A 233,129-nucleotide genomic window follows, 5' to 3' on the forward strand; every position below is an offset into this window, starting at 1 on the left:
TTTCAAAGATGTATGGCGTAATCATTGAGCAGCAGTTAATTTGGATTTAAAGTGATAGCTCATTCTGAAAAGAGCTCAGCAGTCAAAAATCTCATTATCTAATGATTTTCACAAAATGTGATGAACATGTTTTGTATAGCCAATAGACCTATTCTAAGTTGTTAAAGGAAGTATAATAGGTCACCTTTAAATTCACAAGTTGACTTAATTTTTCTTAGTATTTGATAGATCTTTACGCAGATATTCTATACTTCCTTCCTGAAAGTTTTTCACAACAGTTTGCTGTAGTTTTTGTCCCATTTCTCCAGTCAGCAGAAGATTCGGGTTTCAACTCCACCGTTCGTTTTGTTTTCCTTTTCAGTAATTTGTCAGAATAATTGGGGTAAAAAATAGTTAGCGTTAACTTCCTGGCTGATGTCTTTACATGCTGCTTCAATATTTCCAGATTTTCCTTAAGATGCCATTTGTTTTCATAAAATAGATGGCATCCATTTTCCTCTAAAAGTAACAATAATCATTATTATGACCCATGTTAGTCTCACCTAACCAGAAGCCATGTCTCCCAAAATGCAACTCTTTGTTCCTGTTTCCATATTTATCGTACAAGATTTCCCAAATAGTTTAAAGCGTTAATCTTTTGGTTTGTAAACTTCTGAATTTGAAGAAATCAATACAACAACTCTCTTCATTTTATATTTAGGAAATATAAATATTTTAACAATCCAAACTGCCAGACAGTGAAGAAAACAAGGTAGTGTGTCTTTATACACAGTATTTAGATCTTTTCAAATGCTCCATATCAGATGGAGTTTGGTCTGCGTAAGTAGGAACCAAAAGACATTTAATGAATCTTCTGTTTGTTTGTGTAAACCACTGGGAGTTTGTTTCTACAGATGCTCTCAGATTTTGTCATTAAATATGAGGGATGAACATGTTTGAGCTCAGTGACTAAACGGCTGTATTTTATAGACTAGAGACACAACTACGACTTTTTGTAAAAAAATAAATAAATAAATAAATGCGTGAGCTGTAATCCATTCTTCTGTACAGAGCCTGTAAATGAATCAAGAACATATCTTTAATGTATTTAGAGAAGCTCTGAAGGAAAGTTACCGCTGTTGTTGCCATTTTTTGTGTATAAACTTCATGCCATACAGAGAAACACTGCAGAATCATTTGTGGTGTTATAACACGATGTCCAAACAAAGGATTGTCTCTTTTATTCTACTACTCCTGTTTTTACAAAATAAAATGTTTTTGTACCACTTCTGGTTCAGTTGTTTTTCCCTTTGCAGACTAAAACCTGCTACAGCATGGACGATATTCCTGTTGCAGCTTCATACTTATGAAATAGTTTTACATTCCCCAAGTGTAAAACTTTTATTAACCTAACTGCAGATAAGACAACAAAACCCTAACCTGAACCGTAAACACTTAACAATCCTCACTTCAACCATCAGTTCACCTCAACTTGTAAATCAGTGATTCTTGAGAAGAGGGACAAAACAGGTCCTATGGACAAAGCACAAAATTTCAATAAAATATACACAAAATATAAATTTTTTCGAATATCTGACAACTAACCATGTGAGCACAACAATGTATGTTTTCCTGGTGTTTTCCAGGTCCATTAAAAATTGAATTTTCAAAACAAATTTGCACCTGGGAGCCTGCACCTTAGCATCTTTACACTTCCAAAACATTATTTGTCATATTTGTATACTTGAGGAATAATTTAAAAAAAACATTTTGGGAAAATTTAAACCCATGTTGTCCCACTTCTCAAGAATCACTGAAATATATTTCCCCATGTGTCCATAACAACTAGAGCTTTCAAAATCTAGCAAGTTATTTTCAGAAACTACCATCTATTAAAAGATAGTCCTTCAGATTAATTTCACTCCCTGCTCGGCAGGGGTTAAATTACCGTAATAACCTGAGATTGGCTGGAAAGCTCAACATCTCTTTCAGAAACCTTTGGAATCTTCAGATAGGGCGAAGTTGGGCGGTTCTGCAAATTTGTCTGGAAAGTTTAGGACTTATAGGGTTAATTTGCACCACACATCCATCCCTGAACCCTCCCCTAGCAGGCACCATCACCTGCCTCACAAACCCAAACCATCCTGACCTCTTCCCAAACAATTCCTTCAGCCCTCCTGCCTCTGCATCCCCTCTTTGGCTCGCCATCACTTATATAAACCTTTTAAACTTTTATAAACTTTTTACAGCCAAACCCTAGAAACAAAGCCAACTAGTGACCATCAGGGGGCTGATGGATTTGATTTGAATCTGGACCAAACTCAACATTTGCTACATTTTCAGCTGGTGCGGTTCGCTTGCGCATTACACTGTGTCAAACTGATTGAAAATCCTGTTCACCTCCTCACCTGTGGTGGCGCTACAGGAAGCATGAAAACCTCTGAAGAAGACCAGCGTGACTTCCTTCTTCACAAAATGTAAACAAAAACAGAGTGGTGCCAGATTTTAGCGTTTGTATTGTTTCTACGCTACAAACGCTCTCTGTAGTAGTGATGGTGAGATGAAGCCTCATGAGGCATTGAACCACTTGAGCCAACGAGAAAGGGTTCATTTCTTGAAGCTTCATGTGCACACGAAACCACCTACTGGCCAGGTGTATAATCACAGCCAGCTGTATCTTAACACGTGTGATGCATTGAATTTTTGTCTATTATGGCTCTTGGGAATGACTTCACAAAAGATGTAGGACGAAATCATTTGTCTACATAAATTATGTATACACATATGTGTATAATAAAATATTGTTTGAATGTATCCTCTGTGTGTAATTATTCCCAAAATAGTCATGTGTCATGTGATATGGCATGTTGTGTAATAATGTTTTTCTGTGACTCTAGAAAAATGGCCTGGGCTTAATCAGGCAGAGGACAGTGAAAGTGCTTGTGGAACTAGGGAGGGGGTAGTGAATAGGCTATTGCTTGTGTAACTTGGATGATTTCGTGCATTTTTATTAAGAAACAACAATTTCTCCACAGTTTTTGGTTTCAAACGATTTCTCTTTTTTGACACTACATGGATGAGGTGTTATTATTGTACCCCAACTCCTTGGAGCACAATAAACACCTCACCTTTACAGAAAATAAGAAACAGTGAAAAATACAGTTCCTCATAAGCAAACCTAATGCATCTGCAAATGTTCAGTTCACCTTACCTTGTGAGGGCTTATCAAATCAAAATGTTCCCACATAGGGGAAATCCTCCTCTTTCTCGCCGGCTCCATCCTACTCCTATCCTGTCCTCGCGCTCCTAAATCTCATATCTGTCTATCTCTGTCCTAAACTCTCCAAACACCAAACTAAATAACCACTATCCAAACTCTGCTATCCAAACTATCAAAACTCTTTCCACTCTCTCAACTGACCGCAACTCGCCTACAACAACCCACATTTTGAATGGAGCCTGTGGGGTTTCTAAAGCTGTCAAACCCCGCGCCAAACTCTGAGCCACTTCCCGAAGCAGTCACGTGGTACAGCCGGGAAGCGAGGCTTCGGACGTCATCGTTTTCGGCTCCTCCCCTAAATGAAGCAAGCCTCGATACGCGCTTACGGAAACGCCCCCTCCATTACTCGACACACGCCTCGAAGCCTCGGCACATCACGTAACATCACTACTCTGTAGTGCTAAACCCGCACATTTATTGTAGCTCTATTTACCCAGAATGCTCTGCACTGTAGTTCGCTTTCCACTTTAAAACAAACTTCAGTTTATTCATCTATTTAACCCACCAAATAAAGAAAAGCCTTTTGTTGTAACAGCTCATTTTATTTAAAAAAAGATGTTTTTGAATAGATGCAGACAGTTTAAATACAATCTAAAATTAATCTTACACATATTTTTTGTAATACTGGGAACAAACTACTTTTTAAAACAATTTGCATCTAGTAGCATTTCAATGTTGAAGTAGCAATTAGCACTGTAGCTACAATGAGAAAAGCATAGTGTGGAGTTTGTATACAAATACACGAACAATAAAACACACACGTTTACATACTCTTGGTTTCCATCAGCTCCTCATAAATAATGCAAATCCACCACTGGTGAGGCGACTTTTCATTGGTCCGTTCAGCTCTGCTTCTCATAAATACAACAAAAATCAGGTTTCTGTCTGGAGTGTTTTCAGTTTGAGTCCTCCAGGCTGCTGCTTTTCTGCTCTGAGCTGCAGTTGCAGAGTCGATGCATGATGCTTTGCAGGCTGGGCTGCACGATGCCGAGCAGCGGTCTGAGGGAAGGGTCCCCGTTCCAGCAAGCCTCCATCAGCTGCCAGCACTCTTCGTCGAAAGTGGGAACCCGCTCCGGTCTGGAGCCTGAAACGACGGACGTACAGGGAATCAATCACCTATAGTCAGAAACTAAACGACAAACTGACTGATCCAGAACGATCCTGAATGATCCTCTGACCATAAGAACAATCCAGCTGTTGTCCTGCTGAATCTCCAGCAGGTGGCAGTACAGGCTGTATTGTGAATTGTCCAGATTCAGACAGTAGGGCTGCAACTAATAATTATTTTAGCTACAGATTATCAAGGCGATTAATTGGACAAAAAAATTGGCACATTCTGCATATTTTTTTATTTCAGTCTTTTTTATAAAACACTTAACACATTAAAAGATGGAAATAATTAACTTCCTTTTTTCAATAAGAAAGTAAACATTTCATTGCCTAAAATGCAATAACAGCATTCCTTTATCATTTGTAGTAAGGGATGCATCTGCAGCTAAAAAAATATGTCTATCATCAACAGTGCATGGCTGATCTATTGGTTGTTTTGTTTTTTTTATTAACTAATTAATAATCGGACAACAAAAAAATCTTTAAAAATATTTTTTACCAAGTTTGAACCAGGTGAGTTTTAGAAAGAACATATTTACAGACAAAGATTTCTTTTTAAATCTTAAATGAAAAATGTATATAATTTTTGCTTCATTACAGCTGTGAGTGTGTTGCCTTTATCTGAGCCTTTGTACCAGTTCATAATTAATCCATTACTAAATGAATTGATGATTATTTCAATAATCAGGTCATCATGATTACCCTGAAAAGTCATTTTAGCCCTAAAAGAGTTCGTCTTACTTGTTGCTTGTCAACAAAAACAGACACAAACCAGAATAAAAATCTCTTTCCTTCATGAGCGACACCTTTACCTTTCTTGACGTTGTTCCACAGATGGTCCTTACTGGAGCATTTCTCAAAGGCTTCCGGGAGTTTCACTGAACCAGTGCAGAGATACCAGAACAAGATCCCGAAGGCGTACACGTCCACCGAGTTATCGTACTTTCCTGTTAGGAGAAAACATCTGGAATTAGGCTCGGCATTCGTCATTTGACACTCAAACCTTTTCATGTTTCATTCACAAATCTAAATGTATTTAATGTGACAGACCAGCACAAAACAGTTTCACAATTATAAATTAGTAAAAATGAGGAAAATCTGAGAAGTTGTGGGTGACTGTGGCTGGGAGCAATGCTCAGCAGTCTTAAAGTTGAGGGTCCTCCAGTAGCATGCCGACGTGCCCCTGAGCAAGGCACATAACCCCAACCCGCCTAAAGATCTCCATGTCGCTGTAGGAGTCCGAGTTTGTGAAAATGACTTCAGTGTGAAACAATTTATGAGAAGAAAAATTATATTTAACTTCAGTCAATTTACCATCTACCCTGACACCCCTAAATAAATTCCTACCCTAATGAAATGCATATCTGTGATAAACAAGCAGTTCAGAAACTTTTATTAACCTTTATTGAGGCTTGGAAATCTGCAGCGACAGACGCAGCTTTTTGCGACATCAACAGTTTTACACGCTTCTCTGAAGGACATTTAGCAGCTATAAAACTGCCTTAAAATGTCTTAATTCAAGTCTTGCTACAACATTTAGGTCTGGACTTTGACTAGAGACAAGAAAACCTGTCAGAGGCTTGAAAAAACCTGAGACAGGGACGGAGGATCACCTCTCTGAAGGGGAACGATCTCAAATATGCAGCCAGAGGGTGCACCATTTTCCCTCCACAACTATTAACTACTTTATGTTTGTCCAACACAAAAAATACAGACATTTAGGTTTGTGGTTGAAATGTGACAAACACACCTTTACATCCCAGAAAAAGAAAAAAAACATTTCACTATTTACACTTTTATCTTCTTGTGGCTCTTTTTGGAGCTTCGCTCCGAGGTTTTGGAGTTAAAGGGACATGAATACCTGTGAAGAGCTCTGGAGCCATGTGGATGGGAGTCCCAACGATGCTGCCAGACATCATGGCCTCTGGTTTGCAAAAACCCAGATCAGTGATCTTTGCACGATTCTGTTTGTCCAACTTAAAGAAAAACAGAGAATAAGATGGTTTAGTTAAACAATTGAAAATAATTAGAGCTGCAACTAATTTGAGTAATCAATTATTCTAGCGATGATTAATCAGATTTAAAAATTGCACTTATTCTGGATATTTATCAGTTAAAAACTCAAACCTCTTAATGTAATATTAACTGCACATTAAAAGATGCAAATTAAATATTCACCTTATTTTTTACATAAAGTCAACACTTTATTGCCTAAAATATCTAAAATGCAGAACAATAGTGCACGTCTCATCATTTGCTTTTTACTTTGATACTTTAACCCTTTCTGCTCGACTTTCTGCTCAGTACAATGAAGCAAAAATAGATTTAAACCAGGTTGAGCTAAAACTGTGACACTTGAGGAGTTCTGGGTAAAACATTTTTAAATACAAAGTAGGTCTTTATTATATCTTACATCTTAGTCTGTATACTCCAGTTAACAATTAATTACTAAATTAGTTGATTATTTAAATGAGCAATCACGATTAATTGGTTTTATTGTTTCAGCCCTAAAAATAATTATAAAATGCTTACTAAAGCAAGTGACATGACTTATAAGAGCTAATAAAAGTGATGTGAACTGCATATTATTAAGAATATAATTACCAAACAATTCGATATTGTTTGAATTGTTTGTCTCTATGTAAGACAAATGCTACTTTATGGACTTTTTAATAGATCAGCAAATTTTGATTATGATTAATATAAATTTTACTGCAGAAACAAAAATAAAATTATTGGGAACATATCCTGAAATCAAAAATTTAACATATTTTCTCAGACTATTTTGTAACTAATGAAATTAACAACTGGTTGTCATGACAACAAGATGGCCGTTTCAAGCTATCCACCTGTTTATGAGCCAATATGTGACACACAGCCCACAAAAGACATAATTAGTTCACTGTTTAGTTGACTTGAACTCACCAGAACATTTTTTAGTTTAATGTCTCTGTGCACGAGGCCCTGGCTGTGCAGGAACCGGATCCCCTCCACCACATCCAGGGCGATCTGCAGCCTCTCTCTGAGCGACAAACCAGCCTGGTAAATCCAAAAAAAAAAAGAAAAGAAAAAGAAACTCAGAGTTTCTGCTTTGTTGTTCTCAGTCAAGAGCTTACTGCATTATCAAGCGACCTTTAATCCGGTGTAGAGATCTCTGTGCAGTCGCTCCATGATAAGCAGCACGGCGATGCTGGAGCCGTCTCCGTAGGTGTGATCGATCACTGAGCCGTGCAGGTCGACCAGCCGCTCGTGCTTGGGCAGAGTCCTGCAGCAGCACACACGGCGACACGGAGAAGTGAAGAAAACAAAAAGATTCCTGTCATGTAAGCAATGAAAACCTAATCATGTTTTATCTGAAGGTGAACATTTAATTTGTTCAAAGATCTGACACCTGATGTTACTGCTTGTGATGCACTGCAACTTCAAACACGTCGACATGTCTGAACCAACGTCAGAAACAGTTTTCCCACTAAAGAGTGTGGTTCAGCCTCCAGAACAAAACTAACACCAGCACCAACAAAACTGGTCATTTGACATTTCTCACATCATCCTGCATGCAGCTGAAAGCAGACATTAAACGTTTTCATGACCTAGAAAAGGTAGCAAAAGTTTACTCTGGTTTTACTGTGTTAAAATAAAAATGCAACTTAACCACAAAATTGTGCAAATTGAAATTACAGAAATAAATTTGCTTAATGGAAACACGGCAATTTTGAAAAAACTTGAATAGAAAGTTTTGGCTCTAGGATGAGGTGGTTTTTTCAGCCGCATCAAAACATTTTTTTGCATCACTTCAGTCACATAATCGACAGTCGGATGTTGCCACTGGCACAAACCAGGAAGTAGACAACAGGAAGTGGTAAGAGGAAGATGTCTTTTGTTTCTGTTTTTCAGACATTGTGACTTGAATAAAGCGCCGACGTCTGATGGCTGATGAGCGCTAGCATCACGGCTGAATTATGAATATATTTCATGTAACTGTCAAGCTACTAACATGATTTTAATTTAATTTATTCAATGGAAACAGCAGAATTGTGAAATTGTGGTTTTTCAACATTAGCCGAATTTAGACCAGCGGTGCTCAAGATGCGGTCCGGAGGCCATTTGTGGCCTTTTGCAGGATTTTGTGCGGCTGATGCAAATTAACACTTTTTCATCTTTAGAGCATTTTTTTATAGAAACTTTTAAATAAAAATCTCAAACATTGACCCACTTTTCATAAACACAAAGCATTCAGTCCAAAAAAGGAAATAATCAACCCCCAAAAAAGTGAGAAACATGTCCTACAAAACGTTGCAAAACGTTTTCTATGTTTTGTATCTACAATGATTTAAATTGTTACTTTAACTTATTTTTGAGCAGATAACTTTTTTTAAAAAGCACAAAAAGTTTGATTTAAAATACTTTTCATGGCCTCCAAGTGCTTTCAACATAGTGATTTTGTCTCTACCACTGATTTATACAAAGATTTGCGCATATGTGTAATGAAAACGCAGCTTCTGTGGCTCTGATGCTTATTTATTGTAGCTCACCTGGTGTAGTGAAACTCTAAAGCCAAGTCGTTCCAGTGTTTGTCGTCAGGAGGAATCACAGACTTCAGGGCACATGGGTAATGTCCTCCCCAGTTGTCACACAGGTACACCACTCCATACTGGCCTCGGCCCAGTTCCCGGCCAAGCTTAGGCTTGCCTGTGAGAAAACATAAGTCACGAACTCTGGTACTGATAATAGACGTGTGTATATTTGTAAAGCGGCAGGATAACTTGAGCAATCAACACCCAGCAGTGGTATGTTTGCAATATAAAGAGAAGAATAGCAGCCAATTATTAATCTGTGCCACTAGTTGCTGCACAGGCCGTTATCAGTAGGACAGGAACTGTAGATAGTGAGACTGTGTTACATTCCTGGTGGAAACAAATATCCAGACTTACTCAGGAAGTAAAACAGGGTGAAGCCAAAGTTAAACAGCTGCTTCTTTAAATAAAAAGTGGGAAAAAACTCATTTCTTTTCCATTTTCTAAATGGATTTGTACACTGTAAATTCCCACAGTAAGATTCAACGTTTCCTCAACACTTCAGGGTTTTAGTTTTTGATCCATCAGATTATAGAATCAAACATGAACTGGATGAGATGTTTATCATGAAGAATTTTCTTCAAAACACAAAACATGATCTGGTTCCTGCACCAGCTTAAGGAAGCAGCATTATGTGTTCTCCAGGAACGTAGAGCCATTTAATATCACAATAAAGTAACTATTTTACCTTAAATTGTTGTTATATACACATTTTTGGAAAAAGATTTCACTTCCACTGCACTGAACCCCATTGGAAACCTCCTAGTTTTTCCACCAAATATTGATTTCTGAACTCTTCCTGAGTTAAAACATAAATATTGTTGTTTCTAAATGAATATGAACTTGTTTTCTTTCCGTCATTTGACGCCTGAAAGCGCTGCATATTTTTGGTTATTTTTACCATTTTTGCTTGGAATTTCAGAGTCATGTTGTCAGTAGTTCATAAAATAAAAGAGCAATGTCCATTTTACTCAAACATATCTATAAAAAGTAAAATCAGAGAAACTGGTCCTTTTAAGTGGTATCTTTATTTTTTCCAGAGTTCTCTCTGTATATATATAATATCAAAAATATATGACTTTGCAAATTAACACCTTGAAATTGGGCCTCTGTCTCTTTAAAAACTGCTGCTTTTTCTGACTCTGCCTTCAGGAAGTCATCACAACATGGCTCCTCTATTAACCCTTTAACAACGTACTGACCAGCGTTTAACTAAAAAGCGGCTCCTATAACAGGAGTGCAGCTCCATCAGGTGTTTGCTAATTGCTGCTGGCTAGTCTGTAGGAGATGTGGGGAAGGGAGACGCTCAGAAGATTGGAAACTCCAGCTCTGAAGAGGAGACGCGCCTTCAGTCCCTCCAGGCATTTTGCACAGCTGATTGGTTGCCATGGAGATTGAAGGTTTTCTCAAACATGCATGAAAGAATCAAGGCAACACTCCAGGCATGTTTTTGATGAGGGAACATTACAACATAATGTAAAGTTGATTTTGCAAAACACTGTACTGCACTTGACACCACGACTTTGCATGTTAACACACTGCTCCTCTGCGGTTCTCACTTTGTTTACATTCTGTGGTTTAACACTGCAGTCCAGCCATTAACGCTGAGCTTCATCTGAAGAGAGTTTTACAGGATTCGGCGTGAACATTGAGAGCGGTTGGTTCGCCCGTGACTCACCGTGCAGCAGCACGTCCCTCAGGGAGCGGCTCTCTAACGACAGCCGGGCCAGTCGCGGGGCGTGGTCCTTCCTCACACGCAGCCACAGGTCCTCAGTGCGCTCCAGACGGCCCGTGTGACCTTCCTCCAGCTGCAAACACACAAACAGAGAAAACATAAACACCTCCTGTTCAACATCTCTACTGGTTAATAAAAAATCTCTTCTGTAAAACCTTCAATTTGTTGTAACATTTTTCTTATAACATCAATATTTCTGGTAATTTCTGAAAAAACAAAACAGAATAAATCTCTCTATCCCCTATTATTATATTATATATTATTTTTATTTATTGTTATGAATAAAAACACTGTATAATTCAGATACAAGATAACATGTTACAATATGCATAACTAAGTAATATATTTAAGGTTAATATTTGCTTTTAATACAACAGTAAAGGTAGGATGCAAAAACCTTAAAACTTTTCAGGAATTGGATGAAGCCACAAAGTTTCACATAATTTAAAGATAAATAAGAGCTGCAGCTTCTGTGCATGTGACAAAAACAAAAATACATTTTGTCTGTCACTTAATTTTTTCTGCCTTTCTCTAAACGGGGTTATTGTTAGATATACAAAGTTTTAACAACTTTCTATTTAGGCTGTTCTCAGGGACTAAAGGTCACTGCCTCTGACCTCTGAGGTTGTAATTATTCAGACTGCTGAGGTCCTGAAGTTCACCCAGTTACTTCCTAATAAATATATTTATAAACAGAGTGTGACAGTAAATAAATGTCCTTGGGCTGTGCGTAAACATTTTGGTCTGCAGCTGAAAGATTTTTCTCACAGCAGAGCTTTCAGTGTGTTTGGATATCGAACACATTCAAAGTAAATAAAATTGATTTAAAACCTCCCCTGTTGTCTTTTTCAACTTTCTGAATTTATAAAAAGACAAAACGGTGCCGGACATTAAAGACAGATAAGGTACTATAAAAGCAAATGGACGCAGCAAAATAAATTAATAAAATTCTGTGGTCCGAAGGAACTAAAGGTAAAAGACAATATTAAGTTTTGTAGATGTAAATATAAGTAAAGGGTTGGTAATAAGGAAAAAAACTGCAAGTTTCAATTTTGGAGATGCTTTTTGCAGTGGCCATAAAAACAAAAAATGACTTTAGAAAACCTTTCCGTCTGTAAATCCATAATTACAAATAAAGAAAGAAAGAAAGAAAAATCGAGCTACTCTGGATAAGACTGGTTCTGATCAAGGATTATTTTAAATGTCAATGTTAACCAACTAAAGTAAAATCTCATATTTTGTAATACTAAAGTTGGATTTCTGAGTTTAATAATCATGTTACTCACTTGCTATAATCCTTAAAAAAAACAAACAAAAAAAACAATCACAAATGACCAAAAGTAACTTTAAAAAACTGTCTTATATATAATTCATATTCAATAATTCATGTTTTTGAGTTGACCTGAATTCAAAGTCTAAATAGATAGAAACAGTTAAAAACAGATGACAGTTTTTGTGTGGGTTAAAATCACTCTGGAAGCCCAAGAAGTGCATTGGTGGGAAAAAAAAATAATAATTCAAATATTAAATATTCAAAAACAGAAAACTTGAATAATTAATAACTATATTAGCACTAAACAAGCAAATTATTCTGAATAGTAACGATTATATGCAACCAAAACCAACCAAATAATAAATGAAAACAATAAAATATGGATAAAGAAGACTAACAGACGTAAAACAATCTAAAAAAAAAAAGCTACACAGATAAAAATATGTAGCTTCACTTTGAGTACAGCTTTACTACTACATAGTAAAAATAGAAATCTTGTTTAGAAATTGTTTATGTGGGAAGATGAAATATTATAGCTAAAGCAGAACAAAAACAAAAAGCTGAACTAGACTTTAACATCAGAGGCTTTCTAGAACTACTTATTCAACACCTGCAGCATTTGCTCTATTTTACTTTCATTTGCAGCTACAATCCTTCTTTAATGCAAAGCCACGCTGAGAGAAGACAGCAGGAGTTTATATCTGCAGGTCATGGAAGCTCAGCTTGTTCTCCAAGCGGCGCTGTGACAAACTGCTGACGTAATTTTCATTGTTGAATGTAATTAATGTAATTATACCCTCTGAAACATTTCCAAAGCCTCAATCCGCATCGCTGCGTGTATAAGATGGTTATGTTGATTGTGATTAGTTTCACTGCACCTCAGATAAAGAATTAGCGAGTATGAAGATGTAGGCAGCAACGTGAGCCTTGTGATTATTATTAAAATAAGATGATTTGGTGAGGAGGAGGATGAGAGAAAGAATGCAGGTCCATTTCTGAGCTTCAAAGACAATAACAATAAAAAACAAATGGACTCGGTCACTCTACCAGGCTGATGCAGAGAGTTCACAGGCTACTAACTGGCTGCAGATCAATGCTACAGTAAATTATCTGAGTAATGTAAGTTTATTAGCTGAGCAATGCGTTTATGAAAACAAGTAGGAAAAACATGAATAAGAGAAAAAACCCAGCACTCAGGTGGAGAACAGCTGTTCTAGTGTCATTATGATCTGTTCAATTATTCATATGAATCAATTATCTTTGAATCAAGTCTTTGTAAACAAAATTGTCAAAAAAGAGCTAGTTGAGACCAAAGAACCTGACTGGAGACTTTTATCATCCGGTTTTTGGTAGCAAAAAAGAAAAACGATAAATCATGCAAATGGAAATTATTGAGATTATTTCAATTTATCATGCAATTAATTGGTTTATTGCGACAGGCCTGATGTCAACCACACCGTTTATTGCAGAATTGGTGAAATAATAATGGTTAATGTGTTTTATTGCCTTTCTCAGTTAAATTGAATTGTTGGATGAAAACAAAAGTGTTCAGGGAATATGATGAGCATATTTTTCCAATTTATTTGAACTTTCAATGTGCTTTAAAAATGACCTCAGTCAGATGAATTTAGCGTTCCCTGAAGATGGTAAGAGTTATGGGAGAGGAGACGGCTCTAACCTGGCGTAAAGACGCTGCGAAGGCCTCGTGGGAACTGTTCAGCCGGGTTCTGAACTGGGAGCAGATGCTCCGGGCCAGTTTGGCAGCGCTCAGACTTTCTATCGCATCCTGGGCAACTTTCCGCTTCCACTCTGGTGTGATGGCAGGAGGGTTCACCAACGTTATCCGGTGGATTATCTAACAAAGACAATGATGTGAAACATAAAAATATATATATATAAACAATAAGTTCAGAGTTTACCAAGGTTTTTTTAAGAGGTCTCTTGAGTCCTCACCTGTTTGATTTGCTCCCAGACCAGTTTAGTCACAGAGGATCCTGAATGAAAGGTGACCTCCACATGATAGGCAGCATTAAGTAACTAAAGAGCCAGAAAGGAGGAACCGGATTAAAAGTCACACCTAAAAGCTAAGTGTCATTTAATAATCCAGACTGTTGTTTTGATGAAGCACAAATCTGGAATAAACTTCCAGAAAACTGTAAAACTGCTGAAACGTTTTGTTTGGGTTTTTTTTAAATCAAGGCTAAAATCTGACATATTTGAGTTGCTTTTGACTAGTAGTAAGTAGAACATTGACTATTATATTTTATGTAAATTTACTTGATGATTCTGATGGCATTTGAGAAAATGTGATGTTTATTGCTGTTTCATAATTGATTACTTTGTTATGTTTTTATGGTGTTAAGCACTTTGAACTGTCTTGTTGATTAAATGTGCTACGAATAAACTTGACAGACTAATACTTATCACTATGAAAAGTATTAAATGTTCACATTGTTACATTACAACCACCAAACCAACCAAGTCATGCATATTTGTAAAGAGGAAGGAAAATAGACGGCCTTAATTTCTTTTCCCACAAATTTCCACCTTTCTAAAATAATGGTCGAAGTCATTTTTGGCCAAAAGATGATTTAGGAAAAAATAAATAAATAAAAATCACTTTTGGCAAAAATGAATTTAAGCCATTATTTTAGGAAGGTAACAAAATAAAAACTTTGAAAAGTGCAGTTAACACTTTGTAGTTGTAGTTTCTCTGTTATTGTCCGTCTTTGCTCATCTAGAGAGTGAAATGATCTCTGGGACTCTTCAGACAGAGCTGTTAATGCGTACTGTCACTTTAAATCCAAATAAACTGCTGCTGGCTACAGCCCCAACTCAACCTTTACACTCCACATTGAAAAGCAGAAGTGGAGCCTCCTCATTTTTCAGATTCCAGAAAACATTAACTTATTGCAACAAAACGTCTGAGAGTTTTTTTTTCAACACTCTGGCTGTATTCAGAAGCAGATGAAACCCGAGTGGAAGTATAAAAATGTGCAAAACATGAATTTTGTGTAATAATCATCTTAAGTCTTTTGCAGCTTCTAACAGGTCGACTTGCAGGACTAAATATAAACTGTGCAGTAGAAGATCATGAAGTTATGTAAAATAATTTTCACTTCTCAGCAGCGCTATAAATCATGCTCCACTGTTCATTATAAGCTCCTCCCCACCTGTTTTAGATGCTCAGAGGTAACATTGTGCGCAGAGGAATCAAAATTGGACTTCTCCAGACTTTCGAGGCATCGCTCCAGAGTTCCCACAAAGCTCTCCCTCAGATAGTCCACAGAGCTGATCAGCTTATTCGCCACCGCCTGATTCAAACGCAGCACTATCAGCTCCTGGATCAAGTGGATGCAGGACGTTATTTCCTTTGACGTAACAGGCTCTCCATTGGTCGTTACAATGATGTCTGTAGATAAAAGAAAAGTCTGTAAGATAATGTGTCACGTGTGTGCGCTATTAGCACAAACAAATATGGATGTCATGAGCTGCTATTTTTTTTGTGATCCTGAACACAGGTGTTCAAGAATGCTCCAAAATTTACAGAGTGCAAAGCTGATGGACACATTTTTAGGAATAGGCTGTTGCTAAAATGTCTTTTTCTTTTGTTTCCTATGTTTTGTTTATTTTTCATTGCAATACCAGTGAGCAAGATCACAAAATCCAGCAATTTTTTACTAAAAAACAAACATGGCCACACAAATTTAATGAATATTTTGATGATGTGCTGAAGGGTTAGTGTTGGAAAGAGTCTGAGATTCTTAAAGAGACAGAGGCCTCTTTAAGGAGCCTCTGTCTAATTTCTTTTAAGCTGTTTTTGATATGTACAGCATTTTTATAGCTCCAGGTAATACAGTTACTTGATTGTGCTATTAAATGGAATTATGTGTGTGAAAAGTGCAAAAAAATTAGGAATACAGCAATGGAAGATTTCTGCACATGGTTGCTTTTGCTCATGTTTTTCACATATCACAAAAAGAATTTGTGATATGTGTAACAAGATTACTGAAAATTTTAAAAGTATTTGTTTATCTGAGAGATTAAGACTAAGCTCTTCATTAAGGAGTTCAAAACTAAAACATTAAATATCTATCAAATCTGTTCTAAATTGCATCCAGTGGTCATATGTACACTATATTTCATGTTGCACTGCAATATTAAACGCTGGTGCAAACTAAGAAACTTTAGAGGTTACAAACAATTATATACAAGTATGTTTTTTAAGAATCTTATTTAATTTAGGAAATAATAATCCAAATAATCAGACACAATTTATGTTGCTTTGTGGCCATAACCCAGTTTTCTTTGTTGTTAACCTTTCACATTGGCAGTCAGTCATAACTAGTGATGTGTTAACTAAGACAAGAAATAACACTGATCAGGCATAATCATGGAAATAAAGCAAAAATGAGAAAATTTTAGAAAGAAAATGTTAATCTCACACCCAACAACTGATTTGCTGTAAGTCTTTGTTTCCCATTTACAGAGTTTAAAGGTAGGTCTATAAATTATTGCTGCTGAAGTGAGTAAATGGATTTTAATATGGTGTAAAATCTCAACAGGGTTTCACTTCATAAAAAGTGCAGAACAGAAATCCTGTCTTGAACATTCCCAGAGGGATTGCTGGCATCGGTCGACAGAACGGTCCTTTTCCAGCTACTTAACAGTTCAGCCAAACTTTTAGGACAAATTGCAAAACCCAGCCAGTTCTGCCCCTTTGGATCAAAACAGAGTCTCAGCTCAATAAAATGGCCTCAAGCCTTTTAGGCTCATAACTGGAAACTTCTGTCCAATGGAGAAAACGGAGAAGCATCTTTTGTTTTTCTCTCAAACAAATTATAAATCAGTTTCACAAAATAAAGGAAAGGATCGATAAACCATAAACGGTCTGAATTAGTCTTTAAAGATGGTAAAGATATAAAAGAAAAAGACTAAAATAGGAGACATTTGTTCTGTTTTTATGTGATTATTGAACAGTAAAAGGAAAAGAATTAACACAAAGCATATTTCTAACTTTAAACAACTGAACTTGTAAATATGAAAATACTGATATTTGACAGAAAAGCCTTTCCAGCCTCTTCATAGATTGAAATAAAGCTCTGAAAGTGCAATTAATAAAAATGATCTGTCAGCTCAAAACAAACAAGCTTTTTCTCATTCCAGCTGCTTTTCATCCACGTTTTATGATCTGCCCAGATTCTCAACAGGAAAAAGCCGCTAAAACCAGACAGATGCCAGCGAACGACTAATCGTGAGTCATAAAATTTAATCCTAATATTTAATTGGCCAATTAGTGGGTCAGTCCTCCACAAACTCAGATTACTCAAACTATGTCCAGACTTATGTATATTACTTCAGAGCTGAAACAATAAATCTGATTAATTGTGATTAATTGACTATTGAAATAATTGCCAACTAATTTAGCAATTAGCTGATGATTCTCTAGTTAAACAATTAATTGTTTACAAGAGAATACAGACTCCAAAAAAGGCCATTTGCTGAAAGAACACCTTGAGAGCAGATACTAAGCAAAAACTACAAAAAATTATATACATTTTGCCTTTAAATATAGTCTACATACTGTATATAGTCTACTTCTCAAGTCACATTTTTAGCTTCATCTGATTAAAAAAAATAATCCAATCAAATCAATTAGCTAATGGAAAAAATAAAGATATCAGCGCTACACTGTATTGATGTTAAGTCGTGTAGAAAGGGTTGAGATTTTCACATTTTGATGTTGGAAGTATTTTTTTGTAGGTGTAGATTCATCCTTTGCTACAAATGATTAAGCAGTCACTCAAGGAATGCTATGTTGTTGCATTTTAGAAAATAAAATGTTTATTTTGCAATTTAAAAGCACAATTATTTTTGTTTATTTGGATTTTCTTATTCATTTCAAATATTGTATAAAATAAGCTCAAATGATTAAATGAAATATATGCAGAATGAGATATTTTTTTGTACAATTACTAGATTAATCTTCAAAATAATAGATTAGTAAAATAACTGTTGTGAGTCATAAAATGTAATGCCAATGTTTAATTTACTGACTATTTAGTAAGTCAACCCTGCAGAAGGTCATTCATATATTACTCAGGCTGCATCCAGAATGCATCATGTTATTTATGCTTCCCAAACTCCAGAAAGCTGAAAGAAGCCCTTTCAGCAGTCCGAGGTTCATTAGTGTCTAGTGTGCCGCCTCACTAACCTGTAAACTCCAGATTGGCTGCATCCTCCAGCAACTGCTCCTTCATGCTGCTGAGGGTCTCCACGATCATCTCCTTCATCTCCTCCTGCTTTCGGTTTGCGATGGCCATCAGGGAGCTGAAGAGTTCACCCTCTTTCTCACGAGTGTACTCCAGCCTGCGGGGAGTTATCTGCAGGTCCCTCTGCATGTCGAAGGCCTGCAGGGTAGCGATACAAAGACGACAAAGGTCTGTTAGTGTTTGTGCTATGAGACTGCAAGGGGTCAAAATACTCTGGCAGCAAATAGGTCACGGATTGACGACAGCAAACCAGCGCTAGGATGCGTCATCTTCTGACCTGGTTGATGAAAAGGTCAAGACATCGACAGTGAAGCCCATTAAGCAGGTTGGCTGCTTCTACTTGTTGGTTCTGGAGAACTTGGCGAGCGAACGGCACCAGCAGCCGATGCAGCCTTTCGAAAGATTCTACCAGCATGCTCTGGGGCTTAGCCCCTGGGGTGGAAGTCTGCGTAGGGGCTCCACAGGAACAGTGTCCGGTCTGAGTGTTCAGGAAGCCGAGCGAGAGCAGCTGCTTGTGGAGGATGCTTTTCTCCCTCTCCTTCTCCGCCCGGCAGCCGGACTCTGGGGAGGCCGTTAGCGTGGAATCAGGGATGCGGAGAAAACAAATGGGAAACGAGAGCAGCTCTTTGACCTTCCGCAGGTCGGCCACCTGCTCCGAGCTGAGAGAGTCCTGGTTGATGGCGTAGAGGATGACAGTTACGACGTTGCGAGTGCAGTCTTCCAGGGCCTCTTCTATGGTCTGGACGCTCGGACAGGGGACCACCATGACCTTTGTTTCCTAAAGAGAAACAGGAATATTTAAGATTCAAGCTACTTTGCTTCTTTTCACCTCAAAATTCACAGGTTTCACCGTTTATTTTTGAGATTTTTGTGGTACACCAACAGTTGCTATTTTGTAAATAGGATTTATAGCTGCAGACATGTGGAGCATGTCTCTAACTTTACACACTGAGATACAACATTTATGCACACTCTACTTTCCATTCTGCAAAAGAGGAGCCTGGCCATTGTCTTATTATGCAATTCCACTCAAGTAACTGTTAACTTGAGTACAGAGACTAAAAGAAAAAACAAGCAGAAAGAAGCAGTAATTAAGTCAAAACTTTATATATATATATATGTATATCTTAAATTTAATATAAAAAAAATTAGTCTGCAAATAAGTTCTGCCCAGAACTCTTCAAGTAGCATAGTTTTAGCTTCATCTTGTTCAAATTCAGTAAAAAAAAAAATTAAAAGATATCCTCTTAAACATCTTTGCAATGCAATTATTAATTGGTTAATTAAAAAAAAAATTTGTCAACAGATTAGACCTTCACTGGATTTATGTTAGGTCAAACAGAAAGGACTGACATTTTTACATATTTATAAGTATTTTTTAGCCAAATACGCATCTTTTGATACAAAAGATCAAGCATTCGCTAAAGGAATGCTGTGTTACTGCATGTAAGGCAATAAAATGTTTATTTTTTCATTTGGAAAGGAACTTGTTTAACTGTATATTATAATGCATTTTTATATTGTATAAATAAAAAAAGACTTGAAATGTGCAATTTTTAAAAATCCATCAGACTGATAGATTAATAATTAACTAAAACAATTGTTAGCTGTTGCCCTACTTCCACTCCATATTGAGGAGGTTAAAAGATAATTTTGTTCCTACATCAGTTTACAATCAAATTAATTTTGCATTTTCAGAATAAACAAAGCGCAGCTGTTTCTCACTTTGTGCAGAAACAGCTGCTACAAGCCGCCTGGCGCACAATGATGAGTAAATAAACATTTGGCAGAGTGTCTTTGTTTTTCAAATTGGTCTGATTTATCTGGTTAACTTGTCGCCTCATCAGATATATTGAACTGCAAGCGTTGTATTCGAGGATCTGATTACAATCAGCCGCACGGCCAAGACAACACAAGACTTTACGTCTCTATTTACAAGGCAAACATGTATCTACCCATCATGCACTTTGAACTTCAGAAAGCCAATTAAAACCATTTATAGTTTGATCACTGATCATAAAAATGTTCCTCATGCATCGTGTTCTCAGGTAGCAGGCTGTAATTCATCCCTGACAAATATAATCTAATACACAAGAAAATTATGATATATAACACAACTACTACTAAAATTAATGTCACACTGATGCTAAAGTTAAATTGAATAATCATTCAATCGTTGTCTATTAGGTAGCAATTGTGAAGGTTACAAAATTTTATTTTACTTTAAAAAGTAAATTAAAGTTCAAAATGCTGTTCAGTGTTTCCCTCTAAAACACAAAAATCTAACATTTCTGTAGCCAGAGTCTAGCAGGGATGCAGTTCTGTGAATGCAATGTATCTATAGTACATCACTGAGTCACAAGAAGAACTGAAAATATTGGTTTTATTACTGTGGTAAACAGTCCTCAACGTCCCAAAAGACAGACAATAAAACTTAGCTTTAAATCTGAGTATTGTTTTACATATGTACTAAAAAATTGGTCTCTTTCTACACTTGTCCAAATATTCTAAAACTATTTCAAGTCATGAAAACTTCCTGGTCAACAAGAACAAATTTAACTGATTCTTAGTGCTGCAAAGTCGTGGAAACTTTTAGTGTTGGAAACTTTCCATTTGAAATACCGTATAACTGGAATTTAAGGGAATAAAAAAGTCCACACTTAATTCTTGAGTAAAACAATTAAATTTCATGCAAGTACACTTGATATCCATGCAATTTTTCAATCACATGCAAGCATGTAGCGCATTAATTACTGCATACTGCAGGGCGACATGCGCCACACCCCCCACATGCACATGCATTTCTCCATCACATGCACTGATTATTTCTAGAACCTGGAGAATTGAGGCCACATTTTTCAGTCCACACCACAAGAGTAACAATGCATAAAATGAGAATTACATTATCTAACTTGCATTAAAAAAGTACATTTTGGTAATATTTGATAAATATAATATATAAGATATACATCAATTAAACAGGCATACAATCGAATGACTGTTTTACTATAACAAAATAAAACGTTAATATTTGTACATTTATATGTGAGAAATTTCCAGTCAGTTACTATGAATGTAACGTATAGTTGCCAGTATATATATATATATATATATATAAATCCCCAAAGTAAATTCCCATGAAACGTTTCCAAAGATTAACCACATATTTTCCAGTTTGATGCTTTTCTATTCAATCAGCCTCCATTGCAGGTCAACTCTATGCCTTGTGAGAAAATTGATACAACAGCCATTGTACTGATCAGCAAAGGTCACCAGGCCAGGAATCGAACCCGCAACAGCCGCACCGAGGACCAAGGCCTCCGTATGTGAGCCGTGCTCAACCCCTGCGCCATCTCACCACACAAACATTTTTAATCAGTCCTCTTAGTACAACCTCCTCAGATCATCCAAAAAAACTATGTTTCTTAGACAATCTTCAGTTTCCTGGAAAAGAGCACCATATTTTATTAAAAATCTCATGTTATTTTCATGATTAACTCTAAAAGTTCCCAGGGCTTTTGTAAAGGAAAGGCTTATTCATTTTTTATTTCACACCATGTCCACCTGAGCTGGTTTTTACAAAAAGTACTCATTTTGACATAAATAAAAGCACAATCCACTCCCGCCCCATTGAGGATGACTTTGTTCACATCATACAAGCTGGTCCACTGAAACCATGGGCCGTGTGAGGCTTTGAGCTTACACTGTTGTGACTGTGAACTAAAAGGAGTTTGGCTAATAATTTATAGACATCGCCTGAGGGGATTTCCTTGACAAACATGAGATCGTATTCAGGGCTTCCCCCAGAAAACCTGCTAATCCCAGTGGAAGGGGCACTAGGACATCATTTAGCAGTAAAAAGTTGTTCAAAAATAAGACTAGCTAATTTCACATTAAACATACAACCATAGAGCTCTAAAAAAAAGCCAAACATAAAGATACATAAATAAAATACTTACTAAAAGTTTTCTTTGTTTAGTAATGACTGGTAAAGTATTTTGATTAGCTAGATGTGGTTGGTTATTTGTCCAAGCAAACGCAGTATTTGCAGGGAATATTGGATGGAAAAGACCTGTCTGTGATCGGTGGTGGAATGGTTTATTTACATTAACTCAATCAATTTTGAACTGCAGAGGCAAGTGAGTGTGAGGTATAAACACATACACCGCACATTCTTTAGTCAGAATATGTTCTAACATCAGTCTCATTATGTGCTCAACAGGAACTTCATGTTAAATTATATTTGCAGTTCACCTGGAGCGTTGAGGCTTTTATTTTTTAACTTGAAGCCTACTTTGATGCAGTACTCTCCGAACAGTAAGGCGGCTGGGAAAACCCTGCATATTATGTCTGATCATTGAAATAACATTGACTACGATAAATCATACTTAGGTCACTAATGTGTTTTTTCCATCCTTGCTATTTCTACACCACTTCTCCTGAGCTTTCTCATGTTTGTTGCTAAATGTTTTATCAGCTGTTCGCATCACACACAGTAAAAGTCACTCCTAGTGGCCAAATATACCAGTGTTTGTGAAAAACCAACAAACATTGGACATTATTTTAATATTGATTGATGAAAAATTAAACATTTCAGACCAGTATAAGCCAAAAAATTAGAACATCTGCTCGTATCACATGTTTCTTTCTATTCTTAACACATAGCAGCACATAATTATTTACGGTGGCCTTAGGAATGTTTCTGATGGAGGAGAAAAAAAAGAATAACACAAATAAAGAGATTTTCTTAAGCCTTGATAAATAACATGAGCAAAAATAGACTTGCAGATGGTCTGAAAGAGAAAGCATGAAAAAGAGGAGAGAAATAGGGATGACCAACCACATAACAAAGGAGACAGTCAGTCCCGTCTCCAAGAAACAAGAGGCGAGTCAGCCTGGCCAGTCTCTTTGGAACAAAGATAGCCTGCAAACTTTTGTTTATGGGAAGTTGAAGTCAGTACAGTGTTTGAATTGCCTTCATGTAACCCCGTTTCTAATAGCAACTCATCAAAATAATGTCTGAATGCTGATTTTAAGATAGAGTCCTGCTTTAATCTTCAAAGCCTGACAGTAACTAAGTGCTCTATGGACAACATTGCATATCTTTCCTCAACAGTGCTAACTGGGACTCAATTGTAAAACCACAACAGTCACAGTGAGTGTTGGCAGCATCCAAGTGACTCTATAAACCTGAGCAAATCTGAACAGAATAATGCTAAAAATGACTTCTATAATCTACCTGTAGTGCTGGGGTTATAGGTGACCTATAATGTTTCCTTGAACAGGTTATGATACATCTATGTGGTTTATAAAACATGTTCATAACATTTTTTAAAGATCATTCCTAGTTAATAAGATTTTAGTCTGGTCAGTTCTGCCTGTTTTGAGCTCCTTTCAGAATGAGATGTTTTAGGGCGTCTTGTCACTTTAAATCCTGCTGCTTGCCACTTCCCCAACTCAACTTTTACACTTCTACACGAAAATGGCTGCAAACAGATAGAAATTATACAACCATACATGTTTAGAAAATAGAAGTGCACAACCAATAAGAATGTCACAAGTGGTTTCTGGATGCCCAGCAGTCACTGTACGCAACTACAACCTTCCCATCACAAGACAATTACAGAGCCACAGTCCCCCAATATTGGAGAAACAATATTATGCTGACAGCCATTAATCCATGAGCCTTTTGGAGCAAAACAATGATCTGAAGTAAGAGCACGGATTTATCAACCAGCCAATTTAGCGTTGCTGATTTCCCCAACTTTGGGAGATCAGTGATCGGCTGATACTTAGATTTGAAGTTGATCTTATCTACCTCATCAAAGGTCTACAAATCAGCCACCCTCATCTTTTGTTCTACTGTGAGAAAGGTTTGACTGATTGATCGGCCCACCAGGTTATGTCTGGACATTTGCAGTTAACAATAGTCACCCCACCGTTACCAACTCAGAAACAATCGACCATGAAAACTGCGACCGGTGCATCCCTAATCTGAAATAGAGAAAAAAAAGAGAAGAGTACCTGCTAATGTCACAACCAGTAGATAACCTAATATGATCTATTAAATCTTTTGTTGCTACATTTGTTAAACTACATTTAACAACTGTAGTTTGTTAAGACTATATTTAATTTAGGCCAAGCTGGGAGCCGAGAATAAACTCCAGCATGAAGGACAGCTAATTAACAAGCTGGTTCTTGTCTGCAGGGCCTTTAAAGCACAGTGCTGTGATTATAGCAGAACCGTGTGAATACCACAGCCGGCAGAGAGATTCTGCGGCTTCATTTATCTCGTGTTTAATCACAGCTCTGCCTTACCAATTCAGAGGGAACATGAACCTCTGCAGCACGCTGCTTTAGCATGTGACAAACCCATGTTTGTTAATAAGAACAACCATATAGAGCAAGATCAAACTCATCCTTATGTCGTTTGAACCGTCACCGCCTAAGTGTGACACACGTTGATCTAAAGAAAAAAAGAAATAAAAAACAAAGCAAATCCATCCATGGAAATTTGAATGTTGGTGTAAAATTGTTGGTTTTGTTTTGCCAACAGATGTTTTCCTTTCATGCAGTTCTCTGTGACCTAAATGAAAATTTGTAGCCAAATGAAAACTAGGTCAAGGTCAAGACCTGGGTCATAACCTCTGGATATATCACAGTGTGCATCAAGCTTCGGTAAAAAAAAAAAGATTTCTACTTCAGTTGTTCTGAATTAGATGTTGCTTTAGCTAAGGTTTAAAAAAAACAACCTCAAACTATTTCTTGTCAGTGCCCCAGAGTTCGAATTTTTCCAACGGCATCACAGCAAAGAGCTTGAGATCTTTTTTTTTTACATTACCCAGTCATGTGAATCACACCAGACCAGTGGCATTACGTAAGGGGGCTGGGACGGACGGGTGGGTCGTCCCGCTGCACAGCTAACCCCAGCTTCTTGGGTTATGTGATGCTTGGTGAAGGATCTTGGTCTAAGCGATTAGATGCTTCATGTGTCCCACATGACAGGAGTGACTGCAATCCTTCCATTATGTCCAATGTGTTCACCCCCAAGGGATATTGTGATTTTCAGGTCACAGCGAATGAAATTGTTGCATGACTGCAACATGTCTGACTTTCCTCCCTATTCTCACACAATTATGGGTCTATTTCAACAAATGCTTGAAGCAAACAGTGAGAGCAGCTGCTAAGAAGTGCATTCCTGAACAGCAGCATAAATCAGGTAGAGTGAGGGGGAAGAAAAGCGAATGGCCCAGGAAATAATCTGCTCAGCTCTGTAATCTGTCTGTGAGCTGAGCCATGTGAGAAAAAACTAGCTTAACTAGATGAGAAAAAGCAAAGAAGAGAATCTATGCATCAGTTTTTATATTTGGAGGAAGAACAACCTCCCTACAAAATAAAACACAGAAGAGACGTAAATTATTTAACGTGAATAGATTAAGATGGTAAATTCTCCATGATTTGTTTTACAAGATGATAAAATAAAGACAAAGGAAACGTACATGGTCAGATTAGCATCATGTGAGCATCAATATTTAAGCATGGCAAATTAATTTATGTCTGAACTTTGACTAGGCCAGTATATATACTTTGATCTAAAGTATGAATATACTTTAGATCAAAGTATAAATATATTTTGATCTAAACTAATCCTTTGCATTTCTGGTTGTATGCTTAGGAACATTGTCCTGCTGGAAGGTGGACCTCTGTCCTCATGTCCTTCAGTTTCTAACAGGTTTTCTTCCACGACTGTCCTGTTTGTACCTCCATCCATCGTCCCCATCAACTCTGACCAGCTTCCCTGTCCCAGACTGGGAAAAACATCTCCATAACAACAATATTTACCCATTTCAGTGTCCAGGGTTGGTTTCTAGCTGCATATAAAAATAGTCCCCACCATTTTGCATATCTGACATGACAACTTTGATATGATATTTTCTGATTCATTCAGAGGTCTATGAGCGATGCAGCAAATAGATAATTACGACTCCTAACAAACTCTCAAACTACGGAGCTGTAAGATGATAAGCACTTTGACCTTACTTTTTATAAGGTTAAAAGAGAAAAGAAAGTCTCTACCATCAAAACTAGCTACAATTAGTAGGATTTTGTGTCTGTGCAGTGTGTAAAGTTCAATAAATTAATGTAAAAAGCTACAGAAACCTGGAGTGGCTGCAGCCTACCTGAAGCAGAGGGTGATGCAGGGTGATTTCCAGCTCTGCTAGTCTGTGGGCTGGGTCCTCACACTCCTCGTGGATTTCCAGGTCCTCCCTGGGAACCGTATCCCAGCGACCACGGTTTGCAGCCAACTGGTGGACCAGCTCATATTGGCCGGGCAGCGCCAAGCTGAGCCGCGTCTGTCTGCCGTGAGTAAAACACAGCTTCCTCCGCTTGCAGACAATGCCGTGGACGCCGCTGCAGGCCTCTCTGGCATCTGCACCCAGAGGCAGCAGCCGTTCCCCCAGCAGGCAGTTGAGCAGCTGGTAGCGGGCGGCGCAGTCCTGGCCGAGCACCAGGATGTACGGTGCAGCTCCCACCGTGTTGCGTAGGAACTCTTCCTCATGACTTGGGAAAGAGATGCAGCTAAGCTGGCCTGCAAAAGGATTTCACCAAATCAAACACATGAACTGCAACTTCAATGATGCATGGTTTCCAGAAACAAATATTTATGACTGAGCTTTTTTTTTCAGCAGCAATGTAAGATTAGATGAACTACTTCAGGATGCAGGGTTTCCTCTACATGTAACCGATAGTTTCGCAACGCCACGTCAAAATAAGAGCTGCCACATTTTCAGAATAACATTTTCTTTACACTTTAAAACAATGTAAAGCACTGTGCACTTACCACAACAATAACCAGAGTTTAAATTAATTTAAATATCAAATAGGCTGCACCGATGGCAGTTTTCTGACTGCTTACCCTATTACCGACCTTTAAAAAGCCTGACCTGTCGATTCTGGTGTTGACAGATACTGACTTTTTCTGGTCAGAAATGTTGCTAAATGTAGGAAGAAAGTTGCTGAGTTAGCAACAATGGGGTGACTATTGTTAACTGTAAACGTGCAGACATGACCTGGTGGGCCAGTCTGTCATTCAAATCTCTCTCACGACAGAGTAAAAGAGGACAGCGGTTGATTTTCAGATCTTTGCAGAGGCAGATAAAATCGATGGATAAGATCAGCTTCTCATGCCTGTATCGACCTATCGCAGATCTCCAAGATTAATCAGTGCACCTCTATCACAAAACATTAAAATTTACTTTATTTTGTAAGTCTGCAAAGCTGGCTACTGTGTACTGTGCTGCTTTCAGTAGTGAAGTAAAACTAGAGACGACGATCCGAAGGAGAGGGAGAGAAAAGGTGAAACAAAAGGTATCAAAAGAAGGTTTAGTTATATGAATTTTTAACACAAGCCTGTTAAAACGACCCATATTTTAACATATGTTGCATTTGAATGACAGTAAAATTGTTAATTAATATAGTTTTGCCTTAAAGTGTAACATTCAGAAACATTTTGAAGGCTGCCAGTAATTAATCAGCAGCATCGTGTCACAGCCCACCACCACGGTTTAAAATAAATCCCAGATGATCTGCCACAGTGTCTTTCTCAGAGTATGCTGTAGATTGCTGCTTACCACAAAAGACATCTAAATATTTTGTGTCTGATAACAGCCTCTGGCTATTAGTTCTGATCTAACCCAAAGATGAGGAGCACATGCACAGAGGAACCAATTCAGCCTCTTTCCTGTACTTTCAGGGATAATCCTGCAGGACGCTGAGTCACAGTCTCCAAGAGTTATATAACAAAAACAGGACAACAAATACCAGATTTATGTGCCGACTGCACCGAATGTTTAGCTGAACCCACATTTGCTTTAAACCAAATAAAGAAAAAAACTAAGGACAAAAATAAATCACTGTTCACATGAATCTTTTAAAAAAACATGAAGAGCCTTAATCCAAAAACAAAATTTTTCCCAGACAGATAAATATTTATATTTATATGACCCACTCATATGATAAAGTGAGGTTTAAAAACTAAATTATTTTTGTTCTTTTTCCGTCATCATAACCCTGTTAGACCAGGTCCAGATGAAAATCAAGAACATTTACTGCTTTTTTCCTATTATTTAACCAAATACAATTCTACTTAGTCAAAACCTCAATTTCTTCTGCAGCCAGAACCAATTAAGTGTTGACGGGAACAGCTGTAAATTAGCTCAACAGAACCAACCCTGTAGTATGTGCATTTATTTTGCAGATATTTACTTAAATGACAAATTAAGTGAGTACTGTCTCGATGTTGGACTGTAGAAGTTTACAAAATACAAAAAATGTTGAATTAGAGATGCACTTAACTGATACAGAGCTGTAATTTCTGTAAGGTCTGATTCTTCATTTTATATTCCAAGTGTCACAAATAAAAGAGGAGAAAAAAGTTCAGACAGTTCTTTAATAGAGCTGGAAGTTTTGAATCCCGTGGATTACAAGATTATCCCCATTCCTCAACTGTTTCATGACTTTTTTTTTACAACTCATAAAAGTGATTCAAACTGCCGATGTGCTTAGAAACAAAAAGTGCGGGAGTTACTATTTTGTGGTATTTATTAATACAAGATTTGGAGGCTAGGAGATCTAACTATTTGACTTGCAGATGACCAACTGGAGCAGATTAAGGGGTAATTGGCAGACTGATAATAAAGTTTAATAAATAAGATTTTAAACTGAACAATTGCAAGTAAGAAATGTGTTTTTTTGGGCTGGTGACCCATTCAGGTTTACCCGATGGCTGCTGGAGATAGATACCATGATGGTTGGAAGGTTTATCTGCATTTTTAAACATCTTCAGAAACAGCCAGAGAAATTGCTGCTCGTAAATTTAACTACGAGCATTGATTGATTCCTACCCGCAGGATGACACACTTTGTGTCTGATTCTGAACAAATAATAGTTGTGGTTTATTACATAGTAATAACCACAGCAGTGTGTCATAGAAAATGAATACATATTGTCTGCTTAATTTCCTTTAATCGGCTCTTGCATGCAAAGAAGTGTCTAGCAAAAGTGTAAGAAACAGATGCACCCAAAGGCCACACGATGTGGGTGAACTAAAAGCGTTCAAGCATCGCAGGTCAGCTGGCCTAAAGCAAGGTCCCCACATTTACAGAATAGACTATTTAGACAGAGTGATGTCATAAAAGCATCTAAAATTATCCCAACATGACTCTACAAAAAACAAGACAGAAAAAATAAGTATGTTTACTTAAAATATAGTGGTAAATTTAAAGGTCTTGTATTCTACATTTTTGCTTCAAGATGAAAAATGCTACACAAAGTTATTATAATACTAAATCAACATGTGATACATTTTTGCTTCATTAGAAAAACTGTTTCTCTTTTATTTAAATTAAATGTAACCATAAATACTACAAGGCAGTAAAACCATTATATTTTATCTCACGTTATAATAATCTAATACCAGCTTAGTAATAATTATAATATGAAATTGGATATAATCCAGTAGAGTCTAGAAGTGATAGCACAACCAAGCAGCAACATGACCACAGAGTTCAGCTTTAAGAAATCCAAACTGTGCTGAAAAAAGTCTAAAAGACGATCAAGTCTTGATTGGACCAGTCCACATAGAGTGCTTTCTTTAAATCTTGACCTGATCTCAGCTAGATTAATTGAAACATGAAAGTTGCTCTTCATACATCAACATAAAAAAAAAGAACAGAAACTAATTTCAGTGCTTAATCTAGTCAGCAGATAAAAACATGGATTTAGCTCTTTCCATTGAGGGCAGCTCTGTGGTCTTAATATTTTGATCAAGGTTAATCTTCAGCTTAACATTGTTCATTCAAAGCTGGGAAACAGTTTTGACCTCCTTTTAACGTCATTACTGATCGTTTCACCTTTCCCAAAGATGTGCTACACCACGACCACACGTCCCATCTCTTGCTGCTTTCAGTTCTTGGTCTGGTTGAGCTTTGCAGGTTTCTCAGCTCCCAAACAGATTTTCTTTCATCTGAGGTTCACAGTTTGATTAAGAGGTTTAAACTTGGACCCATGTGGTCGTTCCAGCAGGGCAGTGATCCCAAAAACATAACAAAACTTGTTTTGGAATCAAAACTCCAGGTGGTCAAATAAACTGGCTGGAACCATGTTAGAAACTTGAGCAGCCTTTTTAAAGTAATTAACAGGGTTGTGAATTAAATGCAGACTAAAATATAACTATAAAAACACTGAGAAAATATAAACAGAAACGTATATATGCACCAGTAATATATATTAAAAAAACGATATTGTGCCAGACCAATTTTACCTTGAATGACTGAAAAATTATGTTTTAGTCCAAGTAAAATCAAAACAAGCAACTCCCACCATTTTTCAGTCAATAAACACATGAACAAACAAAACGTATCATGATTGTTAGCTCTATGAAAAAATTAAGGTTAAGGCTTGCACACAAAAGCTGTAATGTAAGAAATTATAAAACATTTTTTTTCTCTTTAATGGGTCTTTAGAATAAAGAAAAATTAAATCACCAGGTAAGACTTCAAAGAAAGACAGAAATGGGCAAAATCTTCAATTCAGCAAAAAATGTCAACATAATCAGTGCATTTAGTCTGCTCATGCATTCAAGAGGAAGTCTGTTTTATCACATTAATCAATGCTTTTTTTCCCCCACAGCAAGCAGATCTGAGCCCTCTGCACCAACAACTGGTTGGTTCCCAGTCTTTACAGGTTGCAAAGCAAACATCCTTCTTTGATTAAATGTCAATCATCGTCTTTCATTCAGATGGTGTGGCTGCGTGTGTTCAAGCTTACCTGCCTCCAGGAATGCTGAATCTGAGCTTATGGTTGCTGCACATGCATTGCTGTAGTTTTGCCTTATTTCTCTGAAGAACACATTGGTCTCCTTCAAGTTTTTCTTCAGCTGTATGGAGTGCTTGTTGTAGCTGCTAAATGTTCTCTGCAGTTCCCGGCCTAAAGGAGTATTTTTTTGCTGCTGTACATTTCCCTCCATGGTCGACAGGTTGAGCTGTTGTTGTCTTTTTGGCGTGATTTGCTTTTTTTTTGTTTGTTTGTTTTGTTTGTATGTTTTTTAAGCAGGGCCCAAATTTCGAGGGTTTTTATATTATTTTTTAAGCAGCAACAGAAGTAAACACGTCCTTTTATGTCAACAATTAGTTAGTTGTCATGCTTGTCCTCCTCATGTGGCTAAGATTATTATTAACTAATTCAACTAAATGAATAGTCGTCGGTAAAATAAAAAAAAAAAACCTTGAACAGGAGTGTATCAACAGTAAACAGTAGCTTTAGTCTCTCAGAGAATAAGAAGTGAGCATTTGTCGTTTTACTGACGAGAGCTGCTAGCTAGCTTGACGTCGCGTGCAAAACAAATTGAGTGGAACATTCACCAAGCTAGCTTCTGTTTCATATTGTTATAAAATATATTTATATATATATATATACTCCAGGTAAAAACGTCGGATAGTATCTAGATATTGTTTTGCTCTCTTACATGATACGTGACATCTGCCCCACTTATATGCTAAGTTATATCTGTCTGCAACCTAGCTCCTCCAGATACGTTAGCGCCGCTAGCCAGAGGGCATCGCCTGCCCGTTCACAGCCTGGCCTGGCAACACAAACATCCTCTTTAACTTCACATAAACCACCCGGAGCTCGGCGGTGCGGCCCCCAGTTTAAAAGACGGGGCCCAAACTCCTCTGAAGATGAACAGCCAAAGCGGGACCGCAGCGCCAGTCTTCTTCCCGATCGGGCTCTGTGTCCGTGGGAAGGGGGACCGCTTCCTACAGTGGCCGTAGAGCAGGAATACCAGCAGACATCTTCCAGCCTGGAGAGCGACAATAACGCAACTAAACGAGGCTGGCAGCGTCAGTTGGCGGAGACGGTGAGCGGCAAAGGCTGCAGTGTCGCAGGGCGAGGTGTGTCCAAACAGAACCGCATAGCTGAGCAGGACCCAGGCAATCAAATCACAGCTAAACAGAAAGTCGAGCAGAGCGAAGTTAGGGAATAAAAGGGGCGGGGCCAAATGTGACAGGGCGCATTGCCACATGGGAAATGTAGGAAAACTGCAACTACACCTCGCTGCAGCAAGCAGAAAGGGGCGGGGACGGACCCGCTGTCAGTCTCATACCTTATTTGGAAATGGGACCATTACACTCCCGTTTCCCAAATGAAGGGGGCGCTATTTCCTATAAACATTATTTCCACAACTAAACGACACCAAAGGCTCTTGAAACTTTATGAGTGGTGAACACCTTTCTGAACACCGTTGACATTTAGTACATTATTTTTGCATTTCTACTGACTGGCCAATATAAATCTCTGTCTTGTCTGAGCATAAAACTTTTCCTCATCTGGTGTGATCTTGGTTTCTGCTGAAAGTTTCCATAAAGGTGTCAATTTTGGAGCAGGAGCTTCTTTCTTGGTTGCTACCCAGTTGGTTTCCACTGGGGAAGCTGGTTTTACAAGTTTCCAGTTCAAGGTAGACCAGAATCTCATTGATTACAAAGTTGTTCTTTTGCTTAAATGTTGAGGTATGAGCCCAAAAAAAGCAACTATTTTAATAAACTTTGCTAAGTTTCCCCAAAAAGAGTAGCTAATATTTAGCCAGGATTGAGAATCATGGCCTTCCTTTCTATATTGAATCAGAGTTAATTTCTTCAGGTCAACAAAAGCTGCAAAAAATGTTACTGTAAACTATCAAATTTATTCACTCTAAATCAGATTTTTTTTATATATGAAAGAGTCACATTTACAGTCAAACTGATCATTAATATTTTGTAACTCTACCTTACTATCCTTCGTTTTTTGGAAGTGCTGATGATGTGTTATTTTTTCTAGGTCATGTGTTTGTTTTTCTCTAAATTTTGGTCACAACTGCAAGACTGGGCACCAGAATCCGTTCATATCCATTGTTCATCTTGTGCACAATGTTCCTTTGCATGCACGAGTGGATAAATGTCTGGCACATCGCTCTGTCAACAAGATGCGAAACAAACGGACTGTCCACGGGGGGTTAATCAATACACAATGTGTGGATGAGCGGCTACTTTTCAAAAATTAAATCTGACGACTGCTGATCATAACATCCTCCACTAGCTGTTCCCAAGAGTACATATATCTCACACATATACATATATAAGCGCAATAAAGTGTACACATTATTCCTGTGCTCAATCTATTTGATTTCATTGAAGTGCTCCAAACCGCTTAACCTACTTTCTGAAAACAGGTGACGCGATGCTGACCTCTTGTGGCCCGCAGCTGCAATGACATGACATCGTCAAAACTTGTTCCTTATTTTCTTTAATTATCTAAAGCCTCTGAGCAAAAGTCGATACAAATATAATTTGCGCAATCCATAGTGCAGCTAAGAAAGGAATGGAAACAGTATGCGTATAAACACTGTATTTAGCCACACTATGTGTGGCACTGTAAATAACTTTATTAAACAATATATTTTAAAAAAAAACAGATTTATGGATAAACCTCACAGTGCACCTATAGACTTTGTATTGTTCAGATAGTTACAAAAATAAGAGACAGATCTGTCTATGACCAACACTGCTCCGAACAAACTCAACGTTTTACATTTTTGCTCGTCTTTTTCTATATTTCGTTTATAGTTTGCTGTTATTATGCATAAATATACATTCACATATTGAACTTTTTTTTTAATTACTCTACTCTACTCAGTTGCAATTTTCTTCCAATCTAAGGATACTATTTGTAATGACTGCAGTGTTTTTTTTTCCTTATGTGTAAATTTTTAATGTAGTCTGTAATTTCCGTTTTTGTATTTTTATCTTTTTGTGAACCTGATGTTTTGACTTGCATTGCACTTTTATGTAGCTGAATTTCCCCGCTGAGGGACAACAAACATAATTTCTATTCTATTCTATTCTCCAGAAAGAAACAACGCTTATCCTTCGAACCTAATGTTGAAGATATTATTACATTAATTTAGGATATTTCGAGGTAAATGTGCTAAACAAATTTATATCCTAGAAAACATGATACATTTTAACAGCATAATGAGATAAAGCTCTGTAAATATGTTTTATTTTTCCTAATTTAAACGCCATATTCATGCTCTGACGCTCTACTGACTTCTCAATTTATTAATGGCGTTTGTTCTATCGACCTGTGCGTCCCGACTGGGAGAACAACCACTTGAATGCAACCAAAGTAGGCGAAAGAAAATCAAGAAATGCCAATTAAAGTATAATATGAGGAAATAGAAACACAAGAAATGGAACTGATAAAAGAGAAAGAAAATCTGAGGGCACTCTACTTTCACAGCCGGTACATTTGATCCGTCACCTGAAACGCCTCCTCCCCCGCTTGACGTAGTGCTGTGCGGGCGGTGCTCCCTCTCTCCCCCGCTTACATGTGTACCTGCATTTCTCTGGGCTTCATGTTTTTCTTTCCTCGGCGTTTGGTCAGCGCTCTCCACGGGAAGAACTGACCTCTTAGTTTTAATTTCAAACCAGAGAGAACCACGTCGGCTCCGGAGTTCCTGGGATGCGTTTTATAACAGCAACACCTGATTCTGAAAGTAGGTAACAAAGACCCCCCACCACAACGCTGTGTGTCATCATGGATGGCCCACACGCTGCCCATTTCCCACCCGATGACAACTCTCATTTCGGGAAAACTCAGTCCCAGCTGCCCGCGAGGAGGCAAGCCGTGAAAAGACACCATCACAAACACAACCTGAAGCACAGGTACGAGTTCCTGGAGTCTCTGGGCAAAGGGACCTACGGAAAGGTGAAGAAAGCCAAGGAAAGATCTGGCAGACTGGTGAGAAACAGCAGATTATCTTTGTTAATAATGTATGGCCACACACCAGGTTTGCAGACTGTCTGATCACCACCTGTTGTTTACAGGTAAAGGGTTGTTCTTATGAGTCTGCCAGCAGGTAGTGTGCATTTTAAATTGAAGTAAGAGGGGAAACTAGACAAGAGATCATGTTTCACTTTAGGGAAATTGGGATGTTTCTCCATGAAATGCAGAATGCGTGTTTTTTTTATTTATTAAAAAAATAAACAGAATTGCAAAACATGCATCGAATCCAAACCAGTTGTTTAAATAACCAATCAGGAGCCGAGTTTTGGCAGCTGTGTAAATACATTGCACAAACTGAGACCTTTCACAACAACAGCTAGTCAAAGGCCGATAGTAACGACTTACAGCTATGTGCAACATATGGAGAAAATTTACACAACAGCCGAAACACCGCGTTCATTTAAATCAAGGCTAAAACCCAACGTTGATTCATAATAATTTGACCAGTTTTACTGCATTGTCCTTTTCATTTTTGCTTGAATAGTGTAATGTAGTAAAGCTACTCTTGAAAACAATTTCTGAATACTCTACTACACTGAATGTAGGATAAAGATATTTTAATCAAAAATGCACCAAACACAGACACTAACCTACAGTTTATGATAAAGTAAGACTTATTGTTTGTGCGCTTCATTGTTTCAGTTCTATTTGGAGGTCAAGTGGCTGTACAGAAACATCATATATTGCAAGTGGAAGTACTTAACCCTGTTCTTACAGATATTTCATAACTTTTATACAAAAAAATAGGAAAAGTATTTCTTACCCTTAAATTTATTTTGTAATAATATTTATATATAGTATTTGTCTTTAAAACACCAGAATTGTCACATAATTTTATATTTTTGTCTGTCTCATGACATCATTTTGAAAATTTTAATCAGCTGTCCTGATCACTTACTCAGTACTTGAGTAGTCATTCTTATCAAATACTTTTTACTGGTAACTTTTTACTTCTAGTCGAGTACAAATATGTTGAAGTAATGCAACTCTTCTCACCTTTGCAACTCGTTTAACATCATCACTTTGATTTGACACGCACACATGAGTCATAGCACAAAGGCATTGTGTCGGGCTGACAAAAGCAGGTTTTCCCCTGAAGGAGTCTTTGACAGGAAAGTTTAGAAACTTTCTTTCAAACTTCCTGATTCAGGAAGAGGGGGATGTCCAGGTGAATACCGATTCCCTTTGACATAAAAGGAAATGAGAGGCATTTAAAAGAAAAGGGACAGAGAAAAAAAAGCTAAAGATGGGAAATGTAAATTATATTCCCTCTTAATATGGTCACCATTTCTACTTTTAGAGAAAAAAATATTAATGTTTCAATTTAACATTTCATGTTTTGAAACAAGAAGTTAAATAAACATTTGGTTTCTGTTTCCCATTAGTAAAAACTTTATGGCTAACCTGAGAAAAACAAATGGTGTTGGTGTTTAAGTGTAAAATAATTTTAATTAAATGCCAGAGAAAGTGGAATAGGCACCACGGTTTAGGAACAAAGTACTGGCCTTCCCCCTCATTCTGCTGCACACTGCCGTTTAGCTGAATGAAAGATGGCTTCTACACTTTTACTTTGTCTACAAGAAAAATAAATTTGACTTGCTGTTTTAGAGGGATAAAGATAAACTAATAATAACATTGTGGATAATGATCACATTTACTTTAAAGGCACATCTAGCTTCTGTTTATATTATGTTTTTAATAACATAACTCTAATTATCAATGACTCATTGTTTTTACAATTTATGCTTTTCTGTATTAGTCATTTTCACTACTAACTAATTTAGATAATGTTATATATTTTTATTTTTATTTATTTATATATTTTTGGTGGTGTTTTTACTCAAGTCTGATTGTTTTGTTTTTTTACAACCATTGGTTCAACAAATGCATGATTCAATGCCTGTTTTTGTTTTTATAAAATTCAAGAAGCTGCAGCAAACAGGACGTCACAAGCGAAAGCAGAAATATTTCAATGGTTTAGTTTCAATTATCTGCTTTCATTTAGGTCACTGCTAAAAATAACAGACTGGGTTCAACATTCATGCCTATCTTATCAGATCTTTTCGCCTTTTAAATGCGTGTAGCATGAGCAAAAGCCGTTTCATCTCAAGGAAGTCGGGATCAGGAAATTCCCAGAGATTCTTGAAGCAGACTTGCAGTGATTCAAGTTCAGTCTTGTCTACACACCCTTTCTTCTTTCTCACTGTCTGACCTGACTTATCGACAAACAGTTCTTGAAAAATGAGTCTGTGTCTGAGATTCATTCCTGTTGACAAGCTTCCTGACACAATGTGCCTCAGGTCTTTTTAATAATAAATCAATCTAAAGAGAAGTGTCCAAAGTAAAGACAAGCCAAGTAGCGATAGTTAATTTGTGACATACCCAAAAGAAACTACAACAGCGTTGTGGTGTTTTACAAATATCTTTACCTACGTCGACATTTCATGATGAGGATTTGTTTAAAGCAGGTGAAATGATTTTATCTGGTATAGATTTAAGGTCAGAGATGATAAAAGATTGAGAGGATTTTTTAGTAACTCCATCATAGAGCACAGAAGCACTGGTTTTTATTATGACTAGAAGAGGTTAAGAAAGTGTCCAAGTAAAAATGAAACACCCAAGCTGAAGTTTTAAAGTAACTCACTGGTTTGTTAAATAGCGAAAGTGTTTCTGTGCTGTAAAAATGTCATCACATTTCTCTTTCACCTTAGATAAGATGTGAATAAAAATGCTTTTTAGCTATTCCTGGTTACAACCTACGTGTGCAAAATTTTAGGAAGGTGATCTCAAGGCCTGTATTTTCAACTGCAGATGAATTAAGAATCAAAAATCTTCAATTTTAGTGTTTTGGTTTTTTTTGCCAACAATATAAATACTTTGTTAGTCCAATAGGAAGTGAAGGTAATATATCAATTAGTTTACTTAATCTTTTCTGCTTCAATCAATTAGAACATGCTAAGATTTAATTAGCATCACAAATAAACTGAAAAGCTCTGACATTTAAGATTATTGTCCTACAAACCCATTCATCTCGTTTCCTAATTAGCTTCAGGTTAGCGTAGTATTTTCAGTATTTACAGCATTTTCTTAGTAATGCTAATGTTATAGCAATATATTTGGGAAAATATAGTGTGTGATAATAATTTTGTCAAATATGTTGTGTGATGTTAAATTTGAGAGTATAAATATGTACAATTTGTTGTTATGTATCCTAATATTAGCATGCCACAGAGTTAGTTTTGTATTATGGCTTAGAAACAATAAACCAGAAACTTATTAGATGTGAAATATTCTATCTGCTCCCCTTTTACAAGTTTATTAACAGTTCTTTCATACCTTATTTTTCAATCCAGCAGGTTTATCTCTACAAACCAACCTTTTTTTAATTTGGTCACAGCCAGTGGGTTGTTTTTGCCGTTACTGTGTTTGTAGGTTAGATTTGTGTGTATTTGTACAGAAAGGCGGTGTGAAATTTTAACATTTTCACCACTAGTTGTGTATTGTGTGAAGCAAACAAAGACAGCACACAGTCTGAAAACCTCCACAGGGGTGTGAGGTTGTCACGAGTAGGATTTTACACCCTCTGAAAGCTATGCTAACAATCGCAGGAAACGGCCAGTTCCCAGAATCAGGAAAAGGAGTCGGTGTCGTGGTGTGAATGTTGTGCTGACCCTAGAGAAAAACTACGCCAGACAGTCTGACTCACGACAAGGGACTGCTGCGTGTCGAAAGTGATTTAGCAAGTCGCTGCTTTACTCATTCTCCTGAGTCTGCAGCCTTGAGGGTTTAGAGATAAGCAGAGAAAAAGGAGGACACCCCACCGGCTGGGCCATCTGCCGCCTCATGACACCCTGAGCTTTGGGCAGACTTATGACGCACACAGAGGAATCCCAGGCATCTGGGCTGCAAATAGACAACCATGACATACAAACATGAATACAGCCTTTTCAAAGAAAAACAGACGCCATAGTTCTCATTCGGACGTTCTTCTAAGGGCTCCAGAGAAAAAAATGGTGGACAATATTTATTTTTCTTCTTTCATTCCTAAATATTTAGTCTTGTGTTCATTTGGCCTTTTTAGAAAAAGCTCTGCAGACGTTTTTGGTCCACTGGCCTCAGCTGGTGGTCAAGAATTTCATTGTTTTGTAATGACAGACAAAAAGCATTGCTATTTTGTACGTTTCTTTTTCTTACCTAAAAACAAACCATTTCATATACTGTATAGAGTTCCTTAAAGGATGGCATACGAATGTTTTGTCATAGTCAAGTATTTTCATAAAATTATGCAAACAAATGTTACCTAAAATCTAAATGAAATTGTGTTTTAATTCAATAACAACAATGTTTTATATCTGGAAAAATCTGGCATAAGACGACTAAAACTAACCAAATGATGGCGCAAAATGATCAGGACCAGGGCTGAAAACTGATTTTAATGTTTAGTCTTAGAAAAGTTACTTTTTTGCTTTTAATTCAAAGATTTTTTTTTGAAAGACAGCTTTCCTTTTTATATGACATTGTAGATGATGCTGGTGAAATTCAAGTGAGCATCTTGCCCAAGGCTATTTTCATAGAAAAAAAATTTACATGAACTCGCTTTGGAGTCACTTGTGACTACAATGGTTGCTGTTTTGTTTTTTTAATGGATTGTTATTAGTCATGGTGGGTATGACATTTCCATTGTGTGACAACCTTGAATAAACAAAGGCTTCACTGTATCTCTGAAATAATGCAGTAGTTTACTCCACTGTGGATGTTTGTTTATTTCCTAACCAATAAATTGGTCTTTTAGTATTAGATAACCGCCGTAGCTTTCTTTCTGCTAGCTAGTGGTTAGCATTAGGTAGGGGAAGGGAAATGTTTAATAAATCTTGCTTTCCTCAGTCTCTCATTAAAAGGAAAGAGTATAATGGCAAACATAAAATCTTCTATGCTCTGTAATAGAAAAGATGTCATAAAACACGTTAATTCAAGCATTTTGTCCCATTTCTTTTCTTTTAGGTGGCTGTAAAATCGATCAGAAAGGAGAAGATCAAAGATGAGCAAGACCTGGTTCATATTCGGCGAGAAATTGAGATCATGTCCTCACTGTGTCACCCCCACATCATAACCATTTACGAAGGTACAAATTTAATACTCCTACTTTCCTGAGAGTTTAGATTTACCAGGTAGTGTTCAACATTTTCAAACCGCCAGCTGTAAGAAAAGCTGATAAAAGACATCTTGTTATGAGAGACGGGGATTGAGAGTTTAGTCACGAAGGTCTTTGTGTTGAAGATTCAATGTGGTTATATAAGTGCTTAGTACCGCAGCAGCTCTCTCAGATAATGTGTTGACTCTTTTGTCCTCTGTCACCAATCAACTCTGAGACTGTCATAATCAGTGCTTCTTCATCCTTGTTATAGAAACCTGTAACACGGCATCTTAGTGTTGTAAATGTTTAAGCAAAGGTTGTTCTTCTGCTTTCTTAGTTTTTGAGAACAAGGACAAAATTGTGATAGTGATGGAGTATGCGAGCCAGGGGGATCTGTACGACTACATCTGCGACAAGAAAAACCTCTCTGAATACGAAGCTAGGCACTTCTTCAGGCAAATCGTATCTGCTGTGCACTACTGTCATCAGGTAAGAATGTTTTACCCATAAAATCATAATTCAAACACCATAGAAATGGGTTATACATTTTCCACCTAAAATGTTACATAAGAGGCATTATTTACTGTCATCAGGCAGCTCTGAACACGGAGGCTGTGAGAACAATGAGACAGAAATGAGCAGAGATAGTGTTAGGGCTAGAGGCCAGCTCTTCCAGAACACACACACACACATACACACACATGGTCTAACAGTTTAATGAGAGTGTGAATGAACAGAACCCCCTCCCTGACAAACACACAAGAGTTAGTTGTTTCTAGGGTCCAGTCCAGGACAAAGACATTTAGGGCTTATTATATGTCAGGGTGAACAGTCTGCACTTTGGACTACCTTCATAAATGTTTGCTGGGATGAAACTTACTGCTAATTGCTTGTTGTAAACGACGTCAGCCATCTGTCTTATTTTACTTTTATGGGGCACTCATCTCTTGTTAAATATTTATTCTTCCATGCTTGCATAACGTGAAAGGTCATCGACGCATGTTTTATTACCCAAAATGTTAGCACAGAGTATTAGTTTTTCCCTAGATGCATCTTGGATATAAACAAATGTAACAAAACTCTAGAATGCATTATCATACTGATTGTGAAATGCAGCTTGGTGATGTTTTTTTTTTTTTTGCTCCAAAGGAAACTAATTTGAATGAAAGGTATTCCCCCCTGCAGAGCGAAGGACAAAGACACATAGCTGACATACTTGAAGAAAATGTTCAGTTTGAAAATGAAAAAAATTACTCTTTTATATGTAGTGTGGACATTTTAATGTTAACTGGTGTACAATAACGAGAGTGAAATTGAATTTTATGCTGAAATTAGGTCACATTTTTTAACAACTTTTTATTTCCTTCTAGAATGGAATAGTACACAGGGACCTGAAACTGGAGAATATTTTACTAGATGGCAACGGCAACGTGAAGGTATGCATGCTACGTTTACACCCTGTTTTATTCACATGCAACAACTCGTGAAAGTTGGGAATATTTTACCAGCATTTTTCTTTCTCAGATTATGTTGTACCATAAAATGCATTGGAATTCCTTACATAATTACTTTTTTCTTACTTACAGTGGCTATTAAGATTGCATATTTGCCAGATTACCAAGTGCAATTTGACTGAAAATCAAACAAATCAGTGAGGGGGAAATGTTGAAAATAAAAAATGAGGAGTAGCTGGCTGCAGAAATGTATAAACCCTTTGTTTTATAGACCATGTGATTTAAATTCAGCTCTTGAATGTACTCCTCCCAACAATTAGTGTGAATCTGGCTGCTCAGGATGGCTGAAGGTGCTGCAGTCTTCTGTACTATTTCTTTGTTTTAGAAGTAGGGTTGCAATAGAAAGAACCATTTTTTTATTATATATATATTTTTTTCTTTTTTTAAATTTATTTTTCAAATGAATTGTACAGAATGTATATTACATTAAATGAGGAAAATTATTAACAATGCTTTTACTTTACAAAACCCGTCACTTTACTAAATGTTGCATGTATTCTTTAGACTCGCTGTACGAACCATTATTTAAAGATAGAATAATTGTCTTCAATAAATAATGTCTGTAGTAATGGAAAGATGAAATGGTAATCCACTAGACCAGGAGATATGAAGGTAATCTTTTGACTTCTTACCTTTTCAGATTGCAGATTTTGGGTTGTCCAACCTCTACCACAGCGATGAATATCTTCAGACGTTTTGTGGCAGCCCTTTATACGCGTCCCCAGAGATCGTCAATGGACGGCCGTACCGTGGGCCCGAGGTCGACACCTGGTCCCTTGGTGTGCTGTTGTACACATTGGTTCATGGCACCATGCCATTTGATGGGCTTAACCACAAAATCCTGGTCCAGCAGATTAGCACAGGGAACTACCGGAAACCAAGCAAACCATCTGGTACATCTGATGCTCTTCATTTGGATGTGTAATCTTATTTCTAAGCCAAACTTGAGCACTAGATCTATAATGTTTTCCTTCTTTTGCTCTCACAGATGCTTGTGGACTCATTCGTTGGATGCTCATGGTGAATCCCGAGCGCAGAGCTACAATTGAGGAGGTTGCGGGACATTGGTGGCTGAACTGGGGCTACCAGCAGGCGCTGCTCTGCGAGAGGAAAAACGGTTTGACAGAACAAACCAATTCACTGGTGTCTACATCAAATCCCACTGGGCTTACCACTGTTGCTAGTTGGCTGCGGCGTACATCCAGGCCTTTACTGGAGAATGGCTCCAAGATGCGCTGCCTGCTCCGCTCGCAGGTTGGCGGAGGTGATGTAGTCCGGCAGCGCTCTCTACGAAGGTCTCAAAAGGAGAATAACGTCTCGCAGGCGGTTAATGAAACAATCACAGACTCCCGGCCCTATAAGGGTATTCTAAAGAGGCGCAATAGTGCAAAACAGAAAGCAATACATGAAAGCCCAAATGTGGGTGTGGTGAATTCCCAGATGACTTCTGCTGCAGCGCTGCCACGTAAAGGCATTCTCAAGAAACCCGTAGAGAAAGAGTCGGGTTATTATTATTCTTCTCCTGAACACAGTGATTCTGGCTGGGTGCCACAAACCAAAGAGTGTCCTTCAGCTCCAACAAGTAGAAAAGGTATCCTCAAGCGAAATGGAAAGTTCTCTTCCGGTGGGCTTCAAGAGTTTGGCTCTCTGGATCAGCTGGCAGCTTCTTTACCAATAGGAGTCACCAGGTCCAGACCAAGCGAAGCCATCAGTGAAGACAGCATTCTGTCCTCGGAGTCCTTTGATCAGCTGGACCTGCCGGACCACGTGAGAGCCCCGACACAATCGGACAAACCGGCGAAAACCAGCATGAGAGGCAGCGTCTCTGCAGACAATCTATTGGACATAGCTGAGGACAGGATTCTGGCTGACGGAGTGCTGAGACCGTGGGACTGTTACAGGTCCAGAGTGGCCGACAGTGCCTTCTCAATCAGTGACTGCGATAATGTGACAGAAACTTACAAACAGGCCATGGTTAAACGGGGATCTGCAGCAAGCTAAGGATCCGGCTTTAGGAAAGAACAAACTACTGAGGACATGATGGCCAAGATGGGGCTTCTGGAAAACTTGAAGAATTACACCAAACCAAAAAGGGAGGAAAAGCGTTTAAAGATCTGAAAATGTTTTAGGTGATTCATAATCTAGAAAATGAGACTGATTTTAATTCTATTTAAACTAAACAGAGCTATGGATCAGTTAAACGTCAAAGATTTTTGGGAGATGAGAGCTAAAGCTCAAAATTTCAGAGCTCTAATGTTCAGAGTGTCTCTATGTTTGTCTCACATTTTAACCAAAACAGTAGTTTGGAAAAGATATTTCAAGTACAGCAGCCGATTGGACAACTTTCTTTTTAATCGTCTCTTTGTAACCAGTGTTTCATGATGGCCTACTTTTCACATTTATGACCATTTATTGCTTTTGATTTACAAAGTCTTTTATTTCCCTTGGTGTGCGTTAACACAGTTTTGACCCATTTAAATTTCAGTTTTGTGATCAGTATGTAGAGAAATCAGGTTGAATGTTAGGATTTCGTATCTGCTGTAATGGCTTTTATTGTGTGCAAACTGATATTTTGTAAACCAAAGAGTAAATTTACTCAGATGTTGGTGTGTTTTGTAAAACAGGAAGTGCCAAGATTATGTTTGCCTGTAAGTGAAATGTAATCTCAGTGTTTTGTTTCTTTTCATGGTCTCCCTGAAATTACTTGTTTGGATAATAACTTGAAAAAAAAAATTACAGGGTTCAACAGGTGTGACCAGTCAAACCTGCTTTTGCCTCCTAGCTTGCGCTAATGCATATGAACAGGTGCCTTCTGACTATTTGCATGCATGTGGGAGGTTCTAAGAGAGGGCGAGGCGCACCAAGTCTTTGTTTCTGGCACAGGAATAGAAACACGTGCTTGTTTGTCTCTGCATATCTACGTAAGGATTGGGCACAGAGTGTGAGCTGTTGGAATATTTTGACTTGTATCAGGGTAAAACTCGGAATGAATAACCATATATGCAGATGATATTATTATTTTTATTTAAGCCTAAAAATTCTCCCATATCAGTTTGGCTCTGGATAATATCGTCTACTGTTTTTGTTTTGTTTTTAAGCAAGAAAAATGTTATTGTTTGGTTAAAAAAGTATACAATACACACAGGTTGCCTAATTCCTACTGGTATTAAGATAGGTGTGGTAGAGAAATTTTATGACCTTTAACTTTAATGTCAAAGCTGCACATGTATGCTGCTGTTAAAAAAATCTTTTGGCTTTAAATTAATGTGGTAGTTTTATTGTAGATCATCAGGAACAGATCGCCTGCGTATGTTCACAAGAAATCATGTTTCAACTGGAAGTTATAAGGCAAACAAGCAACTTTACAAAGGCACTTTCATTGAATAGAGTACGGTGTATGTGGGCATTTTGACTTTTTCCTCTCCTCAGAGAAGGTGAAAGTTCGGAGGCTCTGCTCATGCATGTTATGATGTCTGTGCTGGCCAAAGTTTCCAGCTTGTCATTGGTTTGTTTGATCTACATTCCTGGGATGAAGAAATCAATAAAAAAACCCCCAAAGAACTCATTTGTTCATTTGCTGACTAATGTTGTTTGTGATCCACATGAATGTTTAGTTTCTTTTTTAAATTGGACTCATTTAAGGTGAGAGTTGTTGGAAACGTGCAACAACATCAGTTTCAACTTATCAGAGCAGCTGATGAGGTACAAAGAAACTCAAACAGACTGTTGTAGAAAGTAATCAAACATTGCTGTCAAGGTTGAAGTGCAGCTTAGTATCACAGATTAATTGCAAGCGCAATCAGAATTTTTAGAACAGATATTTTTTTTAAATACAATATAAATTCAACAACAGGTTTGTTTTTTTTCATTCATTATATTGAGAAAATAACATTTAGAAATTGGGGCGTGGATAGAACTCCGCTGTTTCCCAAATTTAGTCTTCTGGCTTCTGTTTAAATCATCTGAATAGTTCATGGCAGGGAGGAATGTTTGAGCTTAATTTCCTGAGATGGTATAAGCGGTGTCAGGATAACATCCTGGATGTCTGCAGGAGTGTAGCTGATCTCTGAACTGTGTGCTTCTCTCCTGCCAACTCCCTCCTAGAAACAGGAGGGCAGACTGAGCTCCAACACGCTTCTTAACAGCTCGCAGCAGCAGATGAGAGTACTCTGTTTGGGGTCAAGAATCACAAACGGGGCTTGATTTAAGGTGATGGGATACCTTAACATATGGAGATACTCTGTTTAAGCATTTTTGGCAATACAAGTAGATTAAGATCAATAAAAAAATCATCAAGAAGTTAATTTATTCCATAAGTTTGAATGAAAGAGATACCTGAATCAATTACACATAACAAGCAACACTGCTGAGAAAAAATAGATTTGTACCCTTGCAGATGTCTTTGTTTTTTTCTCTTTACTACACTTAAATGTTTCAGAACAGTAATTACATTTTTTAAGGTGAACAGGTATCCAAACCAACCTGGAACTGTCTGGTTTAGGTTTCTTAAACCTAATGATGAACAACTCCAGCAGCATTTACAGCCACATGAAATGCCATGAAGTGTTGGATAAGTGGCAATGAGTTTTTCACATCTTTTCTTAGAGAATAGTTGTAATTAAGTTACGTTGTAGGGTTTTATAGCATGAATTACCTGCTTAAGGTCTTACCAAAGTACCTCAAATTCAGGTTTTGACTAAGCCACTCAAACGCCTTCATAAGGAGAAGTGGATATGTTGTGTGTTCTTCAAATTGCCAAGTTTGTTTATGCTTAGGATCACAAAATGATGGCTGGACCAGTTGATTCTATAGTTCAGGTAACATTTGTGATGTCTAGTTGAGCTTGGCTTTCCAAACAATGTGGCTAATCACAATGGTTTAACAGGGGAAGAAATTAAATTTTCACATAAGATGGTTTAAGCTTTTTTTCTTAGCAAACAAAAAATATAATTTGAACACTCCTTTTCAGATTTACTCAGATTGTCTTTGTCTGATGTTTAATTTTGTTTGATTGGCTGAAACATTTAAGTGTGGCAAAAAAAAAAAAAGTGAAAACAGAAATGTTTTTGCATTTTTTCTTGAGGCTGATAAGGAAGTTTGGGGAGAAAAAAGCTCCAAAACATACTGTTGACCGGGCAAAGTCAAAGCGATTGCAGCAAATACTGGTTAAATATTATACTTACCAGATCAGCAGCCAACAGGCTGGCCAAAAACTTGATAACTGACTCTAAGTTGTGGCTGTCCACCATCTTTACTTTCTGTATGGCGGTGCTCACACAGGCACATGTAAGAGTAGAGGGCAGGAAGGATAAAAACCTGCAATCTGGAGACACAAAAAGGGGGTGAGTTACTAGAGATTTCATCATTGTAAGGATTTCTGAGATACTCAAGGCTACAGGGTAACACTGAGACACACCCTGAAAGACAAATAGAGAGAAGAAGTCCTTTCCCAAAACCTGTCTACCTAATATCCTAATTGCTGCAGGCAGGAGAAATCGTGTGACAAATCCATTCTGTGTTTGCATTCTTTTTGAATGCCGCAAAAAGTTGCGTTCTGGGAATTATTTTTACTGAAAATGCTGTAACGTTATAGTGTGTCTGAAAGAGAACCAAGTGAAGGCATCCTTGTGACCTGCTGCCTCTGGCACCATCACAGAGAATCGTGGGAACTGAGCCAGCTGAATAGTCGGACTCAGGTCTTTCACAGTAGGACAATGCAGGATTACACAAACTCAGCTCCCTGCCTCCAAAACAAAATGCTGACACATCGCGACCACAGTAATGGCTGCTGCCACTGCGACTGTTCACTGCTTGCAAAGATGTTTGATTTCACAAGAGCAAAAATTCTTGATTACATAAAAGTTATCAGCTATGCAGTCACTCAAAACATAAAACAGACTCCTTTTATGACCAAATGAAATGTGTAACCAAGCTAATCAAGCAGCTTCTGTTCCTCTTTGCTGGAGCCAACCACCTCATGTGTAGGTAACAACGTTATGCAACTCACCCATTGTTGCCACAGCGATGTAGGAGTGAACATGTCGGCGGATGTGCTGGAGGTGAGGGGCCTGGACGAAAGGGAGAGCATGAAGAATGGGCTCCAGGAAGTCAGAGGGGACCACAGAGGCCAGACACCAGCCTAACCTGGACACCACCGCCACCTCCCACTGCTGCAACATACACATTCCTCTAAATCAACCTACCATCATAATCCCACTGCTAAGGACATTCACATACATGAGCCCACAGGTCATTGGCCCCCATTACCCCACGCTGACACTAAAGAAGTCATGTATGCATGAATACCTTTAAATGATCAACAAAGGCTACAGAAAAAGCACATTTCTTGCATAGTTTAAAATGGATTCACAATTATTCTGACATTTCAGAATTATAACATTGTTGATGTCTTGTATTGTTGTGAGCTTAATTTTTAACGTAATGTTAGTACAACTAATGATTCATGTTGAGAAGCTTTGAAGGGCTTTGGGAATGTTCTTTATTATATACAAAGTAGTTTATAAACTACTTGTTAAGTTTTCCAGGTCAGATTTTCAGACTTTTCCAGACTCCCCAGTTCTTTTTAAGCCATTTTAGAAGTGTAGATGCAAAGTTTCCTTTTAGCATATTTTTCTACCATTATCAGGCTGAAAGTACGTTGCCTGAATCTGAATAAATTGGTGCCACTTTAAATCAAATAACATGTTGATTATAATAAGCTTCAGTTAATATGTATCTTATACATTTTTGTACATCCCACCCAGATAATAATAATAGATACATTATTTGTCATTATTTAATTTAATATTTTTTTAATTCAAAAAGACAAATTTTGTTTATCATGGTTTATTTGTAAAACCAGCGAAAAGCGTAAAACATCCAAGAGGATAAATGTTTTTTATAGGAACTGCACTTGCCAAATCTGGCCTTCATGGAAACAGATTACAGGAGGACTGTTAGACTATTAGATCAGTTTCAGAGCCAAGTAAAAAGATAAATCTGAACCAAGTTGGGTCAAATGATAGATTACATTTTTAATTTCTTCAAAATGTGACTATTCAGTAACTGATTCTAGCTAAATCAAGTTCAATTCCAAGTGAATACTTTTGCTAAAAAGAATATATATATTTTAGAAGGATGGATTTAAACGGCTTTTATGCAACTTTTTTACAGTATTTTTACTTATTTTTGACACTTCACCTTTTGGGATTCCTGGAAAATACATATTTTCCCCAGAATTTGAACCAAAGTAAAAAGAAGGAAGAAAATAGAAAGCTAAAAAATTTACCAAAATATCTGAGACTGAGACAGAGTTGTCTGTGTAGACAGAAAGCTTGTCAGCTGTCAGGGGGACAGTTTCTCTCATTTTGGAGGCTATGAACATGCAAGCCGCCCCTAAAAGCTGCAGCTTGGACCTCTCGATAGGAAAACGGCTCAGGTAAGAGTCCATGTAATGCACCGCCTGCGGAAACACCTCCTCTTCACACAGCTGCTCCTCACACACCTGCCAAACAGTGGTTTTTTATGATTATTATACAAAGAATTTCTTTATGTATTTCATGAAAATTAAGACAAAATTGACATGCCTTTAACATCCACACGGTGACAATCCTCCTCATGTGCGGCAGGATGTCCTTCTGAACTTTCCCGAAGAAGCAGGAGGACACCCGGCAGGCCTCCTCCAGGGCCCGCAGGTTGTCCAGGACCCTGAGGTCGCCGACAACAGGGAGGTCTTTACCCGCTCGGAGAACCACACCCTGCGCCGATTCATGGACAGTTTTTGTTCCCGAGTCATATATGAAGCTTTCCATCTTTCCCTAAACGCTTCTGAATGACAACCGTAGCATCCAGCTGCCCGTAGAGACGTTAGCTAAATTCAAAAACTCCTAGCGTTAGCTGCTTTACTAAGTGTGCTGTTACCATGGCGACAAGAGTTAAAGGTCTCCGGCATACAGATTTCTTCCGTTTCATACGGAAGAAAAAGTTATTTTTAATATTGTAAAATAGTCAAAATTCTGAGATTAAATTAATAACTCTGACCTTTATTTTCACATTTTTGTTTTTCAATGGCCCTACTACTCTTCCATATTTATTTATTTTTGCCCCGCTCGCTGTTCAGATCAGTAAATCATCAACTTGAGTACATTTAAAAAAAATAAATAAATAAAAAATCATTTCTCAAAAGATACTTTATTTCTTACAGGAAAATGGTAAACATTCTGAGCTTTAGCCCAGACACACTTGGGTTATGTAGCAAGACAATGATCCAAAGAACACCAGGAAATCCCCGTATGAATGGCTAAAAATGGCAGGTATTTCAAACACCTGAAGGCAGCTGTGGAAGCACAACCGATTATTAGATCTAGAGACAAAATTTGCATGTACTTTTTCCACACAGGCCAGTTTAGTTTTGATACCTCTCTGTTTTTGAGATTTATTTACTTAGGTTGCTCTCGTCACATATTAAAATTTGAAATGTTCACTGTGTAGAAAAAGGAAAACACGACAATCTCTACACAGGGACCTGAGAAATCCCACATAGAAGGATACTGGGAACAAATTATTCGAAAGTATGGGGATATGGAAAGAAAACCTAAAGACTGAAATGTTTCCTGACCTTAGTCAACACAGAACAAAATGGTGTTATAAAAACTATTGTTTTAAAGTTTTAGCAATAAAAATAGTCAACTGAAATAACCATTAACTATTAGGATGGTTAATAATTTTTTAATAAAGGAGATGTGTTTAACAGCAGCCATTATCAGGGGCTCTGTTTGACATAGTACAAAGGTTTTCATGCAAAAGAAGTTGTGCTATTTCTTTATTGTGACAAACTTGACGATTACAAGCAAAAGATTAGATGTTCTAAAAGTCTGAGAACCAATTTCTGCTGCAGTGATTGAAATAAATAGAATTTTTAATTATTCAATCATTCCAAGACTTTAATAATGGATAAAGTCTTAACCAGTTTGAGCTTGTGTGGCTTGTTAATAAATAAAAATCAATGACCATATGCATATCATTCATTAGATTTTTAATCCGTGTTGCTAATTTATCCAACTCTGAATTCCCACAGCTTCTTTATTCTCAAGCTCAGATTTGTATTACAAAAAAACACCTTACATCACCACTAATAAGCATGTTTTATCTGCAATAACAAGATGGAGCATGACCAGACTCTACCAAGGTCTTGTTATTTTAACATTTCTAACATGAAGGCAGCCCTAGTCTTTTTATGCTGTGGGAACATAAAAAAGCAGACTACATCAGTCCATATTCTCTACAGCAGTGAGTCCAACTTCAACATCTCTTGACTCTGAGTTCTGCAGCTCTCTGCGAATCTCTGCTGAAATCAGAGGGTGTGTTTGGATCCGGAGAAGCTCCAGCAGTGCTTCCTTCTGCTCAGCGGCCAGGTCAGCCTTGTAGCGCTGGGCCAGGGTCAGGAGGCTCTGGTGCCACAGCACAGGAAGAACACGTTTTTCACTGCGAAAAGACAGGAAGTGGGCCACCAAGGCATCTAGGACACGGAAAGGCAGGGCGTACTTCTTGTCTAGCAGGAGACGCAGGAAAATGCTGTTGGCACCGTTGTACTCCATCTCTGCCAATTTAAGCATTGCCGCGCTGAAAGACGAGAACGATTACACCAGTTACGCAACACTGACCATGCATTGACTTACAATGATCTCACGCCAAAATGGCTTTCAGAGACAGTGGGTCTGATATGCGACACAATGAGACGGTGAGTAGTGGTGTGTGGATGTGAGGAAGACGCCTTACCTGGAGTGCAGCACCGGGATTGAGCATTTAGTTAGTATGCTTCCAATAATGATGGCTTCCCTCAGCGTACACGTCCCAGACTCGCATAACGGAATAAGTATACCTGCGTTCCAATAAAGGCACAAAATATTACATCAGTACTCCAGCAAAGAATAGAAAACAACTAAAAGCAGTAGAATGCAAAGGAGGTGGATCAAAAATAACACGAGATTAGGGCTGCAACTAACAATTGTTTCAGTCATCTATTATTGACAATTAATCGCACAAAGAAGTTGCCACATTCCATATTTTACAGACACATGAGCATTTTTATGTACAATACTAGAAATGCATCAACAAATGCTAATATTAAGACTCAATTCCAACTTCACATAAGAAAATAAATGTTTTATTGCCTAAAATTTGATAACATAGCATCCCTTTGGTAAGGTAAGGCAATTTTATTCATATAGCATATTTTCAGCAACAAGGCAATTCAAAGTGCTTTACATAAATTAGAGGAAATGCAAACAAAATAACAAAAGAAAAGCAAAATAAAAACAAAATGTACTCCACAATTTATAAACTAATAAGAATTTCTCTGGATGAACTAATAGAAAAGAAAAGTAAAAGTATAAAACTACACATTGGTTCCCCATGTTTAATAAGAATAGATGAATTTAAACTGGATGAAGAGAAAACCATGCTACTTGAGAACAACTGTTTTTTATTTTATTTGCAAGACAGACAGACAGACAGACATACATACATACAGACATACATATCTTCTTCAATTCTGGCTTAATTATTGATCTAAATATGTTTTTTTTTTCAGCAATTAGCCTTTATTTGAGTCTGAGATTTTATTTATACTTCAGTTAAAAATTAATCGATTACTAAATTAGTTGACGATTATTTCAGTAATTGATTCGTCATGGTCAATCAGCCCTACACAAAATGTAAAGGTGCAGAAACAGAGTGGAGCAGACCATTAAAAAAACCTGTATGCCTCACGAACTTTGCCTCATTTGTCACATTACAACCACAAATCTCAGTGCATTTTAATCGTGCATAATTACAAAGTGGAAGAAGAAATATTTAATTTTTACAACTGAACATCTTAAAAGGGTGGTGTGAATTTGTGTTTAGACCCGTTTACCAATGCCAGACGTCATATAACGAGTAAACAGAGTCCTTCTGCGTTTGATTTATAATCGTTGTAAATCCAGCTGCTCTGTGAAGAACAGCATCATGGAGACAAAGTAAAACAAAATAAAGGTCAGAGAGAAGGTTTCAATCGGGGTTGGATTCCAAAACAACAACAACAATGACACAGATGTACTGACAGGCTGGGTAAGGAGAGCATTAATCAAAGAAACAGACAAGAGTAGCTACAGAAAACAGAAGCTCAGGTGGGGAAACCTGGAGACATAACAACTAGCTGTGTGTTTCACAAGAATAACCTTTGGGGACTTGTAATTTGTTAACATATAAGGTTATAAATATGGGTTAATTATTGTATTAACTAGTAGTTGTTCTAAAACAGAAAAAGCAAATAAAAGGTGGCACTTGTGAAGCTGGCTGTAGTTAAAGCTTTTAATACCAAAGCATGGACAAACATAAAAAAACTTATGTGGGTAAATATTAAATTTTCTGCTCATTTTACTTTCACAATGAGAGACTAAATGGATAATTAGTTTATTTTTGCATTTTCTCAATCATAAGGCATCATGAAATTATTAATACATTTTATTAATTTGAGGCCAACACTGCCACCTGGTGGTAATGACTCGCATAGTATTTGTTTTATTTATAGTTCATTTTCCCTCCCTCTATTATTTAGGACATGGATTGTTTTTGCGTAATCGTTCCTTTCAAACTGGAGCAACTTACTGACACAAGAATCAACAGGATTAAAAGAAGATGAACTGTTCAACAGAGACATGAAGACTCTTCTGACCCAGTTTAGTTGGACTGCGAAGCTCATTATGCAGCAACAAGCAGTGGTGTCGTTTACTCAATAGGCAGCTGCTAATCCTCTCCCAGTGTCCCCCAGAATAAAATGTATAAATCTAGCACTAAATTTAGAAATGTGTCAGATCCCAGGGAGGATGATATTTCTGCTCTGTGACAAGCTGTCAAATCCTTTCATTCATTTAATTCACCCACTTTGTTTCTGCAAAAGGCCATAAAAAACTGGATCTTGGCCCGACATGAAATGAGGACCCACATAGCGATTACTGTTTACCAAGCAAATAAAAGCACAGATGGACACTGAATATAAACCGTCCAGGAGCTTCAGCTTCAGGATGCATTTCACCGGCTGTTTCAGGAGAAGTTCAGATGGTTGCCCTGTTAATAAACACAGTAGCAGCTCCTTCTTCATTGTAATCAGTGCTGTCTATGTCACTATTACCCTGAAGGACTGCTAAGGGCCACACAAGTCCAAACCTGTGCTCCTGAATCATATTTGCTTTGTGGTAGGGAGCAATATCTGGCTGAAAAATCCCACAGCCGGCAGGGATTAAATGAAACAGTGTTACTTATGTAGAGGCTATGCGTTCAAGTAACATCCATTGTGGGTGGGTGGGCTCCAGGTTTCTCAAGAGAACATTGCTCAAGCATCAAACTGCCTCTACTTACTTATCTTCTTCCCCATAGCGCCTCCAGGTGTCACGATTTACCCAAACACACACCCTGCCATCAGAGTGATGGCATTAAAAGATGCAAATAAATAATTCAGTCTTTTTTTTCAGTAAGAAAATAAAAATATTTTTGCCTGAAATGCAATAACAACATGCCTTCAGTGCACACTTGATCATTTGTAGCAAAGGACACATCTGCAGCTAAAAAAATACCATCACCATGTGAAAAGCTCAGTCCTTTCTACTTGACTTAAGACCAACACAAGGTAGGGCTGATCTGTTGATTATGTTTTTACTGAAAAATAAATAATTGGATACCAAAAGGTGTTTAGTATGAGATTTTTTGTTTTTACAGCATTTGAACCAGATGAAGCTAAAACGATGTCACTTTAGGAGTTCTGAGTGGAACATATTTACAGACAAATTATTTTTTATGTCTTAAATGTAATATGTATAAATTTTTGTACAGTTTTGTTTTGATTACTACTCTGAGTGTGTTGTTCTTTCAGCAACACAATCCAAAAGTGACTGGTGGGTTCATTTGTGGTAATGAACCCACCAGGTTTCAAAAAAGCTGTACAAAACAAATTAAAGTTACGTTAAAATTATGGACATAATTAGTTGTAAGTGGGCTGAAGAACTGAAAAGAAAACCCTCTGTCCTCAGTCTGTTATGTTGCTCATCTGGTTACTGATTGTTTGTGACGGGTCGGTAAGAAAGAAGCAAAGAAGCTTTAGCTGTTCCCACCCGGACCAGCGGTCTCCAACATGTGGCTCCTGGGCCACATGTGGCCCTTTGGCCTCTTCACTGTGGCCCTTATGAAACAGACTGAAACAGCTTCAGCTTGTGTGTCCCTGTGTTGGATTGGCATCCTGTCCAGTGTATACTCCGCCTCTCGCCCAATGACCGTTGGAGATAAGCAGGTACTGTGGATGGATGAAGCTCCACTTTATTCTACCTGCTAATTCATAAACTGATTTTTAAGAAACAACTTGTTTTTATGGTCACTCTCTGAGCCAACCTGCATGCAAATGCATGCATCAATGCTGCAGCAACGAGCAGGACACCACCACGCTTCTCCTAAGCCTTTCTGCAGCTCCAAAAGGTGGAGGTGTGAAGAGGTGTGCAGTCACATGCTGTTCTGATTTACTTTAGGCCAGCCAGACATGCAACTTTCGTTATGTTGTAAGAACTTCCATTTAGTCATTAGCAAAGTTAAGATAGAGTCCTACCTTTAAACCATGCTCCTGGTTTGAACAGGGCCTTTTTCAGGGCGCTGTAGAGGTGAAAGTTGAGTCGCTTGTACTCTGCGATGTCGTCCCGGACTCTCGGCAGCAGCACCAGGTTGTAAAATCTCTGAGCCATTCGCTCTTTGAGATTGGAGGAAAATATTCTGAAACAACAAAGTGTTATTTTAACAGGACATGTTAAATCATCGGCCTCAGTTACCTCCATACTATTGAACTTTAACTGAAACTCAAAGAAGACAGATAAACCACCTGGTTGCTTGGTACATGGCAGCCGCAGTCCAGGACTCCGGATCGGTCAAATACAGAACTTGTTCCCAGTTTGAGAGCGCTGGTATTATTTTAAAAGCCTTTGGCAGCTTTCCGCTGCGGTACCTTGACAAAACCTGACAGAGAAAAAAAAACTTTGAATTCAGTTTCAATTGTTTCTACATTTTACTCACATTCCTAAATAAAACAAACCTGCTATAGCCAAATCCAACAGAAAAGAATTTGAATTTACACGGGTTTATAGCAGAACTAAACCATTTCAGGGAAACATATGATAAAGTTAATTAATGTTGCCATGACAATGTAACTAGTGATGAGTAAATACTTAACCAAACAGTGTTGATGTTGTTCTACTCAGAGCACTTGTTAACCTAATTAATTAACTAAATATTCCGTATCAACCACCTGTGCTGTTAGGCAAACTGTGTATCATTCTTGTACTGCGGTCAGGGACTGAACAAAATCAGTCCAGGGGACACAAATGGTCCCCTGGCTGCACTTTGGTCACCCCGGTTCTCACCCAATGGGTTTAGAAGAATGCAGGTGAACTCACCTTACTCACACCTTTGTACACCTCTATGATTCTGGGGTCCAGCTCGGGCATCGGGTGACCTGACACCTCAGACATCACTGTTCCAACCTCAGTCTGCTTCTCTGTGATCTTTTCCATGATGATGTCCGCCAAGGTCCTCCTGCAACCATCGTAAAAACAAAACCAGCTTAGGTCCGGAAGACAGGCATAACTTCACAGATAATCTTCGTTAATCCCCACAGTTAGATTCAAAATGAATTCAGGTTGCTTCTTACCTCACTGGAGGGTTCTTATTCATGAACATCTCAATGGCCTTTTCATCGTCGGCGTCCACAACAACTTCAGAGTCACCTTCCGCATCGGCATCACCAGCACCTGCGTGTCCCAGTGCAGGCCACTCTTCATCCGAGTCTGCATCCTGAGAGTCAGGGCCTTCAATGGGATTACATGGAAATAACAAAACATTTAGGTCAACACTGGTCAACATTTAGGTCAGATCACACTTCCTGCTTTTAAATATTCCACAGACTCATATTTCTAAATTCTTCCAGCAGTTATAACGGCAGTCTGGACATTAGAGTACCAAGTATTTACCTAGTTAAGTTTTATTATCAGGACGTCATAAAACAACATGACATGAAAGATGAGCCTTGATTTGGAGGGCTCCATTTCAAAATCTATAACTTTAAATTCACCAAGTGTCAACTTGATATTCTGACATAAAACACTACTTTGGAACATCTTTGTTTATTTGTAAAAAAATAAAATAAAAATCTCGGACAAAAAGAGATAGCATTGTTTGATATTTTATGTACCTTTCAATAGTTTTTATTCACCTTTAACTTTGATCTGATTAAAGTGGGGTGAACAGATTTTGTTTCCTTACCACTTTACAGTTCCAAACAACTTTGTGTTTATCTGTCACATAAATGTACTGAACCTCATGTTTGTAATCTGATCAAGTGTGACAAAAATTAAATGTGTATGCATAAATTTGCAAGGCAGTGTACAAATACAGCAGATCAGCCTCTACAGTGAATTTAGGACATAGATAAATCAACTGAGCTGACAAAAACATGTTAAACACGCAGAATGAAGAGTACTTGTGCTTGTTTTCTTAGAGGATGAGTTAAAAATATCACTGACCACAAAATAGGGGCTTAATATTTCACCAAGTACACAGTTTGCAGTTCAAAGTGTAAACTAAATTTGTCCATAAAAATATTAAATGTCGAGTACAGACTTTTTTTTTTTTTTTTTTTACAAAAACTAAACAAATTGCAACTATGATAAACTCTTCATTCAATCAAACCTTGTTATTATTATATTTACGTTGTTTAAGTTTTTTTAAAAGAGCAAGCCAGCTGTTAAAATAAAGCTTAAACCTCTCTAAACTTACCGAGAACAGTGACTGGTGTCTTTTTCTTCTCCGGGGCCAGTCCATATTCAGTCTGCAGCTCTTCCTGTTGAATCCGGGCCTGCTGCAAGATTTTCCTCGACAATCGATCATCTACGTACTGATCGTCGTTTTCTGAGCGGACGTCTCGCCCCTTCACCCGGCCTCGGGCTCGGATCGTGTCCGCCTGGAGGATCTGGTCGGCCAGCGCCACCGCCGCCGCCGCCGTCGCTCCGCCGCCGCTCTTCTCTCCTCCTCCTTTGGATCTCTTTACTTTGGGCATCACTGCAGCGTAGCTCAGGCTGACACAATAATATAAGCGTTATATGTTAGCATTGGTAGCTGAAAGTACAAACACACCTTGGCAAACAGTGTAAACAGTCTATAGTTCAACACGTGTGGAAGTCGACCTCAAAGGAAGTGACGTAACTCACGACGTACAACATCCAGTTTAGCAAAAACAATTTAAAGAACGTATCGAATAATTGCTATAATGCAAGAATGCCCACTTAGTTTATCTGATGTAATTAACATATATATTATTACTTTAATTATTTTTAAAACAGATGTTATTTTAGCTACATAATAATTATTGACTCGTTAATGACCCGGAAGTACTCGAAGCAAAACGACAAGGCAGGAGGAGAGAACGAAAAATATCAATGGGAGTAACTTGGTGAGTTCATAGTTAATGATAATGCCTATAGTTATACTTTACAAACTTTAATCTGTGATTTCGCACATTTATTATCATTTATTATATTTGTTTTGTTGTTCGCTTTGGTGAATCAACACTAGATTCACCAACACTAGTTGGGATGCCTGGTAACATAACTAGTATACTTCCCCGTATACATTCTCTGACTGTGGTGCTGTATTTGCTGCAGTGTGTGTCCGGTTCCTGTGGCGGAGGGAAAGAGTGTGCAGCAGACAGTGGACATCCTGCATAAGAAACTGGAGCAGCTGGGTGCTGTGAAGCAGGGCAGCTTCTGTGTGGACTGTGAGACTTACCAGTCTACAGGAAATCCAGGCGGTAAGGTTCAGCAATCTACCTTACCTTTGTGACGGAAAAGTTTATGCTTTGTGTCGTCTTCCATTTGATAAACCCATTTGTTCCAAAGCTTTAACTTCCTGGTATCTTGAGATGTTGCTCCAATATTCCTCCATTATGTTCGTTCCTCATGATTCAGTGTATGTTAAGTGCACCAGTCCCTCCTGCCGCAAACACCCAAATTAGATGATGTTGCCACTTTTACACTTCACAGTTGAGATGGTATTCTCAGGCTTGAGAGCGCTAACCCCTTTTTCCTCCAAATGTGACAATGGCCATTTAGCGAAAACTCACATTTTAATGATGTCAGACCACAAATTAAAGCCTTTGTCTCTGGGTGTACTGAACTGTAATTTGTGGTACGAGATTTGATTCATTGTGTATAATGACACTCCAGGCTTCCCCTTGATATTCATATGAAGTCATTCGTCTTTATGGAGACTGGTATAAGAACAATGAAAGAAACAGTTTGACACTTCTCAATGGTGTCGCATTAAATTACAATTGAGAAAAGAATATGAAAATGCATACAAAATACAATTCAAATTACAGCAGCAAATATATGTTTAAAGTGCAGTCTGAAGCCTATTGTTGATGTTTACTGCTTGTGAGTGAACTTTATATTTGCATATAATTGTCTGAACAGAAGAACATGAAACTTTCAAGCATTTGGAAATTGTTCCCAAAAATAATTTTCCATGATGTCACCTTTGAGTCAGGTGGAAAACATCAGTAGGAAAATACCTAACATGCTGGACAGTGGGCATTCAAGAGCAGGATTGGAAAACACTGGCATAAATATATGAGTTTCTAATGTGTATGTAAATTTTGCATAATGCGATGCTTTTTACGATCTTTTAGCCTTCTTCATGTTGTTAGTCAGGTTAAGTTCAAATAAATGGCAGTTGTTTTTTCATTTAAGTTGAATTTAGTTTGAATAGCTTTTTTTCAGATTACAATACTCAGTAGCGCTTTGACTTGCTCTAAAAGGTAAAAAGCTACAATTCTCACCAAAGTGACTTTGTTGCTTAACTTTGCAAAACCTTTTGCATTTCTATAAAGTTATTGTTGCCTTCCTGTTGCAGGTCAGCCCTCCAAACTCTTATATGTGATGCACAACTCTGAAGTTCCCCTGAGCTGCATGGCTCTGTTTGAGGGAGGACCCTGCCTGACAGCAGACGCAAATTTTGACGTCCTTATGGTGAAGCTGAAAAGTCATTTCCAGAACGCCAAGGGACACAAAGTGGAGTGCCGTGGCTCGAGATATCGCTACTGTGACTTCTTGATCAAAGTCGGCACTGTCACAATGAGCTCCAGCGCCAGGGGGATATCTGTGGAGGTGTGGCCACAGTTTGATATTGGAAGTAAGAGAAGATCTGCACCTACTCAGTCTGTCAGTTCAACTGTGGGTTTGTTTCTCACAGGTAGAATATTGTCCCTGTGTGGTCCCAGGGGACTGCTGGAACCTCATGAGGGAGTTCATGCAATCCTTTCTTGGCAACAATGTTCCAGAACTTCCAACCGTGTTTGCTGCCAAACCTGAGGGTCTCTTCGCTCCAGCGGACTGTGTTGACACCATGACTCAGTACTTGGAGCTGTTCAACAAACTTCGTAAATTACAGATCCCTGCAAGCAATGTGCGTTGAGTCTGCAACATAGTTTTTTTTTTTATTACTGTGTTCACATGTTTGTTCTTGTCCCATGGATCAGTCTGACAGCTTAAGAGTTGTTGCAAGCCTGCTGTTCATTTAGCTTTAGCTTCAACTTTGCATTAATCTCCCTAACTTGTTGAAAGCTGTTTGTAATAAAATAAAATAAAAAAACACTTAATATTAAAAAGTATCCAGAGTCTATGTTTTTACGTTTATGCTCATTTTTCAACATCCTGATGAAAGGTGAATGTATTAAATACTAATATACAGGCACGGTTCTTCATAATATGATAGAACAAGTCTTACATGTATTATATTTTTATACAAGCGCTATTAATAATTTGGGCATTTTTTAAAAATTACTATAACGAAGCAGAGACAATATTACTATAATGAAACTTCAAAAACCTTAATGGTTGGTGACATTTTGAGCGATCTTATAGAAAGACTGAAACTGATTATCTTTTTTCAAATAATCAACCATTTCATAGATAATTCAGGTACAAATATAATAAATTAGGGGTAATTATAGGTTAGAAAATGGATGAATAGATGGTAAATTACTTTAAGGATAGATCTATGACAGTATTATTTTTTTTACAAATGTAGTTTTGATTAAAACATTTTTTTTCTACTATTTAATTTCAACATAAACAATGATATAGAATTCAAAATAACAGATATCCCTTGTTGTCAGTTAGTAGGGAAATGTAGGTTTACCAGCAGCAAGTTGAAGGTAAATGGAAGAATGCATATTCACACAAAGGTAAAAAACATGAGAACAAGAGACTTTACAGTGAGGGCAAATTTACAACACAAGAAAAATAATTATTGTGTGCACTAATTAAAACTGCACATTAGCAGAAATGTATAACTGAGTATGAGAATTTAAGGAATTGTTCAACATGTGCATGTAATGGTGGCGTCTGTGGTTTTGTACAGTTAAGTAAATAAGCTGGTTCAAATAATTTGAAACTGGAACAAAAATAGGATGGACTTTCTTAAATTTCCCCAGAGGGACAGAATATACGTATTAGTGTTCAAATCTGTTTGCTGTGATTGTGTACACCATCCTCGCACAAGTATTTATATCACAGTTATCTGTTCATACTTTTTTTATGTTAGTCTAAAAGTTAAATTTATTTTATTGGTGTTTCATTTCATAGATCAAAATAAACCCATACACAACTGTGTAAATGAAGGAGAAGAATGGTTTGGATTTTTTTTTTAAAGAAAACATTTAAAAAGTGTGGTATCCAAGTCTTTGGGTTTATTTCTTTATTACTGTTGCACATCTAGAGACAGAAATTCTCACAGTTTTTCTTTGCAAACCAGCTCTTCTTCAGTCAGCATTAATGGGGAGCGTCTGAACAACAAGTTCAAATCACTTATTAATGCTCTTATTTCCCTTCTGGTCAGTTTGGATGCACAATACCCTGTCTTTCTAAATTTGTAAATATGTCATACTCTTTGGCCATCGCTTTGAAATGTTCAAACTTTGTATTTTATAACCTACAATCTGCATAGTTAACCTGTAAGGCAGCTGTATGTATACTAAGATTAAATTATAACGTGACAAAAACTGGGAAAAAAGAGAGCATGAATGCTTCTGTAACAGGCACTCTGTGGGATAACAAACTACTGATCGTCTAATGTAGTTACTGTTCTTGTGAGAACAGGAAACTTTCCTTGCTGCAGGCAGCAGCTTTGTACTGGTGTCACTTTTTGTGTCAACTTCAACTACTATCATTCGCAGTGGGAGAAATCACCTCCAGCGCAGATTAAAATCTACACTACCCTCCTCTCTCTGCATTTTATTAGATTAATGACACCTGGGCCACACGGTTTATTATGAGGGGAACCGGGGTCGGGTAGCCGTTCTTTTCGCCCGAGCTTCGGGTTATTGTTCCATGTGGCCTCGGTGGGTGGACGGAAGGACGGCCCATCCTGCCGCCTGTTGTTCAGCTGCTGGGCCAATAAGCTCCCGGATGCCGCTCAGTCCCGGTCCAATGAGAGCAGCTGGGTCCGGGCTCGTTTCGAGAGTTGGGTTGTTCAATCTGTGAGGAGGACAACAATCCGCCGCAGCTCTCTGAGTGAACCGGATGGATGGATGCTGACGATGGTAACCTTACTTTTCTCTTCTTTTTTTTTTTCCTAAATAAAAGGGGATGCAAATGTAGTAAAAACAAAACGAGTGCAACCGAGGCCCGGCGTCCACGTCTCTACAGGCGGCTCTGCGCGGAGAATGTCACCGGGGAGTTTTTAAACGGTTCGCTCGGGGAGCTTAGCCGTTAGTCAACGTTAGCGAACAACAACAACAACCGTTAGGTTAACTTCAATTGTCCTCGCTTAGAAAAAACAAACAAAAAAACGCGTTAGCAGCCGAGCTAATGCTACTTCTTATTTAGCAGCTGGAATGGTCACCACTTTAAATACTGCAAGTATAACAAAGTGGGCTCCAGGTAAAAACACAGCAAAGGGGGTTTATAGCAGGAGCTAAGCCCTGTGCAGAGCCGCTGTAGCTAGCGGCGTTAGCTAACTTACTGCTGGCTGGGCTCACAGCAACAAAGTTGTTGGAGGTTCCTGGAGAGTGGCTCTCCGACTGTTCTTTGTTCTGGCTCAACATGGAGATGGTGAGCTAGAGGCTAGCATGGCTTGAGGAGAAAGCTCCCCTCCCCTTGAACCGGACAGCAGATAAAAACGCACACGGACGCAGCGGAGACGTAGTAATGTTAAATATCAGGGTTAATGCGATTGTAACGTGAACATGCATGCGGCAGCAGCACAACATAACACGGCTCGTGTGCAACCAAGAGGGGACCAGTTGCCCTGACCCAGAGATCATGGTTTCTCTTCAGGAAAAAATTTTCAGCGTTAAGCAGTGAATGAGTTGCACAAAGAGGAGAAACTGGTTTAGAACAGAACACCACAAAGGATTAACCATTGCTATTTTAACACACGTACCCTTTTTGTATATTTTAAGGAAGTGGTAGAAATAATTCTAATCCTTATTTAAAGTACTTGTTAAAATGCACCATGAAACTTTGTCAAAAGAATTTACAGTTTAACACATGCTGAAAGTTTGTTGATTAGAAAGACCAGATCAATAAAATGTGGGACAAGTTAAAAAGTCTCCCCTCCTTTAATGTTTTTAGTAAGTATTTCAGATTGCCAAACAAATTTACCAAACATAAGTAAGAACAAAAATAATCTATTAAGTTACTAAACCAATGTGGTTCTTTGTGAACAATTTCCGTCTTTGTTAATTTAAAAATTAGATGTAATTAATTGTATCTGTTAGTTTTAATTTCTACAGTCAGGCCACTCGAGGTTGATTTTTGCCAGAGCTGTGCAACCAAGACATTAAATGAAACATGAAGTTGGCACACACACACAAAAGAAAAATCTCAAACAAGCAATACACCTTGCCCTATCAAAAAATAAATTAATAAAACAAACGAATAAATCAAGAGCAGATGAGAATCAAAGGCACTGACATTTATCAGTCTGCAAATACGTAGTTACCAAGCCATTACTAAGTCTTTGGGAGTCAAAGCCCAGTGAGAACAAATGGAGAGAACATTTAGAAATGTTCCCAGAAGAGGATGGGCTACCAAAATGACCCTCCAATATGGCTGAGTTTAAATGGTTCTGCAAAGACAAGTGGGTCAATATTTTTCAACAGTGACGTAAAATACTGTGTGGTCATTATTGCCAAAGGTGGTATAACTATGTCTTACATTTAGGGGGCAATTACTTTTTCACACAGGGCCAGATTAAATTGGAAAACCTTTTCCTTAAATGAAATGGTATTTTGTAATTACTAGGGTTGCTATTGTCTCATAAAAATGTTTAAACAGGATCATTAAGCATGCAAATAAAAACAGAATAAGTCTGTGAAGAGTTAATTACTTTTCCAGTGGACTGTATCCTAAAAGGTAGTCAAATTTTTGATATCTAACTCAAAATATTAACACAGCAAATATGCACACTATGAAACAAAACTTTTGCCATCAAAATATGTCGTATTACTACTACTCCACTGTTAAAAATTACACTATTTATTCTTGAGTTCCTCTTCATATAAAGACAGTTAATATCTTCAATTAAAACAAAAATCACAATTGTAAAAACAAATTTTTAAAGCTTTTATATGGGAGCCAAAGCTTGTTCTCTGTTCATAGTGAAACAAAACTAACAAACAGAGCTTGGAAACAATAAGGAATTGCAAGAAATTATTTAAAATAATCATGTATTGTATGTCTTGCTATATGGCGATTTCATTCACAATCTTGTTAATAGTGAAATAAAATGAATACAAGGTGACCCTCCTTGTTAAAATACATTTTTTTATGATGCTTTTAGTGACTGTATTTTGTTCAGGAATTGGAAAAAGCCTTGATTAAAATTCTTCATGCAAATTCATTTGAAACGCTGCAAATGCCTTATTTGTGTAGCATTATTTAGCGGTTCCGATGGCCTCATTAATTGGTCCATTATGCGACCTGTCATGGCTGTTTTCCAGTCTCCTCCTGTTGGTGCTGGTGCTGACGGTGGATGTGAGCGATCGGCCTGAGGCTTGTTGCTGATTTCAGATGATGTGATGCAACAGATCTGATCAAGAGAACTTCTTGTACAGTTAGTAAACCAGTTTCATTTCCTTTCTCTATAAATGTATGCTCAGTAGTTTTGCTTATTAGAAGAGACAGTGGTCTACGGTGCAATGCAAGGGCTCAACTCCTTTGAACCTTTCCACCGGTCACATTTTACAGCTGCAGACCTGATTGTGTTTTACTGCGATTTTATGTCATAGATGAGCACAGTGTAGCATATCCAGGAATACAAGAATTACACATGGTTTTCAGGAAATGTTCAGTCTCAGCTGTTCTGTTGGGGCCTCAGAGGTCAATGTGAGCACTGAACTGGGACAGGAATAAAGTAGGGGAGACGCTTTTTGCGGGGTTTGGTTATAAAACAAGATCCCAGTTTACCGTTTCCCTTACCCCCGTTCCCAACAGGAACACGGCATGTACCTAGTAATCGTATGTGTTTACAGTTAAATGCTATTGATTTTATTAGCCTAAATAAATAAAATTAGATCACGCTTGTCTACTTTCAGCTCTCTTTTTTTGAAACGCCGAAGTTAACAAAACCTGGTCAAAAACACATGCTCTGTACTCCTCACAGACGCTGAGTCGCAAGATGAAAATGTCGCAAAAACCTGCAAAACAGGCAAGCATATCTGCGTTTTGTAAACACAATTTATATCATTTTAATGGCAGCACTTGCACTCCTGTGAGTAGCAGCAAGAGTAGCTCTCCCACTCCTGATACACACGGCGAAGGTCCTAGTACAAAAAAAATTGTCCAAAAGCTTCATGTCTTTCCCCCGACATGCAGCAGAAATCAAGTCATTGAATAAAAAGGTTGTGATCCTGCTTGACTGTTAGAGGGGAAATACTCCCCCTAACAGCTTGGTAAGTAAATGAAAACATGATCATTAGAGAAAGATACAGTAGGTAAAGATTTAAAGATGGAAAGATACAGATAAAAAATATAGATACAGAAATAAAGAAATGTAGACATAAATGGGCCAAACATTTGAGTTCTCGTATTCGGAGGCTTTGGAAACGTTCTTCCAGAAGCCAAGAAAGATTAATTGCAGCAAAAACATTTTGCAGATGATTATAACTAACTATAAGTGTTCCAGTGTTTATAAAAGTACTTCTTTAATAACTGTTAAATATATTTTGCTGGAATTAGTGGTTGTTACATTGATTGCAGCAATCTATTGTTCTGTAGAGTGACTGCTGTTATTAAAAGAAAGCAATGAAAATAATACTTATTCAAGTGTTTGTCTTTGTGCAACACCCCTGTGCACTCTACAACTCTGCTGTTTATGAAAGAGTGGCTGGAAGAGATTTATTGTTGAAAGAAAGCCATAAGTAGTCATGTTTGCAGTTTGCAACAAGCCATGTAGGGGAAAGAGCAAACGCGTAGTTCACCTTCTGACTGCAAAAATACAGTCAGAATCAAAACTGATTCATATGTTAGACTGGCGTGGTCAAAATTACGGCATAAATCAGAATGAGAATCAGTAGCATGATACAATGGTTGCTGTTCGCAGATTCTGCTAATCTGTCAGAGTTTGGGTTATTTTCTAAAAATAAAAATGGATAAAAATCTGAGGAAATGCAGAGCAGGTATAGACCTACCCCAAAAGATAACTGTAAGATTGTTCAACAATAAAGTGTTGTGAAAAACAAATTTTGCTGCACAAGTTGTTGTAGACGTTATTGCAATAAATGATGATGTTGTTCTAAAACCAATTTCAGGTATTATGTCACTAATAGTGACATAATAATGCCAGTTCACCCTCTCATAGTTCAATCAACTTGAATTCCTAAAAACCATTTAACACTGGAAGATATTTTAAATATCCAAAATAAATAAACAAAAGTACAGAAACGATAAATAAAATGTAGTCTTTGTAATCAAAGTTGCTCTTCAAAAAAAGGATCTTGTTGAGGCTGAAGCTTTTGGTCATCCAGTTTTTGAAAGAAAGAGACAGAAAAAACTAGATCATGGAAATTATCAATCTATCATGCAATTAATTGATTTACTGCTTATTTTCTACAGACTTAGTATGAGCACTGGAAATCATATTTTTATATTAACAAATCTGCACCTTTTCTGTCTTCTTGTGTAAATCTTCCATCAGAATGAGTTGCTGCTTCGCTGCAGGACGTGTGTCCTATAACTGAGGCCACATGTGCATCCGGACAGATGGATCGCTGTAAGCACGTGGTTCGCCTTCGTCTGGGCCAAGACCATTCCATCCTCAATCCACAGAAATGGCACTGTGTGGAATGCAGCACCACGGATTCGGTGTGGGCCTGCCTCAAGTGCTCCCACGTTGCCTGTGGACGCTTCATAGAGGAGCACTTCCTCAAACACTTTCAGGAGTCCCAACACCCATTGGCCATGGAGGTGCGTGAGCTGGATGTCTTCTGCTTCGCCTGTGGAGACTATGTACTGAATGATAATGCAGAGGGAGACCTCAAGCTCCTCAGAGGCGCTCTCTCTACTGTCCGGAGCCCAGGTAGGCGGTCGCTGCGCTCCTCCGCTGGGGGGGACTGCGCCCCCTGGGTGTTGGAAGGTGGGCCGCAACCTGCCATGCAGCTGGCCCTGCGCCATAGGAGAAAAGTGCTCCTAGGAAAGATGCTTCAGACGTGGATTAGAAAACACCAAGAGGTTCAGAACCAGCGCAAGGAGAAACTTGAGGAGGCCAGGAGACAAAAGAAGGAGGTGAAAAGGAAACTCCTGGAAGACCTCGGCAACATTCCTCCTAGAAAGAGTGCCAGGCTTCTGACTCAGGGGCCACGTTCAACCATGACACTCATTCCTCGCAAATTTCGCGACCCCCCAGAACGCCTACCTCCACCTCCCAAGAAGCCTTCACTCCTCGCCCTGCCCCGCCGGGCGCCACAGATCAGCAGAGCCGCTAAGTTGAGGAGGTACTACTCCACGCACGCCGTAACGCGGAGGAGGCACGCTCCAGGTGTCACTGGTCTACGCAACTTGGGAAACACGTGCTACATGAACTCAATATTGCAAGTGCTGAGCCACCTGCAGAAATTCAGGGAGTGTTTTCTCACTTTGGACCTGTGTGAGACTGAGGAGCTGCTGGCCAAGACCAACCACTCCCAGGGCATGAAAGGGGTGACCGGAGCTGTCGTCAACAGCGGCACCACTCCGCCACTGTCGGAGAACCCTCTGGGACGCATGGGGAAGGCGGGGTGTTGGAATTTGCCCGTGGGCAAAAAGGAGAGCGTCGCCCCGTCCCCACAGGCTGCAGAACTGGTCCAGTCCAAAGAGCCTCGCTGCTCGACTCGCCAGCAAATGTCTCTGTGTCACGAGCTGCATACACTATTCAGGGTCATGTGGTCGGGCCGGTGGACTCTTGTGTCTCCCTTCGCCATGCTGCACTCCGTGTGGAACCTCATCCCGGCGTTCCGTGGATACGACCAGCAAGACGCCCAGGAGTTCCTATGTGAGCTGCTGGACAAGGTGCAGCAGGAACTGGACACGGAGGGGTCCAAGCGGCGGATAGTCATCCCCATCACAAAGAGGAAGCTGTCCAAGCAAGTGCTGAAGGTTCTGAACACCATCTTTCACGGGCAGCTGCTCAGCCAGGTGAGACCGACAGCATGGCAGCAAATACAGCTGTTCAGCACTGATTAGAGATGCTCCAGTCAGACTGTTTCAGACTAATACTAAATAAAATCTCAGATTTATGTCATACATGATCCAATTTCAATCGATTTTTGATCTCTCCTTGCTTGCTTTTCTAAAAAAGGAATGGCAAATGACAGAAAATATTTCCAAAAAGTGAATTTTATTTCCATCATCCTCTCTGTGAGATGTATGGTGGAGTGTTAGGGCCAGGCTATGAGAATCTGTGTTATGAAAATCTAGTCATAACATTGGCAGAGTAAAGACAATTTTATCGGAAAAAAACAGCAAAGCTAAAAATGTGAGGAAAAAGTCGTTTTAATGAGAAAAAGCTTCCAAAGGGTTATCAAGATCTGATCTCAGCAGTTCAGTCCGTGTCATTTTTTCTTCTAAATAGACGCAGTTTATAGACACAGTAGTTTCAAAATTGTACTACTGATAATAATTTGATGCAGGTGTGTTAAAAGATTACATATTTCCTTATCTGTAAGACTTATACTAAAGTATAACTTCATAAAATGCTCAGTGCTCCTAATTTTAATTATTGTGTAAGAGTTCTCAGAAAATGACTTAATTTTCCTGATATTACAACTTTATTCTTGTAATTAAAGTCATAATTACCATCAAATTGACTTAAATTCAAATTCCAAATAAATGGAAGCTGTAAAACACTCTTGTGGAACAACATGGTAAGCATAAGGCATGCTGACATCACTCTGAACTATGGAAACTCACTGGTAAAAAATAAATAAATCCAGATTTTCTAAAAATCAATACAGAATTTAGTGTTGTCTCAGCAGTAAGTAAATAATTTTGTCACTTTATAGATACCAGGACTATTTAACCAAGTTTGGTGAATAAGAAATGTGGCTGCACCAACGTTTATTTAGTATAAAATTAGATGGTAAAAACCACAAGGGGTGTGGTTATTAAAATACCAATTCTATGTGCTGTGTGGAATATTTTCCATTGTAGTGAGATTTCATTTTACATTTTGAGATTTAATTTTGCCTTAATTTAAAATCTCAGTCCATATCAATCACCTGTGCTGGAGGCCAAATTTTCATCATTGTTATTATGCACAAAATCATTCCAGGGGCCACAAAATGGCCCCCAGCTGCTCTGTGGACAGCCCTGATTTAATGAACGGGGGGGCAGGGAGAGCAGATTTTTCTCTATTTGACTTCCAGGTCACTGATCAGTTGAAAACTGGCCAATTCTGATCTATGGATTATTTATTGCTGCAGCTCCATTGTAACTGGGAAAACAACATATTTCCTTCTTGTTACAACTCCTCTTTTTGTTATTTTTGCTTGTTTCTGTATATAAAAGACTTTGTTTCCTCTGAAACGATGAAAACTTTTCCTGAAGTCTGCAAATGATGGTCAGGTTTCTTCTTCACCCTAAAAGCCATGGTTGTTTTTTCTGTGACGGTAATTCATTTCACTCAAAGCAAGTTACACTCTTTGATTAAAATTTACATTTTTCTTTAATTGGTTGTACAGCCTCGCATCAGCTACCAATTATTCAGTATTCAGCTCCATCACTGTGTTGTTTGGGCTTTACTTGCTTTTAGAGAAACTTTAAAGATCATATTTGTAAAGTAAGATTTTAATCATTTTAACGGACATTTCAACAGTTTTTGTTGAAAGTTTGACTCTGTTGGACCCTTGACAAACTCCAGACAAATTAACGTGTGCAAAATACAGTTTCTATTTAAATGGGATCTTTAGCACTTGACAATTTTTTTAATTAATTTATTGTTTTGGCACATATGGGACCCATATTTCATATAAAGTCCAGTTCTGATCTTTTAACTCTCCAAAAAGATGAGCTGTACCTCTTCTGTATGTGACTAAATCACATTGTTTTCAAGGCGTCTGCAGTCTGAGCCGTCATGCCACGTTTTATCTGACTTTTTCTTCATGGACGGGAGAAACATGTCATAATTCTGCACCAGAAGAAGCCAGACATGGTAAATCAGGATGTAAATTGTGGCTGAAGCAAGCAGTGATTATTATGAAAATAATACAGAAGCTGCAGTCATGCGCCACAAAATGCCACTGCTATTAGTTAATGCTTTCTTTTTATTCGCTTGCTTTGGTTTGGTATGATCATGGCGATACTGTCGGCTCCTACTGCTCCAAAATTTAGAACTGAGCCGTAGATGGCGGCATTAATTGTTACTTCTGTGAGCAATGCGTTGTCGTGTGACATCAGTGCATGCGGGTCGCTTTGGGTCGTAAATTGTTCACACAGAGGTCTGACTGTGGTCGCATTTTATTAGTAGTATAAACGGCCGCTTAGTCACAACGACCACTGAATAGCGATGTTGTTTATGGCAACTTCCTCTGTTTGGTTATGGGGTGTTCAGATTAGGACAATCGATTAATCTATCAGTTGTTCTGATGATTAATTGGATAAAAAATTGGCACGTTCTTCAAATTTTTCATTTCGTCACTAAAGCCTTTTTCATACAATATTACAAGTTCATTAAAAGATGGAAATAAGTAAGTCAATTCCTTTTACAAATAAGAAAATAAAAATGTTATTGCCTGAGATTCAGAAACAGCATTCCTTTAATGTATGTTTTTTTTATATATATATATATATATATCTGAAATGCAAAATGGTTATTATATACAGTTTTGGTTTAATTACTGCTCAGAATGTGGTGTTCTTTCAGCAAAAGGCCTTTTTTGAGTCTGTTTACTCCAGTTAACGATTAATTGATGTACTAAATTAGTTTGCAATTATTTCAATAATTGATTAATCACTTCAGACCAGATTTTTGAGTTTCAGACCAGCCAGTTTGTCTGTGCATCTCTAATTTGGACACCACAGTAAAATGATCAGTCAGACTTTATTTAAAACAGTCCTCTTCAACAAAGTGCTTTATACGAACAGAATTTAACAACCGAAATTGCATGAATAAATATGAAAATTCAGAAAATAATAATAAAGAACTTTAAACACCACGATTGATTTTATTGTCCTAATCTCTTCCTTCCTCCTCTTCTGTTTTTAGGTGACGTGTCTGTCCTGTAAGCACAAGTCCAACACAGTGGAGCCGTTCTGGGATTTATCGCTGGAGTTTCCAGAGCGATATCACAGCAGGAACAAAGGCTCGGGCGCCACTGCGTACCAGCGCAGCTGCTCCCTCATAGAGATGCTGTCCAAGTTTACAGAGATGGAGGCTCTTGAAGGCAACATCTACGCCTGCAACCACTGCAACAGTTAGTACAAACCGTTCACGTCAGCTGCATTGACCAAAACATATATTTGGTCATGTTTAAATGATGATTATCTACCAAAGTTATCCAGTAAGCATTAAGCCTCAGGGCCAGATGAAACATTGCTCCCACTTTTCAAGTTTGAAAGAGTCCAGAGGTACACAGCCAAAAGGGAAAGTTAAAGAAAAACTGTTTTCTGGTTTCTAGAATTATAAAGGTTTTTTGTTGAGAGTTCTGTGTCAAAGTTAAAGAAAACTTTAAATTGTCTCCCTATATGAAGTATTTGACCTGAACAGATTAAATGGATACTTGTTGAACCCAAAGTGTTGCTCAAGTTCTGGTTCAGATTTTCTACTTCACCACTTTTTACCCCTGATTTAGAGCCACATGTTGCTATTTTTGAACCCATCTACTTAAGCATTTGGTATCTCTTACTTCTCTTGATAAATCTATTTGATGGAAAATATTTTGGATTAATTGTAGAATTCAATAATCCATTATTGTTATGGTTCTGCTCCCTGTTGCAAACAGTTAACTCTCCTGGAGCATGACGGATTATAAATGGTAATCAAATGTTAAGAATGGATTATACAGCTTTGGAAAAAATTAAGAGGCCACTTAAAATGATTCGTTTCTCTGAATTCACTCTTTAAAGGGTAAATGTTTAAGTAAAATGAACATTGTTATTTTATTCTATGAACTACCGACAACATGCCTCTGAAATTCTAAGCAAAAATTTAGTATTTATTGCAGAAAATGAGAAATGGTCAAAATAATGAAAAATATGCAGAGCTTTCAGACCTCAAATAATGCAAAGAAAACAAGTTCATATTCATTTAGAAACAACATAACTAATGTTTTAACTCAAGAAGAGTTCAGAAATCACTATTTGGTGGGATAACCAGAAGGTTTTCAATGGGGTTCAGTGCTGTGGACTCTTCAGTTTTTCCAGAGCTGTTTACTAACCTCGCCAGTATCCTTAAAGTAGACTCCGTAAGTTATAGAAAATCAGTGGTTGACAAACGTCTCCAGTTTCTTCTTTACTAAACGTCTCCAGTGTGGATACAAACTCATTCATGTCGGTACAAAATGTCCACCGACAAACGGCTCCGTTTCATAACTGAAAAAATCTAGTATGAAAAGTTGATTTGATGTAAACTAAACTTGCTGCTGCCTGGCAGGGAGTGTGTGTGGCATTAAGGAGGGGAGACGGCACTCACTGAAAACAAAGTGCGGCAGTTGATTAATGACACTTGAAGATAATTGGTACAGGACAGGACCGCTGTTCAGTGTGATTGCTTTTTTCTTCACGAGAAGACAGATTTTACATTTTGGTTAGAGTTTTATTGGTTGACTAAGGTGGTGGAGGATACCTGCTCATGTCTGAAACTTACAACTTTTAATCCACTAATAACAACTATTTTATTAATAAAATGCTTTCAAGCAAAGTGCAGAACATCTGGGTACAAAACAGACTTAGGATTTAGAATCAAGATCAAAATTGTTTGAAAAAAAAGTCTTCGTTTTGCAGGTTTATGCAACAAAATTAATCTGATTATTATATAAAGACATCACTTTTTAGATGTGCTTTGTAATATATTTGAAAAAAAATATATATATATATTTTTTTCTTAGTTTGTGTTCAGTCAGTCAAAAGACATACATTGTGGTTTGTGGTTGGACTGTGAGTAAATGCGAGAAGGTTCAATGGGTGTGAACACAGATCACTGTAGCTCAGTTATGTGCACTCTAACCATTTCTGTTTATTTAATTTGAATAATGCAAATGTCTGTTGCCTTGAAGTTTGAGAAAATTTAATTTAAAAGATCTGAACAAAGTAAAATAACTTCTAAATGCAGATTGATGATCTCCTAAGTAAGAACACAAACCATAGAGGAACTAATCTTTTGTTGAAGTGATGTAAAAAATAAATAAAACTTGCACTGTGTTGTAATTGCTGGACACAGTAAAGTAGTTGTTACCTCTTAAAAGAATGAGGTTGCAGATTTAATAATGTGCATAACGTTTTATTCTCTCTCCTGGTTTCAGAAAGAAGAAGAAAATCATCCCACAAACCCTTAGTTCTGTCAGAAGCACGCAAGCAGCTTCTGATCTACCGCTTACCTCAGGTTTTACGTCTGCACCTCAAACGTTTCAGGTAAGTTTCTCTGCCGTCTTTTCTTCCTGTCTGATAAACCTCTTTTAAAAAGCTACCCACGTTGCTCTGTGGTTGTTTCTGTGTCTGAGGCAAAGATGCGTGTTATTGTTTTTAATGCCAACTCTTCCCTGTGACAGATGGTCGGGCCGGAACCACCGGGAGAAAATCGGCGTCCATGTGGCCTTTGACCAGGTTCTGAACATCAAACCATACTGCTGCACAGACTCAGGTCACTCTGTCCACAGAGGCGGCTACACCTACGATCTGTCTGCTGTGGTCATGCATCATGGTAAAGGCTTCGGCTCAGGGCACTACACCGCATACTGCTACAACACAGAAGGAGGTGGGAAAACGCTCGTTTTCATGTCCCGCTCCTGTCCCGTCAGGATTGGTGTTTACCTTTTTTGTCCTGTGTTCTTCAGGTTTCTGGGTCCACTGTAATGACTCTGAGATGAAGGTTTGCAGCGTGGAGGAAGTGTGCAACACTCAGGCCTATATTCTCTTCTATACCCAGAGGTCTGCCTAGGTACCTCTCTCGCTGTGACTTGTACTGAGGGCTGCATTTGAGGCGACGGTGTCTGAAGCTTTCCCTGATGTCACTTTGAAAGGGTTTGCCAAACGAGACGGTAATGAGGGCAAAGGGGAAGCCGACCGTACGGATGCATGTCAGTAACTTAGAATATCATCGTAAAGTCCATTTCTGTCAGCATTCAATTCAAAGGGGAGAAACTCTTGTCATATTTAGATTCATTACAGAGTGATATTCAGTTTATTTTCATGATTTTTAATTAAAACTGCTTTGAAACCTAAAGTTAGTTTCTCCAAAAAATATATATATTACACAAGATCAATTAAGTCGTTTATTTATATGGTATATTTAAGCAGGAAGGCAGTTCATGAATGCATTAAACAATAAAAAAAACAACATAAAAAACAAACTTTACATTACATTGGCAAACAAAAAATAATAAAAAGTTATAATCCAGAGCAGAAATGTACCACTTATTATGAAACAAAGGCAACACTAAGCAGGTCGTTTTCTAATCTTGATTTAAAGGAACTCGGTGTTTCGTCTGTTTTGCAGTTTTCTGGATGTTTATAGAGGCTGAATGTTTGGTTCTGGTTCTGTTGATGCAGAGCAGATGAGAGCCAGAAGGCCGATACAACAACAACAGATCTGTAAGGTATTTTGGTGCTAAGACAGTTCAGTGGTTTGTAAACTAACAGTATTTTAAAGTCTATTCTCTGAGCTCCAGGATTTTAGGTGTGAGGTGATTTTCTCCATCTTTCTGGTTTTAGTCAGAACGCGAGCAGCAGCGTTCTGGATCAGCTGCAAACCTGTAAACACACTATTGTAATAATCAATGCAACTCAGGTTGCATTGAGTGTCTTTTTATCTTGTTGGGACATTAGTCTTTTAATCCTGGAAACGTTCTTCAGGTGATAGAAGGCCGATTGTAATAATGGGAAATTTCTATGACTGTTTGCTGCAGGTGGGCATTTATCGTATTTATCATAATAAATTTCTTACTGTCACGATAATTTCCAATCGATGTTTGGAGAAAAAAAAACTATCCATATTGTTAGAATTGTTAGTTTTACTACTCTTCCACTGTTTGTTCAATGAAAGTATCAATAACTATCAAAAGAATTAAAATATAATTAAATGCAGTTACTGTGCGCAGTTTGGGAACTCTAATCAGACTCTAATCAGTCATGCAGTTGCAGTTTATACAATAACCTAAAAAAGAAGTAATAAATAGTTTTCATTGTTACTTTTATTGTTATTACGATAGTATCACAAAGTATCATGATAAAACTTTAACTCTGTATTGCCCGCCCCTATGGTCTACTGGATAATCATCCATAAAATCACATTTGCATTATTTTTTATTCGTCTTACGTAATATTTTAAAGTTCTGAGAAACTATATTTTGGGTTTTCATTAACTGCAAGACGGAGTCGTCATATTAACAGGAATAAATGCGTGGAATATATCACTCCATGTAATGTATCTGCATACGGTGGGAGTTTTGCATTGAATTACTGACTAAATTCAACCTTTTCACGTTCTAATTTGTTGAGATGCGTCTGTGGTTGGAGATGAGACCGATGGAGGTGGTGGGTAACTTTTGCCATGTCTAATAGTAGGCAAACTTTATTAATGTTTAGAAGGCAGGATAATGTCTGTTAGTCGGAGAAACCTTTTCATAAATGAGGCTGCAGGTTTTTCGGCCTGCAGGACAAACTTTTTACTTCATGGCCTGAAGACTGTGGGAGCAGGTCTTGTCCTGCTGAACACCAACATGTGTGTCCATGTTTTTACACCACAATCAGGCTGGAAACGTCCAGTCGCTCCACTGAGACAGCATTTTACATCCACGGGCAACACGGACTCTGGAGTTTGAAACACTTCTTTTGTTTTCATATTTTAGTGTCACACGTTTGATCTCTGAGCACTAAATATGTGATCAGTCCAAACTCCGTGCTGCCTCCTGTTCAACTTTTTTAATTATTGTGTAATATCAAATATCAAGCTTTTAATACTCACCGTGTGTCATTTGTATATTTTTTTTAATTTTTCCTCTCCTCTAATGTATGCTGTGACTGGATACTGTGTCTTAGGCTCAAGACTCTCAGAGAACATGAATAATTTTTTTTTTTGTCTTTCTGTTTTAACTCCATGAAAAGAGGTGAATAAACTGAGTTTCCAACAAATTATGATGAATGAAGGGAAGCTGCAATTCTCTGGAGGGGCTGCTGGTCCTACTGTACGTTTGGCTCGTTTATTCCTTTAAGAAGCAGCTCCTCCTGCGGTTTAACGGTTTGACCGCTGCACCTCTGTCTAACCTGCTGGCAGACGAGAAGCGAATAAAAAAAAAAAAAACGGCAGAGGAAGGTGAATCTGAAGAATGTGTTTTTGGGGAGGTATACCCATTTTAAAGTCGTGCACCTGAAAGCAATATATTGTACATCGTTCATCTTAACAGGAAGTTGAAATAAAATCAGGAATTCCTCTGCTTATTATCCAAGGTTTTGTTATTTGTGTTTGTTTTGTTTTTTTTCTACTCTGCTGTTTCTATCGAGATCTTTAGAATTTGCTAGGTAATCAAGAAAACTGTTGTGTTTGATACGAGTCAAATGCAAAACACATTTGTGAACTCTGTGAAAGTTGGAACAATCTAAATGACGATGAATGTCTTACTTGATAGCGGTCAGTTGTGGCCATGCCACTGGCTCTGATCTCCTTGAGTTCTGTCTTGTACTGTAAGAATACCTGTCATAAATGTATTGTTCGTAAGGGTTTTGCCTGACAGTAATTATTAAAAAGACAACAAACGCATCTGAATGTGTTTTTTTCCCTTTTTGTTTTTTGTTCTTAGCAGATTTGATGGTTTAAATCCGGGTGATGTTTTTGCTTCCGACGTATCTGAATCACTCAATTAGGTCATCAGCAGGACTCCTGACTGCTTGCTGAGGAGATAATTCAGCCATCCGATGCAGGAGCACAGGACTAAAGACGCATCGAAAGGTTGAGACGCCTGATCTACACACCAGTGAAGTTCTGATCTGTAAACAAATTCAATCAAGCGCTGAAAAGCCTGATCTTTTCCTCATCAAAACTACAATCCGAGTTTATAAATACATCAACAAAATGACCTTTTGATGCACTTTGGGTTTGTTCAAAATCAGAAAGACCAGATGATTTTTATTTTGTCCTCATGCAAAAGTTGAAGGTGGGTGAACTTGTTTCTTTTTTTCACTTTTACTGTATTAGTTAATCCTGTGAAAAACATTGGTTGCTCGAGCACCAGGAACAGAAAAGACACGATTTATAAAAACAGGACATGATTTTGGGATTTTAAGATTGTCAGTCTGTGATTGGCTTCCTGTCAAAGAAGGACAATCAGAATTATTGTGAAAACTAAAGATTTTGGTCTGTGTTTCATGCATTTCCAGACTTATAAATTTTGCATGAAAGATGCACATCATGGGTTTGGTTCAGAGATCCTTTGCATCTGGACTGGGTGAGTGGCTATTTCAGCTTAATAGTAGATTTGTAAAAAAAAAAAAGAAAAGAAAAAAGCCATTATTTCAGCTTAAACATCTCTTTGTACAGTAAAAATGTATCAAGCATATTCTCATATATGAAATCATTTATTTCTTACACAGTTTAATAAAACAGCAACATTTGTTTTTGCAAACTGGATATAAACGTTGACATGCCAGGTAATTTGACACTGTGGGTAGCTGTAGGTCTACACTGTTAGTATTTGTGTACAGAATCATTTATTTCATTCAGTGTTGTAAATTTGAGCAGGTTCAGCTGTAACCCTCCCCCCACCGAAAACAAGCCTAATAGCACTGCAGAAACACCAGAACAGGATGTGAAAGAAAAACACAAGAATGATCGAGTGGAGAAACGACATATCTGCACTTTTGTTTCCGACAACAGAAATGGCAGAAAACACATTTATTCGTCATTGATGAGATGCTAACTCATGCCAGCTGGATGCATCTGAGTGCACATACGAGAACATGCATGAGAGCACGTAACATTCATGGAAAAAAACATCTTGGTTTCAAACATATGCTGCAGCTTCAACATGAAGATTTACAGTCAGAGCAAGTTGATCCTTTGTGTCTCTTAAATAGAAAATCAGATTTCTTGCAGGAAACTCTTTTTTTGGTGATAGCAATGGGATTAATGGTCTGTTATCCACACCTGAAGATTTGGGTGGAGTGAAGTGATGTATTCAACTGGAGAGCGGTAAAGTTCTACTTCAAATGTACCAAGTCCATTAAGTTTCTCTCCGGCTCTTTCTGATGAAGTTTCTTTGTGTCTCCTTGCTCTCGTCCTTCCTTTAAATCCAGGTTTAGCTGGGCAACAACCACAACTCCACAAAATCCCACTGCTTCCACAGGATGAACAGCAGCAAGGCCAGCAGGACGGTGGCGGCCACACGCGCTCGGGTCTTCATCAGCGGGGTGATGAAGTTGGCCAAAGTGGAGACGAAGACCAGGAGCACGGCCATGAGAGCCAGGATGACGTTGATGAGCTTCCCCAGCAGAGCCCGGGCATTGGCGTTCTCCACTCCCTCCAGCTGAACCACCTGCTGCTGCTGCTGCTGCAGCTCCAGCTTGGTGATGCGGGTCAAGCACGACTCCACGGCTTCCTGCACACAGGCCCAGAAAACCAGGAGGAACGACCAGGTGAACCAGTCTCACTGTGAATGGTCATTTTTATTTCAAACATTAACTACTAATTTTCCTTTTCTTCATTTTTGATGGTGGGATTTTTACAAATGTTCACACAAAATGGAAAACCTACGTTTACAAGAGATCAGATTTTTTATTTTTTTTAATTTTTTTTTTGCATAAAAGATTTAAATTAGTGCCTATTGTGAATGTGCAGAAGAATCCATTAACCCTCTCTTTGTTTCCTGTCCCTTCTCATGTAAACTCAGGAGCGACATTAAGAATTGGTTGTCACTGAAAGCTGAGGACATCCTGGAGGTTACCATCACTCATACACTATACTACATCCATGACCTTGATAGGTCAGAATTATTGTGATTCTGACCTATCACAATCAGATTTACCTCTGATGTGGTCAATATTCCTTTCTTGCTTGCTAAAATTATTTTATACTGCTATAATTGGAGAGGTTCTACCACTTGTTTTGATTTTTAAAAGATCAGTTGTAGACTTTATTACTCCTCACTGAAATATTTGCCAATATATCTACTTTTGTTTTAAAACTGGCTCCATTTCCATTATTTGTCTTACTGCTATGTGCTTGTCTTTTGCAGTCTTAACCCCTTAATGCAGTGGTGTCCAAGGTCGGTCCTGGAGGGCCGGAATCCTGCACGTTTTAGTTCTCTCCCTGGTGGTACCAACAACCTTTAGGTCTTCTAACGAGCCATCATTTGAGGCAGGTGCGTTAAACCAGGGAGAGAACTAAAACATGCAGGCTGCCGGCCCTCCAGGACCGACTTTGGACACCCCTGCCTTAATGGTTTCTTTTTCCCCTACCCTGTACCTCAACGATTCATTGTTTAATCATTTCTTTAAAAAGAGAGACCGCTGGTCAGCTGTAGTTGTCATGCCAGGCCACCAAATGGCGCTGTGATTGTAGATCGTCATTTTGAGCGTTAGCTTAGCTTTTATATTAGCTTCCACCTCATAGTGAACAGTAACCATTCTCCGTCTCCCATGAACGGAGTGCTCATGTAACAGATGTATTCATTATCGGAAATGTGCTAAAGTGAACATGTTAAGTAGCACAATGACATCCACTATTGTTTTTATCTTCCAGCGCAATTAAATCTTGAAGCCGTTCTTTCTGGGCATGCGCGCTTTCACATCTGTGAAGTACTTCACATCTCAGAAAAGTTTCACGAAGTGTTGGTTTGAGAGACTCCAATAAGAATCGCAACAAAAATGTTACGGTTTCTATGTAAATGGAACCATAATATGGAGTGAAAATAGTCTCAAAATATCTGGTGTGCGGGAGCTAATGTTTATGTGAGCTGTGCTACTTTAGCTTTCTGCTAGCATGTAAACGCACCATTTACACACAAATCTGGGAGCTCCCGAAGCGTGAAATGAGTCTCAAAAATACTCATGCACTCGTAACCGGATCTGTGCGTAAATGCAGTTTTGTGTGTGTGTGCCAGGTGACTTGTGCGTACTTTTTCAACATTTGTAGGCGTAGGAGAAAGTTTATTTTATTTTTAAGGTTTACAAATCCAGTATTACACACGCACAGATATTTTGAGACTATTTTCACTCCATACAATAATGCCCTTACTATTAAAGGTGATTTATTCATCAATTTCTAGTCAAATCCATTTAAAGTTGCTGGATCATCAAAACGTGCAGCACAGATGAATCGCCAAAAAAACCCCGATTCAGATTCAGAAGTGAAGCAGATGCAGAACTTCCTCCTCGCCCAACAAACCATTAAGATAAAACGTTCTGAATGAATTTGCTGACGTTAAAAGTATGCACGATTAATCATTCAGATGTCGTAATAACGCAGCTTGTAAATAAAACAAAACATGCACTTAAATAAATAAATCATAAGGTGCAAAGTGGATTCATTAGTGAAGTTGGCAAATAAGCACAGAAGTAAGTCAGTAAATAAATATACTTACTAATGTTAGCATATAAATTATTAAGTGAGGATGGTAGTAAAAACTAAATAAGTAAATAGGCTAAGTAACCAAATAGGTGGGTAAATATGTTAGTAATTAAATATGTATACAAGTGAGTTACCTGGTAAAAAAGGAAGCAATTAAAGTATGTGTGTAAGTAAATACTTTTGTAGGTTGAAAAAAGTAAATAAGTAAGTTACTGAGTAAGTAATAAGTGAGTAGGCAAGTAAATGAATGTATAGTTAAGTTAATCGGCGAATATAAAAGTGAACAAATATAGTAATAAATGATTAAATCAGTCAGTAAGTAGATAACTAAATATGTAAGCCAAAGAGTTTGTATAAATGTATGTAAGTCAGTGAAACAATACATTTGTGAGTAAATAATTATATTGTAAGTAAATACTGTACGGCTTATGTAAGCTATACAATGTGTATGTCCCTAAAGAGAAGCAAGGACATTCACAAGTAAATAAGTAAATAAGTATGAAAAATAAGTAAATATTTAAGTAGGTAAGGAAAAAACATGAATGAGTTTATGAGTAAAAAATGCCTCTGGTAGTAAGTCAATGCTGAAGTCAATCAGTACATCAATAATTCTGTACGCAGGTAAGTAAATAATTAACTATGTAAGTAGAAAAGGTAAATAGTAGAAAAGTAAATAAGTAAATGAGCAGATTAGAAAGTCAATAATCAAGTTGATAAGTAACCAAGAGAGTAAGAGTGTAGATAAATCTCCAGTACTTGGGTCAGTGTTTACCTGAATGTCTCTGGCTCTCTCATAGGACTGGTAGGCGACCTTTTCCTCCATGCTGGCGAGTTCCTGTTTGAGGTTGGTCATCTCATTCTGGTGCAGCTCTGTTAGATCATTCAGCTGCTCCTCAAGTCTCTCATACCTGAACATACAACCCAAACCAACCCAGCAGAACCAAACAGAACAGAACAAAATGCTCGATTAGGACATCTACCCACGGCCGGATGTAAGGTGTGTGTTGCATTGCTGGTATCCAATTTTTATTTTATTTTTTTTCTCAGAATGGCCTTTGACATTTCCAATGAGCACTGATGTTTATTTCTATTTTGATCTCCTAATCCCTGCAGTAATAACTCACTGGACAACAGAAGACATATTAATCCTGAGCTGAAAATAGACCCTTAGTAAGTGTCCTGCTCGCTCTGCACTGCTCTCACACAGAAACATTCATGTTTAAGTCTCAGAACACGACAGAGTGGTTGGTTTTTAGAAGATGCCCGTCTTCTGCAGAAAGAATGAGGAGGCTGCTCAGAAAAAAATGTGATGTTGGTTTCGATATTTGAGATTTGGTTTCTGATCGGATAATCTGTTTTCTGATAGCTTTGTGACGTTCTGTAATTACATTCTATACATCTAAAAATGGATTTCGACTAGACACAATTACATTTGACCATCCTGAATGATAATTTAAATCATCTGCATTCATATTTAGACTAGTAAGAATAATAATAATCCAAGATATCTTCAATTACATTTTGACAAGTCAAAATACATCTCAAATGACGCCACTGGATTCATCATTTGAAGTGCCACACTTTCTTAATTATAATTCAAGACATATTAAATGTAAGTATAGCCTTTCAAATTGCATTTTTAGATATCTCAATGAAATATTGGGCTGCTTACAAACTTTTCAAATGGCTGTGAAAAAGCTAAAAGTGCAACTTTCAACCCATTCCCAAGCTGAAAATGGTGCAGTTTCAAAAATCTTTTTTTTTTTTTCATTATTTTATTGAAATTTAAAATGCTACAAAAATCTGTGATGTTTTGACTAGTCAAAATGTTAATTTAAGATATGTGAAAAGCAGTCTAATTAAAGATATGTCTAATTGATTTGGAGATATCTTAAAATGAATTTTGAAAGTCAAAATTGCAGTTCCAGATATCTGCAATTTGATTTGCACTAGCCAAATCTATATTTCTGCGGCGTCTCGGCCCTCACTCACACGGCCGTGGTCTCAAAGCCGAAAGAGTTCGCCAGCCTGATCAGAAACAGGCTGGCGAAAAAAATACATTTAAGATATTATGGTGTCATTCAAGAAATCTTAAATTGGAATTATGACTAGTCAGAACAAAAAGTGCAATTTTTTAAATTTAATTGTTGATATATGAAATATGTGTTTCAGATAGTCAGATATCCTGATAAGAAACTTCAACACAGATTCATGGTAAATCTGATGTCATTTATATTAATCAGAATAAAATTAGGGATATCTCAAATGGGTATTTTGTCTAGTTAAAGCATAATTAGAGATGTCTTCATTTGCTAATATGTCAGATATTTGGAATTGAAATGTGGTGAAGCTGATTTTATGTTAAAATGGCCGTCCTGCAGAACGGCAGTAGGAACATGGAGGGGGCTGAGTTTGTTTCTACCTGTATCTCTCTTCCTGCAGACACTGCGTCATGTAGGAGTAGTCGCTCTGCAGCTGGCCCTTCATGTCCTCGATGGCGTCCTCCATGTGCGTCTGGCTGGCCTTGATCTCCTGCAGCCCCTCCAGAAGGGAGTCCCATGAGCTGTGCATGTGATGGTGGTGGTGATGGTGTCCGTCCAGTCGGGGGCTCCCCATCGTCGGGCCCAGCATCCCCCCTCCGACCACTCCTCCCGCTCCGGCCCCACCAGAGTTACTGCCCGCTCCGGAGCCCGATGTCGCACTGGAGCACTCGTCGTCGCTGCCGTACTTGGGGCTGGACACCAAAGTGGCGCTGCCGCTGAGAGCTCGGGGCGTTGGGGCGTCCTCAGAGTGTCCCCCCACTCCGTCCTCCAGCGTGTCCTTCAGGTGAGCAATATTATCCGCACTGCCAAACTTGTTTCTGATCAGGCTGGCAAACTCTCTCGGCTTTGAGACCACGGCCGTGTGAGTGAGGGCCGAGACGCCACCTTTGACCCCCTCGACTACTCCGCCTCCAAACCCGCTTATCCCAGCGCGAACGTTGGCCCCCACGTCCTTTAACCCCTGCTGCATGTCCCGCAGGACATCCTTGGGCTGCCGGGCCGGTCCGTTCTGCAGAGAGGGAAGAGAAGAGAAATCTTTTCTCTGATATCTTGACTCATTACAACACTCAGGTTGAATGTGAGGTTTTACAGAGGGACAGCAGAGCAGCCCTCCCATGCAACTCCACCTCTCAGCTCCTTCAGACTAGCCAGCAGCAATTAGCAAACACCAGCTGAAACTGTGCATCTACTGATTCTCATTATACGAGCTACTTCCCAAAATACTGCTGGTAAAATCTGTTAAGAAACATTGTGATGACGTCCTGAAGGCTGAGATTCGTAAAGAGTAGGAGCTTCTTAAAGTGACAGTGGGCTAATTTCAAGGCATTAAATTACAAAGTCAAAATTCATTCAAGTCATTTTTCATATATACAGCAATTTTATAACAATTTAAGGTAGCATAATTACTTTATTGTTCTACAATATTTAACTATGTGCTTGGAAAATACACAATACTGCCCCTTGAAATCTTTCTGAATAATTTAAAAGGTGTTTTCTTTTATTTTTATTATCTATTTATATTACTTGACTCACACACAAGTCGTTGTAGGATGTCCTGATTTTTTCACAGAATGCATATTTGGACAGATGTGTCCTCATAAAGATTGTCTGAGTTAATGCCAGTCAGGAACTAAAGCGAACAGCGCCACCGTCGGACCAGACCCATGTACCTGCTCGATCTCCTTTAGCTTCTTGTGATAGTGCTCTAGCTTCTTGTGCAGATGTGCAATGGTCTGTGCCGACTTCTGGTTCTTCTTCTCGAACACCTGTTTGATCCTGGATGCCTGCTGTTTGTCTGCGTTGTGGGCCAACTTCAGGTATTCGGCCACGTTGTCGTCGCGCGCCTCCTGCTCCACGCGGATCTGCTCTGTGACCTTCAGGATCTTCTGCTGGAGATGCTCCAGAGCGACGCGCGTCCGCTGGGGCTCGCCGGCGCTCGCAGCCTCCGCGCCCCCCGCCGCCCCAGCCACTGCAGCCGCCGTAGCCGCCGATCCGTCCGTGCTGATGTTGCTGTCAGAGCCACCATGGCTGGAGGTGGGGGGTAGACCTAAGGTTGCCACCTCACTCTTGTCCAGCTGTGGGGACAGAAGCAGAAACTGTAGATACGGCTTTCAGTTCATTTGTACACTAAAATCTACTGATTTTACATCAAAGCCATTTCTCCAGCTGATCACAATGACACCGCAAACACCTCATCCCTCTCTATTTATTGACTTCTACATGAAAATCATTAAATTTCTGCTCCTCCAGCCAGAATATGTTGGACTTGAAGAAGCAACGTCTCGTATTCTGCGAAGCAAGACACGTTTATTACCGTAGGTGAGATTTCAGATAACTTGACGTCTTATTAGGGCTATTGATTGTCATCACTGGATTTATGGTCACTTTGTTGCACAAGTTCCATAAATCAGCAGAAACTGGCTCCTTTAAAGAGCTGCCAAGCCTTCTGAAAATTAAAATAAATGAAACCCATAAACATAAAGTGGGCTCATTTGAAATTTAATTAAGAAATGACAATTAACCAGAATAATGGAGGGCTGAAAAACCCAAAACATCTGTTGAAGTAGCAAATTCAAAGCCAAAGAAGTCAGTTAATAAGAAATATCTGTGCAGAAATATGCTGAAATATGATCAAATGGTCATGGAAATGAAGTTTACAAATGAACATCCAAACATATCTGTGATATTCTGGAAACAGATTATGGATTTGTAGGTTAAATAAAAAAAAAAAAAAAATGAAACTACATCATCCTACAGATTTTGCTTTATGTAAGTGGAAAAAGTCTTAAAGAAAAAATATTTTACTGCAGCTGCAAAATCCCAGAATGAAAAGTTTAGAAAGTCACATGTTCAGTTTAATTTATAAAGAGGAATAAGTAAATTTTTGGTGTCACAGTCATCGGTTGCTCACGGTAAAGTAAATCAAAAAGTTCAACAAATGTAACTTTTTGATTTACGTACTGTTTTAGGTACGTCCGACTTGTAGGAACTTTTAATTAAAAATATTTGTCTTGCTGTTTCATGGGGGTATGATTATGCCGTGACACAAGAATCGATTAGTCTTACCAGCTCTTCAAAACTGGAAAGACAAGAACTCATGGGGATGCAAGTCAGGTTGCTGTGTGGATCAGGATTAAGATTTCATGTCGTCCTCTCCTCCAGCGAATCAAGTGGCTTCAATTTGATCCAAGTCTATTTTTATTTTATGTTTAAGACTCACAAAACTGTCAAAGGCTGTGCAAACACTTTGAAAAAAAAAAAAGCGGATAAATCTTAATGTCAGACAAAAACAAACAGCAGCTTTCAAACGACGACTTCATTCATTCAGGGTACAAAAAGCTATTGAAAGTATAATTGTCTCCCTGGAAAACCATGAATTAGCCACGACTCAAACCATCATCATGTTCAGGGTCACGTCCCACACTTCAGTGGGATTACTGCCACATCTGAAGAGTTAAGAAAATACTGCAACAGAACCTGCTTGACGCCATGAAGTCTAGTGAACGGCAGATGGAGAAAACATGGAGTAGTGGTGAAGCTCCCCAATAGTGACCAAAATCACTCTTGTGTTAAGTGAATTACAGAAAGAGACTGGTATGCTGAGCAAAAGAAACACTGCCTCCCATTTTCCCAAACATCTTCTGATCATCATTGACATTTTCTTATATATATTTTGTGGGCTGATAAGACAAAAAATGTCTTTTAAAGAAGATGTGTGTCTGTTTATAACAGCATTTCAGAAAAACAGCATCATACCAGCAGTTTAACTAAGAGGTATTTCCTAGTATGCTTGAAATAAGACAAAACAAGTTTTCAGCAAGATATAAGGGATTCTTTTACGTAAATAAAGCCTTTGTATTAATGAAAAAGTTGTAGTTCGGCTGGCAGATTATTTCACTGATAAGACATTTTGTCCATGTTAAAAGTGAAATAATCTGCCAATGGAACTACTATTTTATCATCAGTATTAGGTTATTATTGACTTAAAACAAACTACTATTTCTTTCCCAAAAGCTACTTTTAAGCTAGTTTTGTCTTACTGCAATTATAGCAAAAATATTTTTATTAGAAATTAGAACAAAAATATTTGGTAAGATGTTGTGTTTTTGCAGTGTGATGATCTGGACTGTTGTGTTTCTTCAGGACCTGGATGACCTGATCCTGACTGAACAATCCTGAACCAGAATACCTGGTCACGAGTTTCTGGTCTGAAGCTCAAGATCAGGAAACAATCACGTCTGAACAGTACAAATTGCACAAAATGTAGGTTTTGTTCAGGCCTAGTCAAAGTCTGTACTACTGAGATTCTTTAGATGGTTTGAAAACCCCCAAATGAGGATGAATTAAAACAATTTTGCAAACCAGAGTAGATAAAAAAAACTGTGGCAAAACCTGTCATTAGGTGTGACAAAAAAGTTAATTGAAAAGAAGTTAATTTCTCACAGTAGAAATCGCTTAAGAAATGAAAAGCTGTGCCGCAGAAAATCCTGTCTGGACAAAATATCAGCTGCTTTCAAGATAAATGGACACTGTAGCGTCCAGAACATCAATAGTGAGTGAATGAATTACAACACTAATGGGCAGAACTGCACTTTAAAGATTTTCAAGCACGTGTGTGGAGGCATTGATTTTTAAATGAAGTATCAGATCTTAAATCACTCGGGACCTGATCAGGACTTATGAAAAATGTCCACATGTTAACAGCTGCTCACCTCTGACTGTAGAGTCAGTGGAATAATCAAATAGTCTGATACTGTAACAAACCCTGCAGGACGAGGAGCAGTGATTATCTTTGAAAAGACGCACTGTGAGCAGGATGCAAAAGAAGGTAAATCTGAAAACTGGAGCAAAGACTTGATTCATAGAAGGAAAGCTTTTGTATCAATAATTATGGTATCTTGGACTAAAGGTTTGCATGAAGCAACATTTTTTTTCCTAACTCCACCTGAAAACCCATTAAAACTAAATGTAAGAGTAAAAATCTGAATGTTTTACCATCATCAACAGACCTCAGACGAGCCGTGTTATGCAAGATGACCTGAGAATCCCTGAGAGCTGAAAGCTTTTTGCACGAAACCCGAATCGAGATCCTCTAAATTAAACCAGACAGATTCTAACCTGCCAATAAAATATGGAACAATTCCCTCCAGCTTGCGTCAGAAGGAGCCCAGATATTGAGACGTAGATTTCTTTAGGTCGCTTTGCATGGCTGAGAAGCAGAATAAAGTTTATTTTTATTTATTTTGTTTGCATTAAAAAACATAAAAGTTTAATTTATCTACCAGAGAAAAGGAAAACATAAAAATACTTATAGTTTTTCTTATGCTCAATTAAAAGCTTTTAAATAAAGAAATGCCTCTTTGTATAATAATCGTAACTACATGAACTAACACCAGGACGAAAGCAACATTTTAAGCTGAGATGACTGATCTCATTAAGAAAGACTCATTTTTAGGCCAGAGTAAAATCCCTGAGCTCCTGAAATCAGTTTATTTTCTGCACCTGCTGTGCAGCTATAATTGATTTGGTGGAGGGATCAGGAAGTACACAGAGTGGCTATTATGCATTAATTAGATGAAACTTAACTGAACTGCTTTCCTCTCAGCACACACTCTGAACCTGAAGCAAAGGTGTGACTATTATTTTTTCTTTAATGTGCAACAATGTGCATTTAAACACATGCAGCTGCATGCCAGATAATACTGTGCAGATTGAAGGTGCTCCCCTCCTTACATATTTATTCTGTTCTTTCATTTTTGTCTCATATGAATGTTTTAGATCATTGAATAAAGGGTAATGTCAGGAAAGGTCATTTGAGTTTTTAAAGTGAAAAAAAAAAAGATATCCAAACCAAGCAGGTCCTATGCGAATGAAATAGTTATTCACTTTAATTAATTATGAATTTACTTCAATTAGCCAATGTTTTGGTTCAGTTTCACTAGCCACACCCAGTTCTGCAGAATCAAGAAACCAATTAAAAAGAGCCTGTCTGACAACAGAGGTCTTAAAAGGCAACAAATCATTCATAAGCTAAAGAAATGCAAGAGCAGGTTGGTTGTCAACGTTTCATTTTTGTTTACCGAGAGCTTCAGTAAACTCAAGAATAACAGTGGCTGTTTCACTCCTAAAGACACTGACTGAACAAATTAAAGTGCTGATTTATCAGGTACATTTACAAGTTAATACATTTATGTTTGTGTTAAAAAGAAATAAATACTCAGAGTCAATTCAGCGCTGTTTTCCTGTATCAGATCGATATCGACCGATGCTAAACCTCAGATATCTTTGTCAGTATCAGAAGTGAAAAACAACATAGCTTCCCTAGTTAACAGTGCAGGTTTATGTCACAAAGCAGCATTTTGTAGTCGCTTTTTTGTCTGATATTAAAATGTTTGTGGAAACAGCAGACATTTGTAAGGAAGGTAAATACTGTTTCAGAGCCCTGGATAAGTTCTGGATCATGCAGACATAAACCCAAAAGCATTTCTTATTTAACGTGTGAGGAAATAATCCAAATAAATAATCAACTAATCATCGATCCACGAGGGGATTCCTGGCTATAGTGGCGATCTGCAGCTCAGTTATTGTGTCACAACACTGATCAGATGCTGCAAACATCTCAGTGCGTTGTTTTGATATTTCTAATGCCTTTGGTTTATCTATCTTAGCTTCCTGTGCTCTGTGGCTAGAGCGCAGCCAGGCGGGCGGTGTTTTCTTTTCCTTGAATCTAGGTTGCAATCTCACAGCAGCACCAGGGAGGAGAATAACAGATGACTGGACTCCCGGGTGATTAATCATGTCCTGATCTTCACTGAGAGAGTGACATGCTTCTGCAGCAGCCAAGCTAGTGTAGTAGGAGGTAAAGGGGCTGCCGTCCAGCCGTGCGTATGGGTGTAAACAGACAACCGACTGGAATAAAGCATCTAAAATGCATCGAGAGTGATGGATGGATGGATGGATGGATGGATGGATGGATGGATGGATGGATGGATGGATGGATGGATGCATGCTGCTGGTGATGATGAGGGTTGGGATGGCAGCGGTCTGCAGCATGGAAGAAGACATGAGGGACGGGGCAGCCTCTGGAGACACGGCGTGGACACGCGGGGGACGGTGACACACAAGCAGCACAGCAATAAATTAAATCAGAAACATTACCATACTGCTTTAATCCAAAGTTTGCAGTGGCATTGCAAGGCTGTCCTCCAGGCCCATCCTCTTCCTCCCTCCTTCCTCACCCCCCCACCCCCAACTCAAATATAGTATCTTCACCCCCTCTCCCCGGCCGCTTTCAGGCGGACTACCACCTCTCTGGATCCTACAGCTCCATTGTTGCAGCCATCGATATCTGCTGCCTCCCTCTCTCTCTCCCTCGCTCTGGTCTATTTTCCTCCCTTTCTCTCCCTCAGAGGTTTTCCTCCACCTCCCTCTGCCTCGCTTCCCTCTGTACCTCCGCTTCGATCCACATGCAAATGCTGTAGCCGTGCTGCCCTGTAATGGATGTGGGAGCTCGGGGACAGATGGATGGAGATGAATCTGGGCGGGGAGGGGGGATGGGAGAGCTCAGCGCAGGCGTGCAGGTGCTCCTGTGCGGCGGAGGCCAGAGAGGGGAAGGGAGGGAGCTCACTACAGCGCCTTTAAACCCTCGGTAGAAACACACATACACACACACACACACACACACACAGGCGGATGTGCTGCCAAAGTACACAGCGGTGACTCCCTTGTCTCCGCTAAAGACTGGAGGATTTGGTGTCACAACGACAGCAGGCTGTGGGAATGACGCGCAGCTTCGTAATGTTTCACCCGCCCGACTTCTTGAAGTTTCTGTGCAGGTCGGCGTGTCAGCACGGAGGGAAATCAAGCTGTCGTCACTAACTGGAGAGCATTTCACAGGATCTGAAGCAAAGTACAACAAAAGCGAAGTCTCCTGAATAACGACAGCAAATGTTTTCACACCCTTTATCAGTTTGTTGTGTTAGAGCAGGGAGGTCCAAGCTTTTTGTCGTCAAGTCAAAATAACTCGTTTTGCAACATTTGTTACATTTTCAGCTAGTGCGTTTCGCTCTCACGCTGCACTATCAAACAAGCAAATAAACAACAAACAACAAAAAGATAATAATTGAAAAACCTGTACACCCTTTTCGTCTGTGGTGGCGCTGCACCAAGAGCCACTGAAGGAAACGACACCGAAGACAACTTCCTTCTTCACAAAATGTAAACTAAAATGGAGTGGCGTCAGATTTTAGCGGTTGCAGGATTTCTCTTTTGTCTTTGGTAAAAGACGAGTCTTTTCTCCCGCTACTGCAGGAGACTCCTCGTTTTCTTTGCTTTGGTTGTATTTACCCAGAATGCCCTGCGCTGTAGTTCACTTCCTGCTTTTGGAGCGGTCTCCGGTCCTCTTGGCGTTCACACAGCATTCGAACCGCATCAGAGTTCATTTAAACTCATTTTTAGGCAGACCAGAGTTTGCCATTATGGTCAACATCACAGTTCAATTTCTTTTCAGGCGAACTAAGAAGAAATACAAAGAAATGTTGCAATTTTTTAGGTATTGATAGGGAAAAAATTAACAAAATTTAACCAATTCTGAGCAATAAAGTCAAGATTTCTTTCTTTGATAACTGTATTTATCTAAGTTTGACCAATTAATCAAAAGCAGAGTGTTTGCAAAGTGAGGTTTTGCTTAAATGTTGTACTTGCAAGAGAATGCAAAAGATGTGGTTTGTTAAAAACAAACACCTGTTGTTTTTAATATTTTTTATTGTAAGAAAATTTTAATTTGTCTGTGATCATTTTGACCTAATTAGAAATAGAAAAATATCATCTACATCAACCACCTGTACTGGGGGAGCAAATTGGTGTCATTATTAAACTGAAGCCAGAGGCCAAAAACTAAATATAAATATACTAAATATCGATCAGGTGAATCTGTGAGAGGGAGACCAGGTTTATTGGCCGAGTTTAAAATCAATCACTGATTATTGGTTATTTGCTGTGATGTATTTGTGAACAAACCCAATTCAAACACAAAGATTACACCATATTGTAGCCATGGTAACACAACAATCAAACTATCAAGATGATTCTTTAAACTTTTACAAAGTAAACTTCCTAATTAAATCCTAAATGTACTATTTATTTTTCTCAGCTGAATGCATAAAATAAAATGTAATAACATTGTTATTCTCTATAAATGATGCTACAGGTTTAGATCTACGGTCTGTGTTACAATTAAACCATTTCTAGAGATCCCTTAATGTCTGGAAGTCCCTTAATGTCTGGAAGTCCCTTAATGTCTGGAAGCCCCTGAATGTCTGGAGGCCCCTGAATGGCCCCTACCAGCAGCTACTGAGTTTTCTTTGCCTTGGTATCCCAGTCTTATAATTCTAGATCTAGAAGTTTAACATCAAACAATTACATAGAGTTAACCCCTTGGAGCTTTTTGATCTATACATCAGTCTGCATCCAAGTTGTTCTAGAGGTTAAATAGATATTATTAGGACTTCATTAGTAAAATGGGAGCAAATTTTCTTATTTCATAACTTTATAACCTTTGACCTTCTCTCCTCTGGTCTGTTTAACAGCTACAGTCTCAGATCAGCTCAGCCCTCCAGGACTGTCAGCAGCAGAAACAGAAACTTTATACCTGTTGGGGAAAATATAGACTAGATTTGCTTTGCATTTCCCTGCATGATGGCAATGATGTAGTAGGATCCAATTAGATTCTTGATTAATATGGGTTGTTGCTATGTTGTTGTACTGTGTTTTTGTTCAACGTGCCCCTTTTTTAAATTTGAGCCCCTGCCCCTCTAAAGGTCTCTGCACGGCCCTGCTATTTGTATTTTTTTTATTGACATTTTGTGCATGTCCTCCAAAATGAGCGCAGTGTGGATCAGATGCAATACGGAGGTCACCAGCAGAGGGCGCATCGAGGCCATTTTTATTAGATAAGTTGCATCTTCAAGAGCCTTCAGGGTTTTTCATTTATCTTAAAGGATTAGTTCAGATTTTTTTTGAAGTTGGGTTCGGTTCAGCGCTTATGAGCTTTCAATATCTTACCTGCAGCAGATATTTATCTTTGCATTTTCTCTTTTGGCGAAACAGAAATTTGTTGGTCAGTAAATGGTAAACTGAAGACGAGCCGAGAAAACTAAATTCTATCAATTATTAAACATGTCAAAAGTGATTTTCTAAAACTGTTTGAACTTCTTTCTGTATGTCTGTTGACATGGAAGCCAGTAGTTACAGTGAAGACAATTGATCAGTTTCCATTTACTATCAACTGAATGTGGCTTAAGAAATCAAATGTAAATAATTTTTTTAAAGCCCTGCATGTGCACTCATGCTTATAAACTAAAACCACAGAGTTTGAAAATCCTCGCTGCTTGGGGACTTCTTCTGAAAATGATTGTCAGCTCTATTGGCAGCAGAATCTGCATAATTTGTTTCTTTAAATATTTCAGGTAACACTATTGCTTCCTTTTACAATCAGTAGCAATTAATTTGTGCATCAGATCCCCTTTTTCTCCTAGAGACAAGATTCTCACTGCTCTGAGTTCTTTAAAAGGATAGAAAATGTCAAATCAATTCCATAGTAAGGTGTTATTAGATATGTTTAAATTACTCCAGCTTTCTACATCAATAACTGTTCAAAATAATATTAAAAGTCCTGCAGAGCTCTGTCTAGTGGTGCTCAAAGTTGAGACTGTACTGTGGGTCCTGACCTTGGTCTGATTGATAAGTAAATAAATAAATGATCAAAACAGGTATAATAAAAATGTATTTATGAGTTTGATTCTTGAGTTTTGCGTTCAGAAAAATCCAATAAACTTGTTCTGAACAGATTCTGTGAGTTTTTAAATCTAATCTCAACAAAAGCACAACTAGATTAAAATTATACTCAGATCCTGAATAATGTTTAAGTTAAAAAATGTTTTTTCTTAATATTTTCTTACTGATGTGATTTTATTTTATTTTTATTATACATTTTTAATGTAAATTACACTACTTTTAGCTATATATTGAAGTCTGTTATATATGATATTTCATAAATATGTTAATTCTTTTAAATTCCTTCTGTCAACCTGCTGGGATCTACACATGAGAATTAGCCTCTTTGGCTAAATCTTGCATATTTATATGACATATTCATGTGAATTACTACTGATTGTCCCCTTTATAAAATAAAATTATTTCAGAATCCAACAGATTCAATACTACTATTTATTATAAATCAAGGTAAAATAGTAAAACTGTGGGTGTAAACCTAAGAAACCTCCATAATTCAATAACTTGTGGAACCAGCTTTAACTTAAATTTGTCTTTTTTTTTTCCTCAAAACGTTTTGAGTCTCTGATGTTTCAGCTCACTGCTTTTCACAGCTTTCCTACAGATCAATATGTCTGGGCTGATTGCCTCACATTTAACATCACAATACTCACGGCTCACAGCTGACTCATGACAGCAAGGGTCAGAGGTCGTGTGACTGCAGATCATCAGCCCTCCCTGACACTTGTGTTTGGTTTTCCAAATGTTGCTGTGAAGGCCTTCAATCCTGGTTCACTGAGATGCAACTACTTTGCTGCACGTTGCTCCGTCTCAACTTGAGCTGAATTTGGAAACCTAAATGTTTTCTTGCTGTAAAACTTCTTTCTTGCTGCAGCAGGATGGACTTCAAGTAGTCTGGAAATGAAAATTGTTTTCATATGATGTTTGTTCATCACTTTGGTCAGTTTTCAAAGTGCTTATAAATGAAGACGGCTTGGCTCATAGCTCTTGGGGAGCTGCAGTTGCTGATGTCTTTGTTTGATATCTGCAAGCGATTAGAAACTCCTAATGTGGTCAAATCTGCTCATGGTCATTTAATAGGGTGGATTAGAAAGTTTTTTTATTTATTGAATGAAATAAATGTGAAATCTGTTGTGTGTTTTTTACACTTTGAGGAACTTGATTAGGAACTTGTTTAAACCCAGATACTTTATAAAATGTGCTAATGCTTAAATTCCAGTTGGTAAAAAAGGGTGTACTTTCATTTTACTATGACTGGAGATTTAACCCTCAAATGTATATAGCACATTCTGCTTTACATGTCACAACCTAGTAGTTATAAATGATGGAAATGTGCTTTTCTTCTGGCAAAGACTGCTCATAGTGTTCTGAACTGTAAAAAGGCCCTTCAGCTATTCTGTACCTTTCAGCCGGTGAAATATGAAGGTCACAAGGTTATTTTGTGGGGTGAATGCTCTGAGGTTTGCCTTGAGCAACAATCTGACTGATGAGCCGCTTACTGCATCAGTCAGAGAGGATAGATGTGACATGCAGAAACAGATCAATCACCACATTGTTTTTTCCAGAGGGAGGCTGCTGTCTTTTTTGCTAAATCTAGGTGATGACATTGTTGTTCGACAGGCAGCACGGGTCACATCGAACATTTTGACATTTTGTTCCATGTAAAAGGAAACTGAAGTCCTCAATGCTTTAGCTATCGTGGTCCTCCCAACTTTAAATTAAAAATTCCTACAAGAAACTCAATACCGCATGACACTATAGTACCTTTGTGAATAAATATATACCTGAGAGCTCCTGCTAAGCTGTAATCCCACACAGCTGAGGATGGCAAATGTAGCTAAGTCCAAACCAATGCCATCCACTCACTGGGTTTTGATTTTACGTTTCTTTTTATTTGGACGTTTTGTCATGTTACAAACTTAAACTTCAGTTAATTTCACTGTATTTTTGGTGTATGATTGCAAAGTGGAGGAAGTTGATACATAAAAATCTGAAACCTTTTGACTGTTCTTGGTTAAAAACAAAATAGAGTAAGTTCAGTCAGATGGGATGGAGAGTTTCTGTGGACAAGAGTTTGTAAATCCTGCCACAATTTTTTGTTACTAATGTGGGAAGGGCTGAAATTGGATTAATTGTGATTAATCAGTTATTGATTAATCATCAATAATTTAGTAATGGATTAATCGTTAACTGGAATACAGTGGCTCTTAAAGGCCATCTGGTGAAATAACACAGCAGCAGAGCAAAACTGGACAAAAATATATAGCATTTAAATATATTATATTTAAATATTAGCATTTAAAATGAAAAACCTTTATTATCCTTTGCTTCAAATGATCAGGCAAAAAAAAAAAACTAACAGAATGCTGTTATTGCATTTAGGCAATAAAATATTTTCTTATTTAAAACTGGACATGGATGTTTGCTGATTTGTACTTTTAAATATTGAATAAAATAAGCTTAAGTGGTTAAATGAAACCTCTGCAGAATCCGCCAGTTAATCGTCAGAATAATTGATCACTAAAATAATTGTTAGCAGCAGCAATAAAAGTTAATTTATTTAGGAATATTAAAGTAAAGCAGATGAACTATAATTGCATGCCACACTTCTCAGATTTTTAGTTTAAATTTAATTTTATTTTTTAAAGAAAAAATGAAAACTATGTGTCGTTTTCTTTCTATTTGCACTCTTTGGTCCAGTAGACAAAGTTCTATGAAACACCATGAAGTCTCTGATGATAATGGGTCAAACTGAACCAAAGGACTTTTGGAAGGTGTTGTAAATTAACAAAAAATAAATAAATTATAAATCTGAGTAAAAGGAAGGACAAAGCCACTCAAATACATTTGAAACATTTATTGAGGTTAGGAAATGTCATAATTAGACAATCTAAATAGACACTTGGAACATCATCTTTCAATAAATAAAGGAATAGACATTTTTGCAGCTTTTCTTTAACAGAAACAATATATTTGTAAGGTTTGTGCACAAGCGTCTACTAACAGAAGTGCATTCATTGTGTCTGGCAGTTTTCTGCCTCGGATTTGCAGCGGTGGACATTTCAAAGCTGTCAGTATGTAAAGGATTAGAATTACAGGCCCTCGTCTGCGACCCGTTCAGATTATCCATAGCAGCAGGGTTTGCCAGAACAGAGATAAATGTCAGGACGAGAAAAAAACCCCCCAAAGGAACACGCTTTGTTTGATAAAATGTACTTTAGCTTGGCAAATAACACATTTGTGTTCAGGAACACTTTCTTCTGATTGTCGTTTATGGAGCTTAAAAATACAGAGAGGCACAGTAAAGGCTCTGGATGTGCAATACGGCAATGTTTTTAATTTAATGCTACTATGCTAAATAAAACTTTATATCTCAATCTGAGTTAGATTACAACATATATCCTATAAACAAGAGCTAGAAGTTAATAACTCTGTTATATTGTCTGGGTTGATTTTTTAAAAATGACAACTTTTATATACAGTAGATTGGATGGAAAAAAAACAGGGTGGCACTTCTGTCATTTAGCGTATAAGCAAAGCTTCTGCATGTTCAAGATATCAGAGCTCCTCAAGTATTTTCATACAAAGTACAAGAAGTAGAAAAAACAGTAAAAAAAAACAACAGTGCATTTGAACAAAGGAGACAAAGTGCTTCCTCCTGGTCTTCAGCTTCTTCCTGCGAACCTAATAGCCTCAGCGACATCTCAAATCGCTCCATCCAGGTTTTCATGTTTCCTTAGAGAGGTAGAGTCACCGTGAAGCTGAGGTTTTTGAAAGAGCCGTGGGATGGACGACCACAGCAAATGTCAGTCAGCACTTTGGCGAGCCCTTGATCCAAATGAATATAAATCCACTGATTCCAGGGATTACTGTTAATCTTTTCTGCTCAAATGCCCCCATCTTACCACCGGCGGGGGAAAAAACAAGCCAGCTCCCTCCTTTACAGTACCCTAATTACCGTATACTGTAGCGTTGACGAGCAGCTGAGGTCCCCTCTGGGTTTTTTTGTCTATATGATTCATGGTTGTAGTCTGTGTGGTCATAAGTCAGTGGAACATATGATTCCTGAGTCAGGTGCTGCCTGTGTGGTTTCTCGGGAGCTTTGGCAGCGTTTCAGTGAAAATCACTCCCCGGATTTCCTCGGCTTCCACACAACTCGTCTCTTGGCCTGATAGAAATCTGTTGGGACAAAAAGGACTATATTTATCTCTCACTAAACTAGAGCTGGGAAATCAATCAGTAACAATCAATAGATAGTAATACATCTGATAAAAAAAAATGGAATATTCACTGAACTGCGACCAGAACCAAACAGCATTCTGGGAGATGTAGGCAGAGGTAAAACTAGCCACTCAACCTCTCAAGGACAGCTAAGTAAGCTCGGTTGCATCAACTAGTTCACTCGCTCTTTGGTTACCTAGCAACCACCTGGTGATTAACTTGTGGTAACTAAGCAACAACCTGCTGAGTAAAGGGCAGCAGCAGTTTATTCTTCATAGCTGCTTAAAAATAAAAAAAATAACAGTATGGAGTGACAACTGGATAAAACAGAAAACGTCACAACACCAGTTTGGCAGCAATTTCGATATTTAAAAGGAAAAAAAACTAACCAATAATTATCTTTATCGACTGATGTGAAACGCTTATATCGTGATAAGGTTTTCAGCCATGTCACCCAGGCCTACACTAACAACTATCTGCACTGATAGATGAGAACCAACCTGTAATATTCGTCTGTTTCCTCTTCAGCGCAGCTTTGTCTCCCTTCTCTGGCGTTTTCTTCAGGTCCTGCAGTTTCCACTTCCCTGGCGTCTGAGGGATGTTCTCCTTCTCCACCCTTGCTGGTTTGGTCGGAACAGCCCCTCCTGCCAGCCCCAGGCCCTCCGCCGGCACGCAGGACCGGTAGAGCAGTGGCACCCTGGTTTCTGGGATGCCCTCCCACTTGAAGTCGCTGCTCTCCAGAGGCTTGTACGACTTGAAGTCAAAGCCCCATCGTTTGGACGCTTCGTCCAGGTCCTTGCGCAGCGCTGCCTGGTACTCCGCCTGCAGCTGGTCTCGGTCCACAGGGCCGAACAGGTTCCTGCGGACCCGCCTGTTCCCCCCTAAGGAGCTCAGCGTCGGCTTGTGAGGAGCCATGATTCTGCACTGAACATAAAACACAACAGGTCTCTGGTTAATTTTAAAAGCCACTGTCTCAAAGAAGGTTCCAACTACTTGGATAATTTCTTGAAAAACCTCTTGAAAGATGAACTCATCTTCCATCAGCTATTTTAATGTAAAGTTGAATCCTTACACGAACAACCAATAAAAAAAAATCAAGTCATAGAGTCCACAAACATGAAACGAGAGCCCAGACTCACCATCTTCCTGCCGTGTTTAACACCTCCTGTGTGAAGAAGCAGCCTGACTGCAGCGCTGCTTTTAAACAGGCTGGCAGCCGTCAGTGACTCACCAGCCCTCCTCTCTCCAGCTCGGTACATGCCTGGACATAATCTGGTGGACATGTAGGAACAAATCCACTGTGGTGTTTCAGGCGGCCACAAGGTGGCAGTGTGACGCCTTCCTGGGGACTCTGACGTTTCCTTATGTGGGGGTCAAACCTGTGCAAGGATCTGTTTTCGAGATCTGCACAAAGACTTACTAGAGCAACGCTGATATAAATGTCTCCACACTAATCAAGTAAAGAGCAAACAAGTTCCTACCAGTTCATACTATTTTTGCTTTCCAATAAATTCAAAAGAAATCTTCCAATTATGACAAAAACTGAAACAAAAGTGACTCCGAACATTTAAACAAAGGTTCCTCTGTTTTGGGAGGAGTACTTCTTCTATATTTGGTGAGGTACACTGCTGAAGGAGAATGAATGAACGCCACTATCTCCACCCTATCCCGGCACTGGACGTCATACTGGGAGGAGGCGCTCCAACCCAAAGTGGAATGATTCAAGCAGTGGCGGGAAGCAGGAGAGGAACCCGGCCCATTTTCTATCTTCCTCCACGTGAGTCTGCAGCTCGTGTCCAGCAGTCAAATCTGGGTTGTCACTTTCTGCAGGGCAGGAGGACCCACTCAACTCTGGCACGTGTGTAAAAATAACCCAACAAGTCCAGGTGACCCCTGAAGCTGGTAGATGGAAAGACTGACTGAGAAAACTAGATTTATATCAGCTAATCACAATAGAGAAGATGCATCTTGAATGAATGGGACAAGGGATTCAAACCTTATATGGTTTTTTAAAAATGATAAATTAGGCTACTTTTAGATACTGAAATCTCATACAGAGCTCCGTTTTGTGTTTTCTACACTCTGATAAAAAGTTAAAGTTATTTTTACTTACATGTTGATTCAAATGAAGTCCAGTTCTTCTTCAGTGGTATCAAGTGAGTCTGTCTGTCTGTCTGTCTGTCCACCTCTTTGTTGTCTTCGACTCGGTTCCACAGCAGTGATGATGAAGTTGGTTTTGATCTCCAATCCACACCCGCCACAAATCACACGTAAAACGCTACCGTCTCCTGCGAGGTTCTCCCAGTTTTCCCACAGCCATGCACACGGACTAAACTTTTATAAACTGCCATGGAGTGGAAAGACCCTCCTCCAGAAGGGGCGGGGTCGGCTGTGCCCGCACACGTGGCCACGGTCCAGCAAAAACACGAGTTACACGTGAATGTTTGGCTCTGAAAGTGGTAGGAAATTCCTGCTCGCGACGTCTGGATCCCGCACTGGCTCCTTTCCAGCTCCTCCACCCCGCGACTGAGCACAGTATCCTGGATACACACACACACACACACACACACACACACACACACACACACACACACACACACACACACACACACACACACACACACACACACATGCACGTTTGTGCAGCTATCTTTGCGGGGACTTTCCATTGACTTCCATTCTTTTCTACAGCCTAAACCTTACCCTTACCCTTACAATAAAATAAAACAATTAAACAATTAACCTGCAGCTTTCCAACTAATCTGCTTACAATAATGCATTGGTCAGGGCTCGTGGTCATTTTGTCACTTTGGAGGCTTGTCACAAACAAGAATGAAAATCTGGAACCTGATAACTTACACACTTGTCTCCAATTGTAAACAAAGTGTTTCTCCTCCCAGTTTTAGTGTTGAGTCCTGGTCGGCTTATTCCAGCAGTGAGTCACGCTCCAAACTCCCCGTGCTTTCCAGCGCAAGTCGCGTCACTATTCAGCCCAGTTCCCAGCACATCGCCAATAAAAATCAATGCTGTGGATGCAGTTTTTAGAGGCCTGAATTCTCTCAGACAACAGAGGAGCCTTTGTTCATCAGGGACAAGAAATACTTGGAAGCTCTTCACATAAACTATGCAAAATGCACAGTAGAGCTGCTATATTCAGTGGAGCTATGAGCTGGATTTACTGACTCAAAACATTCTTCTAAATTTGGACTGCTGAGTGAACACTTTCTTATCTTTCAGCTGAATTCAGCTACAAAGTGTGGGGAGAATGCAATCTCCAGATAAATTGTTCCTACATTACATCCAACATGTTGTTTATGCTTTTATTCTGCATCCATTGTGAAAAATGCTTGGCAGATATAACATGTCTGCAGAAACTTGGTGTGAATATTTAGTTTATGATTTACCCAAAGCGTTAGGCAATAAAACCTTTCACTGTAATTACTATGTAGTCCCAGTGAGATGATCTTGGTAGCTTACAGCTAAAATGAGGATAGAGGTTTGTATTCTAATTACAAAAATATAAATTAAATTAAGTTTGTGATCAGGAATTTCACCCAGATTCGCTTTGCTGTCATGTTATAACATGCATAACAATTAATGAATTTAGGATTTTATGTAGTCGATAAAGTTGTTTTTGTTTTTTTGTTTTGGTTTCATTCCCAATTTTGTCCATTTTCCAGTCCATTCACTGGTAATTTCTGTCAATCTGACTATATTTCAGCATATCTTGTGCAAATACAAGGTTGGATTCAGTTTCACTTGCTTGTAACTGTTTATCAAACAAAACTGCGGATTACATTTCTCCAAGAAAACAAATCCTGGAGGGTTGCAATATTTGTTTTCCCTCCCTTTAAAAAGTGGCAGCTCAGCATCTGCCATTGTGACTCTTTTAGACAAATTATCCAAAATCAGATGAATCAGTCTCTTAATGACTTCACAGCAAATTTTGTTGATGACACCACATTTTAAAGGAATGAATCAATCAGCTTGAGTTTTTTTTAAAATTTTTTCTTTAAAGATCTTGTTTTGTTGTTTCAGTGTGAGTTTAACTGGAAGCAGGAGGAGGATTCAGGATATCGTGATGTCAGAGTTATTTTTGCCTTGAGAAGCAGCACTCCCCCACAACCTGCAGCTATCCTCCCAAATTCCACTCAAACTATTGCAGCCTCTCTCAAATATTTTGACTGGCCCAAGTGTTTGGGGGAAGGCAGTTTCTCTGTTTAGGTTAATGCTCTGCTAACTGACCCTAAATCTCCAATGATATACTGTAGACAATGTAACAGTGCAAATAAATATCTTGGAAAAATAAGCCATGTAGTTTATTTACAGCTTTCACTTTCCAAACAACCACGATATTAAATGTTTTTGCATTAATAAATATGGGAAAATTACCAATTTTTTGTCAAACAACCAAGTTGGACACTTTACTGTTGGTTCACTAGGTAACGCGCATTACTGAACTGGAAAACAAATAAAAAATGGGATAGATGGTTGGCTCCCAAAACCAATTCTGCCACAGGGCCCAACTCAGCTGGAAATAAACTCGCCTTGTCTTACTATAACTATGATTTTTAGGTGTAGTTATTATTTATAGTTATATAGACCAGTGGTTCTCAAACTTTTTTCAGTGATGTACCCCCTTAAAAATATATTTTTAGTCAAGTACCCCCTGACACGGGCAAAACATTTTTGGAATAAAAAAGAGGTACAGTGCTGTAAAATCACTGTCTGATTTATTAAAGCCAAACAACTTATATCAGTGAACCTGACAAATACATCCATATTGCAAACATTGCATGGTAAAACAAAAAAGAAAAACAGAAGACGGTGACCACCAGGAAGGTATAAAACCAGTCAAACCGTTTTATTTTAAAGGATATTGAAACTAAATACTGAATATAAAATTCAGTGCATGAACACACATTTATATTTTATCGAACTTTTTACAAAATAATTTTTCCCAAGACTTATAATGAGGACCCTACTGATTTTTTAAAGATATTTTGAAAAGCTTCACGTACCCCCTGCAGTACCTCCACGTACCCCCAGGGGTACACGTACCCCCATTTGAGAACCACTGATATAGACTATATTAAAATACAGTAGACTGAATCTAACAATTCATACAATTTATAAATACAAACTATTCAAAGTAGATTAATAATGCTGTCTTTAAAGATCATAAATTTACTGCTTAAATATTAAAAGCCTATCCAAATTACTTCCACGTCGATTAATACTTGACTGTTAATTTTTTATATGTTTAACAATTAGGGTGACAGTGACGGAGTCTAGAATATTCTCAAGGTGACCAACCCACTGGGAACTCCTATCGGGCAACAAATCCACAGCAGGCGAGTTACATAACAGTGGGTGGAAATATTGCGAGTTTCTCAGTGGATTCCCGTGGACCTTTTCACTACCTGCGTGACCCGTCTCCGTGGATACCGAGTGAGTAATCGCGCCGTTTATGCCACGTGGGCTGGTGGAAAAGCGCGCGCAGATTTGAGAATGCCTTGTTCGTCTCTGTCTGCTGGCGCACGTGAGATTAATGTGGGGTTTATTGGCTGTCAGCAACACAAAACGTCTGTTTTTTTTTTTTTTTCCAGAGCTTATCGGTTCATTCAGGGGAAAAGGTTAACCTTTCTTTCAATTTGATGACATAACCACTTCATACCAGAAACCTTGAACTCGACAGGAGGGAAATGTATAGGAAGAGACGGTATTCCAGGCTTCTTTCCACTATCACCCTCTGCCTCACAATAAGAGATAAAAAGGAAAGCTTCAATGCGTCTTTTTGTTTAACAGTTTTCTACAAAGGCTAAAATTACAACTTGGACATATTTTGTTATTGTGGCTGTAAAATTGCCCCGAAATGACCTAAGTCTGACAGCTTTGGTCCCGTTTTTCACGAGTAGCTGAACTTGACTTTTCAACATTTAGTTAAAACCTCATTGACTAGAAGGGTACAGACGCAGTTTATTAAGTTACAATATCAAGTCACAGCTTAATTCAAAAAGTAAAAACTCACTATATCACTCATTATCAGGGTGATATATTTAAAGTGTTACTTTCCATGATTACTTGTCATTATGGTTTGCAAACTCAAGGTCCGTGGACCAAATGCAGCCCGACATAACTATTTATGTGGCCCTCTATACTGTAGAGCAGAAGCGTCCAAAATGCGGCCCGGGGGCCATTTGTAGCCTTTGGAGTGATTTTGTGTGGCCCCCCAAATGCAATTCAAGAATGATACAAATTTGGCCTGTCCATCACAGGACAAATTTGAAGAAATTTGCAGTAGAAAATGTATAAAAGTGTATAACCAATCTTTTATAATAAGTAGAGACGTTTACTGAAAACCCAACTTTGCTTTGCCTAAATCAGCTTCTAACTGAATAAATTTGTTCAATCAAGCCCAAAATAATGTGAAAACCAGATGAAAAAAAACCCAGAAAAATCATTGAGAAAATCATGTAAAATCATTTGAAAGTTTTGGATGCCTTGTCTACAAAAAAAATAGCATCTTTCATTGCTTGATTTTATTTAAATATTTGTATTATTATTATTTATTAATTTTTTGCTGCATTTTTTGGCCTTCAAGTACTTCCGACTTGATGATTTTGACCCATGTGACAAAAAGTTTGGACACCCCTGCCGTAAAGGGCCACATAAATTTAAATGTAAGAGTTTAACAGTTATGTGCTTAAATAATATTTTATCAGTCAAATCAAACACATCTTAATTTTTATAGGACCAAATTATTTCAGTGTGTAAAGATGTTAAAGATTGTCACATTTTAAGAAGTAATAATAGAACAAAGAAACATTTTAACAGTTTGTTAATGGTTTTATTAGTACATCCTGCCACAAGCAGCTCTTTGAAGGCATTCAAGATGGTGATCCTGAAGGCAACACTTTATTTGAAGGGTTATACATACGACTGACATGACACCGTCATAAACATGACATAACACCTGTCATGATCATGAAGGAGTCTTCATGAATGTTTGCGACTGTTGTCATGAAGTGTCATTCGGCAAATAATGACAATATTAATGCAAAGTTGACAATTTTAATGAACTTTTGATACAAGTTTTAATGTATTATTTAGTGTCATTATTTACAAAATAATACAAAGTTGACACTTTTAGAGCAACTTTGCACTAAAAGCGTCATTATTTACCGAATGACACTTCATGACAACAGTCATAAACATTCATAAAGACTCCTTAGTGATCATAACAGGTGTTATGTCATGTTTATGACGGTGCAATATCAGTCTTATACACACTCTGTCAAATAAAGTGTTACCAAAAACTGTATTAACAAAGCTGGGTGTTCACAGAATGTTGTATCCTATCATATTTATGGAGAATTCAGTGGAAGAAAAACATATGGTCACAGTTTCAAAAGCAATCATTTTCTTTTTTTAAAACACCAAAATTTGCTAAATTATTCTTTATTTTATATGTTTTCCCCTGCTGACATAATTTTCATGAATCAAATTAGATTTGGTATAAGACTAGTCCTTGCACTGTACTTTATTAGTCTTACTTTACTACATTTTGTCATGAGGTTAGTCATCATGACCCACATCAAGGACTCCGTGGACGTCACTGTGGGCCCACATCAGTACACCTACAGGACGAACCGCTCCACTGATGACGCCATCTCATTGGTGGTCAACACACCCTCACCCACATGGAGAGCAGAAATGCTTACATCCGTCTGCTTTCTGTGGATTTCTCCTCTGCCTTCAACACCGTCATCCTACTGACACGGGTGCAGAAACTGTCCTCTATTAGTCCTGGACTCCCTGACCAACACACAGACCTCAAACAAACATCATAACCCTCGACCTGCTCACCCCAGGGCGCATCACAAACATTCTGTGTTTTCAGTAACCATAAAATTGCGCAAATTTAAATTACGAAAATAAATTCGCTTAATGGAAACAGACCAATTTTGAAAAAAAATAATGTTTTAAAAAGTTATTGCGCTAGGATGAGGTGGTTTTTAAATAGTATCAAGTATTTCGCAAAAGTGTAATGGATAAACTTTTTCCGCATTGTACACGTCACGTGATCCACAGCCGGATGTTACTACTGACGAAAACCACAAAGACAACAGGCAGTAGTAGGAGGATGATAGTTTGTTTTTGTTTTTTTGCGGACAATATGGAACTGGCTCTTCTGTAAAATCAAGTTCCCAAAAGGCTGCATACTTAGTCACTCCCAGAGGCTTGTCGCTCTCCTATGGTCGCTAAATTATGAATAGGCTATACCTCATATAGCTGTACACATTTGTTGCTGCCATAATATTTGATGCCTTATCCCATCAAAAAGCGTATTCATTTGTGATTTTAATTTAATTTCTTATTTAATGGAAACACTGCAATTGTGAAATTGTGTTTTTAAGACATTAGCAGAACATAGATGAATATTTGCAAACATTTGTAATGGAAAGTTTTTATTAGAATCAAGAATATAAAGATTTGTGCACATTTATGTTTGTTTTCTGCTATTGTTGTCTCCCAGAAAAGCAAAAGAAAATAAATGGATGGATGGCATTCATTTATAACATCACCTCATATTATATCTTTTGAATTTGTTAGATTCAAATTCTCCTTCCAACCTTGACGGCATGTAAAGCAAAACCTCCAGAAGCTCATGGTGGTAGAATAATTAAATAAAGGCTTTTCCTGCTGGTACAAACATTGATAAGGAGATATAACAGATAAAACATCTCCAGAGATGACGCATGTGGTTCATATCATGCTCCGATGGCGCTCTCTTGCGGTAGGAATGAGAATGGACTCGTTCATCTTAAGAGTTTAAAACCTCTTCAGAAAAGTGACATAATTCAAAACACGACTCAATGTGCTATAGAGAAAAACACATTTGTGAGCAGAAATGATTTACAATATGAACAGATTTGGTGGTTAATAAACTATTAACCCTTGATTTTAGTCATGCCTTAAATATGTTTAACATTAATCAATATCTCTGTTATTCTAGCTTTGCATTGGCTGTCCAGACTATTTAAAAAGACCAAACATGCTTCAGGATGTTTGTCCCACTAAAACAGAGGTAGATAGAGTTGAGAAATGTTGCCCCAGTCATATGGATGTATATTTTTGTTTATTAAGAGTATGTATTTGTCAGCATCTGTATCAAAAAAGTAAATAAATCCAAATTGACAAGTCATTTTTAACCAACAGGTATTTTAATTGAAGGACCAGTACACATAACAAAAGATCAACTATGTAAAACCTAATATGCAAACCTTGACTTGAGTTCACTACAGTTTCAAATAAATGCAATAATTCTGCTTCTTCAACAAGGATAACCAACCATTAACAGATGCAGGGAAGTAGCAAATCAAAAACACAATCAAAAGGGGGAAATTATTCACTTTTCCCCCCCAAATCTTTTCTTGCTTTTGCACAGTGAAAATGACAAACTACTGACACAACATCAAACTACACAGTACATTCTTGGACATGAACCAAATGCTTAGATTAAATCTGGAATGCAGGTAGGGTCGACAACTGTGTCAAATTCATCAAAACGTGGCGCGTTGGTGACAGCGATGAGGCGTTACACCTGTACGCACCCACTCCGTGTGTTTGAAGACAAGTCAAAACAAAAGAAAAGGAGGGACACTAAAAGGCGTGTTAAAATAATAAAAAAAAACCGACAAAACAAAAAAACGTATCGCACGTCGATGCTGGAGTCCATCATATGAAATGGCAGAGCCTGTAAAAACGTTCATCTGCAGCTCCCTTTAAACCTGTCACGACTCTCCTCTATCTTCTTTCAGTAGACCTGGAGCGGCTGTGGGGTGAAGATGGGAAATATTAATGGATATGGAGTCACAACATGTACAAAAATAAACCAAAAAAATCCCAAACTTGTCATTCAAGCAGCTAACAAATGTACAGTACTTTGCAAAAATATATTTAGACCCTTTAGCCCTTTCCGCTGTGTTTACAGCTGCAGGCGTTGTGGGTGTCTCTCTATTAGTTTTGTGTATCTGCAGACTGAAATGTCAGCCCATTCTTTGCAAACCAACACAACCTCATTGGTATTAGAGGCTGCTTTTCTCTCAGGGTTGCCCTGCATTTAGCTCCATCCATGTTCTCTTTAACTCTAACCAGTTTTCCAGTCCCCGATAAAGAAAAGCCTCCACACACTGTAATGCTGGCAGCACCATATGTCACTGTGTGAATCATGAGGTCAGAGTTGTGTGATATTAATTTTCCCAACAGCGATTGTCCTGCAGCATAAAATGCTCAGTTTTGGTTTCATGGGATCAGAGCAGGTCCTTCCATGTTTTTTGTGTGTTAAAGAATGAGAGACACTTTCTTTTACTTTCACAATTATGCACAATTTTGTGTTGTTTCATCACAAAACAACACACTGAGTTTATGGTTGTAACCTGATAAAATTTTTATCGTTATAGTACCACAACATATTGCGGTATATTCCACCCCTACTGGTCTATAAGGCAAAGTATTAATACCTTCTAGAACGAGAGAAGGACCTGGAAGGCTTATGGTTCCTGTCCCGGGAGAGGGACCTCTCTCTCCTCCTGTCTCTTGACAAAGACCTAGAAAACAAAATAAGAAAAAGATTAAATTGCAAGTTTCATGTTTCTGGTGACCCTGGTAGCTCACTGGGTGTCATTTCATTTAAAAATGGAAATAAATGTAAAAGGTACAATTTATTGTTTGTGGTTAAGTTGGCAGTGTGGAATAATGGGCGTTCCTGGGCTTCCATGCAAATACAACCTGACAAAATTCAGCCCACAAAGAATGCTTTAAAAAAACATTCAACTTTCAGTCCAGAGTACTTAAAATATCCTATTAGGATTCACAAATGAGTTTAAAAAAGGAAAATATAGAAGCTGACAAACCTGCTTCGGCTGCGGCTGAAGCTTCGCCTGCGAGGGGATCTGCGCAAGAGAAATACAAGTGTTTAAAAAAGAAGACAAATTGACCGATTAGCCTGCAGAACTGTAAATTATTATGGTCCTACTATCCTGGGTTACCTCAGCACAGCCCTTTGTCTATTTCAGTTACTTAAAGGGAAACGATTTACAGTCACTGGCAACAAACCAAGGACATAAAGTTGGCAGACACTTAAGAATCCCCTCTCAACTATATTACAGTACAATTCGGTTAAATGTGAATTTTAGTCCAGTTCGTAAGGTGTGCTTTTAAAAAAGTTGATAAAATTGGACAATTATTCTCTCTGTGACAGGGCCCATGTGGGGGAAACTAAAACATTAAGGGGCTGCCATCTGTATGAAACTGGTCCACTGCACTTAAAGTGGCACCATGACAAATTGAGGCCATTTCTGTCAGAAACAACCTGCTAAAATCCCAATGACCCAAGAGATTTGAAAGTCATTGGAGAATCTGAAGTGTGTTTTAATTGTGTGACTCTAAAAACATATATGCATATCAAAGCTCTGAAAACATGAAACAAGTTCCAGAGATTTGATATTGTACCACACCCATTTGAAAAACCCCCCAAAAGAAACAACTACAAAAGCTGTGGACAACAAAATAAAGCTATGAATGAGGAAAAATAAAGAATAACCTCTTCAACCAGCTGTGTCTTCACTGTTAAAACTGTAATCTGCAGTGTACTGAATGAAGCAGGAAAACTTACTAGTATTTTTGGATTTCAACAAGCTAGAAATGACGAAAGGGAGGCAGACTGTCGGCCGGGTGGGTAGAATTGGCTGAATGAGACTGGCCAGATGCTGCAAGGTGATAAGTTGGCAGGCAGATGGGGGCTGCTTGTGGCTTTAATCCTGCTTTAATTGGTAAGCTGCAGGCTGCTGCTGGTGGAGTGTAGACTTTTGGAAACATAATACGCTGATTGGTCGGGAATGTGAGGTAGGCCGCTGCCGTTTGGTTAAAGGCTGAAGGAGGAGGAGGTTGAGAACGGCATGCTGAGGAACCAATGGGCTGGTGCAACCTGACGACTGGCCATGCCCGGGTCATGTGACAGCACCAGCCAAGCTGATCGGGGCACGATGGTCAGCAGTCACATGATGCTGAAAGAGGACTAGTTGACTGACTCAGAGGGTGGTGAGAAGAGGCATGGTGGTGGCTCTGCAACGGGTTTCATTCTTATTAATATAGATGAAAAGTAAAAAACATCCTCAAACAAGAAGGAAAAACACATTTGCCACTTTCACCCCCCCCAAATCTGTAAAACAGGTTAAACTATTCTTTTTAAATAAGAGCCTAAACCGGTTCCAAATACCTATTTTGCCACTGTAAAGAAGCTAGTAGTAGGAGTGTACACAACAAAAGGAGCATTGATGCTTAAAGCAAAACTCAATGCCGTGCGTGCCATTCTAATGAGGAATTTTGTAGTAGACAGGAGAGTTGGAAGGTCCTATTACTATTAATCTGTTTTTGATATAATTTTTGATCAAATTTTAAACAACAAGCTTTAGAAAGTGCAACAGTCACCAATGTAAGCTCAGCAGAAAAAAAGCTCTACAGAAGCCTAGAATGGAAAACCACTCTATCAGGAAAAATACTGTCAATAGGAGAAATGAAAGAGTAACTCACAGAGAAAAATGTAAACACATAATATTGAAAACAATATCAATATGTAGGTCACCTTCGCCTAGCCGGTGGGCTGCGCCGCCGGTAATCGTCTCGATCTCGAATGCGCCTGCCCCACGAGGGAGGTGCACCGCGGGTGCGACTGCGCTTCTCACCGTTGGACAGTTCCACTCGCACCCGGCAACCACAAAGTGTCCTACAAACCAATTAGCCGTGAGCAATGGCAAGTAGTCCAACCTGTTTCCATGATATTGTAATTATAGCTTAAGATATGCACACCGTGACCCACCTTCCATCTAACTCGCGCACGGCATCAGTCGCATCTCTGGGATCTTCAAACTCAACAAAGGCAAAACCCGGGGGATTCCTGGCCACCCAGACACTACGCAGGGGGCCGTAGTAGCCAAAGGCCCTCTCTAGCTCAGTCTTGTTTCCATTGTTTCCCAGATTTCCGACATAAACCTTACAGTCGAGGGGACAGTCCCGATGCATGGCTGGATCTAAAATGAAGAAAAACAGATTATAAAAGCAGCAGTAAGAAAAATCAGCTGTGCTGAACTGTCTAATCACAAAAATAAAAATAAAAAACCTATGGCAGATCACATAATTTTAATAAATCTGAATTATATTGGTTTAACTTCAGATGAAAACATTAAAAAATCTGAACAGGATTCTTCAACGCTAAACTAAAAATGCTTTAATGTTTATTTTTGCGATGTGTGAAAGTTTGCTTCAATGTTTTTAGGTGCAGAAACTCGTTAAAACCAAACTTAAACTGTGTGATATTTAAAAACCTCAACCAAAGCTACAAGTTTCAACAAACTACGCTCCAGATTCCACAAAAGCAGCAAAACAGTGTCTAAAGTATTACACTGAAAGCCAATATCAACAACACGTTTTGTTTCTTTATATTCTGTTTTAATACATTTACGAACACGCTTAAAATTAAAGTATTTCATCGACAAAAGAGGCCCAACACCATTAATTTGCATGCTCTACTCTCGAGAGCATGACCCAGTTTCCTACCTCAATTACAGTTCATGCTAACCAATAACGTAGTTAGATCCTACAAGAACTAGCCTTAGATTAAATTTCATTAAATTACTTCTTAATTAAAACCCAGATCAATATATTGCATTTTTCAAAACTCGATGTAGATTACACGACGAATGTGTTCAAAAGAATCGCTAAAATGGCTGTCGCTTTTCCGAGGCCTACTCGTAGTAGCGGCGCTAACAGCCACAGAAACCGAACAATAAAAACACACAAAGCTGAGGCGGCACGACAACGCTAACCAAAATAACATTTTAGATGCGACTCCGCATGATTTACAAGAACATGTTCTGCATAAACTGTACCGTGTCTAATGCAGCTTGCAGATTAAAGCTTCAGAGTCTCTACCGCAGACGTGCTCTTCTCGGAAGTCGACGGAAAATGGCGTGACGGAAAGGACGTTTGTGTGTAACTTAGGCGCCACGAAGCTGTTTCCGGTAGGGCGGGACTTCCGTGTCATACTTTTCAATCAAAATTCTTTCTTACAAGTTAGCTAATGCGATAATACTTATGTATTTGCGTACGAGTATTAAAAATACAATCCTGAGTATACAATTAAGGTTTGTTTTCGAAATTTCAGATATTTCGGAAGTGCAATACCACGTTTGGCCACAAAGTTAGGACGACTGTAGATGTGGCGCTGTTTCAACATTTTTGTTAGAAATCTAGTCAGCAATCTGCAGCTCTGAGGCTCATCTGGCTCTTTGGACCTTGGACCTTGGAAAATTACCCTTAAAAACTTTGGTTAAATATTAAAAAGAACCAACTAATGTTTTTAAATACTGATATAAAACAAATACAGGTTTTAGCAGTTTGTCCGTTTTTGTGGAGTACTTGCATTGAATATCCACAACATAAAGACAGTCTATTTTATATCAGTTATTCTTGTCATTAAATTGAAAACTATGTGACTAAAACATATTCAGCTCAATTGCAAAAGTTTTAAGTTTTTCTTTTTAAAAATTAAAAATATAATAAAAATTATGGTTCTTTAAAAATAACACATTTATATGTGTTACTTTTTAATATATGGGAATGTGTTAAAACACATTCAATAAATTAGAATATTATTGAAAAGCCAACTTATTCCAGTGAAACACATTATATAGATTAATTGCACACAGATGGATGTTTAAACATCTTTATTTCTGTTAGTTGTTATTATTTCCCACTTAATGAAAACATAACATTTAAAATTAGAATATTACATCAGGCAAATATAAAAACTATTTTTAAAACAAAAATGTCTTGAAAAGTGTTTTTTTTTTAAACATAAGTGGTTATGGTACCTATTTTCAAAAGGTACTTTTAATCTGACAAAAAAGGACTCATCTGGGTGTATATTCTAAAAGGTCCGGTAACCTTTCAGGGTCTGAACAAGTTTTATTCAACTGGTTTGAGGACAAAAATTTCAGTTGCAAAGGTTGCAGACCATAGGATTAGACTCTAGCTCAAAATCGGTCCACGATAAGAAGGTGTTGAAACAATTACAAGTATTATGGTAAAAACTGCAGTGGAATTGTTTTTAGGTTTGCTTTTAATTGTTTAGTTATGACTCCCACAGACCTTCTGAAAAGACATCAGGATGTCATTAACTTCAAAGTAATGGCAATTGACTGATAATGTGGTGGTTTTCATCTGTTTTCCTATATTGCTTTTTTAATGAACAATCCATGGTAAAATTACTTGCCAAAACACTCATTTTCAAAGTTACTTTTTAAGGCTCAAATGTTGTTCTTTATAATTATTCTTTTAGATTTAAATAGTCTCCAAGGACCACTTAAATGCTCAATGACTACATGAATACATTGTGTTATTATTATTATTACAATTAATGAACACAAATATGTAAATTGGGAATATTTTTGCTTTATTTTATTCCAAATGTATTTCACTCTGATTATTGTATTTGCAATAAAAACAAGGTAGTGTAACATTTTCAATAAAAGCAAAACAAACAAACAAAAACAAATCCTTTATTTTTAAATGGCAAATTGACTCACTATTAGTAACCCTGACAATGCGGCCCAGAACTGTCTGTGGAGACAGTACAATACAAATATTGCAGACATCTTCTTCACCATTATTGCATCTAAATTATTTACGCTATATGCTCAGACGAAGCCTGTTTTCTTTCTACCACACCAGGCTTCAGACTTATAACTCACATGTTGCTAGATTTCACCTTTCGTAGAAAAAAAGACAGAGATACTTCTGTACAGAATTTCTATCTATCTATCTATCTATCTATCTATCTATCTATCTATCTATCTATCTATCTATCTATCTATCTATCTATCTATCTATCTATCTATCTATGATCTAGGGGTCTCAAACTCCAGTCCTGGAGGGCCGCAGTCCTGCAACTTTTAGATGTGCCTCTGTTGCTCCACACCTGAATAGAATAATTAGGTCATTAGCAAGGCTGGGAGAACTGATCTACACAACGAGGAGGTAATTAAGCCATTTCATTCCAGTGGTTTGTACCTGTGGCACATCTAAAAACTGTAGGTCTGCGGCCCTCGAGGACTGGAGTTTGAGACCCTGATCTAGTGTAACAGCATGGTATGCAAATGACTACAAACGGATACTTCAAATGAATTTTTTTGAGTACGGAATTTTGTGACAGTTCATCAGTCAGAAGACGAGAACAACGTAGATTGCATGTAGAGAGTGGCATGTTACGCTCTATGTTTATTCTAAATTAATTTAATGTTACGGGCAGCATGAAAATATTTCTGGTAGAAAATTTGTTCAACTAAAAACAAAACACAACACGTAAATAAAACGCAGACATTGTATAAATCTGTTTTCCCAGCTACCGTGAAGGCGTCCTCACGCACGACACGCCCCGGCAGTCTGTTAGTAACCGCCCACAAAGTTTCTCAGCCAGGTGACGGTTGAGTCAGAAGGGAAACAGCACGGACGCTGCCTACACAACCAAACTGGATACATAAAGATACTTTTCATCTCCAAGCCAAAGTCAGTCACAGATTATTTGCTATTAATATAGATTACTGAGGGTTTTTTTTTCTAACGTCGTAAACCATAAAAGCCTCCCTTCCGCCCTCTTTTGAACAGTGAGCAGCTAGTAGTAGCAGCAAAAACCTGGGACATTTAACTTTAGCTCACCTCGTTACTTCAGCGGTCGTTGTATTTCTGTCCAGGTAAGGTTTCACTGCTGCCAACATGTCCGAGACAGCCGGGGATGCGAAACCTGAGGTGAAGCAGGCGAGCAAAGAAGTGAAGGAGAGCGAAAATGTCGCGGAAAAATATTCAGCCATGACCGTGAGCAAGAACAGCGAAATTAACATGGGAGAGCTGTCGTCGGTGTTCAGCGCCGTGCCCACCCACAAACCAGTTAAAAAGGTAAGGCTTCTTAAGCTACATTAACGTTCAGCTTAACGGCATCCGTGGAGGACGTTTAGATGGCAACTCTGTGCTCACGCTGTCTGCTGTTACGTAAATGTTTGTGGCTGCAACTAGTCTGATTCTCGTCACGTTTTATGCAGACGGACTTTCTAATAGTTGAAGGGTTAACAACTGTTAGTAACGTGCTGCAGAGCTATATTTATTCTGCTCTTCTTCACGTTGTGTGTTGTAAAAGTATTCATGCTTTTTCAACTTCTTCTTATTTTGTATCTTTAAACCGCAAACTTCATGTTTTTGATTAAATTTGGCATATACAGAGCTGCTCATCGTTGTGATGTGGCTTGTGAAAGACCAGCTTTGAACATCAAAATTCTTAAGTTTTAGATGAATCTTCCACAAATTTAAAGTGTTTCGTGAAGCATGATTGACTCATGCAACCCATATTCTAAGCCATTCAAAATGTAGCTCTGTCTGTATGTCTAGGAATGCAATCCTGAGGAAATATAAACCTCCACTACAGTCTCCAACACTATCTGCTGAAGAAAAGCATTCCCACACCACTCTACTGCCACCACAATGTTTTACCATGGGCACCATATGTTCAGGGTGTTAGTTTTTCAGATCACTGAGCCCATTGCTAACTGTCTCAACTCACCAGGCCATTTTTTTCACGTTATTTGTGCCCCCTGCATGGCTTTCGGCAAACTTCAGTCATGCCTTGTCATGTTTTTTTTATTTCTTACCACTCTTTCATATAGTCCAGATTTGCTGAATTGACAACTAAAGGTTGTCCTATCAAGAGATTTTTCCATCTAAGCTGTGGTATTTCTGCAGCTCCTCCAGAGACGCACTGGACCCTTTTGCCTCCTCTACTTATTAATGTTCTCCTTGCACAATCTGTTTGTTTAGGTGGAGGGTCTTGGATGGATTAATCTGTGCTTCTAAGATGTCCAAACCTTGAAATAATTGCATTTACTAATTAGGTTACATCTGAATTGGTTGTTGTGGATCTTAAAAAATATTTGAGTAAAAGGGGACTAGAAACAAATGCAAGTCACACTTTTCAGATTTTTATTTGTAAAAAATAAAAATAAAAACATGTATAATTGTCCTTCCACTTCATATCATTGTGTCTTAATTCGTTTGCAAGGCTCTGTACATATAATTTGCTTAAAATGTACAATTTGTAAGTAACACGTTTCCTGCTAAGATCTTGAAGTTATTGGCTATACCTCACTAGATATACTTCCTGGTTTTTGTTTTTAAACAAACTGCTTCAATTAATATATTTATAGGTCACTGAAACAACAGGGCTATTTGTTCTTTTGTAAACTTCCCAAAAGTCAGATGTTGCCTAACATTTTGAAGGAACAGGGAGGAGTTTGACTTTCCTGTGGCTTCATTAAAGTCAGACGGAAGTGGAAAAAAATACTAGCAGCAGATTTTTGAAAATATGCCAACTTCAGGCTGGTATACTCCAAGGGAAAAGAAGTTTAGTTAAATCAAAGGGCCAACGCCCTCGGCCCAGGAGTTCTAAGTCTAAGTTTCTGGTTTGTTTTAATTTCACTGTTTCACATCCTCTTTTTCTTTTAAGTAGGCTTGTTACTCTGCAGCAGTAACTAAATTTGCTTTAGTAGTCGTTTCTATAGCCAAAGAGTAAGATATTTTTTGAAGTGGAAGTATTTTTGTTCCCTGAAAACAGATTAACAAATAATAAAATGTATTTGAGGTCACAGTTTACTGGATAGTTTTGATTATGCTTTTGTAGGAGAAAAACGTACAATTTCCTGGAACAAATGACAACGCTGTGAACTGTCATGAGATACAGATTCTCCCATTTTTAAGATGGTTATTTATGTCTTACGCACTTATGTGCTTGGTGACGTATTTGACAACACAAAGAGCAGTGCAGGGGAAAATATGTTTATCTCAGTTAAGATGTGTGACTGAATTACATTGCTTCATCTTCTAGACCTATTTTCATACCATCTTGTCACTTTGGCCTGTTTTGCTTTAAACTTTGATAAGTCACTGAAAGCTCAAACATTCAGAATTTGACTATTATCTTAAGATAAGCATACATTGCCGAAATACAAATATTATTATGTATGTACTGTTCCTTGCAAAAATATTTGTACCAATTGACATTTCCAGAAATTCATATGGATTATTTTTTTATTTTTCTGATGGACAAATACAAGGTATTACATAATTGTGAAGTGGGAGGTAAATTATTTTGATGCATTTCTTGAAACAAAGATATAAAAAGTATGGCATGAATTTGGTGTGATCTGACTACATGTTTACCGTGTGGACTACATGGTTCAACAATCTTTCCACTCTTCCATTCTGAAATTGTGGAATGTACAACTGATAATTTTCCTGTGGAGCTCTGCAGCTCCTCTGCCATTTCCTGGGGTTTCTGAACTGCTTCTCTAATTTTAATAGGTTTGTGTTTTCTACTTTTTATTTGTGGGTGAGGGATTGAACCGTGCTCCATGTGATGTTTGAAGCGTGGGAATATTTTAATGACCTAACTACTTTAAACTTTCTGCCTGACCTCTCTGCTGCCTTCTTTGATCCTCTCAGTCGTTCAATAATGTTCTCTAACAAACCTCTGAGGCCTTCAGAGAGCGTCTGGATTTAAACTGAGGTTAAATTACATCCAGGTAAACTCTGTTTGCAAATTAAATGACTCCGAAAGCAATTGATTACACTAGATTTTATTTTGGGGATACAGGAGTTAAAGGGACTGAATACAAAATGTAATACATGCCAATAATTTAGATAAAACAAAAAAAATCCTTCCATTTAAACATTATGTGCTGCTTTGTGTTGGTCTACAATAAATAAAATTATGTGCACTGAAGTCTGTGGTCATAACCTTAGTTACACAATGAATAATTTTGTTATGCACAACAAGATTTCTATACAAATCTATAAATGTTTAGCTGATTTCTATCAACAATGGAAACATGTAGCCCAAGAGGTAATGGGATCAGCTTATTAAAATGATCCATAACACAAATAGTTGCATGAAGTCAAAAACATGACACCTTTTTACATACATACATACATACATACATACATACACACATACAGTACAGACCAAAAGTTTGGACACACCTTCTAATTCAATGGGTTTTCTTTATTTTCATGACTATTTATAAGGCAAGAAATCCCACTTATTAACCTGACAGGGCTCACCTATGAAGTGAAAACCATTTCAGGTGACTACCTCTTGAAGCTCATCAAGAAAATGCAGAGTGTGTGCAAAGCAGTAATCACAGCAAAAGGTTGCTACTCTGAAGAAACTAGAATATAAGGGGTATTTTCAGTTGTTTTACACTTTTTTGTTTAGTGCATATTTCCACATGTGTTATTCATAGTTTTGATGCCTTCAGTGTGAATCTACAATGTCAATAGTCATGAAAATAAAGGAAACTCATTGAATTAAAAGGTGCGTCCAAACTTTTGGTCTGTACTGTACATACATACAGAGTAATCAAAAATGTGCTGCTGTGATAAAAAAAATAAGCTAACATGGCAAAAGAGACTGCTCTATTTATAAGCACAATGTTTACTAATTTATGCAGCACACATACATTTTTCATAGCAATGCAGTGGAGCGGGGTTGTTCACTAGCAGTATATGTTGGATTGGGACATCCAAAACCAAATTTCCAAAGGCGGCTTAAGCATCTATTTTTGGCAACAGAAAAGAGAAGCTTACTGGCTATAAAAGAATTATAATGGGACAAGAAAAATAAACCCATCTGACTTCATGCAGTTTTAGTAAAACTACAATACCACCGCACAAAATATTTAAAACAATGCCACTGCATTTTCTTCTGTCTAATAAAATCCTTTTGCTTTTGTGTTTGTTTTTTTGTGTGCTGACTTTATATTTGTTTCAGATCATATCAGTTTAAACCAAATAATAGTTATTTTGTTTGTTTTATAGCAAATTCAGTTTGTTGAGGAAAAACAGGAGTTCAGCAGGTTTCCCACCAAAGCAGGCCGCCGTTCCCTGTCTCGCTCCATCTCGCAGTCCTCCACTGACAGCTACAGCTCTGGTAAGAGTTCACATTATGCACATTGCGCTACATACGCAACATCAAGATATCATAAGTATTGTCACTTATATATTTGTTCATTTCAGCTGCGTCCTACACTGATAGCTCAGATGACGAGACTTCGCCTCGGGACAAAACACAAGTCAACTCGAAGGGCAGCAGTGACTTCTGCGTGAAAAACATCAAGCAGGCTGAATTCGGGAGACGGGAAATCGAGATAGCAGAACAAGGTAACGCATGACAAAGACACAGTGAACTGAGCAGCTCACTTGTAGCTGATTCATCAAAAACACAGACGGAAAATCTGTCTTGATGTGCTTTTTTTGAAACCAGACCGTGCTAGTTTCTATGAACTTCTTGGTTAAAGTTTTTCTGATGATAAAAAAAAAAACTGACCACTTATTACACCATTTAACAACAGATTTGAAAATAAGAATGACCTGGTCAGTTAATGTCATGAGAAACAGGCTAAAACTAGTTGATTACCAACCATTTTCTTTAAAAAACTTCAGTTTTTTGTTGTATCAAGAAGGCCGATTGTCTTTCAACGACTAGATTGGCAAATTTTTTCATAATATGCTAACTAAAAATACAACTTAAATTTTAACATTATTTTGTGTCGGCTGTATTAAATACTGACTGACGAGTGACCAGCGACGCCCTCCTCTGGATGGCGACCAAACTACAACACTAAACAAAGTTCTTAGTGGACGATATTAGTTAATCGATTGGAACTAATTTTACTCTTGTAAACCATTAATCGACAATTATTATTGTTACCCATAGATTAAACAGTTATTATGGAAAAGTGTAGTTTTATTTAACTTTAAACTCACTAGTTTATAGTATAAGATAAGATGTTTGTTGCGTTTTAACAAAACTGCTGACCAATTAGCAACACACTCAGGCACCTAGACTCTGACGTTCAAACAGAGTAACAGAATGGGCACAAAATCCAATTTATGTAACTAAGAATGGTTATTGGTGCCAAACAGGCTGTACTGAATAACAAAGTCTCTATTCAAGCTGCAACATTTAGAGAGGAGAAGAATTTGTTATAAAAGCATGGACCATAAGGACTAATGTCATCAGTTCAGGCTATTAGTAGTAGAGTAATGGTTTAGATCAGTGTTTCCCAAACCTGGACCTCAAGGCACACTGCCCTGCATGTTTTAGGTATTTTCTTGCTTCAGTCCAGCTGATTTCAATTGATGACTGATTAACAGGCATTTGTTGAACTGCAATCAGTTGAATCAGGCACATTAAAGCAGAGGAACCTCTAAAACATGTAGGACAGTGTGCTTTGAGGACCAGGGTTGGGAAACACTGGTTTAGATATTTTCTTGGCACGCTGGGCCGCTTATTATTATCTGGGTATAGTTTAAACAACACCACCTTACCCGAATTTTGCTTTTGACCATTTCCATCCATTAAGGACCAAAATGCCCTCAAGAATTCAGATAGTTCTGAAGACTAAAGGGTTTCCGACTAGGTTCTGTTACACACTTTAACAGAGTGCAGAGAGAAATAACCGTCTCTCTGAGGGACATTGTGAAAACTACGAGTTTTCCAGCATCATCTGTGCTTCTGTTTCTCCCACTCACTATTTGTTATGTTGTTCAGATATGTCGGCGCTGATCTCACTCAGGAAGAGAGCACAGAGTGAGAAACCTTTAGCCGGTGCCAAAATCGTGGGCTGCACTCACATAACTGCTCAGACTGCAGTAAGACTTTTTTTTTTTTCTCATATCAAACTTTAGTGGCTTAACAGAGGCTTGGATGCACACTATAATGTTTTAAAGGAAACATTTTACATATCACATTCCTGTTTGTGTGGTTTTCATCAGGTGCTGATTGAGACTCTGGTTGCTCTTGGAGCTCAGTGCCGTTGGACTGCTTGTAACATTTATTCAACACAGAATGAAGTTGCTGCTGCCCTGGCAGAGAGAGGTAAGCAGCAGAGATGATGAAAACAATTCTCTTATCGAGCCAGCTAACATATAATCCTATAAATATTAATCATTAACTCGACAGTTTGATCCTTTTTATATTTTACTTCCACTTGACTACAGCCATGATGTTCATAACATATGTTACGTGGCCTCTATTAGCGCCTTTTGAGCAAAGCGTTGCTTTGTAATGGGAACATCTCATGTCGTTTAAAACCAAGGTTACTGTTTGGAAATGGCAAACTCTTGAACATTGAGCCCTGCAGAGATGATTGGACCACATAAGTATTCCCACTTAGAGAGAGACTGGCTCTGCTTGAGCCTTTTTATCCTTGGTTGCTATGTAACTGTCTTAATGTTGTGCACTAAATGCCCAGAGAAAACATTCAGAGTTCTGGTAAAGTAGGAGAGTTCAGTACTCTCCGGGGCTTCTGTACTTCTAGGTGCTTGACTTAGTAATTTATTGGTGTGCGTCATCTTCTTCAAGATGGGCTGTTTCTTAAACTCTGTGGAAAATAATCTGCAAATGTCAACTGCTGTTTTACATCATGTCCTGATATCGGAGCTATACATAAACTCAGACAGTTTGGACTGAAAAATTACACATTTTTATTGTCCATTTTGACATACGGTGGAAATATGTAAACTAAAAAATGCAATTTCTGAAATTGTCTGAGCTTTCAAGACAAATCTTAAAACTCATCTTTTGAATGTAACCTATATGAACTGTATTTATAATTATTCAGTGTATTTGCTGAATAATAAATAATAATTTTTTATTTATGTTTATTTAGTAAACATAAATAAAAATGTAAAAAATTGTATTTTTTTTAAAAATTTTATTTTAGTAATTCAGTGATAATTAAATTATTTTTATGGTTTTGTTCTTTTATCATTTCAGACTTGAACTTAAAACAGCTCTATAAATAAAGTAGAAAATGAAATCTAACCATTGGGTTTGTTGGTTCTGGGCGTTAAAAGAGATTGAAAACCCACAACAATGTTTTGTTGTGGGTTTTCTGTGGAAAATGCTTTATATTATTTCCGTCTCTGATGTTTTAGGTGTGGCAGCGTTTGCCTGGAAAGGAGAATCTGAGGATGACTTCTGGTGGTGTATTGACCGCTGTGCCAACACTGAGGGCTGGCAGCCCAATATGGTGGGTGAAAAACATCTTTATCCCTTCATGAAGTGACATCCATCCATCCATCCATCTTCTTCCGCTTATCCGAGGTCGGGTCACGGGGGTAGCAGCTTCAGAAGGGAGGCCCAGACTTCCCTCTCCCCAGCCACTTCTTCTAGCTCTTCCGGGGGAATCCCGAGGCGTTCCCAGGCCAGCCGAGAGACATAGTCTCTCCAGCGTGTCCTGGGTCTTCCCCGGGGCCTCCTCCCGGTGGGACGTGCCCGGAACACCTCACCAGGGAGGCGTCCAGGAGGCATCCTGACCAGATGCCCAAGCCACCTCAACTGGCTCCTCTCGATGTGAAGGAGCAGCGGCTCTACTCTGAGTCCCTCCCGGATGACTGAGCTTCTCACCCTATCTCTAAGGGAGAGCCCAGCCACCCTACGGAGAAAACCCATTTCGGCCGCTTGTATCCGCGATCTCGTTCTTTCGGTCATGACCCAAAGCTCATGACCATAGATGAGGGTGGGAACGTAGATCGACCGGTAAATCGAGAGCTTCGCTTTTTGGCATGAAGTGACAGTTTGATAATAATATATACATGACCAATAGAAACAGTTGCCTAAAAAACGGTCAGAAGAGCTGCTTGTGTTTTGTTAATTACAGTTTGAAAACTTTTAAATCTCTTTTAGATTCTTGATGATGGTGGAGACCTGACACACTGGGTGTATAAGAAATATCCAAATGTCTTCAAGAAGATCAGAGGCATTGTAGAGGAGAGTGTTACTGGAGTTCACAGGTGATTTACTTTAAATTAGATGTGAATCTTATGAACATGTTTAGATTTTTGCTAACCTGTTTCATGTGTTTTGTCTTTTTTTTATCCAGGTTGTACCAGCTTTCTAAAGCGGGGAAGCTGTGTGTTCCAGCCATGAACGTAAACGACTCTGTGACAAAGCAGAAGTTTGACAACCTGTACTGCTGCAGGGAGTCTATCTTAGATGGGTGAGTAAAATGGGTTAGATATTATTTTAAAGTTTTTTTTGTTGCACCAGTGGCCGAAGGGATTATATTATGCAAATTACAAATTGAATATTCTGTGCACATTAACAACATGCTGCTGTATTTCTTATGGTATAGTGCACTGTGTTTTTACATGGTCAGCATATCTTTGAACTGGATCAGTGTTTTGTACACCTCTAGTCATTGTCCCTGCTGGTTAATTATCTTCAAGTTAAACAGCTGTCTCATTGTAGTGTTTTCCTTTGTGCATGAATTAGGCGGTAAAGATCAACCTCATCAGATGCAACATAAATTGTTTTTATTCAAAATTGAAAATTAGCCAATAAAAAAATCCTTGATTTGTTTGAGCTGTGATAAACAATACGGTTCAGATTGTGTCAAGTAATATTTCCAACTACTCGGATACGCAGTCTTCCGGGTAGTTTTTCTTCTTTGCCAATAAATATGCAAATTTTACGTCTCCAATCTGTTTAGTTTGAAGCGAACCACAGATGTCATGTTCGGAGGAAAGCAGGTGGTGGTTTGTGGGTACGGCGAGGTGAGAGACAATTTGCAATATCAAGAGACAATCTAATCTTAATAATGTAAAACAAATGTTGGGAAAACTGAGTTTCATAGTTTAAATACAGCAGTTTGTAATATTTATGATTTAAAGTAACAGCTTTTTTGCCTGATGCGGTTTTGTTTCAGGTTGGCAAAGGTTGCTCTGCAGCTCTGAAGGCTTTGGGAGCCGTCGTCTATGTTACAGAGATTGATCCCATCTGTGCCCTGCAAGCCTGGTGAGGAGAAGATTAATTTAAATGATCGCTGTGCTAAATGTGGATACACAGGCCAGACTGCATCATTAATAACAAGCATTTAAAGATGCTAAAAATGGCTAGAAAAATGCACTGGTGAGACCTTCACTTAATTTATTTGTCCACTTATTAACAGAACCGGTGGAGTTAATGCAAGATGGTTGGTTTCCTCACACAAAACATGACTGCTAATCTTATATTTTCAAAGGATTGAGGAGTTTTGATGTATGTTTGGGATCGCTGACCTGTCTGAAAACCAAATGCTGTCGATTACTTTTGTCCAAGCTGTCCCTTGGAAAATGTTATTATATTCCAGATCCAGGACTTCTCAAGAGGCTCAGTTATTGCAAGTTGCAGGAACATCACCATCTGATATTTTGTTCAGTTTTTAGCAAGCTCACTGTGGCATTTTTAAACTACAGGTGAAAGAAAATGTATATAATGCTGGAAACAACACTAAACAAGTTAAAAAAATTCTAACCCTTTAGATTTTTATAATGGCCTCAACCTTATTGAAGCCCTACTAAAAATATGTGGCTAATTCTTAAAAGCCATGTCATTAACCAGAAATCAGCCAATTTAAATTAACTTCATTGACACCTAAAAATTGTGTGGTTTATGCAATAAATTCAACCTTGGACACCTTATTATACTAGTTACTCTCAACATAGTTGGACAGCATTGTTCAGTTTATTCTCACACAACACAACAGCACACTAGGGAGCTCTGCTCTGCACTTAAATTGATTTGCATGTCAGTGGATATGTGATACCGCCCTGATGTGACCAACTAATCTCCGTTTTCACCAGCATGGATGGATTCAGGGTCGTCAAGCTGAATGAGGTCATTCGCCTGGTCGATGTTATCATCACATGCACTGGTAACCCAACTTTAAAGTCATACTGATGTTCTCCTAAGAATGCACAGATACAGGATTATATTTCTGTGCTTTTTAATCTACTATGGAGACTTTTCAGCTAATGGCTCTTTGCACTGCTGACCTTTGATTGTACGCTGTTATGTGGATGACGGATTAAAATGGCCTTTCTGCAGGGAATAAAAACGTGGTGACAAGGGACCAGCTGGATCGAATGAAAAATGGCTGCATTGTGTGCAACATGGGACACTCAAACACTGAGATTGATGTGGTAAACTATTGCTTTAAAACTTATGTAACTCATAAAGTTATTTGAAGGATTGTGTTAAAGATGAGAGTGTGACTCCTGTTTTTGATACTTTTAGGCGAGTCTACGGACTCCTGAGCTAACGTGGGAACGAGTCCGCTCTCAGGTGGATCATGTGATCTGGCCTGATGGCAAAAGAGTTATCCTGCTGGCTGAGGTAATGGGCTTCATCTTTGATTATTGGAATTACATCTTATAACTACAGATTTAATAAATAAAACTAAGTCTTAGGACTGTAGTATCCTTATCAATGACATGCTAGTCTTTTTGTGAGATATATCTGGGGATGTTGACTTGACCAGATAAAATAGCTTATATCTAAGCAGGATGATTTATAAAACATGTCCTGTCCTTTTTCTCACTCTTATGGATAAAGTTGTAGTTGGTGATATCGATGATATTCAAACTCCTTTCATCCTGCTAATAACATGGTGTCATGTTTCACAGGGGCGCCTATTGAACCTGAGCTGCTCCACCGTTCCCACCTTTGTCCTTTCCATCACAGCCACCACTCAGGTAAAATGGTTGTAAAAGCCAAACTTTATGTTTGATGGATTTATGTTTCTGCTTTATAATAGCTGGAAGAGCACACAGGATTTGCAGCAGGCTTTTTCCATTTTCTGCAATTATGGCTCGTAATCTCTTGATCCGCCCTGGAAATGACGGAGTAACCGGGGCACTAAATTATGGCTATTTTTATAGCCTTGACTCCTTTTTCCTGCCTCTTGCTTTTATTAAATTCAAGATTTTTCATTTTTGATATGATCGTGTGAGTAATAGTTGTTTCTGTTTCAGGCATTGGCCCTTATAGAGTTGTATAATGCCCCAGAGGGACGTTACAAACAAGATGTGTACTTGCTTCCCAAAAAAATGGGTAAGGATTCAAAGTGGGACAGTATTGTTTTTACATTTTAGAAGCTTGCAAGAACTACACAATAGCAGCAGAAGTAGAGTGAATTTATTGTTTTTCTACATCTATTTACCAAACGTATAAGTTTTGTTATTTTGGTTAGATTGATAGCTTCATGTAAAGTAACTCAACGTAAGGCTCATTTTCCAGGAACCAGGGCAGTGTTGTAGGTCACTGCCCTGACCTTCAACACTGATGCAGGTTATTAACCACCTGCATCTACATTACATTTACCAGAGTAAAAGCTAAGTACCAAGGTGGAAATTTACCAGAGAAGTTTGTAATAGGGAGGTTGTGCTTCATTTTCCAGGAACGTTTTAATTTGTTAGATGTAGTTTTGTTGATGTAAAGTTCTACGCATTTTGAATTTGTTTTTCCCCCCCAACTTAATTCAAGCATATATTAATTTTCTACAGTAAAGTAAACTCTATTACAGTTAAAGTTATTAACAAGTGTATAGGCATCTGTGGATAGAGTGAGTAAAGCCTTTATTCAGTGTAATATGTTAGGCTGTTAAGCTTTTGACAGTGTGTTGCTCTTTGAGTTTTGAGTTTAAGTGCCTTTGGGACATGTTTTCCAGATTTTATTTATTTATTTTTACTAAATAAAACATTATTTGTTACGGTTTATTGGATAGAGAGGTTGAATGTTGCTACTTTTCTCAACTTTGAAGCGATTAACTTCAGTTTTACAGTGTAAATGCTGTGAAATGATCACAAGTTTATAGCTGAAAAACAAGGCTTGTTACTGTCTCTCTAGTTACTCCAAAAAAAAAAAAAACAGAACAGAGCAGCCTGTGTCAGTGAAATCCTTCTGACAAAATCATTGGTTATTTTGTCGTTACTGCATTTACAAGCAAGGAAGAGAGGCCTGTAAGCGCAGATTTGATCTTCGCAGAGAGGAAGCTTGTAGCACAAGGAGAAAATATTTGTGCAAGAAGCAGAAAATCTGAAAACGACAACAAAAATTTGAAGAAGTGAGAATATTTGAAAGGGAGCAGAAGTTTATAGTGCACAATTATAAGTTTTGAAAGTAGAGATTAAATTCCTGCTTTCAAGTCGAGAATGTAAACTTTTGACTTTTTGCAGTAAAAGTCACCCATAGAAATCATCTCAGACATTTAGTCTTTTGAATTCTATCTCCCTAAGCCGTTTCGTTCTTTTCTTTTTCAGATGAGTATGTTGCCAGTTTGCATCTGGCCACTTTTGATGCCCATCTAACAGAACTCACTGATGAGCAGGCAAAGTATCTGGGTTTGAATAAAAATGGCCCCTTTAAGCCAAACTACTACAGGTACTTATGTACTTTGCACATTTAAAATGATAAAACACTCGCACGTTAAAACATTTCCTTAAAGCTTTTCCTCTAATAACTATATATCTTAATACATTCAATGTTCTGAAAATTATTTAGTAGCAAATGTTTCTTCTTGATGCTTATCTGATCATGTCCTGTCCATCCTATTGTCCTTGACAATGACACAACTTTACACCCAGTTGACACATAAAAATCAGTAGAATATACATTTTTATACTAAATGGATTATTGTAGAATTGTATTTAATATGCGTGTTAAAATATTAATATTTTATAGGACCTCCTGAAACTTTTAAAAATATATATATTTTTGTGTTTTTTCCCCACAGGTATTAGGCTGCCACCACCACAGTCCGGACCAGCCCTACGTGGATCTGTAGATTACTGATATTAGCCGTTCTCCTGGCAACACATAGATTGATCTATCTTGTATTTTATACTTTTCATGGGAGGCACAAGTTATATTTAGACTCATCTGACGTGCTGCTTCCTATAAACGATGCACGTGGCACTTAGCTGGCTATAAAAGGTTAATGTAATAATTGCAGCACTTGGATATCTGATAGATGTATTGGATGTGTTTCCTTACTTGCTGGTTCCTGCCTGAGAGCTACTGAGAGCTTTTCCAGTAAAATGTGCCAAATAACAGAGGACAGAGGGCTAGTGTTGTGAAAGATAAAGAACTAAAAATGAGATAAACCTGTTTAGAGAGCCAATTTATTATTACTTTTTTAAGATGTATATGATTACTGTATGAGATTTAATTCTGAAAATATGCATGCTCGGAATGCACCAATTAATAGCTCCTTCGGCTTATTGAACCTTAAACACTTAGCTGGGTGTTTGATTCTTTCAGTCACTTTTGTGCATAAAACTGTGTGAAAACTTTCTGGGATGTGTGCTGCCATTAAAATGATGAGTGGGGAATATTTTTTGCTCAAAGTGGACCAAATGTGAGTTAAAGTCCTGTTGCTGGTCTTGTGTTTTTAAGGTAGCCAAAAAAGCTTTATTTGCATATATTTAGTGTGGTTTGCTTGCAGATGAGCCATAAAAACTTAAAAATAAAACTTTGTTTCTAATATTTCTACCACCTCGTTGCCAAATATAGCTCAGTGCTGCTTTAATGGTTTTTCTTTTCACATAAAAACATTTATTCACAAGAGACATTCCATGAGAGGGAGAAAGAAGTGCCCTAATCTTTAGTAATATCATGGTTCCTGCTTACCACAATTAATAGTTAGGGTTATCATTTCTGGAATAAAATGTTTGTTTCAGTTATGTTTTTTTCACCTAAGGGTATTTGCATAATATGTAAATATTTTTCTTACAAGATCTATTTCCTCTGATTTTCAGTCTCATGTTTAGTCAATATTTTTTTTTAAAATGCCCTTTTTATAATGGTACTAAATAAATAGTTTTAATACTGTGTTGGGTTCAACTGACCTGATAAAAGTTCATGTTTAGTGATGTATATTCCACTAATTCTGCAGCAGATAGAGCAGTCTTTAAAAAGTTCGATTTTTCTTTAGATCTGTTTAGGTCTTATTTTACGCAGCAGATGGCTCTGTGGTTTTGATCAATTGTTTTGTACAGGAAGACATTTTTTTTAAAAATGCTTTGCAAAAAAACCCAACTTATTTACAGCCAGTTGTAAACAAATCTTGCTTTCCACTCTGTATCATCTTACAAAATCCTCATGACATTTGCCTCTTTCTAACAATAAGCCATAACTTGCATGTTAATGTTTTTAAATTTTTGGTAAAGCTGCAGAGTTTGGTGGTTGTTGTCCTGTCGAAACTCGTTAACACATTTCAGTTGCCTGCATTATAAACTGCCGTACTTTGTGATGACCGTATTATTGACTATATTACTGTCCTTTTATGTTTGGTATACTTTTAAAGTCATGGTAAACATGTTTACACTGCGGTTTCACCCTTTAGAAATATTCTTCTGCAATAAGATATAATTACTGTTAATGTTTTCAGCTGATGTAACCTTTTAATTAGCCGATTTGAGTCCGTTTTACCTATTGTTTGTTGAGGAATAACTGAGAGCTTCTGTGAAGTGCTTACTTGTTTGCACTGACAGCTTTAATGGAATCAGATTCAGGGACACTCAAAGGAATTAGAGAAATGAGTGCTGTAACCATGGTGACTATTGGTTGACAGTGCCTTGTAACTCATTTAGTCATTTGTATTTAAAACAGAGTTAGTTTCCTCCAGAGTATGACAGCTATGCACCAAAACCCTCATCCGTCTGAAGGAATTTAAATTTTCTGCATTAGCAGCCCAGTGTAATTGTTTGATCTTTCTCATAAATGTAAATGATTTTACACACTCTTAACATGTTGAATGTTTTGAAATGGTTGATTTTCCCATTTTATTTATTGTAAGAGCAGATAGTTTTATTCTCATTGAAGCACCTGAAAACGTATCTGTAATCACTTTATCTGCTTTGACTAATTATAATCACGTTAACAGTGTTTTATGATTGACACAAATGAATGTGAATCCCAGCTACTGGCATGTCGAGTCCCACTGTGATTTAAAAGGAGAATGTTAAATTTCAATTAAAGATCCCTAACCATGTAATGTCCTGCATTTAACACAAGCTGTAGTTTAGTTTGAATGACTTCATAAATCTGCATTCTGTTCAGCATCTGTCCTGAATAAACGTTCACTCTTGAAAATTGCCTTACTTCGATTATTCCTCCACATATTGTCTGTATAGCCGTTTCTGCAAATGTCAAAGTGACCCTCATGTCACTTTTATTAGTCGTAACTACAAAACTGTATGCAATATTGGTGTATAATTACTTGGTAAAAACTTATTTGTAGTGCATTTTGAAGTATTTCAACATTCTTTTTGAGAACGCGTGCGATGCTGACGTCAGACGCAAACTCCCGCAGACCCCGTTCCATCTCGCGAGAGTTTACTTCTCTCGCAAATGAGTTATGGAGGTCGGTGGGAATGGTGGTGGGCTTCCTGTAAACAATAAACAGAGAGCGATGCTACCAAATAAAGGAGGCAGAGGTGAATTCCTTCGAACTCCAAGGAAAGACTCAGAGGTACGAATAGAGAAAAATGTTCATTGTCATCACGGTTTTTCAGAGATAAACAAACGTAGGCCTTTGGATCTGCTGCTGCTGCTTTAGTAACGACAGCTACCTCGATCTAGTTGGACTAACTGACCATTTTAATACCAGAACCGAGAAACTAAGTAATTTAATTAGGCGGCAGCTGTGTGTCGTTTCAGTCATTGGCTTTTAAGTAATTGATGCCGTTTATCATCGGTGTTTCTGATGTTAAACGCTAACTAGCTGGTGTTAGCTAGCTGCTATTAGAGGCCATAACTGCCATGGATCAGACTAACTTCACGTTTTACGCCGTTTTCTACTTTGACATCTAGCATAGCAATCATATCTATGAGGACTAGTGTCCTTTTAACAGGAAACATCTTGGGTAACCTTTGTGTGAAATAGTAAAATATAACGGGATTATTGTTGCATCTATCAGAAACTACTTCCCTAGTTATGTCAGTAAGGTGTGGAGAAGTATGTTTATTTAATTCAGGTGTGTGGCAAAAGGGAAACATCTAAACCAGTGTTTGCCCACCCTTGTCCTCGAGGCACGCTGCCTTGGATGTTTAATTCGTTTCTCTGTTTTAATACATTTGATTCAGACGAGTGCTGTTCAGCAAAAGCCTGTTAATCAGCCATAAAATGAAATCAGGAGTTACGAAGCAGGCAAACAACCTGAAACATGAAGGAAAAAATATTAAGACTAGAGTTTTTCTACGTCTGGTCCTCAAAACCCACTGCACTGCTTGGTTTCGGTTGTTTCCTTTCTGCCACACAGCTGAATTGAAATGAATGAAGTCATTAACACTTAATGCACTTGATGTGATGCTGAGAAGGGAATGCAGTCATGTCAATAAGGTGCACTGGACCAGAGAACCATTAAAACATGAAGAGACTGTCCCGGAGGACCAGGGTTGATGGTGTGGAGTGAGGGTTCTTGTTCTGATCCATCCCCTGAGTGGTGTTGCTGAAAATGATAGATGTTGGATTTAGTGAACACATGAGTGAGATGATTTCAGTATCACAGCTGATAACTTATTGATATCAGTACGGTTCTCCAGCTGCAGTATAGCAGACAGAAGAGCCCTGACAGTGATGGTGAGGGGAGCTGAAAGATTCACTGGAGCATCCATATCCTCTGCCCAGGATCTGTTTCAGATCCGCTTTAGGAACCGGCCTCTGAACATTGTCACACTCTTCTCACAAATACTTTGAACTGTTACCATCGGCTTCGTCAAAAGCAGAACCAGCAATCTGCTGCACAGCTTTCTGCCTCACGCTGAGCTGCTGTTAAGATCATGAACTTTGTATTATCACACATACTTTAAATATTTTTTTTTATCTTGGTGTCTTGTCTGTTGAATTTCTCAAACATCCTTTGACAATCTTTGAAAACACTCTTGTTGTGTGTTATCTGGTACACTATTAAAAAAAGATAATAAACTGATTTCTCTTTGGTAGCCATCCATCAGATTGATGCAAGCTGCTATGTGTTGTTCACAGGGCCTGTCTGAGTTTCCAGATTTTGAGTTTGAGTATTCTGACACAGATAAGTGGGCTGCAGAGCTGTCAGGTGTGTATGTTGTGTTTTTATTCTCTTTTCATGCTAATGCACATCTTAAATTGAAGCACTTTGGTCACTTTGTTTTGTGTTATAGTGCAATGCTAATAAAGATAGATTGATTGATGTTCCAGAAATCTCAATGCATATTTTTTCAGCACTTAAAACTTCACTTTACATACATTTATAGCTTTTTAATTATAATTATTTGCAAATGTTTCAGAGCTTTACAGTTACACCGAAGGACCCGAGTTTGCCCTTAACAGGAAGTGCTTTGAGGAGGAATTCAGAGCTCATGGTGGGTAGTTATTCCTCAAACTACCATTTATAAATTGAAGGTATTTCTATAATGTTGCATTCTCTGTTTGTCTGGACCTCAGTGTCGGATAAGAAGTGGACGGACCTCGATGCCGCTCAGCACAGAGCGCACGCCATGCGTCTGCTGGACGGCCTGGAGGTCATTGGTCGTGAGAAGAGGCTAAAGGTTGCCAGAGCCATCCTCTACATGGCTCAGGGTCGGTGCAAGTTGTTTACATTGTTTGGAATAAAAATATACTCTGGCTGCAACTAGCTATTGTTGTAGTTATCAATTATTATGACGATTAATCAATCAGATAAATTGCCACATTCTGTAAGTTTTTTTATTTACGATCTTAAGCTTATTTTATACAAAATTAGAGATAAAAAAAATGCAAATAATTCAAGAAGAAAAAAACATTTTACTGCCTAAAATACAACAATGTTCCTTTACTGAATGGTTGATTATTTGCAGCAGAGAATTCATCTGCAGCTAAGAAAATGCTTCACCACAGTCATGTGAAAAGCTCATGCCTTTCTGCTTGACTTAGCATTAACACAGAGTAGGACTTATGTGATGATTAATCTTTGAGTTAACTGATTAATAATTGGATAGTAAATGTTGCTTAATAGGAGTTTTTTTTTTAAATTTTATGTTATTTACAGAATTTAAACCAGGTGAAGCTCGGTTCAGATTCATAACTTAAGAAATTCTGGGTATAACATTTTTAGAGGCAAATATATATATTTTTTTATCTTAAATGCGAAATGTGTTTGTTGTTTTTGTGCAGTTTTGACACCATTACTGCCTTGAGTGTGTTTTTCTTTCAGGAGTTGGCTCATTTTGAATTCATGCACACTGTTTAACAATTAATAGATTAATAATTAGTTGACAATAATTTTGATTGATTAATTGGTTAATCACGATTAATCGAATGAATTCAGCCATAGAACATCTGTATTTTTTCTCTACTTCACGTTGGTGTATTTGTTTTTTTCAGGTGCCTTTGCAGACTGCAGCTGTGAGGCGGAGGTTCAGTACTGGATGAGATACAACATATTTCTGCTGCTTGACGTTGGAACCTTCTCTGCTCTGGTGGAACTTCTCAACATGGAGATCGAGTACGAGCAACGACTGTTTAACTAACCTGACCTCCGATAAGCTGAAAATAGAGCCCTGAACGAAAGAAGTCAACGTTTTATACGAGGCTTTGAGTGGACAGATGTTCCGCTGAATGACGGCAATCTGTTTCCTGTTGTTCAGTAACAGCGCTGCCTGCAGCAGTGCGGTAAGAAAGCCGGCCATCTCCCTCGCTGACAGCACCGATCTCAGAGTTCTGCTCAACATCATGTACCTGATGGTGGAGACGATCCAGCAGGACGACCCAGCCGACAAGCCTGAATGGAAAATCATGAAGGAAACCTTCAGAGCTGAACTGGGTAAACATTTTCAGAAGAGGTGCCATCATTTAAAGGTTGTTTGAAAATTTCCCTTGGAAGCTAATTACAACTTGGTGATAAAATCCAGGTTCACCTCTGTTCAACAACGAGCCGATCTCCGTCATGCTCTTTGGAATGGTTACCAAGTTCTGCAGCGGCCATGCCCCACACTTTCCCATGAAGAAGGTGTTGCTGCTGCTGTGGAAGAGCATACTGGTGAGAGAGGAAACCGATCCAGGCTGCTTCTGGTGCGAAGAGATGCGTTGTGCTGGAAAATCCTTCTTTCTCATCTGTTTCAGTTCACGCTGGGAGGGTTTGAGCAGCTTCAGAGCATAAAGGTCTGCAAACGTGAGGAGCTGGGTCTCCCTCCGCTCCCAGAGGACAGCATTCGAGTCATTCGCAGTATGAGGGCAGCGTCTCCTCCGGCGTCGGCGTCCGATCTCATCGAGCAGCAGCAGAAACGAGCTCGCCGAGAGCACAAGGTAGCCACTGCTGCAGCTCCGAAAACGGACTTTAAGCTAAACCATGTAGACCAGAGGTTTCCAAACCGTTTATTCAAAGGTCCACATCTGATTTTCAGATGAGATAAAAGGTCTGGAGCAATTAGTAGTGAACAAATACATTTTTTCTTCAATTTGTTTATGATTACCAAGCAAAAAGAGTGACACTTTAGGGATAGACTTAAAAATTTTATATGTTTTAACTTAATTGCCTGTCATTACTTGTCATTCCTCAACAAACACAAGTCCTTTTTTTTTTCCTAAACCTGGGTGCGATGACCCACTAGCTCACATCATCTCTGTTTTGGTATGACTTGTTGATAATATTACTCATAAAACGTTCTCTTCAGAGTTTTAGTTAGCTCACACATTTATTCTTGTGCTTCATAACCTAGGCACTTTGAGTTTGAGTTTATTGAGCGTAGCGCAATAAAAGAATAAACTAAGTAAATACATTTAAAACAAAAGCTAAAGTATATTTACACATTCAAAGGAGTGGCTAGAAGTATGAACTTATTTTTACACCCCTCTTGCATCTGTAGCATCATTAAATAAGTTACTATTCATGTTGACTTGGTTTTGACAGTCTTTCTCAGTATTTTCTATATCCATATCTATAACTACTGTGCATTCATAATTGCATACCCATTTAAGCAAGCATCATTTTTAACATGTTAAAAAAATTATTTCTAAATGAATATATGGTGGTTTGACTATAATTACTGATTAGTGATCTGGCATTAGGTCCAGCTGAGCCAGTCACATGACACAGTGAGCAATACAAGCTTCCTGGTTTTAAATGATAATGAGTCTAGACTAGTCTTCCTGGATGTTACTGCTGCTTTCTGCAAACGAACGGAGGATCTATAATGACAGACTACATTATCTTCAAACTGCAAAGAACATTATTAATTTATTAATAATTAATAAAGTATTTTTGAATTTGAATTGAATGTTTTGACATTTTTCCAATCAAACAACTTAAGACCATTTGCCAAAAACCTACAGTAAGCTCACTGTTATATTGTCTGTATTGTGTCTCGATGCAGTGTAGTTCAATAGTCTCCTATGAGTGCTTTTTTTCTTTTCTCAGGCGCTGATCAAGCAGGACAACCTGGATGCCTTCAATGAGAAGGATCCCTACAAGGCTGACGACTCTCGTGAGGATGAAGATGATAACGATGACAACGACAACTCTCTGGAGCCAGAGACGTTCCCTCTGGAACGCGACGAGGTGATGCCTCCACCCATTCCTCATCCTCCGTCAGAGAGGGTGTCCTTCCCTAAAGGGTTACCATGGGCTCCCAAAGTCAGGTACAGCATGTCTGTGTTTCGACAGACATTTTAATTCATGTTTATATTTGTTTTACCCTTCAAGTTCGCAGCTTCTACGCTGGGTGGGCATTTCACGAGACAATACTGATGCTATCAATGTTTTTGCTTCAACAGGGAAAAAGATATCGAAAACTTTCTGGAATCCAGTAGAAGTAAATTCATTGGTTACACACTGGGAAGGTGAGTTTGTACAAAAAAAGAAAGGTTTTCATTTAGGCAGAAATGATTAATTGGATTCCTCGTGATCAATTGATTATTGAAATAGTTGTCAACTAATTTATGAATTGATTAATCGTTAACTGGAGTATACAGACTCAAAAAAAGTACATTTTCTGAAAGAGCAACCCACTCAGAGAAGAAATCAATCAAAAATACACACATTTTGGATTTAAAATGAATAAAGCCTTAATTTTCTGTACATATGTTTTACTCAGAACTACTTAAGTGACGTAGTTTTAACTTCACCTAGTTTACATTATGTAAAATAAAATCTCTTATTAATATTATTTAATTATCCAGTTATTAATCAATTACTGTACAAAATGGTATTTTACTGTGTTGTATTGTAGGCAATAAAATGTGTATTTTCTTATTTAAATTAGGAATTTAACTATTTTATTTGCATCTTTTAATGTATTTCTAATATTGTATAAAAACGGATTGTTTACATTAAAACTCTGCAGAATTTGTTTGTCCAGTTAATCAATAGAATAATTGATTACTAAAATAATTTTTAGTTGCAGCCCTCCAGACATAATAAAGCTGTATTTTTGTTCTGCAGTGACACGGATACAGTGGTCGGTTTACCCCGGCCAATTCACGAGAGCATCAAGACGCTGAAGCAGGTACTGCAACATGACGTGTGGTAGATCAGTACGTATGTGGTTAGAGTTGTTCGTTTTCTAACATTTTCTTCCCATTTTTACAGCATAAGTATATTTCTGTAGCAGAGGTACAGATGTCAAAGGAGGAGGAATATCAGAAAACCCCGCTGTCTGTGGTAAGTGGAAGTGAAACTGTAATATATTCTATTATATTGTTAACTTTAACATGTCTGCTTTTCTTTATTTCCTGTGTTCAGGGTGAAGAGGAGGTGGAGATGTGCGCCACCGAGCTGCTTTATCAGGGGATTCTTCCCAGTTTGCCTCAGTACATGGTGAGTGCTTGCTGGTTCAGTTTTACTTCATGTTTAAAGGTAACCTAAATGAGAAGCAAACATCCTTACAAAGGAAAAACAATGAACTTTATTAGCCTTTTAGATAGCTGACAAGTGTCCCTTTAAAAAGTCAATTGTATTTCTATTCATTTTAATTCCTTTTTGCATCTTTTTATTTCTTTTGGGTTCATTTTTAACAAAAGGAAAATGCTAATGCTCTCCTTCCCAGCAGTAACAACTTCCACACTGAACAGTGTTGTTGTTTTGTGCTGTCTTGTAGAGCATCAGTGTGGTGCTTTCACTGATCTGAAGATAACACAAATTTTGAGTTTTCTATTGAGCTGTTCATTCACTCGTCAGACCTGATCAAAATGAAAATCTTTTGACATTTTGACCAATAGCTGTTTCTTTTTTCTTTTCTTGTTTTTGGTGCATTTGTTCCAAACCTGACTTAAGCTGGTATCAAATATTTAGCATAGATTAATAATATCCTTTATTGTCCCACAATGTGGAAAATTTCTGTGCAACAGCAGCAAAGTGACAGGTAGTCAAAACAAGTAGATAAATCATAAAGTAGAATAACGAATAAAATTTTTTAACATAAATACCATGTGGTTATACAAAATAGTGTACTTTAGTTCAGAGAAATATGCAACTCAGTTGGTTAATTTAAAAATGTACAAATGTGCATGTATATTTGAGCATTGTGCTACGTTACTGTTGGATGTGCAGAAAATCTGTTTTGTTTGTCCCACTAATAATTTAAAGTTGTTAGTAAAGGTTTATGGGTTGGACACCAAAGAAAAAATGGGTCGTATGTTTTGTTTGTGGCCACCAGGGGGTGCTGTCAACTCTGTGTTCCCTTTATATTCTAATATTTTTTAGAATGATGGCAGCACAGTATTTGCAGCACAAACTATTAACTTTGTATTGTTTTGATTTGGGGAATATGAAGGAGCTAACTTCACCGCGGTCCTTTACGAACATTACATTTAGGTTAAACTTGGAAATGTAAATGTTTGGTTGGTCATAATTATTATATGTAAGGTTCTGATCATTTAAAGCATGTTAACAGCCACATTTCACCTCCTTGCCTCTCTGATTGTCAGATTGCGTTGCTGAAGATTTTGCTCGCTGCCGCTCCAACATCTAAAGCCAAAACAGACTCCATTAACATCCTGGCAGATGTGCTGCCGGAGGAGATGCCGTAAGTGGACTGAACACTGAAATAACCCGACTTTACTGACAAAGCAAGCAAATATCAGCGGGTTTCTGCAGACATATGGGCACCTAAATTAGTCTCTGACATGATCTGATGACGAGCATCTGTAGGGGCAGACAGAGTGTGGTTGAAAGCAAAGTTAAAGTTAATATGTTAGCTTGAGAGGGGTTCAACCAAACTGGAGTTTTTCTGCTTGCTGCAGGACGACGGTTCTGCAGAGCATGAAACTCGGCGTTGATGTGAATCGCCACAAAGAAATCATTGTTAAAGCCATCTCTGCCATCCTGCTGCTGCTTCTGAAACACTTCAAACTCAACCACATCTACCAGGTGGGAACACCTCAGTTTTGGTTTCTGGCGTGTTTTTGATGTGAGAAACACTCTTTTCATTTTAACAAAAGGACGTTTTTTTTTCTTTTTTTAAATAGTTTGAGTACATGGCTCAGCATTTGGTTTTTGCCAACTGCATCCCGCTCATCCTGAAGTTTTTCAACCAGAACATCATGTCTTACATCACAGCTAAAAACAGGTACTTTTATCTGTCCTTTTAAGATATTAAGCACCAGTCCTGTTGACTGGAAGCTTCTCGGACCAATAAATTATTTCCTTTAATTATTTTTTCTCATCAGCATTTCAGTTCTTGACTTTCCGTACTGTGTGGTCCATGAGCTGCCGGAGTTAACCGCAGAGAGTTTGGTGAGTTTTCTCACTTCAGTCGTAGCTTTAGCAGCTAATTTCAGCAGGATGCTGGCATTTAGTTTCACCCTGAATGATTGCTGTCTCAGGAAGCGGGAGACAACACTCAGTTTTGCTGGAGGAACCTGTTCTCTTGTATTAACCTGCTCCGAATCCTGAACAAATTAACCAAATGGAAACACTCCAGAACAATGGTGAGTCAGCGTCGCACTGAACTCAACAAGATGTGACTTTTACACATGTCTTTACAATCGGCCGTTCTCCTCCAGATGTTAGTAGTTTTTAAGTCAGCTCCCATCCTGAAGAGGGCGCTGAAGGTCAAGCAGGCCATGATGCAGCTTTATGTCCTCAAGCTGCTCAAAGTTCAGACCAAATACTTGGGGCGGCAGTGGAGGAAGAGCAACATGAAGACCATGTCTGCCATCTACCAGAAGGTGCGACATCGTCTCAATGACGACTGGGCTTATGGAAACGGTGAGTGTTCATCTGATTTGAACTAAATTAAAGGTTTTGTTTAGTTTTATTCAAATGTATTAATATATTAACTAGGTTGACGTGTTTTTAATAGATATTTATTTTCTTTTTCTCATAACACTAATTCTTAATTTTCCAGCTGCTCAGTTAGAAGAAAAATAATAATAATTCAGAGTTAGTCAATACATTCCTGAAAGTAATGCTATTCTGTTAATTTTACATATAGTAAATGTTTTTATAGTTTTTGGCAAATTACCATATATCCCCAAAAATGTCAGAAAATGGTTAGATTTCAGAATAAACACAATACAGTTTACACAGTTTACATTAAATGTATTTAATGGTTTCTGTGCCAATACTTTCCTATACAAAACACTATTTCAATTTGGTTGGTTATGTTTTAGTTGCTTTTTTTCCACTTTAAATATTAATATGTTTGATTGTATAGCGCCTATATAAAAGATTCTCCCACAATTATTGCTTTTACAAATCAATCATGATCAACCAAACATCTTTATTGATAAAAAAAAATCACAAAAACATCCCGTAATGTCAAAGTGAAAACTGATTTTTGCTGAATGACATTAAAATATGAACATAAAATAAAGGATTGCGTAAATATTCAGCCTGTTCATGTCAGTATTTTATAGAAGAGCCTTTAGCTGCAATTACTGGAGAGTCTGGTGGGAAGATCTCAGTCAGGCACATCTGGATGCAGCAGTTTTACTCCAGTCTTGTTTTCTAAACTCTTCAAATTCTGTTCTTTTTTTTCCAAATGACTTTTTTAATGTGCTTTTTTTTTTTTTTTTTGCAAAAAAGCCAAATCATTTTGACCTTGATTGCTCTGTAAAATAATTAAAAAGGGGGTAAATACTTTTATAGGAACTGTAATGCTCCCACTGAGTTGTATTGAGCCATGTCACGATAACAAATTTTGCTGGAGGATAAATTATTCCAGAGGTTGTTGCGATAAACAGTAATTTTCAAGTAGTATTATGGTAATGGCATCATAATGCAACAACATTATGATGCCATTACCAATTAGCACCAGAATGATGACTTTTGAGAAAAATGATAAATTATGCAAATGGAAATTATTGAGCTCATTTTAATTTATCATGCAATTAACTGATTTATTGCTTATCGCAACAGGCCTAACCGAGTATAAATCAGACTAAACCTGTTTTGTTTGTGGTGTCAGATCTAGACGCGCGTCCCTGGGACTTCCAGGCCGAGGAGTGCGCCCTGCGGGCGAGCATCGAGCGCTTCAACAGCCGCCGCTACGACAAGAGCCACAGTAACCCAGACTTCCTTCCTGTGGACAACTGCCTGCAGAGCGTCCTGGGGCAGCGAGTCGACCTGCCCGAGGACTTCCAGATGAACTACGACCTCTGGCTGGAGCGCGAGGTCTTTTCCAAGCCCATTTCCTGGGAGGAACTTCTGCAGTGAGGCTCAGCGCTGCGGAGCGTCTTTGTGCTTTTAAATAAACGGTTCCAGTCAGGAGTTCAGAGAAACCTCAGACGGTTTTCTCCCTCATCAAACTCTTAGCGCAGCATTATGTTACATTTTCTGACGGTTGGACTTCCTTCAGAAGTTGGGACCTGCGTGGCTTTGTAGGTTGTTTAAGCCTCCGACCAAGTGCTTTCTGACGTAAGCTTCTGCCTTTTAGGCGTTTAGTGTTAACGTGAATCAACGTAAAAGGGAAACAAATATGATCTTTTTGTATTAAGGTTCCTCAGCTTTTTCCCCCCCACTGCTCCCATTCTATAAATGAATCACTGATAATGGTTCAAACCCTCATTCTTACACTTGCAGGTATTTCTCTGTGTGCCTCTTACCTACTTAACGAGGTCAGTAAATCAACTGGAAGCACTACATGACAATTTATTTTAATTCATGTAATTTAGAGTAACTGTTCTGTGTTAATGCTACAGTTCGATTCAATCAAAAGCAACGGACAGGCACTTATTATTCCAAGTATAAATTCATGCATTCTGTCGTCTGAAGGTTGTTTACTTTTTTAAGATTGTTTTTCATTTGAGCTCTGACTTCCTGCCTCAGCTCTGGGACCATCGATCACCATGGAAACCTGACTGACCCACAGACTGAAGCAGCTTTAAACGTTTATCCTGAACTCATTCGTTACTGTCTGTGAATAAAAAAAACATTCATGGTTTCTGATTTCACTCATTGAACAGCTTATTTGAACTAAAACGGAAAAATACATGTTGTTAAACTTAAATCAACATTTCTTAAATTTTTTTTATTCTTATTTGGTTGTAAGGGTGGTGAAGAAAATATAAATACATGTAAATTGTGTAACCTATTTATCATGACTGTCTTTGTTTTAGATGGACTTAAATAATGTAATAAAATTATGCAATCACTTCATTTTCTCCCATTTATTTTCTAACTGTGACCTAGAGGAATGGAGAATGCAGCCTCTTTTAGTGCTGCATATTTGATGTAAACTGATAAATTTTTCAGCAGCATCGACTCTAGCAGCTGTTCAGACAGACAGAAATACTCATAAAAAAGAAATCCTTATTTAAAAGATTCACATTAAAGGGTAGCCTTATTGTACAAGGAGAAATATAGAATTATTAATTTAATGTTCTGTGCAAATGATGTGTTCCTCTTTTTTGAGTTGTTGTTTAGGCAGGAAGTGGTCCAGATCTGGCAACCCTGAAGCTGTAGAGCAGTGTTTCTCAAAAGTTTTTCAGGCCAAGGACCATTTACCCCATTTAACAAACACTCACGGACCACCTCACTAGAAATTGATCAGCTATAATGATCAGCTTAACATATACAACCGGAAATAAAATTAAGTCTCTAAACGCTCTTATTGTCATGAACAACTCTACTAGGGGCATTTTGAGTTGTTAGTGTCAAAAGTGTGGTTTCTAAGCTTTCCAATTATGTCAAACACATAATTGATTTTACTTTGAGGTAAATAAAAAGAAGTTGTTCTTTACTACTAAGTGTTGTGTGCATTTACAACATTTAGGCCTATTTGTAATTTAGAAGCACAATTAAAGAAAAATAGACTTGATTTGCTTCGGCAGAAACAAAAATCCTCTTCTGCGCCATAGAGCCGTTCAATAATAATCGAATCGCTCATGAACGACAACGATTATGAAAATGATTTAGCTCCATACACATCAATACTCTCTACAGTCAGGTATGACTTGGCTGTTATACTTGTTTTGTTTAGTTAATACCGGTGTTTTAAACTTTTCTTTTGAGTGGCCCGGTTTTAAGCCACTTATCCATTATTATTTTTAGCCAAAATCATTGGTAAGATGTGGCGTCGCACTTTGAGCTGACGTCACGGCAAATAAACATGCAGTACCTTGCCGACCACTAGGGGGAGCAAAGTTTGAGAAAGACTGCTGTAGTAATCAAAGTCAACGGATTCTGTACCATTAAGAAATGCACCCAAACTAACCTTTACACAAGCATACAACAACCTGATCCAGACATGACTTTACTTTGAGCTAAAAAATTTTTTTAGTTTGTAAAGGGAACTGCAGAAGCTTCAATAGTTTTCTTTCTCTAACTGCACTGTATCTCTATGAAACATCTACAAATGTTTCCTGTCACCAGGAGCAGCAGTGGCGCAAAAGGTGGCTATGCAGTGTATGCAACGCATAGGGGCGCTGCACTAGAGGGGGCGCAAAAACGATGTGGGGAATTTATTTTTTATATAGTCAGCATTTTATGTACTTAACAGCTGTTTGTGTATGAAATGATCAATAACAGAGGAACAGCACTGATTAGGCGCCTCCCTCCCATACAGGCAGCTTGGGCAGCGGCTGAGGCGCGTTTTGTTTTCTTTTAAATTTGTAGTAATGCCTCAACAACAGGGAGCTAAAGATGGGGCGCAGAAAAAACTCCGGGGCCCAAAACAGAAAACGGAAGAGGGGGAAGGATAAAGATGTTGGAGAGACGAAGAAAAGCTTTTCAAAGTGGTTGAAAGACAGAAGGTAAGAAATGTCCGTGTATCAGCAAGAGAGTTGTAAATATTCAGGTTAGCTTAAGCTCGCCTACAATGATGATGTTCGCTTCCACCTCAAAAATATGTAGTTGCGGCCCTGGCTGCAGCAAACACAGTTTGACTCTGATAATGTGTCGGATGAATGAGGATGTGACGTCAGCGCAGCAGGTGCAAAGAGCCCATTGGTACATTGATCTTGTAGCCAGAGAAACTGTAATCTGTTTTGGATTCTTTAAACTGGACTGCAAACATTTGTTTTTGTTTTATATTGGCAATAAAAATAAAGGTTTTAGGAGCAGAGCTAATGGTGCATTTGAAATCCATGAAGGCTATGTGTTCCTCTGTTTGATCAATTACTATTTAATAAGAGAGTTAGTTTTAGTTTCACTGAATCAATTAAAAGTAAGTCCTGTAGATTTAATGTTTCTCTATCTTAATAAAGTTTTGTTCATTATTAAAAGAATGTTAAGATGTCCAGAATCAGCTGCAGCTTGTTCTGTTTTAATCTGCGCAAAGAAAAATTAACATTCTTATCTAATATTTTAATTCTTATAATTCTACATAATTATTACTCAGATTTTTATAAACATCCTTTGGACCATGCAAAGCATTTTAGCTGTTTCTCTATAAGATCTATTTTCTATTTCCAGTTATTAAGTTCTTCCAAACTACTATGAGAGCAACTTTAAACACAGCGATCATTTTAATTTGATATTTGTTCAAATCATCTTTCCATTCTCTTACTTTGACTCACTTGCTCCTTGCCTTTCTCCTTATTTCTAAATCACCACATATGCCTACTTACCAAACCTACTACTCAGTTTATTAATTCCTGTAGTTTTCATCATTATTTTTCTTTCTATGAAACTTTAACTGTTTAAAGTTTCCTCATCCTTTTCCTTCTTAAGAAAACTTTCATATTCCCCTTTCTTGTGTTTCACATTCCTGTCTGTTACTTGTTTTCCTTTATGACTTTTGTTCCAGTTTTCAGATATTTTTTTATTTATTATATTCATCTACTTATTCCTGTATTTATTTAGTTAGTGTTTCATTTAGTCATCTATTTATTTGCCAACACACTGTTATCACAATCTTCTGTTTCCTTAATTTCTTGGCTCTTTCTTTAGTTTTTTATTTTATCCTTTAGTTCTATTTTAGTATTTAATTAACCTTTTAACCTGTACTTTACTATCCATTTATTCAGATATTTTGTATTTTATCAAGGACCTGCCCTTCAACACACTCCCAATATTTTCACTGCTGTTAATCTTTTGATTTACATTTACTGTTGAAATATAAAGCAGTAATTCGTTCAATTGTTGCTATGCCGCCATCTGCTGTGTATTCTCCAGTACTGCAGTTATTTTGCTACCATTCCGGACAATTTAAATGAATTCATTTTTAAAAGAAATTAAACGAACACATATTGAAACACTTCTCTCCACTTCCTGCTATTTTTACCCATTTTAAACAATTTAGACCAGTTTGTCAACACCTAGGCTGTTCTAAAAACTGGTTTCTTTTTTATAGTGGATAACAATTAAAAATACCGATTGTGGTAATCCTTTCTTGGACTCTTACGAGTGGAGGATTCTTGCCTCTGCATCCTCAATTGGTTTGCTCCTTCCAAACCCGCTACTTTAAATGAGATAAAATACCTAAAGGTGTTTATACCTCCAATCACACTTCAGTTCCGGAGCTGAAGCGTCTTCACGCAGGACTCCGCCGCCCTTTTTTTTACGGAATGAAACTTTTAAGACGGATTTAAGCGGCTGCTCGCTGGACTCCGCCATCCAATTATCACCACAACAGCATAAAGTTAAAGCCGTTTAGTTTCAGCTGTTAGAGCCCAGGATTCACAGCGTTTCTTACACGGGATTTCTTTTAACGCGAACGCCATCAACTCATTCACGCTTTTCTTTTAAAAGACAAATTACTCTCAGTAAACGGAGTCCCGTCAAGCGTCAGATTCCAGCTGGTAAACCAAATACTAGTCCCGGAAAAAGATCTAAACTCATTCTGAAGAGTTTAGCCGTGCGCACGGTCCTTCTGGATTCGGTCTCACCCGCTGGATTCCTTCAGGATCTTGGGATCCGGCTTCGAAGGACCAAATTAATGTCAGGTTCATCTACCTAAGCATTCTCAAACTGAAAAAGAAGAGAGAGACAAGTGAGTTTTAGATTTACTAGCAAGGAGAACGGACAGCAGCGTGCTTTAGTTACAATCTACCCGCTCTAAAACAGCTCCTCCCAGAGACTTTCTTTTTATTTCCTTAGGGCGGTCCTAGTTACAGAGCCTATTCAGGGGTCTCAAACTCCAGTTCTCGAGGGCCGCAGTCCTGCAACTTTTAGATGTGCCTCTGCTGCACCACACCTGAACAGAATAATTAGGTCATTAAGGCTCTGGAGAACTGATCTACACAAGGAGGAGGTCATCAAGTCATTTCAATCCAGTGTTTTGTACCTGTGGCACATCTAAAAACTGCAGGACTGCGGCCCTCGAGGCCTGGAGTTTGAGACCCCTGGATTTGGTTATCTTGAGTTAATCACATAGCAGCTGCTTCTTCTGTTCTCTTGAGTCACAGGTGTGTTGCACCTGCAAGCTGCTGTAATGTAGAATGCAAAATTCAGAGTTCTTGTTTATTTCCTTCTGTAGAAACGATGCAGGAACTGATGAACCCACAGAACAAGGAGGTGTCTTGTGCATCCGTGTCTCATGTACAGTTCCTCTGTTTCTGGTCCATAAACTTCGACCCTTAATCATCCGTCAGTCATCACTCTTGCTGCAGACCATCTGGTGTCAGCTTCCAGTTTGACCCGTTTAGATGTCTTCCTGCAAACATCTCTCACTAGGCACAAATTCCAAAAGCAAACAAGAGTATTTATATTTGTAATTAATTTAAACGCATCACTATCCCACAAACATCCTGTTTCCAGCAACCCAAAATATCATTTACTGTTAAAAAAAAACCGAGGGTGGCACCCAATACGCCAACGTACTTGAACCGTACATATGCATAAAAATTCTCCCTACTTTCTGACATACTGAAAGTTCCTCTTCCTGGATATGTACCCTGACTGGTTCTTCCCTTTGCTGGACATCTTTGCTTTTTTCCGCCAGCCTGGATTCGATTCTGTCATTTTTAATATTCAGAGATACAATCTGTTTATTTAACTCTTCATTTTCTCTCTCTAGCCACTCGAGTTTTTCTGTTTTTGCTCTTAATTTGTCCGCTGCTATGTTTCTCTGTTTTTTCCGGTCCTCTTCCAGTTTATGTTTAATTCTTAATTTGGCTTCATTATCACATCTTAGTTGGCATATAGTTGCATTTTCTTCCTCCAGGTCCAGATTAATTTTTCTGATTTGTTTTTTGTAAAATGCATTTGATTTTAAAAGTAAGCTATTTTCCTCATGCCAGTTGTGTGTCTTGTCCGTTCTGTTTAGTCTCTCTAGTTTAGTCTTCAGACTTTCTATGGTTTTCTGAAGCTCTTTGTTCTCTTCCTGCAGCTTGCTGCGGTTCTTCTGTAAATTGTTAATTTTTGCCAACACAAAATTATCCTCTTCCATCTTTGCTCTCTGGTTCAGACTGCAAATGAATTTCTCTGTGGAATCTGGCAATACAAAGGCAGCCGCCAGTGATGTCATAGACAGGATGAGTGACATCACTGTGACATCAAAGCACCAAGAAGTCTGTTGGGTGTGGGGGAGGGGGGATGTTTTTTTAAAAAACTTTATTCACAGACACACTGTACAACGACAGAGTGAAACATTTTTTCTGCCTCCAGAAAAAAAACAAATACAGATAAATATATTCAAGATGAAGAAAAAGCTACGGGGCTTCGGTTCCCAACTGTTCATTCAAAGCAGTACAGAGTTCAATTGTTTTAATAGCTATTTTCTGTCTTTGATAGTCTGGATATAAAACTTAAGTTCATTGTAAAATGCAGCAAAGCATGGCTTCCCCTACCTGGAACAATGAATATGATATTTAAATAGTGACAATAGAGGATTTATGAGAAACTCTGAACTGTTGGGCTCTTTGCACCTCAGCTTCCGCGTTCGGGGCAAAGCGGCTCAATCTTTTCCGATCTATTGAAAAAGGCTCTTTACACTGGGCGTCTGCAGGGCTTGTCCAAGGTAACAATTAATGATGAACATCGATCCGAAGCCCCGACAATAAGCTGGAGAAAGGTTTTAACATGTTCGCCTCGTTACACACAGATACGAAGGTGAGTTTTACTTCCTTTAAACTTTGTGGCTAACATTAGCTTTAGCTTATGCTAGACATTTTTCTTGTAAAAATGTGCTATTTAAGTAACATTTTTCATCCATTCTAACGGACAATGTTTTTACCTTGTTTTCAAGTATATTACCTGCGTTTATTGTCGTTAATGTCAGAGACCAAGTAACGGTCTAGGGTACTATAATGTCCCCTCCAGTTCTCCCCGGTTCCTACGCCTACGGCTCTGACTGTAATCCTGGACCTGTGCTTCTGTCTGCTCTGTCCTCTCAACCCTCAGCCGATCACAGTACAGTCACAACGCTCATACTGCTGTTCCTTCCTGTTGAAAGGGAGTTGTTCTCCACCACAGTCGCCCCGTGCTTTAGATGTAGAAATTGTTGGTTAATCAATAATCAGATGGGCTTAATTTATATCCACTAATCAGTTTGTAACAGTGATGAACTAAAATTGTGACTGGATCTGAATCTAAGTATTTTTTGTTCAAATGAATTGAATTGATTTAAACTGAATTTAGACCAAACCAGACAAAAACTGGTTTGGATGAATTTGACCTGGTTGAATTATAAAGTGGACTAAGCTGACAGCAGTGCAGTAAATTCCCTGGTAGATGCTTTGCTGACTTTATATTTGATAAAAACAAAGTGGACATGAACAGCGGATGGCGTTGCTGTCCAAATCCTCTCTGACTGTGGAATAAACTTCACACTGGACTTCAAGCACGGTCGATTCTGTGCCTCCACACTTTTCCTTTAGGTTCTGGGACCTTAATTCCCAAATTAAAGTCAAAATGTATTTTCATCTATAAAGGCAACTGGGCAACTTTATATCCCAAGTATGACGCTCATGATGTTGTCAGATTACTTCACGACTAAGAGTCTTCAGTCAGAGGCTTCATCAAGTTTGCTGTAATGCAGACTGCTACAAGAGATCCTTCCTAACAACCACTTGAAGAACCTTGAATAACATGATATTTAACCATATTTTACTTAATTTTAGGATCAATAATGTATTCTTGAATTCAAATTGAATTTAACTTTGTATGTCTCTTGAGACTCCAGTGGTTGTCTACACCTTCTGAATCTCTCCCAAATTCTTTACTGGGCTTCGTTTCACAATCCTGACAAAACTGTGATTGTCCTAGACAGATGTGCACATTGTCCTACCACACTTTCTTTCTTCCACTCAACTTTCCATTAACACGCTTGCATATAGAGCTTTGTGGCGTACCCTTCAACAGTTTGTCAAGATAATAAAACGTATTACATAAATCAAATATATAAATGAGTTTACTTTTTCTAACTCAAGTATTCAAATAAAACGTTTAGACAATCTTCTAATTTATTTAAACCCCTCCACATGCTGGCTTGCACGCCGAACCTCCCGACAACTTGCAGGTGGCTATTATTAAGTCTAACCCTTTCATGCATAAATTATGATCCTTTGTCTCAGAATTATTTTTCCATTTTTTAAAATTTTTTTCTTAAGGCATTTAAAAGGTAGGAATTGTTTTTGTTCAAATATATATATTTTTTTTATGTGATCAATTGTAATTTTGTCCAAATACACAGTTATTTGAAAAATACATCAGTAGTATTGTTCCTTAGGGGTTATCTGATGTAACAATATTTTTTTTACTTGCAAGGGACCGGGTCGGTTCTCATGCTTTTTTGTCTGTCGGCCATATTGTATTTAACAAAAATAATTTCTTGCATTTGCAGCTGATGGCCAGTAGTTGATGGTATATTTTATGATGCATTAGTGTCCACTTCAGTGGTCTGTGTGCATTTATAACATAAAAATACACAGGAAGCACAAGAAAATGGCTTTTAGATAGCTGTCCACTGTAGTGACCACTATGCATGAAAGGGCTAATAATAGCCACGACTCTTAGTCGTAAAGTAATCCTGACAACATCATGAGCGTCATACTTGGGATATAAAGTTGCCCAGTTGCCTTTAAAGATGAAAATACATTTTAACTTTAATTTGGGAATTAAGGTCCCAGAACCTAAAGGAAAAGTGTGGAGGCACAGAATCGACCGTGCTTGAAGTCCAGTGTGAAGTTTATTCCACAGTCAGTGGCGCAAAAGGTGGCTATGCAGTGTATGCAACGCATAGGGGCGCTGCACTAGAGGGGGCGCAAAAACGATGTGGGGAATTTATTTTTTATATAGTCAGCATTTTATGTACTTAACAGCTGTTTGTGTATGAAATGATCAATAACAGAGGAACAGCACTGATTAGGCGCCTCCCTCCCATACAGGCAGCTTGGGCAGCGGCTGAGGCGCGTTTTGTTTTCTTTTAAATTTGTAGTAATGCCTCAACAACAGGGAGCTAAAGATGGGGCGCAGAAAAAACTCCGGGGCCCAAAACAGAAAACGGAAGAGGGGGAAGGATAAAGATGTTGGAGAGACGAAGAAAAGCTTTTCAAAGTGGTTGAAAGACAGAAGGTAAGAAATGTCCGTGTATCAGCAAGAGACTTGTAAATATTCAGGTTAGCTTAAGCTAGGCTACAATGATGATGTTCGCATCCACCTCAAAAATATGTAGTTGCGGCCCTGAGGAGCAGAATGAACTACCCACCAACAAAGTGTAAACGTTTCGTGTCTCACTCAGGTGTTATGTTTGCATTCGGTTTGGGCCAGAGGAATTTATTATACTGCTACAAACCAACCTCAGCTTAAACTTTAACAAAGGGTTGTTAAGTCAGACGTTAATTTGAGTAAGAGTCAAAAAGGAGGCATGTAGAGATACCAAAAGGCCTAAAGATCCTATAACAACAGAGTTTCTTTAGTCAGAGGCTTCTGTAGAGCCACTGTAGTACTGACCGCTACAGAAAAGGTCTGTGGGCAGATCCTTAACAAAAACAAGCCATCAGCATCTACAACTCTGAAGAAAAGTGTGAGGTACAACACCAAGTAGTTTTATTACTGTTCTTATGTACATTTTTCAGTCAGAGGCTGACTGAAAAATTTACCTTTTGTTCCCAGTACACTTACTTAAGTAGATTTAATTGTGGGAACTTTCAACTTTTACTCCACTACATTCCTACGTGTTGCGTTGCATGCTACATTCACCTCACATTGCATTTTTTCGATTTTTTCTATTAGTTCGAAAGTAATCAATAAGTTCTTTGAGTTAAAAGGTTCAAAGTGTGACTCTCGGCTCCAAGTTATGGAAATGGAATCAGAAAATTAACATATTGTTCACCACTAACCGACTACAAAGTTGAATATACCGTATTTTTAACTGTGGAGTTAAAAACAAACTCGAGCTGAAATACTAGGTGTTTCTAATGCCCCTTTTGGTTTTGCTTTGTGTTAAATAAAAATTTTCATAATCATTTATCTGTCTTTTTTTTAGCACAATGGCATTTAACTCTGATGCACAGAATCAAAAGTCCAGGCGTAAACATTATCACAGAGGATAAACACAATAAAAACATTTATTATCTGCAGCATTGTTCGTTAAAATGACACAACACTATTGATGTATTAAAGAAAATATACATACATACATTGCAAGAGGGAATACATTCGACAAGTACTTTTACTTTCAATACTTTATTTTTAAAAGTAATTACTGACTTTTGCTCAACTAAAAATGTTTATGTGGTACTTTCACTAGGCTACATTTTTGTCTGTTTATTTGTATTTTACAAAGTAAAGTACTTGAGTACTTTATCCACCACTGCTGCCTTCAGAAGTCATAAATAGCAAGCAGGTCTCTTCTCTGTTTGGAGAACATTAGTGACATTCAAATGTTTCAGTCACACCCTCTTCCACTTTGCAACAGACCAATCGTAACACACCTCTGAGTCATTTTTGCAGAAAACGAAACAATGCTTGTGTAACAAAGCGCGCCTTTCCTTCCTCAACACAAACATGGCAGAGCCTCACATTCCTGTCAGCATAAATCACCTCTCTTGTCCGATCTGCACAAACCTTCTCAGGAGTCCCACCACCATCCCCTGTGGACACAACTTCTGCCAGGACTGCATCGAGGGCTGCTGGGGTGCAGAGCAGAGGGACGTCAGCTGCCCTGAATGTTTACAGACGTTCCCCTCCAGACCCTGTTTGATCAGGAACACAACTCTGGCTGAGATGGTAAGAGACACGGAGACGGGTCCGAACAGGAAGAGGAAAGAAGAGGAGTCAGCTGAGGCCCAGCTGAAGAGAGGCCGGAGCAGCGCAGGCATGTCAGGGAACACTCTGTGTTGGCGCCACAACAAACCTCTGGATGTTTACTGCTACACAGACTGGAAGATCATATGTGCTGACTGCGCTGCAGCCAGGCACAGCGGACACACATTTGGGCTGGTGATGAAAGAGCGGGAAAGGAAACAGGTACAGGAAAAACAAGGAGTCACTCAGCTGTTCATTTTAAACTATAGAAACTCTCTGGTGCAAATTTATAACCACAGGCATCATGTATGGTAAGCAGTCATGAATTTAGTTCTGCTGTAAACTAAATTAAAGAAGCAAATTATACGTTTGATTGCACAACTTGTTATTAACAGAATTAACTCCTAAGGTTACTTTATTTAATTACATTTACTTGAGTAACTTTTTTTCTTTTTAATTACATTCAGAAGTAGTTTATTTCACTGTACGTTTTACTTTTACTTGAGTAATATAATGAAATATGCTTATTTGCTGAGCCTCATATGCCATTGGGGATGAAGTGAATATACAATAATCACCATTTACTGTCAATACAATACTACAGTACATTATCGTGTTCTGACATAGTGTTTATACGTTACTGTTTTCATTTCATAAATTGTATATTTAAAAAAAGATTTAGAGATGCTTCTTCTGCTTGAAATTAGTTATTTTGGACCTGTTATTTTTTGCAAAGTATTTTTTCATTTTAACTTTTACAGTTTTAGAATTTGCACATTACATAACATTTTTATCAGTTTGATGACAATTTTTTAATTTTAAATCTGATGTTCTTGAATGCAATTACTTTAAAATATAGTCAAAAAATAACTTTTATTTCAATGAGAAATATAAAAAGATCCTCTGTGGCTGTGCTTAAAGCTGTGGATTGAAAGTTTTTAGATTTGTAAGTGAAATGTGGGTTTGTGGCAGTGTTTGCATGAAATTTGTCTGTTAAGCGCAGCTAAAGGAAGCGCTCACTACCATTTAAAGGGAAAGTCCTGCAGTGTCTTTACAGAACTGGTGAAAGAGAAACTATTTTACTGGTGTAATTTCAGAATGAGCTGAAGATCTTGCAAACCAAACTGAGGGAGACGCTTCAGGAGCAGCAGAAACAGCAGCAGAACATGAAGAAGAAGTTTAACCAAATTGAGGTGAGGAAATCTGGTACTGTTTACAAGTTCTGAGCTTGGAGGGATTTTGATCTTCCTCCGCTGTGTTGAAAACAGAAGGAGGCCAAGAAAACGAAGGACGACTGTGAAACAGTCATAGTTGAAGTCATTGATTGCATTCAGAGACATTGCCTGTCTGTGAGGAAGCTGGTTGAGGATCAGGCGAAGGCAGCAGCAGCTCAGATCAACGTTGCACTTGAGGACCTTGAGATGAAAATAGAGGAGAAGAAGAAGATGCATGATGAGCTCAATCTCCTCGCACAGAGTGACAACAGTGTCGTTTTTCTGCAGGTATGACATTGACATCAGTTCACCTGTATCATGGTTCTGCATCCCCTCTGCAATAAATGTGTTTATTCTTCCAGGAATGGCCCAGTATGCAGAGTCACTGTGAAAAAGTCCTTCTGCTTTCCTGCAATGAGAGCTCAGAGGACCAACGTTCACAATTTGAAGTTACAAAGAGAGCTATAGAGCAGATTGGGAGGAAGCTGGAGGACTTCTGTCACCAACAATTTGCTTCAATCTCTGAAATTTGTATGTGTAACAGCCAATGTGGAAGTATTTTATAAAATCAGTTAATTAAAATCCACACTTTGCACATTTTCGTACTCCCATTTGGGTCTCAACTGCTTCTAAAAACAGCCCAAGTGCTTAAAAAAACCTCTAGCCGTTTTTTTGGCAATTAGTTAATGTGTGGTGTCTGAAAATAAGCCTTTTCAAATACCTCCCTATTATTAAGACACATTCAACGGCCACTGCGCCGTTACTTAGCAACCACAGGCCCTTCCCTAGCAACTCAAACAGAGCCCAGCCCTTCACCTAGCAACCCATGCGGAACTCAGCTGGTTTACCGCTCGCTGTATGTGCTAAGGGCTACTGAAAGAGACAAGTGTTTCGTTGTTGACTTACTATTTAGAAATCCTTTGCTGGTTTCTCAAGAAGCTCTTCTCCTGCTTGTCAACAATGTTCGGTTGTATAATTTGCTTGCAGTCATTTTCATGTGCTAGCAGCTTATTTGCATTTAAAGTGAGAGGAGGCCCTAAAACAGCTCATTCTGAAAGGATCTCAAAATAGGCAGAACTGAGTAGACTAATCACTCATTATATAAGAATGATTTTGTGCAAAAAATATATAATACACAAGTTTTGCATAGCCTATAGACCTATCTTAACCTGTTAAAGGAAACATAGTAAGGTCACCTTTACAAAAATTAAAAATAAAACTTTTTTTTAATGTCAAAGGCAAAGATGATCAGGAGGAACCAGTAAGGGAAAGAAACATGGAGGATCAGCAGCAACAATGGGAATCCAGTGCTGGTTTGTAAAGATTCTGTTTTTTTTGTTGTTGTTGTTTAATGCTGTAAACTTTGTATTGTTTTCCTTCCCATTCATAAATATAGACCACTTTACATTGATTGATCACATAAAGATCCACATCATATATATTGATGTTGTTTAACGTCTCCTCACAGCTTGGACTGGAGAAGGTTGTAAAGAGAACGTGGAGCCTACAACTAGAGAAGACTTTCTGCAGTGTGAGTTTATGTTCAGATCTGAATGTTTCCACCTCTCTTTCTGTCTCTGAAACTCTAATTTTACTCCTTTCCCTCTGGTTACACCAGATGCCTGTGACCTCTCTCTGGACCCCAAAACGGCTCATAAGGACCTGATCATCTCTGCTGAAGACAAAAAGGTGATGAGGTTGTCCGGCGACAGATACCAAACCCCAGCTGCACTTCATCCAGGGAGGTTCATCCATCGATACCAGCTGCTCTGCAGGGAGGGCCTGCAGGCCGAGCGGTGCTACTATGAGGTGGAGTTGAAAGGAGACAAGGCAGAGATCGCCCTCGCATACAAAGGGATAGACAGGAAAAGCAGCATGAAAAAGTCGGCGTTTGGGGCCAATGAAAACTCCTGGAGTCTTGATGTCTCTCAGTCTTACTCTGTGAGCCACAGATTAAATAGCGTCAAGCTCACGCAGGAGCGCAGGGGAAAAAAGATCGGAGTTTATCTTAAATTCAAGGAGGGAACTCTGTCTTTCTACGAGGTGTCAGACAGCATGAAGTTTCTGTACAAGGTAGAGACCCAATTCACAGAGCCGCTGTATCCAGGGTTCTGGCTCGACAATAAATGCTCCATCAGGATCTGTGATTTGAAGCAACACAAGCAGTAGATGTTCACAAAGAGCCAGACATTTCAGATCAAAATGGGATTTCAGCGGCTCAGGCGTTATGCTCTGTGAGTTCATGATGGTTTGACATTTCTTCTTTGTGGATTTTCATTTGCTGTAAAAATAATGCTCTGAATCCAATAATATCACTTACTATTATTTAGCCCATTTTCTGTTTTATTAAAGCTTCTTGTTTTTTATTTTGTTTTCTGGATGGTTTTGTTTGGTGTACATGTAGAATAAGCTTCAGACTTGTCTGAATTACATGACAGAGCAGATGGACAAAGCTGAATGATTTCCTTCAATATCTGTCACAGATCTGGGGTTTTTGGGTTTCATCTGTGTTTGCACTTTGACCATTTTCTTATTTTCTTTAGTCCATTATCTCATATGAATCTTCCTTCCTCTATAATTAGTTGTAGTAGTTCCTTGTCCCCTTGATTACCTCTGTGTGTGTTTGTTGTTCTGCTGAGTTCTCTGTAAGTGTTTATCATTTAATCATTTTCATCTTACGTCTGCCTGTTTGAAGTGTGAGACTTCAATCTAATATCAGATTTAAATGTGCTTTTAACATTATACAATTTCAGTATTTGCAATACTTTTATTCTTTATTTTATTTAATGTCTTGTAAAGCACTTAATCACCTTGTGTAGAAACAAATTCGCCTTTCCTTTATTAAATGTGCCGTCTGAGGAGAGGGCATGAACATTTATCACATCCATGTATCTACTTTTTTCTCTCTTTAATAAAAGCTAAAGTCCTTTGCACTAAAAAAAGTCACATTACCACAATACTGAAAAAATAGATTATGTTGCCTACACTAGTGATTTAAAAGTGTTTACTCATTTTGATCAGATTTGTTTTAGTTAGATTAGCCAATGAGTGCAGCTCCAAAAGCTCCAAAAGCTCATTTCTTCCCAGCTGTAGTGACCCACGATGGCCACAGTTGGAGGTAAAAAGAAACAAACACAGCAGAGGTACGTTTGCTCTTTATTTACATTTTATATAGCTATGTTTATAAGTTTTACATCACTTGTGAATCATTCATCCATACGACTGAGGAGAAACAAAGAGTCTGTAAAGGGATGTTTCTAAAGTGTCTCCAGTACAGATAACACCTGAAGTGTGAGCCCAGTAAGGCCCTGCACACACCAGTCTAACTCTACACAAACACACACATTTATAAATATAAACACACACACACATTCAAGTCTTAATTTCTTACAGTGTGTCCTTTCAGCCACAGTTGATGTGCTGTTAAAATGACAAGATATTGCTTTTACACTGACCTTAAATTTACTGCTATAGTTAATAAAATAAACAACTTTATTTGCTTTCTGGTGAACAAAGTGCATCAGTCACATTCATTTTTTACTTTTTGTCCCTTGTTAAGACATTGCTATACTTCACATGAATAAAAACCTTCAAAATAGTTTGGTGGTTTGGATGCTTACATGACACACACGCACAGCAGGAGGAATCTGACTCATGGGAAGTAAAACTACACACAGAAACACGACGCAGGGTTTACAGCCGCGCCAGCAGTCACAAGAGTTTGATCATAAACCATAAAACATTTTAGACGAGATGAAAATGAGACTTCTGTTGTTTCTTGACCCGCCACTAGCTGGCAGAACATTTCAATACCTGTTGTGAAAGAACCCCTCTGTCATAATACTCTTACTCGGATTAGTTTTGGAAAACAACATTACCCAAGATATTGAATTGAGATAGTAGAGAATAACTCAGAATTAAACAAAAAGACAAAATCTTCCTTTTGAAGGTGTCGATTCACCCTGGAGCTGGATGAAAACAATATTTTGGAACAAGGCTAATCAGAAAGATTTGGTCAGGCTAAAGAGAAGCATTGACTATGAAGCTAAGTGATAAAGACCTTACATGTAATACTCTGAAGAGCCGCTGGGTGTCATAAAAGAGCAGTCGATGTGAATTTCTAAGGATTGGAGGCGTAAACAAAACATATTTCTGAAGCTGCTGCCCTTCCGGTTTCCTGTCTAACCATGCCGGTGTATTGAATAACACCTGTGACACTCCATGGTCAAAATGTGTGTGAAATTAACAGCACCTGTTCTGGATGGTGCATGTACACTGAGATAACTGAGGAGGAATTCACAGTGTCCTGCTCCATCATGACCAAGTACTTTAGTTTTCTTGAAGGTTTTTTATTTTTCTGTTTTTGCCAAATTAGTCTGAATGAAAATATGATTGAAGAGTTTGCATAGTGTGAGATTATATCTAAGTTTATGAATTTGTCAGACAGTTTTCTCCAAAGCCACTTAAAAAAAAAGAGGAAATAATAATAATGCAGTTAATATCAAAGACCCTGTGCTGTCATCTATTGGTCTAAGCTCTGCTCCATTAGGTCTAATTTTGCTAATTTGCACACTAAATGCATAAATATTTTTACTTTTTAAAAATTAATTCATCTATGCTCATCTTGAATTTGTTTGACAGCAACATCAAGAATAATCTACTTGTTTATATAATTGTAAATTCAGGCAGTAGGGGGTTAAGCTTAAAGAAAGTTTACAGGAACATCTACCAACATGTTTCCTCGCTCCTATTATTCTTCTAATCCAAAGGCGTCTTCACTACTGAGTTAAAATTTAGAAATGACTTACATTTTTGAGACTATTTGACTGCTTGTGTGGCTGAAACCCCGTGGACAAGTGGTGAATATCGGTGCCTCACATGGCCCACCGTATGTGACGAAACCTCAACAGCGTTAATATCCAGCAGCATTTCCAGAGCTAATAACAACAAGCAACACCAAAAATAACACGGACAAATGCTTAAATACACTGAAGCCTCAAACAAAATGAAAATATATATTCTATGTTCTCATCTCTGTTGATCGTCGCTCAAATATAACAGCAAATATACAGCATAATAAAATAAATAGTCCATTTATAATTTAACACCTGTGCTTTGAATATTGTAATAGAAAAATAAATAAATGTGCAGCATGAACTAAGATGTGCTTTATTTTAACAATTAATTGATATCAGTGTGTAGAAAAAAAACCCATCGGTACAATGGTCACAACTGAACCTAAATTTAATTATACTAAACAGGTTTAGGATTCTACAAATATACAGAAGACTGCATGTTCGTGCTTGTAATGGTTGTGCAGCTGAACTGTCTAAGGCTTTCTGCAGTTCATACTATTAGCTGGCAGGCTAATGTTATTTAGGCTTTAACTTTGCAGGTTCCTCTGTCTTTTGGTCCAGTTTTGTCAATATTATTCATTATGATTTGTCATTTTTAGTTTGTGCTTTTATTTTTCTTTTCACATTCGACCTCTGTGCTGTTTGGGACGTACAGGAACCTCCACAGATACTGGGATGCCTGGAAAACATGGGTACTAAAGCCTTAAAATAAACAGCCGTTATGGAGACTTGGCAACCTCTGTAATACTATTTATTTTTACCAGATGTTTCACTAAGGCTGTCCTGTATTTAGTTAATGCCTTTAATTTTAGTTTATTAGTTTTTTCTTGTGTTCTGCTCTCTGTACATTGGTTTAGATTCGTATCCTGTGCTTAGTAGATCATTTTGTGCTCTTGTTCAGCTTCCTGTGTTTATTCCTGTATTCATTAGTCACGTTCCCTCAGTTTATATAATCAGGTTTTTCTCCCAGCTGCATCACATTCTCCTGATTCGTCACACCTGGCGTCGCTCATTAACCCTCCATGGTGAAAAACCTCTCAGGTTTTTTTTTTTTTACCAGATTCTCCTGATTGCCATCATGTTTTTGCTGCTTTCACTCTGTTTTTCTTGGTTCTCTTGTTTTTTAAATATTCTCTTTCATTAACTCCATAACCATCACCGTGACGCTGCCACCTTGAGGTTTGCATTTGGGTCCAACTACAAATCACAACACCTCTGTGTCATGTCAAATTTATATCAAAATTAAAGTTTTTAGACTCTTTGATCAATAAATTTATTGCAAAAAAGAAATTGTAATAAATTGCCAATAATGGCACCACACACGATTTTATTAAAAACAATTATTTTCTAGTGGTAATGTTTTTGCGCACACTGAATAAGTTTACAGGAACTGAAGAATTATTTTCTCAAAGAATTCTCTTTCAGTAAAATCAAGCTGCTACAATAGAGATTTAAACATTTTGTAGCTTTTCACACATCTTTACCAGGGAAGCCAGGAAGTGGAAAGGAAGCTGTTGTTAGTTATTGAAGTACATTTTGAATTGTGCATCTCTTTACCAATAAGACAATTACAATCAGTGATTTACTTGTGGACATGAATTGTAAAAATACACATGTGCTTTTGTAGCATCAATCAAACAGTTTCGACTTCAGATTAGCTTTAAAGTAGCAGGAACATATTGTGCCTTCCACACATATAAAACATACCATATAGGGTTGTGTTCCAGTCTCATGAGTATAAAATAAAATTAATAAAATAAACTTTTACTCCAACTCAACACATGTGAGTCTCACATTCTTTGCCTGAATTCAAGTGTTTTGTTGTTTTTACTCTTTGGTGGAGAATCTAAAACGATTAACTTCTACATAACGTGACACGTGTGTGTGTGATGGAGAATGACATTGGTGCTTTAATCTCCACATAGTAAAATCTACAGGCTTCTCTAACTAACTGTACATCCATATTTACAGACTGAACGAAGATCGCTACATAAAATCCTGAAGGTGGTTAACTTTGGGTTTGAATGAAACAGATTTGTACATCTTTACAGCAGCCTTATATAAATATCACACAGAAACACATTCAGAAAACTAAATGTAGTTTTTTTTAGATGCTTTTTGTGTGTGTTCATCTCAGACTCACTGCATGTTGGACTAACAATACCTTGTTTTACCCAGTGTATGGCTTCAATCTGATCAAGAAAAGCAAAAAAACTGTTTTGAAGCGTATACTTTACAAGAAAACTAACATTTTCTGTGTTGTACATGCTTCAAAACATTGTTTTGAAGGTTTTGTAATATCAGCAGGGAAAAGGCTGGAAGCTAAACTGCATGTTGGATTGGTTTTAGTAAGAGGAAAGTCAAGAGTCTGACTCTGGTGTGAGAGGTGTGAGAGGAGTAGGCGGCGTTGTTGGTGTCGTGGGACTTATCGCAGTGTTTTGGTAGCTCGTACCGTAGCAGACATTTGGAGACAGAGAGTTGGGATCCACAGATTTGTTCCCTGCAGGAGTCACATAGGGTTTGCGGGCTACACCTGCCAATGGCGTGTCGCCAGGCTTGGCACCGAGGATGAATCTGGCCTCGTCTTGTTCCTCAAGGTTGGAGATGTCTTTCATCATGGTTTTACGGTAGGAGACAGACAGCTTGTTGGAGCCGTCTGACATCAAGTTGAAGTGGCGTGCGACGAAGACGATTGGGAGAGGAAGCATGGCCACTATGATGAGAGCGAAGCACATGGCCAGAGCCCAGGGAGGGTAGCTTTGGAAACGTTCCTGAGCCTGTAGGGATAGACATGTACAGCTTAAAATAAACACAAGGAGAAATATTTACACTTCTAAAGATAGAACAGCTCCACTTCATGTCATATTCCTAAAACTTTTCTCATTTTATTAATTTACAGCCTCCTACTACAACATATTTTTTGGGATAGACACAAAAAGTAGCACATAATTGTGAACGGGTACAAAAAGGATGCATACTTTTCAAAAATCTTTTACAAATCTGTAAAGTTATTGGTTACCAAATCATTTCGGTTTGTTTCTGTCACACTAATCTATGATAAAGTTCCTCCCAGTACAGATTCAGTTACGCTCCAACAAAAAAATCAATTAAGTGAGTCATCCATGTTTATTGTTCTCCTCTGTTAACTCTTTCTATTCTTAACATCCATTTCATGAATAATTTCTTAATCCTCCTTCCTCTCAAATGATCATCATGGCTGGTTTGGCCATCGCTCTCATACGCAACTCTGCTTGATTCTCATCTCCCTTCAGCTTTCCATCTGGGATTTCTCCCATTAAACTGGAATCAGCGAATAGAAAGCAAAGTTGTAAATGATACCATTGATTTTCTGCGTCGCTTTAGAATTACAGTCTGCCTGTAGTTTTAGCAACAGCAGCAAAGGATGTGTCTGTTTTGGGCACAGACACGTTGAATTAACATTAATATAATTGGGTAAAATTTTAAAATTCAACAGAGTCCACGCCTCCAGGAAGCAAATGTTTCTCAATAGCAAAGAGCACAGACTCTATTTACGAAGAAAAGCATAAAACAAGAGGCTGGTTTTTACCAGGAAATGTCTTGGCAAGTTCTATCAATGACATTCAGTTCCTTATTTGGAGCCTTCTTCGGTCTTCTTCCTAAAGCCACCAGTCAGAAGACTCCAACAAGATTAATTAGCTTGACGATGTGTGGACTTTGCATTCACATGAAAGTCTCACCTGCCTCAACCTTTCACAGAACAGCTAAACAACAATTAACAGCTTGAGGAACCTCTCTCACTATTGCCAAGGCACTGACCCAAACACCAAACCACAGCAACCAACAAAAAGCATAACTGGAGTCTAATAACACCAGTAGTTTTCTTACTGTTGCTGATCTATGGTGCAGAACAAAAACCTTTTGTCAACCATTATCGATGAAGCAGCTTTGGTCTCTTAATAGAGATTTTCTTGGGTTAGAAACCGAAATACATCGTCATGAAGTGGTTGTTGTAGGAGGTGGTGAGGATAGATGCGGACAGACCCAGGTTAGGTGCAAAAATGAGTTTAATGACGTCCAAAGGTACACCAAGCCAGGAACCACAGGTGAGCAACACGAACAGGAAGTCTGGAAGGTGGTATGACGATGGCACACGACTTGACAAGACAGCAAATGGAAAAAAAGACCAGGATCGGACCGGGAACAGGGAACACAGGTGAGCTTTAATACATGACGGATTAATCAGGGGAACGAGAGGCAGCTGGGACAACACAGGAACTAAATTAACTGAAAAAACTCACAGAAAACCCAAACCCTCACACATATGAACTGACCAGGTCTTGAACCCAGGCGTTGTATCCAGGTGGGCTGATGGCCATCTCTATGACTGTGGCTGAGATGAGGACGATGAGACAAAGAGGAGAGACGTACTTCCACAGGTAGAAGTAGATTATAGACGGTCGAAAACCCAACATGTCCTCCAAGTCTTGCATGAAGCTGACAAAAAGATGACAACAACAATTACATAAGACAAAACAGACGAGTAGCAGGAACACAAAATTACTTCAAAAACATTATGACCCTTTTTGACCACATTTTTCCATTTAATAACAAGAGTCTTAAAGTTTTTATTTAATTTGAAGCACTTTGTTGGAAATATGCTATATAAATAATTTTGACCTTTGAACTTAAATCTGCTTGCATTGGAAGTTTTCATAATGTACTGACACAAAGTGGAGCATCATTTTAAAGGTTATTACAAATAAAATCAGAAAAATGCGGCATGTATTTGTACCTGACAAATATAAATTTTATAACATAAATAGCACAAATAAAATAAAATATAGACAATAAAATATCACCAATAATCGGCTACAAAAGCTGATTATTGGTGACAGTGACCATCTAGACAAGGATATTTTTATATATTTGCCCTTGTAAAAAAAAACCTCTTGCAAATTCAGATTGGATGATCAATGGTATTTTTAAAGGTTCACCAAAGATTATAGGCTGGATTTAGGTCTGGGCTTTGACTAGGCTATCCCACTGTAATTCTGGCTGTTTGGTCAGGGTTGTTGTCCTGCTAGTAAAACTCAAAACTTTTGCAACCTCTAAATGGGTTTCTTTCTGGATTATCCTGCATTTACCTCCATCAAATTGCACTTTAGGGGGATCCAAGTAAGGAATCACAAAATTACTGAATTTTATTTCTAAAAAAATAAAATTTAGGTCATTATTATGCTATACTTTGCGATAAAATCCTAAAAGAGTGCTATAACGTTTTGGCTGTAACTTAACCTTAAGTCAGTCAGTGTGTATAAATACTTTTGTAAAGCACTTTCTATAATAACACACTCACAGTCTTACCGTTTAGTGCCGTAAATCCAAGCGACAGAGACATTTTCCAGGATCACTACAACAGTGAGGGGCAAACCGGCTGAGTAATCATCAAACATGGTGACGAAATAATTTCCTGAACGCTGAACAAACAACAACCCACAGAGGAAGGCCACAATGCAGCAGCCCACTGAAAAAAACACGCAGACAAGAGGAAACATCAGAGCTATTCTGAGAGGAATATGGAAAAATATCAACGCTGTTTTCCAGCCCATTACTGGTTCCAAATCCTATTAATGCTTTACCATTCAATACACGTGTAGCATTGATACAAAGCTTAATGCAGGCTATTCCCGGATGTATTTTAATAAATCATAAGTGCTGAGTTCAGAGTTTGTGAGGGAGTAGGAAGGGAGTCGGGACAGGAAGTTGGTGGGGAGAGCTGGGAGTACCTGTTAAAAGCTCTTTCTGAACTTTGTAGGCGTCAAGGACGGGTGTGGTGATGCCAGTCATGGTGCCAATCATGCTGCCCAAGCCAAGGTTGATTAGCATGAAGAAGAACATTACAGACCAGAAAGGGGATGCTGGGAAATGGGTCATGGCCTCTGTGAAGGCAATGAAGGCCAGGCCGGTGCCCTGAACTGCCTACAGAGAGACGATCCAGGCAATGAGACGCTGTTCATGCTGTGGGTCAGCAGATTGTCGATGTGTCATAAACACTCGCCTTGTTGAGTTCGTCCTCCAGGACACAGGGCTCCAGACCCAGCTTGGCAAAGCCATCCTCTTTTACCGTCTTGATGATGCTGTACACGTCAGCGTAGTCTGATGGGGTGAGATGGGAAAAGTTCACGTGAGGAGGAATGAGATCGTGACTCAGGACGTTGGAGTTGAGGTATCCCAGGATCTTTTCTCCATTTCTACAGACATTGAAAAATAGTACAATCATGTAACAAACATACAGCTAATGACAGATATGAAGCTCAACAAGAACAAGCCACACCTGGACAGAAAATATGTTTTCAGCTTGAAGTGTACAAGAAATAAGGTCGTAATCACACTCAGTGTTCTGTATATTTGCTTATTCTATTATATTTACAGATAATAATCTACTTGAGCTTTAGTTTTTATACCAAACAAGAATAAATCTATAATGAGGTCTTAGAAAAACGATCAATAATAGGCTATTCATTATATTTGTAAAGCATTTCAAGACTGTAACAGGGATAGCAGGGATTTTATTTACAAGTAATGGATGAGAGTTACTTTTCTATTCTTATACAATCTTTTCTGAAATTTTTTTTCATACTGTGCTGTTTGAGCAATATGGACTGATGTTGACCTTAACTGGGGAACATAGAAAAGTTTTGCTAAATTGCTGGGTGTTCAATTTCATGCGCTGTTGCCTGTGCATTTTGTTAAAATATACATTGATATATTGCTTGATATGTGCATTGTTGGGCTGCATTGTTGCTTTACTTGGTGTATTTTTTATTTATTTGTATATTATTGAATGGTGTGGTGCAACTGATCATAGTCCAATATGATCAAAATCAAAAGTACAGTGCAAGTGTATTCTATTCCACATAATACTTATAAACATTTATTTTTCAAAAACATTTGTGTTCAATTCAGCGTGGAGCACAAACACAATTCTTTTTATTTTTATTTTAGTTTCCACAAAAATTAAGTAGCCAACCAGGATACTGCAACAGCAGATTGAAAATTAGTTAGCCTAAGCAGCTAAATAATGTCGGGAAATCACAACAAAACGTTTTTATATGATGTAATCCAAACATTGTGCTCATATTACGGTTTTTATTTCACTGAGGGCGAGTGTCGGACTTACTCTGCAACACATTTTTCATTCATGATGTTGGCCTTGAACCCCAGCACGGCGAACACCACCAGCGTGGCCAGAATTGAGGTGAAGAAGTTGATAAAGGAGACGAGCACAGCGTCAAAGTGGCAGTTGTTGTCCATTTTGTTGTAACTGGAGAAAGCTATGACGCCTCCGAACCCCAAACCCAGAGCAAAGAACACCTGAGTGGCTGCTTCCCTCCAAATCTGCGGCTCCAGCATCTTCTCCAGCTGAGAGACGAGGCGTGATTATTAGGAGCTACTTGACTGGTGGGTAGTTTCTGGAGGTAACATCTTTTAATCAGGCTCACCTTTGGAGTAAACATATGAGCGATCCCATCTACTGATCCTTTGAGCATTAAACCTCTGACCAAGAAGCAGAAGAGCACCACATAAGGGAAAAGAGAGCTGAAGTACATCACCTGCAGAAGAAAAAATGCACTCTAAGAAATGAAAAACATTGACGTTCTCTAATGTTTTCTCCATTCCCACTACCTTCCCAGAAGAGGCGATTCCTTTAATGACAGCAAGGCAGACAATTATCCAGGCCACCAGCAGAGATAAGGTCATTTTGATGTTGAGGCCGCCGCTCTCTGCGATGGTGCTGGTTGTGTTCAGCGTTTGCCGGTACCAGAAATATGTAGTGGCTGAGCTTTTGTCACACTCTGGCTCCACAACTGGACACAGCAAGGGGAGAATGAGAAGTTTTAAAAGCTATTTGGAAAAGAAACAGGTGTGGAAATAGAAGATGGTTTGTTTCTGATGAAAAGAGCCGATGCGGGGATGGACATTTGACAATATATTGTAGCTGGGTATGTTTGCTCATGTTTCAATTTACCATCCAGTATAGTTAACACCTCTCAGAGATACACAAGGTCATCTGTGGCTTAACATGCAGAGCATGAACCGCCAGAGATTGCTTTCATTCCACACACATATTTATATTTTCCTAAAATAACAAAATGAATTTGCAGTATTGTGCAAAAGCAAGTAAATATGTCCTTTACAGATTGTGCTGCCTTTTGTAAATTATTCTGGACCAAGGTTTGAAAACCGCACTAGAACGCCCCCTGGTGGATATTCTGTATGTTGTTTTGTGACGCTAAAAAGAGAAAATAGATCCAAGATGGTGGAACGTAACACCGAATAGTTCGTTAAATTCAGCTGATTATTATCTTTACACGTTGTGTTTCAGACGAGATTTGTTCGTAAGTATTGGTTAATTGTGAAAATAATAATTGTCTCTTTGTTTTATGTAACGGTGATGTAAATAATTTGTACGCTGAAGTCATTAAGGAAAATGTTTTTTAAAATTTTATTTTAGCTCGCAGCAAGAATGGCTAATTTGCAATACTAAGCCTCAGGGGCGCCGCCAGGAATCTTGGGCCCCATGACAAAAAATTTAATTGGGCACCCCCAAGCAGCTGCTGTTACAATTTTTTTAGTCTATTTGACCCATAGAAAGCGTCACAATTTTAAAGGCTTGCAAGTGCCTTGCTTTCTTTGGTTCAATACTGATACTGGCACAATATTTACTGCTCATGAATTTAACATCCAACAGTCTGCATACAGTATGCAAGTAGGTTGCTTAAATTTTTTCTATTAGTTTTAGATTACTGAAATATCTCTCCCCACGAGCAACAGTCAAAAGCAACGTGCAAAATACACATAAAACAATCCAGACTTCTCAATAAAATGCAGTATATAACTTTAATAAAAAAATATGTTTTCTCCATATTTGTTAAAACTGTCACCATGTCGTGACAGTTTGTCATGAGACAGATAATCTGTGAAAACATCAATCTCTTCCACCTCCTCCCTGAGCTACTATTGCTGGCTAAAGTAATGCAACATTCTGACCAAAATAACCAATCAGAACCAGGAGGAGGGTCTTAGCGCTGTCAATCAACCTTATTCACTTACTGCTAAATGTGCTAATGGTGGAGAAGCAACATATCATTACAGGAAAACTGTTTATCTGCCGTCATTGGTAGCTATGCTAACTAGACTGCATTCACAACAGGCTATGCTAGCTATAGCATAACACAGAGCGAGGGGGAGGGAGGATGAGCAGCCACATGAGATAGTGATTGACAGCACTAAAACTCTCCTCCTACCACTGATTGGTTGTTTCTAGCACTGGGAGAAAGCAGAGGAAATAGATTTTTCACAGATTATCTCTCATACCATACTGTCACAACATAATGACAGTTTTAACAAATATGTGAAAAAAAATATTTATATAAAAGTGACATAGACTACTGCAGCTTTAATTTCACTTAGGAGGGACGTGGGCTAGAGCTGCTGCTGACTGACTCATCTGTTCTTAAGTGGTAAAAGGTACAAGTTAAATATATGAATATCTTGGTAATTTTTTTCCTTAATTCATTAAATGCTAGTGAAATGGGGGCAAACAGTAGTCTGTAGCTAAGCTAATTATGCTAAATGGTTGATAATCTCACACAGTCTATATTTGATGCATTTGATCAAGCCTAGTATTTGTTTTTGTGACACTAGATGGAGATTTGTCACCTGAAAGGATTGTGAAATATTAAATTTGCTGATGTTGCTTCTCGTTCTGAGCAGCTGAATCTATTTTCCCTGGTTTACGGTGAGTAGCCCAGCTTTGCTGAGTCATACATGAGCTGGGTGTTTATTTGCTGCTCTTGTTTTTATTACTGCTAATCTATTGAACTTCTGAGTCCATTTGCCTTTCAGTAGAAAGATCCTGACAGAAAAATACAAAGACGTGAGGAGAGTGGTGCGGACAGCAGAGAGGATCATCGGGGCCCCCTTCCCTCCATTCAGGACATTTCATCCCAGCGCTGCGTGTCCTGAGGCCGAAACATCATCAGTGACCCCTCACACCCCCACCATGGACTGTTCTCCCTGCTGCCCTCTGGAAAGAGGTTCCGCAGCATCCGGTGCAGGTCCACCAGGTTCCGAAACAACTTTTTCCCACTTGCCATCAGACTGCTGAACTCTTAACTGGACTGCACTCAAAATCTGGTCTCCACTTTATACCTTGCACATGTACAGAGCTAAATAACTTCTATTTTACTGTCAGTCCTGCACTTTATATTTTATATTTAGATTTATATTCATATTTTATACTGTATTTTATTTTATTCTGGAGTAACCTCAACATTGGAAGCTCAAAACATTGTCCTGAGCCGTATGCAACGAAATTTCGTTCTGTATACACCCTGTGCATGCAAAATGACAATAAAGTCAGTCTAAGTCTAAGTCTAAGTTAAGCTTCTTAAAACAAGGGTGTCTAATGCTGACTACGCCATGAGTCAAACAGGCTTAATGTTTACTCATAAAATTGCCCTGTTTAGATAACTTAGATAAAAATGAACAGTTAAGGGATTGTAAATCAAAAGTTGTCTTGTTATTGAAGGGAAAATGCAAAAATCAAACACTAGCAAAATTTTAAAAAATATCTTATGCTTTTTCTGCACTTTATACCATGCGTGGCATCATTTCTTGTTTAGTTTTAGCTTTTAAGCTAACAAGGGGAATGGATTACATAACTATTGTCTGATTTTTGATGTTCTTCAAAAACAGTGATGTACACATTGAACTGAGTTTGTTGTGGTTGCAGAACCCACATTTATTTTTCTCTACACTGACTGGATCCAGTGTATATAAATAAAATTGACTTTGACATTGGTGTAAGTGCTACATAGCGGGGTGTGGGTGCAATTAATTATAGATGTATAAATTTTACTCAAGGGTTGGATACAAAATTGCACTGAAATGAGACAAATCTAATGCAACATTTTTAAAAAATAGAGAAAACCTAATTATTAGCTTTTGTTGCTAACTGTGGCTTGTTGAGCAGATTTATCTCACGTTCCCATTTTGCAACTGAAATGATTAAGTTGGGTGTGGAGTCCTTATAATATGCAACTATATTTCCATCTTTTAAAAATCATAATATTTCATGAAAAAAACTTAACTGTTTCAAATATTAGACAATAATTTGACTGTCTTCTCCTCTGCACTGACTAGTTCATTCTTAATTTCTGTATAGCATCTTTCTGTACAACCACCACGTAATAACTGGCTTTATAGAGGTCACTCTTTTAGTGACATTTGGTTTACTGTGGTAATAAAATCTGACATTTATTATCCTTGTCAGAATTTCCTCTCCAGCCCAGACACGACAATTTGATCATAAAATTCATATTTTGTACTAACTATTGGAAGTCATGTGACCTCATTAACGTCACTGTTTTTGCCTGCGTTTCTTCAGTTTTGCTCTGTTTCCGCTGTGTTTTCCACGACCTTCAAAACCCCTATATATCAGTGAAATACAGTACATATGTGTGTGTTTTAATGTGAGATTTGACGTCACTCACTGGCTATTGTCCCATTCTTTCTAATCGGACAGTCGCTCCATGGCAACGGGTACTGGAAAGACTGGAAAAAGTAGAAGATGCTCCAACCAATGATGACGTTGTAGTAGAGACCTACAAAACCACAAACCTAGATAGATAGATAGATATTCAACATTTTAATGCAGAATAACATCTGTGCAATGCAAGAATAGCATTCAGTTGAGGCAGGAGGATGTAAATGTTCCAAGCTGCTGCCAGTCTTCTTTACAATCTTTCCAGCAAGGACATTCAGACTCTAAATAAGGTTTGGGAAAGCATGAATAATTAAAGTCTTCTCTTTTCAGCAGTGATCTTCTCTGATGTATTTATAGCCACAACTTCACTGCCAGTCGTGCTACTCTGAATAAAGGCTGCCCTGCATTCTCAAACACATGAGTGATGTCCACAAACCACAGAGGGAGCTCATATACATACAAACACATGCAGCATGCAGGTATGTTGACTGTCTCTGGTAGCTGTGCACACCGTTGGTTTTCTATCAGTCAGTTTCATATTTTAATCGCCTGGACTGGTTTCACTTAACGTGTGTAACTTGTCAAAAATTAATCAGTTGAGTTTACTGCCTTCCTCATAAGTTACCAGCAAAATTATGTAGAGAGCATACAGCGGTAAAACTAGTTGACCAAATGTACTGGAGCTCCAACTGGGTTGCTGGGTAACGTGGCAGGGCTCTGCCAGGGTTGCTAGGTAACGGCGCAGTGCCCCTTGACTTAAAAGTCAGGAGGTTTTTGACGGCTCATTTTCCAGACATCAAAAAACATGAATTTATTTCCAAAGCAGCTGGGCGTTTTTTAATTGCTTGGGTTGTTTTTAGAAGTAGCTGAAACTGAAATGGAAGTATAAAAACATGCAAAATGTGAATTTTGTATAAAAAATGCCCTTTAAGAACCACCTACCCATTGTTTTTACACATAAATAATATAAAAAACACAATCCACTGTTATAAATTACCTTTAGAAACCACTGAAATGGTAAGTAGGCAGCAAAATTTTGGAAGGCATTAATCTGGCCAAGAGAAGAAATGTTCTCTTAGCTACATGTTATCTTCATGTTTCTAATATTTAGCATGCTAACCAAGGCTCATTATGTCAGAAATGTAGCTCTAAAATTTAATTTTCCAAGATTTTGAGCCTGTTCTCTCCATGTTCTGGGTAACTGATGACTTTAAATTGTCCTTAGGTGGGACTGTGTGTCTGATTGCTCTGTGTTGTGATGGACTGTCATCCTGTTCGCTCGTACATCCAATTGAGAAGATCTGAGACAATATTTCATCTTCCTAAGCTCATTCCCGCTGCAACAACTTTGAGTTTTTTCCTTTTTTATTGCCTTATAACACAGGTGTCAAACTCCAGTCCCAAAGGGCTGGTATCCTGCAACTTTTGGATGTGCCTCTGCTGCACCACACCTGAATAGAATAATTAGGTCATTAGCAAGGCTCTGGAGAACTGATCTACACAAGGAGGAGGTAATTAAGCCATTTCATTCCAGTGTTTTGTACCTGTGGCACATCTAAAAACTGCAGGACAGTGGCCCTTAAGGACTGGAGTTTGACACCCCTGCCTTATAATCTTTCCAGGACTGTTGGCGTAGCTGTTTGCTCCAGATAAGCAAACAACTGAGACTTCAGCTTTAACTCAGCTGCTCACGCATGCTGATGATCTGTGATTAAAGCATTTTGTTTGCAGTGTGACGACCCCTGCAGGTCTATTTGTGCTTGGGTTGGGATTTTTCCTTTGTTCTGCAACGCTGGTTACTGTGATAGAGAACACCTGGGGACCTGGTGAGTCTCTCGGCAATTTAAAGCAGACAAAATTTACAATATTTGATTTACATGAAGGCACACGTGTTACAATTGAAACCATATACCTACATACTCCAAATGAAAAGACAGACATTTTTTTCTTACTAAAGTTAAATCAGACCAAACTTTTCTTGTTTTATGTCAGTTTGAATTACCAATACTATTTGCTAAATGCCAGAAAACTTATTGAGAACATTTTTTGTACTCTCTCCAATTAAGCACACTGCATGTCACTGATTGGACTGATCTTTACACCACACTACAGAAGCTTTGATCTTTAATTTTAAATTGAAAATTTAAAGATTTTTTTATGCATGGTGTGTTTCCCTTCATGAGGCTTTGAAGTGGCTCATAATGGCAGCTTCAAGCTCTTATTTTCCCCTTCAACTAAGAAAAGCAGTGAAGGAATGTTTTCCACCAAATGATCTTTATTTTATTTATTTGAAAACTAAATAATTGGCTATGGTTTTCTTCAATAATTTCATGTCTCGTTGCATAAAGCCTTCTTTCTTTTTACCTTGGCTGTAAGTATTATAAATGCTTACTGATGCAGAAAAGGGACATGCTCATAAATCACACCGAGCTTTGTCTTCTTATACTTTCATAGCTGCACATTCAGCATTTTGTTCCTTTTCAGGATTTAAGAGCTGATACAAAAACATAAACTCCCAAATTCTTATCATACGTGCATCTGAATCATTCACTGTTAAAGAGAAAAAAAAAAACATGAGTACCATCAGACTTGACATCCCAATCCCACCGAGACGTGGACAGACGTAGTTCCATACTCCGATGCTGCCACGTCTTATCTTCTGACCCACAGCCAGCTCCAAGAAGAAGAGCGGGATGCCGATAATGAGGAGGAGGATGAAATAAGGGACCAAATATGCACCTAAAAGACAGAAGAATGGGTTTTAAAAAATTATTTATTCATTAAATTTCCCAGTTTGCTTAAAGGTGTCCTATTATGCTTTCTTGAACAGGTTAGGATAGATCTGTCGGCTGTATAAAACATGTTTGTTACATTTTTTGTACAAAATAATTCTTGAATAACAAGATTTTAGTTTGGTCAGTTCTGCCTATTTTTTAGCTTAGAATGAGATGTTTTCAGGCCTCCTGTCACTTTAAATCCTATTAAGTTGCTGCCTATGCCCCCAACTTAACCTTTACAGTCGCATGAGAAAACGTCTGTAAACAAACATGCACTTATACAAATGTACGTATTTGAAAAGCAGAAGTAGGGCCTCCTACGTAACCAACAAGAATGCAACAACTGACTTCCAGATGGTAAGTCAATAACAAAAGGCTTGTCTTTTCCAGTAGCCATTATACAGCATGCACAGCAGTAAATTCAGCTGACCAAATGGACTGGAGCTCTGCTTAGGTTGCTAGGTAACGGCTCAATGATTTTGGTTTTTGAAAGGCCAAATTTTTCAGACACCAAATATTGCCGTAAAACAGCTGAGTATTTTTTTATTGCTCAGGTTGTTTTTAGAAACAGCTGAGACCCAAATAGAAGCAGAAAAATTTACAAAATGTGAAATTTACATAATAGGTCCTCTTTAACTGAATATACTGAATTTAAAACAGTCAGTCCCCTCCCCCCCACAGATGTTTTACACAACACAAGAAGTCAAACATGAAGAGAAAGAAGGAACAAAATGATGAACAATGTTTTTAAAAGGGAGATGTATGAGAGGGGAAAAAAGCACAATGGGACAGTAGAATACAGACAATAAATTACACGTGAAAAATGGCAGCCAGCCAAGACTCCCAACCAGACCGCTTTGAGGAAATAAATTGAGCTTATAGACGTTAAACTGTTTGCTTTCGTAGAAAATCAGACAGAAGCAGCAGAGCTGAAAACAGTCGGGACAATTAAAGCGTCAACACGTCGGTCCATTGCGCCAAGATGTTGATCCTGATAGTGAAAATACACAGTTCATGCCTCCGGTTCCATACATGCATCCCAGACAAAGTAAAGCCTATAAAGTTACAGCGACACGTTTCCTCCAGCTCCTGTTTACAGGAGGATTGGTTCAGCCCAGTCCAGCCAGGCCCGGCCCGGCCAGGCCCGGCCCGGCCCGCCTGCCAGCTGTAGTAATCAATAGTGCGGCTATATTTAGACCTTTTCAGCACAATGCAGCTGCTCTCTTGGCAGTTGTGCTCTGAATGAAAGCGATGAGCCGCTTTTGATGGCTGAGCTCTGAGGTGAACTGTTGAATGACTTTCTTCAGCTTCACAGAGGAACCAAGAAGCGAAGTGGCATACATCTGCAAATTATCTACATTTTAACATGAATATTGCTTCAAAATATTACTTCCTTATGGATTATTAGAAGTAGTCAACATAGTTTTCCTAAAAAAAAGTGAGGTCTCAAACTCAAATCCAAAAATAATTATTTTATCAGATAGATTTGCAGGAACAGAAAAAGAAAACTTAAATCATGTCAACATCACATCTTCCACACATTAAGAGCTGCACTGCTCACTCGTCTGTTTTGATTTGTTTCCTTACACGTCTGCAGACCAACATCTTCAGGCATTGCTGAAGATGGAAATATGCTCTCATGTTTGTAATTAGAGGTTTATGCTCTGATGCCTCTTTGTAATTGACTTGCATTGTCATTTACTGCTGTTTGATCGCAGCGATTGCATTACATCTGCTCTGGATTGAATATCATAACACATGCGACTTATATACAGAGCATCTGGAAAATATTCCCAGCACTTCACTTTTTCCACACACTATGCATTTTTGTTATATATTCACTAAAATACTCCTAATTGTCTTTAGGTGTGTGTGTGCATGGTTGGTCGTTTGTCCTGTAGACACACAGGACAAACTACCAAAAGTGTGTTTTGTGTGCACACACACAAAACACACTTGAACCAAAATGAATTACATTTACCTGAACTGTCGTGAAATAAAAAGCGGATATATTTAAATAAAAGTAACCTGAACCTATCTGAATTTCAGTAAACTGAGATGAACTGTGACCATATATAAATACTAATAATCACATTCAGTCCACTGTTAGCTCATGAATTAAAACTGTTGTCTAAACAAGACATTCTAGATAAAAGAGTAGCACAATTACCAAAATGTTTATAGCAGGTTAAAAAGGTTTTACTTCACATTATAAAACTGGGTTAGATGGACGACCTGGGCCACTCTATCAATAGCATATTTTTATTTATAAGGACATATTAGAACTTCTTCCTTTGTATTTGTTTACGAATATGAAGGAGAATGTTCTCTACATTGTGAGAACTTATTTATAATTTATGTGACTGGAATCTGAACTGAAATTGGAAAGAAACATTTTCAATTTTCTGCCCCATTTTCTTGAAGAAAATCATGGACCTAAAGCAGCAGCTGTGTTTTAACCTAAATGTTTTAAGGTTTTTCTTACTGATTTTGAGAAGAAATCATCTGCCTGTAAATGTTTCACACAACGAATCTCTGAGTTAATTAATTAATTACGGTGTTACCTTTTTCTGTGAATGTCCTGTAAGGAGAGTTTTAATCTCAATTGGATTTTTCTGGTGAAATAAAGGCGAAGAAAGAAAAGTCAAATCCTCCTTCCTTTGTGCTTCTTGTAATTCAGTGTTAAACATTTTCACCCTGCTCACCTCCTCCGTTCTTTTGGCAGAGGTACGGGAATCGCCAGACGTTTCCAAGCCCCACAGAGAAGCCCACCTGGGCCAGGATGTACTGCAGCTTGCTGTTCCACGCCGGCCGGCCGTCATTCTCGGGGACTTCTATCTGAGGGATCTTCTTCCCTGCGGCCGCTTCCACGTTCAGGGAGCTGCTCTTGTAATCGAGAGGCTCCTCGTGGGCGAGCAGGTCGGCCACCGACTCCGTGACGTGCTCATGGCTCTGCTCGCGCTGCACCACCTTGCTGGTCTTAGGCATCGGGGAGGCTGGCGGGTCCGGGAAGAGGTGTGGGGATGGACAGAGAGAAAAAGAAGAAGAAAAAGAGGACAGAGAGGTAGCAACTGAGAGGAGGAGAGAAATTACTGACAGAAGAGGAGTGGGGAGAAGAGATGAATGGATGAAGATGTGAGGAAGAGCCTGAAGGGTCCAGTACTCGGTACCAGTTCTGCATTCGGAGAATCAGAAACATAAAATGTGTTTCAAAACCAAGAACAAATATAGTGGACAGACGTTAACAAAACTTTTATGCTTCTTCTACCTCACTGTGGTCTTTAATTATGACTTCAATTAGCTGCTACACTGTGAAACATTTAGTTGTGTCTACTGTCTTCTGCCCTTTATGTCAAGTTTGTGAAACATAAATCTACAGTAGCAAGTTGTTAACTTTTTATTAAAAACCCTCAAAGAGTTGAATAAACTAGAGTTTTTAGGTTAGCAATTAAAAAATAATGAAAAAAGAAAAAGAAAAGAGTGGGAACTGTTTCCCAGAATGCTTAGCGGCTTGTTTTTGTATCCTGAGACGTAAGCATGTTATATTGATCTGATTCTTGTCTGTTATTAAGGCAAATGTTTATTTTAATGCAATTTTCAGAAATGTTGCTCATGTAATTTGAAACAAGAATTTAAATTATTCTAAAAGTTATTTTAACTTGATAACATGAGTGAAAATAATAGAGATTAAATATTATTTGGTTTAAATCGCAGCATTCAGTTAAAACTCACAATTCAAGATTAATGAACAAAGTTTAGACAACTTGTTTTTTTGTTGTTAAATCAACTTCATGAGCTTTAATTTCTGAGTTAACGCAAAATCATTTTTCTTGTTGACTGAATTGGCATTTTCAAGGCAGCAGATGGACTTTAATTTTCAAGTTAAACCACCTTCAAATGTTTTACAGTGTACTGGTAATGCTAATGGTTCTCAAGTCATGAACTCGGTTCAGGGTAATTCTTCCCCTAATGTAACATTTTTGCTCCCAAAGTTTTCAATCCTGAAAATTGTTCGGTTTAATTTCCCTGCTTTGAAAAGCTTAGCTCCAGCGATGCTTTTTTCGCTCTGCAAATCCTCTAATCCCCTAAAGCATTGCAGTAACATGCTTCCCGGCCCCTTTTTCAGGGAACGATTGCTGTCATGCAACAGTAGTGGAGGAGGTAAACACGATGCTTTGGATGCAGAACCCTCACGTGTGTTTTCCTGATCCACATCACATGCTCCTCTGCTGGTTAATAAGCCGCTTCTCTGTTTAAAAACCCCCATCTGGAACAAAACTGTAAACATTGTACGATGTTTCATCAAAAGAAAGGAATGAAAGTAAATATCTGCTGTGATTAAGATTTAATTCTGCCATGAATTTTTTACTACTGAAAGCTTTTACAACAACAGAACTGAAATGTGAATCCCACATCCTGCTTCCCAACACAAAAAAAATAAATCAGAAATTAAAATATGATTCTGTAGCGGAATCATCCACTTTCGCCTAAAATCAATTTCTACAAAACCTTTCACTATGTGAATTATTAGAAAGATAGAGAATGAAAAAATACCAAAAATACAGATTGAAAATACTCTTTTTGTGTTCAAAATTACAATAAATGTTTCATAAATCCATCCATCCATCCATCCATTTTCTGTTCACCCTTGTCCCTAATGGGGTCGGGAGGGTTGCTGGTGCCTGTCTCCAGCTACGTTCCAGGCGGGAGGCGGGGTACACCCTGGACAGGTCGCCAGTCTGTCGCAGGGCAACACAGAGACATACAGGACAAACAACCATGCACACACAACACACACCCCTAGGGAGAATTTAGATAGACCAATTAACCTAACAGTCATGTTTTTGGACTGTGGGAGGAAGCCGGAGTACCCGGAGAGAACCCACGCATGCACAGGGAGAACATGCAAACTCCATGCAGAAAGACCCCGGCCGGGAATCGAACCCAGGACCTTCTTGCTGCAAGGCAACAGTGCTACCAACTGCGCCACTGTGCAGCCTTCATAAATCTCCAACTTTAAATAATCTCTGTTCAGTGAAAAATAAGCAAGCAGAGGTCTTACATGTTTAAACATGTAAGATTTTAAAATGGAGACAAATAAATGCATTGTAGACGTTTTTAAAATAACAAAACAAATCCTTTAATTTCGCATCAATCTTTGGCTACCAACACTTCAGCTCCAACAGCTTATGCCATCAGGCAAATGTGGCATTCAGCAATATTTAGTAACAATAGTAAACACCTATTCACACTGACATGTATATGGAAATCAAAAAGTGTTTAATGATCAGTTAAATAATTTTTTAAAAACTTATTTTGTGGTCTCCCTTTAGGTTTATAGCCACCTTAAGTAGTAAGCCTTATCTCCACATCACTACTGAATAAAATGTATTTTATTTATGTCTATTTTATTAACATTTGTTAATAAAATGTTACAGTAGTAACCGTACAATTTTCTACTAGTTTAATTGTAGGAAATTTTTATGTATTTGTTTATAGTTATAACAATTTACCTCACTAATTAAAAAAGGCTTTCTATTTTATTTTACCTTTAAATTTGTCATCACTTTGTATTTCGTTGCTGTCTGTTCCTCTACGTTTCTTTGAGTTTGTATTTTTTATGATTTTTGTTCACTTTTATTTTTTAGCATAGTCACAAATCTATTGAGCCATATGTTCTTCATTTTGGTAGATTTGGTCTTCCATAGATTTAAGAGGCAGACCTGAAATGCCCCACAAACCCTCTCAGCAGGAAGTTACATATTTGCAATGTGTTATTCTTTATAAAAACAGATTTCCTTTTTCCGCATGTGAGGATGAGCTGCTGATGCAATAATCCACAAGTCATGGTAATCCTGGGCGCATTAGCCAGAGCCCCTCCTCCCCTGTGCTGCTTTCCAACTTGTCATTCATTCCCACTCTACAGCACACAAGACACGTAATGTGAGCCGTGGCTGCATCATCCTTTCAGCTCACAGCACCAATAATCCTGCTGGAAAATAAAACAAATCGACCCAGAATGGAAATGAACTCAGCCAATGATGAGAGTTGAAGCCTCAGAGCAGCTGAGAGGAACTCCTCCTTCATCCTTTATTAGCTTGTCCTTGAAATATGTCAACTTTTTTGATGCTTTTTAGTGTAAAAATCCAAAGTTTCCATAAGTTAGACCAACACAACTAAACGTCTCCCACAGTCACATTTTTCTTGCCGCCCTTATTTTTTTTCTATTTCTTTTTTCAAAGATTACTCTTGCATTTAACGCCGTCTATTTTCACATGAACTCCAACCAGCTTCTCCACCCCCATTGATGAGAAGCAGACCCACATCATTATGCTGCCACTGCCGTGTTCCTGCATGGGGTTGGCATTAGGCTGAAATGATTCATCAGATTCATCGTGAGGAATCGATTATTGAAATAATCGCCAACTAATTTAGTAATCGATTAATCGTTAACTAAAGTATGCAAAAGGCAATTTGCAAAAAAGAAAAAACACACAACAAAATATTCAGAGGAATAATTAAACCAAAACTGCATAAAAATTTATAAATTTTAAATTTATGATAAATAAACAACACCTTCGACTGTACAAATATTTAATCCAAAACTCCTTAGGTGCCATAATTGTAGTGCCACCTAGCTCAAATTGACTAAATTAATCTTATACTCAATAACATGTTAACATTTAAAAGAAATTAATTGAACTGCTTGTTTGCATTTTTAATGTACTTCCAATATCTTATACAAAAGGTTAAGTGGTTAAATGAAGAATCTGTAGAATGTGCCAATTTTTAAAATCTGCTTGATCATCAGAATAATCGATATGATAATTGATTACCAAAAAAATAGTTAGCTGGTGTGTTCAGCAGCATGTGCAGTGTAAACTTTTTCAGTGTAAACTGCTCTTCCATAAAAACCAGATTTTTTTGAGTGAATGGTTGTCAGCAAGTTCAACCTGAGCTGTGGATTTATTTCAACAGTCTGTTCTACTTTTTCTGCGTTTAAATGGTCGATTTATGTATTTGGATTATTTGTGGTTCTAGTTTTCTGTCACATAATGGCTTTCCTCTTAGTTTTTTGATTCTTTTGTTCTGTTTCTTGTGTATTGTTTTAGTTTTGTGCCCATTTGATCCATCTAACTTAATTTTGTACTAATATAGTCACTTTTCTTCAGCTTCTCTGCCCCCTACATGTTTCACTTGATTGGCATCATCTAGTTCAATTAAAAATATGTCATTAATCCCAGAAGGAAATTAAATGTAGCTCATATTAAACATTTTATTGAAAGAGTTGTTGTAGAGGCTGATAGCTGTGCAGAAGAAGGATCTCCTGTCATGGCATTCAATCATCTCCCAGCAGCTAATAGCTGATGTTCCCCAGAAGAACATCTGGATTTAAACTGAGAATAAATGTTAAGATGCACAGCTGTTTGTACTTTGGGTTTCATCTATGTTCCTGTATTGATCAGTTTTGTTATTTTTTACTTTAATCTTGCCATCTTAGTTTATTCTGTCCTTTTGTATTCTGGAAAGTGTTCTGTTATATTAGTTTCTTTATTTTCTCTTCCATTTGTAGTTTCTCTGTGTCTAATATTTGTTTGTTTCTGTCCTTCTCTCAGCCTGTCAGTCTGCTCCTCTTCCCAGCTGTTTTCCATTCCCTGGTTTCCCTTCAGCCTTTTCCTCTTATCTTAAATGACAATCAGATCTCCTCGATTGGAGTTTATTAAGCTTTCTGCTGGTGTCAGTTTGTCCTTTTATAAATTGTAAAATGAAAGTGTCTATTCCTCATCATTAAACACGATAATTATTTCTCCATCAAGACAACAACAGTTTCAGTCACCAGACCTGCAGAGAAATCTTCATCTCATCCATTTTGCTTTCACATATCAGTAACATCCAGTGAAATGAGTGATAATTGGCAGCTTTCGGAAGTTTCGGATAGGATCATGAAACTCGATCTGTTGTTTTGATAAAAATGTGCAGACAACCAAATGAGGATTCTTTTTAACTCATTTTATAGGGATCAAGAGCAGGGCGATTTTAAGTTTTTGAGTTTTCTGCTCCTTATCAAGTACAGAAAATAAAATAAAAAATCCTTTTTTCCTATCAGTTGCTTTATTACAGTATATGCAGAGATCAGATTTGGAAATCTCGTTGTGCAGATGTTTCTCCAGGGCTGCACCAAGCTTGACAGAGGCCAATAAAATAACTTCATTTGGAAAAATGAAACTTTATTGGAAATTATGGGAATTAACTGGAGAATATTAGATATAAATATTTTGTCTTATCATGGCCAGACATCAATGCCAAAAACAATGAATATTCACCAGATTTATCCAATAGTTTAGTCAAAACGAGCTTCACTGTATGCAGCAATTAGAATTAAATATGTGGCCTCGGTTTTCCAGGTTTGTGTAAGTGATGGAGGAACACGGTGCATGTAGGAGGCGTGGCCTCAAAACCCCTGCAGTGAGCAGAGAGCTGGGTGAATGTGACTGACTGTGTTCTTGCATTAAATCTGGTTTCATTCTATTCAGTATTATACAAAATAAATGTCACTTAACCATATTTAAGAACCCCTGGCTTGTACAGCCAAGTTTGAATGTTTATTGTTTATTATTACTCTGTTTATTCCTGTTTAATTTATGCTAACTCCAATAAATTCCCAAGGAAAGCTTCCAAATTTTAACATTTCAAACCTCTTCTGTGAGTATTTCACAGTCTCTGGATTAGTTTACATTAATCGTCGACTCACTTTATGATGATAAACTCTGCTGAATAAAGGCATTTATCCTGAATCTGGAACAGCGAAACTACTTCAAATCAGAGCCAAGCAGACTCCTGGACAACCTTAAAAGCGTCACGCCGGAGCCCCGCTGAGCAGAGCAGCTGGCACATGTGGATATGTTTGCTCCTCATGAGGGATGCATCGACTTCCAAACACAGCCAAGGTCAAGCACGTTTGTTTCCTGACCTCCGCCCAAAACAGCAGCACGTTTTCCTCCTCAAGACGCTCAAATTTAGACAACTTAGTAAGATTTAAACATCAAAGTTTCTCTGCTATTTTAATACAGGATACGAGAAATTCCCAACTGCGCCGAGAAGGCATCTCAGCTTCTGCAGTGAACCAGTCCACATCATGCATTTATAAAACTAGCCCCGCTTACCGTGGGTATCTTCGCAGCGATGTCCTCCGATTAAAATGACCGCGGTTGTCGGATGATTACACGGAGAGATAAACGAGCACATCCACAGAGCAGATTGGGTGTTTGGCCCAGACTGAGCGCTCGCAGGACTCTGAGGACGGACGGAGCATCACATGCTGAGCTGAACATCTGACAGGCAGGGAGGAGAGTCCGGAGCGCACCGTGACGCACAAACACCTCGCATTATACGCGCTGACGGACCGACAACCTGCCGCTCCCGCACTGGTTGTCTGGACGCTGGACTCCGTCTCATCCATCCGAAGGGGGGAAACTGCGAGGATAAATAAAGAAAGTGAGCGTTGCCTTGTTGAATTTTTCAGATTGGTTGGAATCCGATGAATATGACAGTAACTTTCACCTGTGTTGTAAAAATCACTCCCGATAAACTTGGTTCAGTAAAGATCTCCTTACTGTCTTCTGACGGTAGAAATTTAAAATAAATGTTCTTTTTTTAAAACTCAAATAAAGTGGTAGAATAAGCCTTGTGTTGGGTTATGAGTTTCAACCGAATTTTTGGTTATATTGGGTCAATTTAACGCAACCTTTGGTTAGTAGCCATAACCCGATGTTTTGGGTGAAACCATCAACCCAACCCAGTTGAGTTAAAACACCCCAGCGTTGGGTCGGTCCATATTTGACCGACCCTGGATTACAAATTGGGTTGTTTTTAACCCAGCAGTCTTTACTGTGAAGTTACTACAGTAACTTCTTCTAAACTAAATAAACCAATGGGTAACTGTTGTGTCAGCAGCTCCTTTTTAAAGTTGCATTGGTTGTTTTTATTGTTTTGTTTTTTTGCTATTGTATAATGTTAATCTACAAATTAGCATTATAAGTTCAATTTCAAAACTTTCTGACCTGTATGATCAAGAAGTTGCCTAAACAGAACTTGTCTGATATGAAGCTGGAGTTTTGTAGCAGGACCTTCAGCTTTGTAGCTGATTTAAAACCATTCTGGAAAGACAACATAGTCATAACAGACTCTTTGTAAATTATCTCATGTGCTCAGAGTTTTCGTGACCAAGGATGGGACAACCGGCTGCAGGTTGGTTTAAATAGATTTTTGTGAGGGCGTTTTTGAATCCAGTCAGAACCAGAACCTATTAGAAATGTAGCTTTGAAAACAGAATCCAGGAAAATGTCCAATTGCTCCAAAACTGAAGGCAGCCTCCAGATAATCCAGCTGCGGGTGTCTGGAGTCGGACTGGGCGGTCTCTGCTCTATTAAGACCTTGGCACATCTGCAGCAGACACGGACCCCCAGGGGACCATAAATCACACCCAACACAATATTTTTTAGCACCACAGAGATCCAGAAGGAAGATAGTATCGAGTGGCCATTTTTCATCCTCACCTGATAGATTTATGTTCCCCACATGTCAGCCTCCCTGGCTGTTGTAGTAAAATGTGTTTAATCAATTGAGGTTTATGTTTATCCTTGTCTGAATATTGAGTAAATACACCAGATTGAACCCATATTAGGCTGTAAACATGATTAAAACAAGCATCTGTTCAGTTTAAAATGGGTGTTTTTGTGCTTTAGTGCGTTACTAAAACCATTTCAGGCTGAAAGGAAAACATACTAAAATCTTTATTACAGCCACACTTTGCTCTGTGACTCTGTTAATGCTCCTTGTTGAAGCTGACCAGCATCCAGGAGCCACAGCATCCCCAGGATCGTATGTCTCATCTCTCTATTGTCTTCCAGGGCCTGGTGATAATTTACTTCACTGTGATTGGCTGCTGAGGCCTCCGAGGTTTCGCTAGCATCCAGGATGGAGATTGTTTTACATCTTTTAAGAAGCAAATGTTACAAAGACCTCTCCACTTTCCACCGCAGCACATCTCTTCGATCAGAAAGTTCTCCAGAGTGAGCTCTGCAGTGTTAGATAGAAATAACCTTCATTGTCCCACAGTTGTCACAGCTGCAACTTTAGGTAAGTAGGGACATGAATATTCATACAAATATAAAAAATAAGAATAACAAACTGCATAGCAGGGATAAATTTGCAACATAAGAATAGCACACTCAGATTAAAAGTAATGTCTAGCTGAGTAAGTTATTTTAGAGAAGAAAAATGTGCAGAATATGTATGGATTTATACAGGCATACAACATCATTTACTCAAGTAAGACTGGAACTACTTCAACACATTTTTACTGAAGTAAAAGTGAAAAACATCCATGTAAGAAATTACTCAAGAGTAAGAAAGTAATTGGTAAAAAGGCAGCTTAAGTGCTGAGTAACTCATCAAAAATGAACCATTTAATATTTCAAAATTACATCATCAGATTAAGCAAAATCTAAAGATATGTGGACATTTTAGTATTTTAAAGACCAACATTGATAAAATTTATATAAATAAAATAATTATAAAATGAGGCAAAAGAATAATTTTGTCCCCAATATAAAACTTTAATAAAAGCTGGGTGTGTTTCTGTGTCTGCTGAAGTTTTGGTTAAAACAAGTTTGTTCTATGAGTGTGGCGTAGTGGTTAGCGCGACCCGTATTTGGAGGCCTTCAGTCCTCGATGCGGCCGTCGCAGGTTCGACTCCCGGACCCCACGACATTTGCCGCATGTCTCCTTCCCTGTTTCCTGTCAGCCTTCTGTCATATAAGGGACACTAGAGCCCACAAAAGACCCCCTGGAGGGGTAAAAAAAACAACAAGTTTGTTCTTCATTCAGTGAATTTACCAACAGAGGGTCGAGTATCCAGAAATCTTACTCCAGTAAGAATAGCAATACTTCATAATAAAATTACTCAAGTAAAACGTACAGCACGGTAAAAATACTCAAAAGGTATTACAGCCTTTAGCACTGTTCCTGTTTTGTTCTGGAACAACTATGATTTAAAACAATGGCCAAATCTCTTTGGTTCACGTGGTTTAGATGAGTTCTGAAGAACTTTCATTGTAATGACATCTAAATGTCTCTTATTCATTCCTCGAACGTGATACCGTCATTATTTGGATTAAAATATATCTTAATGGTGATTTTTGGTCCAGTTTTAAGTCTTTGAAAAAAGTAAACAGATTTTCTTCCGAATTTGACAAGGTTTGCTGCTATTGGGAATCACTTTTGATGCTAAATGAATCCACAGCATAATATTGTAACCATTGCACATTCAAAGTAAGTCTGTGGCTCTACATCAATGGCCTGTTTCTATTATCTGAGCAGAAACATTTGTGATTCATTTTTGTAGAGCATTTTTCAGAGACCCTATTTGGAAACGTTTAAGTTCCTCCCTCTTCCAGCTCACCTGAATCAGATGAATAGTTCATTACCATAATGCAATGTTTGTCTGACCTGGAATTTTGTTTTTACGTTTCTACAGATCAATTGCTTGTGACATACTTCCTGTTTTCCTTTAGCAGATTAAAAGTTGCACCTAGAGATGTTTGTTTTGTTCGATGCACCTTTGTGCTCTTTTGTTCAGAAGACTGAGATTCTGCTGCCTCTAACAAAACAAGAAAATAAAATGATTAGTGCTCTTACTCAGGCTTAAATTAACCCGTAACGGGCCTCTGATTGGACTTCTAAGGCCTGACTGGTCTCGTCATTAATTAAGGACTCAACAATTGAGGGCTTCTGATTGCTCCTCGTTTCTTTTTCTATTTTTACAACTCCCTTTTTAGTTTTGGTGATTTTAAAAGACACATTTTTATTTTCATCTTTCTTTACTGCCTTGGTCTGCATGCAACACATTTATTTTAATCACAGCATTAATTGTCTGAAGGCTATAAAATAGACAAATGCCAGAGGAGGTTGAAGACTTTATTAAGAAATGAATTTACAGTGAATTAATGCTCATTGTTTCCCATAAAGCGCCCTTGACAAAGAGCACATTCGCAGCTGCTGCTGCAGGGCATCTGCTAATTAGACAGCAGAGATATACTCAAATATTTGATTCAGCAGAACCGCAGGCTGGCGGGACCGTTCTGTCGCTTTCCTCTCCGATTAGCAAAACTACATCTTGGTTAAAAACTATGCAGCATTATTGGTCGTCAAATGCCGTCATGTTCAACCTGACTGACTGAAAACATTTTTTAAACAAACTACCAGAGGATAACCGTTAGGACTTGTTATATTTCCCCCCCATAATGTTCATAAAACTATCACTATTTTCAAGGAATACTTCTGCAATCTTCCTGTCTGTGTTCATTTGTTGAGAATGCTATTTTTGACTGAGGAGGAATGAATGAAGTTGAGACTTTTATTCCTTTAAAATGTATTTTTGCTAGGTTTTACAGAACATACTGGACGCTCACAGCTCTTGATAGGTTTATTTAATTCCTATCTAGCAAGGATTCAGACCAGTCGTGATTGTCTTTTCTGCAGAATAGGAGGGAAGATCCGAGACGCGACGAATCGCTGTAAAACACTGTCTGGGATCAACTCTGCCAGATCTTTCTCTGCATTTGGCTTTATTAGAAAATACAAGGAAGGAGGTTGGGCCTTCTCACATAGTCACACAAAGAATTTGACCAATGACCTTTTTCTACAGGGTGTCCTAGAACCTTCTGTGGGCATGCCCTTAAAAGGGCATGGCTGACCACAACTAATCAGTTACAGATGGAAGATGATACCACAGGAATGTGCAAAGTCTCTAGCCTTCAGGCAAACATCCTACAAATGGTTAATAGTATTTCATAGAAGAAAAGAAGTCAAGTAACATCAAATAATAATATGAAAACATAACCTTTCAAATAAACTCACAAGTAAATGAACTTAGATAATTATTCTAACAGCTCTCCTTTCAGATAAGTTCAGATACACATTATAACTGCAGTTCATTTGAGTTTGACCTCTGATGTAAGTCAGTAAAGTTTCTCTGCTTGCGTGGTCCTAATAATTCATCAACATGTTAATTTTTGTTAGTTTTTTTCAAACTCAGAGTCAGACATTCAATAAGGAGGCTGTGGTTTTCCACTTCCATTTTAGTTATTTTATTTCTTTCACTCAGTAGGAATACTAAAAGACATTATGAATGAAAAGGAGCAGAAATAAATACAAACTCACGTCTCATCCCTTTTCACAAAAAAAAATATTATATTAATCTCAGGAGACAATTAATCTTATTTCAAAAAAACAACAAAGCATCAATTTATTCAACTTTTTTTTCACTTTACATTTTAACCCTTACAAAAGAAAAACACTTTACATTTTTTGGAGATTTTTTGTAATATAGCAGATCAAAGTAGTTCTTTATTTTGAAATACAAAGTTTGAAAAGAACGTTTTTTTTTTTTTTTTATCTATAATGTTTTAAAGTTTAGCTTCCATCCAAAACTTGGTTTGGTTTGAATACAAGGCTTCAAACCAATGGACTCATCTCTTCATGTATTGTGATCAAATTTAAATTTAACTCCAACAAAACTACTGGAAAACAGCTGGCTGAGTTCAAAATAGCTAACATTCAGAAAACGTAGAAAGGCTATAAATGCTTTCTGCCAAAATTCTGCAGAAATTTGGCTTTAACAGTTTTTAAACATTTCATTATATAGAATGAAAAGTATTGCAGGAGTTGCCAGGACGCTTTGCTTTGTAACCCATGGCTGCCTAAGCAAAATGTCATCTTCTCATTGGTGCACATGATTTAACCTGACCTTTCCACTAGGACAATCACTCTGCTTGCATGTCAAACAAACCCAGTATAAAAAACTGATCACCAGCAAAGCTTGTGTGGCAGAATTTCAAATTTTGATTTTATTTGCATCTCTTTGAGCTTTTGGGTTGGATTTTCATTCTGATTTTGTTCTGTTCACTTGAGAATATCTCTTGTCTTACATTTTTCTACTTGCTAAAAGCCCTCTGTCCTTCTTCTGGATGTCTTTCCCTCAAACCTCCCTCTTTGGATCTTGTTTAATCTCCCGGTTCTTGCAGCCTGACGTCAGCAGTGACACATTCCTCCTCCTCTGCGGTTCACCTTCAGTCGCCTCCAACTTCACATTGTCTCTCTGCTGGTTTGCAGCCCCTGCTTTCTGTTTCTGCTCCCCACCTCACACATCTTGCACTCTGTATCTGCACCACATGCAGCCAGTACTTTTCCCTTACTCCAGCCTCATTTATATTCCTCCCTCCCCATTCCTTTTTCCCTCCTCCCTCCCTCCTTTGTGCTGTTTGCGTTGTCTGGGTCACTCTGAGCTGCTAAAAAAAGCCTTTCCCTGCACTGGGCTCTGTGGTATCATTTATCTAGTACATTATTCTTCATGCAAGCAGCCGAACAAACAGCGTTGCCTTTTTATAGGTGCTGTAATTCTACTCCAATCGAAATCAGATGAGTTTTGACTGATTTGATCAGACGAGCAGGTGATGCTTGCTGCTCCACGTGCCTGACTTGTTCTAATTTTAGCTGAGAACCTCGGCTCTATCAAAGCTAATATCACTGAATTACCAGAACAGATAAAAAGAAGCAAAAATATAACTCATTTTCTTTCTCTACAGGGATTTTTAATGTTATTGTTCTTTGCCTATGGAGTAGAAATGAACAAAGTTGTCAGATTGGCCATAATCCATGCATGTTCAGCCTCACTCCTATCTTTATTTTTGTTGAAGCACGGAAAGCACGAGGATGTGCCGGTGTTCTGCAGGTGTTCAGGCAGTGGAAAAAAGTGGGTCATGCTGAACTCTGACACGGGATGGGCTCATCCTGTGTTCGCTGACACTATGTTTGCTTTTGAGCAAAACCTGCTGCACAATAAGTTTGTCATCAGTCCGTCATCTAAGGATTTAGCGAGAAACTCATCAGGATCGCATGCCAGGCGACACCACGCAGGCGACAGGTTTGTGACAGAACCTCACAAACACATCTGGTCTCTGGTATGAGAATGTGCTGCTCATTTAAGAACAAAATAAAAACAGAATTTGGTTAAAATCCTCCTTTAGTCACTTGCAGATTTCCCCTTTGACTGCTTTACGACAAAAATATCAAGAGGCTTTATTTTCTCTCAGTTAAAACTTAAAGATGTAAACAAATAAATAAACTTTATTTGATTAAAAATCCATATTTGGGACTAATTTACCGTTGTTGCAAATGACAATCAGTATTTGAATCAAGTCCTGCATCTTAAAGTGAAGGAAGATTTTTCAGACCATTTCTTGGAGCAGTTGCTTAAACACAAGGATTAATCAAACAGCATATATGTTCTTCAGATTAGATTAAACACCTGAATCTGGATGGAAAGTGTGATGTCCACTATGTGAAGTCACGCTCAAACATTCATTCTTTTTAGCCTAAGTGACTTTAACAATGTGTGACAAACAATCTAGGAGGCTTGATGACTTATGTGATTTGGACACCTTGAAGCATGAGTCAAACTCGAGGCCCGTGGGCCAAATCTGGCCCGTCGTATCTTTTAATGTGGCCCTCTAGATTCTAGACTAAACACTAAGTGTGATTAAATATTATGTTATCAATCAATCTGTTTACTGCCAAGTGATATCAATCAGTCCCTCCAGTTTCTTGAGAATTATTATGGAAATTCACACAAAATCAACAAATCCCTGCTCTTTTTTTGCACTAATACAGAATTGAGTTTATTGCAGATTATTCTCAAAAATTATCTCAAAAACTTTCTTACTTGTACAAATACTTTGATTTTTATTGCAAAAAAAAAAAAAAAAATCACAAAAAGAATCACGAAGTCCTGGAGGGACTGAAAAGATGTTCAATAATATTATTTAATTTTAAGAATTCATTGATATTTTAACAGTTTGTGAACAGGTTTGATCAATACATTCTGGCACAACCGGCTGTTTAAGAGCATTCATGATTTTGAGTTGGCTCAAAACAAAAATGAGTTTGACTCCGCTGTCTTAAAGGAACCGTGTAATTAGATTTCATTCAGATAAATCCAGTAAGAAATGATACAAAATTTGTTTATATTTCAACCAGAAGGGAGAATGTACAGCAAGAACAAGATTTAACCCTGAGGGACTCCACATGGACTGATAGAAACTTACATGATCTAGTTAACATGAACAAGGAAGTTTCTGTGACAAATAAGATATTAACTGAGCTGCAGGCATTGTGAGTGGTTGGTGGAACCCAACTTGTATTCTTTTTAGGACCTCATGCGACCTGGACCTTGACCTCTGTTAGAAACATTTTTTCCTTTAAAACATTTCTGCTGTAATCATAACTAGGTCTGTAGAGTGCAGGACTATTTAGTTATTCCAGTCCAGACAATCAAATAACCTCAATATCACACAGAGATTTAAAGCAGGAACACATTTACCCCCCTCATACTAGCTTTTTGACACAGATAAGCTCATTTTGGTGCAGGGTACACCAAATTGCCCTGCTAGGCCGTTGTTGGGACATGTGTCTGTCAGTGGAGGGCTACCACCAGATGGTCTCTCTCAGAGGGAACAAAGGACAAAGTTCCTGTCGCCAGGGACAATTGGGACAATTTAAGCCTTTTATGATAGTGAATGATAGTAAATTGTGTTAAAAGCCTCACTAGCAAGTGGATAATGATGACGCTGAGCTGTATGTGCAAATCTGCTCTGAAATATGAGTGAAATGGAGATAAAAATGTCTGAATTGGCAGCAAGGGAAGACCCTTCTGCCCCAGTCTGTAATCCTTTGCGTGGGAGTGCCCTACATAGTACATGCAACAGAATGTAACTCAGTATTTTATTAATCATAAACAACCCTACAACCTCACAAAAAAAAGAAGTGAAACATTCATAAGCAGGGCAATGATGTATGTTTTTAATGATCAAAGTAATAAAGAAAAAAAATCTGTTTTATTATAAAAATAACCCCTAATTTACTCTCTACCTAAAGTCCGAAATTACTTTTTCTTTTCTTTTTATCGTACTTTATGTGTCTGAATGTGTAATCCAATATAAATAATCATAAATCATTTTTTTCTCTGTATAACTACTTAATGTTGTATACTTTACAGTACCGATATTGTCAACATCGGTTTCACTGTATGTTTACTTGTTGAAGGATTTAATAAACATTGAAAATTGAAAAAATAAATAATTTTTTTTTAATAAACGCATCCTGGATAATTAAGGAATATTTAAATGGTGGTAATCAGTCCATTTATTTATTGGTTTATTTGTTTGTTTACTTTTTATGGCAGTTTTAATCCATTTGATCCACCTGCCGTTGACGTGGTTGGTGGGAAAAAAGAAACAAAACCGCCCTCTTGTGGTAATTTCTGGCATTACACGCTCTCTCAGAATCCAGAGCTTGTACAGCTTGTAATTGTTAACAATTTGAGTTTTGAATTTTGAATTAAATGTTGCTCTAATTAGTCGAAAGAGTTAAAATATGTAGATTTTCTAAATACCTACACCTATGTCATATAATTACATCAAATGACAGAAAGTTGCAGCAACAGAGCCATGTGATGAAAAGTAATGGTGTCATTAGAAATATTTAAAAGAAAAACAAGTTTGCGGAAGCAGAATATATTTAATTTCCCTTTGGGATCAATGAGGTATTTTTGAATTTGAATTGAATTAGCCAAGCAGAGATGCTATTACCACCGGGACACATTTAGTTATTGTTAAATCAGTGGGGTATTATGTACTAATAAAGGAACATTGGCTTCAACTAATCTCTAAATGTCTATTGGTGTTATTTCAGACATCAACCAGCTTCATGTATATTTCTGGCTGGATTTTGATCACTTTTCTTGTCAGATGATGGATAAAGCTCATATTCAGTAAATTAGTATGTGTTTCACTATATTCTTCCACCATATGATGATAACAAGCATGAATTTCTTTCAGAAGTACATTCAGAACATTCAGTCCGTTACGATATTAGGTTTTCAGGCTTGATATTTATTTTTGCGATTATTAATACGCGCTCTCATGAACACAGCGGTGGTTGATTAGTGAATTTTAAACTCCTGCTCTGCTAGTTACTTTGGTAATGGAACCGAAACGCACAGAATTGCTCAAGCCCTTGTTGAAACAATAATTACTGAGATTATTATTTTTGTTTGGTCATTAATTTGAACACACACACATATATACAGTATATATATAGATAGATATAGATATATACAGGGGTGAAAGTAGGCGGGTACGGTCGGGTACTGCGTAACCCAAGAGAGGGGAGCGGCTGTCTATATCTATCTATATATCTATATCTATCTCTATATATCTTTATATATCGCTCTCTCTCTCTCTCTCTCTCTCTCTCTCTCTCTCTCTCTCTCTCTCTCTCTCTCTCTCTCTCTCTATATATATATATATATATATATATATATATATATATATATATATATATATATATATATCTGTTATTTTCCCAATAACAGAGATTATATATATAATCTCTGTTATTGGGAAAATTACGTTTTCCAAGCACTTCTCTGCAGATTTTGAAGGCAAACCTGCCACTTCCAATATGGCGCATGCGTTGACGTATCGTTCCAGTTAGTAAAGGACGCTTCTACTCTTTCACCTCTATGTTTAAGAACCCTCATTCTGATATACAATAGGCCAACTTTCTTGCTTGTTCATGTCACTCGGGAGCTGCGGAACCAATCAGCTTCTTTTAAGCAAAAGGAGGCGGGACTTACATTATAGTAGTGCAGCTTATCCAACATGGCGCTGACGTCGTTTGCCTGATAAGCATTTCTAAGTTTCGTCAGTTTAGTGGATATTAGTTTGAAGAGAGCATATTTAGGCATATCCCTGAGTTGAAGTGGCAGCTGTTTGCAACTTGAAATGAAAGGAAAGGAGCGATCACCGGTGAAAAAACGCACCCGTGGGCCCGACGATGGCAGAGACAGAGGAGGAAGCTATCCGAGCAGCAAGAAGACCGCAGCTCTGTCAGCCAGCAACGGCTCCGCTCAGAGCGGCGCTTCCTCCAGAAGAGGTTTACCCAGCGACAAAAGAGACATGAGGGACTCAGAAGGACACGGCTCGTCCAGTCGGATCGGTAGTGGCTACGACTACGGGTCTTCCTCCGGGAACAAGTCGCATGGTGGCGCTGATATCGCCGCGGAAACATCCAGGTCCGGTTCACGCGGCGAGCCGCGGCCTCCGTTGGCCCCAGGAAGTGAGTACAAGACGCTGAAAATAAGCGAGCTGGGCTCCGAGCTGAACGACGAGGAGATAGAGGACGGGCTGTTTCACGAGTTTAAGAAGTTCGGGGACGTGAGCGTGAAAATATGCCGTGAAAACCACGAGAGGGTGGCGTTCGTAAACTTTCGGAGGCCCGAAGACGCCCGGGCGGCCAAGCATGCCCGGGGGAAGTTGGTGCTGTACGACCGGCCTCTGAAGATAGAGACCGTGTACATTAATCGGCGTACGAGCCGCTCCCCGGTTGGCAAAGACAGTTTTCCCTCTGGACACAGGCACCCCCACTCCCAGAGACCCCAGTCTCCCCCGGGCCCGGGTTACAGGGACTACCGGTTACAGCAGCTGGCTCTGGGTCGACTCCCTGCTCCTCCTCCTCCTCCTCCTCTACCTCCCCATCTCAGGGACCTTGAAAGAGACAGAGACTTCCCGCTGTATGAAGGCCGCAGCAGGCCTCCGTTCATCCCTGAATGTTACCGTGAGGAGGAACTACTCAGCCCCGAGGACGACCAGAGGGCGAACAGGACGTTGTTTCTGGGCAACCTGGAGTCCGGATTGACCGAGAACGACATCAGGAGAGCGTTTGAAAGGTTCGGGCTGATTACAGAGGTGGACATAAAGCGGACTGTCAGAGGGCAGAACAACACATATGGATTCATCAAGTTTGAGAACCTGGACATGGCTCATCGAGCCAAAGTGGCCATGTCGGGGAAGGTGGTGGGTCACAGTCCCATCAAGATTGGGTATGGTAAACCTACACCCACAACCAGACTGTGGGTGGGGGGGCTGGGCCCCTGGGTTCCAGTGACTGCACTTGCTAAAGAGTTTGACCGTTTTGGCACCATCAGGACTATAGCCTACAGGAAAGGCGACTCGTGGGCTTACATCCAGTACGAAAGCCTTGACGCCGCTCATGCTGCCTGGACCCACATGAGGGGTTTCCCTCTTGGCGGCCCTGACCGGAGACTCAGAGTGGACTTTGCAGAGACAGAGAACCGCTACCCACAGCAGCAGTTTGTGCAGCTCCCTCTCCCCATGCCCCACTTTGACTTGGTCCAGGAGCCATTTTCTCATCGCCTGGCCGAGCCGATGAGAGCAAGAGACCGCACCCCTCCGCTTCCTGGCCGCTTTAGGGAGCGGGATCCGTTTTCATCTGCTGAATGGGTTGGCCTGAATGCCCACGACAGGATGAGAGGACCGGGCTTTGACCCCATTGATCGTCTGGAGCGGCGCTGGTCAGTGGAGCGCGAGTTGCAGGGCAGAGATGTCGGCCCCAAAAGGAGACATTTAGACGACGGCTGGAGAGTGGAGCGCTCTCCTGACAACGGGGACTTTGGTCTGCGCCGTCATGGCGGCTCATTGGAGCACAGCCCCGGGGGAAGCAGCCGGGACGGGGGGCGCTACAGTGACCCCGAGCGCCTCCCTCGCTCTGGCGGAACCACCCCGGCCAAAGAGCGGCAGAACAACCACAACTCTAGCTTGGTGGAAAAAAGAAAAAGAACACGCAGCCCCTCTCAGCCGGAGCCCAAACGCAAAGCTGGAGACGCGTCCAAGAGCCCGGCGAAGAAGGAACAGCGGCCAGACAATCCGGCCTCAAGCTCCTCCCCGTCCAAGCAGCCGGGCTCTGATGGGCCGAGGCTGAGCCAGGCCTGGGAGGGCGTCCTGCTGCTGAAGAACAGCAGCTTCCCCGCCTCCCTGCACCTGCTGGACGGAGACATGCGGATGGCCACCAGCCTGCTGGTGGAGGGCTCCACCGGCGGGAAGGTGACCCAACTGAAGATCAGCCAGCGCCTCCGCCTGGACCAGCCCAAGCTGGACGAGGTCGCCCGCCGCATCAAAGCCGCCGGCTCCAGCGGCCACACCGTCCTCCTGGCCTTGCCGGGGAAATCCGAGGACGCCAACAGCTCTGTGGAGAGGCCGCTGAAGAACCTGGTGTCCTACCTCAAGCAGAAGGAGGCGGCGGGGATCATCAGCCTCCCGGTGGGGGGCGGCCGCGACAAGGAGCACAGTGGAGTCCTGCACGTTTTCCCTCCATGTGAGTTCTCCCTGCAGTTCGTGGATGCCTCTGCCAAAGCCTTTGCCAAATCAGAGGAAGACTACCTGGTGATCATCATAATTAAAGGAGCCTCATAAAGAAAAGTGCAAATTACATGTCTTTTTTTTAATTTTTTTATTATTATTACTGTACTCTCATCTTTTTAAGTTGTGAGGAAATCCTGACAAGAGTGTAGTGGAATCTGATTCTGTAGGAGAGTGAAAGTTCATTTTGTGCTGTGAAAGGTTTACTAAGAGGAATATAACAGTAAGATAAAGTATATTATATGATGGTAAACTGATGGACTGCATTGATACAGATTACATACTGGCGCTTACGGTTTAAATGTTAAACTTAAAGGGTACGCTTCTTAAAGGAACTCAGAGCAAACTACTTTATAATGAATATGTTGCCTTATGAAAAAAAAGCAACAGTTTTCTATCCAGGGAAGAATGTTTGATTTTTTTTCTTCTAGGCATGAATTTAATTGATTTCTGTCAAACCGTTTAACATTTAGAGAATTCAATCAAATACGGTCATTGTTTGTTTTGATAAGGAAAAGAAACATAATTGCTCGTCCAGTTACACTTTAAAATCTATATTCAAATGTGCGTTTGTATAAGTTATGCCTGACTAAATTTCTTAACACCTCACAGTTTTCTAATTTTGCCAGTTTGGTTCAAGCAGAAAAGAAACATTTGTCTAATGAAAAAATGTGTAATTTAAAGGTATAGTTAATTTATTTTTCTCTGCTCCAAAGCATACAATTATATATATTATATTATATATTCATACAATTCTCCTTGGAGAATTGTATGAATATATAATCTACAACAGGGTTGTTTAGAAAGGTCGTTGGGCTGTGATTTTGAGGAAAAGTGAATAAATCTTGAGATCTTTTTATTTTCCTACCACGTAGGATTCAGTTCTATGCTAGCAGGTATAGCAAATAACTTTCTGATCATGACGCTAAAGGTGTGTTGTCTGGTGCTGCTGGCTGTTCAAGCCCACAGAGAGAAGAGTTTGGATGTCATTTGTGTAGCGACACCAAAATGTTCCTTCAGCCTGAAGCCTCCGCTGCCGTTGTTTGGCTGTGAAAGCATTGACAAACTTTAACGTTTTTGGTAAAGATGGTTAATATCTGCAAACATAGAAGTGTGTCCCATAGATGCAGACATTTTCAGTTTTAAGTTTCAAATGGCTAACATCTGCGATCTGCAGATTTATTAACTTTTCTACAAATTCACAGCAGCACGTCATCTTTCTTCTAGAGGCGGAGGAACTGAAACTGAAAACAAATTTCTCTCCTTAAAAATCTGATCTATTTAAGTTCTTCAAAGTTCTTGCCTGAAATAATTATTAGTCCAATTATTATGGACGACCAGAGCTGATTTGAATAGACTAGTGAGCCGTGATGTGAGTTTAAAAGGTAACTTGAACGTTTTCCTTTTGCATCTGTTCTTCAAGCCCTGCTAACAACAATAGGTGAAGAGGATGGATAGAAAAAGCAGACCGTTTCTTTAAATTATTTTCAATTGTGTTTGTATTGCAAGACATTTATCGGAACAAGGGGGAAAAAAAGACCTAGTATCACTTATGTATGTCAGTGAAATTTGGCTCTTGATGAATCTTCAAAGTGATAAACGAAAATTTGTCGCTTTTTGTCTCCATCCTGTCCTCAGAATAATTTTATTGCTATATTAAGTTTGGTTAAACATTTTCCAGCCTGCTAATCTTAACTCCTACCCCAGCAAAGCATGTAACTGTTTGACAAACTGTTGATGTAAACTATAAATGAAGATTTTATGTGTATGACGGACGACCCTTCATCTGATCTGACCTGGAAGTAGAGAAATATTACTACGCTATCTGTGGACTCGAGCGCGAGGAGAGGAGGCGGCTCCCTTCCTGCCGTCATCCGAAGAGACTTTTACTGGTTGATTTTTATGCTTTTGATTTGAGTACTGTTTTAAAATGAGAAAAAAAAAAAAAAAAAGAAAGTATGTGCTGTAAACTCAGGATTTCTGGAGACAGAAGTGGAGAACTTCAATGCTGATGGGCCTAACTGTCAGACAAACACGCAGACGTGCAGCAAGCACTTGATAGATCTTGTTTTAATAAATTTGCTCTTTCGTGGGAAAGACGAGTGCCTCGGAAGACAACTTTTGTGACCTGTTCTGTTGGTGTATCAAAGCGGAGACGCTTTCACTTTGACAGCAGGAGCTTCTCCCAGGAGAGGGAGTGAGGAGTGGAGGGAAGCCTCTCGGTTCTGTGTTTTCATGTCTCGCAACTTTTACTCAATGGCGGCTTTCGTCGAAATTGAGAATTTGCTGTTAATACTGTTTCAGCAAGCCCAGAGTCACCGTGTGACCTCGGTGACCTCTGCTTTCATGGAGGTCAGGCTGAGGAGCAGAACCAAGCGAACGCAGCGCCTGGCGCCATCTTCATGCGACGGGCTTCCTGTGGAAGGACAGCGGTGGTTTCATCCGCCGGTGCAAAGAGTCGGTTGGGCATCTTCAGCAGCTTAAGAAGGAGCGGTGTTTGTATGGGTAGTTCTTGCTTTGGAGTTTCCAAGAGGAAGGGCCTCTGTGTTAGGGCCAGACTTCACACGCCAGACAGTGCAACAGCGCCAAAAATGGGAAAGGAAGCGGCAGGAGGAGAGGAGAGATTGCCCGTAGAGTTCAAACTGTAGTCGGTTCGTTTTTTTCTTTTTATCTGATTCATGCACTTAAAACTGCAAATGAGAGCAAGGCGATGGGTGTCAGAAACTGCTGCTGGATCCCTCCTGCGGCGCCACGCTGGTCCAGGACGAGCAGATGGTTCAAACTGGGTCTCGGTTCTGGAGCGGAGGGATGACACACCGCTGGCTGTACACACGTCAGTCCTACAGGTACAGTATGGGTAAGACCTGAAAGCAGTGGCTGGGTACGTATTACAGTGTTTGAAATGACTTTAAACATGATGTTCACAATTTATAACCTGCTAATGAGGAGCAGGTACTTCAAGCAGAGATAAAACCACAAGAATTTTTTAAAATATGTGCAAAATGATGCATAATATACTTTATTTGGATGTAGCAGCTTTAATGTTTTGTCTGTGTAAAGTGCTTAACACTAAAACAGGAAAGGAAATGTTTACAGAAACACAAACCTTGTGTTCAAAGAATAGTCTTAGATTTAATTATCTGAAAGGCCAGATAATTAGCCTAACATGATTATTCTTAGTTCCTTTTAAAAATACTAATTAAAATAAAATGGTAAAATTTTAATAGATATGGAATTTATGCAATCACAAAAATCAAGTAAGAAGTGCAATTAAAAGATGTCTTAAACAAGGACATTACAATCTGATTTTAAATACTGACAAATCTGTGTTTTAATTTTGACATTTGGCTCAACAGATAACACAAATCTGATAACATGAACTAGGGCCATTTAAAGTTTTATAAATAAATTAAAGGATCCTAAAAGTCCTGAAGGCAGCAGACTTTAAAATTGGTCCAGTGTAATTATCTGGTTTTATTTACTGTGATTGCAGCTCAGATTTGCAGTAGATGTAAATCGAAAATGCACCGTGTTCCAAATTATTATGCAAATTGGATTTAAGTGTCATAAAGATTACATTTTTTGTTGTGCTATTAAATTTATAGATGATATTGTGTGTCAGGGCTCTTTGAATCACTATATTGGGTTGATTAGTTTGTCTAATGAGCTCAATTAAAGGAAATCTATTTAAGAAGGATGTTCCACATTATTAAGGAGGCCACAGGTTTCAAGCAATATGGGAAAGAGACAGGATCTCTCTGCTACCGAAAATCATCAGATAGTGTAATGATATTTGAAAACATTAGATATTTAACAAAAACTGAAGTGTTATTGTACTGGAGATTTGTGGCTGATTCAGAACAAAGATGGGTTTGTACAGATAAAGGCAGAATGAGGAAGGTTTCTGTTAGATAAATTCATCAGATTAAGAGAGCAGCTGTTAAAATGCCCTTACAAAGCAGCAAACAGTTATTTGAAGCTGCTGGTGCCTCTGGAGCCTCAAGCTGGAGGATCATCCAGAGGTTTGCGGTGCATGAACCTACTATTGGACCACTAACCAGAGCTCACAAGCAGAAACGGTGGCAGTGGGCCCAGCTGTACATGAAGATTAATTTTCAAACAGACTTGTTCACCGATGACCGCTGTGCAACCCTGGATGGTCCAGATGGACGCAGTAGTGGATTGGTGGTGGACAGCCACCACATCCCAACACGGCTGTGACGTCAGCAAGGAGGTGGTGGAGTCATTTTTTGGGCGGAAATCATGGGGAGAGAATCATTGGTCGGCTCCTTCAGAGTCCCTGAAGGTCTGAAAATGACCTCAGCAAAGTATACGGACTTTCTGACTGATCATTTTCTTTCATGGTTCAAAAAGAAGAGCCGTAGCTTCAGTAGCAAAATCATCTTCATCAAGACAATGCACCACCTCATGCTGCAAGGAATACCACTGTGTCATTGGCTGCTATGGGTATGAAAGGGGAGAAACTCATGGTGTGGTCACCTTCCTCCTCTGACCTCAACCCTATTGAGAACCTTTGGAGTTTCCTCAAGCAGAAGATCTGAGGGTGGAATGCAGTTCATATCAAACAGCAGCTCTGGGAAGATATTCTGACATCCAAAGAAATTCAAGCAGAAACTTTCCACAAACTCACAAGTTCAATGGATCAAGAATTGTGCTGTGATATCAAAGAAGGTCCTATGTTAACATGCAACTGGGTCTGTTAAGATGTTTTGATTGAAATAGCTTTTGATTTTAGTACATGTGACCACTTAATGCTGCACATTCAAAGAATGACCGTTTGCAGTTTTTTATAATCCATAAAATGTTTAGAAAATCTGCTGTGCATAATGATTTGGAACAGTGCATTTTGAGTTTTTAATTTTGAAAAAAATACTGTTCTGATGGGGAGCTTTGTTCAGTAAAATTTGATTTATACTGTAATAGTTCATGACTTGAAAATTATACTGACCATCATTTGCATTGACCATTTAAGAAAATCTGAGAAAATATCACTTGCATAATATTTTGAAACACGGCGTAGTGGTTTTAGGAACCTCATAGGAAAAAAAAAATATTGCAGCAAGCAGAAAATAGTGGAATAAAATAATATAAATATCCTTTATTGCAGGATGAAGGATAGTTCAGCAAATACTCGCACAAAGATCATAAAATAAATAAAAGATTAAAAAATCAAAATACTGAGGTAATAAAAAAAATAGTGCACTCTTTTCCAGAAGAATTTGCAACTAAACAAGTTAATAAATAAAAATATTTAGGCCTGTTTCAGCATTAAAATGACAATTGGTGACAATAGAAAGTGTCCAGCACCAGAGACGTTATTCAGAATGAGCAAAGCTGCATAGATACCAGCATGGATGTAAAACGAAAGCACAGTTTAATGTTTCGCCTTTCCTCTCAAACCGGTGAAACGGTGTAATCCTGATACGCCTCTGCTGCATGTCTAGGCAGCAGAGCTCCAGAGTTCTTGTTACGTTATCGACTGTCAGCCCTTTCAATCTAATAACGTGTTTAACGAGTCTTTTCTCCATAACAAGGATTATGAAATTACCCGTATGTTACAGGCAATCATTCTTGGTAGGTAAGTAGGTCATTTATTGTTAGTTTATTTAAATGTTTTTGATGTAGGTTTCTGAACTTGCAGATACCTTCACAAATGACACATTAAATCAAAGATTTACCTGCAGGAAAAATGTTTTGAAACAAAAGTCTTACGGTGAAGCACAGTAAAATTAATCTTAGTTTCAGATTATCCATCAGCATCAGTAAAGTGTTTAGAATTTTTAAAAAACAAAAGAGTTATTTCTGGCCTCTAAATGACATTCTGCAGGTACAATTTTGGAGCTTTAAATGTTAAATCTTTAACGACAAGAACTGCTAACTCGGTTTGTCAAAGGTGAACAAGTCGCAGTTTTTTATGGATAACCAGACGCTGCATTGAGAAGGCGGCTCACCAAGTGACGGACTTACTGACATGTCGCTGCTGCAGATCCTTAAAGATTTCAGATGAAAAATCCCTGTTTCATGGAACAAACAAGAGCATCAGAATAAGACAATAAGGCGAAGGAGTTTGCTTTTAGTGTTTTATAATGCTAACTGTCTTTCTCTGCACTGAGCTGGGTGTGATTGAGATGTCTTGCATGAATACAGCTTATTCAATATATGTTTTAAAAACATTACTTTTATTGTAATGTTCTTAGCATGATCATTTGTAGACTTTTTAAACTTTAATTTTTAGGAAAACAAAATGTTTTTTTTAAGCTGCACTTGTGGGATTTGGAAAGTGTGAATGTCTGGTCACTCAAACAAACCCTCACAAAACTGGCTGGTTGGAACTAGTTAGAACATCAACTAAGCGTTTTAATCTTTTTCGTTTTATGTTTAAAACTCTGCTCAGGTTGTTGTCATTTTTGTCCAGAGTTGCTAAGGAAGGACATGAGACTTCGGTGACGAAGGCAGCAGAGATCTGGTCCAGTCTGTGGTTTATGGAGGACTAAACCTGCCATATTCAGAAATAAAAAAGGGCTCGACGTGAACATGCTGTCACGTGAAGTTTGTGACTCATTCTTCCTTAAACTTACTTTCAATAGAAATCTTTTAATATCAAACCAATCAAGAATCCCATAGCTTTCTTGCTGTGATCAGAAAAATATGGAGGACTTAACCTGACGAAATCAAGAATAAATGCAGAAATAAATGGCTGAATTGGATTATTACTATGCTGATAAAAGGACAAAAAAACAAATTTATTTTTCATAAAATAGATTTTACTGTTTTAATTTCTAACTGTAGCAATTTACCTCAGTGCTAGTATAGCCTGGGTAATTTTGATTATTTTTTATTAATTTTTCTGTTCATTTCATTTACCATCATTTCATTCTGTTCATTTCTATTTGTTTTCCTTAAATTTTTCTTATCGTTATGTGATTAGTTTTGCAATGGATTTTATACATGTGACTCTCACTTATTATAATTACTGTGTTCCTTGAGTTCAGTATTTATTTCTGTGTTTATTCTTCATAACTTGATCACTAGTCAAGTTATTCCTCTACTTCTCAGTTTAAAGCCTGCAGTTGCTTACTTTTCAGTTACTAATTAAACATTTTTGTTTTTACTTGGCATAAACGTTCATGATGCTTTGTTTAGTCCGTCTCTGCCCTCATCTGCTGAATGTCTGTAAACTGATTAACCTTTCTCTCTGTGACCTCCCTTTTAGAGACTCCAGCTAAGTGGAAGTTAAACTCCTTAATTAAATTTCTGAGTGTTTTAGATCACCTCTTGACATGATGACTAGAAAGAAAGAAAAAGCATCTCCACCCATGAGAACTATTCAATTTTCACGCTGCTGCAGTGTGCGGACTTCCTCAAGCAGCCACAACAAACTGCACTGGTGAGTACAACGTAAAACATTGCACTGTTTACTTATCTACATGAATTGTATTTACCTTTTAGTGTGCAAAATGTATAACTTGTGCTTGAATAAAGGCGTTTTTGTTGGAAAACACTTGCTGATATTCTTGTCTGATTTATTGAAAATGTAAGATTACTTGTGGCTTTCATAGTTAAAGCAGGTGGTTTGCTTTTTTTAAATAAAGTAGTAGATGTGTTGTTTTACTCTAATGCCTCAAATGTGCAGCACTTTGAAAAAACTCTTTAACTTTTTCACATTTTGTCACATTACAACCATAAACGTCCAAATGTTTCACAGAGACTGAGAAGTCGAAGGAAAACCATGCTCTGGTTTTAGAAATGTTTAGTTTGATTTATTTTTATTCAGTCCTCCTGAGTATTATGGCGTTTCTTTCTATCAGTTTTGTGCATCTAGAAACTGAAACTCCACCCCAGTCTCAATTATTTCTGCGCCTCTTAACAGTTTTTATTCCAGAATTACACTTTATGCTAATAAATTACACATGTATTTGGGAGCCAAAACGTGTAACTCAGATCAATATCTGTCACTAGAAGCGAAAGGTTTCACTACTTACTTCACCACAAGTTAGTTACTACAAGCATCTCAGTACCCACGTCTACAATGGGAGAACAAAAATTAGATCTCATATAGGTGAAGTCCAACATTACTAAAGTCTTATTTTGCTATTGAGATTCCCTTCTTTTTCCTTCCAGTTTTACTTCCTTTCACTTAAAGCGCCATCCAAAAAATTTGTTGAGGTTTGTGCACTCATAATCTGCCAGAGGAACAAGATATTTTCCCATATTATGTTATATAACTGCCCTGCCACAGACTGGCGACTTGCCCAGAGTGACCCCGCCTCTCGCCCGAACTTTAGCTGGAGATATGCACCAGCACCTCCCGATCCCACTAGGGACAAGTGTGTAAGAAAATGGATGGATGGATGTTATATAACTTATAATAACTATGCCATAAGTTATCAAATTGAAACAATGTCTTGTTCCACTTATAGCTTGTACTTTGTCATTAATATTAGGAACTAATGGGCATTCCAAATCCGAACAGAGTGACGGGTCTGTCTGGACCCCAAGCGGATAAATTTACAAAAATAGATCATTTTCACGGAGTACTTCTTACAGCAACAGACAGCTTAGGTGCAGAGCAAGCAGAGACAATGCGGTTATTTGTTTTGTGACGATCATGACCCGTTTTATTTGAACACTAATTAATTTTTTATAGGTTGGTACCTCTTTAAGCAGAAAAAATAGAGAAATGTTTACTTGCTCTATTTGTACCTTTTCCCCTAAAAGAGACACTTATAATTTATCACTTTCAAAAGGTTCTGTTTGCAGTTTTAAGATGTATTTTATTCTAAGGTTTCTGTCTTAATCTGAAAGGCCTTACATTTATTTGTTCAGGACTACTTTTATATGTAGTAAAATAGCTAGGTGTTTACTATAAAGTGCAAAGTGAAAATGTGAATACACTGATAGGAAAGACAATAAAAGACAGAACTAAGACTTTCTTTCTGACCTTTTACTAGGAGGAAAGTTTGGCAACTGGACCTCTGAGTTTTAATTGACTTAAAACAAACCCCTATATTGTGCTGAAAAATTACTTTTAAGTAGTTTTTTTTTTTTTGGTCTAATTTCAAGTGTACTAAGATATTTGCATTAGAAACTAGACCAAAAATAATTGGTAAAATTTTGTGTTTTTTCAGTGGCTGTAATGAAACAAAAATGTTAAAAATTCAAGAGCATTCACATTTTTGTAAGACATAAAGCATCTAATGTGGTGTTATTTTTCCTACTTATCTACAAAAGAAAAAATCAACAGTCAGGTGATTGATTAGGTTAGCTAAGATAGTCAGACAACAGGGTTTTTTTGTGGCCACTAGGTGGCAGAAGAGGCACAGAGCTGCATTTTGATGCACTGCACAGTCACTTCATCATTCATGTGAATCTCCAGGGAGGGGCCCGAGGAGAAGATGAGTCATCTCACAATGAATCCAGTCCTTAAAACACAACCATTCACTGTCAACAGGCGCCGTCTTACTCTGATGCCATCTGGGATTGTTTTTTTTTAAAGGCAGCTGCATTTGATCTCATAATAATCTTTGATTTCATTTCTAAAAATTCATTCATCTCTTTTCAACCCAAGGTTAAACACCTATAAATATTTATATTAGTTTGCAATATATTTACTGCATACTTTATTTATAATTGTACTGTTTTCCTACACAGTTGGCTGATTTTTACATGCATTAAACAGTAACATGAGGAACATCCTGGTTGTTGACCACATCAATCATTCATCCACCAGAGCAGCAGGAGATGTTTTATGCTGTCCTATCTGTCTAAATGACAACTGTAGTGAAAAATGAGCTTATATTTAGGTTTTTCACAAATCTGCAGCTGTGTTAGAAGACCCAACATTGTTAAATTTGAGTATGAAAAGAAGCATTTATATAATGTCAAACATTAGGGACTCAAATCACTATTCCGTCGAGCTGTAAGAGAAACAGAGGCTTGCACAATGCGATCTTATGATCAACAATCCAAATAAGGGTAAAAACCCAGCAGAAATGAATTGTTGCCAGAAGCTACTACGTTTCAAGGGGCAACAAATACGACACCCGGTTTCCGTTCTAGTAATCTGTGTGGTCTCGTATTTCAGCCTGAAGTGAGCAAGACTGTCTTTACTGTAATACAGAAACATGAGGCCAGCACACTGAAGGAGGCCTGACCGTGACAGTCAAAACAAGATCTACAATATGAAACAAATGCAGCATCTCTGCTTTATCTTCTTTTGTCTGAAATATCAAACTGAAATGTTAAGAAGTAATCGTCAATAAACAGAAGTGTTCAGTACTAGTAATGACGCTAGTACAATGTGGTAGCTTGAATATAGCAACTATTAATTGTAAAATCTGTTTTCTACAACTTGCAAATAAATAAAAGGCAGAGTATAATCTGACTCAGACTCACTGAAGCGTTTCATTGTCAAGTGTCTTATTATCATTAAAGAGGTATTTCCAAAATTACAGCCTAAACTAGTAGCTAATTAGCATAGCTTGAAGGCTAACTGACACCAGCTTTGCTTGGTTGTAACTTCTTTCTCTTTAATCGACTCAGTTTATCACACAGAAAAGCAACTCTAAAAAAGGAATGGTTTTGCAGTAAATAAATAATAAGTTAAGCTAACATGACAGGGCAGCCATTACTGTTAGGTTTCTATGCTAGCTGGGCTAACCAACTGCTGCCAGCGCTATCGTTAGCTAACAATTTTAAGACATTTTCTCTCTGTGTTCAGTTGAGGGTAAAATGGGATTTTTGTTCATATCCAATCAAGCTCCTCTTGGATTAGTTACTGAGATTATGTAAAATATGCAACTAATAATGTTTTGAGAACTATTATTAAAGCAATCAAACAAAAGAAACAGATGCTAATTATTGTGGAAGTGAAATAGTTATGTGAAAAAAGTTAGTCATTACCTTTTCATTAGAAAAAAACAGAGGTATTATGTGTTTTTAGATATACAAATCCTGCTTAGTTGGAAAAGGGATGCACTTCAGGAGGAAAGTAAATCATTGGAAGAAATGTATCGACATAGGCAATGCAAAAACTTTTTTTGTTTTTTTTATGTTTTAGAACCGATGTAGGAATTTATTGAACACTTCTTTATAGAAGGGCTGTTAGTCCTGGCTTCTGTCACCATACTGCAACATCCAGGCACACAAAATAAATGATTAAAGGATAAATTTAAGAAGAACAGCAAATTCAAGGCATCTAAATTTACCAGACTTCACTCCACTTCAGCATCCAGGGGATGGGCAGAAAAGCCCAATGCATGAAAGCGCCCTGCAACTTTCACAGCTTAAAGGATCTGCAGCTCATGGCTTGGTGCCACAGACTGCAGCAGACCTTCAGAGGTCGAGTGACGTTAGGCTGATGGACCAGGAAAAGCAGGAAAAAAGAAAAACCTAAAGCTTTTTTTTTTAAAGCAGGTGGTATGGATCCTATGGTTCATCTGCACAGACTACAGTATTGATACAAATTATTCAAATTATTTAAATTTAAGTAATGAATTTAACTTTTGAGATCATAAATGTGTTTTGAAAACATACACTTTTTCCCCACAATTAACATGTTTTAGGAACTTAAACTCCATAAGTTGATGTCGGTAAATCTGATGTAAATGTATCAAGTATTAATAAAAGCATCATAGTGAGTTTTGTTTTATTTTTGTTTCATGGGCAGTTAAAGTATGTTATTCGAAGTAAAATATCTTGAATATTTCTACGAATTTACCATCTCCAATCATCTTTTAAAGCGGTGATTTTCTTTACCAATCATTAATAATTTTATGTGATTATTGTCAATGTAACTGTCTAAAATCCTTAATATTTTGAAAAATGAGCACGTTTTGTATTCAGTTTTTAGCTGTGTCACTGAGCCACGAGGTGTGTGTGTGTGTGTGTTGGCAGCTGGCTAGATGCTATTTCTGACAGTGTTTATGAGAGTCCTGGCTGACTGGATTGGATTATTTGCTCAGGGCTGGCCACTAATGGCCAAAAGCATTCAGTGGATGGAACTCACTTTCAGTTGTTTTTCCCCTGAAGGCCTTCAGGGAGCAATGAACTATCATGGATGTAAGAGTTACATTTGTGTTGTCCAGCCAGAAAATCACACTGAAATAAATCTAACTACACTGAGATGGAAAGAAGTTATGCTTTGAATAATCTGCTCATATTTCTCAGAGTAATGGGTGGAAATGTTACTTTGGATGAATACTTTGCTTACATTTCATGTAAATTTGGTCATATTACTTAAGTTTTTTAAATTTTTTAAATTTCTACAACAATTTCTGGCTGTTGTTGAAGCTCTTTAATCATCAAGAGCTGCATTTTTTTTAGTATTCACACCTGGATCAAATGATGCCTCTTAATCGCAGAAACAGTAGTTGTGTTTCCATGACGACCATAAGCAAAATTTTGTTGAAAAAACCCCCCACATTTTCGCAATTGCGGTGTTTCCATTAAGCAACAAATGTAAATAAAATCACGTGAATAAGTCTGGTCATGTGACAAGTTATCAAAAAAACATGCCGTGTCATGATCCTTCTACCACTTCCTGTCGTCTCCTCCGTCCTTCCAGCCAGTAGTAAGGTCCGGTTGCTGATCACGTGACTTGTGTGACGAGGGACAAACGTGTTTTCGTTGCAAGTTTAGCAAAAATAAAATAAAACACCTTCAAAAATACGGAAAGAAAATCTAATCTAATGTAATCAATTTCCATTTTAAAGAACATATAAAATAAACCGAGTAAAGCTTAAATTCAGCAAATTTTGACAGAAAAATCCGTTTTTCTGTTAATTATTTCTGCGTGCCCTCTTAGTTAATCATAGTTCTCCTTTTGTTTTAAATGAGACAAGTTATCAACTGCAAAGAATTACAGCCATCTTTAATAAAACATAAAATAAGCACAGTGGTGATAGTAATGCTTCTGTTGCACAAGTCAGTCCACTGAAACTTAAAAAATATGTTAAATATGTGCTTCACAAAAGCAAAGGCCACTGTTAGTGGAAAAAGACACATTCATATTTAAAATTTAATCACAATTGTTTCTTATGCAATTAGTTAAATTGCATAAGAAACACCATACATTGTGAAGAATAAAACAAATCAACAAGAATGCAGCATAATGCATGAAATCTGAACTGCTAATGCTGATAATTAAGCTTTGCCTGTTTTGCATAATATGAGCATCTCAGTTTTCAGCACTGAGAGCTGCACAGGATGAGATCTCTCTTTTCTTTGCTGCCATTGGATGCCATTTGTTCTCATGCGGTTTGTCAATCAGTGGCTTGTGTTTCTCAGTCTTTGTGGTTGTAAAAGCATTTCAAGCACTTCCATTACAAGTGCAAACAGTAACTCAGATGCTCATGTTCTTAAGTGCACAGCAAGTATACTGATTTTATGAGAGATTTCAGGCGTTTATAAAGGATTTTTATTAAAGCTGCATACAGTGTCATCCGCACTTCTTGGCAAATATGTGTAAATAACATTAAAATAAAATCGGCTTTGCCACACTTCACTCTAAAGGTTTCAGGTCTGGATTCTGTGTCTGGTGAATGGTTACTGTGTTGATCTGGTCACATGTTTTTGGATCATTGTCTTTCTGAAAGAATCATTGACAGCTAAATTGAAGTTTTCTGACCGAAGCCAGCAGTCCTGGTATTTCAAAGTGATGATGCCTTTGTTCCTCCTCACACATCCTGGTTTTTTTCTTGACATTTCTCTTCTCTAACCCATTAGCATATGGTCTAGTTTCTAGTACAAACATTTTGGCCCTTGAAATAAGACAAAACTAACTAACAAATAACTTTTCAACAAGGTGTAGGAGCTTGTTTAAGGTAAATAATTACTAGTTAAGTGAAATAATCAGCAAGTGTAACAAGACAGTAGAACTGAAACAATTAATTGGATTCCTTGTGAGTAGTTGTTGATCACAATAATTATCAACTAATTTAGTAATCATCAACCAATTAATCATTAACTGGAGGATACAGACTCAACATAGGCCATTTTGCTGGCCTATGTTGAATACCTCAGTCAGAGCAGTAATAAAGCTAAAACTTTGCAAAAATATATACATTTTGCATTTAAGATAAGAGCAATAATATAATAATAATAAAACTTTATTAGTTCTACTTACAACTCCTCAGGTGGGATAGCTTTAGCTATTTACTTAAAATGAATCTAATTATTTGATTTATTATGTCTTTTAAAGTGTAATGTTGTAGAAAAAGTATTAAATGAAAATCAGCAGACTGGGCTCGGTTTTTTAGTCGCATTAATCGATTAATTAATCTATCATTATCATAATAATGCTGATCACGTGACTTGTGTGATGTGGGAAAAACGTGTTTTCATAGCAATTTTTGCGAAATAAACCAATTCTCAAACTAAAACACCTTCAAAAATACTGAAATAAAATCTAATCTAATGTAATCAAGATAATCGATTATAATCGATCGCTAAAATAATTGTTAGCCGTAGTTCTACAAGACATTTCCCAATTTTAAATGTGGAGAAAATGTTTTCTATCGCTGGCAGGTAATTTCACTTATAACTAGTACTTTTTCATCAATATTAACATCAATATTAAGTAACTATTGACTAAAATCAGGCTCCTATGTCTTGCTGAAAAGTTACTTTTGCTTTAGTTTTGTCTTGTTTCAAGTGTTCTAAGATATTTTCTCAATAAACTGGACCAGAAATACTTCTTTGGTGTTTCTGCAGTGCTTTGATTTTGTTTTTCCCACCACAGGAACATCGGAGCTGGCAGATGCCGCCTCAGGTCTCTCTGTCTCTGTTCCTCGTTGTCTGCTAGTCGTCCTCGCCTATTGGATTCAGTCTTCCGTTCTTGCTTTCCTGCAAGTCCCCGTGCCTGAAGGTGAATCCTGCGGCCTCCGCTCCCCGCTCTCCGTGGGCCAGAGGGAGGCTCATAGTGGAGGAGTGGAGGCTCTCCCCGGTGTCGTCCTTCTCCGTGTTCCCACCTGAGCAAAAACTGCAGCAGTGGGGCGTGACGTAGAGGTAGACCAGGATCAAAACTATACTGACCACGCATGCTCCCAGGGTGGTGTACGCTGTGTTTAGATCTTCCAACCCGCCCCTCTTAGTGGAGTTAAACACCACCACAGTAATGTGGAGTGTGTCACTGAGGGAATCGTTGGTGGCGTAGCAGGTGTAAACCCCGGAGTCTGCCACCTTCAGCGGCCCGATGTTGAGGAAATTACCGTTTAAGACGGTGGTGTTGTTTGCTGATATGTTTCCAGGCAGCACCCATCTCTTCGCCATGTACTTTTGTCTGGTGTCGCAGTCGAGAACCATGGTCTCCTCCAAGTAGCCTTCTTTCTTCAGAATCTTGACTTCACTGCAGTTCAGCTTCAGGATTTTTTCATTCTGTTTACCTGGCATGTTACATGTGTGGCTGTCTGCAAAGTCAGACACAGAGCTTAGCTCCCTGAGGTGCCAGTAGGCCACCAGGTCATGCAGCTCACAGCTGCATGTAAGCGTGTTGTTGTGGAAATAGACACCGTTCTTGAGCCAGGCGCGCATGGCCTGAAGCTCCTTCACTGGAAGAACTTTGATCCTATTAGAGGAAACATCCAGCAGTTTGAAAGGAGAGTTCTCCTTGCTCCGTTCCTTCAGCACCTCCAGAGGGAAGCGTGAGATCAGATTGTGGCTCAAGTAGAGCTTCTGCAGAGCGACCATGCTGTGGAAGGCAGAGCGGTCGATTTGAGATATGCAATTGTTGAACAGCAGAAGTATCTCGAGTTTTTCCAGCGGCTCAAAGATGATCTCGTCCAAGAGAGCCAGGCGATTGCTGGAGAGGTCCAGGTAACGTAGACTTATCGTGTGCACGAAGGCCTCAGAGGAGAGGAAGGTGAGGTTGTTGTTGTTCAGCAGTAACGTCTGCAGCTGGTTGAGATTATTCGACGTCCATGTAGCACGGAGTTGAGTGATGGAGTTGAAACTGAGGTCCAGAACTGCTGTATGCTGAGGAAGGTCGAAGGTGGCGTTGGTTAGACTCACATTAGTGCAGCTGATGATGTCACTAGCACACACACAAAGCTTTTGGTGGTTCTGAGGCTTTCTTTTTAGCAGCCTATTAGCTCTAACCACAGGAAACACTAAAGCTAGAAGCAGAAATAGAATGAAGCATCTTTTTGACATCATGTTGAGATTCTTTCTGCAAGATCCAGATTACGGTGTCCCAGGGTCCAGAGCAGATTCTGGAGGCTGTAAAGACACAAAACAAACAACATGTATTACAGTAGCTAAGTTCAAATTATTGCACTGGGATATAAAGTGATGAACCAACTCAAACTTGAGAATAATTCTGGAGCAGAAGAAAACTGCTGGAGAATTATGGTCTTCAAATATATTTTAGAATTGATGCTCTGACAAAGCTCTTTCCGAATAATGTCAAATTTACTCATTAATGTGCAGAAGCACACTAATTGACTGGATATTTTGACAAACAGACAAATTTAGAATGAAAACATCTGAAATGCGAATCAATTTGGAAGAAATTGAAGGAGTCCCGGAGCTTCATCTCAACATTATTCAATACAGAAACACGGTTTGGAAAAAAGTAAATGTAAAACACTAATAGAAAAAACATTGAAGTTTATGATGATTGCAACATGAAAAGTGTAAATAGTTTTTCAAGGCATTTTTTGTGAAAGATTCTACCAAAACAAAGGAAGAGATGCCACTTCACTCTGAGTTATTGTGAAGCTGAATACAAAGTGGTGCAGTGGTGGAGAGACAACAAAAAAGTTGTGTGTAGTCTGCAAAAATCTAATCACCAATACACAAACAATGATTAAAATGACAAATTTATCATTGCGTCAAATAAAAAAAAAATAAGATTATGACATGCAGTTTACTCCGGCTCACTATCCTTTCAGTTTTCCCTGCAGAGCAATAAACATTTGTCCCGTAGGACGGGGTGCCGTCCTGCTTTACCTTCAGCCAGTGTGATCAGGAGTCTGTGCTACAGGACGGTCTCATCCTCTTCCTCTCCAGCAGTGAGCAGCGGGGATCAGCGGTCTCATCTGTCAGTCCGGCACAACAGAGAAGAGTGGGGTTTACCGAGCACACCAGACCTCCAGACCTCCTAGGGGAGAAATGCAGCCTGCTGCTATCCGATCCGAGGGGCGTGAACAGCAAGGGAGGGGCCGAGGCTCCTCTCTCCTCCGCTCCTCTCCAATGTCTCAGTCACGTCACTTACAGGCTAAAATGACATTTATCAGACGAGTGTTGTAGAAAGGAACAGGGTAAAAAATTTTCCACTTGTGCATGAGAAAATCTGCTTAGATGCAGCACCAGGAACTGATAGTCACAACATATCAGAGCATTTTTATGGGTGGCAGTGAGTTTTTATGACATGAACTAAAACGACCACAAAAATCAAGTAAAAGCTGTGTCCCTTAGGCAAAACCTTACACTTATGTCCAGTTCCTTAAAATTAATCACCAAGGATTATTACATTCTTTTGAATTTGTAATTAAATTGTTTGATTTTATCGTTTAAAATCTAAGACTTTTTTTTTATAGCTGTGCAGAAGGTCAGGACAAAGACGCTGTGCACAACCTGCAGCAGTCATTAAAACGAGACGTGAGGAGCAAGCAGAGCCTGATGAGATTTCAGCATCAGGAGCATGAACGTCATGTGCTTCATGAGTCTGATTAAATCTGGCACCGGTCAACGTAGGGTAGGAAACATGATCAGCTAAAGAAATAAAGTAAAATAAATATAGGAAGCAAAGAAAAGATGCAGCAAAACGTGACAATTAATTTCACAAAAACTAGTGAAGCATCACTCCAGCTCTGGACTGATTTCCTTATTAAAAAAGTTAGAAATGGGATCATCTTAAAGGGACAGCATCAGTGTGTTTTCCAGGCACATAGGGCCATTTTATAGCACAATCAGGTAAATATGTTAATTTCAGTTTATACAAAAATGCTGCATGCATCAAATATGACTTAAAATAAATTTGAATTTGTAATTTAAATTGGGCTCCTGTTTCTTTAAGAACTCCTACACTTTATGACATGGATCCTCTATAAACCCTTTAATATAATTTTTACCAGTTGCACTAAGAAGTAGCTTGTATGATGAGCTCAGAAGATATGCAGCTCTACCAGATGTTTACTAATTGCTGCTGCTAGTCTGAAGGATTTTTTTTCTCAGAAGAGTTTTTGCGGCGCTAGTGGCTCGTATTTTTTTGTACAGTAGGCAGACAGGAAGGAGGGTGAGGAGAGGGGGGAAGACATGCGGCAAAGGTCGTCGGGACCGGGAGTCGAACCCGCGACGTCCGTGCCGAGGACTAAGGCCTCCAAATGTGGGGCGTGCTAACCCCCTGCGCCACCACAGCACGCCCCGTCTGAAGGATTTTTAAATGTAAGATTTGATTTAAAAGCTTCTTTATCACAATAATGTCACTGCACATGTTGTCATCAAAAGGAAATGAGCGGGGGTGTGCCGTGGTGGCATGAGTCCTCGTTGCGGCCGTCTTGGGTTCGACTCCCGGACCCGACGATATTTGCCGCATGTCTTCCCCCCCTCTCCTTCCCCGTTTCCTGTCAGCCTTCTGTCATATAAGGGACACTAGAGCCCACAAAAGACCCCCTGGAGGGGTAAAAAAAAAAAAGAAAAAAGAAAAAAAAAAGAGATGAGCGTGAAGTATTCTGAAAGGCTGTTGTGAGTCTGGACTTTATAAAACATTATGAACCAACACATGCAGCTGATATGGGATCCCAAATCATCAATGACTATGGAAACTTCACACTGGACTTCAAGTGATTTACAAAATTAACTTTTGTGTCAGAAGAGACGTTAAAGCAACACCATGGTAAACGACGTTTCTGACATTATTTCCATCTGTGGTTTAGAAATGGCATCTATCTGGTTCATGCCACATTAATTCCCTGAGTGTTTTGAACTGTGATTCTTTTGTAATAAAGGAGACCAATGCTAAATCATACAATCTGAATATTAACTATGTAAGTAATAGTAATAATAAAGGTTTATATGTATCGGAACAGTTCAGCTGATTCATGATGCATTATTTATTGATTTTTCAAGAAAAGTATTAAAATTAGTTTACATTTTTAAATGTACTCTTATCTTCTCTTTTTTATTCCTTGCAAATAAGTAAAGTAATGAATTAAAATGAATGAGATTAAATTTATTATTGAGGGCTGCACAGTGGCGCAGTTGGTAGCACTGTTGCCTTGCAGCAACCTGGGTTCGATTCCCGGCCCGGGGTTTTTCTGCGCGGAGTTTGCATGTTCTCCCTGTGCATGGTGGGTTCTCTCCGGGTTCTCCGGCTTCCTCCCACAGTCCAAAAACATGACAGTTAGGTTAATTGGTCTCTCCCACAGAGACAGACAGGACAAACAACCATGCACACTCACTCACGACCCCACTACGGACAAGGGTGTTAGAAAATGGATGGATGAAATTAATAATTGAGGTTTCATACTTGCTACTAATTGTTACACATTGTTATAAGGTGTGGGTTTTAGTAGAATGCTATATTTTATTTCTCAACCTCTTTTTCTGTTATTTTTTCCAAAGCATTGATAAAATATATCAAAATCACCATCATACTATAGATTTTATAGACTTACATTTCTGTAATGAAAATTACTTTATTATTGTGTTAAATTATGTTTTGACATTTTTATAGCTGTTCCTATGACAAAATCATGAAAAGTTTAAAAAGTAAGTGATTTTGAATTGAATTGCTGAAAGATATGTACTTATTGAAACAAATTAGCTTTATTATGAAAGCCTATTTTATTGAATTGAAATAACTGTGAGTACATGATGCAGGAGTTTTAAAAATAGTCAGTAAATAATATCACATACTGCTTGTCATAACCTGTAAACAAAGAGAAGAACGAAAGGCAGCAATGTCGTTTTTAAACCAGCAGGATCATAATTGTTCCCGCAGCTTTTGACTCTTTCGAATGAGAGCGATGTTTTGCCGTAACGCAGTCACGATCACAATGTGGTATTGTCTCCCGGGAGTTGTGATTTTTAGCTCAGCAGCTGTCACAACAGCCTTTTCACAGAGCTGCTGGTTTGATCTGCACTGAGCTTTGGAGGATCAGATAGAAAGGTTGATTTAGATGTTAGACTGATTTTTGATTTTGCTGGGAATTATAAACGAGGAGCCGCCAGGGGCCACCGGCAGCTGGTAATAGGGTAACATCCAGAGACGTCCAGTGCGCATTGGACCATTAGCTTGATGAGTTCACCCTGTTACTCTGCTGAGCAGATGTCTGCTGGACCAAGTCAGGAAAATAAATGGACGTGAATTAAACACTTTGATAAATTGAAGGTGATCCATATTGATTTTTGTTTGATTATGCATTAAACTGTTGGTTTATAACAATACAGTGAAGTAAAGCAACTGTAGCATTAGATTATTTATAAATACAACCAAAAGCACTACAGATGGGTAAAAATGTATGTAAATTATTGAAATAAATTTAATTAAGCTTACACTGTAAAAAGAAAAGAAGAAGAAAAAGAAAGCTCTAATTTACATATCTGTATTGATACAGATAAATTGCTTCTGGATGAATTGTTGCCACTTATTTATTAGATTTTAATACATTTAAAATTTAATACACACAAAGAAAATACATTCATTTATTTCCTTTTAACTCTTCCTCCAGTTTATTTTTAAAGTATATTTGGCTGTGAACACAAGACTTTGACCTCAGTCACACAAAATAAGCCTAGATTTTGCTGTAAATGTTTTATTTTCTTGGGATTTGGTTTGTTTGGTTCCGTGTAAATATGGATAAATACTGATTTATACGGTAAAATTCTGGCGACCACAGCTGCCGGTGTTTTACCGTAAATTAGAATTTACGGTGTAGTTAAAGTAGGGCTAATTCCCAATAAATATGATCTCAAGGTGCTTTAGAAAAAATAATGTAATTGGACTTCACCTGTACAGACGATGACTGAGGAAGCACAGATGCTCTAAGTCCTCATGTTTTTGTTGCATTCAGTTAAAAAATGTTTGACAAATTTACAAAGCTACTTGTAGGAGCTAAATATGTCCAAGTCTAAGTTTGAGCGTCTTTCTCTGAAAGTACGTAGACAGAAAGGCAGATCAGCTGCTGAGCACATAGTGTCTTGTTGTTATGGTGTTTCCCCCACATTTAAATAATTAGGAAATATTTTTTTCTGTATTTATAAAAAGAAAATAGGATTCTGTTTTCAACTCGCTAATTGAATTTTTTTTATTGTTTGTGTTTTGACTTTGCGAAATAAACTGGGATGACAATTTTTTTTTTTTTTTTTTACATATCCATGTATTTAGTGCAGATTTCTTGATAACAAAGCAAGCAGGTGGTGCAAAACTGTTGCAAAAAAAAATGAAGGTGACCACACTGCTTTGTGAATTCCCTTCTCTCTGCAACAAAGACTTGTAATTGTTCTGTAGTCACTTCATCCTACAGGACAATTACTGCAGAACAGCCTGCAGCTTAACACTTGCAGGCTGATGCATACATCTTTTGTGGTCAGATTGATGAGGTATTACCTTGAGAGGTTACCAGGGCAACAGTGAGACACAAAATACAGACAACCACACTCAGGCATGGAGAATTTATCTAACATGTTTTCGTCTTGTTTGTGCACAGATACAAGAACACTCTAAACAGACTGAGATGAAAACCTGGACCATTTTATAGATAATCAGCAGTGCAAGCAACTGCAACAACATTCAGCCGACTGTCACATCATCCATCCATCCATTTTCTGTTCACCCTTTGTCCCTAATGGGGTCGGGAGGGTTGCTGGTGCCTATCTCCAGCTACGTTCCGGGCGAGAGGCGGGGTACACCCTGGACAGGTCGCCAGTCTGTCGCAGGGCAACACAGAGACAGACGGGACAAACAATCATCCACACACACATTCACAGGGAAAATTTAGAGACCAATTAACCTGACAGTCATGTTTTTGGACTGTGGGAGGAGAGAACCCATGCATGCACAGGGAGAACAGAAAGACCCCGGGCTGGGAATCGAACCCAGGACCTTCTTGCTGCAAGGCAACAGTGTTACCATCTGCGCCACTGTGCAGCCTGTCACGTCATGTTAACCCAAATAAACCCAAACCAAAACTTCTGTCATAAATCCTCTCTTTGACTTAAAAATGTTTTGATAAGACTCCAAATTAGTCTGTAATTTTTATTCAACACTTTGAACAAAAGTTATGAATGTCATATGTTATGACTCAAACATAATTACATGCTTGAGTTGCAAGGAAACAGAAGTCAAATTCTTCATGCATGTACTTCATGAAACTTGAAATATAAGTGAGCATTCCTCTGATATTCTGCACCACACTGCTACATATATAAGAACAGTCATTGTAAGGTAAGGTTAGATCATTTTACCTGCTCAGCACATTTTCAGCAACAAGGCAATTCAAAGCGCTTTTCATGAATTAGAGGAAATACAAACAAAATAACAAAAGCAAAACAAAAAGTGATCCACAATTTGTAAACTAACGGGAGTTTCTCTGGCCAATTACTGTAAACTCTTATCACATTGATTCTACTGGACAGCTACTGCTGCACATTGTGCAATACAGTGGACACACTGCCACCATCTGGTCAAGCCTGTAAGTTCAACTGTCTGAACTTACAGGCTGCTGCTGTTTCCAGTGTGATTCAGTCTGGTATAACATCAAAAAACCAAAATAAACCAAATCAAACAAAACAAAACAACAACAACAAAAAAACAACACCAACCCAAACCCAAGCAAAACAAGACAAACTCATGTTACATCAGATGTAAGGCATTCACCCAAAATCAAACTCAATACATTAATGACGTCAGTCCAAAGAAATATTACTTCATACTAAATATGAGTCATGTGACTTATTCTGCGACTTATTTTAAAGAAATTATGTTTTAATAATGCTTTATCCGGTAATAGTTTCCTGCTGAGGCTGATAGTTATGATTGATCCTTGCTGTCTGTCTCTGTTTGACATGTTGGTCTTCAAACATGTAACATCTTTCAAGCAAGACATGAATATACCAAGTTTTTCACCAATTCTTCAATATATATGCAGTGTTGCTCTGTACTCTCCTAAAGTCATTGGCTAATCACTATTGCTAAAATGGTTCTGTTGTATTTAAAAATATATTAATTCATTTAAATTCAGTGCTAATTCACAAACAGTTCCTATTTGTGTGCAATAATATAAAATTCAGCTTTATGCAAATTCCTTTTAGATCAGTCCAAGTTATTCCAATACAGTTAAATATTGGAGGATCAGGGGTATTTTCTACAAGAAAGAAGAAAATATCACACAATGTTAAGCACAAGCAGCTCCACTTATGCCTTCATTTCTATGGAAAAGAAAAAAAAAAGAGTACACAAAGTTAATTACTGTAACATTTATAATTGGATTTATTCAGGGAAGAGACACGGTTAAACACAGAAGCATTGGCCCAGCAGTACTTTCTATGGGAAAGAAAAAAACAGACGACAAGTTGTTGGTAACAATATTAATAGCATCATGTGGTAAAGAAATTCACTGAAGCACAGAAGGCATTACTTTCAAAAGTAAAGAAAAACTTACAGAGTTAATGGTTCTGATAGATGTTAGCGGATTCATCAAGTGAAGAAATAAGCAAAGAAACACAGAACCTGCAGTACTTTCCATGTGAAATAAGCACAAATATTAAATGTAATTAATTGCTACTTGTGACCTTGTTTAGGAAACAGACAAACACAGATCAGGTATTTTCTATGGGAAAGCAAAACAAACAACACAAAGTTAATGGAGGCTTTTGCTCCAGCAATTTCTTTATCCAAGAAAGAGATTTGACTGAACACAGAAGCTCTGATCCAGGAATTGTGCTCAAAAGAAACAGTACTAATAGCTATTAATGGCTTTATTCAGGAAAAAAAACACCAGACAACATAGAAGCACTCGGGTAAGAGTTATTTCTATGGGAACACAGAAGGGTACATATAGATAAAACTTTAGATATGACAAAAAATAGACTCTAATGTACTTTGATTCCATGTTACTAGTTTGTGATGTTTTCAAATACAATTAAAACTGAATGAGTTATGAAGGTAAAATGGTCAGGTTTTCGTTCAAAGACCAAAATTAACTAAATAATGGTTCAAAGTGAAGTCTTCACAGCCATATTACCCAGACAAATATGATATAAACTAGAAAGGTTCACCATTTAGACCAGAAGCAACTCCTTCACCTGGTTCAGTTGTCTCTGACTTATTTCTAGTTGTTTCCAAGGTACTGATAAAAAATCCTAACATATTTGGCTTTCTCTTAGAGAGAAAAATCCCTTTCTCTCTAAGAGTCTCCAAGGCAACATTTACCACTTTATCTCCTGAACCATCACTGTAACACATTTTTCTTACTTTTAGAAGTCGTCTGATAATGAGACATGAAAGATTCTTCTCAGGCATTTGTAAATATTCTCTCCTTCGCTGATGTTGGCGTTCGAGCAGCTTGACTGAGCAGCCTCTCTGTGCTTTTTGCTTTTATGTTATTAAACACAAAGCCGGTTAATGTTTGCCCTAATGTTTAGCACACCCCATACTGTAAGTGCGTTTGAATTGGAGCTGATTGTTTGCGTAGGAGGCAGAAATTATGTTTTGGTAAATGTAATGGCATGACTTAATTTCTGAGTGCTGCTGTTGTTTTGCATGTCCGTATCTGTGGGTAGTTATTATTGGCAGTGGAGGCTCTCTGGGGCTTTTGCAGCGTCCTTTTGCTATTTCTGAGTGCGAACGTTGGAGTCTATTTTCAAGGCTGCCATGGAAACCATTGTATTTGTGGTGGCAGTGATTGGTGCTGCCGGCCGAGCAAGACTGTGCTATTTTTGTCGCGAGTCAGCACCTGATACACACACACACTCTCACCCCTGCACACACACACACCGCGCGCACACGCCCACAAACACACACGCACACACCCCAACCTGGATGCTGATGCTAACTTACAGTTTGACTCACACGATGCACTAAAATCACACTGCATAGCTACAGTGGGTTTTTTCTCTCAGACCTGGCGTTTTTGAGGCATTGTGTGTGTTTCTAATTTTTTCTTAGTGTTACGAGACACTTGATACATCTTCACCATGACAACTGTAGTAAGTGAGCGCTGCCTCGTTAACCTACACATCCATATGCAGCATGTTTTCTCATATTATGAAGTTTTGTAATTAAACCATCTGCAGGATTATGCTCAAAATGCTACTCTAATAGTGGAACTTGAAGGTTCTGAGAAACAATGATTTATACCAGAATTAAGGTAAAGCTGCAAAAAAGTCAGTGTAATTTTTTTAAGTGCTAAAAAATTACATACACTATCGGTCAAAAGTTCAAAATTTTTAATGTTTTTTTATTGAAAATTATGCAGTTTAATGTCTCATTGTAAGAACAAGTACAAGTAAGCAATTGGCTTTAAAAAAAAGAAACAGTAGCACTGAGGCAAGATAAAAACTTACATTATAAATATAGCAGAAACATTTTAATGGAGTAAATTAAATGTGCAAATAACAGCCTATGCAAACAGTTTACACTTCTGTGTATTTTCATTAATTTTAAGTGAAAATGCAGACAAGGTTGTTCTACTTTTAATTATTTTACTACATTATACTGTACAGACAAATTAAAAAAGGTTTTAGTCGATTTTCATTATTTAAAATTCTCTGAATTTTTAAGGTTGATGTTAAATATCTCCATGTCTAAAAATGTTAAAAACACGCAGAGGCTGTCATAGGGTTTTACAGCTTTGAACATCAAAATCAAAATGGCTGTCACCATGTTATACAATTTTTGAACCAGTAAGAATAATTTAATTGTTTTCTCCTTTGATTAAAAGCTATAATATCGTGTTAAACAGATATGTTCAGATATTTTCAGATAAATGTTTTGAAACTGAATTCTATTTTAACATACAGTGATCTCAAGGCATGCTGTCAGATCTAAACTAATCTGTGTTTATACAAATAGAAGACATTCAGAAAGAGCTCTGCTGGAGGTAGGATACTGACTGCTCAACACCGCCCCACAGAATCCCTCTGTTCCAAATTGTTTCAAACAGACAATAAATATTTCCTTATGCAACTTGAAATTGTCATATTCAGTCTATAAAAAATATTAGATCACATTCGCTGAAGGTACAACAAATTCAAATTTGGATTTTAATACTGAAAAAGGAGCAAGATGTGGTTTTAAAGAGATGCAAATATTTTGTTTATTTCTGTGAGGGACCTTGCAAATGCAAATATGTAACATCCAGGACTCAGGAGCTTCATGCCCACTCCTTCTGTACAGTAGCTTTATCCATAATAAGCCAGATTTCATTGTTCTCCACAGACAGGCCAATGAGATTAACAGTATGTGAAAAAGATCACTGTGGCAACAAGGGTCCCCGTTTGAGAACGGAGGAGGCTGAGGTCTGTCCTAATCAATGCTCCTCCGTCTCTGCAAACCTTTAGCACAAAGAAAGTTTAAACGTGTGAAATTAGTACAAACTGTTATTGATAAAGTGGTAAAATAATCTGAAATGAGAACGATAGGTGCTTGAAACTGTAAAATGCAGTTTTTTTGTAATTATAATGGAGGCAACGTGTTCAGACATGTCAGTTGTTCTCAGAGGTTGTAATCAAGGTCTTATAAGGTCTTCCTGTTAAGAGCATCACCACCACTAACAGCATTCAGTCTAGGTTTAGTGAAATCTGGAAGAGTCGGCCATGTCTGATTGGATGATCTGAAAACCAGTCAAGAACAATTGGTTATTATTTGCTGAGATTTGCAGTATTTGTGAACAAACCGAGCTCCAACACAAAGAAACAATTTAATTCATTGAATCAGATACCAATTAAAAACTGATTGTGTTTAATTGGTATTTGTTCTGGTGTTTTTGCCAATGCCGTTGAGCAATTGTGTCTATGTTTGTGTTTTTTTTTTATGTTTTTCACCTGGCTAGAAGGAAAATTGCCTTATAGAAACAAAAATAAAGTAACATTGATACGGTTCCACTGTGAACACCTGCTTATCTTCACAAGACTATTGGTTCATCACAGGCACAACCATCAAACAACGAGAATTATTCTGTGAACTTTAACAAAGTTAAATTAATAAGATGCTAAAATATGCAATAGTCAACTCAACTTTCAGAGTATTCTCATTCTCAGTATGCAAAACAAAATTTATATTTATGGTCATAGTTGAAATTCATGCAGTTATGGGAGCCCACTGGTTTATGTTTACCGTGTAAGAAAGATTCAAAATTACAAACTGAATTTTCTTTCATTTAACAGAGCCCTCTATTGAAGAGCTAGTGAACAATTAATGGGTGATTAATGTGGGAAAAAACTTAAATGGCTCTAACAGCAATTCATATTTTCCATTACATCAGAAAAAATTTTGAAAGAATATTAGTTTTTTCTGACTATCTATAGTTTTTACTGAATGTCTTACTTTTATGTATGAAATTGTATGAACGTTTGTTTTTCATGTAAAAAACAACCATTTTTTTTAGGTGAAAAAAATGTTTCATGTAAAAAAAATTGTGCGGTCATTTTTTTTTACAGCGCAACTTTCAGAAAAAAAGGAAATTTGGGAGAAATGGCAAATTATTTTTGATGTACTCTAAAGATCATATTTGCTAACATCTTCCAAGCTCCTCAGCAATACTTGACATAATCACAACAGAAACAACAACAAACAACCCCCCTCTTTCCACAGACAGACACTGGATATATTTTGATGGTTTCTGTTACTTTCACATTCGCTTCATATTTTTGTATGTAAAAATTGTGGACACTAGGACCCAGCAGCGGCAGCATCTCTGGTCCTGCTCCTCGCAGCCTCCTGCTCCATCTCTGCGGTCACTGTGTGTGAGCGCAGGGGGAACGCAGAGAGAGGGAGCTTCTCTGCCAGCATTTGCATCAGCAGCATTTCAGAAGAATCCCTGCTGCCACAGCCGTGCAGTCATCCAGGGAGCAGGATGCTCAGGGCAGATGAAGGGATGGGAAAAGAGGTTGCTTTACTCCATGGGAAGTGCCCCAACAGTGTTCACAAGGTACAGTGATTGATTTCCAGTATGAAGCTCAGCAGTGGGAGCAAAATCATTTCCATCCTCAAAGACAGAAGCAGCAGCAGCAGCAGCAGCAGACAGCGGCATCAGGGAAATATTCTGGTTCAGGTACACAGTGCTCTCTTTCCTGCTCTGTTCCCGTCACTGTCTCTGATTCTCCACATATTCTCCTGCATGCTTCCTCTCTTCCCATCTAATCTGCAACAGATGCATCTTCATTAACCGTAATGTGACGTTTAAAAATGTTTAAATCATGTTGGCCTCCTTTTCCTACGTTATTTTCCAAACAATAACGATTAACATACAAATGAATAAGCGGGTGAGACCGGACCACATCAGGTACCAGGGCTCAGCTGAACTGGGAGTAGCTCTGTGTGTGATGTGCAGACGATGCTCTGGGAGGACAGTGAATCAGAGCTTATAAGACACATTAAGGCTGGATTTGTCTACCCAGATTTGCTCAACTGGCATCACAGACAGGACACAGAGAATCCCTGCATCCTCGTCAGATGTAAGATGAATGTAAAACTGCAGAGCAGCAGTAAAACATGTACGTTTTGACATCGGTCCAAACATTATGCGAAACTGAGACTGAATTTAGTTAATAAGTGGCCGACATCCTATTCTGGTGAGCATGCACCAAGAGAATGATCAGCATATTTAGACCTACATGCTGTTCTGGGGTTTCTGTAAATCAGAGACTGTATTTCATTGTAAGAGGTTGAAAATATGAGGTTTAAGTTATACAACAAGAACAGGATGTGGTGGAAGGATTGCCTGTTCGGTGGCAGGATTAGTTTTGGTGAATTAGCTTGCATTCATGCATTCAGAGGATGTATGCTTGGAAACAGAGGACATCACCTGCTGGTGTTTATCCAAAATACTCTGGATTAATCAGATTGTTTGTCCATAAAGTTTTCTAAAGTGCTTTATTTGTTTTCAAGAGGACTAGCGTTAAAGTGTTTGCACCTATACCTTATTGGGCTCAGAATATTCTTATCTTTGTTGCTAAAAATGGGCTAAAGGTTTTTCCACATATAAGCCCTGGCAAAAGTATGAATGTGTCTTGAAGTTTGTCACATTACAAACCCAAATTGTCATATATTTTATTGTATTTGATGTGATTAGACTAACTCACAAGAAAACGTAATTAGGAAATAAATGGAAACCTATGCAAGTTTTTCAAATTCTTAAAGAAATACATAAACAAATGGGACATTGATATGCATGTAGACCCTTTACTCTGATGCCACCAAATAAAACCCAGTGCAACCATGAGCCTTCAAAGATAAAAAAGTGTGTGTGATTTAATCTCGGTGTAAATCCAGTTTAGACAGGTCAGGGATAAAGTTCTGAAAAAGTTTAAGACTTTGAACATCTCATAAAGAAACCGTTCAGTTTTCATTGTTAAAAGAGTTAAAAAGCAGATATCCCCCCTGTGGAGAAGTAGAATATATGTGGAAGAGAGATATGCATATCTCTCATGCTAGAATGGCCAAGTCCAAGTCCAGACCTGAATCCTATTGAGAAACTTTGGCAAGACTTAGAAGTTGCTGTTCACAGCCCATTTAATTTGACCAATCCTAAGCAATGCAAAGAATACTGGGTGATCAGATTTCAGTCTGTATGTTCATATCCAAAAGAGACTAACCTCAAAAGAATCAAAAGTTAATGGGTCTGGATAAAAATGCACACCACAATAAAAAGAAAACTTGAGAATCATGTGTTCTGCTACCACTTCACAATTATGCTCTAATTTGTGTTGGTATATCTTCTAAGATCTCAATAAGAAACAATGTGTGGTTGTAATTGTGGAAAAGTTTGAAGAATTCATTTGCAAAGATGAGAAATACGACAAAACTAACTTATACGTAACTTTGCAGCAAGATGTAGGAGCTTGTTTTAATTAAATCATTCTTTAATATTTATAAAAATATGAATTAGTTTCACTGGTGGATTATTTCACTTATAACAAGACAATTTTTCCATTTTATAAGTGAAATAATCTGCCAGTGGAAATAGTACTTTTTTTAATCAATATTAAGGAATTATTTACTTAAAACAACCTTCTTTATCTTGTTGAAAAGTTGTAAGTTAGTTTTGCATTATTTCAAGTGAACTAATATTAGAAAAATACTTGGTTAGATTTTGTGTTTTTACAGTGCTGCAAAAGTGGTAAAAAATTATTTTATTGATCAGTGATTGAATACATAAATGACACATTCAAACTTTGACTCACTCATTCACCTTTCTTCTTCTCTTTTCATGTTAACACGGGATGTGACTGAAGACTCTGACAATCCCAGCATCACCCTCTGGACCCACAAGACAACATTTGACCTAATTTTCAAACCTCATACTTTCTGACCGTGCTCCCTGGCTTTGAAGGATGGGTGATGGGCCTGTGACTGACCCCGCCCGCCTGCCCCATCCTACCCTTCAATGGAGCCAACGTGGAACTCCTCCCACACGACTCCACAGCCCGTCTCCAACGTGTCCGCCTTGTTGCTGCCCGAAGGCTGGGCTCTGTCCCAGGCGCTAGCCCTGCTAGCAATGCTGCTCATGGATCTGCTGGCTGTGGTGGGCAACTTGGCTGTCATGGCAGTCATCGCGAAGGCCCCGCAGCTCCACAAGTTTGCCTTTGTCTTCCACCTGTGTGTGGTGGACCTCCTGGCAGCCCTGGTGCTGATGCCACTCGGCATGCTCTCGAACCGGGCCTTCTTTGGCGAGGCCTTGTGTCGGAGCTACGTCTTTCTTAGCGTGTGCCTAGTCAGTGCTGCCATTCTCTCAATCTCCGTCATCAACGTGGAGCGGTACTACTACATCATACATCCCATGCGTTATGAGGTGAAGATGACTGTTGGTCTGGTGGCTTCGGTGCTGGTGGGGATCTGGGTCAAAGCTCTGGCCATGTCTGCTCTGCCGCTGCTCGCTTGGTTCCTGCAAGGCGGAAGAACTCCTCTCCTGGAGAGCGGTGGGGTCGGTGGAGGAGGTGGAGGGGCCATCCCACCTCCCCCCACCTCTCAGGGTCACAGGCGATGCTCCCTTCACTGGACTGGAGGAAGCTCAAACCGCTTAGCCTTCATGGTCCTTTTCACTCTGGTGTACTTCCTCTGCCCACTGTTGGTTATCCTCGTCGTCTACTGCAACATGTTCAAAGTGGCTCGGGTGGCCGCCATGCACCACGGGCCGATTCCTACTTGGATGGACACACCGCGTCGGCAGCGGTCAGAGTCGCTCAGCAGCAGGTCCACCATGGTCACAAGCTCTGGGACGGGGACTGGCACCGACAGAGCCACTCCCCACCGACCCTTCGGGGGAGGAAAGGCTGCGGCCGTGTTGGCGGCTGTAGGTGGGCAGTTCCTGTGCTGCTGGCTGCCCTACTTCACTTTCCACCTGTACTCAGCTCTGGCTGCCAGTCCACCCGCTGCGCTGGCCTCTCTGGAAGAGGTGGTGACCTGGATCGGTTACTTCTGCTTCACCTCCAACCCGTTCTTCTACGGCTGCCTGAACAGACAGATCCGCGAGGAGCTCGGCAAGCATCTTCCTTGCCTGTTTCGCAGAGCTGGGGTCGAAATGGAGGACAGACTGCCGAGCCGTGACGGGTCCATAGAGGAGAACTTTCTTCAGTTTCTTCAAGGCACTGCCTGCAACCTGGACCCTCAAAACTCTCGCAGCACTTCCAGCCCGAAGGGGGGAGAAGCCTGCTGCCCTGTTGCTCAGTGCCAACCGACTGAGATAGCACAACCCATTCCTTTTGATTTTCGCATTCCTGGACAGATTGCCGAGGAGACTTCAGAGTTTATTGAGATTGAACAGGCAAAAAACAACCACATATATACAGACAATTAGGTTTTTTGTTGCAAGCAAAGATGTAGAGAGTTCCAGGAAATTCCCTCTTTTTTCACTTTTGTTGAAAGATGTGACTTGGTTTGACCCATTAGGGTTTCACTATATTTTTCAGCTCCTATAGTGACAAACTTATGGTGCCTCACAAAAGTTTAAATACCAATTGAGCTTTTTCACACTTTTTACATTGCAACTGAAAAGTCTGTGTATTATTTAAGCTTCAAAGGGGTTTATGAAGTGGAAAGAAAATGTTATGGATTCACAAGTTTTTACAAACTTAAAAGGATATGTAAATTTATAAATACAAATCTGAAAAGAGTCCACATGTATTCCTTTACTAACCTCTTTTACCCTCAAATACATTGCCTTAAGATGTCACCTAATTAAACCAAAGCAAATATTATCCCTGTGTATAAATTGATCTTTGAATAAATCTAGTTTTTCTTGAGAGACCAGTTAGAGAACAAACAGCATCATATAGACCAAGGAACACAGCAGAAAGGTCAGGGATAAAATTGCGGAGAAGTTCAAAGCAGGTTAGAGAAAAATATCCCAACCTTTCAGGTATTGAATGAGGTACGGAAAGGTTGTGAGTAGAAATCAAAACCTTTCCAGAAATCGAATGTGAGTAGCAAACCTACCAAGATGGCCGCCCACCTGAACCGATGGTTAGCAATTTTTACAAAAAGATTTTGCTTAGAAAATCAAAAGCAACATCATTCTTTTGAAGCAAAATAGCTTGTTTTCATAATACATGCTGTAGGAAATTTCTTTAAATTTTTAAACAAATTGCAAAGTGCAAAACAATTGAAACTGAGAGTTTTACCTTTCAGCAAGATAACTACCCTAAACAATCAGAAAGTTTAGGGTAAAATGCTGTGGCTTAAATCACAGCATGTTTAAGCATAGTCAAAGTTCAGGCCTAATCTGAATGTGTCTAAAACTGGACAAACAGTGAAAAGACTCACGGTTAAAAATGCACCAGCTTAGAGAAGCTAAAAACTATGTATTATTTTCCTTCCACTTCACACTTCACAATTATGCTCTACTTTCTGTCGGTCTGCCACATATACAGTAAATCCATATAAATAATTTGACAAATTGTGAAAAAGTTTCAAAAGGTATCAATATTTCTGCAAGAGATTGTAAAGGATTGTATTTCAAACTGTTCCTTGTGAAAATGGAAATTCATATACAAGGGATGAATTTTGAAGAACTTGTTGCACTTTGGCTTTAAACACAAACACTCAGCTCAGTACAATAATGAAGGGAACCTTGAGAATTCACACTGAAAGAACCCTTTAAACAAAGCAAAGTCATAAATTGTAACAGTATTTAAAAATCTAGTTGCATGAGGGGAACAAAATGGCGCTTTAAATTGCAAATGTTTAGGGAATTATTTTGTAATTTTAGGGGATCAAATATAAAGTCTATGATACAAATACAACATTTTGAAGTCTACGTGGTCTAAAAAAAGTTGGTTTTGGGAAATTTCTATGAAAATTAGAACAAGACAGCAATAAAATAAAAGCTATAACAGGTAATTTGGCTTTCATCTGTTAAATGAAAATGCCAGTCCCCAAATCCAGCCAGGTGGTTTAATTTTTAATGGAAGCGGTGCAGATGATACAGCTTCCTTTCTTTAAATAAGACCTTCTTTAATTTCTTCTAAGAAATCAGGTGAGATTTAAAGTGGCTCCATTTAGATTAAAAAACATCTTCAGGGTTATTGAAACTCTCTGCCATGCAGTTTATTAAGCAGGATATTTGGATATGGCTTTTTAAACAGTATTGTATGAGAGCACTGCATTACATCCCAACAGGGTTCTGTTTCTTTTGTTGTTTAATGTAATAAACTGTGTTTATTTTTTTTGCAAGAACGTATATGTTTATGTTGTGTATGCCACTCAGTGAGTGCAGTTTTTTATATTGTGAATCTCAGCTTTTAACATTAAACTAAAGATAAGCAAGACAATATTTTTTGTTTTCTTAACAAGTAAGCAGAACTTGTTGCTATGTTTTTGCCTGTAGACATTTTTTACTTTGACGAACCTTATCAGGGGCTTTCACAGTACCTCAGTGCAGGAGAGGAGGATTTTTATGGTTCAGTGTTTTCAGTCAGGTATAATTTCTGCACTCTAAGTTAATGTAAGAACCACAGAGCATCTGCTTTTTAAAGGTTTACTAGGAATAATAGTTATAAAGTTTCTGACCTTGACAATGTATTCAGCTGGTATTTTATAGCAAACTGTTAAGGATAAAATATATCGACATGACTGTCAGAAATAATCTTTCTTACATGGAAACAGGGTTTACATAGTATTTTCTCAAGGGTTGTTTTAGTGATAATGCCAGTCAAAAATCAAACACTTGTTAAGCTTGACACTTTTTTTTTCATCATGACTAAATAATAATCCCAAACTGTGAATGATGTGTTATAGGGTTCGCTTTTGTTCAGAGATCAATTTTATGCTGTGACAACAACAAAAAAAGAATAACTTCCGCTGTTCTGCAACAATATGAATGTGTTCAGGGGAAAAGGCCAAACCTTGAGTGGAAGAAAGTGTTGTAATAAAGACTTTATATGTTTGTAAAACATTTTGGATCCACTCTTATAATTTGTAGCCCTATTTCTGCCACAACCTGCTTAACTTCCCTCTGCATAGAAAAAGGTTTTCCATTCTTATATATTTCTTTGGTTTTTATTTTTGTCACTTTTCATTGATTTAGAATCAACTGGGGATATAAATGAGCAGTTTTCAAATTCTAATTTTTATTTTATTTTCTTAATTCTAATTTTATTTGTTTAGGCAAAACGTTGTTCAAACTAACTTGGCCCCTTATAGTGACAAACTTGTGCCAAGCTTGGTAGCAACAACTACTGTGGGTCATTTATTTATATCAACTGTGCTAACAGTCTTTGTTTTCGAGCCATTCAAATCAGATAATTGTTCTGCTACATCACCCAAGTACATTTGTGAAAAAGTCATGATGTCTGATGACAACCAAATATTCTCGTTAAGGACTGAGATAAGGGACAAGTTGACTTTAAATGGGACTGTAAATGTTGTTCTGGGTTTTTTGTCACCTCCTGTATGATTTGTAAAGGCTCTGTAACACTGATAAAACAAACCATTAGATTTTAACCAAGAAAATTGGAGAAACAGATTGCATACATTTAATTAAGGAGATTTCAATCAATAATTCTGCAAAGAATTTGGGTGTTTAACAAAAAAAAAGACACATAGGGCAAAATACAAAAATGTTTTCAATGTTCTTAGCTGAAAATGTGTTGATTTTTCTCAGAATAATTGTTTTACCTAAATAAATTAGTCAGATTGTACATATTTTATGTCATATTGACTTAGCCTTTAGACACATCACGTTTGACAATTTAGATAATATTAAGTAGAAAAGGAGAGAAATTAACAGTAAGAAGCTAAACTCGAAAGCAATTTTGACGTTAGCATTGGCTGTGTTGCTAAGCTAATGCTAGCGCTGAAGCTTTAAGTTTTGAAATCTTTTTGAAGAAGCTGACATGGAAACCATTTTCCTGACAACCACAGGTAAAGTACAATGTTCATTAATAACAACTGGCTTGCACTTAAAAACTTTAGCTAGAGGCAAACTTATCTTTAGCAATAGTTGCTAATCTAGCAGCAGATAAAGGTTAAACATCTATAAGTGTTTTGGTCTATTTATTACTATAAACATTGTTAATGTTAAAGTTTTCATTGTTAAGCATTAAACTTAACAACTATTATGTTTGATTTATATTTTTGTAATTTTAATAGCAAACATTAATTATTCTTTATAGTGTAGAGTCCCGTTGGCTCACCACTGTTAAATGTTTTCTCCCATTAGAAGACGATGGCTGTCCAATCGGTTCCCTGACTTCCTAAAGCCTTAGAAATTTATTTGCAATCCATTTTAGACTGGTAGATGTTGAATATTGCTTTCCTTTTGTTTTTTAAATTCTTTAGATTCTTTAGGGTTTGTTGCTTTTATGATCTTTTCCGTACTTCATGTTATTACATCGGTTCTATTTAAGGAATTTCTTTATTCTACAAGTCAGGCGTGGATGCAGACGTGGATGCAGCTCATACAATTAATTTGAGTTTAGCAAAAAAAAACAAAAAATAGAAATGTTAATTCCAGTTAACTCTTAATTATTAGCATTACTTTTTAAAATTTGGTCTGGTTGGTTTAGATTGCTTATTTTCCCTATAGTCATTCGATAGCTGCTGTTTAGAAACACTCACGGTGTTTCTGTTTGATATTAAAATTTAAAGCATTTCGGAATGACGAAGCAGCAAAATAACATCAATCTGTTACGGGGGCCGGGGGAATGCTATATTTACATTCCCGACTTGGTTGTGCACCCCTTAATCTCTGGGCTTCACATAGATATCCCAGAGAAGAGGGACCTGGCGGGAGGACTCAGTTCAAACAATTTGACCTTAAGGTAACATTTAAACTCGAAAGGGCAAAGCAGTGCTGTGATCTCCATCAGAAAAAAGTAGATAAAAAAAAGTGGAGATGCTCGGTCTAATCAAATCAATTGTGCCACTGTCTCATTTGGAAGATGCTGGTGCGTGACAGGCCTCACACCTCAGAGATGGACCTCAGTCAAACCGCCCCCAGCTTCAGCAGGCTCTGCCATCCCCATGGCAATTATTACCTAGTGACATTTCTCAGCACTGTGGTGGGTGGGAGGAGGAGCCTGCTCTATTGGGAACCTAGAAAGACTCACTTTGATATGACTTTTTAAAATATGGAGAGAAAAAACTGTAGCTTTTACTTTATGATGTTATCACATTTTGAGGAGCACTTCTCTAAAAAAATTTTTGAGCTAAGATACAAAAGAAAGTGACATTTTTGGGAGAATTTTAAAAAAATATTTCTGCTGCACAGCTCTGGAAAAACTGAAGAGCCCACTGCACTGAACCCCATTGAAAACCTCCTTGTTATTCCACCAAATATTGATTTCTGAACTCTTCCTGTGTTAAAACTTTAGTTTTGTTGTTTCCAAATGAATATGAATGTTTTCCATACATTATTTGAGGTCTGAAAGCTCTGCATCTTTTTCGTTATTTTGACAATTTATCATTTTCTGCAATAAATACTAAATTTTGATAGTAACTTCTGACATGTTGTCAGTAGTTCATAGAATGAAACAACAATGTTCATTTTACTTGAATGTATATCTATAAAAAGTAAAATCAGTGAAACTAGTCATTTTAAATGGTCTCTTAATTTTTTCCAGAGCTGTACATAAACATAAACATAAACACAATTTATGCATCTTATTTATGGTGGGATTTTAGGATATCAACTAACCTCTTGTTTATTACATAGAACCTAATATCATCCTTCATTTCTTCATAATTTTCATCCAAACTATTAAACTTTTTTTTTCTAACTTTTTCACAGGATTTTTTTCTGCTTTTTTGATCAGTCTTTTCGTTATTTTATAGTGGCTGTATTTTATACAGCCACTTTTAACTCTCTTTATGAATCATTTAGGTTTACAAAAGACTGTCATGTTCAAATCGTCAGCAAGTGTTGGGACTTAAACTGAAAGACAAAAGGCAAAGAACCAATTTTTAATTGGATTCTCTGAATCTTTGTTACCAAAGAAACAATGTGTTGCTGTTACTTTTATTGAGAAATACCAAAGAAAAAACTGTTTGAAAAACTGAAAATTGTATCTCAGCTTAGTGACTTCTGAGGAGTTGTTAGCTGAAAACTTGGCCTGCAGCAAATACTCAAATAAATGATATTTGTTTTTGCTAAAGATTTTTTATTGTATCAAGAAATCAATCCGTCAATCGAGTATATTTGTATAGCACATTTCAGCAGGTGGTTCCCTGGAGTCACAAAGCCTTTCAAAAAGCTTTCTCACCCTGATACATGTCAATGCTTTCTATCTGTTTTTGATTTTTTTTTTTTTCAAGATTCTAGATTTGGGATAATGTGTTTTTTGAAAGAAATTTTTTTTCCCCCCATTTTTTATTTTTTAGGTCTGACATGTTGTCTGTACACTTTTCTCTTTTCTGTTAGCACAAACAGCAATAAAGGTTTTCCTGGTAAAAAAAAAAATAAATAAAAATAAAAATCTTGAGAGGAAATGCGCTGAGGGCTAAGAAGAATGTTGAAAAAGATTTCTGAAAGCCAGAAAAACGTACAGCTAAAAAACTCCAAAGGATTACAAAAAATAATCCTTGAACGAAAATAAATATAAAAAGACTAAAATAGGATTGTCTATTAGGTTTAATGCAGCTAAAACTAAGATCTCACTTAGTGCATTTAAACCCCATAAGCTCTAAAAATGATCAGTTTTAATAATCATTTTAAAACTGAACAGAAAACAACTGTTTTGTGGTTTTCTGAAGCCACAAGACTCTGAAGTTTTGTGGCTTCAGAGAAACACAGCCATCTGCTGATCAACACAGTTTAAAGAGGCTGAACAAACATATCAGAGGGAGATTTGAAACAGAACAACCACATCTTTGCAGTTCCCAACAACCATGAATGCAGAAGGAAAAATCTCTGAAACATAAAACACCGTCTGCATCTTTATACAGAGAGGAAAAAGAATGAATTTCAATAAATTATACATTTGGAAAAGTTGGAAATCAGCTTTTTTTTAGGGTGTGGGGTTGATGATTGTATAACAGGAAATGTTTTTTTTTTATGTTTTTGTCCTACCATTACAAATGTAAATGTGTCTAGTTCACATTATTGGGATTTTGATTGGAGCTGTGTGTTTTGGTCAGATGAAACTAAACT

At 38.2% G+C, this 233,129-nt stretch overlaps 15 protein-coding genes, 3 long non-coding RNA genes and 1 pseudogene across 26 annotated transcripts; 11 read left to right on the forward strand and 8 right to left on the reverse strand.

The window, feature by feature from the left end:
* Positions 1-3,780: 3,780 nt before the first annotated feature.
* dstyk (dual serine/threonine and tyrosine protein kinase) lies at positions 3,781-31,281 on the reverse strand. The gene is made up of 14 exons (XM_028002160.1): positions 31,052-31,281; positions 26,404-26,813; positions 18,501-19,001; positions 18,166-18,361; positions 15,125-15,363; positions 13,905-13,988; positions 13,630-13,806; positions 10,622-10,751; positions 8,902-9,058; positions 7,502-7,634; positions 7,295-7,408; positions 6,231-6,345; positions 5,182-5,316; positions 3,781-4,343 (listed from the first exon to the last, which is right to left on the reverse strand). The coding sequence occupies exons 1-14, from the start codon at positions 31,248-31,250 to the stop codon at positions 4,156-4,158; spliced, it is 2,778 nt and encodes a 925-aa protein (XP_027857961.1). The 5' UTR covers positions 31,251-31,281; the 3' UTR covers positions 3,781-4,155.
* Positions 31,282-34,627: 3,346 nt separating this feature from the next.
* On the forward strand, positions 34,628-45,302 carry nuak2 (NUAK family, SNF1-like kinase, 2). Its single transcript, XM_028003951.1, has 6 exons — positions 34,628-35,059; positions 40,106-40,226; positions 40,576-40,727; positions 41,609-41,674; positions 42,393-42,645; positions 42,741-45,302. Exons 1-6 carry the CDS (start codon positions 34,856-34,858, stop codon positions 43,751-43,753), a joined length of 1,809 nt encoding a protein of 602 aa, XP_027859752.1. The 5' UTR covers positions 34,628-34,855; the 3' UTR covers positions 43,754-45,302.
* On the reverse strand, positions 44,444-49,806 carry ccnd3 (cyclin D3). Of its 2 annotated transcripts, none has more exons than XM_028003954.1 (5): positions 49,339-49,806; positions 49,041-49,256; positions 47,760-47,820; positions 46,936-47,075; positions 44,444-45,921 (listed from the first exon to the last, which is right to left on the reverse strand). In XM_028003954.1, exons 1-5 carry the CDS (start codon positions 49,561-49,563, stop codon positions 45,853-45,855), a joined length of 711 nt encoding a protein of 236 aa, XP_027859755.1. In that variant the 5' UTR covers positions 49,564-49,806; the 3' UTR covers positions 44,444-45,852. The 2 variants fall into 2 exon arrangements, with proteins under 2 accessions (XP_027859755.1, XP_027859754.1); XM_028003953.1 differs by having other exon boundaries at positions 47,760-47,922; positions 49,339-49,801.
* A 657-nt stretch (positions 49,807-50,463) lies between these two features.
* On the reverse strand, positions 50,464-58,032 carry bysl (bystin-like). The gene is made up of 7 exons (XM_028003952.1): positions 57,602-58,032; positions 56,478-56,634; positions 56,224-56,362; positions 55,653-55,786; positions 55,386-55,546; positions 51,530-51,632; positions 50,464-51,373 (listed from the first exon to the last, which is right to left on the reverse strand). The coding sequence occupies exons 1-7, from the start codon at positions 57,879-57,881 to the stop codon at positions 51,019-51,021; spliced, it is 1,329 nt and encodes a 442-aa protein (XP_027859753.1). The 5' UTR covers positions 57,882-58,032; the 3' UTR covers positions 50,464-51,018.
* A 139-nt stretch (positions 58,033-58,171) lies between these two features.
* On the forward strand, positions 58,172-60,488 carry med20 (mediator complex subunit 20). The gene is made up of 4 exons (XM_028003956.1): positions 58,172-58,274; positions 58,486-58,631; positions 59,735-59,988; positions 60,074-60,488. The coding sequence occupies exons 1-4, from the start codon at positions 58,261-58,263 to the stop codon at positions 60,293-60,295; spliced, it is 636 nt and encodes a 211-aa protein (XP_027859757.1). The 5' UTR covers positions 58,172-58,260; the 3' UTR covers positions 60,296-60,488.
* Positions 60,489-61,583: 1,095 nt separating this feature from the next.
* On the forward strand, positions 61,584-77,269 carry usp49 (ubiquitin specific peptidase 49). 3 transcript variants are annotated; one of them, XM_028003958.1, is made up of 8 exons: positions 61,584-62,423; positions 64,827-64,939; positions 65,489-65,533; positions 67,022-68,496; positions 71,564-71,771; positions 73,818-73,926; positions 74,064-74,269; positions 74,349-77,269. In XM_028003958.1, the coding sequence occupies exons 4-8, from the start codon at positions 67,087-67,089 to the stop codon at positions 74,450-74,452; spliced, it is 2,037 nt and encodes a 678-aa protein (XP_027859759.1). In that variant the 5' UTR covers positions 61,584-62,423; positions 64,827-64,939; positions 65,489-65,533; positions 67,022-67,086; the 3' UTR covers positions 74,453-77,269. The 3 variants fall into 3 exon arrangements, with proteins under 3 accessions (XP_027859759.1, XP_027859758.1, XP_027859760.1); XM_028003957.1 differs by lacking the exon at positions 65,489-65,533; XM_028003959.1 differs by lacking the exons at positions 64,827-64,939; positions 65,489-65,533.
* A 796-nt stretch (positions 77,270-78,065) lies between these two features.
* Positions 78,066-90,682, reverse strand: tmcc2 (transmembrane and coiled-coil domain family 2). Of its 2 annotated transcripts, none has more exons than XM_028003961.1 (5): positions 90,274-90,682; positions 84,786-85,190; positions 83,496-84,124; positions 81,846-81,981; positions 78,066-79,103 (listed from the first exon to the last, which is right to left on the reverse strand). In XM_028003961.1, the coding sequence occupies exons 1-5, from the start codon at positions 90,274-90,276 to the stop codon at positions 78,804-78,806; spliced, it is 1,473 nt and encodes a 490-aa protein (XP_027859762.1). In that variant the 5' UTR covers positions 90,277-90,682; the 3' UTR covers positions 78,066-78,803. The 2 variants fall into 2 exon arrangements, with proteins under 2 accessions (XP_027859762.1, XP_027859761.1); XM_028003960.1 differs by lacking the exon at positions 90,274-90,682 and adding an exon at positions 86,182-86,348.
* LOC114136144 (uncharacterized) lies at positions 81,932-83,654 on the forward strand. Its single transcript, XR_003593742.1, has 3 exons — positions 81,932-82,070; positions 82,187-82,243; positions 83,516-83,654. It is a non-coding gene; the product is annotated as an uncharacterized LOC114136144 (long non-coding RNA).
* Positions 83,810-89,346, forward strand: LOC114136145 (uncharacterized). Its single transcript, XR_003593743.1, has 2 exons — positions 83,810-83,899; positions 87,259-89,346. It is a non-coding gene; the product is annotated as an uncharacterized LOC114136145 (long non-coding RNA).
* A 6,066-nt stretch (positions 90,683-96,748) lies between the features above and the next one.
* On the reverse strand, positions 96,749-100,593 carry cdkn1a (cyclin dependent kinase inhibitor 1A). Of its 2 annotated transcripts, none has more exons than XM_028004079.1 (3): positions 100,241-100,593; positions 98,628-99,051; positions 96,749-98,085 (listed from the first exon to the last, which is right to left on the reverse strand). In XM_028004079.1, exons 2-3 carry the CDS (start codon positions 99,040-99,042, stop codon positions 98,030-98,032), a joined length of 471 nt encoding a protein of 156 aa, XP_027859880.1. In that variant the 5' UTR covers positions 99,043-99,051; positions 100,241-100,593; the 3' UTR covers positions 96,749-98,029. The 2 variants fall into 2 exon arrangements, with proteins under 2 accessions (XP_027859880.1, XP_027859879.1); XM_028004078.1 differs by lacking the exon at positions 100,241-100,593 and adding an exon at positions 99,267-99,949.
* Positions 100,594-107,332: 6,739 nt separating this feature from the next.
* srsf3b (serine and arginine rich splicing factor 3b) lies at positions 107,333-115,063 on the reverse strand. Of its 2 annotated transcripts, none has more exons than XM_028001829.1 (6): positions 114,907-115,063; positions 111,011-111,221; positions 110,777-110,917; positions 109,047-109,085; positions 108,654-108,740; positions 107,333-107,965 (listed from the first exon to the last, which is right to left on the reverse strand). In XM_028001829.1, exons 2-6 carry the CDS (start codon positions 111,211-111,213, stop codon positions 107,938-107,940), a joined length of 498 nt encoding a protein of 165 aa, XP_027857630.1. In that variant the 5' UTR covers positions 111,214-111,221; positions 114,907-115,063; the 3' UTR covers positions 107,333-107,937. The 2 variants fall into 2 exon arrangements, with proteins under 2 accessions (XP_027857630.1, XP_027857629.1); XM_028001828.1 differs by lacking the exon at positions 114,907-115,063 and adding an exon at positions 112,080-112,220.
* LOC114134942 (S-adenosylhomocysteine hydrolase-like protein 1) lies at positions 114,617-130,210 on the forward strand. 2 transcript variants are annotated; one of them, XM_028001826.1, is made up of 18 exons: positions 114,617-114,756; positions 114,942-115,143; positions 119,110-119,221; positions 119,308-119,451; positions 120,845-120,945; positions 121,069-121,171; positions 122,233-122,327; positions 122,984-123,090; positions 123,180-123,296; positions 123,789-123,852; positions 124,005-124,093; positions 124,921-124,991; positions 125,165-125,259; positions 125,354-125,452; positions 125,743-125,811; positions 126,091-126,169; positions 127,378-127,498; positions 127,851-130,210. In XM_028001826.1, the coding sequence occupies exons 2-18, from the start codon at positions 114,964-114,966 to the stop codon at positions 127,855-127,857; spliced, it is 1,653 nt and encodes a 550-aa protein (XP_027857627.1). In that variant the 5' UTR covers positions 114,617-114,756; positions 114,942-114,963; the 3' UTR covers positions 127,858-130,210. The 2 variants fall into 2 exon arrangements, with proteins under 2 accessions (XP_027857627.1, XP_027857628.1); XM_028001827.1 differs by having other exon boundaries at positions 114,654-114,854.
* A 265-nt stretch (positions 130,211-130,475) lies between these two features.
* On the forward strand, positions 130,476-141,672 carry strip1 (striatin interacting protein 1). Its single transcript, XM_028002406.1, has 20 exons — positions 130,476-130,589; positions 132,105-132,174; positions 132,386-132,460; positions 132,543-132,677; positions 133,461-133,581; positions 133,724-133,899; positions 133,988-134,115; positions 134,199-134,381; positions 135,493-135,713; positions 135,849-135,914; positions 136,516-136,579; positions 136,663-136,734; positions 136,816-136,890; positions 138,000-138,097; positions 138,315-138,441; positions 138,540-138,640; positions 138,741-138,807; positions 138,897-139,001; positions 139,077-139,281; positions 140,483-141,672. The coding sequence occupies exons 1-20, from the start codon at positions 130,476-130,478 to the stop codon at positions 140,728-140,730; spliced, it is 2,451 nt and encodes an 816-aa protein (XP_027858207.1). The 3' UTR covers positions 140,731-141,672.
* Positions 141,673-151,140: 9,468 nt separating this feature from the next.
* LOC114135277 (tripartite motif-containing protein 16-like protein) lies at positions 151,141-155,602 on the forward strand. The gene is made up of 7 exons (XM_028002408.1): positions 151,141-151,866; positions 152,742-152,837; positions 152,913-153,146; positions 153,221-153,389; positions 154,097-154,171; positions 154,327-154,389; positions 154,477-155,602. Exons 1-7 carry the CDS (start codon positions 151,405-151,407, stop codon positions 155,025-155,027), a joined length of 1,650 nt encoding a protein of 549 aa, XP_027858209.1. The 5' UTR covers positions 151,141-151,404; the 3' UTR covers positions 155,028-155,602.
* A 395-nt stretch (positions 155,603-155,997) lies between these two features.
* Positions 155,998-181,630, reverse strand: LOC114135276 (sodium-dependent neutral amino acid transporter SLC6A17-like). Its single transcript, XM_028002407.1, has 12 exons — positions 181,189-181,630; positions 174,730-175,199; positions 171,829-171,986; positions 169,255-169,381; positions 165,383-165,564; positions 165,199-165,309; positions 164,877-165,118; positions 163,755-163,947; positions 163,483-163,675; positions 163,061-163,220; positions 162,028-162,190; positions 155,998-160,491 (listed from the first exon to the last, which is right to left on the reverse strand). Exons 2-12 carry the CDS (start codon positions 175,010-175,012, stop codon positions 160,075-160,077), a joined length of 2,229 nt encoding a protein of 742 aa, XP_027858208.1. The 5' UTR covers positions 175,013-175,199; positions 181,189-181,630; the 3' UTR covers positions 155,998-160,074.
* Positions 181,631-191,756: 10,126 nt separating this feature from the next.
* Positions 191,757-196,474, forward strand: LOC114135686 (RNA-binding protein 15 pseudogene; annotated as a pseudogene).
* Positions 196,475-199,286: 2,812 nt separating this feature from the next.
* LOC114136146 (uncharacterized) lies at positions 199,287-207,235 on the forward strand. Its single transcript, XR_003593744.1, has 3 exons — positions 199,287-199,863; positions 200,089-200,095; positions 207,225-207,235. It is a non-coding gene; the product is annotated as an uncharacterized LOC114136146 (long non-coding RNA).
* A 4-nt stretch (positions 207,236-207,239) lies between these two features.
* On the reverse strand, positions 207,240-212,537 carry LOC114136147 (amphoterin-induced protein 1-like). Its single transcript, XM_028003963.1, has 2 exons — positions 211,330-212,537; positions 207,240-210,597 (listed from the first exon to the last, which is right to left on the reverse strand). The coding sequence occupies exon 2, from the start codon at positions 210,532-210,534 to the stop codon at positions 209,182-209,184; it is 1,353 nt and encodes a 450-aa protein (XP_027859764.1). The 5' UTR covers positions 210,535-210,597; positions 211,330-212,537; the 3' UTR covers positions 207,240-209,181.
* Positions 212,538-222,038: 9,501 nt separating this feature from the next.
* On the forward strand, positions 222,039-228,935 carry LOC114134875 (G-protein coupled receptor 61-like). 2 transcript variants are annotated; one of them, XM_028001731.1, is made up of 2 exons: positions 222,039-222,596; positions 224,779-228,935. In XM_028001731.1, exon 2 carries the CDS (start codon positions 224,931-224,933, stop codon positions 226,338-226,340), a length of 1,410 nt encoding a protein of 469 aa, XP_027857532.1. In that variant the 5' UTR covers positions 222,039-222,596; positions 224,779-224,930; the 3' UTR covers positions 226,341-228,935. The 2 variants fall into 2 exon arrangements, with proteins under 2 accessions (XP_027857532.1, XP_027857533.1); XM_028001732.1 differs by having other exon boundaries at positions 222,039-222,473.
* Positions 228,936-233,129: the final 4,194 nt, after the last annotated feature.

This window comes from Xiphophorus couchianus, chromosome 20, assembly GCF_001444195.1.
Source record: "Xiphophorus couchianus chromosome 20, X_couchianus-1.0, whole genome shotgun sequence".
Classification (NCBI taxonomy): Eukaryota; Metazoa; Chordata; class Actinopteri; order Cyprinodontiformes; family Poeciliidae; genus Xiphophorus; species Xiphophorus couchianus.

What these genes read in the sequence shown, in the direction of transcription:
- dstyk (XM_028002160.1), bottom strand. Translation starts at nt 31,250, where the DNA reads ATGGAGGGAAATGTACAGCAGCAAAAAAATACTCCTTTAGGCCGGGAA. An exon ending in TTCAGCATTCCTGGAGGCAG is followed by an intron (nt 26,814 to 31,051) that starts GTAAGCTTGAAC and finishes ATCCTTTTGCAG; the next exon opens with GCCAGCTTAGCTGCATCTCT. An exon ending in GGCTCCAGAGCTCTTCACAG is followed by an intron (nt 5,317 to 6,230) that starts GTATTCATGTCC and finishes TTCTCCTAACAG; the next exon opens with GAAAGTACGATAACTCGGTG.
- nuak2 (XM_028003951.1), top strand. Translation starts at nt 34,856, where the DNA reads ATGGATGGCCCACACGCTGCCCATTTCCCACCCGATGACAACTCTCAT. An exon ending in CATCATAACCATTTACGAAG is followed by an intron (nt 40,227 to 40,575) that starts GTACAAATTTAA and finishes CTGCTTTCTTAG; the next exon opens with TTTTTGAGAACAAGGACAAA. An exon ending in ATGGCAACGGCAACGTGAAG is followed by an intron (nt 41,675 to 42,392) that starts GTATGCATGCTA and finishes TTACCTTTTCAG; the next exon opens with ATTGCAGATTTTGGGTTGTC.
- ccnd3 (XM_028003953.1), bottom strand. Translation starts at nt 49,563, where the DNA reads ATGGAAAGCTTCATATATGACTCGGGAACAAAAACTGTCCATGAATCG. An exon ending in TCACCGTGTGGATGTTAAAG is followed by an intron (nt 49,257 to 49,338) that starts GCATGTCAATTT and finishes ACTGTTTGGCAG; the next exon opens with GTGTGTGAGGAGCAGCTGTG. An exon ending in GCCTGTTGGCTGCTGATCTG is followed by an intron (nt 45,922 to 46,935) that starts GTAAGTATAATA and finishes GACCCCAAACAG; the next exon opens with AGTACTCTCATCTGCTGCTG.
- bysl (XM_028003952.1), bottom strand. Translation starts at nt 57,881, where the DNA reads ATGCCCAAAGTAAAGAGATCCAAAGGAGGAGGAGAGAAGAGCGGCGGC. An exon ending in GACACCAGTCACTGTTCTCG is followed by an intron (nt 56,635 to 57,601) that starts GTAAGTTTAGAG and finishes ATCCCATTGAAG; the next exon opens with GCCCTGACTCTCAGGATGCA. An exon ending in ATCCCGGTGCTGCACTCCAG is followed by an intron (nt 51,374 to 51,529) that starts GTAAGGCGTCTT and finishes CTCGTCTTTCAG; the next exon opens with CGCGGCAATGCTTAAATTGG.
- med20 (XM_028003956.1), top strand. An exon ending in GTCTACAGGAAATCCAGGCG is followed by an intron (nt 58,632 to 59,734) that starts GTAAGGTTCAGC and finishes TTCCTGTTGCAG; the next exon opens with GTCAGCCCTCCAAACTCTTA. An exon ending in CCAGGGGGATATCTGTGGAG is followed by an intron (nt 59,989 to 60,073) that starts GTGTGGCCACAG and finishes TGTTTCTCACAG; the next exon opens with GTAGAATATTGTCCCTGTGT.
- usp49 (XM_028003958.1), top strand. Translation starts at nt 67,087, where the DNA reads ATGGATCGCTGTAAGCACGTGGTTCGCCTTCGTCTGGGCCAAGACCAT. An exon ending in ACGGGCAGCTGCTCAGCCAG is followed by an intron (nt 68,497 to 71,563) that starts GTGAGACCGACA and finishes TTCTGTTTTTAG; the next exon opens with GTGACGTGTCTGTCCTGTAA. An exon ending in CTGCTACAACACAGAAGGAG is followed by an intron (nt 74,270 to 74,348) that starts GTGGGAAAACGC and finishes TGTGTTCTTCAG; the next exon opens with GTTTCTGGGTCCACTGTAAT.
- tmcc2 (XM_028003960.1), bottom strand. Translation starts at nt 86,214, where the DNA reads ATGAGTTCTTGTCTTTCCAGTTTTGAAGAGCTG. An exon ending in TTTCCAGTTTTGAAGAGCTG is followed by an intron (nt 85,191 to 86,181) that starts GTAAGACTAATC and finishes CTGTCCCCACAG; the next exon opens with CTGGACAAGAGTGAGGTGGC. An exon ending in AGAGAGCCAGAGACATTCAG is followed by an intron (nt 79,104 to 81,845) that starts GTAAACACTGAC and finishes GCCTGTGTGCAG; the next exon opens with GAAGCCGTGGAGTCGTGCTT.
- cdkn1a (XM_028004078.1), bottom strand. Translation starts at nt 99,410, where the DNA reads ATGTCCACCAGATTATGTCCAGGCATGTACCGAGCTGGAGAGAGGAGG. An exon ending in TTAAACACGGCAGGAAGATG is followed by an intron (nt 99,052 to 99,266) that starts GTGAGTCTGGGC and finishes TTTTATGTTCAG; the next exon opens with TGCAGAATCATGGCTCCTCA. An exon ending in GAAACAGACGAATATTACAG is followed by an intron (nt 98,086 to 98,627) that starts GTTGGTTCTCAT and finishes TTGTCCCAACAG; the next exon opens with ATTTCTATCAGGCCAAGAGA.
- srsf3b (XM_028001829.1), bottom strand. Translation starts at nt 111,213, where the DNA reads ATGCATCGGGACTGTCCCCTCGACTGTAAGGTTTATGTCGGAAATCTG. An exon ending in TTCAGCCGCAGCCGAAGCAG is followed by an intron (nt 108,741 to 109,046) that starts GTTTGTCAGCTT and finishes TTTGTTTTCTAG; the next exon opens with GTCTTTGTCAAGAGACAGGA. An exon ending in TCCTTCTCTCGTTCTAGAAG is followed by an intron (nt 107,966 to 108,653) that starts GTATTAATACTT and finishes TTCACCCCACAG; the next exon opens with CCGCTCCAGGTCTACTGAAA.
- LOC114134942 (XM_028001826.1), top strand. Translation starts at nt 114,964, where the DNA reads ATGTCCGAGACAGCCGGGGATGCGAAACCTGAGGTGAAGCAGGCGAGC. An exon ending in GAGTTATCCTGCTGGCTGAG is followed by an intron (nt 125,453 to 125,742) that starts GTAATGGGCTTC and finishes CATGTTTCACAG; the next exon opens with GGGCGCCTATTGAACCTGAG. An exon ending in CTTGCTTCCCAAAAAAATGG is followed by an intron (nt 126,170 to 127,377) that starts GTAAGGATTCAA and finishes TTTCTTTTTCAG; the next exon opens with ATGAGTATGTTGCCAGTTTG.
- strip1 (XM_028002406.1), top strand. Translation starts at nt 130,476, where the DNA reads ATGGAGGTCGGTGGGAATGGTGGTGGGCTTCCTGTAAACAATAAACAG. An exon ending in CTCCAAGGAAAGACTCAGAG is followed by an intron (nt 130,590 to 132,104) that starts GTACGAATAGAG and finishes TGTTGTTCACAG; the next exon opens with GGCCTGTCTGAGTTTCCAGA. An exon ending in GTGCTGCCGGAGGAGATGCC is followed by an intron (nt 138,098 to 138,314) that starts GTAAGTGGACTG and finishes TGCTTGCTGCAG; the next exon opens with GACGACGGTTCTGCAGAGCA.
- LOC114135277 (XM_028002408.1), top strand. Translation starts at nt 151,405, where the DNA reads ATGGCAGAGCCTCACATTCCTGTCAGCATAAATCACCTCTCTTGTCCG. An exon ending in AGAAGTTTAACCAAATTGAG is followed by an intron (nt 152,838 to 152,912) that starts GTGAGGAAATCT and finishes TGTTGAAAACAG; the next exon opens with AAGGAGGCCAAGAAAACGAA. An exon ending in TGCTTCAATCTCTGAAATTT is followed by an intron (nt 153,390 to 154,096) that starts GTATGTGTAACA and finishes TTAATGTCAAAG; the next exon opens with GCAAAGATGATCAGGAGGAA.
- LOC114135276 (XM_028002407.1), bottom strand. Translation starts at nt 175,012, where the DNA reads ATGCCTAAGACCAGCAAGGTGGTGCAGCGCGAGCAGAGCCATGAGCAC. An exon ending in GAATCGCCTCTTCTGGGAAG is followed by an intron (nt 165,310 to 165,382) that starts GTAGTGGGAATG and finishes TTTCTTCTGCAG; the next exon opens with GTGATGTACTTCAGCTCTCT. An exon ending in ACGCCTGGGTTCAAGACCTG is followed by an intron (nt 160,492 to 162,027) that starts GTCAGTTCATAT and finishes CTATCCCTACAG; the next exon opens with GCTCAGGAACGTTTCCAAAG.
- LOC114136147 (XM_028003963.1), bottom strand. Translation starts at nt 210,534, where the DNA reads ATGATGTCAAAAAGATGCTTCATTCTATTTCTGCTTCTAGCTTTAGTG.
- LOC114134875 (XM_028001731.1), top strand. Translation starts at nt 224,931, where the DNA reads ATGGAGCCAACGTGGAACTCCTCCCACACGACTCCACAGCCCGTCTCC.